We start from the raw sequence: 288,358 nt of genomic DNA on the forward strand, positions 1-288,358 counted from the left end.
TGTTTTGTTAGGAAAGCACAATTTTAAAATAGCAGGAGTTACATTTTATCAAGGAGCATGCAGCTTCCAAGAAGTGACAGAGAAGACCACACTATCCAAGACCAAGACTTGCCCACGAGACAGAAAGCATCAAGACCAAAACAAGACAAAGCCTTTTTAAACCACATTAAGGTTAATCGGTTAAGGAGCTCTCTCTTTTTTTTTGTTTTCTTTTAAATACACAAAAAAACATGATGTCTGCGACTCTTTGGAAGCACAACATGCAAATATCTCAAATATTTTCTTTGCTCAACTTACTGTAATTCTTGCAGATATTTTGAAGCTACGGAGCCCCGAAAGCAGGGGTCTGCAACCTGCGGCTCTGGAGCCTCATGTGGCTCATGCAATGGCTCCCTATAGCATCAAAAAATACTGAAATAAATAGTTATTTTTTTTACAGAGGCTATTAATGATTAATGACAAATAAAATACAAATATAGCAATTTGTTAATCTAAAATAAATCACATTGTGCAATGACTCCGTCATCTTCCTACTTCACCTCCTGTTACATCTGCAGACCATCAACTTTCCCGCACCTGAGGCTAATTTTTAGTTTTAAATCCCTGGTAAGAAAATTAAACTAACAAAAACACTATTCGGGAAGAAAATGGAGATTTTAATTGTGTGGGGACAGATTCATTTAACCGCCAATGTGCTGGTTAAATATGCATGTTTTATGTGTGGCAAGAAATGAGCAATTAGCATGTGTTGACCACATGATCATGTGTTATCAAATTCAAGTTACTTTTTGCAGCCTTTCAAATACATTAACTAAAAAAAATCGGAATAAACTGAGATGCATAAGAAGTTCAAGATGCAAGATACTGTTTTATTTCTTGACCTCAATTTATTTTAATTTTATTTGAAACTGTTTTTAAGTTGCCATTTACATGATCAATATAAATCAAATCAAACAGTATTCTATATCATTTTAACTGTATAGAATTTCATTCACTGTATTGTCTTCACTGAGAAGGTGTTTTTTTGAGCACCAGATACTTTCTCATGCGCAGCAGATACTTTTTTCTTCCTAAGTCCCTTTAGAGGCTCAGTACAAAGCCACTGATAAACCCAGATTTATTTTAAATGTCTAATGGTTGTCAGGTGAGTGAGGCCTAAAGAGAGTGTTTAGATGCATTAGAAATATTGTATAATATATTAATGTTTTAGATCCAGTTATCAGGAACCGTTCCAAATGCTTCTTCTTGACATATTACTTAAATTATAGAACATCAGATCAGTGCCGGTTTTGACGGAAAATCCAGTGTCTGGCCAAACCGAGACAAGACCGGGTAAAAATGCTCAAGACCAAGACCTTCAAATGTGGACTTAAAACCGGTTTCGAGTAAGGACTCTGTTCACAAACACTTTGTTCCTCCACTCCAATTTCAATGACACTATAATTCAAAACATTGTTGGGAAAATCTGGCATCTAATGCAGAAATCATACCTCATATGTCATTCAGAAAACATTCCGTCTTATGTCTCTGCATAACTTACCATTGTTCATTATTTACTGTTTATGATCATATCATAAGTATGAAAATAGAGGTGATCTAAACCAATTCAGTTTGCAAAGATGTTGAGCAGATCATTTATTTCATCCTGGGCATTCGAGATACAGATTTTCTTTAATTTTCTTTCATAGTAAATTCATCCAGTCTGCATTCATCCCTGTGGAAGGAGTCACAAACCTTTAACAAAGTAAGTTAACATCAGGAAAACAGCGAGTGCATTAAAAGCTTTTTGCAAGCACAAAAAAAAAGTGACAAGGAAGCAGGTAACATCACAGTGTGAGGACTGTGGAGTGCTCTTACATTATGTAAGAGCAGATACATGTCACCACTAATGGACATCAAGTGCTTCTTTTTGGAGCTCTTCTCTGGACATACATTAGAGCTAGAAACCCATTTCTCAATCCATAAATAGAGCACAACACACAAAACATTCAAGTCACACACTCTCTGGTTTCAAGACAAATACACTGGACACCCCAGTGGTCGTTAATGAGGAGGGCGAGGCAGGTGCTCCTATTGTGCAACACGTGCAAAACCATCAGATTAGATGATTCAAGCCCATGCCCTGTTTGTAAAAATATCCATTAAATAAGTTTCAGCTCAACAAACAGTATCATTATTTTTGGATTTTTTTGTTTTGTTTTTTGGGGGTGGGTGGAGGGTGTACAGTATATGCTTGCATTTTGGCCTATCTTTATGTGTCCCCAAACTAGCACCTGTATTTTTAGTCAAAGTAAGTTCTAATGGTCGTAAATGTGCCCACAACCTGCTAAAAACATGACAAAAACTCAAATGCATTTCATCTTCAGTCTTCGTTTTGTTCCTTCAAAGCATCGAAGTAAAAGTTCAGCCTGAGAACAGCAGAGCAGGCTTCTTCAGAGTGCTCATGGAGGTCAATCACAGCTAAGGCACGATGACGCAGAGCGGAGGGAAATGTTCTGGGGTTCAGACAACTGTGTCCTCAGCTCTGTTTGTCCTGTATGTTCATCAGCCTGGTGTAGGACCTGGCTCGGTTGGCTGAAGAGAAAGATAGAAAGCAGAAATGGGAAAAATAAAAAATAAATAAATAATATATTCTATATATACTATTTAAAAGGTCTGTTTATTGACATTGGCTGTGTTTGAAATCACATACTAACGTACTACTCGTACTAAGTTTGTGTTCCCATTAGATAGCATGGAAAGATTGAGTATGTGAGAAATAACCAGATGTACAGTATACTATATCGAGACATTTTTTAAGTAAGCACGATGGGCACACTAGCCATACTCAACCGCCCCATGATGCATTGCGAGCGGAACGTAAAATGGTCCTGGGACCAGCTTCAAGCTAAAAAAAAAAAAAAAAAATTAAACTTCCCCTTTTCAAAACAAAATCATCTCTTCTTGTCCTCCACTATTTTTTAACGCTTTTGTAAATAAGGCTCTTGTTTTGAAGTTTGGTCAGTAGCACAATAAATGGCGGGTCTCCGAAAAACCCTGAAATGTTGGCATGAAATGTGTTTCCGTGAGTTTTATTGATGAAATGAGCACATGTTGATGTTCTACTCCCCATTTGTCAAACTCATGTCCCCGGGTGCCAAATTCGGCCCATGGAAGAAAGTAAAAAAATGAGAGAGAAAAAAATCATCAAATTAACTCACTCAGTGCCATTGACGAGATATCTCGTCATTTCAAATCCAAATGCTCAGTGCCATTGACAAGATAACTCGTCACAAAATATCCCCAGGCTGTGAGCCAGATAGCAAAATAATAGGTGACATGTAGGAGGTAGCAGCGCACATTTGGATGAGAGGTCATCCATGCTCATCACAGCTCAGAGGGAGAGAGGAAAGGCGTTTATGAGACAGAAAATGGCGCTACGTACAGGGTTGACGTTCCCAGCTGCGCACACTCCGACCAGAGCAAGTGTGGAATTCATGGATGATGTGGCGATTGTGAGATAAAACCATAAAAAAACGGGGTAAGCAGTGACACTCTGTATGTCCGGGAGGGAGAGGAAGTTGCGTGTGTACAGACTGACGGGAGAGAAAGTTGGAGGAACGCCAAAATACAATAAGAAATATATTCAACTCTGACCCAGATAGCAAAATAAGAATTTTGCCATCAAAAGCCCGGTCTGTGTTTTTTTTGTGTTTTATATAAGGAAACGATGTTCAGATGTTATAGATGTCACTAAAGCAAAAAAAAAAAAAAGCTTTAAAGTCACTGACAGGGTTTTTTTTTTTTTAGAAAAAGGCTTTTTTCTCAGCTTTTTGCTCTGATTTGTGTAAAACTTGCTCTATTCAACGGCTGATTACAAAAGAACAAAACGAGCCAGAAATAAAACAATTTTTTGATGAAAGTCGAGGCTTCAATCTTTCAGAATCTGATTTCAGATAGTCATAGTAGAAAATATTCTGGGGGTCTTTAAAATCAGTCAAAATGCTCAAAAACGGCTGGCACTGAGGGGGGTAGAAAATCTGAGAATGGCTGGCACTGAATGAGTTAAACTCAACAGTGCTGCTGCTTATATTGCGCTATTTTCATTTTTAAGGTTAAACTGTTGAAAAACTCAAAATTCTTACAAAACCCTTCAATTTTCCTAAAATGATTACATAATATTCCCCTTAATTAAATAGAAATTTGGTCACTAAATCTAGGAAATTTAAAGTGAAGTTCCTGTTGGGACTGATATCTGTCACTTATTGTTTGGATATCGTCTGTTTCTTACATATTTAGTATTTTCCCGCATAAAATCTGTCGCACACTTGAGGTCAAACTGCTCCGTGTTTGGCCCCTGAACTAAAATGAGTTTGACAGCCTTGTTCTACTGTACTTGGTCACTTTCTCGCTTAAAATGCTTTCAGAACTTTCAAAGGAGAGAATAAACAGATATTTAGCCTCTGTGTGCTTCAGGGTCGGAATGCATCTGGGGAAACTTGGAAGTATACTTCAGTGGGAGCCTTCACCCTAACCATACTTATAGTATATAGCAGACAGTATGCACTCATTGAGTTTGTAGTTTACAGTACGGTGTCACGGTCTGAGTTTCCCTCCATGCTGAGATTCTCTTAAAATCTGAGTACGTGACTGCTACGAACTGGGATGTACCCGTGCTGGATTATACTGCTTTGAAAAAATAAAGTTACATTAGATTAACTGTTACTTACTGCAATGTATATTATAATTATGTTTTTTCCAGCATGTGCTTTATTTTTATTCGAACAGAATACAAGTAATTATTAAAAAACTGCATTGAATAGATTATAAAACACTTTTTTAATACAAACTCAATACATGTAATAATAAAAAACTGCACATAATACATTATAAATCACATTTCTCCTGCCTCGTATATTGAGCAGTTGTACATTTTTCCCCAAGAAAAGGAGTTATTCAGCACTCGTCAAATAACATTAGCTTTGAAATTAAACTTTTAATCTCAGCACGGCAGAAGTAGAAAAAAGCTTAGCGGAAGTAGCATAAATTCATTTTCCGGTAGTGCGCATGCTCATAATCGATCTCAGCACAAGGTAAACTCAGACCGTGACATCGGAGTGTGCCATTGTTGGAAAAGTTTTGCGCACTGCATTGTGGGATGTGGAGTCCTGTAGAAATTGCGGAAAGAATGAAGTAAAAAAATTTCTATGTATCCGTAAAACCAAATAATTTTGAACGGCAATTTCAACCTTTCACACCTTTTCTTCAAGAAAATGATCTTGTGTTTATTGATCCATGAGGCCAAAGCTATAGATTTATCTGACAGAAAATATTCCATCTCCAGCAGCTTTAATAGAATAGCGATCCAACAATGAACCTGGTATAGGAATACGTGTTTCGTGACCAGCAACAACCCTTGAAATCATTCTTACATGACAATAGCATGTTGGTGGGAGGGAGTCTTATGTGTACCGTTGCACCATCTCAAAGCGTTTGTTGTTGTTGGAGTTCCCCACAGTCAGCGTCTTACAAATGTTTCTTAAGTCCTGTTGAACGCCCTCAAATACTTCACGACAACCATCATTCATCCCCCCCCACAAACAAAAAGAGAATCCCTAAAGCCTCATCACGGACCCAGACCCAGACCTGGATATCACAGTCAGTCAAGTCGTCCCTCCACAAAGATCCCTGAACCCCAGAAAGGCCGTCAAAAAATCTCTCTGTGTGTGACAATAGGCGAATTAAGCTGGTTACTCACGGTGTATGAGCTTGCGTTTCTTTTGTTCCGAGTGAAGGAAGCTGCTCAAGTAGAAGATGACGGGCAGAAAGAGCATGAAGCTGGAGACGGCGAGGACAGGCACCGTCTCGTCACGTGGGAGCGAACAATTGAAGTTCTTGCTCCAGAGTCTGCGGGTCATGTTCATCTGAAAATTGGCAGCGGCAAAAAAAAAACAACAACTTCAGCTCATTAGAACGAGAGGACACGCTCACCACAGACTCAGTCGCCTCAAAACTTCATGGAGGTGTGTTCGAAACTACAAATAATGGAGCTTTACCAGGAACAATCAAAAATACTAACAAACAATACCTTTAGAAGAAGTTTTAATCCAAATCCATATTCTCTATGACACCATCGAACTATAAAAGAAATGCTGTAGTGGTTTTTATCATGTGAAAAAATGTGACTAAAATGTCAACTTGATAAAAAAAAAGAAGTTTGAGTCTCGTGATAATTTCATATTTATGATAATTGAGTTGAGGCAGAGCTGTTGAAGTGGATCACATTGGATTGTAGCGCAGTTTTAACAAGCCCGAGAACTTAAGTTGAACTAGTTAAGTTTTACTATTTAGCTTCAAAATCCAGACGTATAATAAAAACCTGCAAACACATGTACCAATAATGCTGCAAACTAAGCCTAGCGAATGTCTGTATTATGCACTTTATTTTGAAGGCACAGAAGATGCATCTTTTTACTTTGTGCTTAAAAGCAGGACATTTCTGCAGCTAAATGTTCACATAGCTGAAGTATCAGATATACGTTAGTGGTAGGAATTGATCAGTGTTGGGTAAGTTACTCTAAACTTGTAATATATTTATATTACTACCAGTTACTGGGATAAAAATGTAATATATTTGTATTACAATATTACTGTTTTTTTTGTTTATCTAACTGAGTTACACTTCTTTGAGTTACTTTTGGTCCAGAACATTAATTATATCAAACTGATTGTGTTTGAATAACATCGGTCTAAGTTTTGTTTCAAATACTTCTGCTGTTTCAGGAGCAAAAAGCTCTTTTTTGTTCCCCATAAGTTATATTTAACAATAATAATCATCATTTTTTTCCTCAAATAATTACAAATGGTGAGAAAACAAAGCAAATATGCACTTAAATTAAATATACATGTAACTTGTATATTACCACGTTTCACTTTTGTAATGAGTTAAACTACTGAGTTACTTCAAAAAGGAATATATTAGTGTAATGTATTACAAAAATAACTAGTTACTCCTGACAATGGCTGTGGCATCTGCCACAAAATTAGGAGATTATTGGGTTTCTGCCTCCAGCTGTGCAGACCCACATGTGACATGGTTTAATTGTGTTTTAACACCCAACAGAACTAACAGATGGCATAATAAAGAGATGACCAGGTTATTCCCATCCTTCCTGTGTCTGTTTCGTGTGTCACACGTACGGCGTCCTCGAGGTCGATGCACATGGTGTCATTCTTCTCCATTCGGCCGTACAGCTTGTTCACATCTCCGTACATCTTCTTACAGCTTTTGCACAGTTCAGTGTGATTCCCCTGTGTGGAAAACAGTCGACACGTTCTGTAAACAAACCCACGAAATGCAAAGAGATGCATGTTTGGTTCATGACGTACCAGTTGATACTTCTCAAAGCAAGTGAGGGTTTGATTGAGGGTGCTCAGGAAGTTCAGGGTGTCATTCGTCAGGCTGTGGGAGCGATTATTGATACACTCTGAAAAACACATGAAAAAATATCATAATTCTTCACAATCACAAAGATGCTTGCTTGATTAAATACCCTGTTGTTGCATAAAATACATACACTACAGCCATAGTTATTGAGTAATACAAATGAATAACACAGATTATCCCTTCATTAACGTTGCAGTGTTTTTCAACCTGGGGGTCGTCACCCCATGTGGAGTCACCTGGATTTTTTCTTTTTAAAAAAAATAAAAAAATAAATAAAAAAATAAAATAAGGTTACCTGAAATGTCTAGGAATTGGTAAAAAAAAAAAAATAAATAAATAAAAATGGAAGAAAAAAAAGATATATACTGATTGAAATTATATTTCTAAATTATTATCATTTTTCTAATTAACAAATCACATACACAATAAATGTCAAAAAACTGTATTCTATACTTAAACTTACTCAAATATAAATCTAGTTCACCTACTCTGTATTTGTAACACAGTTTAATAAACGTGATCAAAAACTAATTTTAGAAGAAAAAAGATAAATATCCCTGGGGTCGCCAGAAATGTATAATATCAAAATGGGGTCACGACCCGAAAAAGGTTGGGAACCTCTGTTATAGCGATAAGTGTGCATTTATGTTTAGGTGTATACAATATGTGCTTGTAAATACCGTACCTTCCGCGGTATAGGTTGCTTTTTTTTATGTATAGACTATAAAGGTAAAGGGTGTATCTGGGCGAACAATGTAGGTGGTGTTCTTAGTATAAGAATGATGTGAATAAAAATAAAAATAAAACTGTTACATATAAGAGCTTGACAATAGATTGTGATCTACTAAAGTACTTACCATTGTTAGTAACAAATCTTTCTGTATATTTATGTGTATACATACTGTAGAAATGTGTATGTGCATATGTCTGTTTCGTGCATGCAAACTGTTTATCTGTTATGTTCATTGTTTTGTGAAAGGAAGCAACAACTGATATGAATTATGACATTTATAGGGATGAAAATTATGAAAATTATGAAATTATGTTAGTTTGAAAAGAATCATGTGTATATGTAATGTACATTGAACTTGGAATAAACAATCAATCAATCAATCAAACTAGGAGCAGCACGACCATAAAAAGCTGAAAATTGACTGATATACAGTAAATATTATAAGCAGTGACGCTTGTAAGAATTCACAAAAAAAAAAAGGGAAAATGCTATTGGCAATTATGACATTTTGTCATGCAACTTCGGCAAGAGCGATTTATGAGTGGATTTTCCAGGAAAAAAGCCAATTTCTTGTGATTTAAGGACCAAAAAATATGGTATATATTAAAAAAATAACATTGATGAATGGTTAAAACTTTTTTTTTTTTTATTTACTTCCCTATCATTCAAAGATGAAAAAAAGCATTCTGGTTGAATTTATCAGATTTTTCCAAGGAAACAAAAATAATCAAAAAATCTAGTCATTTCAAAATTAATAGAAAAGAGTGTGTGATAACACATAAGCCGGACTGGATCTTCAAACTGTGGTGCAAATATAGGATATAAATGCACAGAAATATTGGGGGGGAGATATTTGCTCCGTCTTGGAGCAGACTTACTCTCACAGTTAGAACTGGTCCACAGGTCCTGCAGGTTGCTGTACAGCTGGTAAACCACCATGAGTCGATCGGAGCTCAGGAGGCTGTCCCTGCAGCTTTCATTACCAGGACCCACCTGAGAAAAACACATTGAACCCTTATAATAAACAATAAATTAAAGACATCAACATATCACCATTAAAACAAAGAATATACTGTACACTGGTCTGATCTGTGGAGTCAGAGCGAGCTTATGAAATAAATATAATAAGAATAATAATAAGAATCCTTATAAACATGCTTACTGTTTGGCTTTAAGTGAAAATATTTGTGCTGCTATGAAGGAAAACTTTAAAATAATATTCACAAACTATAAATGACCCTGAACCTTTAAGTGTTTTACTCCACAGAGGATAAATGTTCCTCCTAGTTCTTAATCGTCTACTATCCTCACTACTAAGGCTGAACGATTAATTACATTTGCAATATTATCGCGACGTCTAAAAATGCAATTTTCTAACCGCAAAGGCTGCAGTTTTTTTTTTTTTTTTTTTACACTAATAATTTATTTTAAGCTTGTTGGAGTATGATTTACCTAAAAACCGTCCAACAGGTTAAAGCAGATATTAGTAAGCTTTATTTATTTATTTTTTTACTGTTTATTTTATTTATTTATAGACTGTCCCGTTAAGTTCAGACAGCGTTTAAGAAGTGCAGTCCACATGTTTACCTGTTTCATGAAACGTTGAAGTTAGTTAGATATGCTGAAGAGGTAAAGTCACAGATTTGTTTGCTTTATTGTTGTAATCTGTGCTTTAAAATGTATATTTTATATTTATTTAAAGTTTAAATCAATCAGAAATTGTTTATTATGAAACAAATTGATTTATTGCTTATGTTCGCTGAAAAATACACGACAAGAGGCCCTTGAAAAAATAATCGCAATATTGAGGAGAAAAAAAAAATCGCAATTCGATTATTTTCCAAAATCGTTCAGCCCTACTCACTACTGGCATTAACCTTTTTTTTGTTCTCTCCATGTTCAGTTTGTTCCTTTCACTCTGTACCTCCCTGATATTCTTCTAAGCCTTTAATACGTACTGGACGTACTTTAAGTTGATGATTTTCTACCAGCTAATGTGAACTACATATTAATGATATAAACACAAAACTAAATCGTATTGTGTTCTTTTTACCTCTCAATCTCTTGCCATTAAGCTTTGAGCATTCAAAGCATCATTTATCTGATCCACAGACCAAGATATTTATCTTTATGTCTCCACCTTTCACCCTGAGAATACTGAGTACTTGTAATTTACACAATGTGTTAAATTGAATCATCTCTGCAATGGATTATGCAGGTGTAAAGATTGTTTTTCTCATCTCTAGGCATCGAGCATTTAACATAATTGTCTGTATAATGCTTACTGATAAATATGATTAATGTGGAGTCCTGACCTTTCAACTAGTGTTTACAATGTTTTCATTTCTGACTATATTTAAACATGCATTTGTTTATGCAATAAAATGAATCCACTTAGCACAGATGTTACACACAGGGAAAAAAAACCATTGCAATCCTTATTTAATCATTAACAGTCTTTTACTTCATTATGTGCGTTTTATTTTTTTCTTTCTTTCTTTAGTGTTTATTCTTTTTTTTAAACACGGTTTTTAATACACGTTTTATATAACAACACACTGATACATACATACAAAAAAGTACAGTGTTTATTTCTCGAGCCTGTGATTTCCCCTTGGGATAAATAAAGTATTTCTGACTCTGACTCTCCATCAGCACTTCTGACTTACAGTTAGATTATTAGCCAAGTTATTTGCTGAAATGAATTTCAATATTCAAACCTGAAGGTGTAAAATACATATACAAAGCTTAAAAACACTAAATATTGCCAGAGTTACAAAATTTTACCTTGATCTTCATCCAAAACCATTCAACAGAATGCTGTAGAAAAACTCATCATCACCAAGTAGAGTAAAAAGTTAGGAACTCAATTATAATCGTGGAAAACTAACGGAAAATTTGGAATCTGTGTTCTGAAAAGAAAAAAACAAAACAAATGTTTTTCCATTTTTTAAAAATATGACATGTGACCCAGAAATGCCTGAAATTAATGTTTTGGAACAATCACGCATTTACATCATGCTATTTTTCACTGGAAAACGGGTGACTGAATGTCTAGAAAATGTGACAAATGGAAAAATATGTCCAACTTCACTCAAACTCTAACACTACGTGTTACGGTTCAACTACTGGTCACGTTAAATATCCTGTGATCGAAGTGTGTTTTTTATTGTGTGGTGATGAACAAGCAGTTTAGATTAGGAGTGTGACGATATCTCGATATGGCGATATAGCACGATATTTTTTCGCACGATCGATTATCAGATCATGTTTTTTATAATAATAATAATAATAATATTTTTTTTTTTCATCATGTTTGTTATTCTGTGTTACAAATACAAAGTAGCCAAGATTAAAGACAAATTGTGCCAGCTCAGATATTTTTACACTGCATATACTTTATTTGAAGTACATTTATATTTGAGAAAGTGAAAGTATAGAATACAGTGTTTAAAATTGCATGTTGTGTTTAAATTCTAAAAATATTTAATAATGATTCAATTCAAATAAATTTTATATAGCACTAATTACAACAATAGTCATCTTGTAGCAATTTCAAGAATAATTTAATATATAGATTAATAGATAAGAATATATAGATTTAACAATAAGAATTTAGTTATATATATATATATATATATATTTTTTTTTTTTTTTTTTTCTTTTTTTTTTTCAATCCGTAATTACTTTTTAATCAATTACTAGACATTTCAGACAACCTCATTTATATTCCAGGTGACCCCTCATGGGGTCACGACCCCAAGGTTGAAAAACAGTGCCCTAAAGAGTGTTTACAACTTAAATGATTAGAGTTTGAAAACTAAGCAAGTATTGTAAAGAAAAGCTGGTGACGAAAATATGCATATATATATATATATATATATATATATATTTATGATACCTTTTTTCAATATAGCTTATTTTTAGGCCGGGATACCGGACTCAAGACTTCTCTCACTTTGTTGTTGTTGTTGTTGTGGTTGTGTACACTAGTTAAAATCACTACTCCTCTATTATTCATGAACGGATCGGGCTGAAATGTTAGTAGATATAATCTATGAAGCTTAGAGCCCGATTTTTCGATTTGGGGCCCCAAAAGAAAAGAAAAAAACCAAAGTCAATTTCTCATTTATTTGCAAGTCAAATATTACGATGGTTGGTGGTACTGAATCATTGGCACATACCAATATATAAATAGGGTCCATTACCCCGTACGTGTCCCGCATTTTTCAAATAACTACTCCTCCGTTAGTTCTCGTTAGATCGGAATGCAGTTTTACTCTATGAATGAATATGAGGAGATGCTCGGAGCCCTTTTCCAGTAATTTCCAAATTTATGGGAACATAGTCGTGTGACATATCGTTTTAAAGGCAATTCAACATAGATTACGATTATGACAGTTGGTGGTACCAAATCATTGACACATACCAATATATAAATGGGACCATTACTCCATATTTTTCAAAATGACTACTCCTCCGTTAATGCTTGTTGAATCGGGTTGTAATTTGACATGGATATTCTACAATCGGATGTCAACAGCCTCTAGTCTCCCCCCCCTCACCCCCTTTATGGTTATTTCTAAATGTATCGGAACATACGCAATCGTGTGATATATCGTTTAAAAGGCAATTCAAGATTACCATTTCACATCGCACAATTTGATTTGTTATACTCGGCAGAACCGAGTCATTTGACTGAATTCTCGGGAACGTGGTACGTGCTATTCGGCCCGGTGACGTTCCGCGGCCCGGCCGTAGTTCATCAGAAGTTGTTTATCAAAATGCTCGTTTCAGGAGTTGCAGCTTTAGCTACTCCTCAGAACAGCATGAAAAGCACAGTGAGATGGTTTCCTGAGTGTGTCCTTAACAAACCACATCGCGGAACTCACTCACACGTGCTGTCTGGCAGCTGTTTGTTAATAAATGTGCTTGCGTGGAATTTTGTCTCAACAAATTTAACCTCAGATTTGTATTTCTGGTAAAACATTATTTGAATTGAAATTATCAAGATGTATATCGTATATCGACATTTTGAGAAAAAATATCGAGATAGGAGTTTTGGTCCAAATCGCCCAGACCTAGTCATTACAAGTTCTGTTACTCACGTCGAGGTGACAGATACCACAGCACACCTACTGAGGTCTAATGGAGTCTAACAGAGTGTCTGATGGGAGATAAACCGAAAGCTCAGTCCTACCTGGTCTGAGATGTTCCTGTAGATGTCCTGGAGCATGCTGTAGCTGGAGGAACAGTTCTGACACACTTTGACGGGTCGGGCTGCAAGAATCAGGCAGTCCACGAAGGTCACATACCGCTGTTTGAAAAAGAACAGAAGCTCCTTGCAGTAGCCGCTAATCTCCAAGTCTTCAGGGAATGAGGACATCAGACTGGTGGAGAATAAAGAGCTCATATCTGGTGCGGGATTCAGGCTGTCCGCCTGTACCATATAAATAGTGTTTAGCGTAAGTAAAGCCAACAATAAACTGTTTTTGTGCTGAGACATGGTTGAATCCTGGGCTAGTTTTCTCACTGCTGTCACCGCAAACACGTGACTTCCTCATTTAGTTCCAGAACGATCATGTGACAAAAGGCGGAAACATCGCGAGATTTGGTTTTCAACTAGATGGGCTTTGACAACATTGAAACTCCATTCAATTTAGCATTTGGACATTAAAAACATTAGTTTACCGATATGTTTTTACTGAACCACTAATGTGGACATAATTAGAAGTCCCTTATTGTCTTAATAAGGTTAATAAATAATTTATTCAGGTCTTTGTAAAACTGTTTTTGTGATATAGGGCTACTGCTATATTAATAAACATGTTTAGTTTACTGTTACGTAAAGTACATGAAACGTTGTTGTAGGGATGTGAATGTGTTTCATATGTTAACTAATATTTTAAGGACATGTTAGAATATTCAATGTGTGTTGTGTGTTGCCGCCATATTTTGACCACGGAAGTTAAAATAATAATGGATCCATCCAGAGTTCAGTATTAGTTTGTTGTTTTTGCTTTTTTGTTGTTATTGTTCCTGTTTTATTTTATTTTATTTTATTTTATTTTATTTTGTTTTATTTTATTTTATTTTATTTTATTTTATTTTATTTTATTTTATTTTATTTTATTTTATTTTAGTTCACTTTATTTTATTTTTAATTTTTGTTTTAAATTTTTATTTTATTTTCATTTATTATTTATATTTTTTTTATTTCTTTGGGGGGGGGGGTTTCTCCTTTTATTTTTTTCCTTAATATATATATATACATATATACACAGAATATTTAGTGTTTTTACCCTGTAGGAAGTTGCTCCAATTCTGTAAGTAGATGCTTCAAAAGAATGTGTACAGAAAATCCATAAGCATGTAACATTTGCTACTGCTATCAGTTTTCTGAAGATTACCAGCAGTGAATAGTAAAGTATCAATTGTATCTGGCAGAACGCAAATAATCTTAATCCTCTATCTACTTCAACACCTATAGCTATAAGGAAGGTGGATAACAGCTAACAAGCATCAACAAGGGGGTATTCTAAAAGCTGAGATTACAATCACTTTTGCAGAGCAGAGCAAACCCTAACACAGATGTTGTCATGGTGCCAATGATGAAAAACCCAACAGCACAACCCCCTCGAACCAGAACCACTGAGTAGTGTGAATAGTTGTCTCTTTAGGAAAGACAATGCACACTGCAACAAAGAAGAAAAAAACTGGTTCAGTTTGAGGTACCTCACATCCATCCAGCGTAGCCTCTACTTTGAGTAAGGGGGAGGTGTGACAGTGCGTGCTTGGTGAATAGAGATGGCCCCTTCCTCCTGATCTCGTCATTATTAATGGGTTTTTGACACCATTCAATTTTGCCATGTGCGCCTGGCGGGGAGCAAATAATCATAGAGTCAAAGTAAACGATTTGGGCTCCGTTCCTGATTGTGATAATTGTCCAAAAACCCCTTGAATCAAGCCACCACAGTCAATGGTCTTTAATGTGAAATTAGTGGCTCTTGATAACTTGCAGGCCGCATCAATTCTGCAGTCATCAGAGCCTAATGAAAATGAAGGGGGAGAGACAGAGAGCGGCATCAGTGGTCTATTCTGATGCCTGCACACAAACGGTTGATAGATATGGACTTTAGCCCCTGATGCTCATCTCTCTCTCTGCACATGGCAACGGTAGCTTTTTAGTGCAAGACAAGGCTATTTTATTCATGTGGTGCAACTGATGCAAAAGGGAACTACTGTACATGTGCAACATTAAGCAAATAGATCATAGATTATAGCTTGGAGATGTCAAGTCACTAACGTTTTGAGGCTATTTTGTTGATTTCCATGTGCCTCATCAGTGGGTTTATTGTTAGCATCCTGCATGATGGTTTAAGATGATCGGCATTACCAGGAAGCTCATTCGGAGTTGGTGAATCATTTTGATTTTTCAGAATGAGTTTAACCTGTGGAAGTGTTGCTGTCATTGTGTCGGATGACATCAAAACAAGCCTTGGTCAATCAAGAAGAGCTTTTGCTTGAATAATGGTGCTCTGCAGGAGCTTTTGTGTCATCATCAGTATATATATATATATTTATATCCAATAAATTGTACACGAAATGTAATGTATGCACTAGCGTCATTGTTTTGCGCATGTACCACTGTGCAGATTCAGCCATGTGTTTGTGTGTTCTCTCAGGTATATTCCCCTGACTCATCTTCTCCAGAAGACTGTTCTAACTCATTGCTCAGATGCCCCCTATTTACTTTATCATTAGGGGCTTTAACGTCTCAGTGCATTGATTGAATTCAGTCCTTTTAAAGTCTAATCAGCAGAGCTCTGAGTAAAAATTGGATATCTGCATTAGCGGAGATGATCAGGTTTGATCAGTGGGGAAGAATGGGAGGTGGGCGGGGGATTATTTGCATAATAAATGCAGAAAAACTAAGGGCCAAATATATCATCAATTAAGGCCATAAATTAGAGAATAGGATGCTGATAGCACTTCAGGGACAGTGGCTGGACTCGCTCCAAATGCAGCTCTCAACCCTGATTTATGGAATAATATTCCATGTTGGCTCTATAGTAGAACTAGATATACTATAGACTACATACTGTATACTAGCAGTGGCCTGACCTGCTTTGATCAGCAGAGGAGCAAAGACAGAAACAACCAGGAAGCCCCTAAAGATAAAACGTGGGAATACACGATTAGGAGAGAAATACCAGTCCAACACTGATTTTCATCTAATTAAAACCAAACAACAAATTATATAACTATTATTAATGGGTCATCAACTACACTTGACCAAGGGCCAAAAATTTTCAAGGTGGCACTGTGAGGGAAAGGTTCCCTCATAATATAATATATAAATAAAAGCACTCAGAGTCCAATTTTATCAAATTTTATAAAGATACAAATATCTGAAATATCGCCAATGATGAGAGATTTTTAGATTTTTGAAACTGATTCAGAATCAGCACAATGATTTGGATCCTTTCCAAAGTATAATGTATCTTTGATGGCGTTCGGTCTATCTTAGGTCAAAAGTTTTCGTCAAAATCGGTTGAGTACTTTGGACATAATCCTGCTAAAAAGCAAACAAACAAACAAATGTCGGTAAAAATATTACCACCTATAAATATTACATCATATGTAATGCCTGATTTCTTTTTTATGATAACCACTTTTCAGTCAGATTGTGTGTCAAAAACATTCAGTTTTTCCGTCTGACATTTTCCAGGGATAGTGAAACTATAATGACAGAACATCCACTCATTGACTCTCATTCATATTAATGACATTCCTGTAAGTCAGCTGAAGCAGCACTTGATCAGGACAAAAGGCCAATTAATTTGTGTTCCAGTTTGTAAATGCCAAATTTCCTGTTACCATATACTCTTTAATGGTAGTCCTTAAAGCTGCGAGGAACAATATTTCTTTTTTTATTGGATGAAGACATAGTGCAGGCCTCATAGATCAATACATCTAAGGTCATTTGCTCAAAACAAAGATGTGAAAGATTGAAATGTGCATTGTCTGAAAAGTTTTGTGCATTGCATTGTGGGTTGTGGAGTCCCATAGACAGATATATAGAAGTGTTTTTACTAATTCTAGTGTTTGTCCCCTAAAACTTTGCCAAAGTGACTTCCCAACACATTCCTGGTGTTTATACAAATTGAAAGTTGTTGCAAAACAATAACGGATATTCATTTTTTCGGTTTACACAGGAAGTTCCAAATCCAGCCAAAATGGAATGTCTCATGGAGTGAGACGGAAACAAAACTAGAACATAAACAGTCTCAAGTGAATCAATGTCCTCCTTGTCTGGCAAAGAAACAATAACTTATGGTAAGAAGAATGAAGGTAAACACATCCCACATCCCATAATGCAATGCGCGTAACATTTCGGACAATGTAAATAAACCAATTGTTTACGGTGTGGGAGAAGAAAACAAACTTTCAAGTGGCAATTTCAACTTTTTACATCTTTTTTTCAAGCAAATGATCTTCCATTTGATCTATAGGGACTAAATGATAGATTTATCTGATTATCTTAAAGCAAAAACAACACAAAGGTGTGTCATTTTAAAACATTTGGTAACCTAACGAAGAAATATTTGTGATATACTTCACATTGTGATGTGTTAAGTGAACCAATGTAAAGGTTCACTGATCAAGTATTTCAATTTAGCGATGAAGAAACTTCATTTTCTCCATTTTATAACATGCGATTGCATTATAGGACATCACAAAGGGGTTAACTCAAACTCAGTCAGCCTTAAACTTGGCTCTTGTGTGGGTAGAGAAAATAGCTGTAAAGTTATGCAGAAGTTATTCTTCATTCTCCGGGCCGTCCCTAATCCGACCAAAACCTCATTCTTTCATCGGAGAACTGTGCCTCCTTTCTTGTCCCCTCCTCTCTATACAACATAAAGTCAGACTGCATTTAATGGTTATGTCGGGATGGGAGAGGGGCTTTCTTCTTACCCCTTTTCTCCAGAATATTGCCCTTTTCGTCTTGTGAGTCTCCCAACCTGCAGGGACCCCATATTCTTCCCACTGCGTCTGACTCGCATCACAAACTAACCCCGATTTTCACCACTTTGCTGGGAATCGCTGCGACTGATAATAGAGATTTCGCTTTCATTTTATACGCATGACTTGGTTATTGTTGCTTTTCTCCTCTCCCGTGATTCCCTCCTTTTCCAGGGATTAGCCCTGACTTCGCCTGCTACACTACCCGCCGAAGTGCCCCTGAGCCTGGGATGACAATTGATCCAGATCAAGGAAGGGCCTATTCTGCAGCTTTGAAAAGGAGTCGGGTTCAAATGAAGGGGTTCAGATGTAAGAGTGCAAGCTCTCCAGTTTTATTCCCACCAAACAAGTAGCTATAGTTGTATGCATTAATACCACAATTTTAACTTTTGTTTTTAAATCTACAAGGCGTTACTATAAAGAGTGATCAGGTTACTGGTATTAGCATGATGGTAATAATACTGGGACGGCTGGTAGTGTTAAGTTTTGATAAAGAGGAGGAACAACTGTTAAAGACAAGGTAGCTAATAAGTGTTTTAGGCATTTTAATTCACAGAAGTTGTCAGTAAAGTGTTCACCAAGGCACACAAAGTATAAGGAAAAGCCATCAAAAAAACACATTTTATCTGAATGTGATTAATATGAATGTATCCATAAAATAATGCACTTTTAAAAAAAGTTTATGTATTTTAAAAGTCACATCAAGGCCAAACTTGTTGCAAAATAGTAAATTTTATGCAACAGTTGTGTAAAATATAAGTACAAAATGTATGTTTTAATAGATAATAATTCACACGGCGCACATCAGCATGTTAAACCTTTATTATATGAGCAACAACAACAATAAATCTCAAAAGAAAAGAAAAACATTTTATGTTTGTTTTTAAAACCACCATTTAGTGAAAATGGCAAATCTCTAAATCATTGGTAGTATAATGATGTATTTTCAATATCGCCATTCAGACATAAGTTCATACAAAGTGCTTTACAAGAATATAAAAAATATAAATACAAGCAAAAGAAAACATTTGACATGCATTAAAAAAAACAAAAAAAAGCAAATCAAACCTATAACACATATGTCATCATGCATAAACTATCATGCAGAACAGTGGAAAAGGAACATTCTTTGAAAGCAATCATGTGAATATTCAAGCATTATAGTATTTTTATGCACACATTATGTTTATTATAGGCGTGCTGGCTCAAGTAAAATAAATGCATCACATTTGAACATTTAAAAACCCATTATGGAGGTGATTTTAGATGGAAATGTCCAAAAAGGATCCGCTCTTTCAGTTTTCATTAAGCATTCATGACCCCACGTGACCCTTTGTTTTGTTAAACCTGACCCCAAAGTTAAAAACCACTGAACTAAACTGACTACTGACGTTGCATAACGTAGTTAAAACTGGCTGCACCTTCATGATAAATGAGAGGATTCGATCACATGTTGTGGTCAAGACGTATTTTTATGTCAGGAGTCAAGCAAGCAGATTCACTCCTCATCTATTCCCCATGGATTCTCTCATCCACTGACTTGGTGGCGGTGTGAGGAGTTAATCTTTGTTGATGCTGAGGTGTGCACTCTTCCGTAGGCCGTTTGGGTTGAGATCTGTCCTGGAAAATCCAGTGTGTGGTCATATAGAGAGGGGCATAATTACCAAACATGCAGCCGACAGCAAGCACACAAAAGCTACATTGACTTCCTCACTGCTGGTCGCCTCAGGCGGATGGTCCCACTCCCTGCTCACCCGTACCTCCTCTCATCACTCCTCAGAGGCAGGACGACTTGTTCCATAACAAGACAAGAAACTGACTTCTTTCAGCTCCAGTGAACTGGACATAAACCCCGACTGACAACCTCCAGCGCCCAAAGAGAACAGAGAGAGGACGGGTGGGCTGGGACAGGGGAGGAAGGGGTGCATGGGGGCAACACAGGGCATGTCAAATAAAGCTGTTATTCACTTTATTCCTACTTATCCTCCTACTAACAACTACAAAAATCAACAAAATCTGATTTTCATATTTTGAAGATTGACATTTGTTTTGGATTTGTCAGGTGGATTTGAGGCTGATTGGGGAAACGTATGATTTCTCTCCCTAAGGATCTTCTCAGAGTCTGTTTCCCCCTCCCAGAGCTGAGTGCAGTGAAAGCACGACGTGCTGTAAATGTAATGGGGCGGGAGGGGATCGTCTCTGACAAGCAACAAAACACATTGCCCCTCCCCTCAAATTAGTCCCCCAGGAGGGGGTGAGGTGAGGGGTTCATGTCCCAGGAGACACTTGGACACAACGGCATGCCAGCATATAGCATAAGCATGTGTTGCATTTTCTCTGTTATTTGCTTATTTTGACTTTGGTGATTTGGTAACCATAGCTTTTTAATGGTATAGATGTCTAGAGCAGCATCATTTATTTTCATTGTATATATATTTTAATTTGACATATTATACATTTTTGTTATATTTTAAAAATATTTAACAATTTTTAAAGTCAAATTTAAATGAAGTCTAGTTAATTTGGGTTAAATGAGTTAATCTCTGCCAACTAAAGATCAGATAAACTCAGTTTAGTTGAAATAACAATAATTAGCAGAGTTCAAATAGTTGGTTAATGTTTGACAAAGTTACACTTAATAAAGGAATTGAGATTATTTGAATTACAGTCTTTCGGGATGTGTTATATCAAGATGATAAAGGTCAAGATGAAAAGTTAGGTAAATTTAAGTTGAATTAAGTTAAGTGAAGTTAATATGAGTTGTGGTGAGTTGAGTTGCAAATGTTTGTTTTTTTTAATTTATTTAAAGCCCCTTTAATTTATTAGAATTACATTTACATTGCACAACTAATGTTCTCATTGTGATACCATGATAATCAAAATAAACAAAAAATAAATTACATATTCATAAATCATGAATTAAACTTTCAATTATATCAACTCAGACTATGCCTGCGTCTGATCTCTCCGATATGATTTCATGGATTTTATTGGATTTATCGAGTTTATTTTTGAGGTTCTTGTCATTCAGTTTATATTTATTCTATTCAGTTGTAGAATATTCTTATGTTTAAGGTTAAAATGTACGTAACCCATTGGTTAATAATTTTTCTCTGTTGGAGTAATATTACTTGATCAAGCCTTTTCTAACATTCCACACTTCAAAATAAAAATAAAAATAAAAGTATGTATGATTCATGCTGATATCCGATCAGATCAATATCAGTATCGGCCAATACTCAAGACTGTAATATTGGTATCGTATCTGAAGTGGAAAAAGTGTTATCAGGACAAATATATACACACATAAACATGAATTACCTGCTTTTAAAAGACCTAGTTCTTACTTAATTCGTCCATTTCCAGAAGAATAACAGTCAGATCACAGCTCTAAGTTATCCAGACTTATTATTCACAGTGTAAGCCTATAATGAATAGGCAGTTAGCTTTGGCAGTTAGCGAGGCGATATGTTTAAGGCCCGTACAGCTCTGATCTGAGAGCGAGGCAGTGGGAGGAGTGGTGAGGGCTTGGTGTGCAGGAAAGCCTCTCGTGGGCCAGAAGAAAAGGATTTGGCCCCAGATGCAGGCAGCGATGTTAACTTTGAGTGGCCCCTGTGGCTCAAGCGTCGTCCCCCCCCCCCCCCCCCCACCTCCCTCTCACTTCCCAAGCCCCCAGGTTGCCTTTAGATGACATCATTCCCAATATGCCCCCATACCCATGTGAATCTTAGCTGTCACAATCAGCATCCACCACCCCCGCTCCCCCCTCACCACCACCTCCACCATTAAACTGTACTGCACTGCGAAGCCATACGTCCCCCCCATCCCCTCCCCTCCCCTCCTCCTCCTCCTCTTTTTCTCTTTCTCCCTCTCTTCTTCTACACCAATCTCCTCCCTTCTTCTTTTTTAACCCCAGAAAGGCATTGTTTGAGTCAGGGCTTGATCAAAAAACTGTTGCCCGCCAACCACAGGGCTTTCTGTAAATTCAATAAGACCACCTTAAAGATTTTCCTAATTAATGGATGACATCTTTGGCTGGAGGAGAGGCGAGGCATTCTGCTCCAGCTCGCTCTTTGTTCACCTCCTAATTAACTTTCCTAGGTCACTCAGGTCCCCGCAACCTGAGAGTGAAGAGCCCCCATTGAGGAAGGAGTTGTAAACTTACTTTTTTTACCTCGGCACTTAAAAGGGGAAAGCAACTATAGGGAACAGAAAATATCCTATTTAAGTCCTTTGTGAGTGAACTGCTTGCACATGTTCCAATAAAGGAAGTCTTCTAAATAAGCTGCCATGTTGCTCTCCGCTCCCCCTCTCTCTCCCTTATCCCACCTCTTTCACTCCCAGCCCCACAGAAAGGTTATGAATGATAGCTCTGGGTTGAGGGGAGGAGGGGGGGTGTTGGGGGGTAAAGGCCCAAAGGACAGCATCTGGGCATTGTGGGATTGTGAGCATCTGAAACTTTTGAGAGAGAATCTGAAGATGGGAAAGCACAGAGCAGTTGGGTGGTGGGGTGATGATTGAGAAAATGTGGTGAATATGAGGGGAAAAAAAAGTGCTTCTTTGCCCCCCCATTATTGTCTGGGTGATTGAAAGGGACCCCATGGCCCCGACCGGCTTTTATCACTCCCAACTTTAATCTTTTCAAGGTAATAAGTCTTGATTTAAAAAAAACACACAATACGTGTCATCAAGATACATTAAATATGAATAATATCAATATTTATCTTGGGTTTCCATTTAATCAGGAGAAAACTTAACCACCAAATATGATCACATTGAAGAGATGATGAAAACCAAACAATTTAGAGCAAATTTACTCATCAGTGCCACAATTGGCACGAACGGTAAATGTTTCTGTATTTATAGATTTGGCAACATCAAAATATTCAACTAACTAAATGGTTCATGTAGGTAATAATGTGGGAGATTGATATTCAGCTGAAAACAAGTGGTGTTTATATGATAAATGGGACTTTTTCAGGACATATTTAAATATATGAGATAACTTCATCAATGTACTTCAACCTACATATGATTAAAGGACCCTGTTATGTCTTTATATTGCTCAAGCCAGTTATAGGTGGCTAACAAGTTGTATTGACCACCAAATTCATAATCCTTTGAAATATGTTTATCAGATAAAGACATATGGACGGCCTCAGCAACCACACAAAATCACAGTATGTGTGAATCTACGGGACTCCACATCCCACAATGCCATATGTAGAACTTTTCTGCATATCATAAAATTGACTGCGTGGAGATTTCAACCTTTTACATCTTTTTTTTAGCAAATTATGTTTGATTTATTAATATCTATAAGGCCTACACTGTCTTCATCTGATTAAAAAATGTGTCTTCAGCAGCTTTTAAATAAGGTGTGTTTTACATCTTATGCATCAACCATACACACATTCCTCTCATTCCCAGTAAGTAAAACTGACCCCAATCTCCATTCTGGATCCCCAATATTGTATCTTTTGAAACATACTCAGAGAAGGTCAAAATGTCCGTCTTCATCAAAGAAGCACCATTTCCTCTCTGTCCTGTCTGGGTGTGATGCTTCTGATGATGGGGACACACACACACACACACACACACACACTGACCTTGGGTCGTAATCACTGAACCTGACCTGTTCAGCCAGCCAGACGTTAGGAATGACATCAGGATGAATGGCACAGAAAGGAATATTGATCAGCTGTCAGGAGGACATGGAGTCGCTGCTGTAGTTTCGGTCACTCGAGCACTGTGTGTGCTAATGTATCAACTATAAACAACCAGAATCAGTCATTATTGTTGAATAAAACTAGCTACTATTGGTTTTATTATAAATGTAGAACATGTGTGGCTCGTGTTTTTTCACTTGTGCAGTGAAAAAAGACATGTGGGAAGTACTTTTCTGAAATAATAACAATTGTCTAGAATAGTTACCTCTCTTTGATGCAGCATCTCATTATGTATGTATTTGTGCAGCAGTGATGGTGGCAGAAGCCTTTTCACACTCTGGAACTGCGCAATGCGCGACCAGGGGGGGGGTCATAGGTCGAGAGGGATATAAACGTAAACAAGCTCGTTCACTGTTGATATTTCCAACCGTACAGCGTTTTTAATTTTATTCTAGAGATAATAATAATAATAATAATAATAATAATAATAATAATAATAATAATAATAATATTACATATATTCGGACTCAGCCAATGGGAGCAGCTCAGCAGCAGTGTGGAAGCAAGGCAGTCCCCTTGCTTCCACACAGGTGACCCCTGGTGAATGAAAACACCGCATATCTGAGCACTTTTGTAAAACTGGTGAGAGAAGCAGTATCACCCTCTTTCCCCAAAGCTTTTAACTTGTGATTATGTTTTTTTTTCCTTCTGTATTTACCTTTATTATTGTTAGTTTCCTTTTTTGAGTTGTGTAATTGTTTCAACAACCGTAAAGCGTCTTTGAGTTTTTCGAAAAGCGCATTTAAATAAAAATGTCTCACTTTTATTGATGTGACAAGCGAGATTTCCGAGTGTGAAAAGGACAGTGTGAGTTTTCACTTTGAAAAGGCACATTCACGAGCTACACCATTCACTAACCAGGTCCATGATTATTTTAATTAAATTTACAAATTTGAAGGAAGTGCACGAGATGGACAGCAAACAAGGTCGATAAGTGAAACCGCACTGATCAGCTGATTGGTCACTGTTTAAAAACCTGAATTCTCTGCTTGTGTGCAGCATTAGCTTTAGCAGCTGACTCGACAATTCTACCTTGGAGACCGATACCATGTTTCCGGAAAAAGTGTTCCAAGTAATCAACGCTCCAACGGGGGAAAAAAATTGAGAATTCCATGAGTGTGAAAAGGCTTCTTAAAGGGATCCTCCACCGTTTTTACCGATGTGTCCTAAAACATTTGAAATGTCTTTATTAGAAGATCTATGCCTGACAAATCGCATTATTTTGCACCATAATTGTTTTATTAACTTTTCAAAATGGGACTACTTTACCGTTTAAAAGCCTGTGCGCCTCCATGTTGAAATTACATCATTGGTGACGCAAATCGTCCCTTTTAGTCCATTGAGTTCTATAGGAGTGAAGCATTCAGGATCATTTAGCGGCTTTCTCAGTCAAAATGACAACTTGTGCTGCTTATACATGACAAATGAAATGGTGTCTGAAATTAACTACAGTAACTTTTACTTTGAGCACTTTATTTGAGCTACTTTTTACTTGTACTTGAGTATTTTATATGACTTACTTGTACTTGTACTTATACAATTCCAGTCAAGTAATAGTACTTCTACTTAAGTAGGATATATCAGTACTCTTTACATACAGTACCTCTGTAAACAAGTATTGCAGGTGATGATGTATTTAATTGATGACGTGCGGCCAATGATGCTCATTGTTAGAGTTTTGAGATGCTCTCGTGTTCAGTGCCTGAGATTATACAGAGAGACAGAGTCAGAGGTTTTGCTTTGCTGAATCAATCAGTTAATCAATCAATGTATTAGAGATGAACAGAAAATGAATCAACAACAATATCAAGTCAATAGGAGAACAGGCACTCATCTCAAACACAGCTGTGGGCGTCAGGGTCGACTCACTCTATGTTGTTTTCTAGCAGGGGTTCTCAACATGGTCTCACCCTGGGACCTACATTTTGCCACGATTATTAAATCACGACCCACTTTTTTTTTTTTTTTTAGAATTCAACCAACCAAATTGAGTTTTTCAAAAATAGCTGTTGAAAAAAACGCATATATAATCTTTTTAGAAACATAAATCTATATATTTGCCTGTGCAACATGCATTTCACAGCATGCCTGTCAAAAATAAAAGTTTCTTTCCAAATAAAAGACAAATCCAATATGAGAGACATTAAATATTTACTTATTTTTGACCAGCTGTCCACGACCATGCACCCAGTACAGGCCCGCGACCCACCAGTTGAGAATCACTGTGTTTCTCCTCCCCTGGCTGGCACATGGCTGGGACATGTGTCTTCTTTTGTTATGATATTAAGTGATTGTCAGAGTCAAACATGAGCTCTACAAAGATAAAGACATACACAAAGTGAAGCCACAGTTTTCAAAAGCATTAGAAGATGTTTTACATTTACAAATCAAACGATCAGCTATTAGTTAGTTAAAGATGACATTTACAGTTGCTATAAAGCAATACAAATTATGTCCAAGATAAGTGATTTATTCATTATTATTTATTTCTCATTTAGGGGTCTATTGTGTCTGTTTATTTGATTTATTAGGTATATCTATGAGTTGTTTAATGTGTATTAAGTCTATTATTTAAAATAGAGTTATTCTCATTTGTTAATGATTTAGATTCTGTGCATTTGTGTCATTTTGTCCAGTTATTTATACCAAGATTTGTCTCATCGCTTACGTACTTGATTGTGTTTTTGTTAGATTTAAATGAAGTTTAAATTGTTCTGAAACTGTTTGTCCCTGTGCTGAAAAATGGCAGCTGACAAGTGGACCAGAATCAATTTTATGAATAGAATTATTGAATTTAAAGACGTGTGATAATAGTGTGTTGAAAAGGAAAACCATGAATGGTAATCAATTTCAACACTTTCCATCTCAATCTGAAATGAACTGTATATCTATGCATTGATCGCGTCAGGTGTTTGTCTTTGCTGTGTGAACAGACTAAGCTCCTCTACTCAGCTGTCATAATTTGTTAACGAGTCTTTTCAGGCAGTGGAAAAGAAGAAGATGAAGAAGAAGAAGGAGGAGGAGGAGGAGAAAAAAAGAGAAGACAGGAAAAAAAAGAAAGGAAAGCTCTTGAAGAGAGTGACTGAAAGCGAGAGGTCCGTCCATGAGGGAACCCAGGGGCGACATCACCCCGATTTCAGACCAGCCCGTGATGGCATCTCTGTATATTTTAATATTAATGGCTCCGCACAGCAAAGCCGTCTCTAAGCTCCGAGCCAACAGGTGCCACGGCCCCACTCGAGATCATTCACCACCAACCATCCACATTTACCTCCACCGGCCACAGAAGCCTGAGGATGAAGAGGATGAAGGCATAGTGAGGAGGGAAAGGGACATAAAGAGTGGAAAGGGGGACTTAGAGAGTCAGTCATCTCTTGCAAATAAGTTTTTGAGTCACTTTCCCCAGCGGGTCGATATTTCCCCCCCTTGAGAAAGAGATTGACTTTTGTTTGGAGTTTGTGAGAAGTGGGAATCAGAAGCGGGACAATGGGACTCCCCACGGCGTGAGGCTGAGAGGAGCCATCTCAAATCAGTCAGCCAGGGGACTGACTAATCCGTCCATTGTCCCTCCCCAGCCACCGGCCGCACATCAACACATTGGCCCCCCATTGTCCCCCACCCTCATGCAGCGGGATTTGCTCTCCCCAACAGCCAGTTTTGTCCACGGCAGTTCGAGCGGAAGTTTCTCACTGACAATTTGCCCCAAATAGATTTGTCAGAGCGTCCAACTGCACCGCACCGGCTCCTGGGTTCCTGCATGGGTTCTGGTGCTGCGTTGGTGTGTGTGTTGTTGTTTGCGTGTGTGTGCGTGGGAGGGTACACTAACGTGTTGAGGCTGTGGCGTGTGTGTGGAAGTGTGCGTGGGCTTGTCACGGATAACAGTAGAATGAGTGGGAGGGGATACGCACGGACGATTTTTAATGAGCGCGCTTTGGAGTGGTGCGTAAATACGCGTAAAATGCGTAAAAGGGACAAACCTCATCCAACAACAACATCATGACAAGTTGGTGTAGGAAAGATAATAAGATAAATTAAGATCATTTAATATGTTTACTGCAATTATTTGTTCTGATCAAATTTTGAATGGGTTCAATATTTAAAAATGTCCATATTTTTTTTTTTTTCATACATGAAAACAAAATCACATCGACAATGTGTTCATATCTAAAAAGTTACAAATCAAATAAATTCAACTTTATTTACATAATATATACGTATAGTGTCAAATACAACAATAATCATCTCAGACGCTTAAGGATTCTTAAAAATACTATATTTTCTAGGTTAACCTTTATCTATAGCTAGAAGAACCTCATCAACATGTAAAAATAAGACTCAAAATCATGTATCATTACATTCAGTTACATGTAAAACTTGTTATTGTTGTGAGACTTTTTATTCTAATGCAAATGTTTCAAATTGGTGGAAAAATACTGATGCAGGAGCACCTGTTCTGTTTCACCACAGTGTGTTAAATGCCACCATCCTCACTCTCCTGCTGCATTAAACACCCACAGGGATAATTACTGGGGGGGATATCCTCTCAATCACTTCCACTGGGAGCTACAAAGCAGTAAAAGCTCATAAGTAATTGGGCCCTCACCATTTTTGCACAGTTCATTTCCCATCATAGGCAAAAATGCAGTGTTTGTGTTTTTCCTCTTTGAGATCAATACTGCAATCTGCTTTACGACATTAGAGTGGTAAGATATAATTTACCCTGTTGGTTATATGGAAACTGCTATAAGTCAAAGACTGAGGTCGGATTAAATAAAGATAATGACCAAAAAAAAAGTGAGGGTTGTGTGTAATTCTTGTGTTATTAGAACAAACTCAAGGCTCGGGGGCCAAATTGGCCCGCATGAGAAAGAAAAAATTACTGAGAAAACAATAATCATTAAAAAACAAAATGCAGTTGTATATATCTTGGCCCCTCCAAATTTACAAACCCAATGAAATGTCACAATATTAGCAGGGGCCCGTGAGCCTATATCCCATGACTGCAGTCATTTTTAATCTCAAATTGTGCAAACAACTCGAAAGTTTTCTCAAATCCTGCAATTTCTCACAAACAACAGCACACAATTCCTCTAAATTACTCAGATGTGTCACAAAATCAAGGATTTTTGTAGTAAAGATCCTGCAGGGACTGATATTTATCATGCACTTGGTATTGTTTAGCTATTGTCAGTGCATGTATATAATTTATATGTTGAAGTGCAAACTATAGGGAATTATAGGCATATAAAATCTGCTGCCCACTTGGAATCAAACTTGCTCCATCTTTGGACCATAAATGAAAATGAGTTTGACACCCCTGGTCTAAGGGTATAAGCTGAGGTAAATCCTGGATTTGACCTTTATTCATGGGAAATGAGTGTTACCACTGTGCTAATGCAGGTTTCCCACAAAATCTTTTTTGATACAGAAATAGACGATTGTTTCTTTTATGTTGGTGTAGTACAGTTATTAGTTAGTTTGGTTGGTTGGTTATTTTGTTATGCTTTTTACAGTAGTTTGGTTCAAATATCTAATTTATTTCTGGTTTAATGTTAATAATATAGGCTTCCTTTAATCCCAATAATCCCCGATAATCTATTTTTAACCATTGGATTTCCACTCGTGACAATAGCACATAAACAAACCAGTCCACCAACTTATGAAGCAGGTGCACAGGTAACCCTGTATGTCAGATAAAGTCTATCTGAGCTGTCCGTGGTGCTGAAGGTAACCTTTTTTCTTACCTATTTAGATTTTGGACCAGTGGAAAACTAATTTTCTAAAAAACTCCTTCAAAAGAAGAATTCCTATTGTTGTTGCAGGGGTGATGGCTTTATTCTTTGCAAAAACTAAAACAAATTTGGACACCAGAGGGGTATTCCATAAAGGAGGGTTAACAAACTCTGAGTCTATCAAAAACTCTGGGTCAACATACACAACGATGGGAAACTCTGGGTATTGGATTCCATTACAGCTGGTATGAAGTGGGTCAATCAACCCTGAGAATGTAAACCTTAGGTTACTGACGTGCACACGCGATAAAAAGCCATCATCAATGGATCGACGATTACACAAACTACCATGGCAACCACCTGGAAGAGAGTAAGTTATTCACCCTGATGGGTGAAATAATCCAGTGTTTGAGAAATATGAGCCTGTTCTAAAGGTGTGTTCACACTGAACGCACCTTCAGTGACCATAGTGGCTTAAAATCACCTGTGATTAGTCGCGCTTTTTCGTCCCTTCATCACTTTATCGCTTCAGTGACGTGACAAGCGGGGAATAATATAAATGAAATGTGTTTGAGGAGACGTGGCAGCAGCATAGGATGGCTGCATAGAGAGTACTCCCGTTACACTGGCTATAAAGACAGTGACTGCCGCTTGATATCACATCATTTATATTGATTTTTAATGTAATATTGTCGCCAGAGTCATCTCGACGTCCAAAAAACATGTCATGAAAAGAAAAATGAAGTGGGACACAATCCCGCGACCCATGCATACCAAAAGCAGTGTCATAATTCACTGCATGCGCCATCATAACTTCAAAGTTGAATCAACTATAGATCAAACTGTCTTACAGTATAAAACAACAACTGAGCCTCAAAAGTGGATTCATTTAAATTGTCATCTCATCCTTTATATATTATCCACGCGTTTGTATCCATGGAACTTTACTACAGACGTCAGTAGGCGTTTTAATGCAGATCAACCTCTCAGTGACTTTCCCTAAATGCTCTGCATCCACAATGTTATAAAGAAAGCTACCGCTTGCACAAAAAAAAAAAAAACAAAAAAACATAAAGCAACACATTAGTAATGATGTGAGCACGTCTGTGGTTTGTGATGTTACTAATACGTTTCAGAGAAAAGTGTCAAGGTACATTAAAGTGTTCAGGTGGGCGGAGCCAGGTAGAAACCCAGGGTTTCTTCGATAAAACCTGCCAGCGACCAGGTTTAGTTCACGGACAATGTTGCCATGGTGACATACTCAGGGAAGAACATAGCTCGCGTTTAGGAATGGGATATTCAGAGTTTCCCTGAACATACTCAGAGTTTGAACATAACCCGCTTTATGGAATACCCCTCAGAACAACAAAATGCAACAATATCAAGGCCCAATTCTGTGTTTAGGAATTTAGAAGCCATTTTAAGGGGTTTCAGTGAGCACAGGATGATTGACAATCATGTTGTCGGCTGGTTTAAAAGGACGCACGGCTGCATGGTCCTTGAGTTCTCCCCATTATTTGCTCTCTGGAGCTTAGTGACTTCTCTCCAAAGCCAATTGGTTTACGCCTGACTGGTTAGGGGCCTGCACAGTGATAGCAGAGGATAAAGGATGGGTAAACTATAGGCCCCGGTTTGGTGATGGTCTACATCTTTAACAGTTAGACACCATTGAACACAAGTTAAACTTTAATCCTGTGGTATGATGACTATTATCTGTTTGATCTCAACAGGAAAACAATCATCAGGTGTGTTCAACTTTATTTGCAACGCCTCCTTATATCAAACCCAGCACATTGAGCATTTCTTAGAAGACGTTTTCCAGAGCTGATAAGACACTCATTATATTTACAGTAAGTGCAACAAAAAGGTGACCGTCATGATCATAGGGTCACAATATCAGAATATCATCCAATTAATGATTAATACAGGGGATTAATAAGGTGTTTAATTTGTTGTTTTGCAAAATTTTTGTCATTTTCCATATTTGTCTTTCAATTTTTGTGTTTGTTTTGCATTTTAATGGAATAATTGTGTGCATTGTTTTTGGTCATTTTGTGTATTTTTGTTGTCCCTTTGTAGATTTTCTTGTCATTGTGTGTATTTTATGTTAAGGGTCATTGAGTGTATTTTTGTTCTAGTTTTGTTTATTTCTCAGTTATTTGTGAATATTTATAGTTGCCTTATTGAGTAAATTTCTGTATTTTTTTTTTTTTTGTCCTTTTCTGCAATTCTTTATTTATTTTTTTCTTTTTTGGGTTTTTGTAACTATTTTGTGTACTTTTGCTGTTTTGTGTGTTTTCGGAGTCATTTTTGTGCGTTTACTTTTGGGGCCACACAAAATGAAACCGAGGGCTGCATGTGGCCCATGTCTGTTTAAGTGCGTTGGGAAAAATCGGAAACATGCAGGACTGAAGTCCTCCAGGACCAGATCTGATCTGATTTTGGCTGTGTTGGCTTTGGCCATAGATGTGTGGAAAATAAATACATCAAGAAATGAAAGTCTTTCTGCAGGCCAAAGTGTACATTCTGCCTATTTGTTTGTCCAACAAACCCCACCTGTAATACTCAACATGATAGGCCTGGAAAACAGTGTAGATTATTTGACTTTTAATATATAAATGTGACTTATTTATTATAAATGCAATAATATTAAAATTAATAATAATAATTATTACTGAAATCTCAAAACTTTTGTGGAGCCTTTCACTTTCCTCAATGTTATAGTATTACTCATTTTTTAAATTTAAGGTGTGTGTTATTTTTAAGGTCAATTAATGATGCATCAGTGAAAAATTCTGAATAATTGTCATTTTATCCACTTTTTTTGTTAATGAGTAGATGTAAAAACAGTGTTTTTCTTCTGAAATCTGTCTCATTCATTATTCTTTGAGAAGCTCCATCCTATATCCACATGCTGATGCAAAGTTCCCCTGAAAAACAGATACAAGGTGCACTGGCCCCCTATTGTCCGCCTCATTTCATTGACTGCTGAAGGAGAGGAGAGTCACTAATTCAAAAAAAAAAAAAAAGGGGTAAAGAAGGCAGCCTAGGCTACCATGATGTTGGTTATATTTGTGTAAAGGCTATCAGTGAATGACGAGGATTAGGACGAGTTAAGGAGATTATGTCACACATTCACCCACCCCGGCAGCCACCCACAGATACACACACACACACACACACACACACACACACACACACACACACACACGATACTGTTTTCACCTCTGGTTGTAGAGAAAGTTGTGCTGGTTTGCAGAGTAACGTGCTCCATGTGCCCCTGCAGGAAGCTCTAAGGAACATCATGGGATGGATTCCTCCTGCGGCCTGTTGACTAAAGGCCGCAGCCCACAGGTTGAAAGACGCAACAATGGCTAATTGCAATTAACTACGCCTCTCCGCCTCACCCCTGTCCCCTTAAATCGACACTTTGTGCGGCCATATGGCCCCCAGTGTACCGTGGGAATGAAGACAATTAAAAACGGAATATGGATTTCTAGAGCTGACGGGTGAAAGCGCAGCAAGCGACAAGGTCATGGTGTCAGTGAGCCAAAATCACCGTTATTATTATTATTATTATTATTATTATTATTATTATTATTATTAATTATCAATCTGCAGCGTTCATATAGGGAACAATACAATATAAAGGTTGTTGTTTATTTTTGTTGTCATTTTGTATTTGTCTCTGTTTTTGCATATTATTAGAGTCATTATGTGCATATTTTTGTTGTTGCATTGTGTGTGTGTTTTTTTTTTTTTTTTTGTAATTCGTTGTATTTTTGTTATTGCTTTATGTTTTGATTCATTTTGTGTATTTTTATTGTCATGTTTTAGGTTTTGTTTTTCTTTTGCTTATTTGTTTTGTTATTTTTGTGCCCGCCTTATTTGGTTTTGTTGTCAATTTTGTATTTGTCACTCATTTTGTGTGTTTTGAGTTCCTTTAGTGTGTTGTTAGAATCATTATGTGCATTATTTGTTGTTGCATTGTGTATTTTGTGTAATTCGGTGTATTTTTGTTATTGTTTCATGTTTTGAGTCATTTTGTACGTTTTTATTGTCATGTTTTTGGTTTTCTTTGTGGTTGCCTTATGTGGTTTGGCTGTATATTTGTGCATTTTTGTTGTCATTTTGTTTCTTTTTGTAATATTACATCATATTTTTTTTTGGTGATTTTGAGTTTCTGGCATAATTTTGTGTTTTCTTTCATTGGGGGCTGTAAACTATTAAATTGAGGACCACGTGTGGCCCGCGGGCCAACAGTTGCGCATGAGCGGAAGGCTGCATGTTTTATATTTCCATAAACTGATGTTTATTATAAATGAAATCTTCTCCTTGGGACATTGAGGTATGCATATAACTTATTGACTGTGCAAACGGTCATAAGTTGCGCTTTTATTTTGACAGGTAAATTGTGAAGAATGATTGGGACGCTATTTATTCAGCAAATGTGTGCGAGCAACACGTGTTATTCTTTTGCCCTCCACAGTGAATCTAGATCCACGAGCAAGGCACTTCACTTTGCGCTCACATACTCCCCTCACACGCCAGTGACGTCAGCTCGGAGTTTGGAGTAGAAAGCCAAGTGGATGAAGGAAGTAGAGATCTCCACCCTCCAGCCTCCCCCGGCACTTCTCATGCATATTACTGAGGCTTATTCGCTAAACCTGCAACACTGCAAAGTCACGTCGTTCGGTGGCTTCACCGAGCTTTCCACCTGTCAGCGTGCGCATTATTTTTGCTGCGCTTTTTCCACCACTTTTTCCTGGCGGTGTCAGGTGCGCTCCGGGCTGCGTTGCCTTTTCCAAACTCCAACTTTTACGCACCGGCTTTTTGCCCCCGAGCTGGAGGCGCTGCTCGAAGCCGCTGCTGCTGCCCCAAGGCTCGGGTCCGATTCATCAGAAATTGCGCTTGAAACTGCGCTGACGTCATGAACAACTTCATCAGAGGTTGTTGATGTCACGTTCAGTTTTTCAAGTTGGACCCAGGACTGTATATTTCTCACTGGCGACAGAAAAACAACAACAAACCACCAGCTGCTGTATTCTCGCAGATTATTAAAATTTATTTTCCGGGGAGCCAAAAGAAATTCAAAAAGAGTTGGATATTTTTCCCATCACATCACATCACATCATGAGCAAGCCCACAGGATCAACAAGTGGCTGTTTGGATATCCTGAGTGTCAAATCAAGTAAGTGCCTCTGCCAGAGCAACAGGCCTTTCTCTATATACACATTACAAATACACAAGTCAAATCAAGATGAAGCGTGGCAGAAAAAAATAAAATAAAATAGTTAAATTTTCAGCAAAATTACACACTAAGAATGAGTTCTGTCATTTTCCTCCACAGTGTGAGGCGTAAATGTCCAAAATCATATATCAATAAAAAAAAAGGCATATCTGTGCTTACATTAAAATGTTAAAATCAGAAACCTAAATTCGTATTTTTCTCCTAACATGAGGTTATTCCAGTTTGATGCCACTTGTTGCCATATAAATTACTTCTCGTTTATATTTTACATTTGATAAGGGAATCTTTAAAATTGTATCAATTGTTTAGATTTTCTTAAAATTATTTACAATATATAAATATATAAAGCCAGAAGTGTGTTAATATTTTTTCTTTTCTTTTCTTTTTACGTGACTGCACATTTTTCTGCTACTGTATCACGACATTCGAGATTTAACTTTTTTTTAAAAAAATTCGTTGTAATCTAAATTAAAAAAATTTTAAAAATCCAAAAATAATTTCTATATATGCATTATTTTATTTTGCTCAAATAATTTGTGTTATGTCTCCGCTTTTTTTTGTTTTCTTCCTTAAATCATGTTGGTATTTTACTTGAAGCTTAAAAATGAAGAAAAAAAAAAAAATATCACTGTTTTTGCAACTGCTGCTGAAAATAGATTTTGCTTATATTTTTACTTGTATTATTATTTTTTTGGTATTTATTACTATATTGCTTTTTTCTATTTCTGGTTTGTTCTGTTGTTGTTGTTTTTCTTTCCCCTTGTAGTTTTCAAATTCTTATAATAAACACAAAAAAAAAATTACCCGAAACAAAATGCAAGCGCAAAAATAATTTATTTAACACGTTTATAGAATAATCACGATTAAAGCTATATATGTCAAAAAGATAAATAATTGGCACAGTGCAGATCTACGTTAAAGGTGGTCAGAGGACTCTTTTTTTTTTTTTCACCCTGAAGTGAAAATTCATCCAGGTCCTTTTTTCCCTTCTTTAAAAAAAAAAAAAAAAAAAAAAAAAAAAACCTGATGGTGATTACGGTAATGGGGGATGCCATATAATTATGGCACACAATGGAGACGCATTGGACCCCCACAGAGGAAAGTTAAATGCATTTCCCCCTTTCACAACAAATTTCTGCGTCGGTTTATTTAATTGACTTAAAATATCGCTGTCCATTTATATTAAATACTCCCAACTTGCACAATTATAGGATTAAATTAAAAAAAAAAAAAAAAAATCAAACCCTATCAGATTGTGTTTCAGGAGCGCGTATTATAAATAACCCATATACGTGGATTAAACAAAACAAAAGATATAATTCAACGTTTAACAGAAAAACTGAAATGTAATCTTAACGTTTTTTTACGATTAACAAAAAAAAAAAAAAAAAAAATCATCAAAAACACTGAAAATAATTTGCAGTGCTGACTTTGACGTTATTTTAAAATGATATGTCTATTTGAAATTGCATTTACGCAGCCCTGGGCGACAGTTCAATCCCACATGGGAGTCTGATTCCTCGTAAACAGCCAATTGAAGTCCCATAACTCTCCCCTGAAGTCATTGTTTCTGCTGGCGAGTAGTTATTCCCATGCTACCCTTTTTGACGGGTCACTGGTGAATCAATGAGCAGGTGGCAAAACGTCAGTGTAATTACATAGACGGCTTTTCCCTCCAGAATAAAAAAAAAAAAAAAGGGAGTCCCTCATATGCATACAAATATACTCCTTTTTAAGCACATCTGAATACAAATACTACATACAAAAATCACATTTTTCATCTACACCGGGGTCGATTTACATACACTTCATTTGAGTTGGTGAAACGAGTTGGTGCGCATTATTCTCATGGTGCAGTGTCACTCCCTAATCCTGGGGCCTATAGACCTGCGGGATAAAGCAGCTGTCGAGTCCCATTATGAAGTGGAGTTGGCAGCTTGTCGAGATCCAGGCAGTCAGACGAGGTTCAATGGGGGAAAATCATTAAGTTAACACTTTCCCCTAATGTCTCCATTGTGCGCCCTGGGGACATTGTTTTTAGAAAGCTCAGATATGACGCTTCCCACCGGACTTTATTCTGGACATGTGCACAGTTGAATTCCCATGGTCATGGTCGGATGAAGCGTGAGGCGTTGTCCAGTGAGGGTGTGTGTGTGTGTGTGTGTGTGTGTGTGGGGATATCATTTGTGGGACAATTTGTTCTGTAAATATGAAATAAAATGCTTCTGTTGTTGTTATATTCCAACAAACGCTTTTATTTACAATATTTCACTCAATTTGAAATTAAAACTACGATTAAAAGTTTGCAATAATCCAAAAACTGTCCCATAATTCATATCTTTTTAACTTTTAAAACCCCTTGAAAAAAAAAGGGAAATAATTTACCATTGGGCCCCATCTCAATTAAATCTGACCTGAAAGGCTGCCAGTGTCTCATAGTTCAGTGAGCATGCCATCTAATTGACATCTGGGCCTCTCCTAGGTCGGATCCTGGACATCCCGTGCAAAGTGTGTGGTGACCGCAGCTCAGGAAAGCACTACGGGGTTTACGCGTGTGACGGCTGTTCGGGCTTCTTCAAGAGGAGCATCCGCAGGAACCGGACCTACGTGTGTAAATCTGGCTCACAGGTGAGATCTCATCATAAAATGTATTAACTATATATCCAAAGTAAAATATATATATATAAAAATCAACAAACACTATCAACTGTAAGCGTTAAAGCAAGAGTTGGTCCACTTGCTCTCCAGTTTACGCACAGGATGCGAACTTTTACGCATGGAGTTGCCTCCCGTTCATCCCAATGCGATTACTAATTGAGTCATTCCTGCGCCAGGAATTCTGACAGACATACAGGACACATGTATAAACTCAGTCTGTTCTCAGCTGCAGGGCGCAGCGTCATAGTACAAGATAATGGGACACCCTCTCACCTGAAGAATGACCACCTAAGATGAACAAATTACAAGCAGCTTTATTCTGTGTAACCGATCTCCTTATTCTCACCCCTCCTTTTATCCTGTGCTTCTCTCTAACAGGGTGGCTGTCCTGTAGATAAAACTCACAGAAACCAGTGTCGGGCGTGTCGTTTGAAAAAGTGTCTGGAAGTGAACATGAATAAAGACGGTGAATATTTTTAAATTTTTATTTTATTTTATTTTAAAAAAAGAAGGCTTTAGTGCAGTGGTTCCCAACCTTTTTTTTTTAGATTATGATCCCATTTTTTTAAATCAAGAATTTCCTTCTAGAATGAGTTCTTAATTGTGTTTGTTATACAGTATTACAGACAAAAAAAGTAGCCAGGATATATATTTGATTTTTTAAAAAAAATATTCTTGCTGCAACTAGAAAGGCAATTACAAAAGCTTGGCTGCAGCCAGATTCACCTACACAACAAGACTGGATCCGGATTGTGGTAAACATTATGGAAAAAAATTATAGGCTGAAAATATAATGAGCAATGGAAAAAGTGGAAGGTGTTTAATGATACCATTGAAGTTAATTAAAAATGGCAATATGGGGGTTTATTTGCATGTGGATATTGCAACAATAATTTTTTGTGTTTGTAAATGTTCTTGACAAATGAGAAATATATATATATATATATTAAAAAAAAAAAGTAGCCAGGATTAGGATTTTTTATTCTTTTATTTATTTATTTTTACTGCATTTTAAATAAAATTACAACTAAAACTACATAATATAGATTGTGTTTTAATTTGAAAAAGAATAATTAAAAAATCTGTATTTAAAAAAAAAAAAAAAAACCATTATTTACTAGACATTTCAGGTGACACCTCATGGGGTTCCGACCCCGAGGTTGAAAAACTGTTAGTGCGTATGTGACTCGAATAGAAAAGGACATTAAGGCTGATAATCAAGACCCTAATAAGTTGATAATTACCTGTTTTCTGTTTGTTTAAAGAGCTTTTATTTACACTCTGTAGGGATGCTAATTAATTAAAGCCCATTACTGCCTTTTGTTTTGTTTTCTCTCATGCAAAACGTCAACAACCCGAGTTCCTAATTAAATAAAAACAAAAAACAACAAAAAAAACATCCAGATTTAAACATTTAAGCTAAAATAATAATAATAATAATAATAATAATAATAATAATAATAATAATAATAATAATTTAAGTAAATACAAATAAGATGCAATCACTCATTCTATGTGCGCGCTTATTCCACAGCTGTCCAACACGAACGGGGTCCCAGGACCTCTACCATCCGCAAACAGGTGGCTCTTTATTTCCGGGGCCACAAAGAGGTAAACGGCTCTTCGACCCACTTCCCGGGCTCCTCGCTCCCGGGGCCTCCCTTCTTCACCACCGTTACGCAGCTGGAGCCGCACAACTTGGAGATGAGCGCAGTGGCCACGACACCCGAAAGACAGGCCATCGTCGCGCTGGCACAGCCCACTCCCAAGGTATTTCATTCTATCACCGCTTATGGATTTGATTTTAGGACTTTAATACTATTATTGGATTACAGATTTATTTATTTCCTGCAGGGGTAGAAGTTGACATTTTTGTCGAAAATCGGCTCAGATTTTCTACTTCAAATCCCTCTATGATTATAAAAACCTGGAATTTGACCTTTCACACCTCACTATGGTTTTGTCTTTAATTTTAATGATTATATTCTGTCTGTTTGTCCACAGTATCCTCATGAGGTCAGCGGCACTCCGATGTACTTGTACGAGGTGGCGACAGAGTCCGTGTGTGAGTCTGCTGCGCGCCTCCTGTTCATGAGCATCAAATGGGCCAAAAGTGTCCCTGCCTTCTCCACGCTCCCATTATCCGACCAGGTAACCAAAACCACTGCCTTTTTTTTCTTCTCAATAACAATTTACACTTTTAAGCCAATAGTGTTTCTCAAATGGGGGTACGCGATGGCACTGGGGGGTACTTCAGAGGGACAGAGTGGACTGTTAACAAATCATATTAAGTTTCATAATGTTTATTTTTTAGTTTAAAATGATACTCATAATAATGATGATGAAAATGTTCTCGATTAGAACATGAACTTGAAAAACAAAATTAAAACTATAGAAATAAATCTATTCAGGAAAAAAACAAAATACTGTTTCATTCAATTGATTTACAAAATTAGATGATTTAAAATGTGTGTCATCACTCATTGATTCCATCATTTTGCTCAATTTTTTTCTCTTCATAATATCCTGAGCAAACTCTTGTAATAAAGGGGGTACTTGGATTCAGAAATAAGAGAAATGGGGGTACTTGAGCCAAAAAAAAAGTTTGAGAACCACTGGTGTGTAACATTATAGCCTGCATTTTAACTAAAACATGTGTATCGTCTTTGTAATAAATATAAATATACACTTTATTTAGATTGTAAAGTCAAATATCAAAATGTTTTTTCTAAATTAAAATTAAAAAATGTAACTGAGCTCTAGTCATAATAATATTTTTTGATTGGGATAAAATCCTGGTCACTTTTGTTATTGTTGCTTAAGATCACTAATACCACCAATGTGTCCTTAATATGTTTAGATCAACTTTCCTACTGAATAAAATGATGTTTGTTTGGTTAAACATATTTATTTGGCCTGATGTGACTGTAACTAAGTTGAGTTATAACTTTATTTAAAACAGAAATGCAAATATCGGCCCGGGGGCCACATGCAGCCCTGGGTTTCATTTCGTGTGGCCCCAAAGTATATGCACAAAATGACTCCAAAACAGCAAAAGCACACAACATTGTCTTTTTAACATACAAGATTACACAAAAATGCAGAAAAGGACAACCAAAAATAGACAAATTTAGTCAAAAAAGACATAAAAGAAAAAAAAAAAAAACGAGGATAAACAAAAATGACAGCAGATGTACACATACTGACTTGTGACGTACAAAACCACGACCAAAAAAACCAAAAAAGCGACAACAAAAATACACAAAATTACACTAGAAACACGCAAAAACTATTTTACAAAATGCACAAAATAATTCCAACGACAAGAAACAGAAAATTACATTAAAATATTGAAAATGACGGAAAACATAGACACATAACAACAACTAAAATAGATTATCGTATTGTTCCCAGTATTAATTATTAATTGGATGATATTTGAATATTGTGGTCCTCAGATTATACAATCAACTTTTTGTGATCAAAGTTATCCATCTCGGATTTAGAGTAAATGAGATAAATTCCAGAATTAAACGTCAATCCTGATTATGTAATAAAAACACCAAACTTGTGAAGGTGTTAAACATTGGTACATAGACCTTAACTAACTTTGAGGAAAACTATAGGCCATCATTGGGGCCAAATTAGATGCTCTAAATGGCCAGATTTGGTCAGCTGGCCTTGAGTTTGACACAACCGATAAGGGATTACATTGAATTGAAGAAACAATTGCATAATTTATGATGATATTAAATATATGTATATCTGTTTTTCAGCTGATTTTGCTTGAGGATGCTTGGAGGGAACTATTTGTCCTGGGCATCGCGCAGTGGGCCATCCCTGTGGACTCAGCCACTCTTCTCGCTGTTTCTGGTAAATGCTGCACAAACTTGGACAGTGACTCAGTTTGATATATGTATATATATATATAAATATATATAAAACGTGTGTTTATTTACTTACATTTAAAAGGGCTGAACACTGAAGCCACAGAGTCTCAGCGGATGAATAAGATCCTGTCGGAGATCCAGGCGCTCCAGGAGGTGGTGACCAGGTTCAGACAGATGCGGCTGGACGCCACAGAGTTTGCATGTTTGAAATGCATCGTCACATTCAAAGCTGGTGAGCGCCTTATCGAATTCAGAACTTCAAAACAATGTTCTAAAGAAAAGGAACTTCAGAAAAAAGTTTTTTTTTTTTTTTTTAATTTAAAGTGGAATTCACAAATGCAAGCGGAAAAAGTAAAGAAAAAATATTTTTACCTTTAGAAAAGACAGGTTTATATGGAAGCCCATTCCCGCCAGTTAAAAAAACCCCAAAAACTTGGAAAAGTAATAATAATACAAAAAACTAAGTCACAATTATAAGAAACTAAGTCATAATTATGAGATACTTAGTCATAATTATGAGATAATATGAGATCATATTTACTGGCGGAATTAGCTTCCATAGGTTTGTATGGAAGCTCATTCCTGCCAGTAAAAAAACAACTAGGAAAAGTATAATAATAATAATAATAATAATAATAATAATAATAAATCTAAGTCATAATTATGAGATATGAGACAAGTCATTACTTAGTGTCTTATAATTATGACTATGTATGACTTAGACAGTAATTATGAGATAGTATCTCACAATTATGACTTTAATTTTTTTTTAATTTATTATTCTTTTTTAATTTTCCTGGTTTTCATTTTATTTCACTGGTGTTAATGGGCTTCCATATGTGTTTTTTTTTGTGTACCTTGTCTGCACATGCCATCGAAGGTCAACACTACATGTCGTGCACGACAGAAATGCATTAAATAAATGAATGTATTTTATTGCATATATATGGGGATAATATATAAAGAGAGGGCAGTGTTATACCTTGGTGAGGGGGAAGGGAACAGGGAAGAGGGAGTCAGGGTAGGACAATGGAAGGGGTGGGGGAGAGTCGACTGTCTTAAGGCAACAGTGCAACGTGATGCTATAGTTGACTTCCATATCTTCACGTTGCTTAAATATTACACTCTCGTCTTTTTCACATCACAGTTCCCACGCATGGAAACACTGAGCTGAGGAGTTTCCGCAACGCGAGCGCCATCGCTGCGCTACAAGATGAAGCACAGCTCACTCTCAATAGTTACATACACACCAGGTAACAACAACTCATCCATCCATCCATCTCAGAATGAGCTTGATTCATGCGTCTGTGATCAACTGTAGTCATGCCAGATTCATTATAAAGTTAATGAGGCAATAAGCCACTGGAGCCTCGTGTAATTTTACGCAGGTGCAACAGATAAACTGTGCATTTAAGTAGCAGGTGTGAGCTAATTGGATCTGCTGCCTAAAAGGCAGAGAGAGAGCGAGAGAGAGATGGCTCTGATGTGCTGTGCTTTGTGCTCTTCTTCCAGGTATCCGACTCAGCCATGTCGCTTTGGGAAGCTGCTCCTGCTCCTCCCTGCTCTGCGCTCAGTCAGCCCCTCCACCATCGAGGAGGTGTTCTTCAAAAAGACCATCGGCAACGTGCCCATCACCAGGCTCCTCTCTGACATGTACAAATCCAGTGATATATGAGCAGGCTGCAGCTGAAGGCCCCCAGTCAGCTCAACATCTCTGAACATTTGGAGCTGAACTTCAGGCTTTCTTGGCCTTAGACTTTCAAAACAAAAGAAAAAAAAAAAAAAAGACTGCCACATTGCCAGATCACCTAGCCTGTTCACAGTTACAGATTAGCATGTATCATTCTCATAGTACAGCCTGTGGAGAGAACCTGCCAGGAAAAAAGCTATATCTTCTTGAGATGTTTTCAAATGGCTTGACGACCAATACACTCTTTATTTTATTTTTTGCTGAATTCAATCCCAATGGAGTAAAGACCAAAAATATGAATTTAATGAACATGGAGGAGGAAACGAGCTGCTGTTCCTGAATCTGGTGCTGAAACCAAACGCACAGAGCAAGACGCGGAAAGGACGGACTGTAAAACTACTCATCTGATGATATTTGTCTGTGTCTAAGTGGCTGCTGTCCTGTTTGTGCTAATGTTGCCTTGGAAGCTGATCCTCGGGAGTTGATTTCATCCAATGAAAAAAAAAAAACGTTTTTTTATTATATCAAATCAGGGGTGTAAAACACATTTTAGTTCAGGGGCCAAATATAAAGAATAGTTTGATCGGGCAAGAGATTTTAGGCGGGAAAAAGAGCAATTTCAACTATAATTTCCCCAATTTTGCATTTCAACGTACAAATGATACAGAAAGCTGAAATATTCAAGCAATAAGTGACAGATATCAGTCCCTGTAGGATTTCATCTTTAAAATCTTATTGATTTTGAGACAAATTTTTTTCTGTTTTTTCTGTCTTTTTTAACTTACTGCGGACCAAAAGGGCTGGATTTGGCCCCTGGGCCTTGAGTTTGACACGTGTACTATAGTGTTATAAATGGGGCTGAAGCTGCCACGGTGAGGGGTTACCACAGCCATAAAATGGCTTCCATATTCATATTTTCAAGTTAAACACACCCAAAATGTTTCCAGAATTAAAAGTATCTCCATCTTCAAAGATATATTCAGCGTTTACAATTAAGTGAGCTGTGTTTATAATTTTAGAAAAAGCTTCTTTTTTAAAATTGAGATTAAATCCACTCCTGTGGACGGCGATGGCGTTGCTGACGATCACTTTCTGGCACCACACCCAGTGTCCTGTCTGAAGCACAGCGTTAAGATGTTTAGGTCAACTTTGTGAAGTTAGACACTAACACTGAATGAAATAATGTTCAGCACTTGGAGAAAAAATGTTACTGTGGCCTGTGATGTTTTATTCGGTTGTAAATCTGTGGCGTTATAACTATTTAGAGTTGTAACCACGAGAATAAAAGACACTGAATTCAACTGCTGTCATTTTATGCATGTGGGGGGGGGTAAAGGACCAGCTGGAGGTAAGTGTTTCTTAATGGGGTTCACAGAAAAGATGCGAGAACCTGCAAATCCATGTAGTCTTAACCACCAGAGATAAACATTTCAGTGTACTGATTATAACAAATTTATAAGAAAACCAATTATTAATATGTTACAGTTTCATTTATTCAGACAACTTTTTTCAGGAAAGTCTAAGGAAAGCATCAAAGCATAAAAAAAAACAACTCATAAGGATACAGTACATCAAAAGCAATCAGTATGCCGCTGAGGAAGACTTGAGTACATTTCAAAGTAAATTTCCTGAAAAAAGTAGTCTGAATAAATTAAACCTTAACATCTTATTTCAAAAAAGAAGATATAATGAACTTGCTGGAATCAAACCCAATTATTATCTATTTGTGCTCAAACATGTGGCCAGGCAGGCAGGGCTCATATCTGACATGTTTTTTGAGTTCCATCATTAAAACAAAATTAACAGATTTCTGAGAATGAAAACGCTCCAAATCCAACAATTATAGAAGAGATTTAATTTGCCGTAGTGAATAATGGCGTCAAGAGCGTCACAGTAAATATGTTTATGATGGTTGTCGGTTTGAAACCCAGCAGGTCAGCTGCTCAGGAGACAAGGCTACGTCCTGCATTTAAAGGCATTTCATCAATGCTCCGCTTTGTGTAAACCTAAAAACATTGAAAACTGCAACTGTAGGAATAAATAAAACAAACAAACTGTAGGAATAAAGAAACAAACAAACTGTAGGAATAAATAAAACAAACAAACTGTAGGAATAAAGAAACAAACAAACTGTAGGAATAAATAAAACAAAAACTGTAGGAATAAATAAAACAAAACAAACCTTAGGAATAAATTAAAAAAACAAACCTTAGGAATAAATAAAACAAACAAACTGTAGGAATAAATAAAACAAAACAAACCTTAGGAATAAATTAAAAAAAACAAACCTTAGGAATAAAGAAACAAACAAACCGTAGGAATAAATAAAACAAACAAACCGTAGGAATAAATAAAACAAACACACCGTAGAAGTGAACAAACAAACAAACAAACAACATGTAGGAATAAGTAAACAAACAAAATGTAGGAATAAGTAAACAAACAAAATGTAGGAATGAATAAACAAACAAAATGTAGGAATAAATAAACAAACTGTAGGAATAAATAAAACAAACAAACTGTAGGAATAAATAAAACAAAACAAACCTTAGGAATAAATTAAAAAAAACAAACCTTAGGAATAAATAAACAAACAAACTGTAGGGATAAAGAAACAAACAAACCGTAGGAATAAATAAAACAAACAAACCGTAGGAATAAATAAAACAAACACACCGTAGAAGTGAACAAACAACATGTAGGAATAAGTAAACAAACAAAATGTAGGAATGAATAAACAAACAAAATGTAGGAATAAATAAACAAACTGTAGGAATAAATAAAACAAACAAACTGTAGGAATAAATAAAACAAAACAAACCTTAGGAATAAATTTAAAAAAACAAACCTTAGGAATAAATAAACAAACAAACCGTAGGAATAAATAAACAAACAAACCGTAGGAATAAATAAACAAACAAACTGTAGGAATAAATAAACAAACAAACTGTAGGAATAAATAAACAAACTGTTGGAAAAAATGTGCTAATTATAATAGAGGAGAAAGCTTGCTGATACAGAAGAACTAACGTATGTCTTGCTGTGCTCCGTCATTGTCGCGGTCAGTGCTGTTTTTCTTTCCTCTGTAGCTGAAATTGGCTCGTCTCATCAGATTTAGTAAGTAAGTAAACTTTATTTGTATCGCGCTTTTCACAGACAGAGGTCACAAAGTGAAATTTAAAAACTATAAAATACACAATCATAAAAGCAGCTCTATTGGCTCTGGAATGCCTGTTTAAAAAACTAAGTCTTTAGCTGCTTTTTAAAAGTCTCTACAGAGTCAAGGGAGTGCGAGGACAGAGGAAGTTCATTCCAGAGACGGAGCCTAACGGCTTTAAAAGACCCGCCTCCTCGGGTTTTGTGACAGGTTCAAGGGACCATTAGCAGGTTTTGGCCTGAGCTGAAGTGCAGGGCTGGATCAGATCAGAGATATAATCCTGTCCATGAAGTCAGGACCAGAATTTTAAATTTCACTCTGAAGTCAACAAGGAGCCAATGGAGAGACTTCAGAACAGGACTAATATGGTCTCCCCTGTTGGTGCGATTCAGGAGTTTTGAACATACTGTAGTCGGGTCAGCTCCTTTTTTCAAATTCTATGTTTTCCACATTTCAATTTTTTTTCAGAAAATGTAGGTTTTCGACTCCTATGAAAAAACAAAATGAATAACAATTAAAAAAAGAAAACCATAATTAAACAGAAATGTGTCAAATTAAAAGTGTAATTTAAAACCACATGTAAACTACAAATAAAGGTAGATATAGATTGTACTGACATGGATTATTCTTACTTGTTACTTAATTGTTTATAATCATGTCATATTATTATTATATGACATGATTTTACATCAATTATATATAGCGCTTTTCTGGGTACTCAAAGTCGCTTTACAATGAAGAAAGCAGTGTTGGGGTTCGGCGCCTTGCTCAAGGGTACCTTGCTCAAGGACACCTTGGTGTATGAATGAGAGCAGCATTAATGTCACCCAATTTTCCCTTATGGATCAATGGTTTACTAAGTTTTGATCAACTTCATTTCAATTGTCCTGAGGATATTATTCTAGATGATTAGACACAAATAAATAGACACAAGATGCATCAGTTACTTCACCACCAGGGGCCAGAACATCAGAAGCTATCCAAGTTATCATGAACGTACGATGTTTCAGACTCTACAATCCCTGGAATCAGTCTCATCTACAACAACAACACAACTTGTTCCCACAGATCTTCTGTAGCTCTGATGAGAAGTTGTTCATATTAAACACTGAGCAGGTGAAGCTGGCGGAGGCTGCTCAGCCCCTCCCTCCCTGTTTGTAGCGCTTCACAGACACTAAAGTTAAGTGGGAACTGCTCGGCTCTGTATTGTGGAGCGCGTAATCAGTTGCATAGTTTTTCTGGAAGTTTAGTCGGTGTTGCGGGTGGTCGAAACGTGTTTAGGTCTTGAGTGGGGGGATGAATGCAGTGTTTTATTCACATTAAGTCAGTGGATACATTCGATTTTTCTCTGAGTTTAATTGGAGACTGTTCTCTCTCAGCCACTGCTTTACATGGGACAGGCAGTCCATTAACTCATTCACAGTCAGCCATTTTCAGAACGGCTACCCCTCTCACTGCCAGCAGAGCATTTTGACTGATTTTTAAAGACCCACAGAATATTTTGTACTATGGCGACCGTGGCTCAGGTGGTAGAGGGTCGTCTTCTGATCGAGAGGTTGGGGGTTCGATCCCAGTACCTGACTGTGTCGAAGTGTCCTTGGGCAAGACACTGAACCCTAAGTTGCTCCCAGTGGTCGACTAGCGCCTTGCATGGCAGTCCTGTCCCATTGGTGTGTGGATGTGAGAGTGTTTGGGTGAATGAGCTGATATAAATCACGTCCATTTACCATGACAATCTGAAATCTGAAATCAGATTCTAAAAGATTAGACACTCTATTTTCATCAAAAAAAAAAAAAAAAAAAAAAAAATTGTTCTAGCTTTGTTCTTCCGTAATCAGCAGTTGAATAGAGGCAAGTTTTACACAAATTGCCAGTTTCTGACAAAAAGCTGAGAAAAAAGGCTTTTTCTAAAAAACCTGTCAGTGCCTTTGAGGCAATTAATTTTTTTTCTTGCTTTAGTGACACCTCAACATTGATTTCCTTTTATAAAACATTGAGACCGGGCTTTTGATAGCAAAATGATTTCTTACTGTAATTTGGCCGTCCTCCAAGTCTCTCCCCCCGTCAGTCTCCACACACGCAACTTCCTCCTCCTCCCAGACATGCCGAGTGTCATCACTTGCCTCGGTTTTGTTGATCATTTTGTCTCACAGTGGCGACACTCAATAGTCCACTTAGTTTCACACAAGCTCTGGTCGAGTGCGCGCTGCTGGGAGCTTCACCGTCAACTCTTGTTGCGCCATTTTCTGTCTCGTAAACTCTTTTCCTCTTCCTCTAACCTCTGCCCATAACTAATCTCTCATCCAAAGGTGCGCTGCTGCCACCTACATGTCACAAATTACCTGATATTGATGAGAGAACTTTGTCACACTGTCTCCTAGCAACCCCCTTAAAAAAACACAATTGACGTATTTTTATGTCAATGGCAGCGAGCATTTGGATTTGAAAGGACATTTTTACTTCAACGGCATTGAGTGAGTTAAAGAGGTAAGTTTGTGGACTTTGGAGATTTTAAATGAGCAGTACAGTTGTATGTCATCCGCGAACAGGTGATAAGACATCACTGAACATCTGAATTATCTGTCCGAGAGGGAGAAGGTACAACAAAAACAAAAGTGGCCCTAGGACTGAGCCCTGTGGAACACCCCAGGAGAGTACATGACTGAATTGATAATTATTTGCACCTTTTTGATGTCACTGGTTGATCAAACAGACAACTAATCACACTATGTATTAATAAGAATTGAACGTGGTTGTGATTGGTAATGGTTAGTCACACCAAATAGGGATTATTTATCCTTTTCTTTTTTTTTTTTTTACATTATCTAGAATTTTGTAAACTGAATTAAGTGATATTTCACACATGTCTGCTGAAAGATCAGAAAACAAATCCAAACATGATTTATATGTGAAGACGTTTCACTTATTTTTTTTATTGGAAAACCTTCAAAATAAACAAAAATGGCACAGCAGTATACAAATCTCATAATGCATATAGCCTGTAGAAATACTGCAATTTCCTCTGGTTTCTTACTAAAAAATTCACGGTGATAGCTGCTGCGCAGGTGCTCATTGGAAACATGTGCACGTGCATGTGTACATGTAAGTTCAGTTCTTAGTCGTAGTGAGCAACATGCCAGTATTGAAAGGAGGGTCACAAAGGCTGCGCGTACAGAGAAGGCTGAATGTAACTATATAAAATGTATAAATTTTTTATGACATTGAGCTAAATGATAAATACAAAATATATTTATGTTAGTGGCATTTCCAGACATATAGAGAAGTTACTTTCAACCACAGCCATGTGTTTGTGACTCCAATTATTAAACAAACACCAATCAGGAGAAGAATTTGAACAAAAAAACAGTGATTTACATTAACTTGAAAAGGGGCACAAAAAGGAGGAGGTGACCACCAAAAATGTTTGTTGGAGAGAAACAGTGATAAGAGCTTTGGGTTGTTGGGCAATGATGAGGTGAGCAGGGCTGTTCATTCAAGCTTGCCTGATTTTGGACGGGGTGTAGTTCTTATCCAGGGACTCGTCCTGAAGAAACATGTGCAGACATCTCTCGTTCTGAGCCAGAGGGTGACCGGCAACTCTGAAACACACAGCAGCAAAAACCATGTTTAGACTGGAGGAATATCTGTCCACAACATACAGTAATGCACTGCAATGAAGACAGGAAAGTCTTCAAACTAAAAATGTAAAAAGGACTTAATCCTCTTATAAGTTGATGAGGACAATAACCAACATTTTTTAAACTGTACCTTTTTTTTTCCATACTAAAGTTGTTCTTATCCAATATTGATGCCAGCGTGCCCAAAAAAACAATGACAAATGTAGATGTGTCAGAGTAACGTTATATCACGGGGAACCCCATAAACCAGTGGTTCTCATACTTTTTTTGGTATTCCCTACTTTGAACAAAGGTGAACTTTGAAGCCCCACCTGCACCCATTGCCCCCCATTTATAACCACACACGGAACAAGTACTGTAACATTATGTTTCATAATAAATCAAAAAAGCAAATTAAACTAAATACCTGCATAAAAAACAAATGCAATCAAAATACAGAAAATAATTTAATACAGTCTTTTCGGAGACAAAAACAGCAAAATGAAATGACTAATGAAAACTTTAGACTTAAATTAAACCACGTAGGCCATATCATCAAGGATCTAAAACGAGCACACAGCGCTAACATATGAAGACGGTGCAACTGCTAATGCTAACAAAACAATGACAGGGAGGTCTTATCATCACACTTTTTAGCATTATTTACAGCTTACCGAAGTGCTCTGTTCGTCGTCTCCAAAGATAGAAGGAATTGAACCCTCAATCGAACAAAGTCTTTCGGCAAAACCTTCTTATCTTCATCCTTGAAGTGTTTCGCGCACACAAAAATGACCTTACCCACAGATGTGGGTACATTTCCATGAAAAATAAAACTCAACCAGGCACTTTGCTGGGAAACGGTGTAATGAAGCGTGTGGGTTACTACATCGCACAACCAAACATTTTGATTTCTCCTCTCGTAACTTCTGCATCCTGGAGCTTGGACTACAAAATAAAAGCGAGAAATAAAAATGGCGGATTGCTCGAAGTGTTGGGCCTGGAGTCGATGTCCTAATTTGGCAGTTCCGCTGACGTTATAGTTCAAAAAAACGTAATAGAGAATCGAAAAATCGAAACAGATTGAAAAAATATGACCAAAACAGAATATAAAGATATCAACGGAGCACCTGAAGAGATTAATTTGAACTTTTCTGTGCTTCTAAACAATCTAAATATACATCAAAATGCATTTAAGGGCTAAAAAAGTGGATTTAGCATATGTCCCCTTTAATTGAATTTTTCTTAAATTTATCCTAATTGAGAATTCCTTTTCACTATTTGGTCATTTAAAGACAGTGATTACCTGAAGTTGACCATTAAAAATATTCTGTGTGGTCTTGGAGTGAACCTGAGCTTAAATCATCTCCTGTAATGCTTTAGAAGCTTTGTTAACTGGGTTAACTGAGCCACGGTGGGCGACCGTGGCTCAGGTGGTAGTGGGTCGTCTTCTGATCGAGAGGTTGGGGGTTCGATCCCAGTACCTGACTATGTGTCGAAGTGTCCTTGGGCAAGACACTGAACCCTAAGTTGCTCTCAGTGGTCGACTAGCGCCTTGCATGGCAGTCTGTCCCACTGGTGTGTGAATGTGAGAGTGAATGGGTGAATGTGCTGATATGTAAAGCGCTTTGAGACTGCTTCAGTGTGGTGATAAAGCGCTATATAAAATCAAGTCCATTTTTAACTTTACACAACTTACTAAAATTTTGTCTCAGAACGGAATCCAGTTGCATTTCATTTTAGTATTTTTTTTATTTCATTTTAGTTATTTTTTTTTTAGGGAGGGATATTTAGGTGTTTTGAGAGTAGAAGGTAAGCAGTTAACATCAATACATTTAATTTAAAATATTATGACCGTGGGACTGTAATGTCAGAGAGGCTTAAGCACAGGAAAATAGACTCTTTTAATGTCATTTCAGAAGACGTGCACACACACACAAAAAATCATTAACGTGAGTACACTAGAGCACCTGAGACCCAAATCATATCATAATTTAAACGGTAAACTACTCAGAAAAGCTCAAACGGTAAGATTTGTATCTTAACTTGTGATGGGAAATGTTCCAGGCAGAGTAAACATGAAAGAAATCTATTAAAAGGTCAAATAGCAGGGCAGTGAGCGGAAAGATTTATCATACTGACAACTTTAAATAGTCTATCATTTCTAAAGCGCCAAAGTAGTTTTGTTGTCTTTTTTTATTTTTTTGCCTGAAAATTTAAATAAATAGTGTCTCGCTCTTTTCTTTATTCTTACTTGTTTCGTGGCAACAATCATGTTTAATATCCCGAAATATTTCCTCTTCACAATGTGCGCAATCACAGATTAAAAGTACGCAGTGAGCCTCATTGGTCGGTATTAAATATGAACAATAAAATGATCAACAGCGCATTTTCATTGAAAGCAAACTGGGGAGAAACTCCTAATTACCAACGCATTCTCATATCCTTTAAAAATCCATTCATGGCTTTAATTTTCTCAACTGTCTTAGCTCACTTAGTAATATAATAGGAAACATTGATGCATTTGCACATGAAACAAAGATAATAGCCAAGTCTGCAATCAAAGCAAATAATTACAATCGCACTGTAACTTTTATTGTTTGACAGCTGGAAAATGAAGACGTGCTGCATGAGAAGTGCGCGCACACATCCTGGGGGAACCACGCGCTGTAATTTGAGTTGCAATTAACATAAATTACACATTAACAACAAAACAAAGGTGGGGAGAAGGATGTTGTGGAGGTGCACACTTAAGTACTCTTTGCTTGTTTTCGTCTCCTGCAAAAGTAATTCTGAGAGATTTAGGGAAAATAGGGAGAAAAACACCAGAGTTCACTTTGTTAACCACAAAGAAAAGTGAAAAAGTTGAATCTAGTTATTGCACAAGGTGCTGCATTGTTCTTTGGATGGAAAAAAAACTCTTTGCTGAGGTAAGAGCTGCTAGTAACTTCAGTAAAAAGTAGTTTTACCCTTCCAGCACACGGCAGAACAGGGTTAGCACCATAAGGCTTACTTGTTGAGAAACTGCTCCAGACCGTGTCGCCGCTCTTCAATAAAGGAGTCGTCAAATATGCCATTGTCCGCACGGAACGGGAGCTGCCGAATGAGAGCTTTCCCTGGAAGTGGCGGTACGACAACCTGCAATAGAAACACACAAACATACAGCGATTGGTTTATTGCTCTCAATCAACTTCATAGCAAATATGAAAACAAATATACAGGGTTCCTATAGCTTCAGTCAAATTAAATTTTAGACTTTTTATTGCCATTTGAACTTCACAGTAAACCCAAATGACACAAAAGGCCACATCATTTACATAGGGTTAGGGTCCATTTTTTCCAGTGCCTAGTGCAGATGTGCAACTTGCGGCCCCCAAAGTAATCACACAAAATGACAGTAAAATACGCAAAAGAAAAAAAAACAGACTAAAGTAATCAAAACCACTCAAAACACACAAGATGGCTATAAAAATGGCCAGAACTCTATGAAACAACAACAAAAACACAAACCATTAAAAGTCTTTAAGAAAAATCTTTGTTGCAAAGGCAATTTTCATTAAATGTACATTTCCCCATGTTGTTGAAAGTTGCTACAATTCATGACGAGCATCTGCACAAAGTCCCACTGTCACTGTTTTATAGTTTGTTCTGCTGTCGTGATTGGGCAATGTTACTGTAAATTATATATATATTTTTTAAATACAAATGTTACTATTTATTTTAAAATATGTGACTAATGACAATCATAAAACAAACTTATGTGTTAAAATTTAAGACATTTTAATGACAATTAAGGCCTTATTTTTAGATTCATGAATTTGAAGCCTTTAAAGATTTTTTAGGGATCTGCGGGAACCCTGATATAGTCTTTGAAGAGGAAACAAAACATTTTCACAGATAAATAAATCTGAATTCATGGGTAATAGAGCATTAATTTGGGCCCTATAATGACCAAATAAAACGGAATCAACTGTTAAACGTGGAAATTGACATAATGTGAACGAAACGCCATCATCGTTAGGTGAAGGTGCACCGCCGCCCTCCCGTTACCATTCCCGTGCTAAACTATAATGTTGAAGCGGCCGCCCGAAACACAGATTAAACCAGAGATTCTCAACTGATGGGTCGGGACCCAAAAGTGGGTCGCAAACCTTTACTGGGTGGGTCGCGGACAGCTGGTCAAAAAAAAAAAAAAAAAAATACTTAATAGCTCTCATATTGGACTTGTCTTTTATTTTGACAGGCATCATGTGAACTATATGTTGTCCAGGAAAATATATAGATTTACGTTTTTAAACAATAATAATAAAATATAAGTGTGTGTGTGTGTGTGTGTGTGTGTGTGTGTGTGTGTGTGTGTGTGTGCGTTTTCAACAGCTATTTTTGAAAAACTACATTTGGTTGGTTGAATTTAAAAAAAATAAAAAATAAAAAGACTGGTAAAATGTTGGTCCCAGGGTGAGACCAGTTGAGAACCGCTGGATTAAACTACCAAAAAACAGCGCAACTCATCACACACTCCAAAATATAGAGCCCACCAGCTTCAGAGTAACTTTTATGCGTCTCGTTAAGCACTGCAAACAGGGAGGGAGGGGCTTTCTCTGAAAATATGAGCAACATTTATTAGCTTCACCTGCTCAGAGTGTTTGAACAACATCTCACCAGTGCTACAAAAGATCTGTGGGAACAAGATGTCAGGGATTGTAGAGTCTGAAACATGGTAGGCTCATGATAACTTGATAGTTTCTAATACGGTAAAATTTTGTGGCCTCTAGTGGTGAAATAACTAATACATCCTTGTCTCCATTTATTTTTGTCTATCATTACAGTCTGGAATGAGTTGATCAATAAACCTGCTCAGATTCAGTAAACCATTGATCCCTGAGGGGAAATTAGGTGTAATTAATACTACTCTCATACATCTTTATATGACATATTAGTAGTCAGAATAATCCATGTCAGTATAACATATCTACCTTTACACATGGTTTTAAATCACATTTTTATTTTTGACAAACATTTTTGTTTAATTATGGTTTTCTTTTTTTTTTTGTTTCCTCACAAGAGTTAAGAATTAATATTTTCTGAAAAAAAAAAAAAAACAATCAATATTTCTTAAAAAGCAGAATTTTAAAAAAGTTATGTGGAAAACATAGAATTTGAAAAATAAAATAAAATTGAATTTATAGGGCCTCTATTAATATGTTAGTTTTGTGTTAACCTCATGCATGACTAACACTAACCCTCTCCATACATTGACAAGCCAAAATGACGGAACAGTCCAGAGTTTATACAGTAAACGCAAAAGTAAAACACGGATATTTTCTTGTAAACGAAATCTATTCTTGTTACAAATGCACATAATGTAGAACAAAGACTTCAGTGGGCTTAATCAAGGGCACTTGTGAGGGTTTCACGTCCCTTTTAATCATTCTAAGACCTTTCGAAGACTGAGGGAAAAAACAGAGTACATTTTTCGCTGTTTAACCACAGAGGTTTCAAACCACTTCCTTAAGCACTTTATTTCATCAACACGCGCTATTATGCTCAGTGTAACACACTGATTTGATCAGCGGAGCACATCGGCTGCTTTGTGTTGAGTTCACATCAGCGGCTCACCTTGCTTTCCCTCTCCAGCTCGGCTCGGAGCCACTCGAAGTCGCTGTACCAAGAAAAAACCATAAAAACCCGGCCCTCCGTACAGAAGACTCCTTCAGCTTGAAGATGGGCAGGTTAGTCTGTGGACCACACACACACACACACCTTATCTTTAACCATTGTAACACACAACAATTAGAGTAAACATCTGAAAGTTGTGTTTGACAAAGTTTCTTTAAGGTTCCTTGTTTCCATGTTTAGAAGGACTGTCATTAAATGTTCAGTCAACTAGCAAAGACATTTTATTTTTTAAACAACCAACGCGACAAATCACTTCCTGTTCGAGCTCTAACAGCATGTAAATGGTAAAAAGGAGCATCAAGCCTATTTCAACGTCTCCTTAATACTTGTTCCTCTGTCTTCTCAGCAATCATGTGCTCTGATGGTGCTTTTACGTTAAAATAACAATAAGTAAGAACGGCAGGGTCAGATGTATTTACTTACATGGGGTAATAGAAATGCTTGTGCGAGTCGGCTAGTGAGTTAATGTTGCTAAAGAAGGAAAAAGACATTGTGTAGGGCTCATAGATACATCAATCGAAGATCATTCGTAAAGACAGAAAAGGTTAAAATTGCCACTTTTGTTTTGCTCGCCACAGTAAACAGGTAATTGACATTGTCGGATAAATGTTGTGCATTGCATTGTGGGATGTGGAGTAGGGCTGAACGATTAATTGCAAGGGCTGCAATTTTTTTCTTGTCCTGTCTTGTACTGTCCTGTTAAGTTCAGAGAGTGTTTCAAGGGCCCATGTTAAGCTAAATCAACTTTTCTGTGCTTTAAACATCATAAAGTTCTAGTTGGGCTTCATACACATTCCCAAAGTGTTTTTTTCATTGATTCCCTCAATTGTTAGTTAGAGGGTGCTTTGCTCATTTCTTACTGCAGGGTGAGCCCAAACACCTCGCTTCAATTTGAAGACACGTTCCCACTTTGATGATGAATTTGATGCGGCACTGAGCTGGAGAAGCCGCGCCTCCAGGAAGCTCTCTGTCGTGATTGACATGTAAACAGACACGCCCACGAAGGTGAGCATTTCAGCGTCCTTCACGCAGTGCTATGTATGTATTTTCTACAGTCTATGTATGTACCGGTGAACACCCCACCCACACGATCTTGTTTTAAAGTTAACCAGAATTTCAGTCAGTAGCACAATGGCGCGTCTCCGAAATTCTCAGAAATGTCGGCATGAAATGCGTTTCCATGAGTTTCATGGATCAAATGAGCGCATATTAATATTCTACTTGGTCACGTTCTCACTTAAAATTATTTTAGAGCTTTCAATGGTGGCAAATTAACAGAGATATATTTAGCCTGAGTGTGCTTTCGCTTTTTGTCGTAGGTTCGAAATGCATCTTCGGAAACTTGGAAGTATACTTCAGTGGAAACAGTCACCATCCTAATCATACTAATAGTATATAGTCGACAGTATATACTTATTGAGTGTGTAAAGTATGTTAGTATGCAATTTTGAAAGCAGCCCGTCTTTATCAGATAAAAAATTAGCAGCTTTAAAAAGAAGTTGTGTGTTATTTACCTTCTTGATATGTTCATGGTATAGAAATCCGACAAGATAAAAAGTATAGAAAACGGCATGAATAAGTGAAAAAAAAAAGTGAGCAAAACTTAATCTTAGCTTCAGTTTTAGTATGGACCTTGTGTTTTTCCACTCCGACTTTGTTTAATTGTTAAAAAAAGAGACAAAGACTCTAAAGACTTTAAATTGAACCAAACTAAATAGAAAACTGGAAAGTGTCCTCCAGGCGAAAATGGAAATAAAAGTTCTCTTGTGTTTCGTTCACCAAGGTCTATCCCACTCAGAATGTTTTGCCATTTTATTTTATTTTTTTTTTTGCCTGCTCATGTAAGCTGATGCACAGATGTGTACACTGTTCTAAGTTGCTGTTGACAAGCACTCGAGAGTGAATTTTATATTGAAAAGTGGAGATGTTTTGACATTGACAGAACACTGAAGCAAACAGCACATTGCAGCACAATGCCAAACCTCTTCACTCGTCCTGACAGCACATGGCCATCCCGTGACAATGTGGAAACAAGGCGGGAGTGAATGAACGTTTCATTGGTAGGCCACATTCGCAGAAGGTCAGAATTCGTGGAGGGAGAATCAAAAGAGCAAAGCAATGGAGGTAGTAGGTGCAGCGTGAGCAGCAGACTGATCGATGAGCAGACGATTGCGACTGTGAGCAGTAACGGGGGTGGAGAGTTAACTAGAAAGAAGTAAATGGCTGAACAAAATAGAAATGAGGGGGTGTTTCTGCCTGTTGAAGGAAGAGCAGAGACACTTCATGTGCTATGACTAATTGAAGAGGAGGGAGACCAGGAGTGGTCTTTTCACTCTCATGGTCTCTCCTTTTTTGCTCTGTCCCCCTTTACTTCTCTTGATAGGCTAAAAAACAAGTCAGATTACCTGTCCTTGAAAGTCCACATGCGGTCATTCAACAAGCAAAACATGTATATTGGTTTAATTTAGTATTTGATTAAATCTCAAAATTGATTCCACCCAAGTTTGATGGAGAAGGTTCAACTCTATTGTTATAGTTATATTTTTTTTTCTAAAACACCCTTATGTCTGTCTAGAATACATTTACCAAACTATAATCATCATCTAGGGCACATGTGTCAAACTCATGGCAAAGGGGGCCAAATCCTGCCCTTTGGAGAATCCAATTCGGCCCACAGGAAAAAGTAAAAATGACAAAATACATGAATCATTGTGTGAATAAAACTCAATATTTGCAGGGGATCACAGTTTTCCTGGTGCTTATATTGCACGGTTGAAGTCATTTTTAATGTTACAGTAGAAAAAACTCAAAATTCATACAAAATCCTTAAATTTTCCTCAAATTATTAGATAATATTTCCCTTAATTAATTAGAAATTGGTCATAAAATCTGGGAAATTTAAAGTGAAGATCCAGTTGAGAGTGATATTTGTCACTTATTGCTGAAATATGGTCAGTTTCTTACATATTTTGTAGTTTATGTCTATGTAGAACTGCAAACAAGGGCACAATGTTGAAATTATTAATTTTCCTGCAAATAATCTGTGGCCCATTTGAGATCAAATTGCTCCCTGAACTAAAATGAGTTTGACACCCCTGATCTAGGGTAAATATAGGGCCAACCTTCAATTTTAAAATTTTTTCGCTACTTTCCATGGAAAGTTTCCGCCTTTGAAAGTTCCTGGAATTTTACAAAATAATGTTTTTATTTATTGTATAATTTTGAATTGATGCTAATATTCATGTTTTTGATATGACAGTCATTCAAAATTACTCCCAAATGGTAAATTTGAGCCTCGGATATTTATGAACAGCTTTTTGAGAACTGGCTAAAAACTTAACTTTCACTAAAAAATAATTGCGAACCTACTTTCAGAATTTAAAGTACAAGCATTGAAAGCTACTGTATGCTTGTTCAAAGCTGCTGAAAATGAATACATCTCTGCCACACTCCTTTCCCTACAGGTTTTATGCGACTCTTCAGCCATGAAAATGTCTCTTTCCCATTTATAACAAGTTCTCTCCAGGTGAAGTCTGTGAGCCCTTCGCTGCTCTTTCATAGGTCACCGGCGAAGTGGATTATTTTAGCTTTATCGCCCCAGTGCTCCAGCATTAACTGCTCTCGAGGTTCACCACGGTCTATTCCTGCTGCGTCATGTTACCTCACAGCATGGAGCACCACAAAGTTAATCCTCACCACAACAGATCACAGTTACAGGTAATCTGCCACCGCAGTGACTCTAATCCCATCATGTGCACACAGAAAACACTCCAACAAGGCGCAGGCTCCCACTGACTCACATGAGGAATGCACGCACAGGTGTTAAGTACACAATCCGACCAGCCGCACAGTTAACAATTAGAATATAATAGTCCTAGGCGTTCAAACCTGTTTGCACACATGAAGTCGAACCTCGGGACAAAACAGCGAGCAGGGAGAGCGTAAGGAAAGAAAGTCACCTGGCCTTTCAGTTGCTTCAGCCTCTCCAACCCTGTCATTAAGAGATTGGCCTCGCAGGACACGGGGAGGAGTGAGAACGACACAAGTGAAAAATGAGAGGTCTCACCCACTTGTTCTCTGTTCCACAAACACACACAAAGAGGCGGTATGTGAGCGCTCTACGAGTCAAAGATCAGGTTACCTTGGCCTCTGTTCTCTTCACGGCTGCTTAGAGGCCACAAGTCTCAACTTACTGGCCTTTGTAACTGGAAAATCCAAGCAGAGCCAGTGGGACTCTAAAGAAATGTATATTTCATGGGGGCGGAATCAAAATAGTATCTTAAAAATTTCATTTATTCAGACAACTTTTTTCAGGATATCTACTTTGATCTCCTGATATGTTTTGACTGTCAACTGTCAGTCTTCCTCAGAGGCATATGCTGATTGCTTTGATGTGTCCTTATGAGTAGGGATGCACCGAAAATCGAAAATGAGACAACAAAGGGCGAAAACCAAAACACCAAAATAAATTATTCAAATGATTAGTCCCATTGTATTTATCGCTCTAAATGTGAACCAACCTCACTAATATTAAAACATTGCAATTGTATAAATTAATACTAATGCTTCAAAAAATAAATCAATTAAACATGTGAAAATATTTATTTAGCACTGAAATTCCAACAATGCACAATATAAAATAAAATAAATAAATAAAACGTTAAACTTGACCAACTCACATTAAATATTATAAAGGCCTATGACTGACTGGGCTGCTGAAAGACAGTCAAATTAAATATGTTCTCTCATTAAAACACAAATTGCATTGAAGTTCGTAATGAAAATCAGCTTCTTAGTAGGGATGCACCGAATATTCGGCCACCGAATATTGCAAAAAAAGCGACATTCGGCCTTCGGTTTAGTGAGTTGAAAGCAAGACCGAAAAGTAGCATGTGACGCAATGATGCAATCTAACAACGTGCAGTGATTTTGAGTCGGGAAAGTGTGAGCGTTGCTACAGAACCAGCACCAGCAGCTCCTCCTTTCCACACAACACACAGCCAGACTCTCTCCTTCCCGCTTACCGCTCTCTGTCACCGCGTAAAAGTTGGAAACAGTCTATTTCCACAACCGAGTTCGTTGTTAGCGCTGTGAGCCACAAATCTGTAAACATCCTCAACTTTTTCTCCTTACACTACACCGACTGTCGCTACATAAACTGGTGTAGCATTAACACGGAGTGCTAACAGCTGATGTGTGTGGGTCCGTGGCTCCAAGAAGTGACTCCCAACATGATTGGCAGCAGAAAAACTAGTGCAGTTTGGGCATCCAGTAGTGCAGTTTGCATTTACATGTATGGCAATAAAGTACAATATATATTCTATATTAAACAGCAGTGTTTGTTTTAGCTATAAGATAGTTGGAGAGGGAGGAGCTCACATTGTAGGAGGTGTGTTAGGTGACGTCACCTACCAACGTGGGCAAAATCCAACTCGCCCATTTGGAGCGGACTTTGTTTTTACAAAATGTGGAATAACAAGGGAGGGAGGAAACAGAACTTTTTCAACTTTGACCCTCTGAATGAGGCTAAAGGAATGTATATCACTGTAGCAAAACCATTAGAAAGTGATTTTTTTCATCATACCTCACCTTTAATGCACTTTAGCTTTTTTTGGATGCATGTTTTGTTTTATTTGAAGGCCTAATATAAATGAAAAACTTTGTTGTGCTTTTTATGAAAATCAAAGACTACTGGAATATTTAAAAAATGTCATAATATTCAATAAACATTTACTTTCTTTGAAGAAAAAAAACATGTCTAAAATTGTATTCTTGGCTATTTATGCACTATTTAAAAAAATAGTGAAAAACTTAAAAGCATTCGATATGCGGCCAAGCGTTGATATTTTATTCGGCTTCGGCCTCAAATTTTCATTTCGGTGCATCCCTACTTCATGGCTTTATTTATAATCCAAGCATGTTCTTGGATACGCACACGCTCTGTGCTCCGTGTGCTTTAATTGCGGCGCGGATCATTTCGTGTCGACCAAAAACCAAAAATACTCTTTTGGGCCATTTTCAGCCAAAAAGGTTCGGTGGCAGAAATTTTGGTGCAAAGACAAAATTAAATTGCTGGAATTATTATGCGGAATCAAAACAGGACAAATAGGTGACATAAATCATCAAATTCTGAGAAGTGAAGAAGAGGAAGAGAAACAAATAATGAATCTAAATGGGGGAAAAAAAAGACCAAAAAGTAGGCGGTACCTCCTTCAAATAAGACTTCCTGTCTTCAGCATGTGATTCCTAACGTGTGGGGGACAATGCCACAGTCTCATTGAAAACGGGCTGAAAAGAGACAGAACCCTTAAAATACAGAGAGACATAAAGAAAAGAAAGAATTAAAGGGAGAGGGGACAAAGATCACTCATCTCCTGAGAGAATAGTTCAAGGCCACCGTGCATTAGCTTTTAGTAGGATGGATTAAGTCAGGTTTGAGTGTGTGCATCCTAAACCTCCCCCATGCCCCGTTCTTACCCCTCCCGTACGGACCCCTTTCAGAATAATGGCATTAAAAATGGCAACACAATACTATCTCATTGCATCATATTCCAAAATGGGGGGAAAAAGGCTGGGAACAAAAGCTCAGGGGCTATGGGTCTGTTGCTCTCGCCTCTCCATGTACTCTCTTATGCTCTCCAACTCATTCCCTCGCTTGCCGGCTTCTGTGGCCTGACAGCCTACCCTCTCTGCGACTCGCCTAGCTGGCAAAAAGCTGCTTTGTTGCCATAGTATCAACTCCCACTTTTGATACTGTCATTTCAAGTAGGATATGGTAGCCTTGATACAATATGTTCCCTATTTCCATTAAAATAGTTGTCGAAGAGGATGCTGTAGACTTTGGATTACACTTGACTGTGCCTGACAAGCCCTAACCCTCCTCCTCCTCCACACACACACACACACACACTCTCTCTCACATCTCTCCCCGTTTTATTAATGACCAAAGGCTCCCACCCTAGTGCCCAAATGGAAAGAAAAAGAAAGTGAGAGGGAAAAGCTATGGGAGAGGAGCAGAGGAGGGGTGGAAGACTGAGTGAGACTGAGAGACAGAGCTATAAGAGCTCTTTTATGTAGTTCTATCCATAAACAAAGTGAGATCCCAAAGTTCGCTGCACTGAATGTGCTCTCAGAACGAGATGGGAACAAACTAAAAACAAGAAGATTTGACAATGCCCATTACACCTTCAGTTCTCTGACACACACACACACACACACACACACAAATACACTAACAGGGTGCTGCCGCAGAAAAACACCAAAAAAGAAAATAAATTCTAGATACATTTGAGAAAATTAAGGGATTTAAATAAGAGCATGACATCACACTTTAAACATCTACTCAGACCAAATGACACGTTGACCTTCTGAACTACAGTTATTTTCCATTAATTTCATAAACAACTAACTAGAGGATGTGTAATAACCATATTGGGTTAAAGAAAGAGTGACCCATTCCCCTGCTGCAGACTCGTCCAAAGCACAGCTTGCTTGTATAACTTTGTCGTAACAATAACTGTGTAACTGATAAGTCACTGTGGCCAGACGAATAAAGCATGCAGCCCCTTTTTTTTTTTTTTTACCCGTGCATTTATAAATAAATAAATCCATAGTAATCACTATATCAACTGACTGCACACAGATGGGAGTGAAGAGAAGAAGACTGGCAAAAAGGTGGCTTACTGCCCTCCCATGGGTGGGGGTATGAGGGTGAGGATGGGCAATAAACGCTCCAGCTCCCCCCACACATCCTCGCCCGTTTCATTCTTCTCTTCTTTTCTCAATGAGGGGATTAGGCAGAGTCTCCCAGTACAGGCACAAGAGCTCAATCTCAATGTCAGCATGACTCTCAGGACAGCAGTGAGAGCCGGAGAAAGGATTGTAAACATCAACCGTGTAAAGTAAATAGATGGCAACATTAAAATAACTGAAAATATTCTCATTGTGAGTAAAACTCCAACTATAGAAAAAACCGTGAAAAAGAAATAAAACTGGAGGAGACGAGCAAAGCTAAGTTGAGAGCACATTTTTGGAGAAGTAAAGGATGAGGAGCTTCTACTGTGGTCTTATGCAAAGCAGGGTCACTCTGGGCTATGGGGTGCACAATAATGCTGATTACACGCATATGCTAATTATTACATGCTAATCAAGTACTGTAGCCTTATATTAACTCGAAATGGCATCCCTACTTTCAACCCACTTCTTTAAGGTTAAGAGCAATGATGAAAGTCTTTAGGGCTGCAATCCACTTCACACACTGCAGGCCCCAAACTATTAGGGTGTCAGTCAACTATGATAACTATTTAGAAAAAACAGCTCTTTTCGCTCTGGCAGCTTTACACGATCAGGATTTTTGGGGCCGATCACCGATTTTTAGTTGGATGTCTAGAAAATGTGACAAACTGACAAATACGTCAAATTTTACTGATATTTCACTTCAAAATTTCACGCTACGTGTAACAGTTGGTCTCGTGATCATGTTATCCTGTGATTGCAAATGCATGCAGAGCTTCATCTGAAGCGTGTGTTTATTAATGTGTTGTGATGAACAAGCGGTTCAGATTATTAATATGACTGCATTCAAATCTAAAAAGAGACCAAATACAAAGACAGGCTCATCTGTTGGTGTATTAGTACAAATGGTGATGTGTTTACCTGGTGACACGCCGCGGCAGAGGCATTACATCTCCAATCACACGGTTGTGCAGGATTTTGTGCTAAACATGAGGGTGATTTGCTGGTAGTTAAAGGTTTCACAAATAATGTTATGGGACCAAAGTACTCCCAGCTGCAGGTCAGAGCAGAAAGGAGACCGCGTATGTGCTCTGCTGCGCTTTGTGGCTGTTCTCTGCATTACTCCATGGAGTAACATGAGAACCTTGTGTTTGCATCTGTGTAAAACACATGGATAAAATATAAAATACACTAATAACTTTGCTTTTCCCAGTTGAATTTGCACAGTTACAGTCTTAATCTTTAACAGTTTAAAGAAACAGCTTTCAAACACTATGTTTTAAACAGCGACTTCCCACGGCTGACATTGAGCAGAAAATATTAACTTTTAAAGAGCTGAGGCGAATTACTCAAAGGTAAGTTTAGTAGATTTACTGCTTCACGTCAAAGTGATGGACGGTAGCTTCAATCTCTGGAGGAAGGAAGCAGTATTCCTGTGTGGAGACTTCCCTGAACAAACATGCGTGTGTGTTCATAGGTGTAAAAGTTCTCTTATACATCTTACATAATGCTCTTATTTCCATGTATCTTGGTTTTCTAGCAGCTTTAAAGTTAATATAAATTATTCAGCTTTGACTGATTTCTCAATTTCTCAGAAAAGTAAAGTTTTCGCTTTTCTTGCAAGATTTGGAGTTCTTCCTCCTGAGTTGGAGGAAGGAAGTGAGTACGGGGGGAGATGGTGAAACTAGACAGGATAAGGCACCACACTGTATCCTGCCTACACCTCCAAAGAAGCTGACGCATTGAATCCTTTCTAAATGAGTCTATGAAAATACAGAGCAGATAAACATAAAGCTCTAACTTCGCTCACTGCCGTTATCTGGACTTTGCAGTCAGAAAAAGGGAGTGTGATGAAACAGAGGCTGTATCTCTGCATTAAGTACACGCTATGTACAAGGGTAGAGCTATTTCTTACTCAAATATTTAGAAGTGACGCTTTGTCTAGTTTTTTGTTTTAAATGCATGTGCAGCAGATATGTAGTTCATCCAGAAAGTTTTCAACCCCCTTCACTTTTTCAACATTTTGTAATGTTAGAGCCCTTTTCCAAAATTCTTATTTTTTCTTGTCAATCTATTTGCAACACCCTATAATGAAAAAGTAAAAAAAAAAAAAAAAAGTTTATTAGGATTTCTTACCTCTTTATAAAAAAAAAAAATCTAACTGAAAAGCCACATGTACATAAGTATTCACACCCTTTGCGATGACACTCAATACTGAGCACAGATGCAACGTTTCCACTGATTATTGTTGCAATGTTTCCACAACTTGACTGGAGCGCACCTGTGGTAAATTCTACCCATTTAACTTGCTTTGGAAATGGACACACCTGTCTATATAAAATCCCACAGCTGACTGGCAGAGCTTCAGCATTACTCTGAGCAAATGGGAGAACCTTCCAGAAAGACAACCATCAGTGCAGCACTTCACCAATCAGGCCTTAATAAAAAAGTGGCCAGACGGAAGCCTCTCCTCAGTAGGTCTGAGCCGATAAATCAATTAACCGGATGGTAAATGAAAATGAACTCAGTAAGTTTGCCGGCCTCGGTATATTGCCATATTCAGGCGAATTTGGAGCCACACCTGTCGGCTGCAGAGGCTAGTGTTAGCAACAGATATAAAACAGCAGATAACTCAGTCAGTTCCAATAATTTCTCAGTGAACCTGCAGCATAATTACTCTAAAATAGTATACCACCACCAGGCAATCTTAGATTTAGGTAAATCAAACAATTATAGTCCGGTAGATGCGGCAACTCTGGACCTGCTACGTAGCTTCTGATTAATACACCGGCTACATCCAGCAGCCTGTGAAGCAGCGGAGCCTCCTCCCGATGAAAGCGGTGTGATTGGAAGCAGAAGCAGGGATGCCGAGCGGGGCTAGCAACCAAGCTAAGTCTGACCCTGGATTTTCACTGGATGCATATCTGCACTGAAACTGCTGCGCTGCGTGACTTCAGCAATCCCCAATGCCTCCGGTTTTGCAGCGCATCTGTTGCAGCAAGCAGAGGGCAGCAAGGACTCATTAGATCCTGCTAATTCATGTGTAATCCCACAATACATATGTGTGATTCAACTATGAATAAATGCAATATTTATATGTGAAATATGATTTTAAAAGTGCTCGAATCGGACCAACCATGGTATCAAACGGAAAGATCTGGTCGCAGCAGTTACGGTGCAAGTGATACCTGTTAAAGAATGTACAACTATATACCTGCTCTGTGCCTAAATGTTTAATATTTATTGCAAGTGCAATTTTGTTTTTTGAGAGATACTTGATAAACCATTTTATGTATTGCTTTGGTTGTGTGTGGTTTTGCATTTGAGGTGTTTTTTTTTTCTTTTCTTAACAGTGACAGGGTCAATATTACTGTTTTTGTTTAATATTTATTAAAGTACAATTTTTTTTTTACTAACAGAGACTGAGTCCATTTTATTTTAATTGTTTTTTATTTGTTTAAAATATTTATAGGTTCTTGACATTCCAATTACAATGGTAAAAAAAATACTAATGAGAAATACAAGTTGACTGCATTTGAAAGGGTGTACTTGCATTATTATGACATGTTATCATTACATTAGTGGTTCATTTGGTGTAAAAAAAAAAAAGTCGACAATAATATCGTTTATTGGCAATAATTTGTGGGACAATATATTGTCCAGCAAAATCTGTTATCGGCCCAGGCATAATCCCTACAGTCTCCCATGCACCGATCAAAATGCACCAAGAACACAATCCCAGTCATTTAATGGATGTGTTCATAGATGTACTTTGTACCACGATGTTTGCTGATTGTGACACGTCGTGCACATGATCACTCAGCAGGTTCACCACCCTGCCCATCCCACAGTCAGCATCATGTAAAACACAAGCATACAACTCTGCTAATGATAACTGATCAAAGGGTTGATAATATCCTTTGAACCTGACATCAGGTTTGTTACAAAGTATTAAAATAAACATATTCAGAACACTTGCAAACAGGTGGAAAACTTTTCAGTGAATGTCCAAAGGAATTAAAGCTTGAGAATCTTGGGAATAGTCAAAAATACAACATTTTCATTGGAATTAATGAGAAATAAGGAATAATTTTGAATAACAGATGCTGACATTTTAGATAAAATATATTTTCCCAACTATCTTTAACATCCCTGTAAAGAACAGACGTTCAATCTGGAAATATGTGTGTGGTTTTTTTTTTTTGTTTTTTTTGCAGTACTTTTGAGTGGATGTTAATATTTGTGTTTGGATGTGATACAATTATTCAAAAATACTCCCAAATTCTGGTTAATTCAAATAAATTATTCCCGTGAAAAGTCACAAAATTCCTGTGGAAATTTACAGTAATATTTAATTGAACTACGTTTTACTTGTACTTGAGGATTTTATGCATCACTTATTTGCATTTCTACCTGAGTACAATTTCAATCAAGAAACATAACTTCAACTTAAGTAGGATATATCAGTACTCTACACCTATGTTGGTAGTAGTGAGTGGGTCTGTAAGCTAATGTAAACAAATTATCTCACGGAGAGATAGCAACATGCTAACTTCACTTATAGTGTTGTTTATACAGCGTGTCAACATTTTGAGAAGACGTGGTGTCCAATGTGTGGTTAAATGACACGATTCAGGATATATAGTTAGTTACTAATATCCTGGATTAGATGAGAAATGGGCGTAAAGCAAACACCGTTAGCTACAGGAATGTTAAAATCCCGTTAGCATTAAGAAAGCTCACATGTTTCCCTTATCCCTTAAACCCGTTTAATCGTAATGACACTGACGCTGGTGTTGTATGATCACCGCGCACACACAACAACACTCCATATATGCCTGAACACTGTTCTAATAAACATAATTTATCGATTACCGACTGATTCAGCTAGCATATAAGCTAACGTCAGTGTGTTTGTGGTGGACGCTCACCTTCAGCCTGACTTCATACGTAGTGTATCTGTTTCTGCCCACACCGATAGTTTCAGGGTTGCTCACGTCGATTTCCAGAAAATTACTCGGGGGTCCGTAAGCGTCGTTAAGGTTCTGAGGCTTCGTGAACAGCCTTCTAGTATCAGCTATGGTATCAGCCATTTCTGCCCTGTTCTTCTTAAGCAGCTTGGAATGAAGTGAAGTTACCTGAAATCACAAACATACACTATCCCTCATTTTCTTTTCAAACGAAAATGCACTACGGAAAAAAATGCTTGGATATTTAAGCAAATTTCCCAAAACAAACATATTTTAACAACATATTCAAACACTCATGTGCAATATAGGATTTAATCTTATTTGAATAGATGCTGCCATATAAAAACTACATACAAGGTCTAAGCAATGCTTTTATTTTGAAGGGACACTCGATCGGTGCTGGTGTGTTTGTTACTGTAGTAAACTTGACAGGTCAAAGTAGCTGAACTTCCGATCAGCTGAAGTTCAGCTGACGCTCTTTGACCACCTGCTGCACCGTGTTTTTATAACCATAACGGCTACAATCATTCATACATTAAACACTCGTGTGTTTATTCATAATCTTCAATCACAATCGATTTTCAGCTAAGAGTCGAAGATGTAATTAGATATGAAGTGTTCAAACATCCTTTTCCAGGACTGTCATGCATCCGGTCAGAGTGTCAGGTGATGGAAAAGACAAATACTTATTCAGAAAAATAGAGAACGTCAGTGGACCACAGGTAAATATTAAACATACAATCAAGAGTAAGAGTCACATGTCTGGGACATTGTTTAAAGCATGACACCAGCTTTGCACATGTGTCAAACTATGGCTCAGGGGCCAAATCCAGCCCATTTGAGCATCCAATTTGGCCCACATGAGAAATGACAAAGGACAGCGAAAACATGAATCATTGTGTAAAATACCCAAATAAATTATGTAGAAATTTGTCACAAAATGAAGGTGTTGCTTTGATGTTGTCAGTTCCTTACTTTACATATAATTTATAGAATATATAAATATGGAAGTACAAATTAGGTCACATTAATGTTGAAGTTACCTGTTTTTCCATCTAAAATATGCAGCCAACTTGAAATCAAACTGGTCTATATATGGAGGACCCTATAGAAACCAAATGTTAGATTAATTCATAAATTCATACATTCTTTATTATTATGAATATGTTTTATAGTAACAATAGCGTTAATATACATAAATTAATTACATATTATTATTACATACATATACAAATACATAACTTAAATTAAAAGTACATTTTCAATGAAATTGTCTAGTTTCTGTTGTGATGCTTCAAATGTATGATATATTTATGATATAATCATAAATAGTGTTTTTTTCCCCCACTACACAATATTGAAACATGTGCATATAATGCTACAACACAATGTTAACATTGTATTAGATTAGGTAGAACAAATGTAGTGTTTTTTAGAATAAACGTATTTGTGAAAAGGGACATTAGCACAACTAATAGATATTGTTCACACAAGCTTTTTTTTTTTTTTTTTTTTTTTTAAAGACAAGATTAGATTAGATATTACTTTATCAAACCCACAAAGAGGAAATTCTCTTGATACAGCAGCAAATAGTTAAAACAAATAAGGAAATACACAATTTACCCTATGCTGAAAGGAATTCACAAAAACAAATAAAACAAAATAAAAACAAAACAAAATAGAAAATACATACATTCAAATATATTAAGAATGAAGAATGTTCAAAAACATATAACAAAGTTTTTCTGAAAGGCTAGACCAAACTAGCTCCTCTGACGTCCTGATTCGGTCTTCAAACCACATATTTAATACAGGATAAATACATATATAATTATAAATAAACAAGTATTAACTTACGTATGTTTGTGCTCGTGTGTATGTCGTGAACTCATGAGCTCGAGCTCACAGCAGTGTTTTCCCTGCACGGCTGTCTCTGTTCACAGCAGCGTTCAATAAAGTTTCTGTATTTTGAATCAAAATGGCGGCTTGCATGATAGACTGGACTGTAAAATGCTCAAAGCGATTTCTAATCAAAACATCTGTTTTTACGTCAACCACATGTTTTCACCTGGTCAGCGGCTTCAGGAAGAAGACAGGTATGTGTATTTATGTCATGTGTGGCTGTATTGGACTGTGTGTGCGGATTTATTACGTTTTATAACACATTTTCCAATAACCTCTGCGTTATGTCATGTGTGCAGTAAATCTACTGTTAAAACGTGGAAATCTGTTAAAAGATGTTCTGCAAATACTGCTTTTTACACTGAATTTATTTGTGTGACTAAAAAAGAAGAAAACTACAGACATGGTCATCATGGGAGGAGGGAATGGGGAGTAAAGTGATATAACATTTTTCCATACATTTTTATGAAAATTTATTTTTTTGAACTAAAGAAAAAAAAAACGATTTATTGAGAATGACAAGGCAACAATTTTTTTCCTGAGAGTAGACAAAGATAAAGCATATACTGCATTAAAAGGGGAAATGATCATTGATGTGCCAACATATGTTGAGATGTAGATGGTTTTCGTTAATATTACCCATTATCGTCCTTCTTCCATCTTAACTTTACATACTTTGTGAAAAAACTTCTTCTCTTTAGAGATGAGTTTTCCATTGATTTTGCCAATAATTTCATCCACAATATTTGAATAAAATAATATTTAATTACCTCCATTGGTCCTAAAGTTTATAATATTTATGATACTTGAAAAAAAGTTTTTTTTAATTTGTACATTTCCTGAAGCTGTTGAAAGCATTTTCACATTTCTGTCTACAGATATCACAGATAATGAGATGATCCCCCATTGGGTTCACTGTTTTAATTGAGCTTGGTGTGATGTGATCGGTCAATATTTAGCATTTCATGCAATTAATGTGATGGGCTGTAATGTCTTAATTTGCTGATTGGATGCTCCCATTGTATTGTTTAATCTGTCTCATTTACTCTGAAGAGTTGTTTGCTTCACGAAATAGTTAAAGGGACACACACACACACACACAGATACATACATACACACACTCTCTGACAACAAATGTTATGTTCAGGTCCTGCATGGAAATTCTTCAACTCTTCCAATTCCTCACAGTCACAAGGCTGTGTCTAGGGGTGTGAAAAAAAAAAAAAATCAATTTCACGATATATCGCAATTTTTTTGGGTGCCGATTTTAAATAAATTTTATTATTTAAAATTTTTTTTTATTTTTTATATTTAATCAATATTTTTGTGTATTTGTGCAGTATTTCAGTGGTGGTTACAATGCTTTCAATATGTTGCAATTAGGGATGTAACGATTAATCGTATGGCAGTTAAAAATTGATTAATAGGTATCATGGTTCATATCGATTTTCTGAAAATTGAATCGCAGTATGTTATTTATCCTTGTCCAAATGCTGAGGCGGTGAGCAGAATCTGCTACTACTTTCTTTCTGGCCGCCTTCTACTCTTAAACATGTTCTTAAATGATTCCTTACCCCTTTAGCACCTAAAGAATATCTGACCTGAATATCTGTGAAAGGCACGTTTTTCTATTAGTTCTGTCTGCTAGCATAACATCTCTTCTTCACTGCACAGAATAGCTGCATCCCAATCGACCACTGGGTTACCAGCGCCCTCTGCTGGTCCAAACAAATATCTGACGTAAATACACTGCAGACTGTTTTTTTTTTAAAGTCCAATTGTTAAGGCACAAAATACATTTTCAGTTGCACTTTTAAAAAGAAAAAGAACTATTATGCAGTTTTGCATTGTTTACTATAGAACCAGAATTTAGATTAATAGGCTTCTTCTTCATTAGTAGTATTCCTTCCTATTTCATTCAAGATTTATTTTTAGTTAAATTTCATTGTTTTGAATAGTTTATCAAGGAATTCTTTTGACAATGAAAAATAAAAGGAAAATAGTACAGTATTTTCTATTTTTTTCTCCCCAAAAAATAAAGGAATATTTTTCAATCATTTGTCTACAGTCCCATTTTGTAAAATAAATCGTGAGAGAATCGTATTGTGAACCCAGTATCGTGAATTGAATGGTATCGGGAGTTGAGTGAATTGTTACATCTCTAGTTGCAATGGTTATTTGATGCACTTGATTTTATGATGGCAGTGTGTAATGACTGCAATAGTTATGTATGTACAGGCATTTTACTTTCATATAATCTGTTCAGATCAGTGTTTAACTGACACAATAGGAGAAATAGTTTTTTTTCTTATCTTTGTGCATTATCAGTAACTCAGGGTGATTTATCCTTAATGTTCTCACAGTTGTTACAATGCTGTCATTATGTTGTCATGGTTACTTTGAGACGTCTACACAGTAGTTTCAGTGGAAAGAAACTTTATTTTATGATGGCAGTGTGTGCAAAAACACTAATAATAAATAATAAATAGGATGTTTTGAAGCAAATAGTTTTGACTGAATTTGTCCTCTGAATGATCAATATCTTCTGATGACCATAAATAGCAACTTGATTTTTCATCGCTGCGTTTAATTTTGATATTTTCTGGGTAGAATATCGCGATATATCACAATTATATCATATCGTGACCCAAGTATCGTGATACGTATCGTATTGCAACATCCTTGCCAATACTCACCCCTAGGTCCAGAAAAATGGTACCGTTCGATTTTCCGTGAATCTGTATCAGGAAGTACTGAAGGAATTTGTTCGGTACCTAAAATTAACAACCTGAATTCATATGATCGGATCAGTGATCGTTTTTTTGAAACTCACTGATCGGTGATCGGCCCAAAACTCCTGATCGTGTAAAGCCGAGTATCAATGAATCTACTGTATAATCTGATATGAGACTTAATTCATTGTACGAAATTTGACATAAAGTTGAATGATTGTTTTTTTTTTTTTTAATGTCAAGTAGATTTTTTTCACTATTATCTACAGTATGTTGGTCATTTAGTTTGTTTCTTACTGTCTGCTCTGATCTAATCGTGCTGCTGCAACAACTGAATTTCCCCTCTAGGGGTCTATAAAAGTGTATTCTATTCTTTTTTATATTTTTCTGATAATGGCTTCATTAAGTCACAAAGCCTTTGTGTTAAACCTACAATGCATATTGCTAGATTGTCACCTGTGTCATTTCACCATATTAAGCCTACTTAGGTCCTAACACTTTAATGATCATGTAATAAACATCATGGATCACTTTTTTGTGGTCTTCACAATATCAAGGGTTGACGTTTTGGTTTTCTGTTTTAAAGATGCACAAGAATTACAAATCTTTGTTTGGCCACACCCACTTCCTTGACCTTTTTGTTCCAAAACAACTGCCAAGGGGTTGCAATTAAATGAATGCAATTTTTAATAATGCAGGTTTTGATCCATTATCTTAAGGTGACAGAGGATGGAGGACAATCAGCTCATCGGCATCAACATCATCATCATCATGTTCCACCTCCTCCACCGACCCTGCAGATGCAGAGCCACACAGCTCCTCTGACACCGTCGCACACTTTGATCGACTCATACAGGGAGGCTCCCTGAAAAGGGACACCCAGCAAAGACGTGTCCTCCAGCAGCTGGCACATCTGCAGCACACCATGAAGTCCTACAGTAACAGTCACTTTCTGCAGGATGCAAACTCCTGCATTAAATCAGAAGAAAATAAAGGTGAAGAGCACACTGAAAAGGTAAAAGAGTTATTAGGCATGTAATAGTGATCCGTGCATTAGAAAGATAGATATACATGAGGCATAATTGAGAAATGATTGATAATTCTTCTTCATTGAAAAACATGTGAGCCTTCCAAACAGGCCTCATGCTATCTTATAATAATGCTCATATTTTGCAATGCAATTTTTTTATTACAGTTCTCATTTAATCTACCGTATTTTCAGGTTAATTGCTTAAGTAATATTAGTTTCAGTTTAAATGCACATTATTCCTCTGAACTTCCATTATTGAACACCTTATTTTGTCTTTGTATTTTTTTTTTTTTTTTGCTGTTCTCGACTGTTTTTTTGTACGGTGACCTTGGGTATCATGAAGGGCGCCTTTAAACAAAACCTATTATTAATATTATTTTACTTTGAATTTAACTTTCTTTGACCAACTTAAACGTGAATTAAAAAAATGATCACTGTGCGATAATTATAACATTGTTTACACACATGATTTTTCAGGTAATTTTTATGTTTTATTTTTTAATGTCACAACTGTTTTTTTGAGTCCATGAAAAAAGAGGCTTAATTGTCAAAACGCTACAATAGCAGTGACATAATAATATGATAGTAGTTTTTGTCCATATACTTGACAGGATCGAACACCTACTCTTATGAGATTACCAGCATTATTTTATAACCACCAGGGTCCAGTGAATAATGTTGTATTTTTAAAACATTTAGAATGTTATTGACAATAGTTGTTAAATATTTCACATCCTTTCAATAGTTTCAAAAAGTCAAACCCATGTGACCAGTGTCCAAAATCATAAAAATGAATTTACCAAACTGCATAGCTTTACTTTTTAATATCCCCTTTATTTGATATGGACATCACAATTACATTAGTTACCCAGGGGTATAGTTTTGAGTGTGTTTAATTAGCACAGGTGGAGGAAATGTGTGTTTGTGTATTGATTGAAGGAAGTCGTCTGTACAGGAAAAACAATCTGGTATTTAATAACCTTTTTAAGGAATCTGCAGTGACGTCAGAATAATTCCCATGAATGAATGTTCAAAGCTTTTCGTGTATGTTATTCAGTTTTCATCCTCTTTTCTTTGTTTTGTCAGGTGAAGTAATGTGTCGATCATATTGCTCAAATTGAAGTCTACAAATTGTTTATCTATTAGGGCTGAGCGATTTTGGAAAATAATCTAATTGCGATGCAATTATTTTTTCAAGGGCCTCTTGTAATGTGTTTTTCAATGAACACAAGCAATAAATCAATCTGTTTCATAATAAATAATTTCAGATTTGTTTAAACTTTAAATAAATATAAAATATGCATTTTAAAGCACAGATTACAGCAATAAAGCAAACAAATTTGTGGCTTTACCTCTTCAACAGATCTAACTAACTTCACGTTTCATGAAACATGTAAACATGTGGACTGCACTTCTTAAACATTCTGAACTTGACAAGGAAAAACAAAAATAAATGCAGCCTTTGCAATTAGAAAATCGCGTTTTACGATATTACGATAATATCGCAAATGCAATTAATTGTTCAGCCCTAATACCTACAGTGTGTTAATGTTGTATGTCAATAGATCCCTTTTACAAATGGATTTATTACAGGAGGATAAGTTGATGTTGAGGGTTAGGAGAGGGTTTACAATAGGTTAAAAAAAAAATGCTCATTCACTAATAGATGAGCTATAGAGCTCAATTTAAAGTTAAATAAAGTTAAAAAGAACATTGAAAGCAAAGAAGGAGCCATGTTTACCATGTTTTTCCAGTGTAGACCCTCATTTTTAATAAAGCCCTGCTGACGTCTAACATGCTTAGAGGACATAACCGAGTCGACTGCACTGTACTTCACTTTGTATCATTGCTGGTGGCCATGAAGTTCAGGTCAAAGGGAGGGTAGGGGTCTGGGAAGTGTATTGTCCATGTGAGGTTTTGGAACAGTGTAATGCAAAGGGAGCTGTTGTTGTTTTTAGGTCAGCCGAGCTGACTGTCTAGTACGTGGTGGTGGGAGTTTTTTTTTCTTCTTGTTTTTTTTTTTGTTGGTTGGCTGGCACAGACACATTGGGTTCAGGGAGAGATTTTTTGGAAGGCAGCAGGGCAGACCTCCTGCTGGGCTCGCCCCGGCACCCCTCTCACTCTCTCACCGTCCTCCATGCAGTAATGAGGGGATCCCCATTGTCTCTGCCATTCTTGTCCTTTTTGCTTTTGATTCGGGGCTCTGACAAAACTCCTGGGTGTCAGGCTATCGACTCTCGCACCAGCCACCCTCCCTACTCCCCCCACCCCCCTTCTTTTTTTTTTTTCTTGTGCACCTTAATTCTTGCTTTGCCTCCCACACAGTCACACACACACACACACACACACTGGCTGCATTACTTATGCAATTACTGTGGTTTGAATCAGGTCATACCACTGTCCTTTTGGTGTCTGTTCTCTCTGTGAAAGTGCCGCCATTGTCCCCACTAACTGACCAAGTCTGTGAGGAGTGTACACTTGACTTAATGTTGACCCAATGTGGCGTGGTTTTGCGGATGGTTGGTTGACAATGGCCCATTGTCTAGTGGGAGCCACCGTCGTCAAGTCAGACCTGGAACATATAGTCGTTGTGTACAGTAGGCCGACGGTGAGATATGTTTTTTTTAGATTTGTACTTCAGTTTTTTTTTTTTTTTTAATCAGAAGTGGTGAAAAAGCCAGAGACTTGTCCCGTATGTGAACTTTCTACTCCTGTGCCAGTCTGTTATCTCCGACGGGAGGTGAGACCAGGCTACAGAGCTTCGCTGTGACAGACATCCTTGTCCTTCTCCACTCTGCCGTAGCAGAATGGCTATACCCCGCCACCGCTGATAATTACCCCCGCCGTGCCAGAGGGCATCCTGGGAAGTCAGGGAGAAGTCACACACTTGTTGTGCCAGAGCAGACAGAAAAACAGCTCATTGCTCTCCCAGGACTTTGGGGTGAGTGCAGGGCGGGCTCGGCCGCCTTTGGAGGGTTACATGGGTGGACGGGGAGGAGAAAGTAAAAAGTAAAGTGGGGGTGGGTGGGTATTTAGTTGTTTATTTTGGATTTACTTTTCAGTCTACCATTTTCAGCATTTACCAGAGTCAAGTACCCTCTAGTTGTGGACACAAAGTACATCTTCATGAAATGGTTGCCAAATTAAATTTTAAGAGGACGGCTCTCTATTTAGAGAGGGAGTTCATTTCATAGCTGTTCAGCATTACCCACATTAATATATGACCTAATGCCACATTCAGGGCTGCTCGATCATAGAAAACATAATTAATCACGATTACTTTAGTCATATTTGAAATCAATTATTCAATCGATTATTTGTCAATCCGTGTACCCTTCATTCCTTGGTTACTCTGTTTTAAAACCAAAGCAAAATAACAAATAACTAGTGTGGTTATGTTGTTTTATTGACTTAAAACCAAAACAAAAATACAGAAAAATCAAAAACCAGACAAGCAGTGTTTTTTTCTGTTTTAAAATTAAATCTTTTGTTTGTGTGATATTTTAATATTTACGGGGAAAACTAGGACGAGAGCTTCATGTTTTAAGCTCACCACACAGAGTGGACCCACAGATGGGGTCAGACTTACTCCCTGACAACAAAAAAAAGCAATAATAAAAACGCATAATGGCACGTTCACACCAAACGCGTCCAAATCAGCAACAGCGTCAGGTGTACATAGACAATATATGGTGGACGCGCTTCTAGGAGCATGGAGAGGTCCCGCTGCATGTCCCGCCCCTCCTGTGTGGCACGTTTTGAAGCTACGCACGACGAACGCCGTGCGTTTTGAGATTTCAAGCTTTTGACGGGAGTCGGAGGCGTGTTCAGCAAGGAACTCCAAACTTTATTCTCCATTCACCACACTTCTCTCATCACAGTGCACACACTGAGTCACACCAAAATACATCCGACCGGAAACACAGCCTTCTCAACACAATAATGTTCCCCACGATATCACAGTCACTGGGTGAATTATGAACGTAACTGATTGCCACAATATCATCCTTTGAATGAACACCACCAGCAACAGAGAAGTCTCTCCCCTAAACGTGCTCTCTTCCCAACTTGTGTGGACGCACGTCCAGAGCGTCTTCAACGCTCAGTGACAAGCGTCCAACTAGAGGCGTGAGGCCCAGAACGCGTTTGGTGTGAACACAACTTATGTCACATTACCGCAGGTAGTGACTAGGGGTATTATAACATGCCTTAAAAAAATTTGTAATTGTTTTTGCAAAAGTGTCAAAACATTTCTAGTCAATAGTCAGTCACCAGTTTGATTAGTACAGTACAGTATTTGGACCGTTACACTGTTCAGTAAAGTTGGCACGATATTCACAGATTCAGACTTCCAGCATCAATAACTCTTTAACGAAACGTCATCGACAAACAAATTACCCCTCTTTGCCATCGGTGTTAGGTGGACAACATGCAACATTTTTATCAAACGCAGCAGAGTAAAAGTCCGCCCCCATCTGTGGGTCCACTCTGTGTGGTGAGATTAAAACCTCAAGCTCTTGTCCTAGTTTCCCATAAATATCAAAAAAACCACACAAACAGAAGATTTCATTTTAAAACAGAAAATTGCCGCTTGACTGGTTTTTGATGTTTCTGTATTTCTCTTTTGGTTTGAAGTCAGGAAAAAAACAAAAATAACCACACTGTTTATTTGTTATTTTGTTTTGGTTTTAGAACGGAATAACCTAAGAATGAAGGGTACGCAGATTTTTTTGTCAACCAAAAAGTTATTTATGTTTTTGTACAAAACAATGTCAAATATATTCTTTAAACATAAATGAAAACCCTTCAAACACTAAAATCAAGAATGTTCACTTTTGCATATAACCAAACACTTGCACATGATGTGTCTTTGCTTTAGGTCTTTATCATCAAACCCAAAGTGTTCCCATATAAGAGAATTTGACTTGTGCTTGTTTACCATGTGTTTTTGCTGCGTTTCTCCTGCAATGTTTCAAGAGCGCTAGCAACACCTTTCCTTGTGTCGGCCGTCTGGCGAGCTTTAGCTTTAAGTTGAGAGGGGCGGGGGAGCTTGCATGTGCGACGCTTGCATTAAACAACTCAAAGTTAGTATCAATAATAATTTTTGTCTCGTGTGTGTGCCGGCATGAGGATCAGCACCTCCAAATCTGAGGCCATGGCTCTCCACCGGAAAAAGGTGGCTTCCCCTCTCTGTGTCGGTGGAGACTCCTTGCCTCAAGTGGAGGAGTTCAAGTATCTCGGGGTCTTGTTCACGAGTGATGGTCGGATGGAGCGTGAGATCGATAGACGGATCAGTGCGGCGTCAGCTGTGATGCGGTCGCTGTGTTGGACTGTTGTGGTGAAGAGGGAGCTGAGTCGGGGGCCAAGGCTCTCAATTTACCGATCGATCTACGTTCCTACCTTCACCTATGATCATGAGATTTGGGTAATGACCGAAAGGACAAGATCGCGGATACAGGTGAAATGATTTTCCTTTGCAGGGTGGCTGGGCGCACCCTTCGAGATAGGGTGAGAAGCTCAGTCACTCGGGAGGAGCTCGGAGTAGAGTCGCTGCTCCTTCACGTCGAAAGGAGCCAGCTGAGGTGGCTCGGGCATCTGTTTCGGATGCCTCCTGGTCGTTTCAGGCATATCCTATTGGCAAGAGGCCTCGTGGAATGCCCAGGACACGCTGGAGGGACTATGTCTCTGAGCTGGCCTGGTGTCGCCTCAGGGTCGCCCCAGAACGGCTGGAGGAGGTGTGCGTGGATCGGGAGTTCTGGGGATCTCTGCTGAGACTGCTGCCACTGCGACCTGGCCCCGGATAAAGCGGAAGAAGATGGATGGTGTGTGCCAAGCTTTTCTTTATAGATATCCTGACCTAAATCGTGGAAGTTTGTTTTATTTAGCCAATAAAACTTATGTATAATTGAAAAAATAAAAATATACTGTATATATTAGATGTGTTGAAAAAAATTGATTCGGCGATATATCACAATTTTACGTCGAACAATTTTTGGATCGATCGACAATTTTTTTCCTCTTCTTCTTTTTTTTTTAACTTTTATTTAACCAGGAAAGTCTTTTCCACTGCAGGAGACATTGTGACTGAAGAAGTGCACTGAAACCTGGGCATGTTGACCAGCTTGTTTTTTTTCGAAAAAATCTAAAAAGAAAGTACTAACTTTCTACATTTAATTGTTGTTCTAGGCATATATCTCAGTCATGTTGCACTAAAGTCAAAGTTGATTTAAAAGCCACAGGCAGATTGTTTGTTATTTTTTTATTTGAAGTTGTTGGCACATGGCATGTTAAAGCCAATGTTTTGAGTATAAAATATGCTAATAAAATATATTTCATACATAATGTTCTCATTAAAGTGTACACATTTATAGATTAGTTGTTTCTTAAGTCATATATTAAAAAAATTGCTATAATTGTATTTTCTTGATTATGTTATTTTTGTAATTGTTGAGTGTAATAATCAAAATTCTAAACAGATTTTGATTAATTGCACAGCCTTACCACATATGTTGAATTTATAGGTTAAAATATCTTCCTGTTGATCAATAAATATCGCTCGTAGCCATAATAAGCTGAGAACACATGACCGATGACTGGGATCATTCGTTTTTTTTTTTGTTTTGTTTTTTTTTTTGGCTTTGCTAGATAGTCTCAGCTTGGTCACACTCAGGGTTTTTTTTTGTTTTTTTGTTTTTTTGAAGCAAAGACCTTTTGATAATAGGAGGCAGGCAGCACAATGACTTCCAGCAGCACCTCAATGCAACAGTACCGTATCACAATTAGCAGCGCTAAACAGTCCACGCAGACAAGTCCACTCCATCTCGTATGGAGCCTCATACAGTCCTCTCCGTTTTGTCTGACAAATCCCCCCATTGTTCCTCTGATGATGCTTTTCTTTCGTGGGAACCCTGGCTTGTCTTGTTGATTAGATTCCCTTTGTCTTCCTCCCCTGCAGCGGGCCGCTCTGCAGAATGTGAAACCTCACAACTGTAGCAGTGGCTTAATGCCTTAGCATACTTTGTTTACCAAACGATGATTTCCACATATGTGCTAATGAATGAATGAATGAATGTAAAGGCTTTTTTTTTTTTTTTTACATCCACACCTGAAGTGATTTTAGCTTCTTTTTTTTTAAATGAAGTTGCAGCATTGTGTTTTGTAGTAAACATGGCATTTTATTCACATGGATGAAATGGTCTAACGCGTGTGTCAAAATCATGGCCCGGGACCCAACTCCGGACCCTTTGGACCATCCAATTTGGCCCGCAGGAGAAAGTAAAAATGGCAGAGAAAACCTGCAACTCAACAATATTAGCAGGTTCTCACAGTTTTCCCCATGCTTATAGCATATGATTGCAGTCATTTTTAATGTTAAACTGTTGAAAAAACTCAAAATTCTTACAAAATCCTTCAATTTTCCTCAAATTATGACATAATATTCTCCTTAATTTAATAGAAATTGGTCACAAAATTTTAGAAATGTAAAGTGAAGATCTTATTGGGACTGGATATCTATGACTTATTGCTTTGGTATTGTCGGTTTCTTACATATTTAGTATTTTATGTATATGTAGAAGTGCAAACTAGGGCACATTAATGTTGAAATTCCGCATTTTCCTGCACAAAATCTGTGGCCCATTTGAGATCAAGCTGCTCCCGTATTTGGCCCTTGAACTAAAATGAGTTTGACACCCCTGATTTAACGTCCCCCAATGTTTGTCTTTGTTTCACTGAAGGAGGAATCTGATCCACCACCCCCACCCAGAGGTTTCTATCTTTATGGAGATGTTGGTAAGATGATCAACATAAAATCAGCTATATTTTACAACTCCCAGTCTCTAAAATGTCAAAGTAAAGTTTTTTTCTCCACACACAGGCACAGGGAAAACAATGCTCATGGACTTGTTTTACTCCCGAGTGGAAAACGACCGTAAAAAGCGAGTCCACTTCAACGGCTTCATGCTAGACATCCACAAACGTTAGTAGCATTCTCCCACATCACAGCACTCGCTATAGGACAAAACTTTTCCTCACTTAGTGGAAGTTTTCTGACCCGGCTAATGTGGGGGATCTTGTATTTCTCTTTTGCCGGGAGCTCTCACGCTAATTGTCTAGCATTATTATGTGTGCAGGGGGAAATTGCAGCGTTGTGCGCTTGGCTTTGGGTTGCGTTGCTGATGCAGGTGTGTTTTAAGACGTGCCTGATGTTTGTGTGCCGCTTCAAGGGATTCATCGGAGGAAACAAAGCCTGCCAAAACGACGGCTGGGGAACATGTTCACCTATGACCCTATATCTCCGGTTGCCATGGAGATCAGCGAAGAGACCTGTCTGTTGTGTTTTGATGAGTTTCAGGTGAGTGAGAGAGAAAGAGAGAAATTAGCTGTTGGCTCTTAGTACTGAGCAAATGATAAATAGATGAAATCAAGTTAATAATTGTTTTATAAGGCAAACGTTGACTTTGAATACCTTCTATTTATAGTTAGGATATTTTTTTTTTATCTACATGATTTAAAAATCATCCACACCATGTGCACAAGTACATTCATGACTTTATTGTGTGTCATATCAAATATACAGGAAACAGTTCAGTTGTATAGTATAAATATCATGTTTCCTAAAACAGTGGTTTAATTATTTATATCCTAAAAATGTTTTTCTTATGCCAAAAACATAAATACATTTGGTAATCTATTCAATTATTATAGTTCAGGTTTTATTTATTCAGACAACTGTTCCTTAGGAAATCCACTTTGATCTCACAACTGCCAGTCTTCTTCTGAGGCATCTGCTGATTGCTTTGTTTCCTTTGAATTTTTCATCACTTCCCTGTAGTAAATCCAGAAAGATGTTCTTTTTCTTCTTTTTTAATGATATAATGCCGTTCTTTAATTGCATTTTTCCACATAATCTAAGTGCGAGTTCCTGAATTGAGTTTTACATTTTTTTATGGCGACAGATCAGCTTTAAAGCCCAAGAATTCACCACAGCTAGTAATGCTTTGTGCTGGTTAGCAGCATTTGGCTGAAAAAGTTTATTCATAAGTTTGGATGTCATCAAAATTCAATTGAAAATCAATGGCAATAAGCCATATATTTTTAGTAGAACATCAGAATGAGAGATTCTTCTTATGTAAATGTTTTAAAAGTCACTTTTGGTTTTATATACTTTAGTGTAAATGGATGCAGCTTATGTTTTTAAAGAAGGTTTTTGTTTACTGGAAAGAAAGAGACACCTTTTTCATTTTTTGAGTGATACTAAATGTTAGTGTTTGCACTTTGTTTGATAAATATAAATATTAAAGTTAGTACATATATATGTTGGACGTCACAGTTGAAAAAAGACTGGCTTCTGGCTATTTTTGGAGTTTCCTGAGTCGTGTGTTTGGTAATATAGATTTTTTTGGTTGGTTGCATGTTTAATCACAGCCCGTTTGCTAGTCCTTGTGCTTCCTCTCTGATAATAGGAACAGGCCTGGGGACACCTAGTGGCTTTGGAAAAACACAGCAGAACTTAGAACTGACTTCCACCAACTCTTAAACATCCTTTGACCATATGCTGTATTAATAATCAACAGTTTTAATGTTTTTATTTAGTCCCATCCATACAGTTATGTAACATTTTACTGGTATTTACTGGAAACTGAGTCATTACCTTCACTTTAAGTGTGATTTATTCCACAAAAGGACATTTTTATCCACAGCTGATGCTAAAATTCTCATTATAATATCCTTTGGAGTCAGCAAAGAGCCACGGCTGAAGCTCATGTTGCCTCTAAGGGAGTTTGTCATTCAGAGCAGCAAAGAAAGACCTGTATTTATCATTAGCCAGCCACGTAAACACACACACACACACACCTGTTTCCATCCCTGTGTGGCTCGCCTCATTACAGTTAATGCCAGCAGGTCAGAGGTCGCTGAAGGTGTAGTTGCTCTCTCTAATCACTCAGTATGCATCCGCCAAGATCAAGAGCGTCTCCTTTCATCTGCCCGTCTTTCACATTTTAAACTGCGGCGCTGTTTGTGCCTTCTGATTGATTTGTTTTGTTTGGGGTCGCCTGCTTTGCTGTTTTTCTTTTTCCTCGTCAACTGTTGCTTGCTGGTAAATGGAGGGAAAAGACGACGACATGCGTGCGTTGTTTTTGATGCATAAACAAGAGGTTGGAACAGTTGGGAAACGGGGTGGGGGGTGTGGGGATCTATACCAATCAGCATCCTCGTCCACTCAGCCATGTAAATGAGACTCGGGGTATCAGTCGCACTCTTCTGCTTCTTTAAGTGAGTGGAGCTAGAAAGCAACTGGCAGCGGCGGGTCAGATGGATCTTATCCTCTTAAATGCTAATGACATTTCTCCATTCTCTTCATTAGCGCCGTGCCATTATGAGTAATTTGTACACCCCTCTTCCCCTTCCTTTTATGACCCCCACCCAGCTCCCCTAATAACTGCTCGCCCTCGAGAGGTCTGAGATGGAAAGATGGGAAGAGAGTGAGCAGGGAAAAAGAAGAGTGAGAAGGAAACGCTTGAGCGTCATTGTCTCAGTGGCCCAGTCAGTGTGCAGCGCCAGTAGGTTTCTCATAGGTTGTGTACATAAAGACGTGTAACATCAAAAGAGGTTTAATTTGGCACCCGTGCGCCTCGCTGTAAACTGACGGCCGCTTGAGTAATTGGATGCTCATTTAAATATCGGCAATGGCTGACGGAGATTGCACCATTATTTTTGAGCTCCACAAGTGCTACATCAGTCCCCTCCACCTTTTTTCATTCTGTGGGTGCCCATTCTCTTTCCCTCGCCGCATTCAGCAATCAATATTGCCCCTTATACTATGCCCATGTTGAGGGCACATGAATAAACAAATCCATGCGGTATAAAAGGTCATTTTTAAATGAATCTTTTGAAATGAAAATAAAATCCTGTGGTCAGAGGAAATTGGGGATGGTGAGGGGGGCTTCAGAGGGACACAGAGACTTGGCTTTCTGTTGATTCTCATTACATACACACTCACACAGACACACACACGCACACAAACGCACAACTAATTTGATGCCCTTAGCCACCTCTCCTTAACAAAATCAAGGCTTTAACAGAAATGTTAATCAAGTATTGGCAAGGGCAGTGAGGCTAATATGCAAAAGCAGAAGGCTCTCCAGAGTCTGAAAGGAGACATATGCTGTGGGTACGGCCATCAGGAGTGCCTTTTTCTGACTGGAAAGTGGCTAAGAGGAAAAGAGAGGAGAGGGCAGCATTAGAACACGCCAATCCTTTACGGGTGTATTTTTATTTCTCTGAGAATGTCACAAATCTAACACTTTATGTTATTATTTATTAACTAAATAAATTAAATCTTTTTCATTCACATTTGATGGACCTTTTTAATTATTTACATCATCAAATAAAAGTACAGTCAGTTGATACTACCAGTTTTTTAAATGTGAATACTAGAGATGGGCGAAAAATATTGGCACATCAATAATATAGGTCAATAATTGCCATAAAATTGCAAATAGCGACATCAGTATCGGCTTTACCACTAATATTGAAGAACTCCTATGTGCTGTTGTGCACTAAACACAAATATGGCATGAATATTATTATTTTGAAGAAATTTGTGTTTTGTGGAATCCATCCACTGGGGCATCACATTAAAAGTGAGCTTAATCTGTTATTTCCATGGAAATGTATAATAATATTGTGACCTAAAATTAGGTGGAAGCTGCCTGTGTATATATTGGTATCGGTTTGTAGCGGAAGTTTAGTGTTGGACAACCCTAATGAATATAATCAATTGTTTAAGAAAAATAAAGCTATGTGATATTTATTTAGGTAAGGGTGTGTGCGTGTGCACGTGTGTGTGTGGGGCTCGTTGACTAAATGAACTGTGCAGAGCATAATATTTACTTTTGAGACAAACATGTTTTCTTTAACATATAATACAAATATTAAATTATTGTTAAATTTCAAGTTAAAACCTGTATCAGTATACAGTATATATGCAGATGAAGATGTGTTTATGACTAGTATGTATACATGTCAACACTATTATAGTAAATTGCACTGATATTGTGCAAGGTAAAACAGTAGTATTTCTATATATATATATATATATATATATATATATATATATATATATATATATATATTTAATGTTTATATAGTGTTAAATTAGCTTGGTACAATGTAACGCTTACTAATCAAGGTCAAATTGTATTTGTTCAGTTTTGGTTTTATTTTTTCACTGTTCCCAGCCATTACATTGATATTAATGCTAAACACATTTCTCTCTGACTAGCAAGCATCACAGGCTAACATGATTTCTTCCTTTATGAGTGTTGAAAAGAACAACACAGGTGAACCAGAGAGACATGAGAGAAGAGGCACAAAAGCGAGAGCTCTGGATAACCAATAGAAAGGTCAGAGCTCTTCAGTGAACAGCCAGCGACTCAGAAACGTCCTTGCTTCAGCGTTGTCATCGACCTTTGTTTATTGTGAACTCAGGGAAAGGATGAAATGGACGGGCAGCAGGCAGTTGAAAGTAATTTGTGTTGTATTGTATAGCTTTGTGTGTCGTTTATGCCATCCAAACACATGTGTGCATTACTATATATATATATATATATATATATATTTCTTTACATCGTGAACATGGAGTGTCGATGTGTGATTTGATCAGTGTATACATACAGGCGAGCATGATGGTTAAAGGTTGCATAAAGCCTGAATGGGGTGTGTGTGTGTGTTTTTTCTCTCTCCTCTACTTCTCTTCAATCAGGTGACTGACGTTGCTGATGCCATGATCTTAAAGCAACTGTTTGAGACACTGTTCAAAACTGGAGTCGTGGTGGTGGCCACCTCCAACAGATCCCCTGACGGTATGAACGCTACCATTTATTCTTCATTTCTTTGCCACTTTTTTTTAATATTACTGCTTCTATTATTGCACACAAGGTTTCACAATCAGTCAAATCCAGATAAAACACACATTACCTGATGCTGTGTCTCTACAGCTCATGTAGCAGAGGTTGGCAACCGCTTTTCGAGTCGTGACCGCATTTTGAAATCACAAATGTCCAGAGACCCAAGAGACTTTTTTTTGTATTCTAGAATTAATGTTGGATCATGTTTATTAAAGTGTGCTACAAATACAGAGTAGCCAGGATTAGTGCACAAAGTTATTTGAACTAGATTTAGAAGTACAGGATACAGTTATTTGATATTTGTGTGTGATGAGTATTTGAAAAATAATAATAATTCAAAACATTTCAAAAATAGAACTTTGATCCGTTTTTACCAAAGTTTTTTTTTTATTTTTTTTTACCAATTACTAGACATTTTAAGCAACCCCATTTTAATTCCAGGCGATCCCACATGGGGTCCCAACCCCAAGGTTGAAAAACCTTTTAGTTTGATATTGTTGTCAGATATTTTTGTCACACAAACATCTCGATGGATAAAGTCCGAAAAGACTAGAAAATAACACCATTTTGTATTTTGGTTTCACTAAACACCAGAATATGTCCTTGCAGATCATGTGATGTTTGTCCCTAGTTTTCAGTTTTTTCTTTATTAATAAGCTTGCAATGAACATTATATATGTTTTTAACTCAACTGTGTAGGTACATTCACATCTTTTAACTAAAATGTGAACCCTGATGAAGTTAGAAACTGTCTTGAGAAGGTTTGCTGACACCATGAACATGAATCTAAAATATTCATATCACGTTAAACATATCACGTTTATTTGTGTCTTTTTTCTTATTTATAAAAAGGTTTATCGATAATGAAAGCGTTTTACGTTTCCGACTACTGCTTACTCTTCACATCAATTAGCGAGAGAGGAAAGAGGCGGACTGTAGATGTGTCACTCGCCTTTTTGCATGCATGCTTTAAACTTGCTTTGATGTTCCATTAAATGCCACGCAGATCCATGATGAATAAAGAATTATCAAGATGTTCTTATAGGTTCAGATAAATGCATGATGTGTTTCCAAACACCTTTTTGTCTCAGGGATGACGATGATCGCTCGCAGCCACGAGTGCCCGTTAAGTGGATGGTATTAAGACGGCTCTGTTAGGCAAAGACGGGCATCTCTGATATACATGTGTTATTAGAAACAAAGGGATGATCCATTGCTAATTTGATAGAGAGCCTACTTGGTAATAAGTACCGGTACAAGGTTAATGGAACACTAAAAGCCATGAGTCAATTGACATGAAAGCCTTACATTTTCAAGCTGTATTGATGTGGAGAGTTACTGTAGTTGGTGAACAATTTATCAGGACAGTTTGTTTTCCTTCAATGTCTTGTTTTTAGCATTTGATAAAGTTTAAAGCTGCTATCCGGAGTTTCTGAGAGAACGTCTTGATGTCCCGCCCTCAACAGCTCTACTTCCTCCCCCCGCCAATCTACCAGAAGCTACGCCTCTACGTTTGAGCATGTGCAATGCAAAACATAACAAAGTCGAATAACTACAAAAACTACACATTTATTGTTAGAGTGCCATAACTTTTAATTAAAACATGTTTATTACCTGTCCACGAGAAAGTCGCCAAATCCTGGTCCATTCGGAATCCTTTTAAAAGCAGCAAATCCCTCCATCTTTGAAAAGCAGCTCCGAAATAAATTCTGTTGCGGCCACAAAGACGTTGATCCACAAGCTTTGTACCCGGATTTTTCTTTTCTTTTTTAGTAGAAGCTTTAAAGTTACCCATTCCACGATTTCCGACTTATAGAGTTTCGGAGCGCACCTCCACGACGCTATGCTGTTCAGTGATACCTGTTTGCTGTTGTGACGCGCACGAGCATTCACTTTGATTGACAGTGGCCCGCTCCAGGAAGTCGAAGCCTATTGGCTGGGCGAAGTCGGCGCTTTCTTGCATTTGTATAGGGGTCTATGGACGTAGGTGGGACTTATATATATTAATGTATATGAATGACCACTGGCAGTAGACTGTAGTAAAAGACTAGTTAGGTATTTTTTAGCATTTCAAAAGAATGATACATAAACATAGATTTCTCATAAACTCCGGATATCATATTAATGTAATGGAATTATTTTCAGAGCGAAATTCCCTGACTGTAGTTGTTATAATGTAGTTTACAGTAGAGGATTTAAGTGTAAGTTTATTAAAACCAAGAAGTGCCTGCAGATTTAGTTACGTCCTATTCACAAAACGCTTATGTGTGGATATTTGCATGTTAAGAGTGCAATAGAAATCAAAAGATTTAAATCTGCTGTATGGAAAGTTTTTTTGGCTTCATTTGGTCAAAAATCACCTTTCAACATATTGTAATTCAATGTGTTATTAGAGGACATGGGACATCTGCATCTTCTCTTGGCTCTGTATTCAAGCTTGACGTAGATACGGTAGTTTAAAGTGCTTTAGTGAAAAGCTCAGTAGAAAAACAGATATTTCATGTATGGATTTCTAAAAATACTTTCGTAATCCAAACAGTCTGTTTTGATTTTCTATGAAGAAAGTTGACTTGTAAACAGTGCAGTGAGCCATAGTTATACTTTCCATTTGTGAACAATCACCAAATTTTGTCCAGTTTCATGCCAGATTGCCTCAGCCGCCAAACCAGGTCGTCCTAAAGGTGGCGCTAGAGGAAGCCTCTAATGTGCAACATTTTGAAAAATTCACAACAAATCAGCATGTGCAACGGATTTGCAAATTGGCCGCATATGCAACTATTTTCTCAGTGCGTGCGATTGAAAATTTCATGTGGTTGCATCTGTGCAAGTGCATTGGGTGAACTTATTTTGGAAATCCAAAAGGTGGAAGCGGGGAGTTAAGGCTGTTTTTCTTGACACATCCGCGAGGTCTATGTGGCTCCGTGCATACAAATGATGTAATTTTTATGCAGACAGAGGGGGTTGTAGGTAATCAAGAAAAGTTGGAAGACCTGTAGGAATTGGTAGCACCAGCTTTCAAGGCTGATTCAACCTCCATTGCTGCAGAACAGCTTTGAATTGTTAACCCACTTTGTGTTTCCTGAAAAAGGCCTCATTGTATAATTCTGAAATGTACATTATTTTTCAGTTTTTTTGTTATTTGTTCAGTACTTACTTTTGTACCATTTCAAGCTAATTACTGGACTTGCACGACTTGAATTGCAATAAATAACTGGAAAGATTAGGGTGTTCTAAAACTTTTGAATGGCAGTGTATATATATCATGAAAATATTTTGCAAATATCCAGTGACGTGCCGTGACCACTAGGGTTGGGTAGGCACGTTGCAAATCGAGACCACCGATGACAATTTCAAACGTTTCTGCTGGCAAGTGTTAATTCAATTCAAATGAACTTTATTTGTATAAAGCAATTTACAACAAAGGCATCTCAATGCGCTTATCAAAATATAAAATTCATAATAAGAAAGAAAAAACCCAACAAGATCCACATGAACAAGCATTTAGCCATCTAACAAAATCAACATCGTAAAACACCATTAAAGAAACATAAACAATTTTTCAATATTGCCTCAATATTCTCCCAACAAGATGTATCTCATGACACGGCAGTGCATATCCTTCCTTTTGTACCATTCACTGTGAAAATTATAAAATATTTTCTGACCTTACCTTTGCTGAAGGTCTGGTAACTCAGGTGTTGGTCTTCCATCTTTTAAAAGCTGTCATTTTTCCTCAAAAAAAAGTTTCTCTATCATCTCTAGCGCTGTCATCCTGACAGTAGTGTTATCCCGCCCACTAGCTAGAGAACATAGCAGCAGTGTGATATCATTTCACTAATGCACTGTGAACTTATGTATAGCATTTAGCATAGCACGGCATAGAGAGCTGCCTTTGGACGTAAATGGTTGTCATCTTAGGGAACTGACTACGCATGCACAAACACATAAAAACACGCTATGGGAACAGAGGCAGAGCAGCCGTGTGCTTTTGGGAGGGGGCATGGCCTCCTCCTGCCTTACAGCGGAGTGAGACGGCAGCCGTTCCAGGAAATAGCGATGTTTAGTAATTTGGGCTATGAAACGCACAAAATGCTGACACTTTCAAACCTATAGGTACTGTAGGCTATTGGAAATGGAAAAATAAATAATTTATAATTATATTATAATTAAAACAAATAATCAAAATATCAATTCACCCTTGGGTAGGGACTACCTACCTTGCCTACCCTGACTGCACGTCACGGCAAGTATCATATCTCGAGTCACTGTCAATCTTTACTTCATACAAAACTATGGTATGCCAGTTAAGTCAACTATTCATCAGCATGCATGGCTATGCTGTATACCCCACATGGTTGACACGACTCTACAGCATAGCTTGGACATCGGGGGCAGTACCTCTGGATTGGCAGACCGGGGTGGTGGCCCCCTTATTTAAGAAGGAGGTCTGGAGGGTGTGTTCCAACTATAGAGGGATCGCACACCTCATCCTTCGCGTTAAGGTCTATTCAGGGGTACTGAAGAGGAGTGTCCGCCGGATAGTTGAACCTCAGATCCAGGAGGAGCAATGGGGTTTTTGTCCTGGTTGTGGAACTGTGGACCAACTCTACACCCTCAGCAGGGTCCTCGAGGGTGCATGGGAGTTTGCGCACCAGTCCACATGTTTGGTGGACCTGGAGAAGGCATTCGACCGTGTCCCTCTGGGATTCCTGTGGGGGGTCCTCCGGGAGTACGAGTATTGGACCCTCTTAGGGGCTGTCCGTTTGCTGTACGACCAGAGTCAGAGCCTGGTCCACATTGCCGACAGTAAGTCGAACTCGTTTCCAGTGAGGTTGGACTCCGCCAGAGCGGACAGAATTTCTAGGCGCAGTCAGGGCGTTCAGGGGGTCCGGTTTGGAGGCCTCAGGATTGCATCGCTGCTTTTTGCAGATGATGTGATCCTGTTGGCTCCATCAAGCCTTGACCTCCAACTCTCACTGGATCGGTTCACAGCCGAGTGTGAAGCGGCCGGGATGAGAATCAGCACCTCTAAATCAGAGTCTATAGTCCTCGACCGAAAAAAGGTGGAGTGCATTCTCCGGGTTGGAGATGAGGTCCTGCCCCAAGTGGAGGAGTTCAATTACCTCGGGGTCTTGTGAAGGAAAGATGGAGTGAGAGATCGACAGGGGGATTAGTGCGGTGTCTGCAGTGATGCAGAGTCTGCACCGATCCGTCGTGGTAAATAAAGAGCTGAGCAGAAAGGCGAAGCTCTCGATTTACAGGTCGATCTATGTTCCTACCCTCACCTATGGTCATGAGCTTTGGGTCATGATCGAAAGAAACCGATCACGGGTACAAGCGCCTAAAATCTTTTGTAGGGTGGCTTGGCTCTCCCTTAGAGATAGGGTGAAAAGCTATGTCTTCCGGGAGGGGCTCAGGGTAGAGCCACTGTTCATCCGTATTGAGAAGAGCCAGATGAGGTGGCTCTGGCACCTACTTAGGAAGCCCCCTGAATGCCTCCCTAGTGAGATGTTTAGGGCACGTCCCTCTGGAAGGAGACCCCGAGGAAGACCCAGGACACGCTGGAGAGTCTATGTCTCTCGGCTGGCCAGGGCATGCCTCGGGATCCCCCCGGAAGAGCTGGATGAAGTGGCCGAGGAGAGGGAAGTCTGGGCCTCCCTGATATGGATGCTGCCCCCGCAACCTGGCAACGGATTAGCGGAAGAAAATGGATGGATGGAGATACGGGACAAAGTGCATTCTGTATTGGTTCTAAAAGGATGCGTTGTTTTATATTTTAATATAAGATGTTTCTATATTTTAAAGGACGGGTGGCAACCAACTCACGTCCTATTACACTACCAGAGTTTTGAAGAAAGCCTTATTTATATTTGTGCCCTACTGTAGTTAGCTAGAACCCAAACATCAACAACTCTCGTTGTCTCTTGTTTGCATTTGCAGCTGCAGAGATTAAACCTTGCAATGTTTGCTTCTCTGTGCATGTGCGTGTGTCTTTGTCTCTGTTTGTGTGTGAATCCCTATCTGTTTTATCTGTCTATCAGGGATGCTACTTCAGATGTAATTTGTTCCAGCCGAGCTAATTGAAACCTCTATTCAGCAAGCTGCTGTGGACATTGTCCACGCTGAAAAGGCGACAGTCTTTTCTCTCGCCACTATTGTTTGGGAATGTAATGAATTTTATGTTGTTGCCGCTGCCGGTACAGAAATCCATTTTTCTCCCCTGGTCCCTATCCTTTTGTCATGCCTCCCCACCCATCCTTCAGTTCATCAATAGCCACTTTATCAGCCAATCTGTGGCAGGGGAATGACATTATTTGGAGGCTAAACAGCAGCTCTAATACAGGCCCTCCCTTCCTCTTTTCAGATCTGTACAAAAACGGACTTCAGAGAGACACCTTCCAACCTTTCATCGACGTGCTGAAGGTAGAGACAAAGTCATCCAGCTTTTTTTTTTTGTCTGTTAATTTATTCCTATGTTTACCTCGCAAACACACGTTCCCAAATGTGCATGTGTAGCTCTCTTCCTCCGTGTCATGTCTTTGTGCGAGTTGCTCTTTAGGGGTTTGATGTTTTTTGCTTCCTTGATGCCTTGCACAGTGTCACAAAGCTGTCTTTGATCATGCCACAGCACAGTGAGAGACTCAAAGATAGAAAGCTTGCAAAATATGGAAAGAGCGTGAGTGGCTAAAGGTAACGTGAACGGGAGAAATGGGGATGAGCTCAGTGATCGGACTGCTTGCATTTTAAAAATGGACAGTGGGAAACAAATAGTTGTGAAACTAAATGTACATACAGTATCTACAAGTGTTTGAATATTGATTAGTACACCTAACATAGATCACACACTAGTTTAAGGATACGACTAACTTGAAAGGAACATTTCACATGGGGGCTTGTTGGGGTTCAGTTAAAAATTTATTGTGTTAACCATAATTGAACCTGAATCCATTTTATAGTGTTTTATTGTGACCTGTGATTTCAACAGTGCTTAGCGGAGACTCTGTTGAGTCAATCTCACAGCATGAAGCATCTCTTTTGACTGGATTACAGAAAATCACCACTCACTGCTACTTGAATCATGTGGCTCACTGACTAAGTGGTATTAGATTACCATCATCTATCATACCTCCTTCATTTTTTACAAGGATACCTGTGCGGACAGTGACTTTTGTAGAATTGTTTATAGGAATTGAACTTCACTTCTTTATTTGATCTTTCATTCTTTAGACATTTGTTTACTTATTTTTTCATTGTATGTAAATTGAAAATGGAAGTTTCAAAATAAAATTAAATGTAAGTTAAATGCGACCACAAGTATTTTGAAAAGGATCTAATCTTTAACTCTAAGAACTCGCTATATAGCTTAATCTCTGATTTATATTTTATTATTTTTAACAAAATCCATGTTGAAAGCAAATATATTTCAGTATGAAATAGTGTTGTTGATTGATCTGATCCAACATTTTAGTCAATGTATTACAATTTGGTTGTTTTGTTTTAAAAATGTAAGAGTGACTGCCCTCTATATGGTTGAAAACCAGCTATTACATATAAAATCTAATTTTTCTATTGGCTAAGAATGGTTGTTTATGATGTTTGGTGGCTTCTTACATCACTTGGTCACTTAGATTTTATAGTATAGACTGGATATGGACAGGAGCCCCCGCCTGCATTAAAAAAAAAAAATCCCCATTAATGGCTGTGAGAGCAATTTTGAATAAACCCTGTCAGTGACATCACCAGCCTGCAGGCATGCTGATAGAGCCCATGGCTTTTTACTGCCCTTGTTTTAGCTGCATCATGTGGCTTGTTTGAATTGTAATGAAACAATTGAATGAATTAGGAGAAATAAAGTGTTGCATGTTCAAACGTAAAAATTTTCTACTTTTTTAAGTTTATCTTGCCCTCGAATTAAAGGTGCAATCTGCAACTCTTATAAAAGTGACTTTTGTCATATTTGCTAAAGGTGTCACTATATAAGGACAGCTTTACATCAAACTAGTAGTTTGTGTGAGAAAAACAGACTCATTGAGTCCCCCCTGCTGCTCCTGCTGCCTTTGGCAGATTGCCAGAATGCACCGCAACCGAGCAAAAAGAACCAATCAGAGCCAGAATTGTGTTTGATGGGCTGTCTGACAGCTGATGCTCACAGGCCCCACCATTTTCCTGGGGCTGTAGCGCCGTCTTTTTTACAGTGTATGGTGTGGAGGAGTAGAACATGGAATTTGTGACTTTTCTGCTTGAAAGGTAATTACTGCTGCTTGATTTACATTATGTTTGATTTGTAATTGTTACACTAGAACTCTGCGGTGCATGTGTTGTTAATGTGCGCACGGCAGCCTCCATGTGGCTGCTGTAAGTGACACTGCGTTGCTGCTGCTGTTGCTGAGGTGTGTGCACATAGAGAGAAGCGCTGCAGTAATATGCTTTTAACAGTGCATGTTATATTACTGTGATGTTGCTGTCTGACTAATGTTAGCTTGTTAGCTCCTCTGAGGGAGGGGCTTTGGAAAGTTTGGAGGTAGGGCAAGAGAGCAGAGGGGAGGGATGGGGAGAGAGGGATCTGAGAGTTGCGGCCTGTACCTTTAAAGTGAAACCGTGAACATTTGGTGTTTAGGAAGTGCTTTTCAAACCAGTAACGTATCGGAATATTCAGTACCTATGAAGTAACTCTCAGTTTCAGAAAGTTAGTGACCCCTAAAGTAGACTGAATAAGAGGAGCACACCTGGGTCATCATCAATTTGTTACAGAATCAGAAATACTTTATTTATCCCAGGGGAAATTTACTCAGAGGCTCAACAAATATTACAAATAAGAAGAAAAAACACTAAAATAAACAAAGAGAAAGAAAAATGTTCATAATTAAGTCAAATACTTTCATTGGTTTCAGAAAGAATTTCCAGCTACATTAAATATAGTCAACCCTTTATGTTATTCTGGGTGAAATAATCCCGGGAGTAGTTTATACGTTATGTATTCAGAACAAGGAACAAAAAGAATCGGACCTCAGTAGCTGCTTACCAATCCTTGCCATTCTTTCCGAATGGAATGAACCAATCAGATGCCTTCATGTGTCGCCTCCAGGAGGAAGGGGTGGAGCTTAGCGGAGGTCTTGCCAGCTCAAATCTTGATCGCTTTCAACATTGCGTAACTACACCTTTGAACAAGCTGTAAAAAATAAAGTGTAAATACAAGAACCGCTACTTCCTCATGATCACCACAGTTTAATCAAAAACACACATACACACACATGGCCACACATATGCACACAAATGTCATACCTTGCAGCACCCGTTCTAATCCTCCCTCATCGGGGTCCTGAATGCCTGTTGTCCCTCTGTGCCCCGTACCACCTCCTCTCTTTCAGGGTCCCATGTTCCTTTTTTCAAAGCCATCTGGTTTTTTAAGGTTCAGGTCTTTTTTTTTTTTGCACGTTCTTAACTTCAGTCTTTTCTGTAAAGTTAAAGCGTGCTTTAAGGAGGTCACATTTCTCACCAGCTGACCCTTAATAGATTAAATTAATGCTTGCAGGGCCTTGGTGCAGAATGCTCTCACATGCGGTGCCACAGAAAGTGTCTCTAATGAACGCAGGAGAAAATGAGGGTGTTAATGCGTGAAAATAGCCTCTGACCTCTCCTCCTCTTCACCTGAACTGGTGGGGGTAGAGGTTAATCTGCCACCTCTGTCCGCCTGACTTGATATCTTTTTTTAACTATTGACTTCTGATTAGATAGGAGTTAGCGCCTCAGCCTGCAGAGGAAGTTTTCTTATATCGAAGAAAGGACATAGCTATAGGACAAACACAGTCTTAAATTATAATCAACCCAAACACTTATTTTGCTGCTTTTTCCCCACAATATCACATTGGTTTGTGATTTTTCTTTTAGTAATCATAGCATCTCTGAGGACTCCATTTCAGCTTTTTAAACATCTTTTCTTCTTTGTAGCATTGGCAAAGCTCAGCTTTTGGTAAAAAATTCAGGGTTTTAGGGCATTCTTTAATGGACTGTCAGTATTGTAACCAAGACACTCTTTTCCGCTAACAAACTGTCCTCCCTCTCCGCTCCACTTTTCATCACTCATTCCCTCTCTCAACCCCTCCATTGCTGCTCTTTATTTATTTTTTTCCACCACCCCTTTCTGCTCGCTAGCTTCACTAACCCAAGGTCAGGTCTCTGTATTTCGGAAACAGAATAGTCACTTTATTTTCCCAGCGCTCACTAGATTGCGGTTGCGCACAAAGCTACTGAAAAGAGGAAAACAACATGCCCAAGGCAACTTTGAGTGTCTCTGTCTATCTCCCTGTTTTGAACTTCTTTTGATCCAGCCTGCTTATACATGACCAAAAGATGAAGTGAAACCTTGACGTGTGAGAGGTATGTTCCTCCCCAGGTAAAGTGTTCAGTGCAAAACGACGAGTGGAGCAAGCATACAAACACATATTTGATTTTATTTGTGTGAAAAAAGCTGAAATGATCACCCTAAGTATTTTTTTTTTTAACTTAAAAATCAATTTAAATCTTTTGGATGTAAAAATCCAATTAACTCGTGTATTGACCCAGTTTGGCTGAATTGTTGCAGAACTATTGCTATAATTCTTGCTGCTTGCATTTTATTTACTTACTGACTTACACAGTGGGTGCAGCACAAATATGATTGTATCTGATCCGAGGATCACATGATCAACATTCATGTCAGCATTTAGAATATTGACCAATCAGAGCATTATTACGGGGGTAAATAAGATGCCTTTTTGTCATTTTCTGCATTTTTGTTGTCGATTTGTGCATTTTTGGGGTCACTTTCTGTATTTTTGTTGTTGTTTTATGTTTTTCCTGTCATTTTGTCTAATTTTGTGAACAGTTTGTGTGCCTTTGGAGCTATTCTGTAATCTGTTGTTTCGTGTGGTTTTGTTGTCATTTTAAGTTGTTTGAGTCATTTTGTGTATTTTGGGAATTTGTGTGTTTTTTTGTGTAACTTCCTGAATTATAATTTTAGGGGATTTGCTTTTAGTACCCCAAAAATTTAGCCTGAGGGCCACACCTTGGCCCCTGGCCGCCAGTTGCCCATGTCTGGTTTAGAGGAACAAAGTTGAAGTGTGTTACCTTTGATGGAATAAGGCAAGCTTTCAGAGTGGTGGGTTTCATTTTAGAAGATGGTCATGGAGGTCGTTTTGTGGTTGGTTCGAAAGAAGCAGCACTTCCTGTTGAGTTTGTGGAACCTCATCTTTGTTGACCCTGGTGGCCAGGTATGGGGGGACACAGCCTGCACTTGTTCCAGTTTGGTTCTGTTTACGGCCAACGGACCTCAAGAGGAGTTGAGGTTTGGGGGGTCCAGTGGGGTCCCGGACCACAAAAGACAGGGCCTCTCTAACTCAAAGGATGTTTCCCCAAGAGGAGCAGCCGAGGCAGGGGAAGGTTGTGAGAACGACCCCGCAGAACAATCTGCTGCTGGCCAAAGGCAGTCACACTTTAAGGGAATAGATCATTAGGTGTAATTAGGGTGTTCACATTGTCACGTACCCCCCCCCCACCACCACCACCACCACCCCCACCCCCAGACTGCTCAAGAAAGAATAAACTCAGCAGATACTCCCCCCAGCTCGCTCACATGCACTCACACCCCAGTTAGTAAAAACACTTTGATGTCAGAAGAGTCATCCAGAACTTGCCAGCATAAAGGCAATGTTTTAAGCTCTCTCCCTCTTTTCTCTCCTGTCCTCCTCTCTCTCGACCTCTCTATCCCTTTCACCCTCCTCCCACTTTTCATCTGTCCCTCCACACAAGGCTGCAAGACACACATGGCTGAATGAACAACAACCTCCCCCCCCCGCCCCTCCTCTCCACGAACCCCTTTTCTCCCCTCCCTTCGTCTCTTTTTCAGCCTTCCCACCCTGCATTTCTTTGAGTCCTGGTCAATTCTCCAGGCCAAACAAAAAAAAAGCATCAAATGTTTTCTGCTGCCGGGTAATGAGGGAGTGGACCTCATCAGGGCCCGATAGTCAGCTATCCTTGGCTTTTGTTGGCGCTCAATGGCACCGCGCTCTTTGAAAAACTCAAAAGCAACTTTTTGAGAAGTAAAGAACAGAGAAAGATATGTAGTAAAAGGAGCGAGCGCCGAAGGGTGTAGAGGCAAATAGAGGGGGAAACCTCTGTTTTTATGCTAAACGGCTGTCCAGATAGAGCAGAGGACAGCTCCAACAATGACATGATTGGGGCGACATGTGTTTGGATGACTTTCCTATAAAGAGTCTCTTATTCTCATGTCTGTCATCTGTCTTTTATGTCATTCCTCTTGTGTCTGAGTTGGTAAATGCATCTGTCACAAGAGGGGGAACTCTTAATTTCCCCTCTATTGATTCAATGTGTTTGCTCTACTCTCTGAATCTACTTCTTTACTACTGTTACACTTGTAATAACAGCATGTAATAGCTAGCTGTATTGTCTTCACAGGATCATTATCTTACGTGGATTTCCTAAATATTTTTAAATAATGAGTTTTCAAAAATGCATAATTATCACAACTTATTAGAGTCAAAAAGACTCAAAGCCTTTCATTCATGCTAAAATAACCCAACAGTAAAAACATTTAAAATACTGTACAATACATATGTATCTATATAACATTATTGTATTAACACAATCTAAACTATTTCAAATGGAAAATTATTTTGGTGTTGTCAGAAGATTTGACTGCATACAATTATTTTTGTGGCAATTTTTTAAGACAGTAGCTATTCGTACGGTTGCCGTATCAATATACCGACATTCTATCCGTACGCAGCTCCCCTATTTGGCCAGTTTATGTCACGTGACTAAGACCAAAACTTACCCTAAACCTAACCCTAAAAATTGTTGCAATATTGGGTTATAACCTAACCCTAACCCTAAGACACAACGTACGTGTACTCCGGTAAATGTACCAATAGCACCGGGGGGTTGTCTGTACGGCACTGGTGAAAGCGAAACCATTTAAACGTATACTCAATCAAATTCAAAATAAAATAAAGCAATGGTAAAAACAAAATGGTAACACGTTTTGACTCTAAAAAATGTAAAAAGAGCTTTTTTTTTGTCTCCCCACAATGATTTCTTACCGTAATCTGTAAACCTGTGAAGTTACAGAGATTTCAATCTGAAACTTTACAGTGGAATAAGCAGGTTAAAGTAAAAGTAGATTGGCTAAAAGTTGAGTTTATGTGAGATGATCATTAAGGTAGCAGTGGCGGTGTTGGGAGGGGGGGCGGGGGGTGGACCACAATGCGTAGGCGGGTAAAATCTCTGAGGAGTGAGAACTTGACAATCCCCTCAAGATGGATAATCAAGTAATGACCCGCGAGGCCTTAGCCTCATCTGATTATAAATAACCAATGAAATCATCACCGCTGATTGTGTTTCCATTCCTCCATTTCTCTCCTCTCTTATTTGTACCTCGCTCCTCTGTCAAGAACCGCATCACGACGTCGCAGGTAGTCGATTAAAAGGAGGGAACGGACGAAGACAAACTGAGAATCTAATGATGTGGCGGCAACAGTGACATGTTTTTTTTTCTCCCCCTCTTCTCCTTAGTCTTCTTTTTTCTTTTTCGGAAAGACTATTTACCCGTTGGTGGGGTCACCATAGGTTGATGAAATGACACCTCCCTTTTGTGCCTGGGGGAGGGCGAGTTTGTCAGGTTGTTATTAAGCCTGATTCAGCCAATTGGCTCAGAGTGGGAACCCCGTTTGTGTGAGCGGACACGGAGATAAAAAGTTGACAGCAGAGAAGAATGGAGTATTTCCGTCCTCTTGCTTTGTGATGATTACTAATTATCCGGCAGCTTAAGGAGGCCAGTGGCAGAAATTCACTGATTTCATAATTTAGTGGCGCTGTCGATGAATACTCAGTCAGCCAGTGATGGCTTGGATGGGATGATATGCAATTCCTCTCTTTTCTTTGTTAGAATGGTGGAGATGATGATTACAGTTTGCGTGGTACTCTCTGACATGAATCCTGTTGACGTTTTACACTATCTGCAAAAGTTTGAACCCTGCGTCACAGGTTCACCTTTCCTGGAAAAGGCTTGAATAGTTGCAGAACAATAGATGCTCCCGCTGAGCCATTGAGGCCACACTGCACACCTGTCAGAGGCTAGTCAGACGACTTGTGGCTGTGACTGCTTTGCTTTTGTCATTAATGTTGCTTCATCTTGTCCATTTTGTTTTTTATTTGAAAGCCTAAACTAGTACAAAAAAGTCTTGGCTATTTTTTCACTGTATTTAGTCACCGGCCACTTAAATCAGTACATTAAGACACTTTCCGACAGAAATATTACAAGAATTGTGACCAAATCCCCTCAATGTAGTGTAAATAGAAAACTCGAATCTCCATATATTGCCCAGCCCTAAAACTAACCATTTTTAAATGTTTATTTTCACTGAAACATCGTGACAAATGTGTTTTTTTTAATGCAAATTGGATTTTTGTAAAATATTACACAACAAAAAATGTTTCATGTTTCTCGATGAGTTAAAAGTTGTTATTTTGTGGCTGGTAAAATGGGAAGACGTTATCTTAGGAATTGTAATAAATTAAGAAAAATAAAGTGTTTCAAATTGCAACTCAAACATTTCCTACCTTTTTAATTTAAGTTAATTATCTTTCTTGCTAATTGAAGTTATTATTTACAAAGTGCTTTTCAAACAGGCGGGATGCCTTTGGATGATTCAGTACCTTTGAGGCAGCTTGCAGTTTCAGAATGGGATAACACCGGATTTCCACTGGATGTGCACCGTTACTACTCAGTAACGTCTCCTCTACGTAATAGGGATGTCCCGATACAACTTTTTCACTTCCGATACGATACCAATATTGCAGCCTTGCTTATTGGCCGATACCGATATTGATGCGATACAATATCAGCACGAATCATACATACTTTTATTACTTATTTTGTGGTGTGGAATGTTAGCAAAGGCTTGCTCAAGTGTTACTCAAACAGAGAACTTCCCTTCAGTTATTTTTTACAGTCAGTATATGGTAGGAACAACTGAGGGCGGGGTCAAAAATTTATCGGAGCGCTTATACCTGAGATTTTAGACGCAGCCCGATAAAATCCGATATTTGTTTCCTGTCTGATATCGGATTGGGAAACCCCTACTGTGTAACTGCTTCGTTGTCTGTCAATTCCCAGTGCAAGGACTCAGGAGATCTCACGAATTCACACATAAAGTCACGCGATACAGCGAGTTGTAGTCAATGTAAAGACAACCACAAAGTCCATACAAACAGTTGATTGTGTCTGCATATCTGTTGCGGAGGGCTCCGGACTGATGGAGTCGTTAATAACACATTGACTAGACTGGAAACGTATCAGCTTCGTTGTTGTTGCGCTGTAGTTACGCTTTCAGTGGAACTTGGGGGTAAGCAGTGAACACAGGTGTTTGCATGTTACCTTTAATACAGCTAAATAGCTGTTAGTGTATTTACGCCCCATTGATACTTGTTAATCCATCTCTAGTTTCCCTTGCAGTGCCCTCTAATGGCTGGAGGCTTTAATCAATCGTGAGTCGTCATGAAATCAGTGCAGAGTTACCCTGCTGCGTCACCTGCAGCATTTACATGACATTATCACACATTTTCTGCAGATTTGTTTCCTACACTGACATACAATGTGAATGATATTTTGACATGTTTAGCAGGATGTAGATGGCTATGGCTGTTTGAGCTCAGGGAACGCACAAACGTACACAAAACTCCGGGATTCACTAAAGAAAAGTGAGTCAGATGCTGCATCTGATTGTCCCTCCTATCTCCTTTCCTATCCACTGTTCCATAACCCCGTGGATGACGGCACAGGGTTAAGGAAAGGTGTTAGGAGAGGAGTTAGGAAACGGCCAATGCTTGGACAATCAAACGCACTTCCACTAGGTGACATAATAATCTGACGGCCGCGAAGGTTAGTGACGTCTGCCGTGGTGAAAAAACTACAAATTTCCAAAAATGGACTAAAGCACATTTATAACACTTTCCACTGATATAATCTAAAAAAATCACACGGTTTGAATGTAAATCAAAGGAAAAGAGGCTACCATGGCTACGAGGAACAAAAGTGAAACTAAAAGAACGTCACATTGAGAATAATTGCTCACACTCACCTTCCACTCACAAATGTGAATTATTTTGAATAAAACATAATGTGGCTAAAAATTATCCCTTTTTCTAGAACCACAGAGTTTCATGTCAGTTATAATCTGATAATAAGTCTTACATATAATAAGATATGGGTTTTAGATTATTTATTTAAAGTTGTTCAAGGCATATTATTGCATTGGTAACTTACATGATCTCCGTTACTTGTCAGCGCTCGGGTGTGCGTTTCCCTTTTGGAATTGTGGGTCAACATTATCTCGTCTCCTTTGGTACAGGATGCATCAGTGTTTCCTAGGCTAAAGGAGTTTAAAAAAAAAAGGAAGCATTGAGCCTCTTTTCCTGAGCTTAAAGAGAACTTGGACGCTTTTTATCACGGCCACCACTTAAACACTTCCGGGAGTGAAGGAACAGTGGATAGGAAAGGAGATAGGGATAGGGACTATTCGGACGCAGCCAGAGTCACTGACTTGACTTGTTCACTCTACTGCTTTTGGCTGAAAATCATATTCACATTGTACGGTATAGTGCAAAAGTGTTTTCCTCTCATTCTGACGCAAACCGAACCAAACCAAGGTGTTGAAAGTATCAGCTGTTCTCTGCACATGTGAGGCGAGTCCTGGGCTGTGTTAGAAATCATCACATACTAACGTACTATTCATACTGAATCTGACGTCAAAATAAGTGTGTAGTGCGTTCACATTAGATAGTATGGAAAGATTGAGTATGCAAGAAATACTTGTATGTGTACTATACAGTATCTGGACATTTTTTAAGTATTCACAGTGGGCAGACTAGTCATACTCAACCGCCCCATGATGCATTGCGAGTGGAACGTAAAATCGCCCTGGGACCGGCTTCAAGCTAGTAATCAAACATCCACTTTTCAAAACAAAAGTATCTCTCCTGGTCTTCCATTAGTCTTGTTTTGAAGTTAACTGGAAGTTTAGTCAGTAGCACAATGGCGGGTCTCTGAAAATCTCTGAAATGTCGTAATGAAATGTGTTTCTGCGAGTTTTATGGCTGAACACGTCCTAGAACTTCAACTCCCCTACTTCCGCTTTTGTGTGATGACTAGCCACATGACTTAATTTAACAATAAAAATGTAATAGTTATAACTGTATCAATACATTAGAATTTCTTATTGTTGATTCTATGAGTTATGTTTGTTTATGTGTGCTTTTGTACAGAAATACTGTCACACCGTGTGTCTCAACACTGGGATCGACTACAGAACGCTGGATAAATCTGCAGCAGGAAACCTTTACTACCTGTAAGATGCAAACATCCCGACTCACTGTCTTTATCATCCACAGTTCAGCTTTCCCCTGGACATAAACCTGCACGTACACTACGCACACAGGCATTCACCTACGCACTTAAACACAAGATGAAATGTTTGTGCACATGATGTAGTTTGATTTTAAAGTACAGAAAGAGAAGGCAAACAGACTCATAAAAGGGGGGGGGAAGCTGGCAGGGAGATTCATAAAGACCTGCATTACCTTGAGAGATTCATGAAAAGAATGAAAGAGGAATCAATAGAAGACAAAAAATGGCAGAGCTTTAAAAGCTACTTTTCTTTTTTTTTTTTCTTTTTTTTTTTTTGCTTATCACGATGTTGGCCACACAGGTACACACACACAATAAAACAAGTGCTTTCGTCTTTTCAGTAGATGTAAATAGAGCACATCACACTCTTGTACACAAAGTTAAAACACAAGCACACACAGACACAAACAGAGACACTTCACAATCTCATTTTGGAAGGTATTCACAGGCTAATGCTTGTGTTTAGAGCCTAACATCCTGTTTTTACTGATGAAGTGAAAAGCTAAGTACGCGCCCCCCCCACCCCTCCTTTGCTCTCCTTGCCACCATCGTTTGATGTGACCACTTACGCATTATTAATTTCATATCCTATTATTTGGCTCGCTATCACAGCTTGTGTGAACGCATCGTGCGCGTGTGTGTCTTTGCAGCTCAGGGCAGCTCGGCGCAGAGGCTTTCTTAGATGCACTGTTTGAAGAATTGGCATTAAGGCAAAAAAGCAGTAAGTTACACTTATTATACCCATCTGTTGAATGATTGACTCGCTGCGTACTATGGTGAATTTGTTGTTAAGAATTGTGCTTGACTTTTAAGTTAAATTAGAATCAGAATCAGAATCAACTTTATTCACCGAGTAATGTATGTTATACACACGAGGAATTTGACTTGGTGAACTGTGCTCTCTCTAATAGTGTAAACATTAAATAATAACAATCAACTAGAAGAAAATAAATAAATAAATAAAAAATATTAACATAAATATAAACAGTAGTTAGAGTAATATGTGCAAAACTAAATAAAATAACAAGATAAGATAATAATAATAAAATAAAATATAATAATAATAAGAGAATAGTGCAGTAGTGCATTGATGAGTAGTGCAGGTGAACATTTAAATTAACTAGTATGTACATGAACATTGTCAGTGACAGATTGATCCAGGGTTATTATGTTTAGTTCCATGGTTATTTCACAGAAACAGGTCTGACACTCTTTGACTGTTTAGTGTTGATCAGAGTGACAGCCTGGGGGAAGAAACTGTTTTTATGATGATTGAAAACATCAATAAAACATTTCATAGACACGGGTTCTATGGTGGAAATCTCCAAGTTAAACCTTCAAATAAAACTTGTGCCTCCTGCTTCTTGAGTCAATTGATTATTTTTTTCAGCGCCAACCATTGAACATGATGTTTAAGATTAAGTTTTGTATCTGATCAGAGAAATAGAAAGCTTTCTCTCTCCGTGTTCATCACTTCTTGCTATTACTCAAGTTTAGTGCGTGAGCCTCTTCTTCTTCTACAGTTTTCATATATTCAGTAGTAAGGCCACAGTGCCACCTGCAGGATTAGAGGCACCATAATGTTTTGGTTGTTTTTTGTATTTTGCCACTCCATTCAGGAACAGGAGTTTTGACCAAAAAAAAAAAACTAAAATACAGAAATTATTTTATTCAGAGCAGACATGGGCCACATGCGGCCCTCGGTTCACCCAAAATTAATATGCATAATTTTCTCCAAATACGCACAATATTTTAGAAAAATACAAAAAAGGACAACGAAAATCCACAAAATGACAACAAAAATAAATGGCCTTTTTTAAACGTTGAATAATACAAAGAGATTAGGATGGATTCCAGACTACCAGCAACACACAAGATGACTACAAAACACAAAAAATGACAGAAGATTATAAAAAAAACAACAAAAATACCAAAAAAGAAATTACTACAGAAACACAACAAACTATAGAAAATGTATATATCTACTGTGTATACTTATTGAGTGTATAGTGTAAAGTATGTTAGTATGCGATTTTGAACACAGCCCGTCTTTATCAGATGAAAAAATTAGCAGCTTTAAAAGAAAATTGTGTGTTATTTATGTCTTTGCTAAGTTCATGGTATAAAAAGTATAGAAAACTGCGTCAATGAGTGAAAAAAAAAGTGAGCAAAACTTAATCTTAGCTTTAACAAGGTATGGACCTTGTGCTTTTCCATTCCAACCTTGCTTAATTGTTAAAAAAAAAAAGAAACAAAGACTCTACTTTAAATTGAACCAAACCGAATAAAAAACTGGAAAGTGACCAAATACTTATTTTCCACCATAATTTGCAAATAAATTCATTAAAAATCCTACAATGTGATTTTCTGGATTTTTTTTTCTAATTTTGTCTCTCACAGTTGAGGTATACCTATGATGAAAATTACAGGCCTCTCTCATCTGGGAGTACTTGCACAATTGGTGGCTGACTAAATACTTTTTTTGCCCCAGTGTATATACATTTTTGACTCGGCACACACAAGACGACCACACAAAAGGACAAAATGACAACAAAAAAGCCAAAATAGCCAAAAATGTACAAAAACACACAACAACAAAAACACACAAACATTGACAAAAAAATATATTTAAAAAAAATGACAGGTTTGCTCTTTCCTGTATTGCAAATCAGAATTGGACAATCAGATTTGTGTGGCCCCTACTGTGATAAAAGTGACTCGACAATGCAGAACTCAAACTTAAGTTATAAAAAGTAATTAATAGAAATGTAGCGATAAATGTAACTTTTACGTTAGGCTGCTCCTGTTTTGAGTTCAGTTTAAAAGCATTTTTGACGTTTTAGGTTCATAAGAACACGATCCAGAAATCTTGCATGAGTGGAGTTTGAATCTTGCGTGCAGTGTAAAGTGTGAGCTTGTGTTCCACAGGTGCAGGTCCTCGTCTGCTCTCCGTACAGGGCAGAGACGTAACTCTGGAGAAGACGTGCGGCTCCATCGCTGACTGTACGTTTGATGAACTGTGCGGACGAGTGAGTACCACTTAGGGACGGGTTCTTTTAGCAATATGTTGAACAAAGACAGCAATCATCAATACATGCAAAAGCTTTACATCTTTACAAAGGGTAATCCCAGAGGAAAATAAGCAGATTTTACTGACTGCTTATTGTAGAAACACATGAGACTTTCTCTGTATGATGCATAAATCTCATTTTCACCTTCACTCTCTCTATTGTCCAAGTGTCTGACCTCCATCTTCATTCCATTTATGCTCAATGTCAAAAAGAAAGCCTGCCTCCATTTAGTCGAGTCCTTACATTAAGCAGTGCATGAATGTAACGTCCCCGTTTTGTAAAGTCTCATCCCTGATGGACAGTGCATCTGAGCTTCAAGGACCCCTCTGACATATGCTGCCATGTCCTCGTTCATTTTGAGAGCAACAACCGTGTCTGTCAGACTAACCAAGGGCACGAGTTGTATTTGTGGCGGTTTCACCTCAGACACTTGATATTTCTCTCAGGCCAAGCACACAGGCTGTAAAATCTCCCACATCCATGAAGTGGTGATGCAGTGAAACCATTGGCTGCGCAAGTGTTGAGGCTTGATAATGTGTTGAAACTCCCTTTGTTGTTGTCCCACAGCCTTTGGGTGCCAGTGACTACCTGGAAATGGCGAAGCTCTTTGACACCGTCTTCATCCGCCATGTGCCCCAGCTGACTCTGACTCTGAAAGACCAGGCCAGACGCTTCACCACCCTCATAGACAACTTCTACGACAACAAGGTTTGCAGTTAAAAAGAAAACGCCTGTGCTTCAACAATCTGTTGCCAGAGCAGGACCTGGGCCACATGTTGCCCTTAGTCAATTTTTTTGCAGCCCCCAAAGCAAATCCCCAAAAATTGTAATTCAAGAAATTACACACACACAAAAAAAACATAAAATTACAACAAAAACAGACACAACAACCACTTAAAGTTCATGTTGAGTTTGAGTTGTCATTTTGTTTGTTTAAGACCTGAACTTTTTACACCAAGAACAAAATTACACCAAGAACACAAAAAATAGCAAAAACACACATAATGACCAAAAACTAATGACAATCCCTTATTTCCCCCTGTATTAAAGGTCCTAACCTATATCATGCTATTTTTCACCCATCTCCATTTGTTCTAAGAACCCCAAACAACATAGTATTTGAGGTTTATTTTCCCATACTCGCTTTTTTCCAGAGATTTAGTCCTCTGAAAAGTGACTTTCAATTCATTTCTAAAAACGGGCTGTTTTGGGGCCTACTTATGCATATTCATGAGTGGGCGTGTCTATAGACGCTGACTTCATCAGTGATCACCAAAGTGATTTTGTTTTTGCAATCCACACACTGTTGTTATTGTTTTCAGCCAAAAAACTGCACATTACAGTAAAACACATGGCTATTTAAGCGGCTATTGTTATTGTGAGTCCGTCTCAGCGCTTCAGGGTGTGTGTTTGTCACAGCAGCAGCAGAGTAATTCAGGTGCTTCACTCACCAGAGCTGCTAAGTCACTTTCTTCTCTTTCTCATCTCTATTAACTACAGGAATAGTGCATTTAAGGTGATAATCATTTGTTTTCTCCAAACGCTGCGTCGCATTGTGTCACAAACCCGTCAGATCAAGTCAAAGGCGTTACAAGGCGATATAACAGATACTAAAAATGGAACGGCTCAGCTCAGTGAAAAATTGCTTGTGTGGGCGTGGTTTGTAGGCGGCGTCGCTTGTACTGTTCCCGCGGCTGCAGTTGGAGGGGGCGGTTCAGACCTTGGTGATGTCACTAAAGGACCACTCGTTTTTCAGAAGAGGGCAGGATTAGTGAGGATTGCTCAGAGATGCAGGAAGGAACCCCAGTAATACTTTGGGGGTGTATTTGAGTACACCCTGCAATGTGCTAATGTACCCCAGTTTGGGAACCACTGACATGCGGTATCATGGATTTTCTTTACAAATGACTCATTAACTCAGTGACATCACAGCCTGGAAGAATCCTGCACATCCCTGTGGAGCTTTGTTTCTCCCACCATAAATACGCCAACATCGTCTTTAGTTATTGTTACTAACGTCAATTTTCAGACATTTCAGTATGTTGTGTTAGCGTTCGCCGTAAAAATCTTGCTAGTTTTTTTTTTTTGTCTTCTTTCAGAACAAACACAAAACCCGATGTTCCTTTGGGTTTGGCGTCATCTTCATTACCAAATTAAAAAAGTCACCACAACCTCACAATTTGTACTTTATATGTTAGGGGAAAGATAGGCATTGTCACTGAGATGTTTATTCCTTTCTTCGGGTCAGAATACTCTGACACATTAAAGGAGGTGTCGCAACTCGTGGGTCAGGACCCAAAAATTGGTCATAGACCCATGCTCAGCGGAGTATTTGGCTTGTCTCGATAAAGTTTAATAAAAAAAAGCTGGGGCGCCAAACTCATCATAGTTCAGGGGCCAAATACGGAGCAGTTTGATCTTAAGAGGGCCACAGATTGAAAGTGCCCTATTTTACACTTCTACCTATACATAAAATACTAAATATGTAAGAAACCAAACAATATCTGAGCAAAAAGCGATAGACATCAGTCCCTACAAGGTCTTCACTTTAAATTTCCTAGATTTTGTGACCAATTTCTATTTAAGTAAGGAAGATTTTATGTCAAAATATGAGGAAAATTGAAGGTTTTGTAAGAATTTTGCGGGGTTTTTTTTCAACAGTTTATCATCAACAATGAAAAGGCACCAGGAAAACTATGAGCACCTGCAAATATTATTACGTTTCATTTACACAATGATTCATGTTCTCTGTCATTTTTACTTTCTCCTGCGGGCCGAATTGAATGCTCCAAAGGGCCATATTTGACCCCCTGGCCTTGAGTTTGACACATGAGTTAGGAGAAGGATATAGTTACGCTGCTGCCTCCACATTTTCTGACAATATGATGATGTTTTTCAGCATTGTACCAAGAATTTAAGGAAAGGTCATATTACAGACATAAAAAAGGGTTTTTCAATATTTTGAGTTGATATTGTTTATTGTTCTTGTCAAAATCGCTATAATTTAAGTTTTTTTTTTTCCCCATTAAATTGTTTAAAGAAGTAGAAATATTCCTCGATATGTGCTGTAGCCTGTTGTAGGTGCCGAGTCATCATTAAACACATGGGTATTGCTCACTATTCGTTAAAATGTCGTTGAATAGTCAAAAGTTGTTAATTAAATTCATAAATGTGGATGAATGAAGCTGTGTTTTCCTCCACAGGTGAGAGTAGTGATGCTAGCAGAAGCTCCTCTGGATCAGCTGTTTCTACACACTGAAGGAGGGGACGAGCGCGACCGACAGATGCTGGACGACCTCGGCCTCAGAGGGGTAAGATGCACCCGGTTGGATGACGAGAAGAAAATATGTGGTAGATTTAACACAAAATCAGATATTATATGAAATATGTTACTATAAAACCTGTGGTTGAACATAAAATGATGCCAAAACCTCACAAACGCACATGTTTTACTCACATCCAACCATTCACTAACAAACTCAGCCTGGTTTGCAAAGGCAAATGCTAATATGAATCAGACCTTTCAAACAAATACATCATGTTTTACACATACAAAAATGTCCTTAAATTACAAACTCAATGAGAATCAGATATACTTTGATGATCCGAGGGGAAATGACTTATTTACAGAGGCTCAAGCAGTATTACAGATGAAAAGAAATGCTGAACAAACAAAATAAAGAAAAAGAAAATGTGCATAATTAAGTAAAAGACTATTAATTAAATAAGTATTAGATACAAGTAAAAAAAAAATACAAATAAAAATAGATGTTTACAAGTACAGTTAAGATTTTATAGACTTAAATCTGTCAAGTACATTTAGTACAAAACAGGGCATTTGTGTGTGGGTCTGCAAGGCGTAAAATTAGTGCCAAAAGTAATATGACATTAGTTTTTGTTGTATTTTTTTTTTTTGTACTTAAAATTTACCATGTCACAAGACTTTTGGCTCTAATTTCCCACACACAAATTTCCTGTTTTGTATTTGATAGGTACGTTTCTTATTTGCAAAACAAAATCCATTAGTTTGTGAATGAGGCTTCGTATTTAAAGTTTAAATTGTTGGATGTGAGTAAAACATGTTTTGTGTGTTTGTGAAGGTTTTTGGATGATGCCTTTAGATCTTGAGCGTGTCTTATTTTTTTTGGTCTGTGACTCTGTCCTCAGGAAGCAGCAGAACGTCTCACGCTTTTCACAGCTGAGGAGGAGATCTTTGCCTTTCAGAGGACCGTCTCTCGACTGATGGAGATGCAAACCGAGTCATATTGGTTCGCAGCGGATCGTCTAATGAACAGTAAACACACAGAAAGCTAAAGTCTGTAGCACAGTCGTGATATCTATCTATCTCTAGTATCTACCTCTAAATAAAGAGAAGCAACAGACATCACAAGCTCCATGGGAGAAAGAAGCTCTTAAAATCTAAATGTAACATATACGAGCACGTTGTGGGTTTGTGTGTCACAGAATTTTCCTGTTTGATCCTCCTTAGTAATGTTCTGTCTCCTCACTGTGAACTCAAAGAACTCAAATATTCTAAAAACGTGTGAAACACAGTGAAAAAAGCCAAGTTTCCCTCAGTGCAGTGAAATACTGCCCTCTGTTGACTCAATGTGGTAAGTGTCAACCAAAGCTGCTTCTTCTGTGCACTTTAACAAAAAATGGTTTTGCATTAAATTAATTCATAAATGTGTTTCTTATTTTCAACTGGATGCATGTATAGGGTGCTGATTGTAACGTTGCGCATGCTAAAATAAACAGCAACATTTACCAACAAACCGCATTTATAAAAAAAGAATGTGAATTTTTTATTATGTTACTTTTGACCAGATTAACAGCAATATTTGTGAAATTTGTGATTTTTTTTCTTATAAAAATAATATGTCAATGTTAAATTTAAATGTTAAATCTAAATATTAAATGTAATTGTTACATCTAAATGTAAATGTTAAATATGAATTCTAAATGTCAAATGTCAAATTTTAAAGTTCACGTCAATGAGCTTTTATTTTTGTTCTTCCGGTGAATTAACTAAATATTGAGTTTCACCCATGACATTTAGATTTAACATTTATATTTAAATGTAACATTTAGATTTAGATTTAACATTTATATTTAAATGTAACATTTAGATTCAATATTTTACATTTAGATTTAACATTTAGATTTAGATTTTAACATTTATATTTAATATTTTAGATTTAGATTTAACATGTAACATTTATATTTAAATATAACATTTAGATTAAATATTTTACATTTAGATTTAACCTTTAACATTGATATTTAAATGTAACATTTAGATTTAAATGTAACATTTAGATTTTAAATTTTACATTTAGATTTTAACTTTTACATTTAGATTTAACATTTAGATTTAGATTTCATATTTAACATTTAGATTATACATTGACAGTATATTTCTACTAGAGGAAAAAAATCACACATTTCACAAATATTGCTGTAACTTTACAAGCGGCGTCCCATATGCCTGTATTATACTGTTAGACACACTTTTAGGCATTTAAAACAATTTGATCATTTGACCTCAAGAATTCTGTTATATTGTAATTTGTAATATTGTATTTGTGACTTTAGCGCTTAATCATTGTGGCTTTTTAAAAAAAAAAGCAATATCAAAGTAAAATTCCAATTCTAGAACAACAATGAATGCACACAAATGTAAAGTAGAACCTGTTTTGGGAATAAAAGAGGCAACTATAGATAGTTGTGTAGGTAGTCGATGTTCATAAAAAGCATGATCATGTTTGCATTTAAAGTGTTTCTGACTTAATGTAAATGTAACTTATTGTTTTCCTTGTCAATTAAAAATAAACACTCACTAAAGAAGCTTCTGGTTAATTTATTTCTATTCTTTTACCAAAGCTAAAAACTAAATAATTCAAAATGTGTATTTTGAATAGTTCAGTGTCCTGCTACTACTCAACATATCACTGAAACATTTAAATAGAATCTCGAGTTGAAAAAAAATGTTTTTAGCATTTTGTTTGTATCGGAGTCAGAAAACACTTTATTATTATTTTTCCTTTTTTTTTTTTTATTAAACCCTGAGGGGTAATTAAAACAGCAAAGAGCGGCATATTAAAAAAAAAAAAAAAACTAATAATAATAATTACACATACTACACAAAGAAAATGTGCAAATGAAAGATAAGGCACAAAAATATTAAAAATAATAATAATGAATACAAATAAATATAATTATATATACATATGTAAACAGATTTTTTTTTTTTTTTTAGGTTCATGGCAGGCCATCTGGGGTGAAAAGAAAGTTGTATAAAAATTAATTTTAATTTATTTATTATTTTTTTAGATGCCTTTTGTTGACATTTTGGTGGTGGTGTGGGATCTGCTCTTCTGTGGAAGTAGATTTGTGTATTTATTATTCAATTAAAAATAACTTTTCAATCAAAAATAAATATTTTCAATCAAAGAAAGAAAAAAAAAAAAGATGTTCAAATGCAAAAAATATTTGAGACCCAAATAGTTGCATTAGAACAGTGTTTCCCAACCAGGGGTACGCGTACCCCTAGGGGTACGTGAGCACATTGCAGGGGGTACGTGGAAAAATTAAGAATTTATTTCAAAGATATAAAAAAAATATTCTCAGTCATTTCATAAGTCCGTTAATAAAATGGTACATGACTTGTTTTTAAAAATAATTTCCTTTTGTGGTAAATGTCATAAAACGTATATATAACACAGGCAGTTGAATTATTTGTTTTGTATTTATTTATTTATATTACCTATTATTTTTATTTCTCCTAATTTTTTTCTAATTTCAATGATTATTTTTCTTTAGTAAGTAAGTAAGTAATATTTATTTATATAGCACCTTTTACAGACAGGAGTCACAAAGTGCTTCACAATACATACAGCGCATACAATACAATACAAATTAATAACAATATAATCATAATATAGTAGTATTAATAATACATTTACTGTAATATTATTTCTTATATTTATCATTTTTATTGCCTTGAAGGCAACATAGTTTAAATGTTTAATTTGAGTTAAATTAGAAGATAATGCCTGAATATTAAATGTTCAATTTATGAAGATGAAATAAAATTATTTGCGTTAAATATTCAGTTGTTTTGGAGAATCGTGAACACGTGTGAGTGCGGGGGTACTCATGGTATGACAAAAAGGCTCAAGGGATACATAAGACAAGAAAGGTTGGGAACCACTGCATTAGAACATTCTTTTTCTTTGATTGAAATCTACCTTTATGCCCTTCCACCACTGCCCTGTAGGTGGCGCCAAAGTGCAGCAGAACTCTGAGGCTGTTTGACTGCATCCATGTAAAGATGAGGTCATCCCAGTGCACCAGTCCATACACAGCAGCAGCTGCTCTCACTCTGTCTAAAGCAGTGGTGTTATATAAGATATCCTGTTGGTCTGCAGTGGTGAACCTGTCAGCATCACTAAACATGTATCAACACGTCACGGCAAACCTTGAAGTGACGGTTAAAGGGCGTGAATGTGTTGCAGGGTTGGGATCAATCATAATAATTGTAATCGTAATTGAAAAAAAAAGAAAATATGTTGCTGTTGTAATCGTATCTCAGATTATTGACTTTGTAATTGAAATTCTACCAAAAACTGGCATTTACAGCTGAATTAGACGCAAACCTGTGGAACCATGTTATAGTTCTGTGGCTTATACACATACTTAGTTAACAAATATTCAAATATGTTTCATATCAAGTTCTTGAGGATCATTTTGCTATTTCAAAATAATTTCAACCGCGGGATATAGTGACAGAAAAAAGACTCAGACACCCACACCATAGTAATAATATTAATAATACCTATATTTTATGGATAAGGAAGCCTCACAAGGTAACCAAGAGATGAGAAACAAATTGGATAAAATGTCATATTTTTAGTGTATTTTACAGCTGATTTAAGACATGGGTCAAAATGAGCCATTATCATAAGATATGTTATTTGAAAAGGTTAAGTTTGATGGGCTTATTTCAGTTTTTGTTCAGTGTGTTTGTTAGTTTCAGTCTAACAAAAAAATATTCAAACATAAATCACATTAAAATTATATAACAAGACTGTAAAATTGCTTATTTGCCCAACATGAAGCATAACATTCAAGTTACCTTTTTCAATAATACACACAAAAGAAATGCAAGCGTTCAACGTGCCTTTTTTCCAATAATCCAAAAAAACATATATATATATATATATATATATATATATATACACATACATACATACATACATACATACATGTACTTTCTTTTATATATAACATTTAACAAAGAACACAAATATAACTCTATAATGTATTGTGACATTTTCTTTTTGAAATCAAATAGTGTATCACTATGTATTAAAGGTAATTAAGTAATTGTGATGAATTGTAATTGAGAACATAATTGTAAAAGACTGTCAGGGGAGAAATTGTCATTTTAATTGTAATTGGGGCGAAAATGCCAGTCAACGTAGTCATAGTTGAGTTGTAATAGAACATGGATAATTAAAGACGTAATTGTAATTTAAAAATGTAATTGCTTTTATGGGATCACAGACATAAACAAAGATGGCTGCTGAGTCTGATCATTGTAATTGGATCATTCTTGCTAGCTGAGATGATTGGTTTTCAGATTCATCCTCTTTGAACCACTAATACTCCAAGCACGCAGACAGATGGAAAAAAAAAAAAAAAAACTGTTTATCAAAATGTTGACCCCTGAGGGGCTTTGGGTGGATGGACTGTGACACTGCTGGAAGAAGTTAAATGAGGATCAGGCTGATCTATTTTTGCTCTTGGCTCGTGTTCTTCAACGCAACATGGCTACGATTTCAAAACTTGCACAACGCACGTCGAAGATGATAGACACTTTTTCAGACGCTTTCCTCGACAGAATCCCTCTCAGAATGATGTCAACGCGTGTTTAATGAAGCCGTACGTGTGCGGATTTGTTGATTTTTCACCGTGTGTGTGATTTATGTCTCTGTATTACTGATATAGCTTTCACATGGGGCATGTAGGGTGAAGCTGCTTATCCAGAGGGCAGAATATGTTGGCCCCGTGCCAGAAATACTTAAAAGGTATTGAAAGGACATGTCTGATCCCCCCCACATGACATGCCATGTGATGATGGAAATGTGTTGGCAAATGGGAAAAACTATTAGCATCCATAAAACCCATTAGAATCAGAAGTAGAATTGTTTTTATTGCCAAGTAGAGTTTTAACAAAACAAAGAATGTGAAACAGTAGAATAATAATAATTACATACTTGGTCCCCAGGCCCCGTGGGCTTGGCCCCCTAATAATAACAATATAGAGAACTGGTGCAGTGTCCAGGGCAGGGATGGGCAACTCTATCACAGCGGGCGTCACATGATCAATATTTATGTCAACATTTAGAATAATGACCAATCAGAACATCAACATCTTTGTCTGTGGTTTGGATGTTTTCAGTGTTCTTGTTGTCATTTTGTGTGTTTTTCGCTCCTTTTCTGCGTATTTGTTGTAGATTATTTATTTTTTGGGGTCAGTGTTGTTGTTTTCTGCATTTTCCTTGTCATTTTGTGTCATTGGTGCTATTCTGGATAGTGTTGTGTTGTTTTGTGCGTTTTTGTAGTCATTTTGTTTTTAGTGGTTGTTGTGTCTGTATTTACAGTCTTTTTTCTTTTTTTTTTACGAGTCATTTTGTGTATTTTGGGAATTTTTTGTATGAATTTGTGTACTTTGTGCATTATGTTGAGCTTCATCGTCCTTCCAACTTCTTGAATTACAATTTTTGGGATTTGCTTTGAAGGCCACAAAACATTAGGCTGAGGGCCACATGTGGCCCCCGGGCCACCAGTTACCCGTGTCTGGTCCCAGGGTGTACATTCAGGTTTTTTTTTTAATTATCATTTTTTTGTCTTATGTAAAGTGGCTTTGAGATCTCAAAAATTGTCATATAAAATTGAATTATTATTATTATTATTATTATTATTATTATTATTATTATTATTTATTGTCACCTTGAAAATTGTGTTATTTCATGTATTAACTAAAAAACTGAGTCTATAGGCTTTAAATCATAATTCACTCCAACGGATGCAGCTCATCTCTATACATAAATATTATTATTAAATATTATGAAGATGATGATGATTATTATTACAACATTATTAGCTTTTGATTTGTTACAAATGACTATGGATACAAGACTGCAATGATAAATGACGGGTACAATACAAAAGTGTGATGTAATAAACCAGGGACTAATTAAGGAGTACATTAAAATAATAATAATAATAATTTAAATCACATAAAATCACATTAAGTCTGTGTTTAGATTTTTTAAAACTATCACATAAATCCATTGAGCTGCTCTCAGATTAACGCGCATTCCCCTACAACGCGCACGCGCACCGTGCACACTTGTCAGACAAAGACGGTGTGCACGAGATGTTCGGATCGCGTCAAGGTTGATGATGATGATGATGATGAAGATCCAGAGTATTATTTTCAGGATGGAGGACCATCTTGGATTTTTATTTTCCTCTTCCGTCATCTTTGGATATAAACGTGGTGACGTCATGCTGTCCCGTGGAAGGGGGCGTGTCCTAAAGACACTGAACAGGAGTGACTGACAGCCCGTTTGTTTCACTTAAAGAGACAATCAATCACTGCTGTAGTAGGGAAGGAAATCAATGACAGCAGCAAATACCTATTGATCATTGTATTCGTGTTACATTATGATGGATGTAAATCCTCAAAACACACAAAAAAGAAATCTAATCAATCTAAAAATGATGAGAGACGTTTTTTATACATTTTCAGAACATGAGTTTATATATATATATATATAATTATTTTTTTTTTCAGGTGACATGAGTAAAAATTAAAGTTAATGACTTTTGAGCTCTGACATTCTCAATAGTCAAAGCCACTCAACTTTATTTTGGATCATATTACCTAAAATAATGAAAAAGACTATTATTATTATTATTATTATTATTATTATTTTAAACGGAGTTATCTGCATTGTATGGAAGCCTATTCCCACCAGTTAAAAAAAAAAAAAAAACTCGGAAAATTAAAAAAAACAATTGAAGTCATAATTATGAGATAGTAAGTCATAATTATTAGATACTAAGTCAATTATGAGATACTAAGTCATAATAACGATAATAATGCATTGGATTTTATATAGCGCTCATCAAAGACACTCAATGCACTTTCCATTGATGTTACATTGATTATAAAATCATAATCATGAGATGGTAAGTCATAATTATTAGATACTAAGTCATAATTATAAGATACTAAGTCATAGTAGTAATAATAATAATGCATTGGATTTTATATAGCGCTTATCAAAGACACTCAACGCACTTTCCATTGATGTTACATTGATTACAAAATCATAATTATGAGATAGTATCCCATAATTATGACTTAGTATCTGACTTAGATAACTTAGATTTTTTTTTTTTTTTTTAGCTTTGCAATGGAACTCTTTAAATGCAAAAAAATTATCACCGACAACTACTTCAACACTAAAATAAAAACATGTTTAGATAGTGAAACAAACCTTGACATCTGACAGTGTACAGTAATGAGGTTTCCAGCACCAATGATATTTTTCAGCAGGCTTTTTGAATTTCGCCATTTTATGAGGTACAGCCTTCGTGCGCCCGACTTATTTTCTCACCACGTTCTACGAAGCTGTTTAGATGCAGGAGATTTAGATGCTGGGTGAACATTTCAAACAATTCCTCAAACCATCGCTGAATCATTTCAGCCGCCACATGGTGAAACTGGTTCAAAAAGGCCACTGAGAAAAAAACCAAACAAACACTGATTCAGAGCCTTGAGTTCTCACATGGCAAAACAATAACAATACGGAACAACAACTCCAGGCATTCAATTGCACTTCAGATGGTTAAAGGCTCATCGTTGGCCTGTTGTGTAGTAACAAAAAAAAACTTGCATTTACGCTAAAAATCTAATAAAAACTGCCTTGATTATGGGTGTGGCTCCTGGAGCAGTTAGGACACTCCCAGTCAATACTATATGATCTCCAAAGAACAATCTATGCTATACTAACTACATATTACTCACTATACCTCTCTATTCACAATTCTCTCAATCCAACCAACCCACCACAGACTACAGAGTCAACGGGTGCTAGTTTTCATAGGAGGGGCGGAGCCAACTGTGGTGGTTCATGACATAAGAAGCCACCAAAACATCACAAACCACCATTCTCGTCCAATAGCAAAATGTGATTGTGTAGCTGCGTTTCAACCCATAGATGGCAGTCACTGTTACATTTTTACAACAAAATATGCCAAATTTAGATACTTTGAGTAAAATGTCAAGAAGAGTTGTACAAGAATTAATCAACAACACTACTTTATACCCAAAATACATTTGTTTCAGAAGCAAACAGTGGTTTTGGGGTTTAGTTACTCTGAAAAAAAAAAAAATCTATTTAATTTTTTTAAAAAGTGTTCCATTTTTTTTTTGGTAACTGTTGAATACCGGAGATAACTAAATGTCAACAAAGAAACAACGTAAATATAAAGATCTGATCTCAAATATTTTATTTCACACAAATGAATCGATAACTTATTTAAATATATTACATATCACATGAATAACTCATTAACACACCTAAATGATGGTGTAAATAAGGTATGGCATGTTAATGATAAGTGTTATCAGCTGCCATGACTTAAGGATAATTAGTGCTAATCACTTCACCTGTCAATGCTCATCATAATATGGAATATTAATCATCTAGATTTACTTTTCAAGGAACAAGCGGGTTAGAAAATGGATCATGGATGGACTTCGTTTTTAACTACACAAAATCTTCATTTTTGTCCAGGTTTTTCCACAATCTCACAGCGTTCATATTGAGTGTAAGGCGCTGATTATAAACTTTTAAATGTCACCAGGCTGGCCCTGTTCGAACCTCTAACCTCTGCCCATGTCACGGTGGGAGCTTCGGTGTTATGTCAGGACGTGTCCCGGTCTCCACCACCGCCGTATTAACGCTGCTGCTGTGTCTTTAAAAGGCGATCCCATCCCGTGCGTAAGATCCAGTGGGCTGGCCTTTGATCCACTTGCGTGTGCGTGCATGCGTGTCCGTGTGTGTGCGTGCGTGCGTGCGTGCCCGTGTGTGAGTGAGTGAGTGAGTGAGCGAGCATGTGTGTGCAGATCCGCATACATACATACATACATACATACATACAGTAGTAGGTCCGTGTGTGTGTGTGTTTGAGGTGGAACATTCTCTGTCCGCGAGGAGAACTACAGAGTGGAGATGGCGTTTGGACACGCGCAGTGCGGGATCTAGTCCTCTGTGATCCACAGTGTGCAGAAAGGAAAGGGGAACTGGTTCTTTGGAGAGATCAGGTTTGGACACTTTTTGGATCCTGTGCGTTCAGATCCATTCACTGGATCTGCTGAAGCTCTAATGAATGAACAGTGAACGGATCAGATGTGGATCCATGTTTAATCCGATTATGTCTTTGTGATTGCGGTGTGTCTGTCTTGGTTCTGTCCTCAATAGGGGCTGGTGAAGTTGGTCCTACTGGGACTGAACTGGTGCAACAAAGGACGGGAGCGCGCCTTGATGGGACGCGTCTCTGACAGCTCTCACTGTAACTTGCATTAAGAGGCAGAGGCATTGAGGTGAGATCGTTTGACAGGAGCTGGAGATCATGGCAGAGGCTCCGCTCTCGGACGCACTCCCGGACTTGGACGTGGCCATCGACCCGGATTTCGAGCCCCAGAAGCGGCCCAGATCCTGCACCTGGCCGCTGCCGCGTCCGGACTCCGGTGCGGTCAAACCGGAGAGCAATGACACGGATATCATCCCTGAGGAAGAGGACGATGAGGAAGACGGGGCGACCGTCACGGCCAACGGGGGCTCCGGTGGGTCCGCGGAGGAGCGGAGCAGCAGCAGCCCTACAGGGGACGGAGGACTCTCATCCCCGGGCCACGAGAGCGCAGGCTCCCCGCTGTCCACGCACTCTCCTTCGGCCACATCTGGCGCCCTCACCCCCAGCGGTTTGGCAGCTCAACAAACCCCCAGGAAGTCCTCCTCCCGCCGCAACGCCTGGGGCAACCTGTCCTATGCTGACCTGATCACCAAAGCCATCGACAGCGCACCAGACAAGAGACTGACTCTGTCCCAGATCTACGACTGGATGGTGAGGTCCATCCCTTACTTCAAAGACAAAGGAGACAGTAACAGCTCTGCAGGATGGAAGGTAAGAGCCGTGCAGCCCCCCACCCCCCCTTCCTCCATCAAAACAAAACCATGTGGCCTGTAAAATGAGAGTGAACAGCTCTTCCTCACATACACAGAATAAAAGCTTCACTGCTGCCTTTTGTTTACCCTCTAGATCTGTCATAATTAGAACTGGCGATATCACCAAAACTCAATCTCGGTATTTTTTCCCCCTCAAAATCGCGATACCCAATATAAATCTCGATAATTTGATTTCAAATGAAGTCTTACCAGAAAGACAATTCTGGGTTAAACAGGCTGATGCATTTATTAACAAAAAAGCTGCAGAATATGTGTCCCTTTAGCTTTTTCTCCTCTAAAGGACAGCACGTGTGAGTGAGTTCTGCAGTGTGGCTGGTTTAGGGGAAGGTCTGAGATCTCACTGAGCTCTACATGCTGTTCTGAGAAGCAAAAGCCACGACTACTAAAAAGAGTATTTTAATACAAAATAAAAAGCATATTTATCAATACATGCAATGTCGTCATTTTCTATATCGCCAAAGTAGAAAACTCAATATATTTTGAATCTCGATATATCGCCCAGCTCTAGTAATAATTGAACTTACTCTTATACATTATGGAAAGGTGTATATACGGAAGCAGATCAGGGCAAATTTTAATGGAGAAAAATATTTTGGGCAAATCAAGATTAAAGTCAAAATGTCAAGATTAAAGACAAATAATGAAATCAATGTCAAAATTTCAAAAATGAACAGAAAATACAATATTGTGATAAAAGTCAAAGGTTTTTTAATTAAAGTCAAAACTACGGATGTTAACGAGGACCAATTCACAAAAATGACAACTAACAGCAGAACATGGCCGTGTATCAATGAATGTGTTAAACTATACTTCATATTTGGGTTTAATAACAAAGAGATTATTTCTCTTTTTTTATCTCATAAACACGGCATTGTATGAAAATTTCAACTTCTATCTCATCTTTTCAACTTTACTCTCGACATTTTGGCTTTAATCTTGATTTGCCCAAAATTATATTCTCCATCAAAATTGTCCCTAATCCTCTTCCATATAAATATATGCACACATGCCCGGATATATAGGTTTTTTACATTTCCATTAGGTGTGGGGCATTCCTCATCTTATTCTCAGTGGGATATTTCTGAAACTGGGTGTCATTCTTTCGACTACAAGAATTAGAGCAAACAAACGCTGTAACCTGTTTGTCTAGAAACACGTGAGCCTATTTAGAGTAAAGCAATCCAGTTCAGGAGTCTCAAAGAAAGATGCGATTGCATAATCTATTTTTTGTTTTTTTTCTTAAGAGCAGCTAATCCACTCAAGTTCCAGAGAACTTTAAACACAATAGTGGATTCCCAGGAAAAGTCTTTATAAGATGTCCATGCAAATCAATATGGTCTATTTGTGTTTCCAGGACATTTTGTTTCACTGATTAAAAAAAAAAACAACACTTACCTGTGCTACTGTAACCACTAAAGCTGTGCCATGTTTGCCAGCTGTTATGTAAACCTTAGCAGGGATATGTCAGTGTACTGGGTGAGCTATAGCTACCTGCCAAGGTTGCTGATCCTCCCATGAGGACGTTACATAACCACAAGGTTAGCCTTTAGTTTTGGGTGAGCTCTCATGTTGGGTTTTTTTTTTTAGATGTTTCCTCAAGATGGTGAGGGCCTAACTTTGTGTGTGTCTGTGTGTGTGTTTGTTTGTGTGGTACAGTCAAGGCCAGGTTCACCGTCACCATGCATGGTTGTTACTTGTGGAATTCGGGGCATGAGGGCCAGTCTGTCAGTGGTTTAGTGTTACACATCATGGGCTGTCAGTAGATCCTCCCTCACAGTGCACAGCCTTCTTCCACTGCACACTCTGTTGGTTTGAACTCAAGCAGAAACATGATACGTAGGGAAGACATTTAGATTAAGTTCATGGTTTGAAACCTCAGCGTCCATCTATGTCTTTGCTGGAGTCATAGTGGGGTAATAACAACCCTGTTACAGCCCCAAATCTATGCAAATTGTGTCTGCAATCAAGTAAAACTGCAATAAAAGTAAAATGGTCTTCCTGGCTCCACTGTAGATAGTAGAGGTGGGACAATATATCATAAGACAAGACATCGCGATATTAAAATGACACAAGATGTATCGTCAAGTCCACACAATCTACTACACACCAGATTGTCAGGGTTTGTTTTTATTTATAAATATTTACAGGAGTTGAAAAGGTCACACCCAGAGTAAATATGTAAGTATGTTCAGAGTTACATGTTTATTATTCAAATTACTATTTATTTAGTTTTTTGTTTTTTTTCTCCTTTCCATAAACATTGTATCATTATCTCAAGCCCATTATGAGATAACGCATTGTATCGCAAAGTCAGTGTATCATCCCACCTCTAGTAGATACAGTTATGGGCACAACTTCCTGTGTAAATTAGTGGTTAGCTATTGCCTAAATGATTTTTAGTTATGTGCTTTTTTTTTCTTCTTCTATTTTTTAATGTCATGAGTGTAAACATTACACGTGGTGAACCTACATCTCTTGTTGTGAAAGGCTAGAAGATGAATCTGAAACTCGGGTGGTGACCCAATATCTGCAAGTAGCAATCCCAGGAATAAGGTTGATACAAATGTGTTTTTGGATTTGTTTAAAAGGGTAAACAATTCAAAATATACATCCTTGGCACTAAAATAAGTCTCTGTTGTTGTCTCCCAAACATGTTGTATTTTAATGGTCTGACGGGATTTCCTGATGATTAATTGTACACCTACTTCTTCTAATTAAATTCTAAAGAAACTGGTTTGTATCCCACTTGGCCAATATCACAGTGTTCACTATTATTGCTGTAGCGCTGCGGAGCTAACACAAAGCAATACGTATAATACAGTTGGCTTATGTTCTAATCATGACAGCCTGCATCCCCTAAAGATCTATTCTTCGCAGCACATTTTCCCTCTTTTGTTCATGCTCTGGCTTCCCATGTTTAAAGGACCAGGTTAGAACACCTTCAGGTTCCTGCAGCCAGGGCATCTTTTGTTCAGGAGATTTGCTGAGCAAATCCTGCTAATCCCGCTTGTGGGTTTCTCTCATCGATTCCACCTGCGTCATTCTGTTTCATATCTTTGTCACTGACCTACTAATCCAGACATAATGCCAGTTGGCTACGATGAGGTTCGTTTTGCTAAAGTCATGTTTGTTTTTACACTGAAAAGAAGCCACGGACATTAGCCATGCGTTCATGCATTTTTAGTCAAGTAAGACTGATAGAAAGTCATAGATTTCCTTATGTAATACATTGAATATAACCAGTGCTCTCTTTTTATAACACTGGTAAGTGTCGGAGATTCTCATCAGGTTTGGTTTGAAGCTGTTCAAATGTTTGCAATGAGAGAGTGTTGGGCTCCATCTCAAAATAGCACCTGTAAACATACACACGGCCATATGAGCGTACGTGTCTATTAGTAGTGTGTGAACTTTGTACACATGTGTTACTTAACTGTACCATAACAGGCTTACAGCTCCTGCCAGTTTCTCCTCAAAGGCCAATAGCAGGTTACGTCACCTTCTCATTGAAGGTGAGGAGGTTGCAACAGCAGCACATACACAATAGCGACCCTTCCTTATTACTGACGTCGGATGGGTTTCACCTCTCCAGTTCTGCGAATGTCTTTAAACGCAACCATACGTTCCTGCGCAGACATGTACAGACATATTTAGTGCACTTGTCTGGTCATGTTCAGGCTAATCACTTGAGTTCATGACTGAGAGGCTCTGCTGCCCTAAATATACAGGAGCTGAAATTAGCTTCTCCTCTTAGGGCGCCTTTGTAAAACAGGTGAAGTGACATGTGACATGGCACGCTGCAGTGATTGGACAAAACCAAGTTAATAAGTATTTGTTAAAGTTGAATTTGGTCATAAATATTTATGGGGCGCCAATTGTAAAGTTGTGCATTCTAAAATAAAAAGCAACATTTAGCAACAAACCACGTTTAAAAAAACGAATGTGAATTTTTTTTATGTTACTTTTGACCAGATTTACAGCAGTATTTGTGAAATTTGTAATATTTACAATGTTTAAATGTTGAATATTAAATCTAAATTCTAAATGTTAAATCTAAATCTAAATGTTGAATCTAAATGATAAATCTAATTGTTATATATTAAATCTTAGTGTTAGATATTAAATCTAAATGTAATACATTAAATCAAAATGGTAAATCTAAATGCAAATGTTCAATAATAAATCTAAATGTTAGATAATAAATCTAAATGCAAATGTTCAATATTAAATCTAAATGTTAAATCTAAATGTAAATGTTCAATATTAAATCTAAATGTTTAATCTAAATGTAAATGTTCAAAAACAAATCTAAATGTTAATTGTCAATGTTAGATATTAAATGTAAATGTTAGATATAAAATCTAAATGTAAATGTGGGATATTAAATCTAAATGTTACATTTGAATATTTATTAGAATATTCAATATTTATAATTTCAGGAATATTGCTGTAAATCTGGTCAAAAGTAACAAAAAAAATTCACATACATTTTTTCAACGTGGTTTGTTGGTAAAAGTTGCTAAAAGTTACTGTTGATTTTAGCATGCGCAACTTTACAATCAGCACCCCATAAATATCTCCCATCAAGGTACAAATGCAACCATGGTCAACTTACTGAGTGCTCATGAGCCAAATTATATGTAAACCTTTTATTAAGTCGAGTCTTTTGGTTAATTAGTTCAAAAAATGTTCAAATTTAAATTAAAGGGAGACTTTAAAGCACATTTTTACATTTAGGAAGCAGCATTTGTTGAACTTTTTTAGGGTCATATTATTAGTGTGTGATCTGTGAGAATGGTAACCAGTTCAATGGTGCTGGTTGAAGAGGATCCCACTATAGGCTGTACATATTGTAACACTGGCTGGAGAAAATGCCAGGTAAAAAAGTCATGTGTGTATATTTGTGTGCGTGCTTAGAAGGAGCTGGCACTTTGCCCAGCGAAAGGAAATGAACCTAAAAGGTAATAAAAAACAGAGGTGGAAATGTGGTGTGTGGAGGCTGGGTGGGATTAAAAGACAGTTAAGGGGGGTGGGGGGGGGGGGGGGGGGGGGTAAAGGGGGAGTTATTTAACAAGCTTTGCTCTAAATTGACGTTATACAACTGCCCTCTGGCTGTGGTTCCCAATGTGTGTTATGGGAAGCCACCAGCTACGAGCTCACCCTCAGAGTCTGAATGGTGTCACCCAAATCAGCGTGCCCTGCTATTATTTCTAATTTAATGCATCCCTGCTCCCTTTAAACGCCTAAAGAGCTTCAGCTTTCTTCCACCTACTTTTGCAGCTCAAAGGAAATCCACAGCACTGAGTTTCTGCAGACACAAAAATGACACCCATGTCAATGCAATGGTGTCAGTTTTTGTTTTGTTTACCTAGTTTTTTTTTTTCATTAAACAAGATAAGAAAAGTCCCTAACATGTTGCTTTATGCATTTAGAGTCCATGTTAATGTTGTGGTTAAAAGACGAGAATATGCAAACACTATGTTAAACAGTCAATGACATCTAAAGTTAAACTAGTTGTTCTTAAAAAAAAAAAAAAAAGATAATAATAATATTGCAATATTTTTTTAGACATGCACCTCTTCTCCAGCTCATAACAGTCTTTGGTTAAGGGTTTGAAGAACTGGAAAACAACAAATAAATGCTATTAAAATATATTTAACATGCAACTATAAATCAATATTTAATAGAAATATATCCATGTTTTTTTTCTTTCTACTTTGTCTACATATGTTGTCAAAGATTAACACTTTGAGAAGTGCAATCTTTTTTGGCGACACCCATGCGTGGTTTATTCTTGCAAATAAAATGAAGTAGTAATACTTTTATTCTTTTGCTCAATTGTAACCGTCACCAGCCCTCCCTAGGGAAGGGTAAACCAGACTTTATAGGAAGGAAAAACATATAAAAAGAAAGGGCAGTGTTACACCTCAGGGAAGGGGTGGGGGGGTGGGGGATACAAGGGAAAGGGAGTTTGGGAGGGTAACAAAAAGATGGATGAGAGCAGATGTATGCTTAGGCGTGCACATACCTCCACTTGCGAACCACTGCCAACAATTTAAAGCATTTATTTTTTTAAATTGATATAAAAGAAAAAGGCCATTATTAATTTGCCTGAAAGGACTTTGGAAGAGATGCCAAAGATTTGTCGGATATGTTTGGAAACACTGAGTTAATGCCTTCGTCTCTTTCTCCATCTGACTGAGTGATGACATCATTAGTCGAGGCTGTGTGAAGTGTTTGTGTGTATTGAACCAGTTTGTGTTGTCCTGCTCCTTATTGGCAGATGGATCTACAAACCAACACAATGATGAGCATGGTTTTTTTTTCTCTCTCTCTCTCTCTCTGGGACGATCTGTTCTCCTCAAAGACTCTTCAATTATTCAGTGCACTTCAGATGAATTCAGATCACTGTATTAATGTTTAAGAGCCTGTTTTTGGCTGAAGGCTAATCTCCTTTCAGAGTTTGTGTCGCTGCTTCATTACGTCCAACTCATCATTTTTACTCTGCTTTCTCTCTCTCTTTTGGCTCTTTCATGCCATCCCTCATTATTTACCAGCCAGTTCCCTCATTTGTCTGCATGTAAAACACTGTGGCAAGCAGAAAAACAGCTCCGTCCCTTTTGTAGCTTTCTGCCGTTGCTCTGAGTTCAGCTGCAGAAGTCCTGATGAATGGAGGCCGTGTTTTTGAGTCATTCTGAGTAAAAGTATTAATCCGTGGGTGTTGTTTGCGTATGTGAGCATCTAAAACACAAACATTTGTGGCCCATTTTTGGATTTCTTGCCTGGGGCTTCAGGACTCGAGACTGCGACCAAATTGGTCGCATATGCGAGTATTTTTTCAGTGTGTGCAAGCGAAAATTTCATCTGGTCGCATCTGTGCGAGTGCGTAGGGTGACTTTATTTTGACAATTCAAAAGGAGAAAATTGGGCGTTACGCGCTGAGGTGTCCAGGCACGCGTAGCAACAAAGCGTATGGGGGGCACACCTAGCGGACGTGGGGCATGGGGCGCGCTGAGCGGAGTGACAGAGCGCATGTGGGGCGTGTTCATCGGACCTGGGACAGGGGGTGGGGGGGGCCTTTGTAGGGCTGGGCGGTATAACAGTTCATACCAAATACCGGTATATATTTTCATTATGATATGAGTTTTTAATATACCGCCGTAATTTAAATTTTCACTAAAACATATATCTCGAGTCACTGTCAATCTTTACTTCATACAGTGCCACCACTGTAAAAGTTTGTGTAGATCCCTAGGCACAATTGCATAACGACATGAAGAATTACTCAATACTTTAGAAAACATGGATTGATCCCGACCGTGCAACCCCCACAAAACAGCATTCTTTGGCTTTAAAAGTTGGGTTTTTAAAAGCCAAACAACATGAAGGACAATAGTTGGGTTTCCATTACCCTTGGAAATGTGCAAAACCTAACTAGCACAATAAAAACGGGTAATGGAAACACCTGAATCTTGGAAAAAAAAACCACTCAAATAATACTAAAAACGTTTTATGCTGTCTTGATGAGGAATCTCAGATGTTTCAATGTTGAAATGTATCGCAAAAGCACAAAGGAAACACTATTTCTGCAAGGTACGTCCCGTCAGAGGACGGGACGTACCTTGCAGAAATGGTGTTTCCTTGCAGATTACAGATTACTGCCACATTAGACAATAAAGGAACACAGAGTGTTATAAATTACAATGCTTCTCCCCAAAACAACTTTTAATGGAAACTCGTTCAAACCGCAATCATACTTTGTCCAAACACAGCTAATGTATGATTCGGACTGGGGCAGAAACGTGGTTGTCTCCAAACCAAAAGGTTGGGGGGTTGATTCCAGGGCTATATAGAATACACTGTCTGATCTATTGTTTTAATTTCCATCACAGGTTAAATAATCAACTTCATTGCCTCTCAAACAATGCCACAAAACATTTGCTTAGCAGTTTATTTAATATCAGATTGCACGATCTTTCTCCAACTGTCTGGCAGTTTAAAACTTATGTACATGTCAGATAAGTTCTCTGATCGAACCGCACAAATTATGAAGCGTTGGTGAATTTTAAACAGACACTCCGCAAAAACCAGGCTCATTTTACTATAGTGATGCTGTTTTTTTTTAATTTTTTTAAATGTTCTCAAGGGACTGCTCAAAGTTGACTTGATTTGACCTCCGACCTTTCCAGAAGAACACTAATTTGAAACTCATGTGAATGAAGTAATAAGAATAATTGTGTTAATAATGAGTAACTGGGGCAGAAATGCTGTAGGCAGGCACACTGGTTGGACTGGAAAGTCGTGCAATGGACATGTTGCTCCAAGTCTTAACTGCCTGTCTGGCTCTGCAGAAATAAAGAAAACAACCGTAGAAAAGCAGTAATTACATGTGCTCTCTGTTAGTACATATAGCTCTGTCTATACACACTAAAGATAGATAATAGAGTTTGTGTTTTTCATCTGTCCTAAGACTCTCTATCATCTCTATCATTCTGATTCTCTCATATATATATATATATATATATATATATATATATATATATATGTGTGTGTGTGTGTAAGAACTAAATTAGTTAAAAGGGCGTTTCAATTTTCTACCTTCTATACCTGGAGTGATGGAGTGAGTCATGAAAACATATCTCATAACCCATAACGTAATGAGTTTCAAATATAGATTTTTTTTCTTGCCCCCACCTCAAACATCATCAACCACATTAAATGGCTGACACATTAGATCTAATACAGATTAGGTGAATCTGGAAAGATGTGATGAAGTTCTTTAAGCCATAAAAAGGTGGTTATTAGGAGCAGCTATTCTTTTGAAAGGATTTGACATTTTTAGCTATTTTACCTCACAATATGAGCTATTTTATATACACTGTAAATCCGAATAAGTTAGCAGAATTCAAAAGATTTAAGGCAATCGATCGCCTCAAAAATGATTAGTTAAAGTTACTCAAAAAGGAAGAACATGTTACACCAACTTGACATTATTAACTGAGTATAAACTACTTAATCTATTTACTTACTTTATACGTTCGGGTTTACATTCCAGTAGCAATTTTGTTAACTTGTGGGCAATAAATAAAAAGCTGTCTTTTTAACTGGATTTGATTTATAAATTGATCTGTTACATAGGAAGTGGCAGACATGAGCAGGAAGTAGCAGCCCCAGTAAAAAAAAAAAAAAGAAAAAAAAGTAATGGATAGCCACTAAAATAATAAAATAATAAGGGAAGTTTGAAGAAGTTTCACTCGTCTCTAAAATAAACTGTGTGCTTTGCTCTTGTAGTTTAGCGCCTGTGTGCATCGCGTTATGTACACTGACTGTGTGTGTGAGTTGTTGCCGGTATGTTGCCATAACAACGGATAACTTCTTTAACCAGGTGGACGGACAGCACACAGTTTGGGTGACGGCTGATTACAGAATGAGACACACACACACACACACACACACACACACACACTCACACTCACACACTCACTCTGGCCTTGCCTCTCAGTTTCTCCTGATAACCACATTGCTGAAATGGGCCCCTGGCCTCACCTGCCCCTCCTTCTCCCCTGTAATCGACTCCTTTTTACCACCACCACACACACACACTCACTCTAACATACCATCAACACACCCTTCACTAAATGTGTGACATTTTCATGTAAAATTAGACAACTTTCCTATCAGAGGCACAAAATCAGAGATTTCTCACCTGCTCGCCGTCCATTTTCTTCGATATATTTACAGTTCTCATCCGTGCACTTGGCTCCCGTCTTTGACTCCTGGCTTTTAAACTTTAATTTGTTTTCCTCTGAGCATGTCTCTTTGAATTATGCCACTCCACCAACCTGACATCACCGAGTCTGCAAAAGACAGCCAGAGCTACTATTCCTGATTAACTTTTAATGGACTACAATCAAGCTGTCTGCTTCAAAAAGAGCCAAGCTAAACATCTTTTCATCTGAACTTTAAAGCAGCTCAAGCTTTTTTTTTTTTTTTTTTCTCCTATCAAAGGAAGTTTCGCATTATTAAGTTGGCGATCCAGGTTTCAGGAATCCGCTACTCATGGTCCAGTTATTCTTGATGAGCCACATGCTTGATTGTGATTTAAGATCAACAAATGAAACGTGTAATCTTGGCCTACAGCCAACTAACATTTTTCATTTATTTCAGTGTGCAGTATAGTAACCATATCAAATTTGAATAGTTGTCCTCACATATTGGCAGAAGTGACTCCAAGTTTTCTGTTGTTTTGATGAGGAATTGTGGTTACATCTTAGAACCTATTTGTAGCGGCATTGACTTACAACTAAATGTCTTTCTGGTTGGACTTGAATAGTTTAAAGTAATGTGGCAACAGGTGTGCATTTTAATTCCTTCTTAAATGAACACTTTATATAGTTTTGTTCTCCTTTACTTGTCTAGTCCTTCCTACTGCCTGCCATCAGTGCTATTCTAGATTAATGACCATCATCACAGCTAAATTGAGCTAACCCGTGTGCGTGCGTGCGTCACAGAGGGCTTTGTTTTATTATGATTAGCTGTGAGTGCAGCAGTGTGTCAGCGTGACCTCTGATGGGTTTTATATTTATATTTTAGGGATTGTTTAACCTGCCTGCTCCGTAGAAGGAAATGATTCACACTGGACTTTTTTGAAAGTCTTTCTTTAACTATTCGACAAAAACAACACAATTCTTTAAAATACAAATAACCCTAGCATTTACAATAAAAAGATCTCATTGGAAAGCCTGTCGTGCCACAAATTCTAAGGGTTTTAATGTTTTTGTTCAGCTTTTGTGCATATTTGAAGTCCAAATGTCATCTTTTTACTCTCCTCATGCTCAGCTCTGGCACTACCAGATTTGATAAGCAAAGTCTTGGAGTGTCGTCCAAAGAGCAGCCTACCTGCTCGCCACCTGTTCACCATACAGGATTGTCTCTGTGTCTATGAAATCCTAGAGGTCAGAGTCCCATGCATGCAAAGGGATACAGTTTCTGGTATGAGTTACACAGCTTTAAAACGTGTTGATGCTGGGCGAGCTCGGCTCCAATGTTCCTCATCCTCCATGCACCATTACAACACAGGAATGAGGTTTTCTGGTTATCTGATTATGCTTCCCATCATGCCTTTACAGTGGTTTGCTAGCACAAATGACATTATACAGAAATAAAGGCAAACAAACTTGTTGAGTCTGCTTCAGCCACTGAAGCAGAGCGATGGCTGCAGGGGGAGGGAGGGTACACGATGTGTACAAAGTGTTTATCCATGCTTTCAAATGTTGTCCAAAGTTTTCAACAAACACAAAGGAGAACATGTATCTAAATTGTCTTATAAACATGTTTTTGTCAAAGCCCCCCCCCCACCCCCACCAACTGCTTACATAAGGGGCTGACTGGTTACAAAGAAACACATTGCTCTGTAACCTCTGGTATTTTGTCGTGATTACAAGTATTAGTCATGAGGCTGGAACTCATTGCACAGGTTCATGTTAACGCCCCTATCTGTGACACGGTCATTTTCATACTTGTTGCTGATTTCTTGTTTCTGTGTGACATGGGTCATTTAAACTTGTATATAACAATGTACCAGATTGTACGATATCAGCTTCTATGAGAAACAAGATGGGCGTCAATGAGCAAGATCAAAAAGAAGCCTTTGGCTGTGGTAGATGTGGAAAAAACCAGTAAGGCTTTATGTACCATTGATCAATGTTCTGTTGCATGTCTGTTGGTGAGTCAGTAGACTTTTACAGTGGGACATTTATTTTCCCTTTGAAAATGAGACACATTGTCACTTGTGCTTCTCATATTTCAAATCAGATGACAGAAGGAAGTTATCTACTATTTTCTATATTTTTTTGATTCTTAATTCAGATATTTGATGCAGGAAAATGCAGAAATACTAAGGCTCCTTTCACACTGGTATAGTCTCAGACTCGGGTAGAGAATTCCATCACCTTGATTTGGCTCGGTTTGCAAATGCGACACACTTCATCATTCACTCCATAACGAGAGGGGGAAAACCCCGTCAATTACAGATCTCCCTGTATTTGATGCACAAATACTCAGATCATACAGTATGGATATGTTTTTCGATAATAAAAAGAATAAAGGAACAACAGGGTTAAGGTAAAGCACATCAGTGACTGCTTCAGTTGCTACTCCCCAGTGCGTCACACAGTTTGCTCAGGGAAAACATACCCGCATTATCTGCCCTGAATTTGCTTAAACCTTGTTTTCCGCACATCCACACGCCCCTGCTTTGATTCAGCGCTTTAAGTCAGATGTGTGAAATCGATTGGAACCCTCCAAAACAATTCTCCTTCCTGATCCGCTCTAGACTTCATTTGTGTGTTCACACCGGACCAAACAAAGCAGACTTTCCAGGCAAATAAATCCTAGAGTGGTTAAAATCCTCCAGGATTTGCCCTAACCTTTTTCTCTCTGTCAGAAACTAGGCCAAGTCATAACCTAGATTAGATCACCGTGGAACCGAGGACCTCCTTTGTCTCCTCCTGTTGTCTTATCTGTTATCGTTTATTAGGCCGAGGTAAACGTTTGTGTTTGCACACCTGGGTTTTAGTAGAGTGAGTGTGGGTGGGGGTGAGCGGTGGTGGGAGGAGGGACAGCAGATATGCCATCATGACACAGATATGGCTCAATCTAATATAGATGCACAATTTAACCCTTCTTAGCCGAAGTTGATGGATTGAAGAATTTGCTTGAAAACTGGAAGTGCTGACTGAGGAACCCAGGGGAAAACCTCTTTAGGGAAAGGTGGGAGGGAAACTGTGGACTTGGAGAAATATGATGCTGACCCAAGAACTAGGGATGATGTGTAGACGAGAGGCAGAATGGCCTCGAGTCAATAAGGCAAAAGGTCAGACTCGAAGGGTTGGCCCAGTAACCCAAAAAGAGAGACAATTGTCTTCTCACACGTCTCACCATCACATTTACCGTCTGTTTGACTCCAAGCAGCTGGCAAAAAGGGTGTCAGACCAACATCAGGAGGGCTAAACCCTGAACTGGCTCCAAGAACATGTGTTCAATGGTAAATTTGAAGTAACCGTAAAATGTTATAGAAGAACCAGGATGTGTTGCTGACTGAAAAGGTTCCAACATGATTTAAGGCTTTCCAAGAATTGCTGAGGTCACTCAGGAGCCAATTAAAACAGGAGTTTTCTGTTTGAAATGTTGAGTCTGGTTATTTGTACGTTAGTCAAAGCAGAGTTTGCTTTTAACATCATTCTGTGCTCGCTGTCCTTCTCTTACCATGTGCCATGTTTTCTTTTTCATCCGATGCGGGTAGCAGAGCAGAGAGAGTGCACAGCCATAAGTGTGTGTGTGTTAGTGGATGAGTGTGTGTCTGGATCTGGGTGTTTCACTGCTTATGGGGGCATGAAATTGCTCCAAAGCCCCAAGGCACATTGGGCACCACTCTACCCAGACACAGTCTTCCTCTCCTTTTGTTGCAGTTATACTCAGTGACACAAAAGCACACAAATCATTCATCTTCTCCCAATATGGAGGTGTGATGTGTTGGCATTATGAGCGCATTATGTCTGCGATTCCTCTTTACTTGTAGATTGTTCCTTCCTTCTTTCATCCTGCAACCTTCATCGCAAGCAGCAAGACGTCGTCCTATCAATCACGTGATCCCTCTGTGCCTCTGAGCAATGTAACTGATACCCCGAGACATTGACCTCAAGACCTCCAGGGTCCAAAGCAAGGACAGGGTGCACACACACACACACACACACACACACACACACACACACACACACACACACACAGACACACTAGTGTGATCAAATAAATGTAAAAACCAGCACGTTAGATTATGTAGTGCACATTCCTGCTTCCACAGCCCGCCCTGTGGGCTCTTGGATGTGTAGGAGTTGTGTAAGAGTGAAGTCTTTGTGCTCACTTTGAATATATCAACACATGTGTGTGCTGTACTCGTACACACAGGGAAAGCCCTGGCCTTGTTGAAAACTTCTCCCAAAGTGATCCTCATTCTCCACATACACACACTTTCCTTTCTTCATTCGTCCGTCCTGACGAAGTAAAGACTTACAGTTCAAGAGAGCAAGAGCTCAGGATAAAAACGTGGGGCCCCTCGCCTCTCTGCCTTTTCTTCTGTCATTCCCTCGACATATTGGAGGAGGGAGGACTGGGGGATGGGTGCGTACAGTGCTGGAACTCGTGATCAGGCTGGAGTCAAGTGAGCAAGACATTGTGCAGTCCCACCCTCTTACACTGTCTATGTAAGACATGACAAGCAACTGCAAGCATTTATGGTTAAACGGATGTGTAAACTCCACGGTTTGTGTGCATTGAGGCAACTGTTGATCATAACATCACTGGAACATTTTGTAGTAGGAGAAAGAAATTGCTTTGGAATAAATGAGAGATCAGTACTTTTATTTGTATTTTTAAAATGGCGTTATGGGAATTCCTTGGGGTGAAAAGACAGATGGGATGTAAAATGGTGTAAAACAGTCACAATGTTATTTACCTAAAACGACTTGTTGCTGTGGTGAAGTTTGAAGACTCTGAATTAACCAATAAAGGCAATGTTTGTCAGTGGATATTTTTTGTGTGGTACTTTTAGCCACGATTACGGTTTCTTGGATTGACTCTTTATACTTTGGGAGTAATTTAATTAAGGCTTTCTTGTGGAAATGTCTCCATCGTTGTTTATTGCATCTTGCCCTTGTGGCCGACTGTAATTATTTTCAGCCCCACACTTTTCTGCATTGCATCCAAAAAAGGGATATTTCTAGCAATGGTTCTTACTAGGGCCTTCCATTTTCTGTTTCTCAAATTCTGTTTTGTTTTTTTTGTTTAAATGTATCGGCTTTCCCTAATTCGATGTCGCTACCAGCACACTAACTGTCCCAAAATCATTTCAAAATACTTTTTAGGGCTTAAATAATTTAAATCTTGTAATTATTTTTTTCCAATCAGTTTCACAAAAATTCATAGCATAAAATGAATCTTTTCCAAACTCTTGCTACACATTAAACCACTCGTTTATGTTCAAAAATACAGTTACGTTTGATAATCTCCACAAACATGTGGGTGTGAGTATATTTCATATCATATAGCTATGGTATTTTCATTTCAGGAATTTATTTCCATGATTTCCGCCCATGTTCCATGATCACGGAATCAGAGGCCCTCTACTGTATATAGGAAACATTTGTGTTTAAGGCTCCATGGGTGTGCTCAGTGGTTTCTTGCTTTATGACTTGTTAAAAGCCCCCTTTTCAGTATAAATGTCACCCAATGTAAGATTACCACCTTTGAATAGATCAACATTAAACACAGTGGTAGTCTTGCCTCATGTTCGTTCTTTCGGCCTTTTTTTGGGGGGTTTTAAAGGAAACTTTAAGCACAAACATCATGTCTTTATCTTTGTTTCAGTATATTATGTATTCAACATTACAGTGCCACATACAGGCTTACAAAAAGAGGTTTGTTCAGTGCTTGGGTAATTATTTGTATCTTTCTTTTTTTGCGACAATGCTGTGTGTCTGTAAACGTTTTGAAAATGTTGGAGGGAGAAATATATTTTTGATTCATAAAAAAAAAAAAACCATCTGCGTGTTTGTAGCTTTAATCTAACATTGCAGCTGTTTTGTTTTTGGGAGTTAGGTTGAGAGTCTGCACACTGTATTAGTAGATATGATCCCAGTTAAATACACACCCTCCTCTTGTTCTAAGAAAGCTTTATAATGGTGTGGTTGTTTTTCATCTCACTGGCCGTCCAACCCCTCTTTGTTCAGCAGTGCAGTGTAACCACCGCTGACCCTCCTCCCTGTGGAGGGAGCATATCGAGTTGAGTGGGAGTTTTTTTTCCTCTCTGGTTCTCAAGTAAACGAGTCAATGTTGGTCAGGAATCCATTTTCGTAGACGACCAATCCATGTGTGCATTATTCATGCACAGCCGTCACCAGTGATTGGCTCAGCTGCCTGTTGAAGAGAGAGAGTGGGGGGTGGGGGGGGACACACACACACACACACGACCATTTCTTGAGGTTTGACTTGGCTGTGTATGTAAGCCGTCGTGTCTTCAGATATGGGTTAGTGGGCCTCATGGGGCCTCCTCTCTGTACGAGCTTGTGTTCAACCGGTTTTCCATGTATTATTCTATGTTTGCCAACTCAGCAAAATCACAGCGAATAGAAAAGAATACCTGCGTTGCATTTAAACATAGCCTGAATGCATATGTAATCTGTTCTGTTCTTTGAAAGCTGTTTTTTAAAGTTTGCTGCAGGATAAACTCTGCCCTCATCCTCCCTGTGGTGGCATCATGCAAGTCTGAGGTGTGTGTATTTGTGTGTGTGTGTGTGTTTGTTTGTGGATGCAGGCGGTGTTATCTCTGTGTTCAGCTTCTACTGGGGCACACTCTACTGTCGGTAGAATAGAAGGTAATCATTTGTTCACCCTGTGGGTTCCTTAAGAGCATTGACTTAATCAATTCTAGAGGATCGGATATCAAATGAAAAATATGACTGACAAGCTGATCGTTACTGTTTATGCTATCATAAGCAAGCCTGTAAGTTTTTTATACATTGTATCTAGAAAGACTTGCGCTCCAATAAAAATGGTCACATATTCTTAAATAAGTACAGTTGTAGTTGGGAATGTAACTTAAAGAGTACCTGTAAAGGGAATTTATATAACAAAAATGTATATACAGTGTAAATGTGTTTTCATTCTTTATTTGAGGAGCAAAACACTCCCACGCACCGTCTCTATCTTTTGCAGGCAAATCGTTTTTCATCAACAAAGATGTGCGTTTGTTACACATTTGTTTCTCGTCACTGGGAAATTTTGTAATTTTTTATATCGTATCGTATGAGTATTTAATATCGTAAGCCCTATATCATATTTCAAATTGTAGATGCAGTAGTTGACAAGCCAACCAACCTGTATGATGGGTAAGGGATTTAACTACTTAACAAACATGCCCGATTAAGCTCCATTCATTTGTTAATTCATTTCCATATTCTAATCTGAAAATGTTGGTCTTATACACTTGAAAAAGCATTTCAGCATGAATAATTCTGATATGGAAGGCTGGTTGTTTTTTCTGGTCTAGGTGCCGCTCCCGTCTCATCTAACCCTTCATCTCTTACTCTTCTCCATCTGTCAATTTCATCTGTTCAACTCGTCTTCCTTTTTTTCATGTTCTCTCGTCCTTTATGCTAACTGAAAACTGTATGGAGACAGAGCGAGAGCTGTGCGAAAGGTGGCCCATGCCATTGGCTGGCTGGCACTCCACCCCCACGTGTGATTGGCCGCAGGCCTCGACAGGATTCAATCAGCTGTGTGGAAGTGTATGTAGGTCAGTGTGTAGCAATGTGAGCCATCCCTCTCTCTCTCTCTCGATCTGCCTTTCAGTACCCCTCCTCCACTACGCCGCTGTTGTGTTAATTGGCCATGATCCAAATTTCAAACCTAGACTGTAGGCAAAAAAAGGAAAGTGGGTGTGTGTGGGGGGGTGATTGTGGGGTGCGGCAGTTTTATAAGAGAAGGGAAGTTGAAGGAAGGAGTGAGGAAAAGGAAAAGGAGAAGGAGGGAGTACATGCGGTGCCCTGTTGCATTCTACTACAACTGTGTCAATCACTTTCACTACATCTGTTCAAAACCATTAAATCCACCAAATTTATGGCACAGTTGTCCGCAGATGACTTGCTCAGAGGATTATCTGATCAGCTGAGTTCTGCCCTTGTACACACACACACACACACACACACACACTAAACCATTCTCTACACCACACGTCCTATTCCAGCGTTTAAAACTGAGTGCACCATCTTAAAGGAAGCCACATTGGTGAATAATTTAAACTCGCCCAAATTCTTCTACAGTGTGTGTTATTGGGCCTAAGTGCTTCCCACACACACACGCACACACGCATAGATGCACCCCCTGTAAGTGCTGCTCCCCATAGGCATTGCCCTTAGTAGACCAACCCAGACAAGCAGACTGTGGAAAGCAGACAAAATAAAGTCTTGTGCGCTTCACTTTACTACTCCCTCTGCACCCATGTCTGTCTGCATACTTCACATTAAAAGCACCCTGCAGCACTCTCCTCTCCGTCGCCCTCCCTTTGCATGTTTGTCTCTTTCTGCATATCTACGCATTTTCCTTATCTAGACCCCAGCCAAGTCATATTCTTGGCCTTCTGCCTTCTACATGTCATGTTTTCATGCGTTTCCAACTTCAAGTGCTTCTAGATCGCAACGCTTCCACATCGCACACGGGGACACACATGCACGTACACAGACCAACTTTAACCTGACGTTACCCCCCTTAGCCAGTCAACCACTGACCCACTTAGTGCAGAATAGCACACCAGACGGACAGCAGGCACTTTACCGCAGAGCACGCTGGGAAATCTAAGTTAAATAAAAACAAACGTCGCTTTTGTTTTTCCAGGACAGACTTGTTTAAAAATGATATATGTGCTCGGTTCATGGATGTAATTGTCGTTCAAGCACACCTACAAGCAAAGACACACATTATAAAATGTATGGAGCTTCTCTTTGAGGACAAATACAGATGAAAAGACAGTTTTTCCATCTAAAGGGAACCAAGTCTGACTTAGGTTCAAAATTTAAGCCCGTTCCTAAAGTGTGATACGGGTACCCCCAGGGGTACGCAAATTGTCATGGGGGATTGTAGAAAAAAAAACAAAAACAGCGTGAATATAAATAGAATAGGAATCAACCAGCAGTCAGGAGCCTCCATGCATTACCACAAATTACAATTAATATGTTTTCTTGTGTGCTTACAGATTATTACTCTTTTTTTATGATTATATATTGTTCCCAAACATGATAGGTAAAATTCACTCTCGGACTACAATGTATATGACATTACATTATTGTGTTTTTTAAGTGTGCAGGAGTAGGGGGTACATGGCTTCAGTTTAAAGGTTTGGGAACCACTGCTCTAACATTTAAAGCCACCAACAATCCGAAGTTAAATAAAAAATATATGTTTGAAGTATGAAAGAATAACCAAACCAAAGTGATGCAAGTATTTTTATTTTACATTTTTTAAACCTGCCTTTTTAAAAACGGGCATTTTCGTAATATATCGCTGTGATTTCCCTTCGGTTCTTGTTCTATATGAGTTAATAGTACACCTGTCTATATCTACAGTATGTGGTGAGCTTAATCAAGAGGTTGATAGCAATGCTAGCATAACGTAGCAAGAAGTCTTGAAATGGCCCGTCTCATCACTAAAAGGTAGTATAAGTGCATTTGTGTGTGTGTGTGTGTGTTAAAATGTCAGGAGAATACAATTGAACTAAGAAAATATGAGGTTTATATTGTGAAGGGATGGACCACGCCTCGAAACTTAAACACGGGCTGAGTAAAACACACACCTCAGAGGTAAGATAGTAAAACTGACACCATACATCGTTTATAGGTTGTGACTCACAATTACAGCAGCCGCCACTTCAGCTTTTTCAATGTCTTGTGACTGCGCCAGCAACGAACAGACATTTAGACTCGTGTCGCTTCCCAACTTCTCCCTTTTTGCTGTTATTTCTGTCTTTCTAAGGCTGCTGACTACACGTGCAACCAGCCTGAGGTCAGTATGTGATGTAAGCACTTACTGATGTGAATACTAAAGGCATTGATTATTTTATACATTTTTTAAACAATTTAACGATTAATCACGAAAGAGAAATTACACATTTTGTAGTCTTTATGCCTCTTGATCTTATTTCATAAAATATCAGATTTATGTGACACAAGAATCCTTTTGAGCTCCTTCTATTGGGATTTCTCAGTGTTTGATCATTATTCATGCAATTAAGTTTGTATTTTTAGATTGTATTTTTATTGTCTTTCAAAAACCACTAGGTTTTGAAACAATTACAGAGGGTATGTGTGATTTTTGTCCCAGAGCCAAATACAGCGGAACCGTTCCTGGATAACTGCACTGGACACTGAGGAGACTCAAGCCAAAAACCGTTCATTTACTCACGGTCCCTTAATTTTAAAATGCAATTCAAACAACAACTTTGCGTGAAGTGCCTTATTGTTGTTGACACATAATTAGACATACATCTCTGCCTTGATTGATCTGTTGCCTCAGGTGACTGCCCGGGGCTTCTTTGGTTACCTAGGCAACAGTGGAGATGAGGTCAGCGGTGCTTTATGGAGATCAGTCCGGGTGAAGCGCAGTGTGACGAAAAGCTCCGGTAGCGCTAATTACACAACGTATTAACTCAGATCATTTGCATCGGCTCATTTTCAATTCTTTTAATCGCTTTTGTCGGTTTAATCGCCACATATATAGTTCAGCAGAGCATTTCACTATTGGGCTTTCTCATTTGCATTTCTTTAGGAAATGCTGCCTTTTCTAGTTATACTCAGGGGAAAAAATCTACTTAAGTAAAAGTACTGTTACTTTGATTAAATTTTACTTCAAGTAAAAGTAAAGTTACTAGTGTAAAAGTAAAAAGTATATCACTTAAAATGTGCTCAGAGCAAACGTTACTTGTTTTATTTTTTTTTTTGGCTCTGAGTTGCACACAACCCCCTAACCCCCCACCCACCAAAATCTGCACCCTTCTGAGCATGTGGGTCCACAACCTCCTCAGCAGTAACGGCTGTAATGTAGAAAAAAAATGTTAAACATCTTCACGACGACGTTAGCCTGACAGTCAAGGATACATGAGGTTTGTTTGTCACATACATATATATTACTACTGAATAGTACTTTATGACATGTAGTGAAATAGCATTAGGGTGTTCAGCTTTATGTGCACAGTGTGCAGGGGTGAAAGAAAGAAGGTAAATAATAGTAAATGAGCATTTAACGACAACCTAATGCTATCTACTGTAAATACAGCCATAAAAACATACCTCTGACAAAGTGATCGCCACAGACACGGGCATCAGCCGTAAGCTTCACAAAACATAGGCATTTGGATTATTTCAGACAGCAGATTCTCAGGCTTCCTACCCGCCATCTGAATTTAGCGCTCTGGCTTTGTCGCGATGCAGCAATGTGAGTGACGTCACGTGAATCAACAGAGTAGGCCATAGACATAAACGGATAAAAAAAAAAAAACTGCTCTAGGGTACGTTCACTAGCACAAATGTTAAACAATTACACCACAGTGTATTATATCTATGGAGCAGACTCCTGTCTGTGCGGGATTTATGTTACTCTGTAACGGAATCTATTTCCAATGTAACAAAGTACTGTTATTACTTGAAACAAAATTTACTTAAGTAAAAGTAAAATTACAGATTTTAGAAACTACTCAAAACACAAAAAAGCTACTCAATTACAGTAACGAGAGTAAATGTAATTTGTTACTTTCCACCCCTGGGAATACTTGGTATCATTGGCTTATTAGGGTCTTGGTCACAGGGGGCAGTACTGTCAGTAATGAAGCCTAGTAACTTTCTCTCCAGCTACTCTCACTAGCTGAGATGTAATCCCAAGGCATTCTCAAGCTAGCAAGTCTTTGGTCGGCTTTGGCAGGCCCAGAGCACTTCCCTTAGGGTGGCATATGTTATCGGGAGTATTCTTCCTCTATAAAGGTTTCCCATTGTAATTTCTAAGATTTTAGGTGAAGAGCTAGATCAAGATCAGGCTACAAACCCAGATTGTTGTGGACTTTTACCAGAGAATCAGAAATATTGCCAGAGCCCATGGGTATAATAGCCTAGTAGCCAGGCCTTCATTCATGCGGTCTGTCCTGACCCTTCTAAAACCGGGGACGTGGGTTTGTTGCCTAGAATACCTAACACTCTCAGATGGAACCAGTAGGCCCAGTTCACTATAAGCTGGGTAAACCAAAGTTTTGGCAATCCTTAGGCACATGGAGCTGAGTTGTTTCCAGCTCTCTGGAAATTTTTCTCTCCATTTGATGTCCTCTTTCTATGGTGTTTAGAATGTAGAAGTTGCCTGTTCTTAAGATCAGCGTTGCATGCAGACGTGCATGATTTTCAACCAAATTGAACAGGCGAGCTTGATTATTTCTTTCCTCTGAGAGAGAAGAATGTGTTGAAAGGTGAAGAAGAACAGAGAAGAGAATTGGCTGAAGGAGGAAGGAAAGGCATGACTGAGTGTTTGCTTCTCGCCAATGCTGACAGCAAAAAGGAGTCCAGGAGCTGAGATTTAGCCAGCTGGTACCAGCATACAGCTTTTGAGAATTGGACTAAAAATACGGCAGAGAGAAGAAAAGGACATCAAATATTCAGTTACTTCACTAGAGTGAACATGCAAACTCCACACAGAAAAGTCACACATTTTCTCTGCCAGTAATAAAACCCAGCAACCATTGCACTCTGGAGCATAGGATGGAGAAAGGAGTCATTGCTCTATTGTCCATCTTTTCCACTTCAGGGAAATGTTTCTTTTAACATCAGTAAACATGATATGCTGTACATGAACATGTAGGTATGAACTTAGATGCCCTGGGAAAGTTTCCCACCCTTGGGTCGGGTCAGGAAACAAGCGCTGATGTCACTGAGACCCTGAGTCACTGTCTATGCTATCAACAGCTTAGATGAGGAGATAAGCTACTTTTAAAAGCCTGTTTCCAGTCATGCTAGTGCGCAAAACTTTCAACTTGGAAGCTAGAAACACTAAAACGTACAAGTGCGTGTACAAAAACAAGTCCTATCACTCAGGAGTGTGGTTGGCAGTTTCCTGATAGCAAGGCGCTGCGTGTGGGGAAATGTACGTGTTTAAAGGGAGGGTGAAGTGGTGCTGGGGTTCAACAGAGGACACTGTTCACCTGCCTGTGTGTGTTTGTGTGTAGCGGCATGTATGCAGCATGTCAACGGATATAAGAGAAGACCAGCGTGACCTGAGGGGATTTGTATTATCATGTATGACCTAGAGCACTAAGCTGTGAGCGCCTGAAAGAACCGGGACAAAGATAAGGGCCCCTCGTGTCCTCACTGAACCCTCTCTGCTTTGGCTACACTGAGGCCCAGATGCTTACGCTTACACCCCCCTCTCCCCCCCACAAATAAGAAGAGGCAATTTAGCACCGCACAAAGGATGAAAATAAACACAATATACAGTCAGCTTCAACATGGATGATTACATTCCCGGTGAATCACCATGGCAGTAACACAAACAATGAAGATGATTAACCATTTTAGTTAGTTTGTTTGTGTTTGTGAGAAAAACCCACTGAATGAGTGGGCGAAGAATGAGTCTGCATTTTATCACCTTCTCCAAAGAGATGGCTACTCCTATCTCAGACTCCAAACTGCATCAAATTCAAACTGAGCAAATGATTAGGGTGACCATATTTAAATTTCCAAGAAAGACCTCGGCATACTGAAAGTACACAACATTTTCTTGAATCTACATAATACAAAATAGTAGAAAGGATAGGAGTGTGACGATATCTCGACCAATATATCGATTATCGCAGTGTTGTCATATTGTGAGATAATTGTAATCGTGAGCTTTGTATCGCGTATCTTAACATGAGGTACCCAGAGGTTCCCGCCCCTTGAAAGGATAAGTTTCCTCCTTTGTTTTCAAATCCTTCTCAGAACCTCCATCTAGTGAGGTTTTATCATCCAGGACACCATAGCTTTCAGAAACTGGTGGAAGTTCTCAGATAGAGCAAATATTTGCGATGTTACGTCTTTTAAGTTAACGTGTTCCACGAGACGTGGTCAAAGTCCCCAGGAAAATCGAGCATTTCCATCTCTTTGTAAAATATCCTGAGACAAGATGTGAAAAGAGGACATGTCCGGGTAAATCCGGACGTGTGGTCACCCTATAATTGACGCTCCAATTTCATGGCTTGACCTTGGCACCACAAAAGAAGAATCATAAACTGCTGATAGGTCATAAAACCATGCGCGAAACTCATTAACGCTAAATATAAAACACGAAGGAAACACTTAAGAGCTGAGCAGTTCAACAGATACTTGATTGAAGTGATCACAAGTACATTAAATAACCTCAGAGAGAAGCTGGCCTTCTTTCAGGGCTGCATAGAGAAGCTTCCTGTGGCTGTGGTTAAATCAAATTGCTCCCACGCTTTAGTCGCTCATTTTTCTGTCTCGCACTGAATACGTTTCTTATTTAACGTCTTGGTTCATGAGTGTTTTTTGACCAACTGAAATATAATCTCGTTTGCAATTGGGACATCACCAACAAAGCAGCAAAAATCAAACAAAAGAAACATTATAAATACACTACATTGTATCAAATAATGCAAATATTGACAAATTAATCAGCGAAAAGATACAATTTATATATTTGCTAAAGTTTGCTTTTATAACTGGGTGTGAACTGTTTGAATAACCACAGGAATCTTCCCCTCACACACTATGAAAGCTGTATTAGCCTTTATGAGCACTTACACAAAAACATTCATTTAGAAAAACTGTCCAAGTGGCTTTAGCAGTGATAACACTCTGCAATATGAAGAGTAAAATGTGAAAACAGTTGTTGGGGGTAATCTTAAATGTTTTTTTTTTGTTTTTGTTTGGAGGCTTTAGGTTGAGTTTAGAGAGGAAGAGCAGAGAGCGAGGGCAAACCACTGCTCGCCTTCCCTTTTGTCTCGACACAGGAAATCATGTGACGCCTCAGAGGGGCTGAGATAGAATCTGACTGTTGCTGGGGGAAAACTCCAAGGTGTGCGTTTGTTATGTGCAGTGTGTGTTTAACCCTACAAAGGTTACGCTTTCGGCTTTTGTATAAAACACACTTGAAATTCAGGATACAGACTCTCTGCGGGAGCAGAGTCGGAGACCTTCGCCGTTACATTGTTCCTCCTCCGTCCTACTGCTCAGCTGGTAAGTAGGAGGAAGAGAGGTTGACCACCAGGGAAGTGCTGACATCAGCAGAAAGACACACACACACACATATAGGCAGACACTTACAAGGACACCCTTAGATACAATGGGACTCAAACCGAAACACTCTTCAAAGCTGAGATAAAGTGTTGAATCACCTGTATAGAATTTTGAGTTTGAAACAAAATAAAATAAGTTACTGATTGAATTCTGTAACCAACACATGGGAAACGTTGGTAACTTGTAGTCCCTCAGGGCCCCCTAAAAAAAAAAAAAGAACCAAGCCCAGATGTGAACTTTGCAGATACACACTCAACAATCGACTCAATGCAGACACAAAGGCAAACAAATAAACAATCAAGAAACACAAAACCATTGAAGTCATACGAGCCAACTCTAGTGAGCATTAGGGGTGTATATTGCCTGGCATCTGGCGATAAGATTCATATCTCAATACATAGATCAAGATACAATACGATAAAGTATAACTCGATTATTGCGATTTTTATATATATATATGACTTAAGAAACAACTAATTTGTAAATTTGTCCACCTTCATGAAAACATGTATGAATTATGTTTTATTAGCATATTTTACGCTCAAAACATTGGCTTTAACATGCCATGTGCCAACAACTTCAAATAAAAAAACAACATAAAATCTGCCTGTGGCTTTTAAACCAACTTTGACTTTAGTGCAACTTGACTTTAGTGCAACTTAACTGAGGTATATGCCTAGAGCAACAAATAAATGTAGAAAGTTAGTACTTTCTTTTTAGATTTTATATAAAAAAAACACAAGCTGGTCAACAGGTTTCAGTGCATTTCTTTGTGCAGTTACAATGTCTCCTGCAGTGGAAAAGACTTTCCTGGTTAAATAAAGGTTAAAAAAAAAAACAAAAAATCGATATGGATGCATTTTGAATTGATCCGAGAATCGTGTGACGTAATATTGCGATATATCGCCGAATTGATTTTTTTCAACACCCCTAGTGAGCATTATGCTATTTTGGCTGCCCCAGTGAGATCATTGCTCACCTGTGGCTTGATGTGTCAGAGGTTGCGAAAAAGCAGCCAAACTAATCCTCATTGTGTTTGACGTTGACACAAAAAACACCACCAAACAATGTGTGTTGTTAGAGAAGCAGATACCTCTAGCAGAGGACTGTTTGGGTCAAATTAACCACTGAACCAGCTCTCAGTGCTGATTAAGAAAGGCCTATTTTTTCCTCTATGGTAGTGTATATAACAAAGTGTGTTCAAAGTGCCTTCAGGCCTGTAGTAAAGATTACAGAGACAGCACCACATCGTCTGAGTGAGAACACACAGTTTATCACTAAAACATGCTCTTATGTAGGCGTTACATAACCTAAAGGACGTTGTTCTCCCCTGATCACTGACTTATATACATTAACTACTGTGTGTCCGCACATGACATTACCTGAATATTATTTAATCTATTATTTCCTTACTTCATGTCTGGAATAGTTGATTATATAGTAAAATAAATAAACTTTAAGAACAGCCAACAACTGTGAACATAAATTAATGTCAGCGATATAAGAAAGCGATGGGAAAATGTTTACTAATTTATCTGGCCACATGACTATATTCAGATTTTTACATTTCCTGATTTGAGTCACAGGACTTTAATTGTTGATAATGAGTGTAATTGAACTGTGATGATTTTTTTTGTAATTACAAACATACCACAATATAAAATGCACCCTCATCCCAGCAGACACTGCATCGCCCCCGGGCAGAGGGCGTAAAAGTAGGCAGTAAACCTCGGTCAACCCCATGTAACACACCCCACCCACACTTCCCCCTACTATCCCACTGTATGAACCCCTTTCCCCTGGCAAGGCCTTCTTACTTCAATCCCCCGTGCTTTCCTTTTATTATTAAAACTTTACAAAGTTCATAGAATGAGTGCCCAAGTGTAAAATGAGCCTTTTAGGGTTTCCTGTTAGGGCTGGTTTTAGTGTCCCTTTGCACAAAATTACCCAAAGCTTTTGAAAATCAGCCGTTCTTTTCAAAACCTTAAAGATTGTCAACGGACGGACAAAATGTAGATGAAAAGGTTAGGGGCTCGATAGTAAAGTCTTAATGGCTCTCTTAACTACAAGTCAGCGTCTAAATAAAGGAAAGCACCAGTGACAATGAGGGAAATAAAAGTCTTTAACTTTCCATGAGGGCATATTTTAAGGAGTTATTCAACAGCTAGGATGTCACTCAGGGTTAGGAATATACGTACTGTAGCTTGTGTAACTGTGGCAACGCATGTCATTGACAGGACTTGATTAACAAGCCTACCATTAAATAGTTTCTGTTTTAATAATATGAATTGTCATCTGTTTGACATTAACCCAACTTACTAAACTCTGCTCCGATGAACCACGTAGGTCTAATTTGATATAAAACCAAAGCAGCAAATGCCTTTCTGGGTCTTTTACATAAACAGAACTTCTAAGTAAACACTCAACACATGGATGGCAGAAAAAAAAGGAAGATAGAGAGCACTCTTTATATCGTCTTTCAGCACCTATGTATGAATTCCTGGACTCATCCTCAACCTCATGGTACTTCCTCAAGTTGTTATCCTCTGACACCTGACTTGTATGTTAAAACTTACTCGTAAGATTGCACAGAGCTCTATGCAGAGGTATAAAGTGTACTGATGTATCCTATTCAAGTAGAAGTACTGTTACTTGATTGAAATTGTACTCAAGTACAAGCAAGTCATACATACAGTACTCGAGTACAAGTAAAAAGTAGCTCAATTAAATAGTACTCAAAGTAAAAGTTACTAGTTACTTTCAGCCCCCACGTTTATTTTTGGTAATAAATCTTGCATCTCATGTATAAACTCAAAAATGAGGAGACCAAATCTTGCACAATTGGAACGGCATCTATATGAAATAAAATGTTTGTCACCATGTACAATTCTTTTTCAAATAAAATAACACTAATGAAATAAATTAAAAAAAAAAAATAATAATTCTCAGTCTCTAAATATAGCTAGATTTATGAGCTATAGAAAAATAACCAGCTGTTTTGGCACCTTGCATTACGTTTAATCTGATTGGTCGGCTATGATGTGATGCATTTGATTGTTGTCTGGTCATTTCATTTTTTGTAGTTTCACAATGTCCGTTGGACATTTTAAAACTAAAAATAATCATTTACTCAATAATGGTTGGGTGTAGAAATGTAATGAATTACTTTACTTTTATTAAACGTACTTGAGTACTGCTACGTTCACCTCTGGCTCTATGTAATATTGTATTATGGCACTGAGTCTTAAAGGCAAATCAGCTGAAATTTGTACTCTGGATTTTTCCATAAGTAAAGCCAAAGTTAAGCACAAAAAAATGTTATTTCTGCCTTTTATTGATTTATAGAACAATGAGAAGTGAGTATGACGTATTGTTGTTACTTGAATTATGTCATAGTTTCCTTAAGGTTTTCAGTGTCCCCTGCAGGGATCTCCTAACTGAAACTCTTGAATACTCAACAGTTACGATTCCCATAACCAACTGTGCAATTAGAGGTCATCCCGCTAAACCACCTGAACTACATCCAACCCAAATACATCAGAGTTGGATTTTAGGCTTGGTTGTGTTCATTGCCATGATGGGTAAAACCCTGATGCTTTACTGCAAGGCGATTGTGGGTCCGAGCCCTTCTGTCCTGGGTAAACTGGGAAAAGCTCCAGAACCCCTAAACTTTGATAAAGATCAATGGGTACAGAAGGTGGATGGAATCATTTTGGATCAAATTAATTGTGTTTGTGCGAGATGTGGATTACTTACCGCGCAAATCGGTTTCTGAGTACTAATAAAGCCACAACTCTTGACTAGTGGATACTGATCTTCATTTCGAAGAAACATTGCCTTCTCTCCGTAAACAGAACATTCCCTTTTGTGATCATGATAAATCACTCTGTCCTCCTAAATTCCTTCTCTGCTCAAGTCATACTACAATGTAAAAGAACGTGATACTTGTCATCTCTTTATTCAACCTACAATGCCTACTCAATGCCTCTAAACCTGGATTTGTGTCCCACACAAACCCAAAGACTAAAGATCTGATTAATCACCTGTTCACATAGGAAGGCTTTGTAATGCATGCCGGTGGGGTTTACGAGTACTTATCCTTACTTCTCATGCGGTTTGTGGACCACACAACTGTGTTTTTCCGTGCGCGTGTTTTTCCTGTGCGCTCCTGTCATTAGTGCGCTCATGAGCAATGATAAGCATGATAATCCTCACTGGCAGACTTGCCCTCTGGTCTTTGTCTATTTTTAGATGTCAGATGATAATACTTCAAGTTCTTATAAAGGGCAGGCAACAAGTTAGTGTTGCCTTGCCATAAAAATGGACAAGATGCTGCATGGCTAATAGATGCTCTATAATGTAGCTAGGTTATCTCAAATGCTCTTATTGTTATTTGTCTAATAGTTTACATTTTTAAAATTAAAATATTATCTTTAACTCCTTAAGCCATTAAACAAAGCTATTTAGTTTGTAATGCATTTACATTATTATTATTAATATTATTAGTTTATTTCACAGGGACAGTACAGTACACATTAGTGAACATTTCTGTAAATGTGTCAGTATTAGCTGCAAAGCTAGTTTTCAACTGGGTGTATAATACCAACAGCAATTATAAAACATATACAACATTTTAAAAGTTGAGGCGAAATACTTGCATAACATGGCATTTGTTCATACAATTCATACATTGAGTATTTTATAAACCGTGCAAGCAATTTAAGGTATTTATCATTTTCAAAGTTTAGAAGATTGTACGTCTCAAGAATGCGACAGTGGTGGTACGAAACAGGTTTTCTTTTTAAAAGCATTTTTATATAATGGTTCTATTTGTCTAAAAGTGGTTTTATTTGTAAGGGACCAGTATGTAAAACAATATTCTATGTGAGAGAACAACATAGCATGCCTGAAATGTCATTGATGAACGAATATATCTGAAGTTATGAAGAGTCAAGAACTACTCCAAGGTATTTAAACTCTTGTACCAGTTCAAGCTCCACATCTCGAAGAAATACATGTGTCTTTTTAGTATTTAAAAGGAGACATGATTTTGAGAGCCCATTTTGGACTTGGGCCATTTCAGATGTAAGAATGCGGCCAGCTTCCTGTAGATTTTTTGCTGGAGTGTATATTACAGTATTGTCTGCTTACATTTGTATCTGGGTGTTTCTGCATGCTTCTATGTAGAGTGAAAAAAGAACCGGTCCTAGAATGGAGCCCTGTGGTACTCCCACTGTGCATTCTCAATAGGACGATTTCACACCGTTAACACCACACACTGCATTCTTTTTGTAAGATATGATTTCATCCAGTTTATGGCTTTCTCTGAAAACGACATATTCAAGCATTCCAGATATATTTGTCTATACTTTATTATGAAGCTGCTTGTTCAAGTATTTGTGCTTCTTTCTTAGTGCGTGTGTCTTATATCAGTGTAGTCTCTTGTTTTACCAAATATTTTCCCCAAATTATTTTTTGAATGTTTTTAATCACATACTCAACTATTTCATTATGCACTCTTGTGTTGTGTAACTGTCTGGATGCGTTTGAGTCCTCGTTCATTTTCCTCCTACAAGTCTGCATAAGTCATCTCTGCTTTTGCTGAGATGTTAGCGTTTTTGCGTGTGCTTGTGTGTGTGTGTGTGTGTGTGTGTGTGTGTTCTTGGCAGGCACAGTTGCTTCACTGCTTAAGGACGCACTGTCCTGGAACAAGGATTGATAAAAACCCAGCAGGGATGTCCTGTGTTGTCCCAAAGAGGCACATCCAGTTCTGTGTGTAGCTACACAATGCGACTGGATAGTGTATGAGTGCGTGTGAAGATAATAGAAACCATATTTTAATTCAAGAATTAATATCAAGAAAACATCTGAAGATGAAACATTCAAGCAACTTCCTGTCTTTGTGGTACTGAACCCTCCTTCCATGAACTTTTGTTTGTTTTTGTTTGTGTGCTCAACTTCCAATGACCATGAGCCTCATGCTCCTGAGAAATGACCTCACTAATAGCTCGCGCTGATGATCGAAACACCCTGACCCAATGAAACCTGACTGGTTTTAATGCGATTACCATGCCTTGGCCCCGACCTGCACTTGATTGGCTGTTTGGAGTGGGATGGGTCAGCCAACTCCCCCATCTAAGGCCAACTGATTGGAGGGACTGTAGGAGTAAACAGGGAGTTCTTTGAGCATGTGGCCTTACACAACAGGGAACACGCTGGATGCCGCTAAAGGAGGACAGACGAGGGAGGACAGATGGAGGGGATAGCGGAGGGAGGATGCAGTAGCAAAGCTTGGAGGAGCATGACTGATTTAACAAGGTCAACAGGAAATCAGCATGTGTGCAGTCTTTCCCCCCCCCCCCGGCTGTATTTATTAACACCTGATTGAATGTTTTATTTGTTTATTTATTTGTGACAACGGACAATGCACATTAATGTGCCAGATTGTAGTAGCCACAGACAGCATGGTCAGTACAATAAAATACAAAGACATAATGACAATTAGCTGAGGACAGACCAGAAATAAAGTGACCATTGCGTCTAAAGTGCATAAGGCAGACAATGATGTCCTTGAGTGCTAAAGTACAAATGTTTTAATATTTTTGTCTTAAATAAGAAATTACACCTCACCCTTACCCTCAATTTCCACTAGATACGGGTCCGCTGCATTACAGCTCTGCCATGCCACCGGAGCAGATAGGTTTCACTTTAGTCTATGTGTGGCCCACTCAAAAAGAAACCGGTGGGGATTGCCGGACGCAAAAACGGATCAGAGCCGTAATGCAGCGGAGACGTATTCAGTGGAAATTTGGGGTTTGCCTCGTTGGTTGTTAAAGTGCTCATGTTATTGCACATAGCCCTATTGCACATGGTTAGCATTAATAGATGTATTCATAGTTAAAGTGATATTATTGCACATAGCCCTATTGCACATGGTTAGCATTAATAGATATATCCATAGTTAAAGTGCTCATATTATTGCACATAGCCCTATTGCACATGGTTAGCATTAATAGATATATCCATAGTTAAAGTGCTCATATTATTGCACATAGCCCTATTGCACATGGTTGGCATTAATAGATGTATTCATAGTTAAAGTGATATTATTGCACATAGCCCTATTGCACATGGTTAGCATTAATAGATATATCCATAGTTAAAGTGCTCATATTATTGCACATAGCCCTATTGCACATGGTTAGCATTAATAGATGTATTCATAGTTAAAGTGATATTATTGCACATAGCCCTATTGCACATGGTTAGCATTAATAGATATATCCATAGTTAAAGTGCTCATATTATTGCACATAGCCCTATTGCACATGGTTAGCATTAATAGATGTATTCATAGTTAGTGATATTATTGCACATAGCCCTATTGCACATGGTTAGCATTAATAGATATATCCATAGTTAAAGTGACATTATTGCACATAGCCCTATTTCACATGGTTAGCATTAATAGATATATCCATAGTTAAAGTGATATTATTGCACATAGCCCTATTGCACACGGTTAGCATTAATAGATGTATTCATAGTTAGTGATATTATTGCACATAGCCCTATTGCACATGGTTAGCATTAATAGATGTATTCATAGTTAGTGATATTATTGCACATAGCCCTATTGCACATGTTTAGCATCAATGGATGTATTTATGGTTAAAGTGCTCATATTATTGCACCTAGCCCTATTACACATGGTTAGCATTAATAGATGTATTCATAGTTAAAGTGATAATATTATTGCACATAGCCCTGGAGCATTCCCTGACTGAGAGTGGTAAAGTGTTCCACAGTGTGCTCCCTTTGAAATATGTAACATTTTGCCCAAAGCACCTAAGAGGTTTCTCACAGTCTCCTCTAACAGTGGCTCTGGTCATATAATGTTTCTGTTTGAAGTAATTTAGTCAACCCGTTTAGGACTTTATGTATCAGACATGTAAATTTTAATTTTAGAAAGTTTCCAAAGCTCAGGAGTACTATAGGAGGATATAAGAGTGGTGGTACGAGAATGGCTTTTTATCTACTATTTTTCATACTCTTTTATACAGAGATTCAACAGGTTTCTGAGATGATTCTCCTGCAAGTGACCAGCTGGTTATACAGTATTCTATATGTGAGAGTATCATTGAATATAAAAACATAAGAGCAGCGCTGTCTGAGAAAGATTTTTGAATTTGCTTAAAATTATTCTGATTAAATTTCTAAATTGACTCTAGGAAACTAACTTGATTATCAACCCATTTTAGAATCAACGTTATCACTTTTTGAGCTATAATTGATAGAATGATGTGTCGACGGGAAAAGCACTGGATTGCAAAATGTGATAAAACTGAAATGAGTTTCTCTTTAGTATCCAGTATTTGAATATCAAAGAGATACAATTAAGTGCTGATGATGCCTAGGAAGGGATATTGTACACAATCTCTTTTATTATGGCCATTTTTATTGGCTATAATAAATATGCTGGTTCAGAACACTGAAGCTGCAGTAATAATAGAATACACTGTATATGCCTTTCAATACAATCTGGTCGGATAAGCAGCTTCAATTCGTCAAGGCCTAACTTGACAATTTTAAGGACTTCAAGGACGTTTTGCCTTTTTATTGTTGTCATGGTAACACAGCACTCTTTCAGAGCTTCTGTGGAGTCCACTTCTCCCTTGACTGGCCTGCGTTAGAGGCTGCAATCTGATTCATTTCATTAAAATCATTAAATGGAAACATGTACCAGGATCATGGTTATTATTACGGTATGTCATGACAGTTGAGCTATTTCTTAGCTGTTGTTTGAAAAATACATTTTCCATTATTGTTGTATAACCCCTATTCCTAAACATCTGCAACCATTCTTTAATTGCTCTTAATTTGGAAAGCCAAGCAAAATGTCATTTAATGGAATATTTTAACTAATAATTAGGCTAAAAGAAATTTGGTGCTCTTATTTGTTTTCAGAACGCATAATAGGATTTTTTTTTTTTTTTTTTTTTCCAAATGATTTACAGAAAAGGGTGACACCCTTCGATTCTGCACAGCCTCACATTTCCGTGCTGCACATAAACACATAAACACAACCTCAGCGCGCACATTCACTGGCCAAGGAAACGTATGAGGGAAGAGAATGGAATGTTCTGTCTGCCGTCCAGAGCTCCGGGCAGCTGGAACTTGGACTGTGTGTGTGTCTGTGTGTGTGTCTGTGTGTGTGTTTGGGTTGGATCACAGTATAAATAACCGTCCTCTCTCGGTTGCGTTAGCACAGTCCAGCCAGGCAGTTTATTTATAAACCTCCGTATACGTGTCAGAGATCTGCATTTGGTTTAATGAGCTGCTCAGCACCAACTTACCCGACCTGTAAAATATTAATATGATCCTGTGTCTTTTTATTTGTTTGTGTTATTCTAGAGTTTGTTCCACATGTCTGAGTAACACTGACTTCACCTTTAGCTTCTGAAGTGCAACAGCGTGTCCACTTTTGTGAATACAAAGTAGCAAAACAGCGTGAGTCACAAACAAGGCCAGCAGTCAGGTGCAGGTTTGCTACAACTTCTTGTACCGTATTTTTCATACATAAGGCGCACCGGATTATAAGGCGCACCGGTTTGTTATTATCATTATTATTATTATTATTATTATTAAGACGCATTAAGCGACATAAAATAGTCAGATAAGTCAAACTTTATTCAACTCATTAACAATAACTCTCAACATTGTTCAGGTTTAACACATAAAATACAGAACAATACACTCACATTTTCAGTTCAGTATGTTGAAGCACAGTAGTTAATTTCATACATAAGGCGCACCTGATTATAAGGCACACTGTCGATTTTTGAGAAAATTAAAGGATTTTAAGTGCGCCTTATAGTCCGAAAAATACGGTACTTTGGGTAAAATCCCAGAGTTTTTGTTCTCCCTATTGCTGGGTGCCCCAGTTTATCTGATCTTAATGGGTTTGAAGTGATAAACATTGGGTTCATAACTGAGCTGCAAACGTTTATTTAAAATGAGGCTATTGTGACACCTGAGGTTATCATAATCAAACAATACTGTGGACCTCTTCACCTCCATCTGTTCATCGTTTGCCTTGTTAGATCCCGAAATGTAACAAGACTGGAATTGTTATTTTAAAAAGGAATAAATCCTAAAATGTAATTACATTTTTTTTTTTATAAAACCCGAAATGTAATGACTGATTAATAACGTAACAACTTTTTGCCGTATATGTACATATGACATACTATACAGTATATACACTGTGTACACACACATTTACGCGTAAGTATTTGTGTATGATACTACACTCTACAATGAAGCAAAAAGCCCTTTAATCCATAAATCATTGACTCACTCGATAATGTAATACAATTTTTACACTATTAGGGGGAAAATATATTGCCTTCCCCCATAATGTAATAACAAAAACCAAAATATTGTTACATTTTGGGCTCAGCACCTTAGTACATTATTGAACAATTATGACATTTCTGGTTTCATTAAAAACATTTATTATGTTTTGGGCTCAGCATTTTTGTTACATTATTGAACAATTATTATATTTTGGGTTTTGTTGAGTTTTTTTTAATAAAAATTCAGGTATTGTTACATTTCAGGTCGTAACACATTTCATTGGTTTATTGGTCATCTATTTCCTAGAATGCATCTTTTGTTTTCATTATCTTTCTATAAAAATAGTTACTATTGTAATCTTTCATTAGTTGGTTTACCTGGCCTTCGCCATGGTTCAAACTGGAAATACATGACGCTTCATTGAGGGATTAAGTCTACCAGGAGTGAGGCTCGGGTATTAAAACTACTGGTAATTACATCAGTAGATGCAGTGAAATGGGCGGGGCTACAACATGTCATGATTCTTCACCATTCCTCAGTGTCTTTCTTCCCTCCAAAACCTTAACTAAGGTAGAGGTGAATGCAGTGGCTTCTATTTAATTGGATGCACTGGGAGAGCAGCAGCAAAGCAGAATTGACCCAGTTTCGACACTTGACCTCAGATAAGAGCTGTAGCTGGGTGATGAAATCCCCCTGTAATGCCAGGGAGCCTCCCTGTGCTGCAGTCTGCCTACAAGCACCAACTTCATTCAGCCAATCTCCACAGCCAAAGCTGGGGCAGCAGCCAATGAGAGAGCAGCCTAAGAATCCTCTCAGCCAATCACAGAGCGCCGCCTCTGCACAATTCTCATGTCTTTTACTTTCTGCCTATTTACGCCGCATTTATTTGTGTTCTCGCGTACTTTTCATTTTCTTTTTGCCATTCGTGTTTGATACAAATTCTAAAACGATAAGCTTGTTATTCCATCTTCTATATCATATTATCATAAGTACTAATAGTACTACAACCATTTTACATTCTGCAATGTTTTCAGCTTTTAGTTTATGATGAGTTTCCATTATACCAGACAGAGTTGGGATCAATTACATTTTTCAATTACAATTACGTCTTTAATCATCTAGGTTCCATTACTGAATTATGATTACAATGACTGGCATTTTGTCCAATTACAGTTAAAATTCCAATTATTATTTTCCCCCTGAGGTCAATTACAATTACGTTCTTAATGACTAAAGTTCAAATTCAATTAATTACAATTACTGAGCCTGAAATAAACAACCCTATAAGATGTAACCTTACTCTTTTGTTAGCTTTTAGTTAGCATCATATAATAACGGGTTGGTTTTGACACATGTTCATGACCCAATCAATGAAAATATTGGTATTAATTCATATTTATGGTGTGGGCGTTTGAGCCTTTTTTTCTGTCAGTATACCCCTAGATTTTTATTATTTAAATGGTAAAATGATCCTGAAGAGAACTGACAGGTAGTGGGAAAAGTTGATATGAATCATATTTTAGTAATTGTTCACTACATACAGTATGTGTGAGCCATAGAAGTAGAACTGTAACATTTTTCACCAAGTTTGCATTTAGTTAAATTGTAATGGACAGTTTTTATTAGAGTCAATTATCTGAGCTCAATTACAATTCAATTACGATTACAACAGATTTTTATCATTACAATTACAATCATAATTACGTTATAATTGTAATTAATCATCAATTATTTATTGAAATTTACAAAGGTGAGGTAGAACAACAACTAAAAAAACATTTAACAAATATTAAAAACAGGTGATGTAGAACAAGAACAAGTGAAAAATATTTTTTTTAAAATGTTAAAAACAGGTGATGTAAAAAATATTTCTGCTCTCTGTAAATTATGCGAATCGGCGGACGCAGCAGCCCGCATCTGCCTCCGCCGATACATGTAAAAAACACAAAAATCGCCCCATGTATCGATCTATCTCTATACCAGATGTGTATTACTCCGTCAGATGTTTATCAGACCTTGTGCAGAGCTGTGTGATTAAATCTTCCTATGTTCTGGCAGGGACACATCTTAAGCATGCAGGACTGTTGGCCCTCCAGTGACAGGGTTTGACACGCCGTCCTAGGCATTCATATGTATTCCTCGCTCCTCTCTCGCATTTCTGAAGCTCTTCTTGCATGCTCAAACAAGCCCCACAACCTTGGATTTACATACATGTAAATGATCACCTATACACGCCTTCAGGAGCCAGAAGTTTGAGAGAAAGCCGGCGAAAGGGATTCCTCGCGTAGTTGCTGACACTGATTAATTGTTCCCACATGTTGCCGACAGACAAAAAGGCCTCTGTGTTTCTGAGCTCTCTGCTGCAGCTGGTGCAGCACTTTGGCACGCACACGCACGCACACACACACACACGCAGCCGCGGCTCGTCTCACAAAGCAGGTTCAGCTTTGCCAGGCCTCTTGGAGTTAGTTGACCTTAAGAAATAAAACAGCACCAGTAAACCTGGATAACCGGTCTCATGAGCTGTTGGCGGCTGAACCTGCAGTTTGGTGCGCCGCCTAATATTCAGCAGAGAAAGTTGTTCATTTGATCTCAGATTAGATGGATTTTCATTGTCTAGGTATGCAAAAGTACAAGGGTGTTACCTCGCACCTTGTCAGAGCTCAAGGCTGGAACTATAAGCAGTTGGTACATCCCAATAAGCCCTTAAATTACATTAAATACCTTCAAAAGAACAAATATATACAGTAAAGCAGTGGTTCCCAAACTTTTCACAGTCCCGTACCCCTTCATAATCTACCACACATTTGTCGATTGAACATATAGCAGTAATACACCACATCCATCACGCTGACTCACCACAACTTTACAACTTTATGAGAAGGGTGAGGTTGAGAGGATGCACAGAACTCTGCAATGTTTGACTGAATTTGAGAGAGTCTGAGTCTTAAATCGTTCTCCACGCAAAGTCTTCTTCTATATTTTGTTTTCATGTTTGTCAAAGCTGAAAATCCACTTTCACGCGACGCTCGTCATATTTGCGCTTTGTTGACGACACTGTTTTTCTGTCACCCTTAGGGGGCAGTCTTACGGAGACCAATGTGTCATTTGTGGAAATGCATGGAGGCTCCTGACTGCTGCTCTGTTTATATTTTAGTTTCTAATGTTGTCGAACTGTTTTAATTTTTTTTTTTTTTTTTTTTTTTCACACACCCTTCTATGACAATCTGCTTATCCCTGGTACCCGTACCCCACTTTGGGAACCTAGGCATTAAACAGAGTACTGATATATCCTACTCAAGTAGAAGTACTGTCACTTGATTGAAATTGTAACTTAGTAAGTCATACATAAAACACTCAAGTACAAGTAGAAAGTAGCTAAATTAAATGGTACTCAAAGTAAAAGTTACTAGTTACTTACACCAAGAAAGAATTGTGATAAATTGCTTTACTTCTTTTAGAACATACTTGGGTACAAGTAAAATTACTGATTTAGAAATGTACTCAAAAAAATACAAGTATAGCCATAAAAAAGCAACTGAGTTAAATTAATAATGAAAGTATATATATATATATATATAGACTGTTATAATGAAAGGAAACCAATGGGAGAAATACTGAAAAAGGTGCGTTTGACAGGTGAGATCTGTAAATGATCATCTAAAGACGAACGACTCTGACATGAAATGGATTGTTTCCACAATGTGGATTTTCTCACCACTGTCGGCACAGCTTCAGTATGTCTGTGAACGTATGCATGAATAGTGTAATTGAGGAGGATCTACTGTATGAATCAGAGCTGCTGTCTCTGTAACCTGTTTTTATTAATGGCTCTGGGAATGCTACAGGGGAGCTGCAGCAGTACGCGCACACTCGCATTGCTGTGTGTGTGTCATGAAGACACACAAACCTTTATAATGCATTCATTTAAAGTGTGTCAGTACTTTCAATGAGCAAAAAATAAATAAATAAATCTCTTAGTGAAACGCGGTGAGGCTGAATTTGAAATATTGATAAAAGAGACATAAAAGGAAGTAAACAGCCTTAGAAAATGCCTTTATAAATGGAAAGCACAGATGTTGTGGAGAGGATGCGTTTTAAATCAAAGATACTTGCATAAAGATAATAAGCACACAAGGAACTTCCTGTTAAGAGAGCTTTCCTAATGATTAGAGCATGTGTTTATTTTTATTAACTTTATAAATGACATTTAATCAACTCAACAAGTGTAAATAAAAGTGATGACAAGAGATGATACGTTATAGCTCACCAGGTAGACTTAATCCCTGCATGAAATTGGACAGAGTGGACATATTTATATGCTATAAGTCAGCTTTATTGTCTATCTTACAGTATGATTGATTGATTGATTGATGTCTTTATTTCGAGCATGTAAAATGATAACACAACAATAGTTTGAAAAATTAAAAATGATGAATTACAACAGCATAAATAGACCATTGATTTGACAAACTTCTCAATTTACATGTGTGAAAAGGAGTAGGAATAATAATAATAATAATAATAATAATAATAATAATAATAATAATGGCTTGGATTTATATAGAGCTTTTTTTCGAGGAGACTCAAAGCGCGTTACAGAAACCATTATTCACTCACACCAGTCACTCACACAGTCATACCGGTGGTGGTAAACTACAATGTAGCCACAGTTGCCCTGGGGCAGACTGACAGAAGCGTGGCTGCCATTTTGCGCCCACGGCCCATCCGACCACCACCAACATTCATGCACAATTCATACCCATTCATACTAAGCAATGTGGGTAAAGTGCCTTGCCCAAGGATTCAACGACAATGACTTGAATAGAGCGGGATTCCAACCCCCAACCCTTCGGTTACTGGACATACAGAGGATCAACATTTCTCTCAGACCCTTAGTGCAGACGATCCATTTAAGACAATCTAAAAATACAACAGTATGAATATACAGTATTGACAAAGGGAAATATACAACTAAGCCAACGGAGAATGTACCTAAAGTAGAAAGGCACTGTAAACTGTGTAAAATGCAAAAATGGAAACATGAAGTCACACATGAAAAATCTTCAAATTTCAGGACATTGTTCAACTACTGTTAGGTCATGTTTTTTTTTCTGTTTGGGACGAACATTTGGTTCAAATCACTAAATGACATATGTTTAGAGAAAGATTTGATGTGTTTAAGTCTTAAAATACACATTATCTTTTCCCCCACTAAAGCATTTGTCAGTGTCCTCTTATTGTGGTTTATTTTCACTCTATGCAGAGTTACCATCATCAATCTCCTTTACGAATCTAAGCTAATTGAACCCTGTCTTAGATTTTCTCTGACTACTCGGGGAAAAAGGGTGACATTTTGTTTGACTTTAACAATGCAGTACTTACTCCTGTTCTTTGTCATACCTGCTCATCTTCTTCAGAGTCCATCTACTTCTTAGAAACTCCAATCAACCTATCATTCACGATTTTTGGACTGGGCTGAGAAAGCTGTATTTTGAGCTAAACTGTACTCGAAAACATCTCAAGATGAATGACATTTTCATTGGTATTTGTTTATATCTAAATATCTGGAATCCTTGTGCAGAAAACAAAATAGAGGAATAGAATAGAGTGCTGACAGCCACATTTCAGACATCTTTTGTTCATTGTTAGGTGCAGTTTTGCTTTTATTTACATTTTCCTGCCAGCTGGAAACTTTTAACTGGTGTGTTTTGTGTGCAATGCATGTCCTGTCGTAAAACGGCATTAGGTAATGCCTCAAGAGATGCTGGCAAAGGACAAACACTGGTCTCCCTGGTATTTCTTTAATCTGACTTCATTAGACACGCACACTGACACACACACGCGCCCGAAATCCTGGGAGACACACCCCGCTCATGATCTGTGCGACATCTTCTAGATTCATTTTTATACATTCTGGCAGAAACATCTTATGCCGAACAATTGTGGAACTCTTTCAGACACAACTCGACTCACACATGCACACTCAAGCACACACAAACCCATAATTATATATCGGGTCGCGAGTTCATTCTGGCCCCAGAGATCTTGCCATGCTAATGTATGATTTAAAATGTAACTTAAACCGACTCTCTTTGCTCCCTGATTGAACTTCTTTTGACCAGAATAACAGTCCACCCTCTGCAAACTGGAGCACAGGAAGGATAGGACCACTTCTTGGAAAATATTGTGATTCCCACAAAAACTCCTTAATGCTTGTCTTTAGCTGGTTAGAGGCCAAAGATCAGCGCTGTTTTAGGAAATAGAATTATATTTAGTTAGAAAACAGAGGGGAAAATGTGCTTGCGTGTCGTAGATGGCGGTTGGGTTGTTTTTATGGGAGGATACAGTATAGCGCCAGAGTTCCTCTGGGCAAATATGAGCTACTTGTTTGTGAAACTACAGAAACTGTGGAAATGGGAGGAGTGGGGAAAGAAAAGAAGGTTAACTTTGTTTTAAGCACCGAAAAAAAAGTAACTAGTGCTCGTATATTGTCAATAAGCCTTTAATAATTAATATCCACCGAGAGTTGGTAGCGTGTCCTTTTCAAGTCCTTGTTTTCACAGACGTAGAGAAGTTGGAATTTTGATTCTCAGATATTCAAATTCACATCCTATTGGCTTTCATTTAACCAGAACTAGTCAGGCACCCACAGTGTAGTGAAAAGAGTTCTGTAGATGGATTCGTGGGAATTCTTCACACACAGAAAACTGGTAGCGACAAACATCCCAAATATTAGCTTGAAAATATTTCATTTTTCAAATCAGATACATTCTTTACAAATATGTCCTTTTTTTCTCTAAAATATGTTTTATTTAAACAGGTCTTTACTCAAATTAAGAAGTTTAGAAGTTTTACATAGATGTGTCTTTTGATTTTAAATCATCAAATTATTATTGAAATCATTGATTATTATATGGTGAAGTAAATCATCTAAGGCTGCCCTTCTAACAGAAAATGTCTAGAACCCAGAAGCAAACGTGCAAAATACCCTGTCCTATAACAACATTATTCAAATACAAAATGAAGAAATTTCAGCATTACCAAAAAAAACCAAAATAACAATCCTGTATTCAGAGAACTCACTAACATGTGAGCGTGCATACACCAGTTCATGCCTGCTCCCTAAAAGAACTGAGGAAAACATTAGTTTAATTAAGATATTTGAATCAAAACTTTAGGAAATAAACAGATGGAAAATAAATAATGTTATTGTTAGATTACTTGTTATCACCAAAATGTATGCCACACTCAATCTCTTTATCTGATGAATGCTGAAGTAAACCAGCTGAGCAATAAGACAACAAGTGAATCAGCTGTGTTATTTAGATGCTGTGTTAATGTGTGAATGCATCTCTGTCTTGAATAAAGCTCTTTATGCGTACTAGGGAGGTTGCATGCTCTGCTTACCCACCCACAAAGAGTTTGTGCATTCTGACAAGGAATAAGCTCAAATCTGATCATCACACACCAGCCAAGACTTGCACATAAACACACATGATGTTCCACAAAGGGGCCCTTTGTATGTCATTCATAATTAAGGAGGCACTTGATTATAGAGCACTGTCTCTGTTTTCTCTTTTATGCCCACAACACAAAAGCTACAGTAAGAACAATGCAGACATCAGCGCTAAGTGCCGCCCTGCGTTAATGTGAGCTTCTCTATATTTAGTGGATAAACACCGAGCTATTTTCCTTCTTTGTATGACTAGCCACCAAGAGACACTATTGATATTGGTACTAACCATGCCAGAGTGGCTTTTGTTTTATTAACCAGTTTCAATGAACATGAAGAAATGTATTATTCGAATGTTGGAATCAAAAAAGAAAGGATGGAATATACTCAATGCTCTCTCTGTTTCTTCTTACAGAACTCCATTCGACACAACCTTTCCCTCCACAGTCGCTTCATCCGAGTGCAGAATGAAGGAACAGGAAAGAGTTCATGGTGGATGATCAATCCCGAGGGAGGAAAAGGTGGCAAGGCTCCTCGACGCCGGGCGGTCTCCATGGACAACGGCAACAAGTTCATCAAGACCGCCCGAGGCCGTGCGGCCAAGAAGAAGGCTGCCCTGCAGGCAGCAGCTGCTGGTGAGGGTGGAGGAGACAGTCCTTCAGGTCTCTCCAAGTGGCCTGGAAGCCCAACATCACGCAGCAGTGAAGAACTAGATACCTGGACTGACTTTCGCTCCCGCACAAACTCTAACGCCAGCACTGTAAGTGGCCGACTCTCTCCCATTCTGGCCAATCCAGAGCTAGATGAGGTGCTTGATGATGAACCTCCTCTGTCACCTATGCTCTACGCCAGTCCTGGCAGAGCCCTGTCACCTGGAATTGCAGCAACCAATGGGAAGGCCGCCCCAACTGAGTTGCCGCGCCTGGCAGATCTGGCAGGTACAATGAACCTCAATGATGGAATTACAGATGACCTGATGGATGTTCTAGACAACATCAACTTGGTCCCAACCACACCCAATCAGACTGTACCAGATGTGTCCTCAGGGTTTAGTTTTGGGTCCAAAGCCAATGGGATAGTATCACCTTCCTCCACCTCTTCTTCATCCAACAACTCTACTCCTAATGGTGGAAGTAATGGATACAGTAACTCCATCTTCAGTCCTCACGCAACTAGCTCGTCCCTACGTTTGTCCCCGATGCAGACCATCCAGGAAAACAAGCCAACATCATTCTCCAGCATCAGCATGTCCCGCTATGGTAGTCAGACCCTACAGGACCTTCTTAACTCAGACCGTCACATCCACAGCGATGTCATGATGACCCAGTCCGACCCACTAATGTCGCAGGCCAGTGCAGCCGCCGTCATTTCTCACAACTCCCGACGTGGCCTTATACTCCGCAATGATCCTGTAATGACCTTTGGCAACACTGGGAGTCTTTCGGGCAAACAGAAGGACATTCTGCAAACTAACAACCAAAACCAGAGCTCGCTGAGGTCTTTGAATGGAGGTTTGAACCTTGCCAATGAGGCCAATCTGGCTAACGCCAAGCAACAGCTTTTCCTTTCACCTCTGGGAGGAAACGGGTCCTCCATGCAGATCGACACCTCCATTTTTCTAAACGGAACAGTCAGCAGCAGCGGAGGTATGTGTCAGGACCGTTTCCCCACAGACCTGGACCTGGACATCTTCAATGGTAGCCTGGAGTGTGACATGGACTCCATCATCAGAAATGAGTTGATGGATGCAGAAGGCCTGGACTTTAACTTTGAGTCTCTCACCAACCTGAATGGAGTCAGCAGCTTCACAAGCACCAAGCAAACTTCTCAGAGCTGGGTACCTGGCTGAAAGGGACAGACCCAACAGGTGTGTGTAGCACAGTGTTGTCTATGTATGCACAATATTATCCAATAAAAAAGAGATTTTGTGAGGACAGACAAACACTCAGGCCATGTCAATGTCTGCAAAAAGGGAAGATAAATATACAACTAGACAAGGCATGGGCTACAGGCCTCGGCCTTATTTTGTGTGGCCTCCAATGTAAACAAACAAAATGACGTAAAAATATATAAATATAAAACTACAGAAATATACAAAAATGACAACAGAAATACTCATAAGTAACCAAAAAAAGGCAAGACGACTAAAAATACGCAAAAATAACTTACGATTTACAATAATCATTTACTGAAAAACAACAAAAATACACAAAACAATTCAAAAAAATATGCAAAATTACAGAAAAATACACAATAGGACAACAGACTCAACACAAAAATGTTTTTTTTAAAAAAGGCTACAGAAATGGAGCAAACATCGCACAAGATGACTAAAAAATATTTACAACATGACAACAAAAATATACAAAATTACTCAAAAAACTCACAAGACGACTACAAAAATAACACATCACAAATACAGAAATTACCCCCCAAATAAACAACACAACAAAAACCTATTTTTCTTTCCTGTGTTTTTGGTCACATTGATCATTATTCTAAATGCTGACATTAATGTTGATGCTATGGATCAGACTAAATAAAACACATTTTTGTTGATTAAAATTGCCCATCTCTGAAGTGGACCGTAACCGATAAAGAAGCTTTCCTCTTGTTTTTGTACATTTTTACTTGTACTTTCAGTCATGACTCAAAGTTATCACAAATGAAACCAACGCAAATTTTAAAAATCCCAAAACAATGGCAACATTTTATTTTCTATATCTATCTTGTTCTTAGTAATGAAAGCTATGTTAACACCTCCACAATGTGTGTCCCTTCATCTATTCCTTTCGGTGACTCCATTGGTCACTAGTCAATTTAATTACACTAATTACAAGTGACTCAGCAAATTACAGCACAAATGAGTTATGAGTCAGACAAATTAGTTTTAACATATGTAGTTTTAACAACTCCCACCTTCCTACATAAAATCAGTGATTGTTTTCTTTGTCTTTTCGTAGGATACAGCCATGATCATATTCTGTATTACACTGTGTAAACTTAAGGAATGCTCTTTTTTTCAATTCCTAGAAGTTCAGCATGAATTTACAAACATGAAAACACTTATATATATATATATATATATATATATATGCTATATATGTTTTTTGTCTCTGCAGGTCTGAACTGTGTGGTGCAAGAAGCGATCAGAGACCCAACATCCCTTTTTTCGCCAAACCTGCCATCTTCCCTTTGTACAAAATCCCCACCCAGCTCCATGTTTACAGAAACAAACTTCCTCCTGAAAGCTTTACCTTTGCTCCCTCACTGGTGAACCTTGAACAACTCTAAAGATGCATTCATCTGCTCTCAACAGCTCCAGTGAAAACACGTGGAAAAAAAACCAGGCAAACAGGCACAAAACATCAATCGTAAAAAAAATAATAATAATATGCAAATTTTGTTTGGTTTCCATCTGAGTTTCTATCGAAGAGACTATGCCTATACGAGGGGAGTTTCAGGTTGATTAAAAGGACTAGGAATCAAGATATGGTAACAGTGTATATGGCGCCGCTTGTACCTGAATACTAAAAAAAAAAAAGTGTAAAGAACAAAAAAGAAGTGACTTGCTGTATATCGGACAGTGTTTTTCTGGGTTGTGTTGTGTTGAAAAAAAAAAAAAAAAACTGTTCTGTGTTTCCCCCTGAATTTCTTTCAAATCAGAACAGTTTTTGGTTCCTTTACCCACATGTATGTACAGATTGAGTTTTTGAAATGAATAGAAGGAAATTGAGTTTCTTGCTTTCTCACATACAGACATACTGACATAGTCCCACTGTTTTCAAATTAAGTCAATTAGACATTGCAAGTTTTGAAATTTGCATTTCCTTGCCATGCACATACTGTTTGGTGTCAACAGCTTGATGATGGATCACCTACAGCGTGCTTAGAGGTTTTCCACTCCACGCTGAATCCTGCAGCAAATGTGTTTTCAGTCTTGTGTACATTTAACTGTAAAGAAAAAAAAAAACAAAAAAAAAACATCATAAGTGGATCACTGTTGTGGATTTTCGTCCAGTGCAGGGCAGCGGGGGGAAAAAACCCCCTTGTCCCGTCTTTTCTTTATCTTTAGTTTATTGCAGCACATGATGTAGCCAAAATAAATACCTGTGTGATAAGGTTGTGTACATTTCCACACCAATAGCAGGTGTGTATCCATAAATATGTGTATATATATATGGACACACATATATATATATATATATATATATATATATATACATATACTGTCCTGTGAGCAAGTGGTGTTTTCTGTCAGTTTTTTTTTCCTTAGTTTCTAACACACCTGCAGAAGCCACAAACGAAGGCGAACCGCGCGGGCAAGGCGTTTAAAGGCTCATTCCTCTAGAAACCACACGTTTCCAGAGTTCAAGACAATAAGCTATCTTGTGTATTTTGCCAAAATTACTTGAAACTAACAGTAGAATATGCTGGCAGCCAAATCACAGCACACACTTTCACATGTATTACAGACACGCCTTGACAGCATTGAGGCTTGTTGTGCATACACAGAATCACTCAGGGGGGTTAGAGACACTTAAGTTCACATTAAAAGGTATTTTAACATTTCTTCATAAGAAAAAATACATTATAATGTTTGTGTATGTGAAGATGTAACCTGTGTACTTCAAATATCGACATAACGAAGAGGAGGGAACGTCAGGATTATTCCTAAATTAACTTTTGGTTTGTTGTTTTTTTTTTAGTTTCCATCTCTTGTTGAACTTAGACACACTATAGACACATCCTCTCTTTGACTCAGCCAGCGATCTCATTGGTGACCTTGTGTATCCCTTGAGTTCAATGTGTGTGTGTGTGCGCGTGTGTGTGTCTATCTTTGGAGTTCATTTCAGTTGAGTTAAATGACGTGTAACCCTTTGAGCTGCATACAGAACAGCTGACTGTATGCATGTAGGTATTATGCATTATGGATTGTGTGAAATGCATCTATAGTCGCGCTCAATGTCCTTATATACTCGGTAGTACTTGACCCCTGGATTTTGGGATACCTCTCGAGCTGAAGAAACGTTGAACGACCTTTACGTGAGCAGGAGGGAACTCTGTTACCAGCCACTTGGATGGATTTGAAAGATGGCGGAAAAGCCACCATTTGTTGTAGCATTCGGACACCTCGTTACCCCTCGTTTCTCCCGGGGTAACGACATTAAGTGTACTCCCTCTGCTGTGTATCATATTGTACAGATTTGTGTAAATCAATTTGAGGCCAAGGCAAAGGAGCGGCTGTGCATGGATGGCTATCGGAGGTTTAGTGCATGAGATAACTGTGACCCCTCCTTTTAAACCCCCCCACCGCCCGAACATTTGACACCCCGTCCCTGGACGGATTTGAAAGTCAACATGTTCGCTCTTGTTCCCTTTGGTAGTATCAGTGCGTACACTGTGTGTGCGTGAGTGTATGCAGCCTATCTAGATTTATACCATCTGGCTTGGTTGCGTGTCTGGGTGCTCTTTATAGCTTTGACAAAAGTGTCCTCTGGCTGTAATTTCAGACACATTCTCTGGATCGGTGCGACTTCTTCTAACAGAGCGAATCATGTGCAATCATCTGAAATACTAAGTATTTAATGGAAGTTAAACTACTTGTCCTGTAATGAATAAATAAACAAATCAACGGCCAAGTCTGATTTGGTGGAATGCTAGAAGGGTTATTGATTCAAAATAAAGCCAAATGTCCAGAGAAAGTGTCACTTTATTTTCTACAATGAAGGTAAAATCTATCATCTTATTTCCTCTTGTCTTGTAGATGGACTTTTATGTCAAAGCAAAGTGAAAAGCAGAGACGTAATACCACTAAACAGCTGAACCATCTCTTGGATGTGTCATTTTTTGTTGTCCTCCCTTAAATCTGTCCACTCTTGTTCTGAAGTCTAGGCCAGAAGCCCTCTTAATGAACTCCCCTCTCTGAACTCCTTTAATAATCTCGCTTCTTCTTCACTTGATGTTAGTGGGTATTTTTTCCTGTGTATTCCATTTTGAATTGTAATCTAGTTTGTATAAGAAATGGTGCGCATGTAAATAAAGCCTTGTGACGCTCCTCACACTTTTTTGTGTCCCGTCTTCTTTTTACTTTTGTTGAAAAAAAAAAACAAAAAGAACAATGCAGACGCAGATTCAACTTTAAATCCACACTGAATCTGGCAGAAATAGTCAAAATGTTGTTTTTAAAAAAAAGTTTAAACCCCAAAAACTGAATGTAAGTCAATAAAATGCCCCCAAAGTGATGAAACTATGTCCATGCGTGAATAAATTTAGCCTCAATGCGGGTCAAAAAATGGCCTCTTGGTGTCAGCCTGGGGGGAATCCAACTGGCAAAACAGTCCAGTGTTGTACTCAAGTTCCTGGAAGTTCTCTTGCACAATGTTTGTTTTGTGTGTGGCTGCCTTAAACGAGAGCAGGCGCACAGCTTCACTCTCGATACATGATACTGTACGCAGTAGTTTTCCCTCTAATGTTGCGAAACATAAATACAAACCAAAAGTGGAAGGATTGGGGGGGAGTAGTAAATCTCCCCCAGGCCTCAGCACCACATATTACCACAGATCACAGGCTCAGCTGACAATCTATCTAATCCACTGTCTCACTGTTTCTCCGAACTGCTAATACAGAGTGTTTCAAAACTGTCAAGGTCAGGCTTGTTATCATTATTTCAGTATATTATGTGTGTATGAGCTTATTAATGAGAACACACACTTTTCTTTGCATTTTGTTTATCCAAGGAAAGAAAAAAAAAAGTCTGGCTTTTATTGATTCTGAACACAAATAACAAATATAAGTACATCCGCTGCTGATGTGAAACACATGCACAACTATTAAGTGTAGATTCACTGCAAAGGGTCACTGGTCACATGACATTCTGCCTGTCAGTGATGCAGCTAAGGTCAGCAAAGTTACTGGGTGGGACATGTTCTTTTTTATTTCTGAAATATCTTGAAATATGAGAGGCTGATATTGCATATGTTATGTTTGTTTGTTTTGAAAGATTTCCTTGTAATTGTCGCTTGTGCAACAAAGCAGTCTTAACTTTGCCTGCACATTTGTTATGTCGTTTTAGTCATAGTCTTTACTCAAATCGTAGTTTTTGGACTATTTCAATTATCGTCAGGTTTTAGTCATGTAAATGACATTTAAGCAATATCACACAGAGTTATACCAGTGCTGATATTTTGGCACAACAGATCTACAACCACATTTTATTAGTTAACAGCAATACGTGACAAGATAATTCGATTTGTTTATTTAATCCAGTGGTTCTCAACTGGTCCCACCCCGCGACCCAATTTTGCCACCGTCATTAAATCGCGACCCACTTTTTGTTTTTATAACAATTGAACCAACCAAATTTAATCTTATTAATCCATTTAATTTATTTATTTATTTATTTTAAACATAAATCTATATATTTGCCTGTGCAACAAGCATTTCACAACAGGCCTGTCAAAAGAAAAGTTTCTTTCAAAATAAAAGACAAGTCCAACCCAACATGAGAGACATTAGGTATTTATTTATTTTTGACCAGCTGTCCGCGACCCACTTTTGGGTCCCGACCCACCAGTTGAGAATACGTTCACACTGCAGGCAAATGCAACCGAAATCCAATCTTTTTTGCCCATATGTGACCTGTATCCGATCTGTTAAAAACAGCCTGAACTGCACAATTCTGATTTTTTTCATATACGACCCAGGTCACTTTAATTTCATATGTGGTCCTGATGTCGATACGTATCCAATTTTTTGCAAATGTGACTGCAGTCTGGACGGCTGAGACGCTTTCTATTCAACTCTATTATACGCCGAGCTGATTGAAGACTTTAATATTTAATATGAACAATCACATAAAAAAAAATAATTCTGATTTTTTTTTTTTTTTTTTTTTTTTTTTTAATAATCCAAATTGTGCATTAAGATGTGCAGTGTGAAGGTAGTGACAGTGTATACTGCGGTGTGTAACAATAATTAACAGTATTTAGATCAGCTGTACAGCAGAAGTCCCAGTGCTGTTGTCAGCACTCTTGGAATGTCGTCCAATCAAAAAATACTTGGTCGGAACTAACTGTTACGTAATTAGATTTTAGTCGACCAATATCTAAAGCATGAGTTTATGCATTTGTATAGGTTCAATTACTAATCTACTACACAATAAAACTGGTCCATGTTCAACAACAAAACTTCAAAAAACCAAAGGAGGCGCAAGGAAAACTGAGAGCAGGGGACGAAAACGCCACAGCACATGAAAGATTGTGGCCGACCCCTCCCACCCCGGTCATAAACTGTTTCAATCTCTCCCTTCTGGTAGGAGGTTTCGGTCCATCAGGACCAGAACCTCCAGACACAAAAACAGCTTCTTTCCCTCTGCCACCATCCACATGAACACACCCCAAGTCACCCACTGAACCCCCCCCCCCCCCCCCCCCCCCGATCACCACCTCCACCAGCTTGATACCATGCTGCACTGTATATATATATTTATATTTATATTTATATTTATCCTATTTATCCTTTATTCTCTATCTATCCTTTATTTATCCCTCATCCTTTATATTTATCATTATTATTATTATTATTGTTGCTGGGTTGTTCTTTGTTGTTTTGTTTTTATTTCTTTTATTTCTTTTTGTTGCTTGTTTTGTGCACCAACCACCAAGTCAAATTCCTTGTACTGTCCTCAAAACTGTACATGGCAAATAAAACATTTCTGATTCTGATTCTGATTCTGATTCTGATGAAGACGGTAACGTCGACAATGGACCAGCAAATCAAATACTAAAGGCTAAATAGTGAGGGAGGCTTGATTAGTAATGGGCCACACCTGTGTGCCAAACAGGAGGCAGCTAATCACTCACAGCCCAAACACACTGACACCACTGGGAGGTGGAGACACAAACAGGAAGCCCTGGGAACACAGCACACGAGTTAAAACACGAAACAAGAACTGAAACTACATTTAAAAAAAAAAAAGACTTACATAACTTTTTACATTATATTAAAAAGGACCATGAGGGCTAATCACGAACCACACCAAACAGACCCTGACACCACCTCAGAGGCACGGTGCACTGGTAAGTTGTGTCACAGGACGCACACGGTGCTTTAGAACAGCGATTCTCAACTGGTGGGTCAAGAGCCAAAAGTGAGACGTGGACATGTGGTGGGTCGTGGATAGTGGGTCAAAAATGTCTCATGTTGCACTTGTCTTTTATTTTGAAAGAAACTTTTCTTTTGACAGGTGTGCTGTGAAATGCAAACATAATTAGAATGACTTTAAAAAACAAAAAAAAATGATATGTGTGTTCTCAACAGCTATTTTTGAAAAACTATACTTGGTTAGTTGAAATCTAAAAAAATTAAAAAAAATTAAAACTTCTATAACAGTTCAGTTTGTCCTAAAAGTTTAATTTTAGAACTTTAACTTCAAGTTCTGATTGGATTTTGTCCCATTTAACAAAATTATAGTTTAGTTTTTAATTAGTTGATAAAAATAATGATATATTTATTTTTAATATGACGTTCACGTCATTTTGGAATTAGCATAGTTACTCAGTTATTGTCACTTGGAAAAAAATGAATTAACACTGCAACATAACAGTAACCATCTGTGGTCTCGTACTTATTCAAGCTGATGGTTTCGTCCACAGGTTCATCTTTATGTCTGGCCTGAATGTTAAAGCTCCGCCCACCATCCTTCTTCCTACACACACGTTGAGGCTTTACAGACAGATCGGTCTCACATTCATCTACAAAGACTAACAAATTTAGATTTTACCAATCGCCTTATTGTGAAAGTTTTGTGAATATTTGAAGGTATTTAATGGATCTTAAAAATGCACATTTACAAACCAATAATCAGTCATTTACAGTGAGTAATATAATAATAATTCTCTTTGAGAATATTCAGTGATGTTAAGCTTTATTGACCTGAGCTTTGCATGTTGGAACACAAACTATACACGAAGTGAGGCCATCTCCTGGAGCTCAGGTGGTGGTTTATTTTACAGCTGTGAGGTTACATACTCATTGTGTCAATTTGGGCTGTACTTCTGGTTAAAGTAGAACAACATGTCTTTCCAGCCACATGTACGTGCCTTTGTGGGTTTTTTTTCTTGCACAGTATCATAAGTCAGATCTTTGCAAACAAGCTGCAAAATACTTCTTTGAAAGATCTCTCATCTACACCTTGTTTATTCATCCCGTGGGTAACAATGTACAGCATCCGACTTTAGGGTTCATTTCTGACAACACGTGTGGAGCCATTCAAATGTTTTTTAATGGGGATTTTTTCATGTTGTCATACAAGTAAATGAAATATTTAGCAGTCCTGGTTGATGCTAAATATCACCAAGGTGGGGTGGGGAACACATTTGTCTCATAAAATATAATAACAGTAAATGAAAAAGAGTTAGGATGTACAAAGACATTTTTAAAATATGAACTAATATATATATATATATATATATATATATATATATATATATATATATATATATATATACTGACTCTTAATATTTGGTCTTTTTAATCACATTTAGTCAACGGGTGATTGTTTTACTTCACATCTAAATTCCTCTTTGTCCATTTTCCTTCCTTTAGAATAAATATTAAAGATAGAAACATTGTGTTGTGCAAAATAATAAAAAAAAAAAATAGGGGCTCACTGTATGTACAGTATGTAGAACAAAATTTACAATTAACTTATAAATGTTAGAAAGGTTATGTAGTTTTACATATATCCATATACACACGTGCGTCAGGTTATACAAGTACATTAAATTCAATTGAATTCAACTTTATTCATATAGCGCCAACTACAACAAAAGTCATCTCAAAGCGCTTTCAAAATATAAATGTCGTAATAAAAAGGAAAAACAAATCCACAGGAACAAGGATAAGCGACAGTGGGAAGAAAAAAACTCCCCTTCTGACAGTTTTTCTTTACCAGGAAGAAATCTTCAGCAGAACCAGGTTCAGAAGTGGCAGCCATCTGCTTCGACTGGTTGGGGTTAGTGGACAGGAGGAAGAACCGAACAGGATAAAGGGATAGAACATCAGAGTGTCCCCGATTAGTTAAGCCATGAACCATAGATCAGGAACTGTCATCTCCAGCTTCAAGACACCTGAAACAGAAAAGAGAGAGAAGGGCAAGGAGAAGGCACAGACCGCAGAAAAACATGATACAAGAATACAGTGGAATGAGAATAAGTATGGGGTGGACATCGGTGTAAATTATGTGTAAGTAGTGTGAGCAGTGTAATGGATATACAATTAGGTCCATGTAGAGCTTTGTATGCTAAGAGGAAGATTTTAAACTCTATTCTAGATTTTACAGGAAGCCAATGATGAGAAGCCAATACTGGAGAAATATGCTTTATTCTGTTAGTACCTGTTAGGATTCTGAATGCTGCATTCTGAATTAACTGGAGACTTTTTAGTGAGTTAATGGGACATCCTGACAAATAAGAGTTACAATAATCTAGTCTCGATGTAACAAATGCATGGATTAGCTTTTCAGCATTACTCTCGGCCAAGATATTGCTGATTTTAGAGATATTACAGAGGTGGAAGAAGGCTGTCCTTGTGATTTGCTTAATATGAGAGTGAAAGGATAAGTCAGTATCAAAGAGAACGCCTACGTTTTTTACTGTGGTGCTGGGTGACAGAGTAATGCCATCCAGACACACAATTTGCTCTGATAATTTCTCTGTTTGGACCAAAGAAAATCACTTCGGTTTTATCCTGGTTGAGAATGAGAAAGTTACGGCTCTTCCAGGAAGTGATGTCTTTCAGACAAGCCTGGAGTTTTAATAACTGATGAGTTTAATCTGATTTAATTGACAAATAGAGCTGTGTATCATCCGCATAGCAATGGTAATTTATATTACGTTCTCTGATAATGTTAACCAATGGAAGCATATATAATGTAAAGAGTATCGGTCCTAAAATTGAACCTTCGCGAAACTCCATGGTTAACCCTGGCGTGCGCTGAGGAGAGATTATTAACATGAACAAAGTGGGTTCTGTCTGATAAGTAGGATTTAAACCAACAAAGCGCAGTTTCTTTAATCCCAAATACATCTATCTATCTATCTATCTATCTATCTATCTATCTATCTATCTATCTATCTATTTACCCATCTATCTATCTGATGAGAAGTGAGTCATCTTGTGGTGTAACTTAGGTTCAAAGTGTAAACAAGATGAATCTGTGATGGATCAGTGGAGATACCACCATTAATGGCCTTCTCTCCTCCAGGACTGATGGATGTTAAAGGGCCTCGACCGACCTTTCGCCTGTTCAATATAGGCCTACCTTATCTGAGCTGCACACACACACACACACACACACACACCACAAGCATACACTCTCATACTAATTGCTTGTGGCCACATGAGGACAAATTCATGATTAGTGCAGGCAGGGTGGAGGGAGAGGAGTGATATGATACTCCCGTGTGTGTGTGTGTGTGCGCTAAGTGCTGCAGAGGAATGATGTCATCCCTGTAATGGCACACTGGTGGAGCGGTTGAGCTTTGTCCCTGTGCACCTTCATTCACAGGCTGCGATCAGCGTCATCAGGCCAGATTATAGCTCAGGCTCACAGCACAGGGTGGGAGGACAGATCTCATCACACTGCACAGCTCTTTTGTAATTACAATCGGACCACACACACACACACACACACACACACACACACACACACACACACACACACACACACACACGATGGACATGAACCACAGACAAATAACAGCCCAAGTCACATTTTGCTCTACATATTATTAACAACAATATGCGTTTTGCTCATCATGTGCATCCATATGGGAACATCACAAGTACAAGCCAGAGTGGAGGCGATGCACCACAATGTGTACAAAGTGATAGGAGGAGGTGAGGTGTAATAAGATGACAGAAATAAAGATAGCAGGAGAAGTGATAACAACTGATTTGGTTGGCAAGTGAGAGAGATGAGTCAGAGGTGGCAGGGTGTTGGAGCTAACATATTCCACTATGAGCATTTTCACACTGCACAGAGTGATGTGGTTAGATAAGAACAGGGGTTATAGCGGGACGATAGAAATTCCCCCTGTCTTTGCTGGCCATCATCTTCAGTTCCTCAGTTAAAAAATGAAAACAGGGCCATTTAGATTCAGAGCATCTTTGCATTTTGACCATTTGTTTTTTCCATTCAACTTCAGGACATCTGCATTGAAAAGTGCTAAGTGGAGGTCCAAGAAGAATTATATTCTTGGTACTTCTTTATATATATGGCAAGCCGTTTAGGAAATTAAATATATATTTATTGACTCTGGGAATATATGGAATGAATGAAAAGTCTGAATATATATATTAAAGTTTGAATTTATATAGGAAAAGTGAATATATTAAAGAAAAGTTTGAATATATATATATGAAAGTCTGAATAATATTAATATTTTATATATGTATTGTTTTATATATATTCTATTTATGTTACTGGTGTTTTTCGATTTTTATTCTTTTATAATTCTTTAATCACGTGCCTGTACAAGAAGAAAGAAGATAAAATGGATCCTAATAACTACCGTGGTCTATCTATCACTGCTACATGCTCCAAGATCTTTGTTGCAATAATAGTAAAGCGGCTAAGACCAATTTACGAAATACTCCTGCTGGCAACCCAGTTTGGCTTTAGAGCAAACAAGTCCACTAATGATGCAAGTATTGTTGTGAAAAATGTTATCGATTTTAAAGCAGCGTATGATTGGATTGACCGAGATGCTCTTTTCAAGCTCCTAGAGTTACGTACTGGAGCAAACGCTTATCAAACTACTGAAATGCATATACAACGAGACAACACAAGCAATCAAGCACTCAACATCAGCTTTTGAAACAACATCTGGCTACAGACAGGGAGGCCTTGAATCCCCATGTATTTTTAACATCTTCCTTAACTTTGTTCTGCGATGTATTCTTGACCGAGTAGATGGAGAACTCCCTGATCCCGGTGTCCTCATAAAGTATGCGATCCCAATTACCTGCTCAAACAGAAGCCAACGAAGGGATCATCCTTGTATTGGAGATATATGCCTTATCCAAGTCAGCTATGCAGATGACATTGTCATGTTTTGTAAGAGCATGACTGAACTAGGACTATTTTGATGGAGAGTTTACTTGGTTTGGGCAAACAATTTCCGAAGCAAGAACGAAGACAATGTGTTTCAATGTTACACAAGAGGGAAAATATCTGTTAAAGGAGACACATGTTGAGAATGTTTCCAGCTTCTCATATCTTGGCCATGTCATATCAAATGTGGAAGGTTGTTCTGCATTTACTGTCCAGTGTATTGCTTCAGCTCATAAGAAATGGAATGAGATAAAAACCGTGCTCACGGATTGTCGGATAAAGCTGTCCACCTAGGTAAAGTTTCTAACGGAGTGTGTGCGTAGCCGTCTTACGTACAGTACCCAAGCCAGTCATCTTAACGCCTCACAGCGGGCAAAATTGGATTAATTTTCTTAGAAAACTTGTCGGAAATGGGTTCAGACGTGTCAATGCACCACCAAAGACAAAGAGATAAAACACCATCATACATTTTGTAGACTGGCACTATACCAATCTCTACATACTCCGCCTCACCCACTCTACACCAATCTGTAACTTCTGTTTTGTCCAACACCTTAAGTACATTGCTCATATAACTAGACTTCCTAACTCAGCCCTGCAAAAATAAATTCTGTTCTGCTCTAATAATAAATGGAAAACTACAATAAACTTACAGGCCTTTCTTCTATTCAACTCCAACGGGAAATGCAAGATAAGTCAAGGTTCCTGCCTCTGGTGGAGCGAATCCTTGGCACCCAACCTGCTGAAGCAGTGGAAGGGGAAAATGGATGATGATGATGATGATGATGATGATTTTACTCTATTTATTCATTTTAAGTGCTTAACGGGGAACATGGGAACGTTATTTCCCTATATACATGTTATGCATAGAATGACAATTAAAAATCCTTGAATATTTCCGTTCTGTGTTCAAAAAAGTTATCCACAAAATAGAAAAATAAAAAAAAATCTGACAAAAGCTGTCCAAGTAAAATGAAGATTAGCAGTTTATCCTTTTTTTCTTTTTACCAACAAAGTAATATTTGTTAGCAACATTGTAATCATGCACATATTGTAGGAAGCTGATTCAGCACTGCATTAGCATGATTGATGATAAGAGTCCTGGTCCACAGTGAGTGTATGGTCCCACCCCCACACATTCAGCGTGTCAAGGTTATTCTGTTTCACACGTCCATATATCTTCTCTACACTGGCCTAAATGGAGGCCGGGAACACACAAAGACAGAAAAAGAGACACAATAGTATTGCTTTGTGTGCATGTGCACAGGCGTGGATGTGCATTCATTTGGCTTGTGTCTGAGTGAATTATGACCAGCACTCACCATTAAAACCATCAGGGAATGCCGACACTGAGCCTAATTGCTCCATTTCTTTGCCTTCATTCCTTATGTTTGTATGATGGAACAAAGAAATCTAAATATCCTAAAGATTGAGTTCAGAGAAAGATGAAGTCAGCATTATTCAGCTAAAATCAAAGATTCCTATATGATAACGATTTACAAGACCAAGAAATCTACAATAACTGAATATGAGATGAATGTTACAGATCATCTGTGGAAAACTTAAGTTAGCTTTTTCTGAGATTTTGTTAGCACAGCCTACACAAGTATTTGTGTGAATATGCTTTTATAGCAGCTTTTACTTTGAAATTCCCTTTTCCAACTGTGTGGCGAGTGTATTTATGTGCACACGAGTTGAAATGAACCTCTGGTCATTTGTGTGTTTGGCTGTGAATGTAAGTAAGGTAAAATACATGGTGTTTGACTTTCTTGAAGAGCAATAAGTTTGATTATGAAGTAGCGCACCAACACACCATAAAGCTTTGTTGTTATTGTGTGTTAATATTTTACATTAAAAGGGAGCTGAGATCTGACAAAGTGTCCAAGCACTGTTTAAATAGTGAGGGAGGACAATTGGATGAGTAGCACCTGTGTGGAGGCAAGGCTGTGTCCGAAATCGCATACTAACTTACTATACACTACACACTCAATGAGTATATACTGTCTACTATGTAGTATGGCTAGGATGATAAAAATGATGACCGTTCCCACTAAAGTATACTAACAAGTTTCCCAAGATGCATTTCGAATCTACAATGACAAAAACCTGAAACACACTGAGGCTAAATATCTCTGTTGATTCACCACCTATCAAAGTTCTGAAAACATTCTAAGTGACAAAGTGACCAAGCACAATATCAACATGTCTTCATTTGATCCATAAAACTCTCGGAAAGCACATTTCATGCCGACATTTCTGAGATTTTCTTGTGTGCTACTGACCAAACTTCTGGTTAACTTCGAAACAAGAGCCCTACTTACAAAAGCGTTGAAAAAACGGAAGCGAAAAAGATATGCTTTTAGTTTGAAAAGGGAATGTTTGACTTTTAGCTTGACGCCGGTGTCCTGTACGGAGTTCACATCCTACTGAGATTGTATATGCACACAAGCGCACTACCGAAAGATGAATTTTTGCCAAAAATAAATACATTTTTTTTTCAAAGTGAACCGACACGTGTTTTATTTGTTTATTGGATTAGGTTAGAGTTAGGGAGGTAAACTCAGTATGTGACACCGGTCATTTTACGTTCCGCTCGCAATGCATCATGGGCGGTTGAGTATGACTAGTGTGCCCAATGTGCATACTTCAAAAATGTCACAATACAGAATACTTCCAGGTATTTCTTGTGTACTCAATCTTTTTGTGCTATCTAATGTGAACACACATCATACTCATTGTGACGTCAGAATTAGTATGAGTAGTACGTTAGTATGTTATTTCAAATGCAGCCAGTCTCTCTCACGCTAACACACACACAAATCCCAGATTCCCAACTAGTCAGTTTATAACTGAAGGAACCTTAAGGATGAGAGGTGAGAAGTCTTAAAGTTGCTTCCACTAAATTATCAGAATCCACATGACCTGGATGATTGAGAAGAACCTTCACAGACTCACACATCTACATTATCAACCCACGTCACATCTGAACCATCTGCTTGGTCTCTGCACTTTGAGTCCTCTCACCTCCACACACTATCACCCTCACAGGTTCAACTTTTCTGAAAGCAATTTCTGAACACGTCTGGACAGAAAATGCATTATTATAATATATTATTTATATTACTAGACATTTCAGGCGACACCATTTGAATTCCAGGCGACCCCACATGCGGCCCCAAGGTTGAAAACCACTGAAATAAGCGTTGTTTCCTTGGTCTACTAACCAACAGATAATGTAATGTAACATCTGCGAGATGTGGTGTGACGGGATAGTGCTTTCACCACCAAAAAAGTGCTAACGACAGGTGTCCGTGTGTGTGTGCGTGCGTGTGTGTGGACTCAGCCTCTTTTCTTCTTATTTCTGAATTTGTTGACAACACATTGTAGAAGTTGACTTTCAGCCCAGAAAATGTGGTAAGGAGGGGCAACATGTGGCTTGGACAGGAATGCTCAGTATGAGGATTTTTCTGATTTGGTTTCCACTTGGCTCAGCTTTTCTGACTCTTATGTCACATTACGAGCGCTTTAAAAAGCCAAGTTTGTTCTAAATGTACAGATTTATTTGCACACTGAGGCCAAGCAGGCGTAACATACTTTACATTTAAACGTTTTGAACGCTTTTTGTCATAATATGGTTCTGTGGGCAGGGTCGTGTCCAGGTTTATGTTAGTTTGGTGGCCAAAGTGAGTCAGACAACAAGTGTAGGGTGGCCACCAACCTGTTAGATTTTGAGATGTACCCGGGGCGGTTGTTGTTTACTATGAATTTGCGTAACCGTCAGCAGTTGTTTTTTACAACTAACTTTATATTTTTTAAAAATGATAAAACAATAAATAAAATGTATAAAAACACAGATAAAATTAAAAATAATAACGCTGTAAACTTCCAATAGCAAGTTTTATAATTAGTATAGGATCTCAAATTAAACAATGTAAATGGTAAATGTAAAACCATACACATAATAATAATAATAATAATAATAATAATAATAATAATAATAATAATAATAATAATAATAATAAATTTTATATAGCACTTAAAAAAAAAAAAAACTCAAGACACTTAATCCCAGTTGGTGCCACTGTAGAATATTTTTTCTCTTTTTGGGAATTGAATTATTCTATAATTAATAAAGTACATTAACAATTTGTAGGACTAATCAGATATTTTTCTTTCAGTAGGAAATAATAACCCTAATGATAATAACCCTAACCTTAGCCATTTTGTTACATTTAACAAAACTAGTCTGTTGCAGTGTTAGAAAAAAAAAAAATAGATAAATAAAACAGTTTTATTTACTTGATTAGTGTAATATTTATTCAATATGGAAGAAAAACAGCCTCAAAAGCAGTCATGTCGATAGATATTAAAGATAATGGTAAATTAACTTAATCTATATAGCCTCTTAATCAGAAGACAACCCTCATACCGCCATAATTATTATTATGTAGTACAGTAAATAACAAGAATAATGTAATGATATTAATATCAGAATATAATACTAATACATATTTCAGTACCGGTAAACATTATGAATTACATGATGACGGCACTATATAATATTATATATTATTTAGCACATATGCCGGTACATAATATATGATTTTCTCCTTTGAATAGTAAGTGCAAATGTTTTGATGTGGTTATAGTTGCAGTTACACAGTCAACAGTAAACACCACTGGTTTTCATGCTGTCCTTTGCCATATTAAATAAATATGATACTATTTTAATGTGAATAAAAGTTCTACTCACACGTCTGTAATTAACGCATTGCTTTGAGTCCTAAATGTTGTTTAATGTCACAAAATTGTTCTTTTATTATTTTGTATGTGATTAGTGCTCATGTTTATATACATAGACATATTCTATCACCTTTTACTTATCTATAGTTGCACCATCTATGGCACTGGGTTAAAGGGCAAGGAACAATTTACCCTGTGGTGAAATAGGTTAAAGATGAAAAGAGGAACACATGGATAGAGGAAGAGTGGCAAGTCACGACTCTGACAGGGGTTAAACAAAGAACTGTTTGGCAATCTGGGATGAGTGACTGGTTGGTTTATCAATGAGGTTAATACTGGTTATCCTCTGAAGCTCCTGAGTATAAAGATGGAGCTGCAGACGCACCACATTCACGCAGACCGAAAGGTCTCTCACAATTCAAGCTCGCTTGCATTTGACTGCATGGCTCTCGGTTAAAGGAGCTTCATCTTAAGAACAGCTTCCTTTGATCACCATTGCAACACCAACCAGGCTCTACAGATTGTCTACCTTCATTAATGAAGTTATTGAGAACTGTCCTGGCACCATTTTCCCTCCTTCCATAGTGACAAAGCAATCACAGAGACAATCTTTCTTCTTCTATTGGCTGCAGAGCTTCATGATGATGCCCTGTGATTGGACACGCCAAGAATCCCCTTCTGGCTAATCAGATTCTCTGTATCCAAGAGAGTGATGCATTTAAAGCTATTCAAATCTAACTGGACACCAAAAAGATTGTATAATTCACATTTTGAAAAGCAAAGTTTAAAAAACAGTGAGAGATGTATCAGTGAGAAAGGTCTGATTTTGACTGTCTGGAGAAATCCAGAGCAGGGCGTGAGTTCAAAGGACTCAACATGTCGTGTCCTCCTGCTGAACTCCTGGGTCCATCGATGAATATTTATGTGTGCCCACTTCATTATCGCTGGGTAGCATTAAATGAAACAGAAAACTAAAGTATTGGTGTATTGAACAGATGGTGAGTGAAGACTTTTCTAAAGTACAGCATCCTCAAACATGGGATTTACTGGCAGCCAATAATGACAATAATTAAGAAAATACCATCTACAGGGAAAACATGGGACATTTTTGTTGGTGTATCTGTCAAGTTTCAATTCATTTTCTATACTTGCCTTGCCCTGTAGTGTACAGTGTCGCTGGGTCTGCTGGTGCAGAAGAAATTTAAACTGTGACACCACTTAAAATATATTTTAAAAATAGAATTAAATTATCATATTTATTATTATCCTGCGATGCAGAAAAAAGGAGCAAGCAGGTCAGAAAATGGATGGATGGATATTATTATTATTAAAGTGCAAATAAATAAACATTTATTCTAATTTATCAATCTTTATTGCAGACTCTTGGTCCAAAATTAAAAAGAAAAGCGCCACAATTTACAACAAACAGCTAATGATTTTCCATGCAAAGTGAAAGCTGAACATTTTTTGCACCAATGCAGATTTATTGTCATATTGAGAAAAATATGAATAATGTTAGAGTTTTGACCTAACTAGTGTTCAGTACCTGAGATTATACAGAGAGACAGAGTCAGAGGTTTTGCTTTGCTGAATCAATCAATCAATCAATGTATTAGAGATGGACAGAAACTGAATCAACAAGTCATATCAAGTCAATAGGAGAACAGGCACTCATCTAAAACACAGCTGTAAGTGTCAGGGTCGGCTCAATCCTGGGCCCCGAACCTAGATTTCTTAGCTATTTTTATTCCATTTTGTTATCTAGTGTTTCTCCTCCCTACGCTGGCACATGCCTGCACATGTGTCTTCTTTTAATATGATTCTAAGACATTTGTGGTTGTCAGGGTTGTCAAAGATAAAGACATGCACAAAGAGTATTTAAACAGTATTTGTTTGATTAGAAGATGTTTTACATTTACAAATTCAAAGATCAGTTATTATAGTTAAAGGACATTTTATTGTTGGTTTAAAGCAATACAAATTATGTACAAGATTATTGATTTATTCCTTATTATTCATCATTTAGGGGTCTATGGTGTCTGTTTAATTTATTAGGTATGTCTATGAGCGTTGTTTAATGTGTATTAAGTTTAATTTTAAAATACAATTATTCATTTTTGTTAATGACTTAGACTCTGTGCGCTTTGGGTTACACTGACCTTTTTCTAGTGTTTATCTGATTGCCTTATTTATATCTGATTTGTCTCATCGCTTACACACTTGCTTGTGTTTTTTTTTTTTTTTTAAGATTTAGATTAAGTTAAAATCAGATGTTCTAAAACTGTTCTTGTCCTGTGGGGCTTTGAAAATAATGTATTTTATAAACAGGATTATTGAGTATAAAAACATATAATTATAGTATTATAGTATGAATAATAATCAATTTCATCAATAAGCCTTTGCGGTTTTATTTAATTTTGTATTCAATTTCATTCATTTTACAGATGTACTGTATTTCTTCTTCTTCTTCTTCTTCTTCTTCTTCTTCTTCTTCTTCTTCTTCTTCTTCAGTCAGAAGCGCGTCACCAATGCGCGTTCACGCTCCTCCAGCGGGTGTACCTCATTAACACAGTCCAGCGTGACTGAAAACTTTACAAAACAACCATTTCCAGAGCTGTTAGTATTGCTCTACGTGTGAAAGAGAGGATTACACATTCACACACGGAGTGAAATCCAACACAGAAATGTCTCAAAGCGTATCTTTGACGGTAAGTATTCAATTTACAGCCTTGTTTTTGTAGGAAGCTAATTATTCATTGGAACCCGTCTCGTTGTTTTCATCACTAGTTATTTTGGTTATGATAGACTTTACGTGTAGGAGCCAAATAGACGTTTAAATAGCGTTAACACGGTTAAACACGAAGGAAAAGTGAAGTATTGTTGGGTATTGTTTTCTGGCCGCCATGGCGGCTTTTGGTTGCTATGGAGACGCAGCGTGAACGCGCAGCGTTGTCTTCCATCGTCCAACCTATAGTTTTCTATCTCATCCCAAGGCTATTCATTTATGGCTCAAATTCCCTTATTAGTTTTAACATGGAGATCATTTATATTTTTAATCAACAATGATGAGTGCACTTGTCTACAAATATAGCTATTATTCATATTAACCCTGGTCATTATTCATAAATGTAACTAACTAGAGGCATTTAGAGGGATATAGTTGGGTACATTATTTGTAATAGTTCATTCTAGCTATATAATGTATGGAAGCCCGTTTCTGAAACTAAAACAATGCATAAATATCACCATGTTAAGTCATAATTATGAGATACAAACTGAGCATTTGCAGCTGTCTACTGACACTGTTAATATTCTGAATTACACTTTGAATAATAATTCATTCAAAACACATATTTTGGCTGTTTATTCAGTTCTTAGAATTTGACACATGGTACTTGGTACATAAATAATTTTTTTATTGCAAAAATGATTCAGTCATATTTTTGTATTTATTTTTTGCAACTTTACATAAAAAAATAATTTTCTCATAATTCTGACATAATTTCTTTCTCATAATTTAGTATTTTTTTCTTCATATTTCTGACTTTTTTTCTCATAATTCAGACTTTATCTCTTAATTATGACTTTCTTTTTAATAATTATGACTTTCTTGCTCATTATTATGAATTTCTTTCTCATAATTATACATTTATTAACTCATGATTCTGACTTTCTTTCTCATTATTCAGATTTTTTAACTTCATATTTGTGACTTTCTTTCCCATAACTATGACTTTCTATCTCATTATTATGAATTTACTAACTCAAAATATGACATTTCATAGTGATTTTTTTTTTTTAAATTTAGTGGTGGAAACGGGCTTCCATAACAATGTGTCTGGTCCTCTGTCCCCTCTCTTGAGCCTTAACTGCTTCTATTAATCCAAATGTCTTTTTCTGTTTCCTTTCAGTGATACTGCCCGGTCATGCTCCCGTAATGGCATGAAATCAATAGCATTAAGTTGTGGACCCATCTCTATAATGTAAGTTTTGACCTAAATAACGTCAGCGATGGAGGCAAAACCCAAGGTTTGCAGTCCATTCATCCTCCAGCGAGGAACCTCAAGGAAAACCAGCTCAGAGATAGTCAGCGAGGCCAGAAGCTCTCTGAGGGTTCAAACCACTCACAGACCTTTTACCCCCAAAGAGGGACAGAGACAACTTTTTGGGCAAAACTCAGTCCGGGCGGGACGTGACAACAGACCTCCATCTACATTCAGGTTTGCTATAAAATTAGCTGTAAGTTTTTAAAATCATTTCAATTGCAGGAAAAATATGAAGTATTTGTTGTTGTTGTTTTTACTCTGCAGTCTTCATACCCAACATTTTGATTCGGATTCCAGGCCAGGATCAGGGACTCGACTTCTACCTTTGGACCATGTATGTCAGGGTTTTTCCAACTTGGGGTTGCCTGAACTGAAATGTCTAGTAATAGTAAAATTTTAGAAAATGATTAAAAATATATTGGAAAAAAAAAAAAAAAAAAATACATGTGTATATATACTGTATATATATATATATAAATAATTAAAAAAAAACAAAATAGGTAATATCAAAGAAATAGCTATACAGAGCAGGAAGAGGCAGAAAGCTCCAATAGTTTAAATAATGTATATATTTCTGGCGTCGCCAGAAATTTGTGATATAAAAATGGGGTCATGACAAGAAAAAGGTTGGGAACCACTGACGTATTTGTCTCTCATTAGTAAACACCAGCTAACTTTCATTTTCTAACAACCAAAAACAAAACAATGTGTAACATTTGGTTCACTATAAGATAACTGGTTTTTATTTCATTTTGAATGACAAATCTTACTTTATTTAACCTTCATTTAACAAAGCAAGGACAGAATAAGAACACAGTTCTTATTTTCAAGGAGGGGGTTTTCCATCAATATAATTTTAACTTATACCCTGTGATACTATTATATTTTGTTAGAAACCAAAGTTTCCAGTCACCTTCCCAGCAGAGGATCCATGCAGGGCTATTCCCAAACCTCCCGCTGACCTGGTTGGAGTCAGAAGACAACCAACGGGAGCACGGGCTCGCCTCCTCAAGACTGGATCACTCACAAACTTATTATCCATTAATGGAGAAACAAATTATAAATCAGGTAAATCAAAATCAATGTCTATACACGAGTGAAAGGCCTCTTTTACTTGGTAAACATGAATTATTAATGAGTACACAATGAATCAAGAAAAGTGATCCACTGTAAAATAAACTAATGGAGCTGTTGAATTATTGACATTTGACCTCATCAGCATTTTGTGAGTGAAGGCATTTGTGGGAAAGTATGATTTATGGATACAGCCCTGAGTGGAAAATAATTACTGACTCATAATGCTTTTCCTGCAATTTACTTTTTTTATTAGAGCAGCAGTAATTATTAAGGTACTTTAGTTGTTTGTGTGTACTGTAGGTGTAAAGTGTGTGGGATTTTGCAGAAATGATTAAGCTGGGTCATGTTGCAACACGTAGAAGAAGAAAAGATTTAGACTTGGATCTTCTTGTTTCTTTCTTTTTAAAAAAAAAATGTTTTTAAACTTAATGTTTCTGATCTGTAACCATGTCTGTTAGGTCCTGGTCCACGACTAAAGCCGTTAGCAACCAAACAGCTCCCCAGCAAAGAAGATGCTGGATTTCAAAGAGCCCATGTCAAAACCATCCCTCGTAGGACAGCCAGTGAAAGGTAACGTGTGACCTCCTGATTGACTTACAGCAGTGTTTTCCAAGCTTGGGGTTGCCTGGAATTAAAATGGGGTCGCTTGAAATGTCTAGTAATTGATTAAAAAAAAAAAAATAATAAAATAAATAATTTTTTTTTTATTTTTATTTTATTTAACCTTTATTTAACCAGGAAAAAAAAAATCCCATTGAGATTAAAAACCTCTTTTTCAAGGGAGTCCTGGCCAAGAGGCAGCAAAGTTACAACACTGAACAGAAATACATTTACATTACATTAAAATGACAGGATAACATAAGAATCAAATAAAACAATTACAGACAACTGAGGCAGTCTCAAATTCTCTCAGTTTCATTTTAAAAGCATTCAAGGATAACAATTCAGTCAACTTCCAGTCTCTTTGCAGTGTGTTCCAAGCACAAGGAGCTGCATGTGCAAAGGCTTTTTTCCCCAGCTCTGTGCGGGCAAAAGGAACTGTGAGCAACAGCTGATCATTGGATCTCAGTGCATAAGTGTTCGTGCTTCTCTTAGTAAGTAATGTACAGATGTAAGAGGGCAGTAATCCAAGGAGAGCCTTATAAATAAAAGTAAACCAATGCTTTACCAAAATATTGTTCCATGATGTTTGTGTGAATTAACTTTGAATCAATAAAAACAAAATGAATGCAGAAAATAGTCATTTCAGTGATAGTATTATCAACTTCTCTGTAAACTGCTGCTTTACACGAGAAACAGATGGAGTTTCACAGGCACATTAAAGTTAAGCAGGCACTGGTCGGCTCTGTATCTACTGTATATATAAAATTCTAAAACACCAAACACACTAGGAGTGTGACAATATCTTGATATGACGATATATCGCAATGTTTCGTCTAGCGATACGCTATCGATTCACTGGCGCGTATTGCGCCCTCCTATTACACAAATTAAGTATAGGGCTCTATAAAATCCACGTCAATGGAATCGCGGACAAAATCAAATGGACAGAATTGGCATGAAATACGTCACTGTGAGAAGGAAGGAACCTTTTTTATTGGGAATACATGTTTCTGGGGAGTGCTTATTAGGTGCGTCGCCCTCCCCCTCCCGTCTTGGCTGCATTAAACAGTGCCTAATCCACCTGAAACCCCATTTCAACTGCCAAAAAACTACACAAATTATCACTGATCCCTAAATACAGAGCCGACCAGTGCCTGCTTAACTTTAATGTGCCTGTGAAACTCCATCTGTTTCTCGTGTAAAGCAGCAGTTTACAGAGAAGTTGATAATACTATCACTGAAATGACTATTTTCTGCATTCATTTTGTTTTTATTGATTCAAAGTTAATTCACACAAACATCATGGAACAATATTTTGGTAAAGCATTATTTTGTATCAGTCTTCCCTTAAAGACTTAAACACAACACAAGGACATGTGACTGGTTGTGGTCAGTGTGTGTTAAGAAGAGCCACTGTCCAGTATACACTTAGTTTTACTTGGCTGTCATTCATGTGAAATTGATTGACAATGTTTTGTAATTCCTGATGAATGAATTCAGTGCAGCAGATACATTCTGAATTTCTTAAGTGACACAGATATCGTGATGTATCGCGGATAAAATTTCCCACGATATATCGATTATCGTCGTATCGCGATATCGTTGTCGCGAGCAAAAATATTGTGATATATTGTATGGTACCTTGCGATACCCAGCTACCATACAAATAACTGTATTCTATACTCTCACTTTCTCAAATTTAAATCTAATTCAAATAAAATGCAGTATAAAAATATCTTTGTTCACTAATCCGGGCTACTCTGTATTTGTAAAACAGCAAAACAAACTGGGGTCTCTAGAAATTTGTGATAAAAATGGGGTCACAATCTCAAAAATATGTCCTGCATAGCTGCTCCCACTCCCCTGCTTCTTCGATTTGACCCTGATAAGAGTATGATAATGAATGAAACATTTACTGCCAGTTGGTTTTTTTCTTTTGTTTTCAATTCATTAAGACCTTACTTCATTGAATTTTGTAAATTTTACTTTATCTATCGCAACTAAAGACTTTATTAAGTTTTTTACTACAACTTCAGTCAGACATAATAAAATCGGTAATTTAATGTTTTAATGTATCATCATGAATAGAGTTTTAAAATACATCTGATATGGAGATTACAAAAAGCTCAAAGAAAAATAACTAATGAACATTAATAGGTTTATTTTTCTATTTTACCAAAAGGAGCCACAGGTACAAATTGATGAGTAAATAGCATCAGTATTGTCACTATCTATTAGTAATGCAGCTGCTGTGTCTTATAGTCACAGTTAAATCCAAGTTTGCGACGTGCTTCATCACTGATTAAACCGCCTCTACTTTCATTACAACCTCGTGTCAGGTTTTACGCGTCCACACAGCAGGGAGGGTAAACGCTCAGGCTTTTTTTTTTTTTTTTCTTTCTGTCTTTTTTTCGCTGACCTCATCAGCTGTGTGTCAGCAGAAGGGTCATAACTCTCTCTAGCCCATGAGGTCTGGAGCTGTCGTTACGATCCACACACCCATCGATTGAGTGGTGTGGCTGCGGCGGGTTGAAAGGGCAGACCATAAAACATTTTTACAGGAAAATTAAGATAGACCATCTTGTTCCACACATACTAAGTTAACAGGCAAGGATGTGACCAAAAAATAGGAGCTTCATGAATAATTAAGAAGAGGTCTGTGTTTTAAGATGTTGTTTTGATATACTATACATACATTTGTGTAAAAAACACCTTTCAGTACAACTTGAATTAATGCTATGAGACACTTTTACCTTGAGAGAATTTGTAGATATCTCAATAGTTTTTTGTAGGTACTAAAGAAACAATAAAATATATTTTTATGGTAAAATTCTAAGGTAAATCTGTGTATAAAGCTACTCATTTTTTTATGTAGGAAATTATTTGATGGGGAAGTGCAGCTATTTTAGCAATAATAGACTTATATATGCCGTATCATAGCAAAAATGCTACTTTGAATCCGCAGTCCCTATAGCAGTGTTTTTTAACCTTGGGGTCACCCGGAATTCAAATGGGGTCGCCTGAAATGTCTAGTAATTGATAAAAAATTATCAATCTGATTAAAATGATATAATAATAAATAATTAGATAGGTACCTTTATTTCAGGCTCAGGGTCAATAAAAATAATAGACACAAAAGCACATATAAAAAGATAATATATATTATACTTTCACTTTTTCAAATGTAAATCTATAGTAGTTAAAATAAATATCTGAGCTGGCACATCTTGTCATGACTACTCATGACACATTATAACAAACTTAACAAAATTAATTCTAGAAGAGAAAAATGTCTCGGGGGTCATTATAAAACTGTACACAAGAAGTTTAAAAGTCAGTAGGAGAATAATTCACAGTAAAACACATAATACAGTACATAAGTTAAAAGTCAATGATCACAGGACTGGTTTAAAGATCCAGTGTTATGCTAGATCTCACCCATCTCCATTTGTCCTAAGAACCCCAACAACATAGTATTTAAGGTTTATTTTCCTAAACTCGCCTGTTTTCTGGAGTTTTAGCCCTCTGAAAAATTACTTTCTGAGCAATTTCATAAACAGGCTGATTTGGGGCCTGCATATGCATGAGTGGGCGTGTCCATAGACACAAACTTCATGCCTTGCTCTTTTACGATTCTTGTCATCCACACACTCTTGTTAATGTTTTCAGCCAAAAAACTGCACATTACAGTAAAACGCATTTAATTATTTATTATTATTTCAGCGGCTATCATGAATGTGGGTCCGTCTCAGCGCTTCAGGGCGTGTTTATCGCAGCAGCGGAGTAATTCAGGTGCTTCAAACACTCACAGGAGTGTTAAGCTGCTACTTCACTTTCTTCTCCTCCATCTTTTTTAATTACAGAAATAGTGCATTTAAGGTGATAAGCATTTGTTTTGTTCAACTGTTGCGTCGCATTCTGTCACAAACACGTCAGATCAAGTCAAAGGAGATACGAGGCGGTATAACGGATACTAAAAATGGAACGGCTCTGGGTGCTACAGCATTGTTGCCCACTGCTCCTCAGGGAGGGATTAAATGTAGAGAACACATTTTGTGTATGTAGCTTTGCATATAGGACAATAAAGTATAATATATATTCTATATTAAACCACAGTGTTTGTTTGACCTGTGAGGTAGTTTGAGAGGGAGGAGCTCACGTTCTTATATAGGGTAGGAGGAGCCATGATTGCCAGGAGGAGGAGTTTCTGCTACCTGACATCAAGTAACATGATAACTCTAACTCGCGTGTTTGGAGCTGACTTTACACAAAATGTGGAATAACAAGAGAGGGAGGAAACATAATTTTTTCAACTTTGACCCTCTGAAGGAGGCTAAAGGGATGTATATCACTGTAGCAAAACCATTAAAAAGTGATTTTTTTCATAATACTGCCCCTTGAAGTTTTGAAGGCAAAAAGTGGAAGACTGTTCCAGATCTTACTGGCCTTCACAGAAAGACCATTTTGCTCTTTTGATAAGTATGAAGGAATCAGAGACATGTCCACTAAAGTTATAAATGACACAGTATTTTCTGTGCTTCAATAAGAGAAGAATTACTGGAAGTCAGTGCAGATCTGCATTAACTGCATGTGGAAATAGACACAGAATTATCATGATACATTAATACATAAGTTGGATGGGATTTAGATGTTGAAGGATACCAGAGATCAGACTTGGAGCAGGTTTTTATTTTTTTATTTCTTATTTTTTAATCTCCAATACGGATGAGTGCTGTAGCTCCAAATGGCTTCTCTATTGAATTTTGATGCCCATCTGGGCAAGGCTGGCAGCAGCTTGTCCTGCGCCTGCAGCGCAGCATGAAGACAGCGATGAGGTCATGTCTCAGAGATTGCAGAATCACACAAAGAAGTCCTATTATCAGCCTCTTAATACAATCACAGAGAGAGAAGGCCTTCTGACATTCACCACAGCACGCTTCAGCAAACACTATGCACCTTTTAACAAATATAAAAAGCATTTCTGCTCATTTGTAACATTTATTTGTAAGTATATTTAAAATGTTATGATTATTACTAACAAAATCCAAAAAACATTTATTATCCCTGGTTCTAGTTAGTAAAATATTAGAGACTTGTTTCATTTGTACAGTTTTAAACGTTCAGCTGATGACTCAAGGACTATTGTGTGTTTATGTTCAAATAATTGTTGTTTCCACTGCTAAATGTGCAGTATTTGTTTATCCATAATACACCTCTTGTCACATCTGACAGGCTTTATTTACACAGTCATTTTCTTTGCATGCGAGTTTTAAAGGTCAGGAATACCAAATGTTAGTGACAAGGCATGAACAGCTTTAACTGGATCACCCCCAATAAAGCTCAGGCCAGTGTTCCTGTCTGTTGAAGACACACACGTGAAATTATTGCTTTGCATGATACAACTCCAATACAAATATACATATTTTTTATGTTTGAAAAAGTCAATGTATTTTGTTTTAAAAAAGAAAGGCTAAGCAATAACCCACGATGTTAAACATGTTGTAATTGATTAAATATGGCCTGCCTTAATGTGAACGTGGGAAGATCCGTAAATAGCAACAAAAAAACCCCAAATTATCTTTACACTTGCTGATAGATTGATAAAATACTTTGATAACCATGCTGGTACATTGTTATCTATCTGCCGACGTGCAAATAAACACATACCCAATCAGACACAGGCAGATCAGAGCCCTCAACCTCAACTTCTGTTATAACTGCGACATCTAGTGGCTGTGAGTCAAAAAAGCATGTGAATAATGATGACATCACTTGCTCCAAGAGGGTTCTTAGGTTTGCTCTTGCTGGAATATTTCCAAAAGGATGATTGAATTAGTTTATTTATTTATTCTAATTTATTTATTTCGAACAAACAAATAAAGGATGAAAACAAATAAAAGATCTCAAAAGACGTCTGTGAAATAAATACATTTCAATATAATACATTTGATTTGTTCAACAAGGAATAGGAAGAAAGCCTACCCCCCGTTCTTCACCACTAAAGAAGGTTTTCCTTGCCGCCATGATGAATTCATGTTGGGTGTGGGATACATATGTATGTGTATATACGTATATATGCCTATGTGTGTATCCATAAAATTAATAGTCCGTCCTTAAGACTGCTCTACTGTAAAGTGCCTTGAGATACCATTGGTTATGATTTGGCGCTATAGAAATAAAGATTGATTGAGATTGATTGACTAACGACTGCAAAATTCAATGAAATAAACTAAATTGACAATACAAATAATACTCCAATCGAGCTATTAAGAAAAACAAAACAAAAACAAACAAAATAAACAAGCGCCATCAACGTCTGAGATTTTCATCCTCCTTACTTCCTGTACTTTTCAAAGATATATCTTTTGTACATTTTATTAACTGCATTATATACATACTTTTCTAGTGTAATTGTTTCATCGAGATCATTCCACAAAACCTCCCCCCAAAATAAAAATACACATACTTTTTAAATTAGTCTGAGCGTACTGTTGTTTTAAGTTTAGTTTCCCTATAAAGTTATAACCCCCTGTCTGTCTGTGAACAGTTTTTGTTTACAGGTAGCTGTTTATTTTTTTGCTTTATACATTATCTGTACAGTCTTAAATTGTACCAGATCCCCAAACTTTAAGGTGTGATTTTAAAAACAGTATATTGGTGTGTTCATAGTATCCTACATTGTGTACTATACCGATGGCTCTTTTCTGATGTACCGTGTCTTTTTGTCCCCACAGTAGAGTAAAGCAGCCTGATGTTGATTCAGGACTGAGATCCACAGAATGCAGAGCAGAGCAGAAAACAGGTTGGCCCACATATGCTTTATGAGCTCACTTGGTATATGCACGATGTACACATTTCTCTCTCCCTCCCTTCATCCAAACATACCAAAGTGTCAATCTTCTCTTTGGTTTGGGTGTGATTGCTAAAGGCCTGACCCTCACAGCACGAGCAGCAGAGCCATATTTTCCTGCTTCACAACCGGAAAATACAAAACAAGCCATGCAAATATTTAGCATTACAGATTTGCAAAGAAAAACAGATGTGTTTGTGTCCTCAACTGGAGTCGATTCCTGAAGGCAGCATACAGAGAGGACAGGAAACGAAGCCACCACAGAAACATCCCCACAGTTATACTTACACACCCACATGTGGAGCATCTTAGCAGCAGTAGGCGAGAGACGAATGGTGACCTTTTAATGTGGCATCAAACTTCCTGTTCTTATATTTTCGGCCCGTTTACTTGTGTGAACAATGTTTGCTGCTCAAATTTTTAGGTGGTGGGAAAAGTTCAGAAATGTAATTATTTCTGCCCATTTCAGAGCTGAGGTGCACAAACACAGATGAGGATGCAGAAGCAAAGATATGGAGTAAGGATATCCTCCCCCTTCTTCAGCAGCTAGAAAGAGGAGGTTCAGGTATGTGCGCACGGCTAATTGTTTATTAAGCTAACATCATTGGTTCTTAAGGCAAGTCGTATACCACCTTTCACACACAAGGTAAGTCAAAGTGCTTTTATGTGATTAAAAAGTACAACACAATATAAACTACGACGCCACATAAAATGAAAAAGAAATCTGAGCACTTTGAGAATAAAGTTGTTATATTTGGAGAATAAAGTCGTATCTTAATAACATCACAATTTTATGAGATTAAAGTTGTATTATTTCAAGATTAAAGTTGTAATATTTTGAGAATAGAGTGGTAGAGTCCTCCACTAAAGAAGCTATTTGCTCCAAATCAGTCTGTTTCTTTTGTTGGAAAGTGACTTCGCAGACATTTGCGTTTTGATGATGGGCCAAAAGGGTCAGTATTTCCCCATGTGTGAAACCTAAAGTGAAGTATAATAATCTCACTAAATGCTCCACATTCTCCATAACGCAGTGACCACAACACAGACAAAATCCTGTTTTCATTTTCGATTTTTATTTTTTTTAATGTGGCCCTAATACACAGTTGTCATAAGCAGAGTATAAAAATAAACAATAAAACATTAAAAACATCTTAAATAATCTATCATGTTCTGAGATAATTACTTTACACTATTGTGACTCAGATTGTGAAAACTATTTAGCTTTTCAAGTATAAGTGAACACTTTTAGAAGGTGTTAATGCTAACAAATTTTTTTTTTTAGAGCAAAAACCAAAAATTAGATCCGAAATAATTTTTCCTATTATGATTACATGATAAGTTTAGGTAAAAACTTTGTTACCAAATCCTTGCCATCCATTAATCCCCTTTGTTACACAGACAAATCCCCGTAACCACAAGGTGAGAACATCCAATTATACTTTTCTTCTTCTTTACTTCTCATCTAGATAAGTGTTTTTAGGTTCTGGAGTATATCCCTCCTTTCAATGGGTGAAACAAATAACCCATTACATATTTTTGTAATGTGAGAGGAAGCTTCTTTTTTTTAATTTCCTAAATTCATGCAGTGGCAGAAAACTGAGGATGGCTTTAGGGAAGAGAGTGGCTCTTAAGTGTTTTGCCAGAAACAGCCATCTGAACACCACGATAATAAATCTATGGCTTTAAATATTTTAGTACCTTATAAATCTATTAGAATTAGAATCTCATTTATTTGGAAGTTAGAAATTAATTATTTACTGTACCATCTGCTATCTGGCTCATGCATAAAACACCTTACAGATTCAGTGTGTGAGACTGGGTTTGACTTTTTTTTTTGTTCCACACCGTGAAAACCTTTTTTTTTTTTTATGCCACAAAAAGGAGGAAAAGACTCCACCCTGTCTCTTCCTTTACATCAGGAGGGAAGCAGCCTTCTGCACGATTGTTTCCTGACTAGAATCTGATGGCTTGAGGAGGAAGAAGAAGAAGTTGGGACGGTGATTTTCTGCTGACTGTTGTAAATTTGAAGGAAAAGATTTTCCCTCATGGTCACATTCACAATGCCCAACTTCCTCACTAAGCATCCATCTTCCTTTGTAGACATAAACAAGTGTCTGAAGTTCTTTTTAAAGTATTGCTGACATTATTTCTTTTTTAATGCACATATAATATATACATATATATAATAAACCTGTTTGCAGGGTTGGGGTCAAATACATTTTTTTGTTACAATTACATTTTTAATCATCCATGTTCAACTACAATTCAATTATGAATACAGTGACCAGCATTTTTTCCAATTACAATTAAATTTACTGAAATAAATAACCTAATAAAAGTTAACCTTCTCCTTGTGTTGGCTTTCTGTCAGCATCTCTCATGATAACGGGTCCTAACACAGCTGTAAAATACACTATCTACTCTATCACTATATAGAATATCTATCATCTAATTTCGTTACCTTGTTAGGCTTCCTAATCAATGAAATTATAGGTTTTAATATTTGCGGTGAGGGCATCTGAGCCTTTTTTGTGTCACTAAACCCCTCGATTTCACTTTTTTAAAATGGTAAAATATGGGAATGCTTGATGTGAAACACATTTTTACAACTGTTGACTACATATGTGTAGAACTGCACATAAAACTGTAAAGGTTCGCCAGTTATGTGTTAAAATATAATTGACAATTCTCATCGAGTTGTCATGGCAATTACAAATAAAGTCAATTATCTGAAGTCAATTACAATTTAATTATGATTATAAAAACAACACATTTTTAAAATTACAATTATAATTACGCCATAATTGTGATTATCAGTTACTTGATTACAATTATAATTGACCCCAACCCTGCCTGTTTGTGATGCCAGACCATCCTGATCCTGAGAACGCAGTAGACCGCCTCTGTAAGTTGTGTGATGATCTCTATGGAACCCTGTCAAAGGCGGAGCTGCTTGAGCGTCGCTGTAAACACAGATCAGCGATACTTCGAGCTCTGTTTGGTCTTATCGACCTCAACTCAGCCCAGCTCAATCTACATATCGCCGAGCTCTGCCTCGCTGTGAGTGCTATGGGTGTTTGCTGGTGTAAAGTATCAAAACTGCTGGTTATTATTACTAAGATTCATTCAAATGTTTTGCTTGTTTTCTTTCTAGTTGTGCGTCAGTGGGAACAACCTGCTCAACATCTGTAAGCTCATTTTCCAGATCAGCCGGAGCGAAAACAATGATGCCCTTTTCCAAAACTGCTCCATCATTGGTAAAATAATGAATACTGATTATTTTCTTTTATAATCTGATATTAATTCAGCAACATTCTTCTTCCAGACATGCTGCTGGAGGTGCTTTGCCGTGAAGATGTCTCCAAGTGTGGGTACGCTTTGCTGTACTGTGTCGGTACTTTAAAGTTTCTCTCTGGAAACTCGACAATCGTCAAACTATTGCTGGATAAAAACAGTCTGGGTGTGGCTGAGAAACTGCTGCAGAAGCTTAGCGCAGTAGACGACTCTCTCCACACCACCGCTGGACACATCCTCGTGCAGGTTTGAGACACTTTTAACACCCAAAAGACAACTCATTACATTTTAGAAGTAGGTAAATGTACAGTAATTAATAATAATATATTCCATTGCTGCCGTGATTATTTATTTTGATGTTATAAAGTTGCTGTTTGCTCTGCTGTACAGTGGCAGAAGTCCTCTAAGGGGGTTTAGTCTTTTGGTCCAAACTTTGACCTCCTTGTTGTATTTGTGTTCTCTTCTCTCTCTGACTGCACAGCTGACTGTTACCCTGAGGAACCTTGCTAATAATTCTGATTCACGTCCACTTTTCGTTTCACATTGTATTCTGCCAGCGCTCTGCATGGTGCTACGTCGTCATTGTAAAGACCAAGACATCTGTACCAATATCTCTAGGATCTACAGGTATCATGTCACATGTTGCTATGATTTACAATTTTTTATTTCTTTACACAAACCGTAGCATTAAAATAGTTTTGTGTTACAGTTGATTTAGCTTAGCTCAGATATCTTAATAGTTTCCAACTGTTACTTTGACTTCTGGACAAAATTACAACCTGACAACAAAAATGGACAAAATTACTTGCAAAACACACAAGGTGATGACAAAAATACACTAAATTACTCCACAAACACATATGACAACAATGGACAAAATTATTCCAAAAATACAATATGTCGAGAAACATTTAGAAAATTACTTGCAAAACACATAAGGTGACAACAAAATACACTTAATTACTCCAAAAATGCAATATGACAACATATATGGAGAAATACATTTGTGAAACACATAAGATGAGAACAAAAAGACAATAAATGAATCCAAAAACACACATTATGACTATAAAAATTGACAAAATTAATCCAAAAACACATTATGACAACAAAAATTGACAAAATTACTCCACAAAAAAATTTACAAAATTACTCGCAAAACACACAACTTGACAACACAAATCTACAGAATTACTCCAAAAACACACATTATGGCAACAAAATACACAGAGATGCTAGAAAAATGTGCAAAACAACAAAAAAGTGGCAAAGGGACTCCAAAAACACAAAAAAAAAATCACAAAATGAATCAAAGAATACAAAATAACAAGCACACACAAAATGAGAGAACAATATAAAACACACACAAACCCTTTGTTCTTTCCTGTATTATTGCTCAGATTAATCACTATGAATGTGGGACCCATGTTGCCCTCGGATCTAACAATCACATTTTTGTGAGCCCCACTGATAACAGTTGAGAACCTTGTCCATGTTTGGCAGCAATACCACAATCTTCTTGAATATGTTAACTATAAATAATAATATCAACAAAATGACAAAAAAGATTAACCTATAATGAGAAGAGTAACAAAAACATAAAGCGTGTGTGTGAAGTGCTATTACTGATCCCAGTAAGGCTATGATTGGTCACCTGTGTGCAGCAGTCATTGAGTAGCATTCTGACTTGTGTTTGTGGTCATCCATCCCTCCAGTAAACTCTCCTCTTACTCTGAGTGCCGCCTGGCTCTGACTCAGACCCCCGACTGTTACCAGCTATTTTTAGAACTGCTAAGCAAACATCACCAAAAACAGGTGAGTGCACAGCCCTTCTCTGTGTGTCTATATATGTGTGTGTGTACACAATATAGAGGGGAAACAAAACCTCCCTAGTGATTATGATACAACTCCACAGAGCGTGTTTACCCATTGGAAGGAGCTGTTTACGGCCACATTAAAGGAACGCTATGTTCATCTCAGTAGTTTGTGTGTTTTGACCTTTAATTATTCCATGAAGGAAAGTGGCGGAGGGTGTGATTATTGAGTGCATGCATGGGTAGAGGTGGAGGAGGGAAAAGGTTATAGAGGAAGATGAGACCCCAGCAGATAGACCTGAATGACGACAAGTGTACCAGTAGTTGATTTATTAAGACACACGCACTTAGCGCAGGAAGCTGTATTGAGCTCAGTCCTGGGACTGCTCGTCCTTTACTCATGTCACATTTTGGCACAAACCAGTGTTGTCTTCAAACTTGAGTGCACATCATGTTGTGCTAACAGGATTGCTATCAGGACTGCTAGTCTAGTTAGGATTGGTACTGCAACACACATTTGTTGAGCTCAATATTTATTATAGTAAATAGTGGTCATTTTATTTTTATATCCCTACATACTGTAACTACTTGAAAAAATTATGAATGAAGAAATGGAAGTTTTTACCTCAACATGTATCATAAGCTAGGGATGGGCGATATATCGAGATTTAAGATACAGTATATATAGGTTTCTATTTGGGCGATATAGAAAATTACAATATGCCTATATCAACAAATATATTTTCTATAGCTTATTTTATACAAAACAAAAGTTTGAAAACAATATATTTGAAAAAAGGGGGTAGAAAGAAGCATGGGCTTATTTAATCCTATCTCTTTTTTCCAGTTTACTGCACCATTATCAGTTCATTCTCCTGCTTATACACACACATAAATATGATTGCATGCCATAATTGTTTTTTTACTAAAGGTCCTGCTAATAACAGAAAAAGACATTAATTTGATCATGTCATTAAAATCTATGGACTGTAGATATTGATCCAACCATCTGCTGTACCTGAACAGCCAACCCCAGCCCAGCGTGGGGCATAAGACAGTCTCACATTTTTCTCTGCATGTACCATATATATATATTTTTTTAATGTGCATCAGTGTGTGAACAAAAAGAGTAATACACCATTTAGACTGACCCGCACTGCTTCCACACAGGACCTGGTTGTGCGCCTTCTCTTCACACTGGGGAACCTCACGTCCAAAAGTGACGAGCCAAGGCAGCAGCTCTTCCAATGCACCGGGTGTGTGGACATACTGCTGCAGATCTACCACAGCTACCAGCAAAGAGACGGCTCTACACACACAGCTTCTCCCAAAGAGGCCGACGACGTCCTGGTGAAGCTCATAAGGGTGCTGGCAAACATGTGCATCCACCCCAGTGTGGGCCCACATCTGGCATCTAACGTAGCCTGTGTTCAGCTTCTGATGGAGACACTGGGTGAGAGTCCATCATGTTCCTAAGCTATAGCACACACGTAGGGCCGGCCTTCCCCACAGGCAACACAGGTGCCATCTGCTTTTTTTTTTTTTTTAAATAATTTAAAAAGGTTTAATAAACGTGAAACACACCCTTTACAATCACTGTATGTTTTCTTTTAATTTAATTTTAATTCTTGTTCTATTCTATATAATTCTATTGTGTTGTTTGCACATTGTGTTGTTTGGTTTTACTAGTCAGAAACACACATCCTAAAACCAAACAGGAAAGTAGAAATTTCTTTGTACTGAAACTTTTATGTTTTATTTTAACTTTTGATTGCACTGTTTTGCATTGCTTTTGGATTTTGCACCATTTTTGTTATTTTTCCCTCGAGACATTTGCACTATACCTGTAGGTGTTATATTGTATTATAGTGCATTATTCTAAAATTTTACATAGGTTGGATTTTTTTTCAATGGATTGTTGTGTTGCAGAATTGCATCGTTTTGTCTTGATATTTAAAATAAATAATGTGTGCACACTGTGTATAGATATGAAAAAAGGCAAAGTCCACTCTTTCCTAGGGGACTGAATGACCTAAAGCCTGCCCTGCGCACACGTTTTAATAACAGATAATAGGTGATTAAGTCAGTCAATTAAATTCAATCCAAATCTAGTAGTTGAAAAAAAATAATTCCAAGGACGAATTATCTGTTTTGTGTATTTGATTAAAACATGTTTTGATCAAATTGTTTGTTTTTGTGTTTATAAATGTATGTGGCGCAGAACTGCGGTCAGTGCAGGAGAGCGAGGAGCTGCTGGTAACTGTGGCCGCCACAATCAACAACCTATCCTTCTACCAGGAAGAACGCTCCGCAATCACAGCCAATCAGCTCACCATCGCACAGTGTAAGAAGTTTACGATGAAAGAACTTGACCCAAAACAGGAAGTTGTGCAAATACTGTATCTAACCATTATTATAAAAGTAACCCTGGGAATCTGGTAGATGGAAATAAAATTTTGGAAATTGTAAAAAAAAAATAATTTTGTGCCTTTGTTGCATTAATAACCTTTTTTTAATCCTGAAAAGACTATTTTTTTTTTCTAAGAACAACTAATTAAAAATGTGTCCAAATGTGAGTGATGTAAGCATGTGGAAAAGTAGGAACTAAAGTATCGTTCTGTTACATTTTAATTAATTTTATTAAGGGACATTTAAAAATACACTGAAAAAATATATATATTTAATATTACCCAATTATATCATTTTTATATATTAAATTTAATTATTTATATTTATTTTATTGATATCTACTTCATGTTTGTTCAAATTTGGTTAACTTATTTTTGTGTTTTATTTAAATCTTCTCATTTTAAATACTGCAGGTAATTCTCAAGGGTCTAATTTGAGTAATTTTAACTGAACTTTTAATGTAGTTGGATTTAATTAATAATGTGTGCAATCTGTTGCCTCAATTTTATTGAGTAAAAATGGAATATGTTATTTTACAGTGTACAGTATGTACAAACATGAGCAAAGTCTTCTCTTCTGGAAGTAAAAACCATTTTCTCTGTTCTTCAGTGATATTGAAGTTGATGCTCAGCTCTAATATGGAGGCCCTGCTGGAAGCCACTCGGGTCTATGGAAACCTCTCACTGTCCAAGGATGTACGGGACTTCCTAATGCAGAACAAAGGTAGATACATGATACACAGAGGCTGTATGAACCTCCAATGGCTTTATCTTTAAACAGCAGCAGTGCTTATTCTTTATCCTCTTTCCTCCCCTCAGTGGATCAGTTCTTAGTGACAGTGCTGGACTCAAAGAGTGTAGAAATGTGTTTTTACGCCTGCGGAGTCCTCACCAATCTGGCCATGGATCCTCCAAATAGAGTTCCTCTCTTGCTAGAGGGCGTCTCTGGAAAGTAAGGACAAAAGCACTCAGATTATTACTGAGTCATGAAATGCCTTCATCAAACTTTTCACTACATACAGTACATCAGGGTTATGTCATTGTGCTGTGTGTGGATTCCTGGTTTCTGTTTTGATTCTACTGATGGACTGTTTTTTTAACTTCAGGAATAGAAACTTTCTTTTTATCTTTAAACAAAAGTAATTGTAGAGGTTTAGGTGTTACTTCACTTCCATCAGGGATTAATAACAATTTCTTAGACTTCTACAAAGTATTATAGTCAGGCTGATATGTAGCAATATTAGCTCAAGATGTTCACTTCTGGAAGAAAGCATGAACATTTGTTGATGGGATTTTTTTTGAGTATGCTGAATCCATTTTTAATGGTATCCACGCTGGCAAACCAACGGTTCCCACTCAAAATTAAGAAATCCAGATGGCCACCATCCGTATTGCCAATTTGGATATTTTGTCATAACTTTGGTTGTATTTAACATAGAAGCATGATCTCAGTGGCAAATTCTAGGTTTTCAGGGTTAAAGAATTCAGGGGCGGATTCACTAAGATCTGAAATAAAAGGTGGTAAACCAGGTGCGTCCTTAAACCCTTTGGTGATACAGTTTCCTCACCTGCTGCGAGGAATTCACTAAGGTTGCAGCAATGATTAGCGCGTGTGCAGAAGTGGTGGAGACCGCCCTATTTAAATGAGCGTTTTGCTCCTTCATTGTGGATAGTTGAGGTGCACAGAAGCACACAATGACATTTGAGGAAGTTAAATTGGAGGCAGAAGGACCTCTCTGTCTGCTGCACAAACATTTAATAACGTAGAAAACTAAATAAACATTTTTTTACAACTTTAAAACCTAATGATGCTTTGATCGGTCCATGAAAAACAGGCAGATTTGGACAGAAACCGTCCTTTTGATCTGAGTTAATGCAGCTACACAATCTGTCAATCAGTCTGTACCATTTGAAGATGATCTACTGACCATCATCCAGAAGGTCTGACTCCTGAGTAGTCACGCACGCTCTCATTTGTGAATGTTGTGCCATCGCTGCTTAAATTACGCATGCTGCTCAGCTGATTCTGGCCTGACGCTGCTGCTGTCAACGCGACACCAGAGTTTTACGGTCAGAACACGGAAAGAAAGACAGTAGCTCATCGGAGCTGTGCGTCCAGAGCGACATCCATTGATCTCTCCATCTATCCATCATCCTCTGCAACGAAGCCGCTGGACTCCACACGCGCCGTCGCGGGTGCACGTCCAGCTTTTTCTTTCACACACGTGCACTTTACTCTGTATTTTCCATTCAGTGGCTGTTAATATTGACTATTGTTTTATTTAAATAATATTATTATACTAGAAAGATTAACTGGAGCATTTTTTTTCCATCTCCGCTGTGTTTATTCAGTGCAGCTCATCTCTGCGTGTGTTTGCTCCTGCTTGTCAGTCGTACTATTTTTGGCGCATAAAACAATCACCGCAAACAGTTCCTTGATTGATGAATTGCATTGCGTGCATTGCATTAATTTATTTGCATGTCCTCCTCCCATTTTTTTGCTCCCCTTGTGAGCTCTGCCTACTTTACATATTCATTAGAGGTAAACGCGCTAAATGGATTGAGGGCGCTTTGTCGCGCACTCCTGATTCCCTAGGGTTTGTACGGCTTATTAGCGTGTGGAGTGATGTTTGCACACGTTTTAATACCCCTAAAACTTTAGTGAATCCGCCCCTCAATCTTACCATAACTGATAACTAATGATAAGATTGAAATTCGCAATACGGATGGCGGCCATCTTGGATCTTACTCCGAGCACAGTTTATGGTATTTAACATATATTGTTGGAATCTTTAACCTTGAGAACCATTTGCCACTGAGATCATGCTTCTATGTCAAATAGAAGCAAAGTTATGACAAAATATCCAATTGGAAATATGGATGGCGACTAACTTGGATTTCTCAATTTTGAGTGAGAACTGTTGGTTTGTCATGGATTCAGCAAACTCAAAAAACCCATGTACTAATGTTCGTGCTTTCTTCCAGAGGTGAATATCTTTTTGATAGGCTATTATGTTAATCTGTCTGCCACTAATGGGCTGTGAGGTACAGTAGCTCATGAGCTGCAGTGTCCTATTTCACAATTTGAACACGAGGCACCAATAAAGTCACTACACAGTGGTAAAGGTCAAGGCCCAGATGCCAAATTTTATCAAATATTCTGGAAAAAGTTGTCAACGTATTTACTGGAGATGTTCACTTAGGCTTTTGATTCGGGTTTAGTTCCCCTGACCTTAAATCAAGCACGTATCTCATAGCTGCTTAAGAATCCTTTATCGTGTAGCTCTTACCAACCCATTAGTGCACCTGTGTCAAAGTCATGGCCCGGGGACCAAATCCGGCCCTTTGGAGCATCCAATTCAGCCCGCAGGAGAAAGTAAAAATGACAGCGAAAACATGAATCATTGTGTAAATCAAACTCAACAATAGTTGCAGGTTCTCACAGTTTTCCCGGTGCTTGTATTGCGTGATTGCAGTTGTTTTTTTTTTTTATGTTAAACTGTTGAAAAAATGCTTACAAAATCCTTCAATTTTCATCAAATTATGACATATTTCCCTTAAATAATTAGAAATTGGTCACAGAATCTAGGAAATTTAAAGTGAAGATCCTGTTGGGACGGATATTTATCACTTATTGCCTGGATATGGTAGGTTTCTTACATATTTAGTATTTTATTTATACATAGAACTGCAAACAAGAGCACAATAATGTTGAAATTAGTAGTGCAAGATAGAATTATATATAAGAATATATGTGGAAATACACACACACACACACACAGTGTATACATGTACGCTTAAAACTTAAAAACATTAAAGGACAAAGAAAAGAAGGAAAAATTAGTGCTACCAATGCCTAAAAACAAGGTCCTGTAAAGAACAAGATAATCTCAGTGATCTGTGCACAGTTGGTGCAGTTAGCACACATTGTTCTCGTATATACACAACAAACTCACACACACACACTGAGGGCCTCTTTCAAATGTGAACCAGTGAAGTGGAGCTAATGTTTTCTTATCTGACGGTCATGTGAATGTCTTTTTTTCCCTCTAGTCATATGATGTGTGTGCGTGTGTGTAAAACCAGGCTGCTGGACTGTCTCAAAGACTTGGGTGGAGGTGATTGGCAGCTAGCAGGTCAGGTCTGTCAGGCCATGTGGAACCTGATTGGCTGCGGCTCTGAGGAGCTGCCAGACTCACAGGAGAGCGTCGTGTTCCTGAGGATCCTCATTATGTACACAGGTCGGTGTTATTACAAATTATTCTTACATAACGGGGGCCGCAAAGAACATGTTATTACTCGCATCAGTGGAGCGAGATGGAAAGAGTTGATTGTGGACATTCCCAACACCATGAAAATCCCACCTCTGGGGTCACATCTGGAATCAGGGTGGAAAGCACAAAGTGTCCCTCAAAGAAACCAAACACTAAAGCCCTGAGTGCACCATCTAATCACTAGACATTTCTCTTTCCCTTCTTTAGACGAAGAGGAGGCTCTGCAGTGGATGGAAAATGAACATATGACGGACTTTCATCGACAATGCTGGAAGATAGAGTTTCTACCTGTTGCTCAGAAACTGATGAAGGTGCTCCAACATCCTGTCTGACACGAAGGAGAAATTCTCCTATGTGGGTTCCCTAAAGGTGCTCAATACATTTAGTATGGAGGTAGATTTGTGTCTTCAGTATTCAACCTAATGAAAAATTGCTTCAATCAAAAAAAAAAGTTGACTTCAAGATATACACTACCGGTCAAGTTTTAGAACACATCACTTTTTATGAAGACTGAGGGGGTTGTAAGGAACACCTGTAGGAATGAGTAGCACCAGCTTTCAAGGCTGATTCAACCTTCATTGCTGCAGAACAGCTTTACATTTTTAACCCACTTTGTGTTTTTGGAAAAAGGCCTAATTGTATAATTCTGAAATCTACATTATTTTTCAGTTTTGGGTAATCAAACCTTTTTTAAACCGCTGGCTGTTTATTACTTACCTTTGAACCATTTCAAGCTATTCATTGGAGTTGCATGACTTGAATTGCAATAAATAACTGGAAAAATGTGGGTGTTCTAAAACTTTTGACTGGTAGTTTGTGTGTATATAAATATATATATATATATATTTATTTAATTTTTTTTTCAATCAAGGAAAAGAAAGTGTTCAAATGCAAAGATAATATTTGAGACCCAGATAATTGCATTTGAACATTTTTTTTCTTTGATTAAATTTTTACTTCTTTGATTGAATAATAATGACACAAATGTACTACCCATAATATGGCCCAAATACAAAAAAGAGGACTTCAAAGAAAAAAGTGTTCAAATGCAATTATTTTGGTTTTAAATATATATTTATTTTTTTTGCATTTTAAAACTTTTTTTTTTTTTTTTTTTTTTTTTTTGATTGAAGGGGTTTTTTCTTTTGATTTAAAAAACAAAAAAAAACCCTAATCTACCTCCATAGTTTAGGATCATTTTATAGGATGAATCCTTTTTTAAGTTATGAGCAATTTAGTGAAACACTAATCAATGATAATTTAATGTAAGAAACAGAGGAAAGCTACAATGGCCCCATGTAAAGGATTCTCAGTATTGGAGAGTGGTAATATAACCCACGAGGGTTAAGGTCCAAAATAAAAAATAAAGATGTTGCATAAAGAAAAATAGTTTTATATTCCAAGAAAGAGAAATATTTATACTATGAATTAAAAATAGAGATCAGTAAAAAAGTAATTTTTCAGATTTTAAGAGACTGTTACCCAAGAACCAATGCATACAAATGGACTAAATGGTAAATGGACTTGATTTTATATAGCGCTTTATCACCACACTGAAGCAGTCTCAAAGCGCTTTACATATCAGCTCATTCACCCAATCACTCTCACATTCACACACCAGTGGGACAGGACTGCCATGCAAGGCGCTAGTTGACCACTGGGAGCAACTTTGGGTTCAGTGTCTTGTCCAAGGACACTTCGACACATAGTCAGGTACTGGGATCGAACCCCCAACCTCTCGATCAGAAGACGACCCACTACCACCTGAGCCACGGTCGCATACAGTATGTGATTAATCATTAGTGATGTGAACAGTCTATGTACGTACAGTAGCTAAATGCTGATTAAATTACAAAGTTGTTTACTGAAGGCTCAAACATGTTGTATACTCTGAGAGTAGGTGGAGCTGTATTAATGTACCAAATTTTAGTTTTCTATGTGGCGTAATTTTGAAGATATAGAAAGCTAGATAAGGAACAATTGGTTGAAAAGAAAATCCTGAATTTTTGTAGACCAATGTGAAAATGTGTTGAAAATGACATGGAATGACCCTTTAGCCATTTTAATTGTGGGACATTAAATCAATTGGATTTTCCACCCAGTAGGTGACACTTTACAGGTCACATTCAATTTATTTTCCCTTTGTGCACTTTAATCACTGCTCTGTCCAATGTCTCATACTTTGTTCTATACACTGACATAGTCACAGATAGCTCATAATGACTCATTACCTAAACAATGGGTGTTTACTTTGGAGATATCTACCGTGTGTTGACACTTATTTAGATTTTGTTGACCTGTTTCTATCTATTTGTATCTCATACACACAGTGAGCCATACTTTTGCCTTATTTAATTTTATTTCCTGTTAATGCACTTTAAATAGTTTCGCATGCAAAAATCTCTACTGGATACATTCAGCTGTACTACAAAAAAGCTATTGCACTGTATTCAGACACAGGATTAAACTAAATTAATTATTTACATGTCTTTGCTGGAAAGTACATTTTGAGGATAGGATTAGATAAGTTACTTTTCATTCATGTAAACTGAGATGCTTAAGAATTTGAAGATACAAGATACTGCTTTGCTGTTATTTCTTGATGTTACGCTTCTGTGTGAAATGTGTGGGTGAAAAAAAAAGACCAGCATTTTTACATTTGTTTCTCAAAGCCTTTATTATGACACAGATATGGGGCCAGGCAGTGCTTACACGTTACACCAAGTAGCCTAAGGTACAGCAATTTTCAAAGTCACATCATTACTACATTGACAGTAATGGAGAAACGGCACTTTCTGTGAAAAGCCTGCACCGTTTTTTTTTTGTTTTTTTTTGTTTAACAATGTTTTAAAAGAGTCCTAAAAAACAAAGTGTCAGCCTGGGCTGATTAAGAAGGTTTCTGCTTGATATGAGAGGGTGCGTGTTGGCTGATATCAGAGTGAAAGTGTGTACGGTTTGGTTTGCAAAGGCGAGCGCTGAGTATGTGCTGCTGGTGATTGTATATTGACAGACTTTAGTGAATGAAAGCACCCTGAAGCTCAGCCTCATCTGTGCACTGAAGCTTTTTTTCTCATACTGAGGTACAGTGACATTTTTATTCTGGAGATGGAACCCTGAGCAGGTTGTGGATCTGTTAGAAGTTGCTACAAAAAATGCAAACAGTAAAGAAAAAGAAGTATCCAGGAGTATCCGGACGACTAACTGAACTGTTCCCCTGAGCTCAGCGAAATGTTGGAGTCAGCGTTAGCTTTATTTAGCTTAGTGTAGCCTACTTCTCTAAAAAAATCATACTCCATGAGTTGTTTTTGGCACACAAACAATGAAATATGCTTACTCATCACCTTGGGTTATTTATTTTATGTAACATGAGCCGATTGTACTGCTGGATTCTCCTGAATCTCTTTAACCAATCAATACAAACTACGAATAATACACAACCATTTGTTATTATAGTTTATTTTTTTTCATATATCGTTTTTGTTTTTTATAAAAATGTGTCAGTAACTGACATCAGTCAGAAGATTGATTTTAGAAAACAAAAACAAAAAACAACCTCCACTTCCTCTCAAACCATCTCTGAATGTACCATTCTTGTATCTCCTCATCATCACTCATTCATCTGTCCAATCCACCTTCAGAAGAATGCAGTACTTAAATGATTTTAGTAAACAACAACAAAAACAGCAGGATTTCACACCCCGTTTAAAAAAAAAAAAATACAAAGAAAAGCTGCTTTTTTGCACTAGTTAGACTTTCTCCAGCGAGGAAATAAGCACAGCTCCAACCAAAGCTGGTTGACCCAAGTGGGAAGAAGAAAAAAAAAAAAAGCATTTGCTCACCAAAGAGCACTTCTTAAATGTTTCATAGCTGACAAAAAAGGAGGTATTTGTTTACTGATAAAATTCACAATCAAAAGCTTTGGATAAAAAAAAAAAAAAAAGAAGTGTTAGAGCCACCAGGCAGCTGGGATACGTGGAAGACTTGAACAGTGTGGTTAGAAGGAAACAAATCCCTCCTGGCTTCTAAATGTTTTTCTTTTACCCATTAGCAGGAAAAAAAAAAAAGTCATCAACATCAAAAATGGTTATTTCACAATATTAGAGCTACAGCAGAAGCAAGTAATTCCTTCAAAGTGCCTTGCTTTATTCTTTTTTTTTTGACACATGAAATTCTAAGAAAAACTTTACTCTCTCTCTCTCCTGTGAAATGCACAAAAACTCAGTCATCGTGACCACACACACACACACACAGAGAGTCAGACTCAAACAAAGGGCTCAGACAGTGTTGCTTGAGGTCTTCTCCATAACCATAACACCCTCCTTGGATTAGCTTACATTGACGTTTGGGTAAAGGACAAAGTGATGAGTTAATGCAGTGGGTTTTCTAAATGGGGGGGGGGGGGGGTGTTAATGGGAAGAGGAGGTTTTAGAGATCAATATGACCCCTGTAAATAAAACACGGGAGCAGCAGTACCAGCACGTATGCACACTGTGCTGGATAGTTCAGACACACTTTAAAAAATAAAAACTGAAAATACACACACGCGCGCTCTTAACCCTCAAACAGCAACCACATAACAGACAACATCCACACTGTAATAAAAAAAAATGATATTAAAGAAACTAAACAACAAAAACAGTGATGACAGAATCAATGTGCAGGTGCGTTTTCTTTCTTTCAAAGGGCGACCAACACATTGTTTATGATGCAGGAATACTGAAACAGTCCTTGTTGCTTCTGGTTTCAGTCCTTATTGAACAAACTCCCCCAGCAGAGCACGACGCTGCCCTCTCTTGGTCAGGTTTGGCACTGCATGGCAACAAAAAGGGGAGTTTTTTTTTTTTTTTGCTTGTAGATTGAGATGAGCGTTCGTCAACAGTGAACGATTTATTTTTCCTGCTTTTCCTTTTGTTCGGATCCTCTTCTCAATGTCCAAACAACCACGACCGCTTCTTCTCTCCACCTTTGATTATTTTTTGAAAGTTCCAGGAGCAACAATGACGATAAAGACAATGAATGAAAAAAAAAAAAACACCACCCTGCAGAATACACTTCATGTCATGTAGCGGGTGATCGCTCTCAGAGCATATAACAGTTCAGCTTGCATGCGCGCTTCCATAAGAAGCAGATTAACGTGGACCTGGAAGAGAAATGAGAGACAAAGTTGTTTAAAGCGTAAAAACCACGAAAGAATCATCAAGATCAGGGTTCTCAACTGGTCTCACTCTGGGACCCACGGTCATTAAATTGCGACCCAAATGTAGTTTTTCAAAAATAACTGTTGGGGAAAAAAAAACCCAAAAATAAACAACTCTATATATTTGGAGTATTTATTTATTCATTTTTGACCAGCTGTCCCACTTTTGGGTTCCGACCCACCAGTTGAGAATGGCTGATCTCACATCTTTCAGAAGTGTCAACCCAAACGTAATGAAAAGCATTTGGACCCACCTTCTCGGAGTGCTGAAACTGCCTCCAGAAACTCTCATACATTCGTTTGGTGGTCTTCTCAGGACTACACACCATGGTCTTGATATAAATCTTAAAGCTACGATCCAAAAGCTGGTTTATCTCCCCGTAGTCATAGTCATCATACCTGTAGGACGGAGGAGCGGGGTGAGGAACAATCCTGCATCACAGAAAACCCCTTTAGGAAGTTCTGACCCACCTGATGCCAAACATGCAGTGGATGTAGTTCCAGATGGCTCTGCGCAACATGCTCGTGTCAACGTCCTTGTGCGTTGCCATGGTGTTGTACGTCAGGTTGTAGGCCATCTGGAACTTCTCATCCAGCATTTGTCCCACGTCAGGATACAGTCGGTTCACCAGAGAGTAGCCGTGGTCCTCCCAGCTGTAATCCTGGAGCAAATAGTTAGAAACTCAGTTATATTTACACGTCTCTCCACAAGCCGTCTTCTTCATGTTGGGTCCTTACCTGAGCTCTGAACGTGGGCACGTGTTCCCCCCGCCTGGAGAAGTCTTTGTAGCCGTAGCTGGGATCCTCAAAGTGACGGGAGATGTCCCTGGAGGGGACGCACTCCTCATCCTCGGCCGTCACCACCAGCATGCTCTCGGTCTTCTCCCGCTCAAAGCGAGTGGCCATCTCCTCCTGGCTGGCCTCCTCGTCATCCCGACACTCCTGCAGGTGCTTCATCCTCTCCATCAGCACCTCCACCTCACCACTCATGTCCTGAGGAAGAGGAGAAAGACAGATTAACTTCTGTCTCACACCGTCATGCCACATCCACTAGGCCTGGGCAATATATTGTGAATCAAGATATATCGAGATTTCCTTTTTTGGTGATATCGTTATAGGCGATATTGTCACAAAAAAGGTCATTTTATAGCTTATTTATTATTAAATTACTTGTTTTAGGAGTCGCTACTTTTGCTACTTCTCATAACGGCATGAAACGCACAGTTAGATGGATTTCTGAGTGCGTCCTAACTACAGAACTCACTCACACACATGCTGTCCCTTATAGGAGAAAAAAGAAAAAGTGGCACATATGGTGCAGTTTGGGCTGGGTTATTTCAAAAATGTCCCCTTTTAAAATTTATGCAACTTTAGCCAAAGTGCAAAATTTTGCCCAATGAATTCAAAATTGGATGAAAATTCTATAAAAATTGCCAATTATAATTTAAAGCGAAACTGGGGAACCATGTTACAGTTCAACACACATGTAAGAATTATTGAAATATTTTTCACCAAAAAATGTAATACCTATCTATTCATTGATTAGGAAGCCTAACCAATAGAAAGGGGAGCAATTAGGTGATAGATATTTATTTTTAATGTATTTTACAGCTGATTTAGGACCTGTTATCATAAGAGATGCTAACACAAGAGGAATAATAACTTTTATTAGGTTATTTATTTCAGGCTCATTAATTGTAATTGAACTTTAGTAATTGAGAATGTAATTGTAAGGATAAAAGATTTAATTGTAATTGGAAAAAATGCCAATCACTGTAATCGTAATTGAATTGTAATTGAACATGGGTAACTGAAAATGGACTTGTAACTGAAAACTGTAATTGACTCTACACTTCCATCCATTACCTGGTTGCCAAGCCAATCATCGTGGTGGTTTAGGTGCCCGTTGCCGTTGGCGATGTCGCACACGCAATACTGGCTGAGGGAGGGGGGTCTGAAGGTGTGCCCACCGTCACAGTGGATCTCGGGGGTAATGCCACAGCCGAAGGTGAAGGAGGCGAGGGAGTGGTAGTGGGTGAGGAGGACCACGGCGTGGATGAGCTCCGCCAGTGACCAGCTGTGCTCCTCCGCCTTCAGAAGACCCTAAACATAACAAATATTGGATCATTTCAAGAAATGTAATTTCTTAAAACCAAGTTACATCACTCCCTTTCACACCCGCATTAACCACCCTCTAAGACCACAGCCCCCGTCCTCGCACCTCGATGTGTTCCTTGGTGAGGAGCCAGGGCCGGTGGGCCAGGATCTTGTTGAGCTCCCCAAGCTGCTGCAGCTTCTGCGGTGCTTCGTTCAGCCCGTTCAACCACTTTGGATCCCCCCCGACCTGGAGGAAGTCATTCACGTGCAGGTTGACCAAATAGGAACACTGATGTCTGGCAGCCGCCTGCGGTGAGGGAGGAATTAGGAAACAAGTTAGCGACGACAAGGTTTGAGGGTCTTTAACAAAGGTGGGTGATTTAGAGACCAGTAGTCATACCATTATGCCTATGTAGTGTCGGTAGTGCAAAGCCAGGGGTCCGTCCATCTGCAGCAGGTAGTGCTGCGTCCGGAGGAAGCTCTCCAGGTACTGGGGGTGGAAGCCCATGACCAGGGAAATGTTGTCAAGACGGCCGAGGGCTGCAAACGCATCCTCGAATATGGACCGTGTCCTGGTGTCCACTTTACTGATGTGAAGAATCTGTAAAAATAAATAAATACACAGACATAAGATTTGATTTCTCTGGATGTTCATTAGAAACTAAAAATATTTCTTGTACCTCTTTTTCAGGGATAAATCTGCTTGGTCCGTTGCCCAGAGGTCTTGGGATCCTTACTCCCAAGTCCTAAAAGATACACAAAATTCAAAGGTAAGATGATGGGAAAACAAATTTATCACATTCATTTTATGATTTACACAAAAATAGTCCAGGGTATTAAAAAAAACAAAAAACAAAATTAAATTTAAAAATCAGTCATTCATTTATAATTTAATAAGACTCACACATTCATCTTGATGATATTTAAACCTTATTCATATTTCAGTAATAACCCTGGATCTTCAGCTCTGCTCTGTAACTTTCCGCTGCTAGTCAGGACATGTCCATTGTCCACCAGCGCATAACAACCAATGAATGAACAGAGCGACTTATTGCAATAAAATGTCATGGGTTCAAAAACACGTCTTTGAACGCATCACTCCATTGGACATCGTTTAAATGAACAAAACACCTGAACCCAGCATTAGTTTATTTTCTAACTCCAACGACTGAAAAAACAGAATCTGGACAAAAGACTGCAGCTCGTTCACAATGTGACACAGAGTCTCTAATAGAACCACAGGAGCTGTTCAATCACACACATCACGTTTTTTACTCCTTTGTGTGAACTATTCCAGCTTCTTACCTTCTTGCTCAGCCGTTCACAATAGGTGCATATCTTTAACAGGTTTGTCACTGCGAAACAGTTATTCTCCACACTTTGTGTCGGAGCTACTGCGTGCCTCATTGCGCGTCCTAGCAGCTCCTTCCGTATTTAAAAGCTGTTATAGTGTAAATAGTGCACATAAATGTCTGTTTTCTGCCTGTCTTTGTTCCGTGGGGCGCAGGGAGGGCAGGAGGCTCCGTTGTCAGCTGTTGCAGCCCCAGCAGCAGAATAACGTTGAGCGCTGCTCATACATTCGCTAAATAAGCGGAGCCCGCGGTGATTGACGGGCCAAGCAGCCAATCGCGTATGGAAAACAGCCTCGCGGTAGCCAATGAGAGGAGGAGGTGCGTCCATGGGCGGAGCTAAAGGGGGCAGTGAGAGGAGGGGTTTCTAAACGTGAGCAGAAAGAACATTAAGAAAACACCATCACTTCTCTTCCTTTCCTTTGTTTGAAGATCATGGTTTAATTCGGTGGTTTGCATCGCACAGGTGATAATTAACCAACCAGTTAAATCATTATAATGTTTAAATAAACCACTTAAAGCCATCTTTTGGACAAAAGATGCACATTTATAACACAGAGGGAAAAAAATAATTATTTGTCTGCATTAGAATCAGTTTAATTGCCAATGTTTTTTTTTTTTTTTGTCTAAAACTCTTTTTGTTTGTTTGTTAAAAAAAACAACCACAATATTAATATTAATAATAATAAATATGGTGAATATAAATATATAATTATGAACACATATACAAGTATGTATGTATATCTGAGTGATTAGCATTCAATGAAAATGTACAAAAACAACAACAATGCTTGCAAACTGTTACATGCACCCCATGCAAGTTGGCTTCTTGCAGCACAAAAAAGTAAGAGAAGGGGTGGAGCGGATGGTGCAAACTGACCCCCCTCACACACACACCCCTCCTCAGAGAGCAGTGGAAAACAACACCACAGAGGGTCCAGCGCAAAGATCAGCATCAGACTGCAGCAGCAGCCGCTGCAACAAACAGCCCCTTCAGTTAGTGGTTTTCCTGCTGCGAGAGCCAATCAGAGCGCAGATAAATGCCATTCCTCCACCCAATCAGGCCCAGCTGAATGAGTCCCTTTAAAAAACCAGACGGAAGCAGAGATAAGAAAGGCAGCTCTTATGGCTTTGTTTATCCGTGCTTGACAAAAACATGTTTAGGGCTGTTGGTGTGTAACTGGTTTATTACGCCACTGCGGGTTAAAATAAGTCAATAATTACACTGAAATATGGGAACAGGAGATATCCTAAAAAGAGAACATGGTAACACAAATGTGAATGGTTTTCACCAATTCTCCTTGTTTCATTTAAACTGTTTCTGAGCACCAGAGATACTAAAGTACCACAATTGTGATTGTATATTTCTGTAGCAGCACATGCGAACAAAGTGCTGTTTATCTACACACGACTGAGGATGCACCGATCAATCGGCCGGCCGATCTCCCTGATTTTGAGATATCGGCAATCGGCCGACCCTTGCATATGAAACCAATCTTTTCCGCCGATCTTTTCTATCTCTGCAAAGGTCTTAAAGTCTGTCATTTAGTCAGCCACTGTCCTCTTCTGCTGTAAGTTGACTGACAGACCTCACTCACCAGTTCACGTCCGCACCATCGGGCATCCACTGTAGCTGTTCGCACTCAACGTTCTTGAAGCCAAAATACAGCGCTTAGGGGTGCTGCCATCTTGCAAATTTGACATCATTTGAAGCCAGAGTCTGCCCAGTAGGGTACGGTGGGAGGAGCCCTGGTAACACGCCCCACCCATTTACTGCCCTGATGAGTTATGGAGCCCAGCTACGTCACAAACTTAAATATCTTTCCCACTGGAAATTCTACCAACTTCTTGTTCAGATAATTAGATCATAGAGGTTAGTACTAGTTGCTTAAAATAAAAAAAAATGGAAAAACTGAACGTAAAAGTTTAATGGCGTCTCGGCTTTCCTTCACGACGTAGATGCTTATGCTATTCACAAAGAGAGCTACGCAAGATCCGAGGCTGTCAATTATCATCATATATGACGTCAAATCTCGCTTTTCAACCTCAAATAACTTATTTAAAATAAACTTCACAGAAAAATGAGCAATTGAACACGATGTAGGACGATAATAACGAATGATCACAGCAAAGCTTAGGTTTGAAAAAAAAATTATGTGACAAGTATTTTAATTATAGAGTTTGACCAACATCTTATCCGTTGTCATTGAGGAGGCGGGGTTTATGACCTATAATGCAGCCAGTCAGCAGGAGGAGCTCTAGAAAAAACGCTTCACTTTCTCGGGAGAATGTCCCGTCCATCTTTTTTTTTTTTTTACAGGCTCTGCTCCGCGCGCATGCCTCTGCTACGCAGGATAACAATAACAACACTACCATCAGCAGCACGGTTAGCTTAGCATGTCAACAGTTCAGTAGTATTACACACAAAAAGAGAGCAAAGGATCACAATTTGTAATTCGTGTAACGCGGAAATAAGTCTTAATGGGGTTGCAAATAAAGTGCTGCCTCATTGACCGTTTAATAAACCACCAAACCGCTGAGTATGCAGCATTTGAAGCTAACAATCAAGCTAATGCTAACAGAAGCCCATGGCCAACTGCCACTAGTTTAAAAGTGACTGCAATAAGAACAACTTACCTGTGCCTGTAGCTGCTGCAAAGTGACTAGCAGTTTTTATCCTGTCAGCTGTTGTAAGATATTTTTTAGATTGATATTTTGACTTTCAAATATCCATAAAGCTGCTGAATTTGCTTTTTCTTTTGCACTACAAGGAAACCTAAAACTCAGGACACTTTATTGGTGTTTAAGATGTTTTGTTAATTTGTCCTGTAGATTTTTTTTTTTAATCTACCTCAAACCTTCTCATTTTCTTTGTTTGTAAAACCAAAATACTGCTTTTGGCAAAGAGCTCCAAACAAGTCTTCAGTGTAACCTGTTGCACTAGTTTCGTTTGTTTTTAAAATATGGAAATTGAAAGACGAAAGGAACTGATGTGATTTAGTATTTTGGACAGCAATGTTCTAACGTTTTCATTTATATTTGAGATAACTACTTAATGTGCAGTTAAAACAACAAGTTTGTATTGTTTCATGGATAAAAAAAAAAAAAAAAATTGGTGTTGGCCAGAAAATTGCAATCGGTGCACCCCTACACACAGAAACTTTCACAAATATCCACAATTAGACACATGCACAAACACATTTCTGTTCAACATTGTTTTCATTGAGATTTCAACATAACGTATTATGCAATGAAAAAGGTTAAAATAGTTATTTTTGGATTTCTTTTATTGGACGAATGAAAGAGGCATACAATTTGTGAGATTGTGTAATGAATCTGCTTTTACTGTGATAACACTGACGGTGGTGGAGTTTGGACAGACGCTGACAACATTCCCAATAAAAACAAGACAAACAAGTTAAGTTTAGGAGAGAAGTTAATGTGTAGGCTAAAAAAAGTCTTTCTGATCGACAGCTTGCTCAGCTAACTCATCAACCAGCACCAATAACTGGATAACACAGTATTCAGCAGGTTCTTTGTGTATATTAAAGTGCACCCCAACCACCCAGTCCCTCTCCTGACGCTACTGGGTGGGGTGTAGCAGAGCAGAGGTAAAAACACATTCCCCGGGCTGGAGTCAGCACTCCAGGACCCGCTGGGAGCCCCATGGCACAGCAAAAGCTGCACAAGAGACCGGACGGTCAGCGTGCGAGCTGCGACGCACCAATCCATTCACATAAAAAGTGCTTAGGCTTAGGGCTCCAACCCCACAGACCAGGCCAAACACTATTGTCAGCGTGCAGGCACTCTGTGCTGTAGCTTTTTACAGCAGGAGTTTTCCTGTCTACATCAGGTGAAACGCCTCAATTATAAACATCCAGGATGGCCCTTTGGATTCAAATCATAAATAGTTATCTAAAAATTGCGATACTTACAGCAATAATAAGTCTTTTCATAGCGTTTGTATTAGTAGAGCACAACCAATATGGGCTTTTTTGGGCCAATACTGATATTGGAGGTTTTAAAAAGCGAATTAATCGGTTGATATATGAATTAAGAACATTACTATAAGGGTCAATGAAGTATAAGGATTTTCACTGCATGATATTTCATAAGAAGGGCATCATTGGGCAAGGTTTGCGTGAATATTATGATGGAACTAAAAATGTTAACACTTTGAAAATTAATTTGAATAGATTTAGAATCATTTTAAAGCTTTTTTCAAAACAGCAGTCGTGGCCAGAAAGTCGCACCCCACGATTTTTTGACTCTTAATAATAGAATAAATTTAGTAAGTAACATTTAGAAAAGCGCATATACACTAAGTTACTACATATTTGGTATCTTTTCATGCATTTAAACCTTTTTAACTAAAATAAATGCAGTTGGACAGAATATTTAGGTGTCACGTCATTAACTCATACACAGGATATATACTGTACATGAACACATTCTTACAATACCCAAAGCATTATTCAAGACAAAGAAGCACAATTCTGTTAAATTAACTTTAATTAGTAACACTGTCAACATAAGGACTGTAAAGCCACTGATAAATAAGAAAAGGCAAACTTGTGGAAGCTATTTCTGTAATATACAATGTAATGAAAAAATATGAAACAAAGATGCTTAAATCTCAAACAGTAAACATGAATAAATAAATAAATAAATATCTAAATGTACTGTAAACAATGAACTTGTGCACTTATGGCAGTCATTTTGTAATCATTACTGCTGATTCAAAAATGGCAGCTGATAATGCAGAAAGCACAGCACAGAGCTACAGTGTTTCGAAGCAGTAATAAAATTAATACATCAGTGATACATTATAGCCCGACCGACTAATCAGCCACGCTGTTGACCGATGTCAAAGCTAAAATCGGCAACATGGTAGAGTGTTTCTATTTTGCAACAATGGCTACATTTCCACCAAATAGCACTAGTTTTGATGCATTCCTTTGGTGTGGGGTATCAGAATCCTCCTCTGCACATTTGTTTTCTTATCGCTGTGCGATACGGCCACATATCAAGGAGCAAGCACAGCAATCCTTTGACTTTATTGTTTGTGACTCCTTCAAAGAACTTCCCTGCCACGAAAGTGGAATAACTGAGGTCAACACGACCATCATCTGGTAAAAAAAAAAAACAGCCTTGAAAATAGTACCTGATATCACAACTGAGTAGAGTCAAGTTAATGCAGTGTTTTCTAACCAACGGGACTTCAGAACTACAATAAAACATCTGCCAATGTATTTCTGAGATATAGATTTCCCTCTTGTTTTTGTAGCGCGGTTAAAAAGCCAATAAAGCCTCTCGTGGTTGCTGTTGTTCACATTTAACAAGGAAAACTAAAATGGTGCACTCAATCACTCAAAAAGTTGGGAACCACAGAAATGCAAGAACTATAGTCATAGAACGCATTAGGTTTCACACATTTCATAGATACGCAGGCATGATTCAGCCGTGGTTTGGAGGAACTTTGTCAGTTAGTTGTGCAATTAAATATTATTTCAAAAAGAAGCTTTAGTAATTATCTCTTTTACTGCTCTGACTTTAGATCTAACATAAATACTCATAGCTAGTATGTAAATGAGTTAAAAGTCTAGTTGTGCCTTTGCAATAAAATCTTGCATTAAACTAAATCTGGGGAAAAAAAGCAAGAACTACAGTTCTTGCCAGTAAGTTTTATTGGTAACTAAATCATCTGTCAAGCGTAAGACCGATAAAACTTTTTATTAGCTAGAAAATGATGACTTTACTCCATGCTCAGAGCAGCTGTTGTTTTGTTCCTTTATAAGAATGAGTAAAGGCGTTGGACTTATGGAGGGGATAAAAGTTAATAAGATTAGAAGAAGGGAGAGGAAGAGATGTCAGGCGTGAACCTCGGCACATGTGGTTGTTTTACCACTGAGAGACTCCACGAAGTGCAACAAAGTGTGTGAATGTTCAACAAGTGGCAGGAGTCCACAAGATCGGTTTGAACCTGGCCTATCAGTGCTCAGAGGAAGAAGAAGAAAAATCTCTAACCCTGACACAAGCCTAGCAACAGGCATCTACCAATCACAGGGCAGGACAAATGTTTCAGGCACCAATCTTCTCTCTCTCTATGTGTGTGTGTGCGTGTGTGCGTGTCTCAAACACACTTGTTTCTTTCGGAAAAGGAAAACAGAGAAAAAAACGTTTAGTCCAGGTTTTGACGCTGACTCAACAGCCTAACCTGCTTTCCTACACAGTGTGATTCACTTTTGTTTTTACAAAAGTTCTACTAAAAGTTCAGTTTCAGTTTCTGACCAAATTCAGCAAAATAAATGTCTCTAAACTTCACACCAAACCAAAACACATGTTTCAAATTAGCCCAGAGGCACACAACAGCAACCCTCCTCTTCACAACAAAACAGTGCTGCTGTTGTTTTTAAAACAGCTCTCCTACAAAGTCGTAACGCCAGTTTAGACACTAGAAAAAAAAAACACAGTTTTGTCATATTTATCATCAACGCTAGTGCTAATTTTATGTTTGCTCACGGCTTAGTTCACAAAGTATAGAATAAGAGGATGTTCCTAACACACAGCTCTGGAGTTCAGTGTGTTCATCTTTCACTGAGCATTTGGCTAAGCAGACAGGAAGGTTAACCCTACCTTTCTTGCACACAGGGAGTACAAAGGCAGAGGTGGCAAAAGCACTAGTCTTCAGTACTCAAGTAAAAGTATAAATACTTGAATAAAAAGTGACTCTGGTAAAAGTGAAAGTATTGAAGTTGTTCCCTTACTTGAGTAAAAGTAAAAAAAGTACATGCTACTAAATGTACTTAAGTAAAAAAGTAAAACAAATGTCCCTTCAATAATAAGTAGGCGTGGGAACCTCACGACACGATATAATACGCGATACAAAGCTCACGATAACGATTATCTAAATAAGTGTCAACATACCAATGTAAATGAATAAGTCCAACAGTGCTTTCTGTAAACAAAAAAATAGGGTCTTTCTTACCAGAGACACCATTAAAGTGCAATATTCCTGTAAGCAATATATTGGTTCCTTCAACAAACAGTGACAACATTTCTGTGAAGACCTACCAGCACATTTTAGTGAAAAAGCGGAAAAGGTTTTGCAGAAAAAAAAAAATTTGATACTTAAAACGATCGATCGTGCGGAAAAATATCACGATTAAAATCGCCGTATCGAGATATTGTCACACTCCTAATAATAACACAAGATTTTTAAACCAGCAGATTCCATATATATATATATATATATATATATATTTTTTTTTAAAGAACTTCTAGAATACTGGTACATGGAAATACACTAAATCTGTTAACCTTTATGAACACCTGGAGAATTTTGCACTGATTATAAGATAACATTTGTAAATAAAATGTTTCAAGAATAAAAAATTCTCAATTAAACCCAGAGCAGCTTTGAGTTTAACATTTTTAAAAACTTGAAAATGATGATAACCATAAAACAAAGGGACCTGCCGGACAGAAAAAAGCTACCAACATTTTTCATCATGTTCTCCAGGTTTCTGGAAAGGAGACGTGGCCTTTTTGGTCTGAAAATACGTTCCACTGTGCTGAAAAGCCTTTCACAAGCTGCTCCGTGGTTGTTGGTTTGCGTCTTTTTACATCGTGACGTCATCTTCGAAGATCTTGAAAGTAACAAGCTGGCTTTTAAAGTGTAAGGAGTAGAAAGTACAGATAATTGTTTAAAAAAGTAAGGAGTAAAAGTAAAAAGTCGCCAAAAAAGGTGTATCAAAACCTGGTCATCACGACGCTTAATTTCTTGTAATCTCACCTTTATTGTGATAAACTGTAATAACCTACGAGCCACAGCTGATCTATAGCTGCCATTTGGCCTTTTTCAAGCACCCCTCAGACCCTCCTCCTTTTTAATTTTCACAGAGACCTGTGATCTGTGTGTATTTTGGCATGCTTTCCCAGTTTAGAGGTCTTGCCAAGTGCCTGCTTTCCTGAAAAGAGAGGCGTGCCCGCCCCTCCAGATCAGTAAGTCCTGGACCAGTGCAGACCAATACTGGAAGGTAGCTGCGTTCCATGGATTCCTTGAAAAGCAGAGGTACTCCAAACCTATTGAGGGAAAGGAAATTTCCGAAGCTGAATGTTATTTTTTTAGGACTGTACAAGCAAGCTAAAAATGTGCAGTTACACAAATCTGAAGTATTGGTCCTGTGGTCCACAATATGGTGGAAAAGGCGTTGGTCTGCAGTCCGTGCACACGTGAGGAAGAGCGAGTTCCCGGGGATGTTTTTCTAACAGGGGGAGGGCAGCTGTGACAATACAACAGGCTCTGAGAGAAAAGATTGCATAGAAAAACAAAAAATGCTAAACCCTCCCTGCTATCTTTAGCTCAATATGACATTGGGACCAGAACTTAGTAGAAAACTCAATGACGTAAAAGAAAGAAAATGACTAATCTTTACATATATGATTTGCTGACTAAGCCAGAAAATTTCTCTGGCAATGCGTCCAAATATTGTAAATCCTCGTCCCTTTACCTGTATCATTGAGAACAAAAAGGAGATGACTCATTAAATGACTTCTACAGTGTCCTTTATGACTGGAAAACCAAAGTCATATACAAGATGAGACTGGAAATGAAAGGGCGTGAGGAGGTGATGGTCCACTGAACCTGTCGGAGTTTTATGGTTTTCTTCTCGCTGCAGATAGAAAACAGAAAAGTCAATGAACTCTTTGATTTGAACCATCCGTCAATACAGAGAGCTGTGATCCCCGCGTCAGCACTAATAAAGTATTTTATAAAGCATCAAAGAAGCAGCAGCAGCAACAACATGAGAAGGTCGTTTCATCACTCAGCACTTCTGCCCAGGCTAGTTTCACTTCTTCTGCCTCTCTCACACCATCGCCTAAATGTGTAACCTTCACCAGGATACATTTTGGATTCCAAAGTTGTTGGGCGGATGTGATACTTCGAGGGTGAGGGAAGTAATTGGGCCCTATTGTGGCATACAGAGCCATTTTGGCCGTGTCCTATTACACCATTAATAGGCAATGAGCTTTGTGAACCGAATCGCAGACTTTCATTTGGAGCAGCACGTCACAGCAGCGGCCTCATTAATGTTTAATTGTTCTGGAATGACCATTTGATAGGATGGAAACCCAATCATTTTTGGTTATGTAGTCCAACTCACCATATCATCTCAATTTTATCAGAAACACTCAAAGACGTCATGTTTAAAATAATAGCACTCAGAGGAAGCAAACTCTGCAAAGTGCCAAAAATCCTCTTAACAGATATTGGCAGTTATCTGGATTAATGATACTAATCATAATACATGATCATTCACACTTTAAAGGCTTGAAAAAAATCCCCATTAATAACCATACAGTATAGGTCCAAATGTATGGGCACCCCCATTCTTTTGAAAAATCGCAATGAAACGACAAATCCGGATCCGATTTGGATGAAACTAAGTAGGGTAATTGAAAACCAATCTGACAAAGTTCATAAAGATTTGTCATTACGAACCGAGATATGGTTTTATGAATTCTGCCAAAGATGAAAAATTTCTACCTCGATTCTTTTTTAAATCCGATCCAGATTCCGTATATCCATCTGGATCCCCTCCAACATTTTATGTAATCTTCCTTTATGCAAGGTCTCTCCTTCATTACAATGTTGTCAAAATCCGTTAAGTACTTGGGACTTAATGACCACAGGTGAAAATATTACCTATTTGGTGGAGGTGGTAATGACATATATATATATATATATATATATATATATATATATATATATATATATACTATTAAACATCAGACTGAAGCTGTTCTCCAGGTCAAGTTATGCATAAATGTGTTTCTAGATATAATTTAAATAGGCAGCAACAAGCTTAATGATTTCATTCAAATATCTCAAACCAGTCTTGAGACGATTGATTATAGGCATAGAAAAATCTCCTTGGGTAGAAATTGTCTGTCTTTTTATTTTTTAAACCCAAATGTGCTTCTATGCCTCATTTAACTACAAAATTCCTAAATTCAATCAACAACAATACAAAGGCAACCTTAACCGTGTTCTTCCCCACCGTGACTCCGGTCAGTCAGACTGAAGTGCAGAACTTGTTCCAACATGTTCCAGCCTTTAGCAACAAAAGCTAAAACTGTATATCTATCAACATAAAAGAGGGGAACATTTCAAATGAATGAGGCCTCTGACATTCATGTTTTTATACATTATCCCCACACACTTAGGTTAAGTCAAAGTCATCTTTACTGTCAATTTTCCACATGTGCTGGACATACAGAAAACTCTAACAAAAAAAAATAAATGTTTCTCTCTGAGCCACGGTGTTTGTAAACTAACAGTAGAAATATTTTAAAAATATATACAGAAATAAAGGATAAAATAAAATTTCAGATACTGTGCAAAATGTGCGTTTTGAAAAAGCAATAACAACAAATGTGCATGACTTGTATTAACCACAAGTAAATTAATATAAGGCACTAACTTAGCGAATTAAATTATTTGTTTTGTATTTTAACATTTACAGAATATAAAGGATAAAATAAAAGGACAGATTTCCAAAAATGTTCAGGATATTGTGCAAGATGTGCAAAATGTAGCGGGCGAACTATGCAGAAAGGCCAGTACCTTTATTCAAACTAGTTTTCTATCTGAAAACCCCATCATCAGCCTGTCAAGTTTGTGTTTTTCCTTCACTTTTGTTCTTACCAGATGTCTCGCTTCTATTCACTACAAACAACAGGTCAGACATGACATATAAGAACTATACACACTGAAGCCAGCAGATTTAATGTCCTCAAACAAGAACAAGTGGCAACACACACACAAACTCCGTGAACTTGCACAAGTGTGTCATCCTTTTCACACTGTGCTCGACGACTTCCTCAAAAATGTCGACACATGACATATGATCATAATATTGGGAAGTTTAAAAACACGTGGGGGGAAAAGTACAAATTGCCTACCTAAGCATTCTGTTTTCCTGAGCTGGAATGTGTCAATACATGATCAGGTAGCATATTTGGACTATTTTAGTAACCACAAAGCCTCAAAGTTAGAATAACTCTTAATAAAAACAATGTGAAAGTGTTTAATTACAATGTTCAAACTTTGAGGAAAAAACAGTTAATTTCATTCCTGTGTCTGTCTTATGTGTAACAGTCCTGCAGTTGACAGTCTGTTCAATCTGAATCATCCAAAATTATTAAAAAAACACTAAATGCTCGATTGAATGTGATATATCAATGAGCATAGTTGTGTAGCCACAACAATAGCAGTTAGCATGTAGGTAGCTTTTGGCTTAGCTAAACTTTGGCACCAACTGCAGCACCAGTTATTAAAGAAAAACCTTTGTTCAAGGTGCAAGGTGTTATTACTATGCATGCAGTTTTTTTTTAATTTAATGTTTTTTGTTCACTTCTTATAGATGTGCTGTACGATCGTGTCCTGCCTTTTGACATCGATGTCCTCTCCATGGACCCCGTAACCCCGAGAGAAGTAAGCTTCTACCTTGTGTGTGCGTTTAAGTGGTCTTGGACTCTCATGCCTCAGGTAGTGTTGGATATATTTGCACTGTGGTTAATCAGTTTACAAAGACTTGTAAGCTGAGAAAAGAAACCAAGAGCTGAGAATGGTTCATATCTTTCTAACTTGTGAACTCAGAATCAGATTTATCTACATCACAAACCATTAAGCATTACTTCAAAAACTTGCCTAGTTTGTCAGTTGATTGCATCACTGAGTATTTGCACCAGCTTCAATCTGAAGAGGGGTATTTAATTATACTGTTTTTGTGTCAGTAGTGGCAACCCGGTGCCCGGGTAACCTGCAGGGTGCAACTGGGCCGTAAATGGTCTTATATAACATAATAGGTGGACAAACCAAGATACAGCCAGGTGGTCGGGCTGTGTTTCTTTGAGGTGACACAGATCATAAAATGAAATGAATATACAATAAAGTAAAACGGTAAATTTTAAATCAAATCAGAAGTAAATAACAATGGTAAAATGAAGAAATATGTTTAAAGTGTATTAAACAAGCATTTTAAATATGTTTTTGTTTTTTTCTTTGACGGTGTCAAATAAGGCTATAGAAATATTAGCATCTGTGGGTGGTGTAACTATTACTTTGATCACCATAATCAACAGTTGTCTGTGATTGAGTCACTGATAATTTCAGTGAAGGGGTCATCGAGGGCATTCACATCGTAAGAAAAGACCAATGGAAAGAGTAATGGCAGAACAATGATTAAAGGAGAGGATGGAGGGAGAGGATTATTTGACCAGCGTGTGGAGAGAAAGCGCCTCGTACTTTATCATGGATAAGTAAACAGCCTACATCCTCTGGAGTGACATCATTGTCCCCGAGAATCAATAACCAGCCACTTCCTGGGCAGCGGGGAAAATCGATGACTCTGTACACTAGATTACCTATCTTTGCCCACTCACCTGAGGGTTGGGGGACACACACACACAAATCACACACTTGTGTACACACTGTGGATGCTGTGCACATACGTGGAAAGCATTATCAGAAACAAACTTTCTCAGCAAGGCGAGCGGCGCTGGAGCCGCTACAGTGCAGAGTCAGCTTATTATGGGATTAGTGAGTCCACAATGTGGTGTAGGCTCACCGTTTAATTCTAAAGGAGATAAACGCTCTGCCAAATCAGATTTCTATCAGGTTTCTCATGCACACACACACACACACACAAGGACTAAGCTCCAATCTGCAAATCTCCCATTTTTGCACAGTATCCTCAGGAATGTCTGTTCTTGTTGGTATGCAACTAAGGTTAAAAGGTATTAAATAGTCAAGATATCTGCTCGAAATGCAGTGACTCATAAATGAATGTCTGACATCAGGATGGAGCTGCTGTAAAGCTGGCTGACAGATCTGAAGGTACATGTGTGCTGTGAGTTGATGTCAGCTGAGCGGTAAAAATGCAACGCTCCCAGCTTTTGCCTCAAAAAATGTGTCTTTAAAGAATAAATTTCAGCTCTTAAAGTCTCACTTCTGTTGACGTGAGCAGGCAGATAACTGACAGGCCTGAATGAGAGAAAATAATGAATAACTGAACTCAGTCCAGTCCACCATCATCTGTGTGTGAGTCAGGGAGAGACTTGTGAGCACCACAATGTTAAACTGATGGGACAATAAGTCAGCTTTCAGAGGGGACAAAGAGTGTGGGTCACTGTAAGAAATACAAGCATGATTTTATAGAAAAAAAGCAAGCGGACAAAGCACTCGTGATTTTTCAATCGTGTGTTAAAGCAGAACTAAGTAACTTGCGCTTAGCGCTCCCCCTAAAGGTCCCCTTTGGTTACGTCACTGTCGTAAAAACTTTGCACTCCCCCACCGCCTGCCCCACCCCACAGCTACATGCACACCTTTACTCTACCAAGACGGTTGCAACCGATCACTGAAAAATTGTTATACAACAGAGACACAAAGGGTGCTTTCACACATATAGTTCCATGTGACCATGTGAACATTATGAGGAAGAGAGACAAGTAAAATTAATGAATAATGTGGAAGGGAGTGTGGAAATGTCTGTTTGTTTGCTGACAAAGTGGCTCTAAAAATGGATGGATGGATAGATATAGATATAGATAGATAGATAGATAGATGATTTGTGTGTATGCTGCCTGATGGAGAGCTGGGTTGTGAGTGTGTGCGCGTGTCTGTTGCCGTGACAACAGTGTGTGTGATTGCTGCTGAGCTGTCACTGCATGAAGTTGCTCCGTTCCTTGGACAAAGGTCTTCTCTGCCTTTTTTTTATTTGCTGGCTCCGCCATGATATAAGTTTGAGAAAAGTGAATTTGTAGACAACCGTGTGCAGCCACAGGGCTGGTCATAATCTAGCATTAGTTTGTATTGAGCTGCCGTAAAGCAGTACGTCTTGCCACCGGGTCGGAGGCAGGAAAGTTACAAGTACTGTTTTCTGGCCAGAGACAGCAGGGGGGATGAAAGACCCCCCAATAACCACATAAACACTTGTATTGCCCTCACAGGGACTACGAGAAGGATTTATTAAGGTGAAAAAGTTACTTTGTTCTGCTTTAACCAGTGGTGCTGTCTGTTTCTGTCCATCTGTCAGTTTGCTACTGTGTCCGTCTGTATGTCTTTACGTTTTAGTTTAGTTTAAGTTCCCAAAATGGGGTACGCAAATTGTCATGGGGGTACATGAATAAAAATTCAAAACAGCGTGACAACATAGAAAACTATAATAATAAAAGAGCAGCAGTCAGGAGCCTCCATGCAATGCCACACATTACACATTGGCCTTTGTAAGACCGCCCCCAAGGGGTGACAGAAAAAAAAAAAATGACAGGAGCTACCTTGCTCTGCGCTAGCCAAACATGCTTGATACCCTTTGCCACCACGTACTGGTGGCAAAAATATTTTCAGCTTTGAGCAAACATGAAAACAAAATACGATTTAAGACTCAGACGCTCTCAAACTCAGCCAAACATTGCAGAGTTCTAACCTCACCCTTCTCACTAAAGTTGTAGTGAGTTGTATTTCACATTTTGAGGTTATTATTATGTTCCATAACTGTTATATGCTCAACAAATGTTTGGTAGATTTCTTTTTCCAAAACAAAAGTTTGTTTCTCAATAAAAATGTAGGCTAATTAATTAAATAAAGCGAACAAGTCATAATTCTGAATAAGATGTTATATTGTGTGCTACATATTTTTTTTATTCCATATTATTTCTCAACAGGATTGATACAATTCAGAGATAAATGTCACTGTAGGTAGGGCTAAATTGTATAGGACGTCACATTACATTATTATGTTTTTCAGGTCTGCAGGAGTAGGGGGTACATGGCTTCAGGTTAAATGTCTGAAGGGGTACGGTGCTGAAAAAAGTTTGAGAACCACTGTTCAAGTCTATGCAGAGACACATCTGTGTCTGCACTGGCAAGTATTTCAGCGTCAGTATTTCAGCTTTCAGCATTGAGCTCTCTTTTTCTCATTGTGTGTCTATTATTGTCTGTGTGAGTTACATTTCTTCTGACTCTACACTTCAGTGTGTGTGTGTTTGTCTGTGTGTTCCTGTGCAGCTGCTTTGGTTTGTCTCTATGCATGTCAGCCTAGTTCTGGGTAACTGTTATTGTCATGCTTGTACTTTTTTTCTGTCTTGTGTGTCTATACATTCAACAGGCCCGACTCTGTTTGCTTTTACATATCCGTGCGAGCTTGTGTAGCTCTCTCTGTCTGTCTGTACATTTGTATTCTTCGGTGCAACGGTTATTGTCTGTACTGTAAGCTGTACCGTTTATGCGTTGCCTTTGTAATTCAAACTATTAACTCGCATAAACCTGTTTGACTTAAAAATCACGATGTAAACTGTTCGAGCATCAGTCTGTCTTCTAAGAAACTTTAGAGATTTGTTTATTTACGAACTGGAAATCTTGACGCAAACCAGTTTGTCGGAGCTCAAAGATGAACAATGAGCGTTTATTCTCCCTCGAGATCCATGATCCAATCAATGTCTGCATGTCTGGAGAGGAAACGGCTTCTCTTTATGAACCAGGGTGAAGTGAAGGTGTATCCTCTCTGTTAACACGAGAGTGAAGCTGATTGCAAAGACTGTCCCGCTGGTTCAGGGTGCTTTCATCATGGGACTCCCACAGGAAAGCTTTGCTCAATACTAAGAAAACACACACACACACACACATTGTCAAACAATGGACAGTGGAACTGTGCCATAAGGAAAGCCTGTTGTCCAGTCACTGGGCAACTGGGACAGCAGATGGTCATCTTCCCTTCCACTAACACTCAGCAGACAGTTTAGGGGAGGGGGTGGGGCTTTGTAAGGTGGTCTCTGTTAGTGCATACCTTCCACCTCAGTGCGTGGGAATGACAAAAGCCGTAACCCATAGAGCTAATCAGCTGGATGCTGGTTATCTGATTAAGTCTAAACAAAGTTACAGCACAGAAAATTCCCAAAGCCTACAATCGCTGTCCACTTTATTACCTCCACCAAGCGTGAAGCGCAGAAGTGGTAAAGTTATGTTTTACTCTTCGTTTATCTGTCAGTCAGTCTGTCAGTTAGCAAGATAACTTGCTAAATTTTCAGGAAAATTGATAAATGGGAGAAGGAACAAGTGATTACATTTTGGTGATGTTCTGGCTACCAAAAGAAATATATATATATATATATATTGATTATCAATTAATCTAATAGTGTACATAAAATCAAGGTCGGACTACAACATAGGGTGGAAATCACAAGATGGGTGAAAATGAGCTGTTGAGCAGAGGTCTGCGCTCCGAGAGTGATTTTCTAGTTAGGTACTGTGTTGGATTGAGTCTTTGTGCTATAATAATCTCAGCCAAGTGCTGGAAAACATTCTTGACAAATGTTCCTTATTAGTTTTTGTAAATGTGTTGGCTGTAAATGTACCCTCCCTCCATTAATGTGAGGCCATATCTTTTGCAACTGGAAGTCATGTTCAAGAGACATTTAATTCTAATTGTCGAAAGAAAATATTGGTCACAATATTGCACCAGCAGCCCCAGCTGGATATGTAAGACACCAAAATTCCAATTCCTCTGAATGCTGCAGTAGAATCTGATGCTTATCAAACCAGGTGTAGCCGTGATGGGCTATGAAAGGGCTGAGTGATTGATGAGCTCACTATGTACACCTTTTACTGTCGGTTGAGGTATATGAGGTACGACTTGACGATGTATACATATTTTCTTTTATTTGTTCACCGTTTGAGTCCAAACCAATGTGTCCATTACTACAAATAATTCACCTTTCAACCTCTGCTTATCACACAGTGTCTGGCAATCAGTGTTGTAGGTGTTGCGGTCAGAAACCATTTGTGCTCTACCCCGTAAAGCAACAACCCGATGTCACAGAAGGTTTCTACTCACATACAGCATGTGAAGCACTTTATTAATACATATACACCAATATCATGGCCATTACACCAGGAATTATTTTCTCTAACAATCAGTGATGCACAATAATGTCAGCCCATTATCAGTATCGGCTGATATCTGCATTAAAATAATGTATCGGATATCGGCGATTCCACAGATATATCGTACTGATTTCAGGAGTTCTTGTAAGTCAACAGAGGCAAGAAGCACCTAATCTCAGAGTAGAATAGTCCATTGAATTTATCGATTTCCAAACTGTTTGATTTTTATCCTCATATATAGCTGTGACACAAAATGCATGGATCTAAAAAAATACAGTTTTTACCACTCAATGACAACATGTAAGTTGGTCAGTAGGTATTAACAGTTTAAAATAGCTTAGGCTGCAAGTATCTTCATTGTTTGGTTTAAAAACAATTGTCATAAATAAATATGAAATGTTTTACATAATGTAAGTTGAAGTATTTTTTTTTCTTATTTTGCACAAGGAATGATTACTGATATTACATCATATTTTAGCTTTATCTTGTCTGCATATGCCAGCGGGCCAAGATGAGAAAGAGTCAGCAGTACAATCCCAGTAGATGAGCTATTTCTGAATAGCCAGACCCTGCCACTTTTAAAGGCACCTACTGTATTGGTTTCATTCATAGGATACTTGTTTGAACTGTATTATCCACTTAATCCTTTTATTGTCTACATTGCGCAACAGATTCAGATGGGTCTGTGTAATTAGCCTTTAGCATTAGCGAGTAGTTGAACATGTGTACCTAATGAAGTGGTGGGTGATTGTGTGCATGTGTATCAGCTGTGTCTTATAAAAACACAATCCCCTCTGGTTAGCCACAGATCATGTCTGATAGGCTCAGGCAGAAAAAGTCGGGTAAAGGTCGGTGCTTTTGACATAAAGAGGAGAAAAAACAGAGGAAACTTTCATATCCTGTTGACCAGTTGACGAAAAGCTTAGATCTAAGCCCATGCAACATCATTAGTGACTAAAAAGGTGAACGCAAGGTAGATGGGCCTCTAACTTTCTGTTTACACCATATAAACTCTGTTTATATGTATCTAAGCTGATTGTTACAGAGAGAAAAAACAACAGTTCCTTCCACTCTGTTGAGCGTCTCGGCTTTCATGTTTTGGAGGCAATTTAACTCATAACAAGAGCATTCTCGCATAATTAAAGGAGTGGCCGGATGATGCAGGATCGACATGTGCTTAAAAATGAGTTTAAGTATGTTCAGGGAAAACAACTGTGCATGAATGGAATCTCTGTGAGGCGAAACTCACTCAGGAAAACATGTTTGTTAGGGAGAGTTACGTCACAGAGGAGAAAGAGAAAAAGAGAGGGAGGGAGCTTAGCAAAGAGGGAGGGAGCAAAAAGAAGAAAAAAAAGTGGGACAAAAATGACCATAGGAGTGTTGAAAGGTAAACAGTGGTTATGCATATGTGGGTTATAGCTGTGTATACGTGTGTGTGTGCAGTCACTCTACTCAAGTCTCAAAATTCTGGACTGCTTGCTGACTTTTCACTGAAGTTGTTCACCCCTATTCTGGCAATGGATCAATCACTACTGTTATCTCATTAAACACGTGCCAAATAATCTTATTTCAAAGTTGAATTTATAACAAACGATACAAAACATAGACCGTCTGAATGTGCCAGTGTGTCTATGAAAATATATTAGACTTATATGTACATAAAAACAACTGAGTCAACTGTCATTGATTGCTTCAAGGCGTTTGGGCGAGAGCCAAACTTTCTCTGCCTTTCTAAGAAAATGAAGTGGATTCCTGAAAAGCCTGGGGACAGCCTTCACTTCGGTGCTCAACCATTTCTGCACAGTTCAGAAAAACAACATCGGCTGCCAAGCACTTTTATTTAAAAAAAAAAATAAAAAGGAAAAAAAAAGAGTTCTCTTTTTGTACGATAAAGTGCACGACTATGGGGAGTTAGGAAAAAAATACTGCAGGTCGTGACCTACTTACTTTCCCTTCTCCCTCCTTCGGCACCCCAATTATATATATTCTCCTTTCCTTGAATAACAGCAGTAAAGAGTTTCTTTGGCTTTGGCCTTCGAGCAGACCGAGCATCAATTTGATAAATAGCAGGCCCTCTCAAAGCAACAGATGCTACGACTCAAACCCTGACAAATTTGTCAGCGCTGCCAAGAAAAAACCCACAGCTTAGTCTCTCCATGGATGCTCTATATAGAACCTGCCTGCTGTGCTGTGGAGCGCTGTGAGCAGGAAGAGAGCAAATGAAAAACAGGGCCATGCTACTGCAAATCTAGTAAGACCCAATCTTTGCTTCCAATGCACAATTTAAATCACAACACCAGTTGGCAGAAATAGACAGATTTCTTGAAAAGCGCTTTTCTACGAAGGGTTGATGATGTTTTCTCTCCAAAGCCAGACAGATGCCTTTCTCTGAGAGATAATTTGGTGTTATTTGGCTGGAAAATCAGCAGGTGAGATATTTTAGGGACAATGTTTGTATGGTGAGGTGCAAACGAAGCAGTTGATAGGGCTGTCCATGCAATCAGTGCTGCTGTTGTGTGATAAAAAAAACAAGGGCGTCAGAGACTTTTACACAGGACCAAAGGCCAGTCTCACACAAATACTGGACAGTCTGGAACACTCATAGAGATGTTACTCCAAACACATGTATAAGGAAACAAAATCAGCCATCTTAAAGAGGATATTTACATGTGATTCACCAAAATCTCTGCCACCGAAAGTTTACGGCCGAAAACCGAAAATGCACTTTTGGGATATTTTCGGCCAAAAACTTTAACACGAATTTACACAATTGCAATGTTTTAATTTTAGTGAGGTTAGTACACATTATACCCCTAAATGCAATGATACTGTAATTTGGTTTTCTCATTTTCCGTTTTTGGCCAAGAATTTTAGTGGATCCCTAATATCTAGATCTAATTATATGTAGATCATCACTCTCGTCTACACTGGGCTAACACTTTTATTTTGTAAGGCAACATGTAAGTTATTGACTGAGCACTGATAAAGCCTGTTTAAGCCGGTCAACAACAATCACATGGCAAGTTAACAACTGGAGTAGAAGTATAAGTCTCTTGATAAGACGTATGCACGAACACAAAAGATACAGGATTAGTGGAACCTTAAAGTTTTAGTAAATTTGTTCACAACAAGGGTTAGGGTTAGGCGTGTCTTCTCCTCTGGACAAACAGCCTTAGTGGAGCCTTTACTATTAGCCAGATTATTAAAAAAAATGAAAAAGAAAAGCTTCAACTGCAGGAACAACAGGAGTACCAGCAGCCAAGGGTCAAAACAACAGCACCCAGACAGGAAGCAGATGCATTCTTCTGTGTTGCAAGAAAACTGATATTTCATCAATGAAGGAGAAGTTCCAAAAAAACAGCAGTCAATACTTTTCTGTGTAGAAGCTTTTGCATTTACGTGCCATCAGTGCATCCGAATCCACTCAATAACAGGAGTCAGTGACTCATGTCAAAGTCTATTCAGGTGATAAAAGGTAAAAGAGCGAAAGGGTGACAGAGATCAAAGTGTGAGAACTCAAAGTGACCGGACACAGGCTGGTGTTTGATAGAAAGTTCTCACCGCGCTGACATCACCATGTGGGAAAGGTTACTCTCACTGTGTCTTCTCTTATCGGACTCTGACCTCAGAGGTGCAGGGTTAGTTTGTGCACGTAGTGCTGAGATCACATAGAAACACACTGGACTCTCATGTGCCGCCTGACGTCAGAAAGATATAGGAACACATGTACTACATACTGATGAGAAGCTTGAATACACGTAGAACACACAAACCTGCTGATATCCTGCTGTCCTAAGAGCTGAATCAGTCTGCTTATGTGTGACTAAACAGAAGCTAAGCTAGTATGAAACCAGGGTTGTGTGTGTGCAGGAAATAAACAAAAACTGTAATGAGATCAAGTGCAGGTGTAGTGACTAAAGAACACAGTGAATAGAACTACAGGTAAAAATTAACAATGCTTTTATAGTGTTGTTAAAATACTGGAAAGAGCGGTGACGGAAATGTATACAGACTTATCGTGCCACCTTAAAGCTTTATAATAAAAAAAAAAATTGATTCATTCTCACGTGTCATGTGGAGGTAAGCTACATCTAAAGCCACTGCACATGTCTGCTCTGCATGTGCTCACTTAAGCTTTCACATGAAACCGTGGAAACTGCTAGGTTCCAATATAAAGTACCCAAGCATCCATAAAATGTAGTAAAAAAACAGAAACAATCCTAAAAAATATATAAACTTCACAAAATACTTTTTCAATATAGATAGGTAGACAATCATCTTGATGTGCATTGTTTCTGTATTATGTGACAATTCATTAAAAAAAAAAAAATCAACTACTCAACTCCCTTCCTGCTGTTTAAACAATACTGCATAATGTAAACATACTAATTTAATACAGACACAATATTTTAAATGCTACAAAAGCAGAACTTTATTAGGCCAGGATACCGGACTCAAAACTTCACTCACTTTGTTGTTGTTCTTGTTCTTGTTGTTGTGTTAAAACTAGTTAAAATTGCTACTCGTCTGTTATTCGTGAAAACGGATCGGGCTGAAATTTGGTAGCTATAATCTATGGATGTGTACGCATCGACGCTCTGAGCCCAATTTTCGATTTGTGACTCAAATATTGCGACAGTTGGTTGTACCAAATCATTGACGCATACCAATATACAGTATGAATGGGGCCTATTACTCCATATGTGCCACGGGGGTCACCGGGGGCCCCATTTTTCAAATGACTACTCCTCCGTTAATGCTCGTTGAATTGTAATTTCACATGGATATACTATGAGCGAATGTCAACACCCCCTTTTCCGGTAATTTCTAAATTGATCGGAACATATTCATGTGATATATCGTTTCAAAGGCAATTCAATGTAGAGTACGATTTCACGTCGCACAATTTCATTTGTTTTACTCGGTGGAACCGAGTCATTTCACTGAATTCTCGAGAACGTGGTACGTGCTATTCGGCGAGGGCCGTAGTTCAGCAGAACTTGATTTTATTCAATTTATATCATCAGGTATCAGTCCTATATCATCTCACATTGAGCATATACATACATTTAAATATAACCAGATGCTCCAGAGCCAAGGTAACTTTTTTTAAAAATTTTTTCCAGGATACAACTGCAGCTTTTGCTTTTATTTAAATTGTAGTTAAATTGAACACAAGCATTCAGCATTATTTTTTATTAATGATAATATCAATGTATTGCAATAGTTTCAATTAGACAGAAAACCAGATTATCATAAACCACTCCAGACTTTTTTTGACATTCACATAATTTGATGCGTCATTAGGCTGACATAAACATACATTGCATAGTATGTATATTTCACAACCACGCTTACATGATGCCCTGTGTTTTTCACGGGAATGTCCTTACAAAACCAAAACACACAGCTGCGTTGAAATTTCTCAACAATAGCCCTCAGTCATACAATACATGTTGACAGCGAATGGCAGCGTGCACAGACACACAGGGATGCCTTGGGGTCTTAGAGGTGCGGCACATCCTACAGGCATGAAAAGGCAAAACATGTGTTACTGTCCCCTGAGTCTGACTGTAGGGTCAATAGAACATCGAGTCCCTTCCGGACAGGGGGCAGGACCACAAGCGTGTGTGAACCTTTGAGCTTGTGTGTCACCTGACATCCACTGAGCGTCCGTGCACTGCACACTCACCGATGATGGCGTAGCTTCATTGGACACTAGTAATGGTTCCGTATTTCTAGATAGAAGAAGGGATTGTCTATCACCTCCCTGTTAAAGGGACTGGAGGTGCTTTGTGAAGCTGGTGTGTCCGTCACATGTAGTACACCAATAATTTAGAAAAACACCTTGTGTATCAGCTGCATGCAAGGTATGATGCAACTTTTTAGATACAGATATGTAATCCTTTTTTAAAGCTTAATTGTTCCTTTTATTGTCAACTGTGTTGGTTTGTAGCTTTATTTAGCATCCCAGTAGCCAAAGATATCAGGGTTACTTTTGATGTAGATGAATCGGACAAGGACAAAAAAAAGACATTTCAGGTAACCCCACGTGGGGTCTCAATCCCAAGGTTGAAAAACACTAAACTAAAAACATGCATCTTTACAAAAACAAACAATAGAAAAAGTAGCAAAAAATGACTATCAATTTAGCACATTTGAACTCTTACCTGAGTTTGTACACTATATTAATAATTACAGTTTCACATATATTTCTATTTATTTATGTATCTGACTGCACTGTATATAAACAGAGGGCTTTTAAGCTTGATTATGCATTTAATTATAAAATTAAAATCAAAGCTATGCAGAGGTCAGATCCTAGTTTTGTGTTCAGACTTTTACCAGTACACACACCCATAAACTCATCTAAAACACAGATATTATATTACAGTAATGTTATCTTGATCAATATTACTCATCACCTTAAATTCACATTCAATACGAAACCAGACCATAACCACAGACCGCTGCCAGGCGAAGCGCTTTAAGCAGAATATGCATGAGAGAAGTGTCGCTGAAAAACGTGAGAAAAACGTGAGATCGCTTGAACACAACATGCAATCTCAGGCCTATTACTAAGACTTTACAAGGCAGTAATCACTTTTTCACTACAGCATAAGTTGGTTAGATAAAAGAAATCAGCATTTGAAAAAAAAAAAAATATATATATATATATATAATTAAAAGTATTATCTTTCACGACACATTGATAAAGACATATCCACATCACTGTATTTCGGTTCTACACGATTATGTCAAGAGGAAACATAAACAAGAGGATTTAATAGTTGAAGGTAGTGCAAAATGTCACACAGGAGCGTCAGAGTACTGAAATAAACCCCCCACAGCCGGTGTTGTTACCCTCGGGTTACATAACACTGAGCAGTGGAGGTGGTGGAGGGCATCACATGATCATCATCAAAGGTATAATACATAAGTAATGTGTCTATATTTTATTTCTAACGGCTTTTTTTGATGTTCGCACCGTTTACTAAAAGCTTTATAGTGTAGCATCCATAAAATATACTTTAACCAAAGAAAAAAAAATTTTTAAATAATGAAAAGTTATCTAGCAGAAGCCACAGTTTGATAAAGTTCACTCACTAGACACTGGTGACTTTGTCCTGTCCTCCCGAACTCTTTTACCCTCGTATTTCCTCCCTCACGCAGGTGTAATCTCTTTAATATATCTTTCCTCTTAATAACGTCTAGCTTGCTCTTCCCTTCCTTAGAGAGGGCAACAATTGTATTATTTTATTGATTTAGTGTTAATGTAGTGTTAACCTCTGATGACAAAAACAGACACAAGAAAAAATAAATTAAAAAAATTAAAATAACCAGTTTGTTATTATATTAAACACACATATGAGGACAACATACATATACAAACATAGGATAAGGGAGCACTGATCTGCAGAATGAAGCACATACATTGAATCAGTGGTAAGACTTTACCTGTTGAGCAAATTGAAGTTTTATTGCATTTTGTAAAAAAAAAAAAATAAAACTTAATGGATTTTGTATTGTTTAATAAGACCTGTTCACAGTGTAATGCTTTGAAACCCCTGCCATTAGTAAACAAGAGAGGAAAAGCATGAAGACGAAGTTCAAAATAGATTATCCTTACCTTCCATTGTCCCACCCTGACTCCCTCTTCCCTGTTCCTCACCTTGGTGGGGTATTTTTTTCTTAACCTTCCTTAGGGAGGGCTGGTGATGGTCACAACTATTAGATAAAATAATTTACTTGGATAATTTACTTCATTGCAATAATAAAACACGCATATTGTACTACGTGTAGTGTTGGCAAAAGAACAAAAAAGAAAAGGAAAGAAAAAGTTGAAGTTCAGAGGTTGCCACAGCTCTCCTACCAATTTAGGGACAGCTTGAACCTTCCTTAGTGTTTTACTGCCAACCAACATGTATTTTACCAATGAGCAAGCATCCAAACGCATGTAAGCGTGTGAACCTGAGCATCCAGCCTCATCAGCCATTCGAGGTGAGAGAGGAAAACCTTGATGTCCCTCATCCTCGACCCATGCCCTATGTTTCCTGCTCCACCCCTCCCCACCTCGGCTGTGCAGAGGATTATCTGCTGGTCACCCCACTCGGTCTGTTCCATGTTTGCTGTGTGAGTCTCTCTTTCTGTGTCCCTCACAACTCTGCCACCTCAGCGTTTGGGCTGTTTGGACAGGAAAGCCCTCCAACAGCTGCCTACAAAAACAAGCAGACCTCAGTCTCAGAGAGGCGTGTGTGTGTGCAGGAGACAGAGTGAGAGGGACAGAATGATAATGTATCTGTGAGGAAAGGAAGGGCTTGGTGTGGGAAACATTGTGTAAGACTGAAAGTTGTAAAGATCAATGTCAAATGAGAGAGAGCTGTAGTGAAACCCAGGAGTAAGAATAAAAGAACAGGTGATGAGGAGGCTACAGGTTTCATTGCGTGTTCCATTTTTGGCCTCGCTCCAGAGCGAAAGCCTTATTTAAAGTTTGACAAGGAGATTTTTTTCCTTTGATCTCAGTCACTGCACAATAATTCATGTGATTCACATGTGTCATCATTACAAATAGCAACCAACTTAGCAGAAACTTTAAAACACGCCATCAAACATGCTGTGTCATGTTTTTATCATCAGCAAAAAATCAGAAACTTAACTTACAAACAGACTCTCGGAACAAAACCATGTTACCTATCAGTATTGTATATTTTATTGTTCTTTGCATGTTTTTTTTTTAATCTTGTTCTTATCTTTGATTGTGTCGTTACCTTGGGTACTTGAATAAAATGCATTGTTATTAGTATTCAAGCTGAGATACAGATCAGTTCAATCAGATCTTTAAGAAACCAGCCCTGTTTTCAAGCAACAAATAAAGAGAAAGGCGAATTCTCTGGGGCGACCGTGGATCAGGTGTAGTGGGTCGTCTTCTGATCGAGAGGTTGGGGGTTCGATCCCAGTACCTGACTATGTGTCGAAGTGTCCTTGGGCAAAACGCTGAACCCTAAGTTGCTCCCAGTGGTCGACTAGCGCCTTGGCAGTCCTGTCCCACTGGTGTGTGAATGTGAGAGTGATTGGGTGAATGAGCTGATATGTAAAGCGCTTTGAGACTGCTTCAGTGTGGTGATAAAGCGCTATATAAATCAAGTCCATTTACCATTTACCATTAAACTTCCAAATGTCTGCACATAAGCAGCACTTTCAGACTCAAGTCTCTGAGTTTTTTATTCATGTCTGCCTTCCTCCTGCTACCTGGCTCCATCATGCATCTCTGCACGGGACCCAATTATAAGCTCTGATGAAAATCACTTGTGATAGAGAGGAAGGACTTTAACATGCATGACACAGCATGAAGAATTAAGCACTACTTTAAACCATCTCCTGGCAAACTTTCAACCCCAGCTCTGTTGCTAAGTCACTACCAGATTTATCTTCAACTATACATCTATGGCACTGAATTAGACATTGTTCCTGACAAATCTTTTGTTACTATTCCTTTTTTTAATTCTGCACCTCCAGATGATCTATCTTGCATTCAGTCTCACATGTAAAACAACATTACAGTCGATATTGCACGCAGCTGTTAAAAGCTTGGAGAAACTTCCCCCCCTGCGGGCTCAGCCGACCTACCTTACTACCTACACCCTTTTCTTCCTGTGCAAGGTAGCATGTAGTGTGCGCCACTTCCTGTGAAAGCACAGAACCTGCTCTTTTACCATCTGTTCTGCATCCACCTTACCCTTGAAATCAATGCAGTACGTGTTAACTGAAGTAATTGGCAAGCCTAGTGTTTCCATTTCCCCCTTAAATCCACATTTTAATAATATTTGATTTTCAAGTGAGTTTGACACCAAATACTGTATCGCCTCACTATATTATTCATCATCAAACAAGTACAAAACTTGTATTTTTAGTTTGATATTAAAGCTGCGGATGGTGAATAACACTTTTTAAACTGTACCTGCGTTTCATCCAAAAGTTGTTTTCATCCACTACTGATGCCAGTGTGCCACCAAAACTTCATCATAGTGTTTTCATGGATTCAAAGTTTTTGACAAAACAATGGCTGCTGTTGATATTTTTGTCTTACACAGAAACACCAGAATTGAGTTGAAATCAGAGTGACTGCATATCGCAGGAAACAAGATAAACAAAGCAGAACAAAAACTGCATCAAGCGAAGCACTGTCTTCCTTGTCTGTGAAGAAAGAGAAGAAATCACAGGGAGTGTGAAAACTTTTCCCCTTCTGCGCTGTCTTTGTGTTCTTCTACGGGACTAATGCAGTATACAATGCACAAAACTTTCCAAAGTTCAAGTCACATGACCATTTCACAGCAAACTGTTTAGGATGCTGTTGATAATGAACTTGTGAGTGGTAATTTCAACCTTTGTGAGTAAATTCTCTTGTTTTTTTGGAATGAATGCATTCGATTTAATGATCTATGAGGCCTATGTCTTTATGGGTTTTGTTTTTCTTTTTAAAAAGTTGGGTGTCTGTCAGTTTTAGTGTTTTTTAGAGTCTCTATCAGACCTTAGTATTGGTTTTAATTATTTTAATCTATTGTATCTGAGGCTTTGGTGCATGAATTGGCCAACTTCTGCTGCCAAAGGTCTACATCAACCACCTTGCTCTACAGCCTGAGGCTTGCTCCATCTATCCAGCTCTGAAGCCTCAGGCCTGCTCCTTCCATGTAGCCTTGCTCAACCAGCCTCCAGCAACCCTGCAGTAGCTAGCTTACAGCAGCCCTTGCAGCAGATAGCTTAAAGCAACTAGCCTTCAGCAACCCTGCAGAAGCTAGACCCCAGTCAGGAAACGCCTTCTGTTGGCAACCTTTCTTACATTTCTTGATTATAGTGATGTACTGTATGCATGCACCAGTCACGTGTTTACGTTCATCGGATACTGTATATCATCAATGCAAAAATCGGACCCACCACTGCACTTTGTAATAAAAAAAAGAGAAGGAGAAGCCCTGGCTGTCAAAAGATCCATTCATCAGTTGACTCTTATTTATAAAGCTCTACTTGTTTTGTCCCCATCTTATCTTGGAATTCACTCTGACTGTCCCTCGTGTCCTCACGAGTTGGGGAAAAAAGCATTTCGACATGCTGCTCCCTCTGCATGGAACTCACTGCAAACTGAATTAAAATCATCAGACCTTATCTCTTTTGATAGTTTTGTTGACATTGTTAGAACCAAGGAACTGAAAAGGATTGGTATTTGTCACCATCTTTAAAGTAGATGGTACACTTCTTAATCTATAATGCATCAATTTTATAATGCATCAATTTTATATAGCGCTTTATCATAGACACTCAAAGTTGCTTTACAGAATTAAGGCATTATTCTTTCACTCCACACTTAGTGGTGGTAAGCTACTGTTGTAGCCACAGCTGCCCTGGAGAAGACTGACTGTTTGATATTTTATCCTTTAATTATTGTTAAAATGTTTTTTTTTGATGTGTATTGTAGCACGACCCTGAAAAGGAGCAAGGGGGTCGGACAATGGATAGAATGATGACATCGAAAAACATTGCTGCCTCTTGGCCAGGTCGCTTTTGAAAAACATATTTCATAACTCAATAGGCTTCTACCTGGTTAAATAAAAGTTAAACAAAACGTGCTTTTTGCATCGACTTGTAAAAAACAAAAAAAAAAAAAACACTTGAGATTGGGTTTTATCTAATGTATGACACATAGGCTTTTGAGTTGCAGGTTTCAACCAACCAGTGGTCAGTCATGAACTATAATGCCCACACTGTGATGTAAATAAATAAAATTCCCAGTTGCAAACTCACAAATAAGAGGTTTTAGATGTAAAAATCCATATTTTGTACAATATTTCTGCAGAATGGACTCATAAATGATTTGCTCAGCTTCTCAACTCTGGATGAACTGATGCAGAGGAAGGAAGAACGTGCAGCATAGAGAGCAGAATGTTCACATACTTTGTGTGCCCACATAAAACCAAGGCCTGTCTGCTTGAATGTGGAACATGGTATGTATGTATTTACACAATCTGTTATAAATCTGTGGGTGGGTTACAGTGGGGCATTGGTATGACTATGATATGACTGCCATTGAAGGAACAATGCTTTGGCAAAGTTTGCAGGTTATTTGTTTACATTGAAATTGTTGCTAGGAGAAGGTTTCCAGGCTCAATGACCCACACGTGATCTTGTCTCGACATGCCTGAAGACAGCACTCTTTGGTAAATTACGCCTTGAAGTCTCCTGCAGGGGGTGACAAGCGGTTCAAAGAAACATTTAAACCCATGAAAACCACATTGTATCACTGTTTACTCTGTAGGTGTCATATTATAAAATATCTCACTGAGACCGATACTGTTTTGACAGACTGGAGGCATATGTTTGAGCCTACAGTGTACCCACTCTGCTGACTTTATATTGCCTCCAAATGAAGCTTGGTTTCCAGTTTTAAAGCTCAACTGAACTTTAACCCTTACTAAGTAATAGAAGCTAATGCAGCACAATTCAGGTAAGATTTTTTGGCCTTCTATAAGGTTTACTCAAAGCACATTTACAAAACAGTCAGGTTTCTATCTTCAAAGTAAAATGAAACTATCCGACACATATCAACAAATAAGCAGTCCGAACACCATGAATTAACACATTGACTAAATATTGCTTTGTCGATTAAACTGTTCAAAAACAGGAGATGGCTAGGACTTCAGTCAGCAACACTGCAAAACAGTGTGAAGAGAATGTAGCCATTAGGATGTATTTCATTCTCCAGTCTATACTTGATTCAAATAGCTGAAGCCTTGAAGTACTGACAGATACAAGCAGGAGTCCCCCTATCCTTATTGGCTTATTCTAAAAAATTAGAGGACCTGTTGGTGCCGTAGTTTCCCAGTAAGACACCTTGTTCCTAAAGCATCTAAAAGTAGAACTGAAAGAAGAGCGTTTAGCTATCAGACTCCGTTCTGAGGAACTAGCTTCCAGTTTCAGAAGAGGAGGCCACATGATCAGATGTATCTATTTGATAAATCATATAGTTAGGAATGGCTCGGGTGATTCTGAGCCTTGTTTCTAGTTCTGTATATCTATAGTTTCAAACTGCTGTGGAATCTCTCATTTCTAAGGGTATCCGTCCTGGCTTTTGTTCACTTTCCGACTAGTTCAGGATAATCTACATCTGGATGTTAGAAATACAAAATGTTCAACCTTGTTGTCTTCCCCTTCTACTTTTATTATTTTTCAACACTGAGGCTCTACTCAAGAGATAGATGAAAAAACTGAATATCATGTAATTATATTGTCTCTTTAAATCTAATATCAACAATACAGCAAGTGATGGAGATTATAACGTCCAGGCAGGCCAAACAGAAGTGATGTAAGTCAAAGGGGAGTGGTCGCTTCACTGGGTGCACAAGTAAAGCAAAAAATGCATCCGTTCCACTTTCTATCACCCATACCTTTTGTTACATGATGAACAGAAGTGTGTGTATGAAAGTAACCCGAGCATTAGTAAGACCAACCTTTTCCAAAGGCTGGAGGTTCTTAAGGTCCTAAAATGCAGCCAGACACTTTTCCTTGCACACGCACAGATCCCCCCCCAAACAAACACACACACACACACACACACATACACATAAGAGGAGAAGGTAAACAAGAAGCTGATGACACTGCTCCGCTCTCCACTTTCATAGCTGGCCTGATCTGCTGGCCTTGACCTTTCATCATTAACACACTCTACAGCACTCATGCACCAATACATTGCAGACTAGCAGCCTTTAAATATACTTGTATATAAAACATTTCCTCTACAGGGCTTTTGATCTCAGCCCAACCAAGAGAACGGCCGTCTATGGACGATGATCTTTACATTACATGAAAAAAAACCTAACAGTGCAGCAAATATTAACCAGGTACAAAATAAGAGTCACTGTTAAGAATAAGGGTGAGATTAGGACATGAGTAACAAAAAAAGAAAAAAACAGATATTCAATACTTAACTGTCCCTCCTTACACAGTTCCTCTCTTTTCTTATTCATTCTCAACTGCTGAGTGTGAATGGGTCACATACGCAAACAACAAATATTAAGATACATATTACATGAAAAACGTGTTGTTTTTTGTTCACTGGAAGGAAAACTACCTTAAACAGATTACCGTGCTGATGGAGACAAAAGCTAAATTTGAAAGGGTTTTCTGAATGTTTTTCAGTCCATCATCTATACTTGTTTACCAAGTTTGGGCTTGGGTGGTGCTGTTCTATTTTCTTAATAATGAACCAAAAAATCCAAATCACTAAATGTCATAACAAGCTGCAACAATAGCCTGGAGTTGATTTTTCGATAAGCAATAAAGCCACTTCATAAATGGACAACATTTGTACACGTGTAGACTTACAGTGACCAACTTTTCCCTAAGATATGTTACAGTTATGACAAAAACAACTAACTCCGCCCACATTCTTTGTATGTGCTGCCTAAAATCAACAGCCCCACTTACACAGTCAAACAGAGTGTTCCACATGTGATGGCTGACATGCATGTTCTAGCCAGGAGAAACTGCTCTTGTGTGTCAAGTATGAAAACCCTGCTTTGGACGATAACATAAGAGCTGTGCAATCCGGCGTCACGTCATCACCACAGTGTCAAATGTTGTTTATTCTAACATAATAAATATAACGTGTTCCAAGAGGCAAACTTTCGGGGAGGGACTGTATACACGTTCATAAATGGCATGCTTTATTTGGGTTTGGTTTGCTTGTTTGTGATTTTCAATGGTGCCTAAGACAAATCTTCAGCTGGCGGTGGAGGCCTTAGGAGAGAAAACAAGCGACCAACATCCTAATTTCCAAGAAGTTTTTGAATAGGCTCCAATAGATAAACTTCCCCCTCCTCTTTAATCTCTTCCCTTCTGTTTCTGTACTAACTCTGACCCCATGCCAACCCTGTGCCTATCACACCCCCACCCCGCTATCACCTCTCTCCTCCTTGGATGCATAAACAAAATCTAGAGGTTGTCAACTCCTGGCCAATGGGAGCTCTTCCAAGTAGCTCATGAGGACCAATCAGAGTGGCCAGTGCAGGCAGCCGTCTCAGCCTTCTGCTAACAACAGTTGTTGTTTTGTTGCTCTACATGTTTTCACTTCTTCAAGCGCTGTCAGGATGAAGAGAATAAAGAGGTCGTCAGGTCAGGCATTATTAGGCGTCCCCCCCCCACTGCAATTAGGACGCCGGGTGATTTTGAAATTAATGGTCTGAACCTAAACACCACACACACACTTATGTATCAACATGAAACGAAGATTTTCATAGGCCAAAAATTAGTAGACCTGATTCTTAAAAAAAGATTAAAAATAATTGCAGGAAAGGTTTTGCAACTATCTATACAAGGGGAACATTCATGACTTGTTTTTCCTCACTCCAACCCGTTCTCAGCCATATTTATGCAACATGAGTTGATTGCACAATAAACTAGAGTTTTCTGCAACAAACCTGAAATGTTTCATGAAATAAACATGACCATTAATGAGAGAAGTTTAACTGCTTGGTGGTTCTTTATAGTAGGGCAAAAAAGTATTTAGTCAGCCACCAATTGTGCAAGTTCTCCCAATTAAAAAGATGAGAGAGGCCTGTAATTTTCATCATAGGTATCCCTTAACTATGAGAGACAAAATGAGAAAAAAAAATCCATAAAATCCGTATTTGGTCAATAACAAAAGTTAATCTCAATACTGTGGAAGGCAAGGCAAGACAGAGGCGCGGAGAGAACGGAGTAGATGCCAGCGGTTTATTGTTGGGGTTCACTACAAGACAACACCACCATATATACAAGACTTCCTGATTGTGCAACCAATCCCACCGTGACACATACCCTGGCCAATCTGGCGATGAGTGCCCCTAGTGGACCGCCACACAGGCCCCCCCCGAAACGACAGAATGGGCACCAGGCACAACAAAACCCAGCACCAACACGTCAAAGAAAGGACAACATATCAAAAAACAAAACATGAACCCAGAACGGGCAAAAGCACCTCAAGTCCCCGAGGAGGTCTAATAGGACGACCATAACGGCTGACCTCGCAAGGTCCCAGGAGGGTCAGACACCGGCGGGCGCGGGGGGCGACCACGACGGCGGCGGGCTCGACCCGGACGAGGGGGCACACCCGGCAACAAAACCAGGCGGGGAACAGAGTCCGTAGCAGCAGCAGGAGCAGCAGAAGCAGGAACAGCAGCAGGAGCAGTAGCAGCAGCAGCAGGAGGACGACCCCGGCGAGGAGGCAGGGCCGGAACCATCAACCCGTCGGGGTCCTGGTGAGCAGGCTTCAGACGATCAACAGAGACCCGCTCCAGGCGACCACCAAAGTCAATGACAAAGTTCTTAGGCCCCGCCTCCACAACCGAAAGGGCCCATCGTATGGAGGTTGGAGCGGGGAGCGGTGGCCACCACGCCGGAGAAACACAATCTCGATGACAGGGGATCCCCCGGCACTCGGAAACGAGGCAAACAGTGGTGCACAGGAACCGGAGCCAGCGCCCCTGCGGCCCCCTCAATGGGCAGACGAGGGGCCATCGGGACCACCGGAGCCGAGGCAGCAGGCAGGAAATCCCCCGGGACCCTCAGAGGCTGCCCATACACCAGTTCAGCGACAGAAGACTGAAGATCCTCTTTGGGGAGCAGAGCGCAGGCCCAACATGACCCACGGCAAACGGTCAAACCCAGCCCCATCCGTGAGGCTGGCCCGAAGAGCGGCCTGAGGGAGCGATGGAAACGCTCACAGAGGCCATTCGCCTGGGGTTGTAGGCTGTAGTGCGATGGAGCCGCACCCCCAGGCCCACAGCCATGGCGTCCACAGCCCCGATGTGAATTGGCCCCCTGTCCGAAGTCAAATCCGCAGGTGTGCCGAACCGCGAGACCCAGCAGAGATGAAGGCCCGGCCCACCACGTCGTCGACGTAATTCCAGGGGCACCACCCTCCGGCCACCGAGTGGTTCTACTCCACCATAGTCAGGAGATGCGTGCAGCCACGAGAAGGGGGCAAAGACCGACCAAATCCACGTGCACGTGGTCAAAAACGCCTCCGGCACCAGAAAAGGCTCAGCGGAGCCCTGACGTGTTGGTGGACCTTAGCCCGCTGACAAGGCACGCAGGCAGCGGCCCATCCTTTGACGTCTCTGCGCAACCTGGGCCAGACGAACTTAGCGCTCACCAGCTTCACAGACGCCTTAACACCGGGATGAGACAAGGCGTGAACAGCATCGAAGATCCTGCGACGCCAGCCTACAGGAACCAGAGGCCGCGCTGTCCGGTGGCCACGTCGCACAGCAGAGTGGTCCATCCTCATGGCAGGGCACGTCCCGAGCTGCAAACCCGTCACAGCAGAACGACAGGCCTGGAGATCTGCATCGCCGTCCTGATCCACCGCACATAGCCGAATAATCCAAGCCTAGATGCCACAGAAGGAAACAACACACGAGACAGACAGTCCGCCACCCCCCCATTGTGCTTACCAGCAACGTGTTGAATGTCCGTGGTAAACTCTGAGATTGCGGCCAGCTGCCGCTGCTGGCGGGCAGACCAAGGATCCGAGACTTTGACCAGGGCAAAGGTCAACGGCTTATGATCCACAAACGCCGTGAACCGGCGGCCCTCCAACAGGAAACGGAAATGACGATGGCGAGGAAAAGAGCCAGGAGCTCCCTGTCGAACGTGCTGTATCTCCTCTCTGCAGTGCGGAGCTGCCTGCTGAAGAAAGCGAGGGGCTGCCATGCTCCAGCCACCCACTGCTCACACACCGCGCCCACAGCAATGTCCGACGCATCTGTAGTGAGAGCCAGTGGAGCCGAGGGAGAGGGATGCGCCAACAAGGCAGCCCCCGCCAGAGCGGCCCTGGCCGCCTCGAACGCCGCAACCTGTCAGAGGACCAGGCCACTTCCTGCGACCCCTTCATCCCGCGAAGAGCCTCATACAGGGGATGCATGAGGTGAGCGCACGAGGGATGAACCGATTATAAAAGTTCACCATGCCCAGGAAACTCCTGGAGCTGCTTGACAGTAGACGGGCGTGGAAAACCCGTAACTGCCCCACCCGTGCAGGTAGCGGAGCAGCCCCCAGCAAGGACACCCGGTGGCCGAGGAATCAATGTCAGAGAGCCCAAACTGACACTTTGCTGGGTTGACAATCAGGCCATGAGAACTCAGCCGCCTAAACAACAGACGCAGATGCTCCAGATGTTCGGCTGCCGAAGCACTGGCAACCAAAATGTTCATCCAAATAAACAAACAGAAAAGTAAATCCCGTAACACAGAGTCCATGAGTCGTTGAAAGGTCTGCGCGGCCCCCCGCAGGCCAAAGGGCATCCGAAAAATTCGAATAATCCAAATGGGGTTATAATAGCAGTTTGGAAACATCCGCTTCATGCACAGGCACCTGATGGTAGCCCCGCCACTAAATCCACTTTGGAAAAAACGGAAGCTCCAGCGAGCTGCGCAGAGAAATCCTGAATGTGCGGGATAGGATAGCGGTCTGTGTTGGTGGACAGCATTCAGCCGCCGGAAATCACCACACGGCCGCCACCCCGCCCACCCCGGCTTGGGCACCATGTGCAGAGGCGAGGCCATGGACTGTCGGAGCGCCGTACGATCCCCAAGCGCTCCATAGTTGCAAACTCCTCCTTCGCCAGGGACAGCTTAGCAGAGTCCAGACGCCGCGAACGAGCAAAGACGGCGGCCCAACTGTAGGGATGAAGGTGCTCCACGCCGTGCTTAGCGACTGCTGCCGAAAACGTCGGCACAGTCAGATCAGGAAACTCAGCGAGGAGGCGCTGATATACATCCCGCAACAGCGAGAACCCGGGGCAGGGCCACCGGTTCAGCCCCCCCAAAGAGCAGGGGTAGGTGGAGAACGAGACAGGGTCAATCAAACGGCCATTAGACACATCAACGAGCAGCCCATGAGCACACAAAAATCTGCACCCAAAATAGGCACAGCGACTGAGGCAACCACAAAATCCCACAAAAACTGACGTCCAGAAAAAAGAAACAGTCCACTGACCTGGAGCCAAACGTACGGATGGTAGTACCATTAGCCGCACTCAGCGGGAGTCCCCGGCTGTCACTCAGCACATCGACGGCAGACGCAGGCAGGATGCTCCTCTGGGCGCCGGAATCCACCAACCAACGCCGTCCCGACACGTCATCCACGACAAACAGCAGCTTGGCCACCCCGCCAGCGCCCACAGCCGCCTACTGAGCACTGGCCCTGGCGTTTCCCTGAGCCAGAAAGCACACGGCGGCACGCAGCGCTTAGCCTTAGCACCGAACCGCCGATGGTAAAAACAAAGCGCGTCCTCCCGCCGGCGACGGTCCGTCACCGCGGCCACAGCGCCCACCTCGTCCGGCGCCGACCAGGAAGGCTCAGGAAGCAGGGCATGCACGCCGCACGGCCGGTTAGCCAGCAGAATCCGGTCCGCCTCTCCGCCAACCCCTGTAGTCCTTGGTAGCAACCAGCGGCGAGCTCGCCAGCGCAGTACGTACAGGAGGCGGCAGCTGACGGAGGAAAGCTGCACAAACAAAAAGGAAGCATCCCCCGAACCGAGGCAACGCAGCATGTTCTCCATCAGCTCCGTCGGCTTACCATCCCCAAAACCGTTGAGGGACAGGAGCCGGTCGGCCCGCTCGGCATCCGACAGCTGATACAGCCTTAAAAGCAAAGCCTTAATAGCGGCATATTTACCGTCCGCCGGGGGTTCCCGCAACACGCACATCACCCGACGCGTAGTCTGAGCATCCAGAGCAGCGACAACATGGTAGTAGCGGGTGTCATCCACAGTAATCCCACGAAGCCGAAACTGAGCCTCGATATGCTGAAACCAGGGCTCGGGGTCGTGCTGCCAAAACTCCGGAAGCTTAACAGTAGCCGCATAGACCGCAGGAGCAACAACCGGCGCAAGCGGAACGGCATCGCCAGCGGCAAGCGACATGGTCGAGAGCGGAAAAAGAAACTCACGTCGAGGTCACCAATGTGGAAGGCAAGGCAAGACAGAGGCGCGGAGAGAACGGAGTAGATGCCAGCGGTTTATTGTTGGGGTTCACTACAAGACAACACCACCATATATACAAGACTTCCTGATTGTGCAACCAATCCCACCGTGACACATACCCTGGCCAATCTGGCGATGAGTGCCCCTAGTGGACCGCCACAATACTTTGTAATATACCCTTTGTTGGAAATGACAGAGGTCAAACGTTTTCTGTAAGTTTTCACACACTGTTGCTGGTATTTTGGCCCATTCCTCCATCCTCTAGAGCAGTGATGTTTTGGGGCTGTCGCTGGGCAACACAGACTTTCAACTCCAAAGATTTCTATGGGGTGAGATCTGGAGACTGGCTAGGCCACTCCAGGGCCTTGAAATGCTTCTTATGAAGCCACTCCTTCGTTGCCCGGGAGGTGTGTTTGGGATCATTGTCCTGCTGAAAGACCCAGCCACGTTTCATTTTCGATGCCCTTGCTGATGGAGGGAGGTTTTCACTCAAAATCTCACGATACATGGCCCCATTCATTCTTTCCTTTACACGGATCAGTCGTCCTGGTCCCTTTGCAGTGAAACAGCCCCAAAGCATGATGTTACCACCCCTATGCTTTACAGTAGGTATGGAGTTCTTTCTCCTCCAAACACGACGAGTTGAGTTTTTACCAAAAAGTTCTATTTTGGTTTTTGACCATATGACATTCACCCAGTCCTCTTCTGGATCATCCACATGCTCTCTAGAAAAACTTCAGACGGGCCCGGACATGTACTGGCACTGCAGAATTTTAGTCCCTGGCAGCGTAGTGTGTTACTGATGGTAATCTTTGTTACTTTGGTCCCAGCTCTCTGCAGGTCATTCACTAGGTCTCCCCGTGTGGTTCTGGGATTTTTGCTTACCGTTCTTGTTATCATTTTGACCCCACAGGGTGAGATCATGCGTGGAGCCCCAGATCGAGGGAGATTATCAGGTTTATCATATGGTCTTGTATGTCTTCCATTTTCTAATAATTGCTCCCACAGTTCATTTCTTCACACCAAGCTGCTTAGCTATTGCAGATTCAGTCTTCCCAGCCTGGTGCAGGTCTACAATTTTGTTTCTGGTGTCCTTTAACAGCTCTTTGGTCTTGGCCATAGTGGAGTTTGGAGTGTGACTGTTTGAGGTTGTGGACAGGTGTCTTTTATACTGATAACGAGTTAAAAAAGGTGCCATCAATACAGGTAACGAGTGGAGACAGAGAAGCCTCTTAAAGAAGAAGTTACAGGTATCGAGGGATTTACCAATTAATTCTCATCAATTCTCATTTTGTCTCTCATAATTGAGGTATACCTATGATGAAAATTACAGGCCTCTCTCATATTGTTAAGTGGAAGTACTTGACAATTGGTGGCTGCCCCACTGTAAGTCAAATGTCTGTGCCATCATCAACACAACTTGTAATTATCATGCAGTGCACCATATATAATAACCAATTTACCAGTAGAAAGATATATTTTGTGCACAAAATAATTTATATTTTGGTTTATAATAAACCAAGGATTTTTGTCACAAATTGTTTTACAATTTTTGAGGGCGGAAGATAGGGCCTAAAAAGCGGAAGTGACAAACAAATAACGCATTGAAAAGTTCAACATTCCATTAGATTTTTGTACAAAAAGGGGAAAATCTGAGGAAGTCTACATTCATTCCCGACTGAGCAGGAGAAGCAGATTTGTGCGGTAAAACTGAGGAGAAGTCATTGGTCTGGCCTGACCGACAGCAGCGTCCTTGTTCTAAACACTTCCCAAAAAAATGTTTTGAGAAGCCCGATACGATTTATTTTGCTTTAGAAATGATGTCTAAGGCTGGGATCAGCTACAAGAAGAGGTGCACTCAAACCCGTTTGTTTATATTGTTGGAAGTTTGATGCATTGCATTGTGGGAGCATATGTAGTCCCGTAGACGAATGCATGGTGTTTACTTTTTACTTCATCTTTCAGTAAATTATTGCACATGTCCCCAAAAACACTGCTAAAGTGACTTTCCAACACATTTCTGGTGTTTTCACAGACAGAATTTTTGCAAAAATATAGTAAATGTTTTTTTGGGATTTACATAGAAAGATCCGAGCACGGCAAAGATTTAATGTCTTGCGGAAAGAGGCGATATCACAGGGAATACCGGGAAGAAACTAGAATAAAAATGAGCTACACTATGTTTTTATCTTCTCCAGCAGCTTTAACTTAAACTTAATGGGAGTAAGTTGACATACATATCAATGTTTTTTGTCCTCTCTGCCTATGCTGCATCGTCGAGATCCCTTGGCTGTGTGCCAGCTGGGTCAAACATGTAGAAAATGGCCCCAAATTGCACAAAGTTTTTGTCTGATGTTTGTAGATCAGCTTCAGAAAACTCTTCTTCCCTTTCAGATCTAAAATGCATAACATCTGCGCTAGAATCCGAGTCATCACTGGACGATGCCATTGGTTCATTCATGTAAACAAATAGACCTTACTTTGATTTTTCTGAGCAAATGAGGTTTTCCTAACAAATTCTATGATGGATTGACAAAAAACAACCAAACATCCAACTAAAACATGGCTTTTAAAAACATTTGCTTGCACGGAAACTTACTTTTCAAGTTCATATTTCATTATTTAATATATATAGTTTGCTAAATAATAGGAAAGACAAACATACAGACGAGCTTTGATGCAACGCTGGAAGAAAAACAAGCTGAAAAATGATGGTAAACAAACATAGCATCATGAAATTTAACAAATGGGCAAAGTACACATACAGAGTGGCTTGTGTTGAAATATTTCATAAGTTACATAAACTGAGTTGAGACTAATTGTAGCATGGCCTTGACTTGTGAATTTATGTCTCTTTTAGCTGGCGGGACAACAGCTCTGAGGAGCTGGGTTGGATAATTTGTCAAGTCTTGTGTGTTTGCTGTCTCCTAAGCTCACATTTGGCTCTGTGCAGAGTTACATTTATAACAGGGGTCTTCATGGGGGCCCTTACTGCCCTCCTTTACTCCGGATGATAAGCGAGCCAGTGGCCCACTGACATTCCTTCAAACCAAGCCAATGATGGCTGCCACTATTTCATAGCCCGAGGATGACTAATATTCAAATAAACAAATTTAGAATATTATCAATTATGTTTATAAAAAAAGTTTCTCCATCTATTGACAAATATTTACTGAGGTCTCAGAGTGAACAGGGAATAGCTGATGGAGTGTTGAAGGTGTTTATGTGTATTTAGTGTTGGTCTGCTGCCAACTTTTGCATTCCAGGTTTCCTCTGTGTTTAAGATTGTTTACTGCATCATGACTAGATGCCTAGAAACCTACAGAGAAACAGAACAGGTATATGGCAACCTGCCAAGAGACTGTTATTGAGGAACCAGATGTAGAAGTTGTTTTTTTTCCAGAGCCTTCCAGATTTTTTGTTCAAATATTTTCCTGATTCTGATATAGAGTTGGTGTCACCCATTTCTGTGTCATCTCCGTGTTAGTTCATACATTTCCGTTTCCTTTCTGTGTTATTGGCTTCCCTATTTAGATATCAATTCGGGCAATAAACATTCTGAAATTGTGCCAAACATGCCTAACGGTATGTGGCTCTGACTGTTGTTATTAATTTTCTATTTATACACAGCAGAAATGAGCTGAAACAAGGGCAAACTGAGATCACACACCATTTTGTGGATAATCTTGTGTGAAATTCAAAAAATATCATGTGGCATGTTGGCAAGGGTTTAGTCCGTGTCATAACGCTATTTCCACTTTAGAAGGTGAAGTCAATCATATTGTCTAAGATTCTGAGACATGATTTTGACCACATCTTTATTGTTTCCAAAAACAAATTGTTGTAAATGTGTTATATTGTCCCAAACATGATGGTGTGATGGTATACTTTTCTGTATAGCTTTGATTCTTCTACAAAGCCATTCAACTAATTTGCACACATCTCATTTAGATCAACACTGTCTTGTCTTGAGGTTTCTTATTTAAAATATTAACACATACTGTACAATGGCGGCCAGGCTTTACTCGAGCTGTTTGACCACAGAGACTTTATTTTAAGGGCCAGCAAAGGAAGACGCTACACTGTGAGAAAAGGTCATGACCATCCAATGTAAATGCGTGGTTTTCTTTTATTTTGTCAGCACTGTTTTTAGCACCATCTGCCACTTTAGCCACAGACCAATTTCATTTGTACTTTTGCTTTTCATTCCTGCTCCTATTTACTGCTACACTCTTCAGAATGCTTCCTGTTGTACCTCATCCAACCCTTACTTCTCCATCTTATTTTCCCCACATCTCTTTCTTTTAAAACAATGACTTGCATTGTTTTAAAATATTCTTGCTCGTTTAGATCTGTGTCTAAAGTGTTCTTTGACCTAACAGATTACGTTATTTCGCCAAGCGGCTCATTCTTTCTTTTAATCAGTATTATGAACAACATGCAATAATCTCACAGTAAGCCGACGTACCAGCGCTTAAATGCTCTCATAATGACTGTGCACTGGTATGTAATATCTCATAAGTTAATGGAGCATATCTTGCTGCAGTCGAATCTTTCCATTTTTAAAACGACCATGAAAATTCCATGCTTATTAGATTTATTTGTCAGCAAAGAAAGCTTTATACAGAAAAATAAATTGAGTCTGACACATTTTTAACAGTTCAATGAAAGGGCTTCTAATGGTCAAGTTGTCCATCTATTGCCTATTGTTTCATTTTCCAATTTTTTTTATGTATTTGTAACAAAAAACAAAAACTCTCCTTTCTCGCAGCATCTGGACTGGTTAAAAAAAGATGACAGTTCTTGATTGCTGGCACAAACTACAAAATACTGGCTTGCTGTTTACGAGACACACACGCAAATGCAGTGAGTGTCAGTTATTGTATCTTGCAGAACAAGTATGACATAAACGCTTACTTGTGAAGTGCAGAGTCAGACAGGGCCTGTAAAACTGTGCAGCTTTTGTGTAACGAGCCATCCGTGCACTCCACAAGTCCTTTGAGTAGGACGGAAGTGTATGTTAAACCACAAAGATATGATGTTTGAAATCATAACTGAAACAAATGACTTTCATTTGTGTGAGTGATAGCAGGGTAAACAGCTTGTTGCGTTTAATCTGTATCATGGAGGAGAAGCTTCAGTCCTATTTTTAACATTGAACTTTAAAGACGTTGAACTGTTAGAAGCCATAAAAAAAGAGGAACCTTACCATTTCCTCTTTGACAACACGTGAAACTTCTTTTAGACGAGACACAAGATGCGGTTGTCTGAAGTGACTAAATCAACATGTTTGTGTGCATGTTCCAGACCTGGTTAAAAAGTATTACCTTTTTTATTTTAATCAAATAGGGAAGCAAGAGGACATCGGTTGATGGATTATAAACTATCTTTTGCATTCCGCTGCCAACATACAGAGATAAAAACACAAAGCCCGTTATTGATGTGGTCTTACTTTTTATCTTCAAATCCAGAACTATTTTTTACTTTTTTTTAATGGGGAATAGCAGATCAACTGTCAAATTTGTCAATAACCATAGCAATATCATTCCTTTACTGCCTGTATTTCCTCCTTGAAAGTGTTGGTTAGCTTTGCATTATTAATCAATTGCTCAACAGAGTCAACAAAAGGCACAAAATAGAGTGCAGATGATTCAATTATTGCCTGATTCCTGCTTCAAATTATACCATCTTTTTTGAAAATATTTCTCATATTAATGGAGAATTACTCCAAAATGTATTTAGTGTTGAAATGCTTTGAATATCATTTTATTCCTGAAAACAGCCTAGGTTAAAGTGTTGTGAATTTCAATTGCAAGGTCTATCAAAAGATCATATATACAGTAATACTACATTAGTTTAGCTAGGTTGTTCCCTTTAAATATGTATATACATATCATCATCCTCTCCCTAAATACTCCATTGTTCTTATGCATTTTTTTTCTTTGACAGTCTTTATTACCGTTTGCACTCTTATCCTTGTCCTTGTCTTTTTTAAATGAATAGAGTATGTATTGTTTGAACATCCACTCACCAAAACAAATTCATCCAACTGTGTAAACTATACCTGGCAATAAAACTATTTCTGATTCATATTGAAAAGTGCTTGTTGAGCAGCCAGGAAGACGAAAAACCATCTTGTTCATGGTTCCGACCACCAAAGTCACCATTTCATTGCAACACAGATTTTGTCACAACACCTGTCTACCGTTTGGGGCATAAATTGGCAAATGTTTCTCACAAACAACCTCTTTTTTTCATCCTTGCTGCTCTAAAAGGAAATAGCCCGACTAAACCTCTAGTATTATATATGATCTTTTGATAGAAATTGCCATTAAAATTCACAACAGTTATTTTCAAGCAGTGTTAACAGCCCACTGTGGTAACTGTGTGTGAAATGACACCAAATAACCTCCAACATGAAAGTGTGTGTCCAGATTTAGGCCACACAATGGTCAATGAGAGGGAGTGTGTTTTCCTACCCTGAGTAAACACTGTGAAGAAAAAACCCTCTCAAACAGTGTGTGTGTGTGTGTGCGTCAATCACACACGCAGTAACACACACACACACATTAAGTTTGTTGCTCCAACACAGACTCCCTTAAACTTGGGAGCAGAAAGAGTGGAGGTCAGAGGTTGAGTGACTGTGGGAACGCAGAGGTCCCAGAGCCTGAAACTGTCAGTGTCCTGACAAAATGGCCTGTAACATAAACACGCACATATACATCAGCCTGAGACAATACCCACGAGAGGAGCGGCACAATACCCTCCACCCCTCACACACTGAGCCTAAAACAATACCACGCACATGCTGTATCAACACTACAGCCAAATCCTAAGCCAACATGGCACTGAGCTTGGAGCAACAGTGCTGGATAAGCAGCACCACACAATGACTGCGATGGGAAATGGTCCATCAAGTGCTGACACATCCACATCTTACAGTGTGAGGTTTTCAGTAAGATTGAATAACGGGCACGGGGGAGGAGCTGCATTTTAATAAGAACGCTGCATATGTGTTGTTGTTGTTTTACCCGTTAAGAAAATGACGTAATGAAAAAATCTCTTTGGGAGCAACAAACTCACTTAAAAGGAGGAGTAGATGATATTCACTTTATAATTCCTTATAATTAAAGCAAAGCAGTAATGATGATGTGCACACTACTGCAAGACAATTAGGTTTAACCTTTTTAGTGATTCATGGTTTACATCATTAATGGCGCATACAGTAGAACCAAAATGTAATCAATGTTGACCAGAAAAAAACAATGTTTAAAAAGTCCCAGTAAAGTCCCAATAAACCAGACACAAAAAGTGCTATTTGTATATTCTTGTGCTGTTTCTAAGCTCAAGTTAAATGTGTGGGACGACTGGAACGTGACAGGAAGTTAGCCAATGTTCATGTTAGCCGATGACTGCGTCATCTGTAGTGAGTAGAAAAAACAAGCAGAAGATTACCTGGAGAAGGGAAAGTGTGCAAGGCAGAGAAAGTGAGGGATCAAAATCAAATGATGTAAACGAGAATACATCTGTATGAATGTGTGTGGCAGAAAGAAAGAAATAAAGAAAGAAAGGCAAATGACTTGAATTAGCTTGGCTTGGTTTGGAAACACTGGCTCTGTGTCAAACAGCGGAAGCTGAGCAGCGAGTGTGAGATGTAAAGATGCTGAAGTTACATCCAGACATATCCCAATACTAAACAATATGATATAAATTGCGATATATCTCGATATTAATAATTACAAAATTCACCTTAACAACTTAATAATGGTATGAAACACAATTTATTTCTCAATTTTTTAAGCTTGCAAGTACAGTAAATGGTAACTAACTGTAATTCAAGCACCAATATCAAAAACAAGTGGTATTTTTATCAAACTGTTAAATTAAAAAAAAAAGTTTTTAAAGTAACCGTATACATTTAGAAAAATGTCCAGTATATTTTAATCAATCAATTTTAGTCAATCAACTTCCTAGCTAAAATGCATTGAGGAGTGAACCACATCAGACCTTGTTAAACAACAAGGTCTGATGTGGTTCACTGACGCCTAGTGACTGGGCGTTTACTTGCTATGCATATGTTAGCGCAAATAAAAGGTTTATTCATTAAAAACCATGATTCAAAAAATTGATTGACATTTTTTGGATCTATACGATAATCGCATGGTGAAATATTGTGACATATTGCCAAATCAGTTTTTTCTTGCACTATTAGTTCATCGTGCACTGTGTATTAATACTCTTCCTTTATTTGTTGGATCATGCAGAAAAGCTTGCTTTTACTCACAAATCTCATCTTCACAGGTCCAGGTTAGTTACCACATACCTTTTTTCCCTAGCAAATGCAGGTTCCAGTGCGCCTAATATCTTATTTGCGTTCTCCAGCAAGCTAAACCTGGTGTTGAGCCTGTGTGGTTTGTATCCTAATAGGGGCTACCTCAGCCTGAGGCCTGGACCACTGCCACAGGGCTATTCATGCATTGTGATCTGATCCGCAGATGCCACTAAATCCTGCATGCTCACGGCTATAAACCCTTCAAGATGTGTAAACACACACACAAACACGCATGCAGAATGAACTTTCAACAACCAGGGCAAAGGGAGAAAAAAAAAACATGTGGTAGAATTGCATGCATTTAGACCTGGACATGGAAAATTCCCAACTCCAAACTTGAGATGAGCGACAGACAGCAGCTGTGAAAATACAGGTTAAGAGCGCCCCCGTGTGGCCAAAAGGGTGAGCTGTGTGTGTGTGTGTGTGTGTGTGTGTGTGTGTGTGTGTGTGTGTGTGTGTGTGTGTGTGTGTGTGTGTGTGTGTGTGTGTGTGTGTGTGTGTGTGTGTGTGTGTGTGTGTGTGTGTGTGTGTGTGTGTGTGTGTGCGCCAATCTATAGGTCCAAGGACATTTTCAGTAACACAAGTAGTGCAGGTGTTGGTGTCAACATAACATGTATTTACTGTACATATATGTACATAATACATATACATCAACAGAGTTTGCAGAGTGAACTAGGTTAAACTGGCTTTTTTGAGTGAAATTGCAGTACTTTTCGGAGAAAATATGTTTTCTTTCATGAAAAATAAATTATAGAAAACTGCATTGCACAATAACCTAATTTATCATATATAACGGAATAAATAAATACTTTACAATTAATGTAGTTCCCTAACATGACTCTCTTAGCTTTGTTTGTATAAATCATTTAAAACTGTCACAATGAAACATTGTTCAGACACAAAAAAAAAAATATGACCTGCCACCTGCCAAACAGCTCAATGGTATAGTATGAAAAGATTGAGTACGCAAAATACCCGGATGTATACTATATGATGCATTGCGAGAGTAATGTAAAATCGTCCTGGAACCGCCATTAGTGTTTTAACCCTGTTGTAAATAGGGATCTTGTTTTGAAGTTAACCGGAAGTTTTGTCTGGAGCACAACGGCGAGTCTCCGAAAATCTCCGGAAAGTCGTAATGAAATGTGTATGCGCAAGTTTTGTGGATCAAATGACCACATGTTGATATTCTACTTCACTTTCTCACTTGCTTTCAGAACTTTCAAAGGCGGAGAATCAACGGAGATATTTAGCCTCAGTGTGCGTCCGGTTTTTGTCGATGAAACTTGGAAGTATACTTCAGTGGGAACGATCATCATTCTAATCATACTTATAGTATATAGTAGGCAGTATATACTCATTGAGTTTGTAGCGTACAGTACGGAGGTCCCTGCTATCAAACAACTGGACACCACAGAGAAAACCCAAAGCTGATTGCAAAAACATCTCAAACTGATCTGATATGCATGTTAATCTGTTAGAGGACATGTGGAGTGAACCATTGCACACTTGGAAATAAGGAGTTTAGTCTCGTTGTGACTAAAGGCTGAAACATGGAAAACACGTGGGATCATAAAACGCTGCATATGTGTAAACAGTTTCATCAACAACCTTAACTTTACTATATTTGCTTGCCTTTTCATGCACCAAACACAAACATCTATAGCAGTGCTTACAGTGGAGAGATATTATATTTTAATTTCTGACATATTTACTGGTTAAAGCACAAGGGGTTTGCAAGCAGGTGCCATCAATCATGTAATCAGTAAGCAAGTATGAGGGTCAGCCAGTGAGCAACATGCAACCGGAGGAGCTACAGGATATTCGCCACCATTAATAGTTGCTTTTTACAACTCTGTCTGCAGGGAAAGTACATACAGTACAGTCAGACTACATGTGACATGTTGGCTAAGAAAAACAAAACTTCCAAATTGAATTATGGTGCTTGAAATTATTATTTGGATATAATCATGATTATTATTCTTATAAAACAGCTAATAGACGGCTTCATAATTTTAAAGAGTTTACTGGTACAAATGAGAAATTGTGCTGAAAAGCTCCTAACTTTTTTCTCGCTCTGCAGTGTTTAATCTTTCAGATTACCCAGAATGACAGATGATTCTTGTACTTAATGCGACCTTTAAACTTCTAACCCGGCTGAAGGGAGGAACAAACAGACTTTTGTCATAGACGAGCTGGAAAAACAGTAAGAAACTACATTTCAGAAGCAACTATAAACTGTAGTGACACTTGTCCATAGCAAGGGAGACCCATAGGCTGTGTTTGGAATTGCACTCTGTACTATGCACTACATACTCAATGAGTGTATATACTATATACTATAAGTATGGTTAGGATGATTAGGATGGTGATCGTTCCGACTGAAGTATACTTCCTAGTTTCCCAAGATACCAGAAGCACGCCGAGGCTAAATATCTCCGTTGATTTGCCAGCTTTGAAAGTTCTGAAAACATTTTAAGTGCGAAAGTGACCAAGTAGAACATCAACATGTGGTCATTTGATCCATAAAACTTGCGGAAACACATTTTATGGCGACATTTCGGAGATTTTCGGAGACCCGCCATTGTGCTACTTCCTAAACTTCTGGTTAACTTCAAAACAAGAGCGTTAAAAAACTAATGGAAGACAAGAAGAGATGCTTTTGTTTTGAAATGGGGATGTTTGACTTTTAGCTTGAAGCTGATATCGACCAAATCGATATACCATAGTATACACCTGGGTATTTCTCGCATACTCAATTCTTTTATACTGTCTAATGTGAACACACTACATTTTAATTATGACGTCAGACCTTCTGTGAGTAGTACGTTAGTATGCCATTTCGAACACAGCATATGAGTGACTTTATTTTAGAAAATAAAAGCAATGTTTCAGCCTTCCTTGACAGTCGTTAAGTGTTTACAGGAATTTAATAAATATGTCCTTAGTATTTAGGCACCAGGGTTGATAGAGTGACTCATTGTGTTTTCGGGGTGTCAGTAGTTTTCCACTTGGAGCTGCTCAGTGAATACAAAACAGGCCAGTAGTCGCGTCCCCTCCCTGGTCTTCACTCCGTCCCTTTCTTCGCCTCACCTCAAGACCGACTTTTGATTTCACAGCAACAGTGTGTGTCTCTCTGTGACACTTCCTTTCCTGATCCTTCTCTCCCCTTCATGTTACTGAATAGCACGGCCAGAAATAATCTCGGGTGAGCCAGCACCCCCATCCCTGAGTGGTGGTGCCAGCCTGCCCACCCCACTATCACACCACATGCCACCAGTGTCATGACAACTGCTCAGCCGCTGCAAAACGTACAAACCCACTCATGCCTCCCTTGGGAAGGAGATAAAAGCGCTTTTACATGCGTTAGTTGGGCTCTTGTTACAATGAAGGGAGATAACAGTGTGAACATCAGATTAAAAACAAACACTTTGTCTTCTTTAGATAATAAAAGACAATCTTTCCAGTGTGTGCAAATTTCCAGTGAAAATGTTCTTTATTTATCCTCTTTTCAGGCTTACAACAGGATAGTCAGTGACCTAGTTGCACATTTCCCACTTGCACCCCCTCCTCCTTTTGACTCTTCCCGACTGCAGCCAGCAGCATGCTGCACTGGCTTGAAGGTGGGGGTCTGTCGATGCTGTGGGATCAAAGTGGGAGCTTGTTCATTGGTGAGAAATTAGATTTTAACATCTCAGCAAGAAGGACACAGATACAAAACCAGGGTTTAAAAAATCCCCTTATGTTCTGCTTTACTTTTATAAATTAATAACCATTATCAGAGCTGCACAAACCTCTTTGGCTATAATCACACTGCAGGCCAATTCCGATTTTTTTGCCCATATCGGATTTTTTTCATGTGTATGTGAACAGTATAATTACGATTTTTTCAAATCCGACTTTCATATGCGGATATAAATCCTTTACGTATCTGATGTTTTGCATATTTACTTCAGGACCTCTTTTGCACATGCGGGTCACTTCAGGGTCGCACTCCTAACTGATACAAGACGCATTTAATGTGTAAATATGAACGAGCACAAAAAAATATCTAAATTGAGCATTAAGACCAGCAGTGTTAACGTAGCCTGTGTCTTTACTTTGTCAACAATACAGCAGGCTAGCATTGACTGCAAATATAAATCAAGAAAACGCTGGTTAACTTCTTACTGGGGTGAATCACCATGGTTACTGATGCTAACCTGGCTTTGTTCTGGAAAAGTGTTTGGCAAGTCGGTGCCATAAACTGCACCAAAATGAGCATTGCTTCCTTCCTTCCTGGCTTTTGCTGCAGCAACAGTTTTGCTTCTAGCCTGGATTATGGATTTTAGTTCTTCATATGTTTTCTTTTATGAATTATTGTCTGTTCCTCAATGGTGAAGTACAATGCTCTGCACAGTTTCTCTGTGTTTGCAATGTAAAATCCATTTTTCTAAAGCATAGACTTGTCAGACCAGGCTTTGCCATTATTGGTAACAGATAAGGTTTCGCCTGGGCATCTATCAGGAATTGGGGGTCACTGAGCTTTTTTTAGCCAACACTACAGTACAGACTCCAACTGCTCTACATTTTAAAATGTGTCAAAACCCGACTGTAATGTAGAAGGCTTTAATATCCCACCGAGAGTAAAAACACACTCTATCCTTCGACCCGACTGGTATCATCGCTCCATCCCCTCAATCTGTGCAGCTGGCAGGCAGCTGTAAATCCACAGCTTCATGCCTCTGTCTCATCCGCCATATCCAGAGAGCATTTTCCTGTCCCGTTACTGTGCCAAAGGTCAGTGCCTGCTGCTGTTCCTGGCTGCTTCTTTCTCAACCCCCTCGCTGTACAATTCGTCTGACCTGGTTTGAGCAGAGATTGCACCACAATCCTGCAGATCCAATACTCACCATGGCTGTCAGTATGGTGGAATTTCAGTTAAGGGGCCAAAATGCGTGTCAATACGTGCTTATCGAAGAGACGTCAGAATGTTATTTGTGCTTAAACACTCTGGCACATACAGCGGTTTTATAGATTGTCAAGGAAAAAGAAGATGAAATTCTCACAAAACTATCAGCTGAAGAGAAAGTGTTTGGAGCGCAAGCGTCAAACTCAAGGCCAGGAGGCCAAAATCCAGGCCATCAGAGTGACAAATCTGGCCCTGACAATGATTTCACACTAAAGGTAAATACAGATAAACTACAGAGAAACCATTGGCAAGAAGAAAAACAAAGTATTGCTTTTTTTAAATTGGTGAAGAAAATGGGGTGACAAATAGCAAATAGGTAAGACAAAGCTACTGGTACTATGGTTATACAATGAATTGAACAATGTTGTTGTGGAGCAAAGTGGATGGTGGACTACAGTCAGTTCTAAACTCTGCAACCAGCTGATTGCACAACAAAGCAGGTGTTTATACAGTAAGCAGAGGTGGCTCGAACAGAGGAGCTCAATCATTTCCACCAACACACTGTTAAACAAAGGAATGAATGTACACATACGTGTTTGTGCACTTGTAAAAAAAAAGAACAAGGTCAAATCACTCAGGCATTGCCAGCGAATCCTTAACGATTCTCACAGCAACGGCTTTAGTTTACAGGTGAACTTTGAAAAGGGCCACGCTCCTGTCAGCCAAGGCTATTTACGGCCAGTTTGTGTTGGTAATTGGAGTTTTTGATAAAACAAGGTTCTCCCCAAGCAAAAACCTCAGAAGCTTTAAAACTGAATCACAATGATTTTCTTCTAAACTTAGCTGCAGGAGAAAAAAAAAGTAGCTAGCCTCGTAGCTCATTAAATCAAAGAATAGGTTGAAATTGTTCCTCAAACTTTTATTTTGATCTCCACTGTACTTTATTGGTCCCAAAAGATCTTTTGTTTTAAACTATGAGGCCCACACTATGTCTTTATCTCACAAAAAATGATCGTCTCCAGCAGCTTTAGGCGAACAAACCTCACACAATGTTTGAGCACTAACACCGTTTGGACAAACATATTTCTGATTGACACAGAAGTTCAACTAAGAGCAGTTCATGACCCCTAAATCCTTTACGACAGAGCCCCTAAGCCTCCTCTGTGGATAAATCAATCCTCGAGAGAAGATCATCAATAAGTGAGGTAATCTCCCAAGACGCAGCAGAGGTCTATTATACGGTTATCCAGGACTCGTTCCCCTTGATTTATCACTAGATGAATTTTACAAGGAACCTAAACCTAAATGGGAGACAATGCATACACTTTCTATATTTATTATATAAAAAAGAAAACAGAAAGTAGCTGTTAGATTTCTTAACTTTATTGTCTAAAACTGCACTTGGTGTTCTTGAGGAAAAACCTTCATATATGATCTGGCTGCACTGCCAGTATAAACCAGACTGATGGAAATTCAAGGAGACATTAATACTTGTTGGTATTTAATGTACATTCTTGACTTCATCTGAGGACTTTTCTTGTTTTTTTTCATAACTGTAAGCTGTAGGCGGGTGCAAAGTCTGTGGGATCCAAGCAGCACCAGCCTGCTACGCCAGAACAGGTTGATCTTTTGAGAGCAGCTCTTAATTCAAGAACGGGTAAAAGGGCCAACACAATGCTGTAGTTACATAACACAAAGAAACCCCTCTCTGTTTCTGTCCAGCAACCTAAGACTGGCCTCCTTTCATCCAGAGGGAGACTATGAACACCAGAGACAGCCGGCCCATGAAGACTGTCCAGTCCTTTCATAGACTCTCCCTATTGTTTCGTCCTATTTGTGTGCCCGTATGTTTGGCTGCCCTTTTGACTACTGAGCTTATTTTCATCCTCATGCATCAGATCAATGTAGCTCAAACAAATCGATCCTTGTATCGACCTTGAGGCAGCTGGGAATTGGCCCAGCAACCATTGCAACGCTGTACAGACAGAATAAGACAAGACAAAACAAGATTTTCTAACTGTTTATTCTAAAGGCACTAGCTGCATTTCCATTACCCTCAGAAATGCGCAAAATTTAAATAGAGCAATAAAAACTAGTAATCGAAACACCTGAATTTCGAAAAAACAGTCAAATATTGCAAAAAAGTTTTTTTTCATGAGGAGGTATTTCAGACGTTTCCATATTGAAATGTGTCGCAAAAGCATTATGGGAACCCTCTTCTGCAAATACACGTCACAGGACGTGACGTACCTGGTCATATGACCACTTCTCTCCAAATAAACATGACAAGGTACTTGTAGACAGAAGAGGAGACCGTGACATTTCTTAGCGTTATACTTAAAAAATTATTACTGTCACATTAGGCGTGAAACAACAAAGGAATACAAAATGTTATAAGGAGGTTTAGAGCTTCCGTCTTCCTGCACCGAAGTCTCACGGGATGAGATTTCACGAGAGTTGCGAGGCTCCAGCCTAAAACAACGTTCAATGGAAACACGTTCAAAGCGCAATTATACATTATACAATACAATTTAGAAATATCGCTTTTATTTTGCAAAAATCTGTAATGGAAACCCAGCTAGTGTCAGGATTGCATGGCTAAGTGATCTTGAACGCATTCAACCCAAATGACCCTCACGGGGTCTTGGGAACTTGACCCCTTCCCTCGTACCCTATTTTTACCCACAAGCTTGTAACCCATGGCCTCTGTAAGGCAGCAGTATTAGAACAACTTTAAACATTGAGTGTCTGAACTAACACAGAAGCAATGGAGCCATGACTGTCAAGAACGACGAGTGTATGGCTCAGTGGTAAAGTGGGTCGCCCAATCACAGAAGGGACAGTGTTTCGAATCATTGTGTCCTTGGGCAAGGCATGTTACCCACATTGAATGCTGGTGATGGTTGTCACCAAATAGCAGCCACGCTTCTGTCAGTAAGCTCCAGGGCAGCTGTGGCTACAATGTAGCTTACCACCACCGGTATGCCTGATGTGAATGAATAATGGTTTCTGTAACGCGCTTTGAGTCTCATTGAAAAAAGCTCTGTTATTATAAAAAACATTGCAATCATTCCTCAGCTGTTGTTGGCTGCAACTTGAACCAGTGTAACTACAGCATGTGCAAGCATCTATCCTGTCATCAAACTTACATAATAAAGTACTTGTGTGTGCGACAATTAAAAAAGTCATGTGAGATAAGATTTATGACTGGTGCAATTTCTGTAGTTCAGTTCTTAGAAATTCAAGCTGCAGCCCAGTTAAACACAGACAAAGTGTTGTTATTCACAAGGGCATTCATTCGGTTGAATCGTTTTATTGATGTGAAAGACCCACCACCTTACGTTAAGATTTGAGGAACGAGACTGTCTGCGCTTTCAAAGATTTTGCCTTTAATCAGCAGGTCTGCAGGATTTAGTGGTCTGTCTGAGCCGAAGCCCCATCCCCATTATCCCCATCCATCCCTGACAATGTGTGAAAGGTGTGTGTGTAAGTGCGTGTATGTGTGTGGGGGTGAGAAGGAGGAGGGTCTTCATATCGTGGGACCAGTACAACATGAGCTCCCACATCGGAGCTCATAAATGCAGCTTTTGGCAAGTCCTCCGCAAATGCAGCTTAGCATAATTCAGAAATACCAGACAGTGTGTGTGTGCGTGTGCGTGTGGACTGTTACTAAACTGGCAAAGCGGCTTTCTCCCTCTCCTCTCGTCTCCATGTCCCTCTCCTCCATCTTCCAGCAACATTTCCGCACAAACAGGAATTAACAGCGCGGCCAAACATTTGGTTTCCTCCGAATAACAAGGTGCCAGTCTGGGTTCAGTGTTTGTTTGTTAAGGGAAGACAAGGATAAATACAAACTGTGGCTCCTGACAAGATGACATTGATAAAAACAGACTGACATAAATCCAAGAGCTTTCGCACAGACGTGCATTTATGTATTTTTTATGCTGTCGGCACCCCAGTAGTTCTTTGTCTTTGCTGCAATAAAAATCCAGTAAAAAAAACCTCTGGCAGCAATTTAAAGCACACACAGGATTCATCATGTACATTATCATAGAAAACATGTTTTGAGAATGAACAAATTTGTCTCAATGGGCCTTTAAAGAAAAAAAAAAAATTGCCTGGGAGACTATTCCGTAAAATGAAACACATTGTAATCTATGTATTTATTTTTTGATGCTGCTGTCTCCACTCGAACATTCCTCCCAATAGGTTTCTTTCCTAGAGTTTAACACAACTATTTTGTGTTATAAAAATAATAATTTAGCTAAAATCAAAGCATAACTAGGTCAGAAACTTCCTAAAACAACCACTAAGCCTCAGTCGACACTGAATGTGTAATATTCACCATATCATAGAGGACAAGAAGACAAAGTACTGACAAAACGACATGTTGCACTGACTACTGTGATAGCAGCCGAGATGGGCAGATGATTGATAACTCGTGTGTGTTCAGTGCTGATGTCTATAAAGTTAATCCTTTGTCTAAATCCCCTTTCTTTAGAAAATCTTTAGCTTCTTGGTTTATTTTAGTGACAAATACGTAGCTTCAGGTCAAACAACTCACATATTTTCACGAGTCAATAATAGAACAAAATGTACAGGTAGAGACTGAGCATCTGATTACTTTAGGCAAATTGTGGGAAAATTAAGACGTTAACTCTCTTGAGCCCATTTAAATGACCAGCTATTGTGTTTCTCAAGAAAGAAATGAGGAACCTGAAGGTTATTGTGCTTTTATATTACATGTAAAACACAAGAAAAAACAGCTAAAACTCCCTTAAGAGGCTTTGATGTAAACCAAGTAGGAATAGAAAGAATGTAAAGATAAAACAATGATACATAGAAAGATTATATCTGACATTTAATGACAGATGTGGTTTCAAACATGTTCGCTTTCTTAATGCCACCTAATGACGGTGCTTTAAGGAGATAGGAACCCACTAGGAAGAGTGTTAGTTTAATTGAGGTTGTGGTTGAAGGGCTGAAACGGTAAATCCTTGGCTGTGTTTGTTCAGGTGTTAATGAGTTCGCCGTGTTTCACCATGTCATTGACTGTAATCCACTCGACAAAGCGTGCATTAGTCCGAGTGAGCTTCTCTCAAAACCAGTGTTTGCGATGCTTATGAAGAGGTGAGGAGAGGAAGATGGCAGATGGTCGCGGAACAATATAACAAGCGCTCATGTCTGGCAGGCTGGTAGATGCAATCGCAACGACGAAGCTAAAGCTGAGAGAAATGAGTGGAAATGGTGGGAATTATTCACCTACCTGGATACCCTGCAGGAGACGCACACATTGCCTCCGGACGTCTTCAAAGGGACACCGCCTGGACAGCATGAGAAGATGAGCAAGGATGTCGTTCAGGTCGCTGCCTGGAAGACTTCCAGAGGCCGGGGACGAAGGGTCCAAAGCCGGCATCGGACCGATGGCCTCCACTTTCCTCATGACCTCCTCGCAGATGTTTTCCATGGCTTCAGTTCGGGAGCTGATGTCACGGCTACAGAGCCCATCCCACCTCCCCAGAGACTCCTGGTCCTGCACCTCCATTGTTGGTGTTAGCTTATTTTTGTGATGACTTACAGCAGGCTACAGTGGAAAAAATACACAACATACATTTGCATCACTTTGCAAGCCAACATCATATTTTATGACATCATCATCCTTCAGGTCAAAGCATTGAAAACTGCTTATGAAAACATTACGACTGCGTTATTATAACTAACACATCAATCAAATGCTACATCTGTGAATAATGCATAAGGCTGCTTCCTGGCTGTTATGCAATAATCCTTTTAGGAATTACATTAGTTATATATTGTATTTATGTCGTTTGTAGAGTGTATGATGCATGCATTGCTTTTTTTGTGCCTGCCTGTCAAATGGTGCACCATGTTCCCTTTTCTCTTTCCCAATGAACACAAACACAAAGGATTCAAATCCAGCCTCAGCAGAAAAACGTCACATAGCCAAGGCCTGGCCAATTTATCGAGATTAAAAAATTACAATATTGTCTCTTAAGATATAATTTTGTATTTAAATACTCATTTTAGGATTTCTGAGTACGTCCTAAACCAGAACTCACTCACACGTGCTGTCCCTTACAGGAGAAAAAGGCAAAAGTGATACATATTGTGCAGCTGTTTGTTCATAAACTGACCTGTGTGGCATTTTGCATCAGCAATTTAACCCAGAATTGTCTTTCTGGTCAGACTTTATTAAGTAAAAAAATAACTAGATTTATATCAAATATGACCATTTTGACAAAAAAATATCGACATATGAGTTTTTGGTTAATATCGCCCAGCTCTAGCATACTCTTGTTATTTTTTGTTAATTTTTGAGTTGCCAGATAACTAGACTAACTAATTATCCCTGCGTATTATTTATGTAACCAAACACTAGTAGTTAATCTTCTATACACAATAACTTTATAAATGATTAAGTTAACAAAACGCTTTCACGCAGCCTGTCAGGGAAGTCCATTCAACCTGCATCTGCATTTCATGCCAAGGCTTGTCCAGCAGCTCCGTTAAACAAAGACAGAGGAGAAGAAGAGAAGCGCCGCAGTGAAAAGAGGACAAACGCGTCCAGAAGCTTCCACCACAGCCTGAAATTAAACAGTGTCATAGTCAAATACTCACTTTATCCTCATTCTTTGGAGCCGAGCTGCAGCAGGACGATAGAGTCTCAGCGCTGACCAGTGAGCAGGGTAGAATGAAGGGGCGGGAGCAACTTCGCAGAATACACGTGACTGACAGGCAGCTCGGCCAATGAGCACTGTCTAAAGGCGGGCTCATTAAGGTCTACGCACTATGATTGGTCACACAGAAAGCGTTTTGTCCGTCTAGTGGGGATTGTGGGAGTTGAAGTTTATCCTTTCTTTGCTTTGTTTAACACTCACAACTTCGTAACAACAACTCCCGTCATGCAGTTCGTCAACAGCAGTCTACCCCCTCCTCACTTGTTTATCAGAAATAACCGAGTCAGTCATAGAAACACCTAAAGGAAGAGAAAAGGTGGAGATATGGGGGTTTTCTTAGAATAGGTTTTAGCTGAACAACAGTCTGACTAGTGTTTTTATTACTGAGGAAGAATATAAATCCTCGCTGTGTAAATGATTGACCAGTTTATGGCCCAAAGGCACTGTACGAACCCAAACTATTCATTATTCATTACATTTATCCAACATTCGAGGAGACAGCAACAAACACATCACCTTCAGTGTTTTGTTTCCTATTAAAAATAATAAGCTTTGTATTTTGTCACATAAAAACTAGATCTTAACTATATTTTCAGAATGTTGAGGTCACTAAATTACCTTTTTTTTGGTTCAATATAGGGCTGGGCGATATATCGAATATACTCGATATATCGCAGCTTGTAGTCTGTGCGGTGTTGAAAATGACCATACCGTTAAACTCGCGGACTTTTTTTTTTTTTTTTTTTTTTTAAATATCTTAGTGGCATTATGCACAAAAGGTGCACTTAAATTTAGTGTTGTTTTGAAATGTCATCTTAATGACAACATGCACAAAAGGGCACTATTTGTTTTTAAAATATTGTAGTGGCATTATGTACAAAAAGTGCACTTTAATTTTGTGTTTTGAAATGCCATGTGAGTTGCATCCTGCACTAATGTCTTGTTTTGAAATGTCTCTGTGACAATTTTGCACAGAACGTGCACTTTCTGTTGACAATTTTATGTTTGAGCCACTCACTGTTTAATAAATACAGTTATGTTAACTTTGACTTAGTTGTGATATCCCCTTTTTTGCATGAAAGTTTAAAATTGGCATATATTAATGCAGTATGATCAAGAATGTTTTAATGTAGACATATAGAATCATCATACTGGTGTGATTTTGTGCATCAAAGTGTTAATTCAAGGGTAATGCAAAATATCGAGATATATATCGTGTATCGTGACATGGCCTAAAAATATCGCGGTATTTATAAAAGGCCATATCGCCCAGCCCTAGTTCAATATTAGCTGATACTGATATATACATAGACCCTACTACCCCCTCCCCACTAACCTAATTTTAGGTCACATTATATATATATATATATATATATATATATATATATATATATATATATATATATATATATATAATGTGGAAAATATTGGCCGATAATATCGGTTGACCAACAATGTCACCCATAAAACACTCAATAAAACTGTAAATATTCTATCGGGTGCAAGAAGAATAATGGATAGAAAAGTACAGAATAAATATGCCATCACACAACCAATCATAAAGGAATGCAAGCATCTTGTTTTTCTTTTTCTCTTTTTTTTTCATTAGTCCATATACAAGTCCAGATATGTGCAACTGGCGATCCTGGCACCACATGTGGCCCTCAATTACATTTTGTTTGGCCCCTAAAACAAATGCTTAAAATGACAAAAAAAAAAAAAAAAACTATTTCAAAAACAAAATCATAAATACACGTAAAGACGACAAAGTACACAAAATTACATCAAGCACATGACAACAAACTCACACAAAACAATAACTTTTTTTTTTTTTTTTAAATGACTCCAAAAACCAACAACACACAAAAACACAAGATGAGAGAAAAAAATAACAAAACAACTCTGAAAACACAAAAATCCACAAAATGAGAGAAAAACAAACAAAAATGGGAACAAAAATAGACAAAATGACCACACAAACCCTTTGTTGTTTTACAGTATTAATGGTCAATATTTTAAATAGTGACCTGAATGTTACATTTTTGTGGCCCCCGCTGTGATTAACGTTGCCCATTTCTTTCTTGGTATATAGTCCTGGTTTGTCCAAGAATACACTGTTTATTAAAGCTTTTTACTGAGCTCAGTCCATCTATGATGTAGTTCACTATGGGTTTAGCTGCTCTTACATCACACCTCCACATGGTGGCGTTAACCCAGCCATGCAGTATCTGTGCTTTTTTTCTTTATAGTTTAGAAAATAAACACTGTATGTTTAAATACCTTAGTTTTGGGTAGATTGGTGGTATTTTCTCTACTTAAGATCAAACAAGAATATTTTATTGTTTTTGTAGTTTAGCTGCTATAAGTTTAGGCTGGTGGCGCTCGGCATCTCTATCTTATATCACCATATTTAAAAGATCCTTATCATATCAGTGAAGCATAACTGACTGTTTGTGTAGAGTTTCCTGGCTAAGCCTTATCACTATATTTGTGCTGGAAGTTTCCGACAGTTTTTTTTAAAAATTTGCAAACAAAATAATTATTTTCCCCTTTACCCTCAAGAAACCCTTATCTTTAAGATAAGACAAAACATCTAGATGTAACATTTAACATTTAACATAAACAGTCCAGAGTATTACATTCTGAAAGCGACACTATCTCAGAGGGGACCACAAAAATGTGATTGATCTGATCCGAGGGCCACATTATCAACATTTATGTCAGCATTAGAATATTGATTGATTTGAGCATTTATACGGTGGTGGGAAAGGTTTTGCCTTTTTTATTCTCTATGTGGTTTTGTTGTTTTGTCAGTTTTTATTCATTTTGTGTCTTTTGGGGTATTTTTTGGTGTTCTTGTTGTAATTTTGTATATTTTTCTGTTATTTTCTGCACTAATGTCGTCAATTTGTGCGTTTTTGGGGTCACTTCCTGTATCGTTGTTGTTTTCTGTGTTTTCCTGTCATTTTGTGTAATTTTGTTGACAGTTTGTGTGTCGTTGGAGCTATTCTGTAATGTGTTATGGTTTTTTTTGTGTTTTCTCAGTCATTTTGTTTGTCTTAGTGGTTGTTGTGTCTGTCTGTGTTGTCATTTTGCATGTGTATTTGTGTACTCTGTGCATTTTACCGCCAATTTGTGTGTTTTGGGAATTATGTTGGGCTTTATATTCCTTCCAACTTCTTGAAATACAATTTGCGGGGGGCCACATGTGGACCCCGCTCCGCCAGTTGCCTATGTCTGCTGTAAGCAATCACAAAACCAATATAACGACATAAAATGTGACTTTGACACCTAGAATGTGATAATCTTTTATCTTCTTTTTCATATATAAATAAGTGCATCATTATCCATATGCTTCGTTATAACTGTTAGCCTTTGTGTAGCAAAGTACTCGTACCAACAGTATGGTTTCCAGGAATAAGGTGAACTCTGAATTACAATAATTTTTACTCATCATTTGTTACAACATGTAAAAGCTGTAAATAATAATAATAATAATAATAAAATAAGATTATGTGTAACTAGTATGAGCTCAAATGTACTAAAAAAAAAAAAAAAAAAAGAAGTTTTCAGGATTGTATTTATTTGCAATAATTGAGAGCTTCAGATAGAAACCAGCAGACCCAGCCACCCTGAACTGGAATAAGCATGTCAGAAGAGGAATGAATGAATTTAGCAAAAGTAAAATATACACATTTCTAAATTTGTATCAGTTTACTTTGTTATTCACAGGAATACAAATGACATTGCATGTCTTTATTTTACATAGAGGCCTTTGAACATGTCAAAGTGATGAACATCTAAACACAAAAACAACAAAAAACAAAAAAACAAGACAATAACGTCTGCCTCACTTGAAATCCTTTGTTCGTTTAGTGTCCCTTTCATAAGATAAGGTGACACAAATAGACACATTCTTAGTCATGAGCCATCATTCATGTCTTCAGTTCAGACTTGGGGACACATTTCACACCAAAAATATTTCCTAAACTCTCATTTTACTCTGTTTCACATTTAACAAGCTTATTGTAAAAGTTATTTGTTGATAAATTCACATGCTGTCAAAGTAAAAAGTTATACGAACATTGTGCAAACCAGCAAAAAGATAAATACTTCATATGAGACCTTAGCGGTCATTCATCTACAACACTATTCTATTCCTTGACCGTGGGCGTGCAACTGGGTGAGATCCAGATGGATTCACATGTTGGTTCAGGTGGGATCCAGGGTGGCAGTCCTGGTCCCTCTGCCTGACAACGTCCAGCCAGACCTCACCCAGTCCAGCTCACAACACAAGCTGGTAGCACTCCATGTCACGCACTACTAATCTCATTCAGCATCAGTGGTTTTTGTACATAAATATATACAAGTTATGTACAGAGAAAGTGCAAAGTATCATCGCCATCACATCGTTTTATATTTCTGAAGGTTTTTCTCTGTGCATTTATTTAGGGTTTAGTCCAAATGAGCTGATATGTTTATCTACTTTTTTTTTACTCACTTGATACAGAAACAAGAGATCTAAAACTCAAAATATCAGCTCCAGATATCAAAAGTCAAACTGGAATTGAAAATCATCTCTGAGCTGAATTTGCTTTTAATTGTGATCTGTTCCTGTACGCCAGGACGACAAGGCACTGGCAGCAAACCACGTTTTCAAACCAGAGCCAGAAACATTGGTTAAATAAATAATACTACAAAATACACATTGGCCTTCTCATTAATTAGGACATTAGTGCACAGAACTCAGGGGACATATTATGGTTCAAGTTTAACTTCAACCAAGTTGAGCAAAAACTCTAGGGCTTCGTTTGACTGCATCACATTCAGGATAATCTGCTTTGTGCAATAAAGACGAGGTAGTTCAATCTTTTTAAAAGCAATGTTTCTACTGTTTGCTGCACATGTGAAGCTTTAAGGCAACAATCTTCTTACTTAATCCAAACACAACAACGTAACAAAACAGGGACATGGTTGGATGTTATACTTGAACAGAGGGTGATACATGTGGGAATACTTTCATTAGATATGTCATATTTGTAATTTATACTATTGGTTAATCATAAATAAGAATTAAAAATGTGTCTTGCTTGCATTGGAAATGAGGAAAATGAGACAAACACAAAAAAAAAACCACGTTAAATATGACAAATATCACTTGCATCAATAAAGTTAAAACGAATCCACATTCAGCTTCTTTATGGGAACATTTTCTAGGAACTTTAGGGATTTTACTCCTAAGAATCAACAATGGAATGAATATGTTTATGTACATGTGCTCATGTCTGCTTCCAATGCCTTTGGTTTCCATCCAGCTCATCTAAAGAGGCGACTCGATGGTTTGCAGTGAAGCGTGAGTTGGCGAGAGCTGTAGCCAGACATGCCAATTCCCATGAATCCCAGCAGGATGGCCATGCGTGGCATGACAGAGCTGTCCCGGCTCTGCAGCATAGTCTGGGCTGCCTGAGTCTGAAAGAGAGAGCAGGGGTCACCACCGGTTCTCCGACCCCACGAACAAGCCTTGGGCTGAGCCATCCTCCTCCTGGCTGTGGCTGCAGTGGAGTCCTTCTTAAAGAAGTGACCGTGGTCACACGCCTGCCTCATCCCAGCCAGGGTCTTACCATAAGGAAAGAGTCGCACTAGGATCTCCATGACCTTCTATCTATTATCAAACAACAAATGCAGCTAATGGTTGCGTTTCAGTCTTCTGTTGGTTTGGAGACATCTCAGAATAGTGGGACAATCCGAGACACACCCTAAAGCCAGACATAAACTCAGTTACAATAAAATATATTTGTGTCCTGTGTTTTTTTTTTTTTTTCTGTTGAAAACCATTCAAACTCCAAATATGAGTGGGGTCAATTACATTTTTCAATTACAATTACATCTTTAATTATCCCTGATCAACTTAATTATGATTACCTTGACGGCATTTTTTCCTATTGCAATTACAATAATTAGTTTCCCCCTGTAATTAAATTACAATTCCATTCTCAATTACTAAAGTTCATATTCAATTAATCACAAATAACAAACCTGAAATAAATAACAGCGTAGAACTTATCCTTCCTAATGTGTTAGCTTTGTGTTAGCATCTCCTTATAACTGGTTGCTTTTGACCCATATCTTAAATCAGCTGTAAAATACACACAAAAAAAGATTATTATTATTTGTTTTTAATCTCTTGGTTACATTATTACTCTTCTGATAAATGACAATATTGATATTAATATTTTTGGTGTGGGAGTTTGAGGCCTTTTTTCTGTCAGTATACCATTTAACTTTTTTTTTAATGGTTAAATGATACTCAAGAGAACTGACAGGTAGTGGGAGAACTGGAAATGTAACATAGTTAAACAGCTTATCGCACTCAAGATTTGTAGCTGACGACTATCACTTTTAGCCATTCTAATCTATTATTATTGTTGTTGTTGTTTTTTCACTATTTATTATAGTGAATGTCAGAATTTTAATGTGTGAATGGATATGTGCTGTGTTTTATTGTTGCTGCACTGGCCCTCTCAATGTAAATGAAGTTCCTAATGGATGAATAAAGTATTTGAATTTGAATTTTAATTTTAATTCATGGTTCCCCAGGTTTGCGTTGAATTAAATTGTAATTGACAGTTTTTATAAAATTTCCATGCCAATTACAATTGCAAAGTAAATTATCTGAATGTAATAATTCAATTACGATTACAATCATATTTACGTCAGAACTAAAATTAATGATCTATTACACAATTAGAATTGACCCCAATCCTGAGAAGATTCTATTACTATTTAGAACCCATCATGGGGATTTCATAAAGGCTAAATTTGATTTAAAATGGATAAAAATGGCACTAATTTCTTCTCTCGTGATGAATGGTCTTGAAAATCATGTCTGTGATCTTTAAAAGAACAACACGTTGTTTTCCTAAACATCAGTAGTCTTGTAATCCAGTTTTGTACCTCCCAGAGTGATCACACATGTACTGAGATGAGCTGGGACACATATAATAAGGTTCTCACGCCCCTTTTCCCCAAGCAAACACAATCCAGACTTTTGAGTGCTAAATTGAGCAGCAGGTCTCTGAAATATCCCACCTGGGCTGACGGAGAACCTTGATCCTATGCTGTTCTCATCGCAATCCAATTAGTGCGCATTTACCTGACCTCGGATGGAGGGATAAGACATGCCTGATTCAAAGACAGGCTGCTCTAATCCTCAGGTCTAAATCCTGCCATGACACAACAAAAACAGGTGCCATGCACACAATGACGAGTCATTGCTCATATAAGCCAATACGCCTCGACTCGCTTCATTTATTTAATGAATTCAAACTATTTGAACATTTACAACATCTACATGACACGTTACTATTAGCTAGGGCTGGGCAATATATCGAGATTCAAGATATTTCAGGTTTTCTATTTTAGCAAATGACAATGTCGCCTATATCGAGAAATATCTCTTTTTTTAAATTTGTTTTTACTTGTACAATCACACACAAGAATTGATTTTCTCAGCGTACAGTCAAATAGTGTCCTTTACAACTTTTCCATATATATTTTATAGCTTATTTTGTAGTAAAATAGTCGTTTTAGTAGTCGCTGTTTTTGTTACTTCTCAGAACAGCATGAAACGCACAGTTAGATGGATCCTAACCCAGACCTTCTTCTAAACAAGCCACACTACAGAACTCACTCACATGTGCTGTCCCTCAGAGGAGAAAATGCCAAAAGTGGCACATATTGTGCAGCTGTTTGTTAATAAAAAAAAAGTGTATGACATTTTTCATCAGCAAATTTAACCAGAATTGTCTTCCTGGGAAGACTTTATTGAGTTAAAAACATTGAGATTAATATTGTATATCGCCATTTTGAGGGAAAATATTGAGATATGAGTTTTGGTCCATATCGCCCAGCTCTATAGCTACACAACACAAACAAAATGTGCATGACATGGACACTTCTGCACTAATGAAATGCCTAATACACTACCAAACGCCCTATAGCTGCATGATACGCACCTGGAGGTATCTGATATATCCTGGGGTCAGTCGAGGAAGGCGGAAAAACATTGCAGCTGATCTCTTCTATTGACTTCGATCAGGTCTCAGGACTTTTTCCACCAGTTACTAAAGTTCCTGGTTCTGATTGTCCTCAACTCTGAACTAGTGCAGCACAACAACAGGTATTTCCTACGTCTACACACACAAACACACCTGACCCCCTAGTTCCACCTGCGCTGTGATGATCTCCTCTGAGTAGGTTCAGTCTCTACAGGTAGTATTTAAAGCCTCTGCTCCATTGCATAAGCTGATCACAGGGTTGTGCGTGTTTGTGTGTGTGTGGGTGCGTGATGGTTGACTTCATGCATGTGAGCATTGGTGTCAGTGATGGATTAGCAGAGTTAGCGGTGTCAGGCTATATCATTCAGTACATGTGGGAGATTGAGATCAAAGCCCGTTGAGCGTTTATATCTGAAAGGAGCAAAATGGAGGACACGGCCATGCCAGTGTGACGTCTGCAGGGTCACTATTGGTCTGCTTTGACAATTAGGATCAATTAAAGATGTGCCCCAGACGGAACAATGGAACAAGGGATTCAGACACATTAGTCTCAATAGTACACAACGGAAATAACAACAAGTGTGTTGTGTACTCGTGCATGTGTCTTTACAATATCTCGAGATTTAGTTCACCCTGCAACCCTGAAATAAGGACAAGAGGGTCAGACAATAGATGATGTAAGATTAAGTTCATACAATTGCCTCTTGTGCTGTTTGCTGGGAAAAATGCAGCATGTATGAGTCCAGAAGTCACCAAACTTTCTGAAAGTGCAAGCTACTTCAAAGCTAGTGCATAGTCCAAAGGGCCACCAGTTTAAAAAGGGCAGTGGTTATCCGTACGGTTGCTGTATCAATCAATCGACATTCTATCCGAACGCGGCATCCCTATTTGGCCAGTTTAGGTCACGTGATAGCTCAGCCATTGGCCAGTTTAGGTTGCGTGAATAAGACTAATCCTTACCGTAAATCTAACCCTAATCCTAAAAATTGTTGCGATATTGGGTTATAACTTAATCCTAAACCTAACCCTAAGCCACTACGTACGTGTATTTTGGTAACCGTACCAATAGCACCGGGGGTTGTCCTCACGGCAAACGTACAAATAAACACTTTCTTTAAAAAGCACTCGGTAAATACTACATTTTCACATTTTCACCTCAGGTTTCAAAACGCGCACACTTCATTTCTCCTAATTTATGCAATTGTTTCATTTTCTTTACACTTCACAGAAAATCCTCATGTTCCTATTTCATTAACAACATTAAATAATCACAAAACATGTAACGTGTTTGTACAATTTAACCATTGTCACGTTTTTCCAAGATCAACTTTGCGTTTTTAGAAGAAAAAAATAAAACATTTTATCACAAACCTTATACCAAACCTGTGACACCTAAAAACATTTGTCATAATGTTCTAGAAAAAATAAACATTAAAAGATGTTCATTTAATACAAAAACGTATAACGTGCAGCAGTATGTAACTCTACTTAGGCACCGACTACATCTGTCATCTGTCTTTATGGTTGTGGGTTTGAAGCCTGGCAAGTAAATCAGATTTTAGATGGAGCTCATTGGTGAAGAGAGTTCCAGAACTGTCCTGAGGGCACGTCACATGGTCCATGCGGGCACCATGTTGGTGACCCTGGTATTCCTGGAGAATGAAGTTTCCTACAAGAAGTCTCCTTCACCAAGTTGATCAGAAAATAGTAGCTTCTCTGTGAGGCTTTTTAACCAATCACTCTACCTAACTTCCCATTTAAATACATACATTTATGTTTACGGTTATATTGTGCAAAAACTAGAAACTAAGTATGAGTTAAGTCTGTATTAGTTTAAGTAAAACTTAAATACTTCAATTCAAGGTTCAAGGTTCAAGGTTTTTTTTATTGTCATTTTCATGTTTCCATAAAAACAAAATTTGTTTCTCAGGGCCAGCAGCATACAAGAAAATAAATATTACTGGAAATATAGTGCAATAGAAACACAATACAACAAAAAATAAATAATAAAGTACACACAATACACACAAGTACAGTAATAAAATAAGAGCTCAGGTATGGTGGATGTTAGATTATCAATCACAGATAAAATGGATAGTTCTTTTGTTTTTTTTTAAATCATATCACATCACTTTTATCCATCGATTGCCTTTGATAACCTAGGAAACCCAAAACTCAAAACTTGTGAATCAATAACAATATGGATTGTAGGGAAAGACTCATTTATACATTTAATGCTTAGCACAGCTTAGTAAGGTCATTTACCTTCTTCTGTTCCATAAAAACAAAGAATGACAATAAACAAGCGTACATTATCTGTAAAAGTAGAATCTGTAAGAGAACTGTATTGTGACGAAGCTCAGTAGTTTTTGGCGGCCGACTTTTAGACTTTTTGCTGCGTCACGAAACCAAGGGATTAACTTTGTTTCTTCTAGGAAGGATTTTACAGAGTCACCAGCAAAGACATGCGAGGTGGAGCTGCATTTCAAAAGCATTGTGCAACACCATTTTATGCTTTTGTTTATGCATGGTCAGCTTATATCACAAAAAGATTCACTTATTTACAAGTGAGACAATCATTTTATGAAGCAATGCAGACACAAAAGAAAGTTGATACAGCTACAAAATGTCTTGTGACTGTTTCTACTTCTCACAGGAAATTACCCAGCATTGGTTTTTGTTTTGTTTTTACCTTGAAATTACAAATCATTGATGAAGAACCGCTGGAAAAAACCTTGTCCGTGCTTGGATAGATGACAGGAACCTTCAAGTCACTCGCAAGGAACAGATTAGCCCAGTCTTATAGACATGCACGACTAGTTAAAGAACAATCTAATCACTACCCTGAGATGATCTTCAGAATGAAAGGAGTGCAACATCAGTAAAGGGTCTCCCACCTGCAGCAATGCCAACTTGTGCTTGCATTTATTGATATATAGTCAATGTAGTTTAAAGTAACCTATTTCATTTGATTTCTAAAATTGTCCCAAATATAGAGCTTAGGCCACTGTCCTGGTTTCTCTTTGAAAGAACCCAGTTCAGACATTATATTCTATTTTCCTGTGCTGTTCAGCCCATATTATATGAAGCTTGTACAATAACTGAAAAAAACATTGAAGCATACAGTACTTTTTTTGTCTGAGTCTAGGATTATTTTTTCATATAATAGCAAGTCTTTACAGTTGAATAATTACTTGACAATTGCATACTTTAAAATGTAGTACCTAATAAAAAAAAAAATGGAGGGAAATAGATTAAACTAGGCAAACTGCTTCTTTATGGTAAATTTACAAAACTACTATTTCTGATCGCTTACATCTTTTAAAATAAATAGGCTTTGACAGTTCTTGCGTCAAAATGAAACAGAAAATAAATAGAGAGTAACATCGCATATCAAACTCATGTTTTATTTGTTGGTAAAGTACACTTTCTAAAAAGGCAGGTTTTGGGACCGTCACCACTTGGTACGTCATCACCGTGCGCTGTCAGATTGAGAAGGACCCCCGAGGGCTCCCAAAACATTTCCGCGCATTAATGCATACTTCAAATGCAACATAATTTCTGCGCATATGCTTCAGAAAATAAACTCCTACTAGTCTGTGGATCCTGAAACCCGCATGGAGTTGGCCTTTTATCGATGCAGTTTCACCACAGAAGAAGAGAAGTGTTTTCTTTGAACGGGTAAAACCTGCCATGCTAATGCACTGAGCTAACGGCTAATGCGTAGTTTCGTTTTTGTGGAAACCCGGGAAAACGAAACACTCACAACAAAAGGGATTTTCTATTGCAAGCACACATTTCTGCGTAAATAAACTATTTTTGAGGACGAGTAACATCCAAGGCTTAAAATATAAATTGACTTGTTTCGCATATCACAGTTTGTCCCTTTTTATAGTCAGAGTGATTGTCACTTAATCCTTCGGAGAAAAGCTTGTTGATTATGAGGGGATACACAAACGTATGAAGCTTAGGTGCTTTAGTTGTTTTATACATGAACAAAACAAGAAGCTTTATTTTTTAGGAGAAACAGCGCCATGCTGTGGCAAAATGCAGTTAATGCAGCTTTAAGATCTAGTATCCACCGTCACATTTTTTCCTTCAGTACATAATAATAGGTACAGTACAGGTACGATAATAAATGCTGTCACTAATTGCTACCTTATCCATCAAGATGATATGCTAATTGTGCTTTATTATGATTTGAAGCCATAATGAGGAGAAGAGCAGATGCTGCACAGCAGTTTGTGTCAAAAAAGAAGAAACAAGATGAAGACAGCAGCTCAGATGAAGAGTCACAACTATCCAGACAAGGTAGAATTTTTCTTAATTCCTTTGTCACAAACTGGTCAACTTGTATCACTTCCATGTTGAAATTCTGCTGACAATAACCTTGATAAGTCCACCAGCTACTCTTTTTCATTTGTTTATTAATTATCTATACATGTTTGATTTTGTACTTCAAGACTCGAGCCAGAATGACTCCCACAGTGACCTGGAGGACCACAGACCAGGCTTCTCCAGGCCTTCCATATCATCGTCCTCATCTTCGTTTGACACCCAAGACACTGATGCTACACCGCAGACCTCCAAATATTTAATGTTCAACAGTGTGTCTCAGAAACTTATGGTAATATACAATAAAACCTCATTCAGCAGGGATGCGTCACTAAAAAATAAAAATCTACTGCGTCATAAGACTGGAGCTCCTGTCCACTGTTTTGATTGATGTCTCTAATATTTATGTTGTTTTCTGTTTCAGGCCAAAATGGGCTTCAGAGAAGGTGAGGGTTTGGGAAAGTTTGGCCAAGGACGTAAAGAAATTGTGGAAGCTTCTACTCAGAGAGGAAGGAGAGGTCTCGGTCTGACCCTGCAGGGGTTCCAGGGAGAGCTGAATGTGGACTGGAGAGATGAGCCAGAGGTAAAAATAAATTAATAAAAAGAGTCCCAGGGTGTCTGTTAGATTTGAAATGCTGTTTCCATTATTATTCTAATTTATTTTGTCTGCATAGCCAAGTGCATTGGAGAAAGTGGACTGGTTCCCAGAATGCACCACTGAGATCCCGGACGCAGACGAACTAAGAGACTGGATGAATATAGGACGGGTAACTGTTAAAAAACATAGACATTCACTTCAGATCTGTGTTGTGTAGCAACCTCTTATTAATATTTCTCATATTCTATTTCTTCAGAGAAAACTTCAGATCGAAAATGAGACTGAGTTTTGCACAGAGGATCTTCTGCACACTCTGCTACGGTGCAAGGTGAGCACACGTCCAACAGCTGCCCTTTATTTCTTTTCCATACTGTGTCATAATCATTTTACATTTCACACACAAAGATGTCAACTAAACGTTTGAATTGTTTGCCTCTGTCCGGGTGTTCAGACAGTGTTTGATGACCTTGAGGGTGAAGAGATGAGGAGAGCTCGAACACGCTCCAATCCATACGAGACGATCAGAGGAGGGATCTTTCTGAACAGGTTAGTGTCTCAACAGGCAGGGCCTGACTTCAGTTTAAATACTTTAGGATTGTTTTTTATTTCTGAGCAGCTGCTCCTTAACTTTATTATGTAAGCAGTCTTTTTTTAAATTATCACATAAATCCATATTGTGGAAAAAACTAAAAGGTTTAAATTGCTGCTAGAAAGTTTATTTTGCTCTCTGCTGTAAACACTCTCATTGTCAAAAGTTTCCTGCATTGCATTGTGGGACGTGGAGTCCTATGGACAGATGCATAGAAGTGTTTTTCCTTCATTCTTACTGCGATTTCCCATGACATGACCTCACTGTGCGAGACATTCAAAATTGGCTAGAATAATCTGATTTTTCCGTATAAGCTCAAAAAAAAAAAGTGTTATTGTTTCGCGGTAACTTTCAGTCTGAAAACACTAGGAATGTGTTGGGAAGTCACTCTGGCAGAGTTTTTAGGGCCAAACACAAGAAATTCCAGTAAAAAAACAAGTAAAAACACTTACTATGCGTCCGTCTACGGGACTCCACATCCCACAATGCAATGCACAAAACTATTACGACAATGTTGATAAGAATGTTGATCAAGACAAACATTTGAGCAGCAATTTGAACCTTTTTCCCCTTTTTTCAAGCAAATAATCTTCAATTTACTAATCTATGAGGCAGATACGATGTCTTAATCTGATTTTTAATTGTTTTTTAATTATCATCTCCAGCATCTTAACTTTTAACATTATATAATCTGGATGTTGTTATCTTAAGTCGTTGTCATTTCTGAGCTAAAATGTAATGACCAAACTCTGATAGTGAAAGGTAACTCTCTGTGCTTGTCGTCTGTTTTCAGAGCAGCTATGAAAATGGCCAACATCGACCACTGCTTCGACCACATGTTCACCAACCCAAAGCAGTCTGAGGGGGTGAGCAGGTCAAAGTAACTGCCATGTTGGATGACGTGACTGCAACCAATCAGAGCACAGGGTGAGATGGAGCATCTGTTTCTGTGTAGAAACCCCTGACGAAGGACCACGACGGGGAGCTGCTGTACTTCGGGGACGTGTGTGCGGGGCCCGGCGGCTTCTCCGAGTACATCTTGTGGAGGAGACGCTGGCACGCCAAAGGCTTCGGGATGACTCTGAAAGGGCCGTGTGACTTTAAACTGGAGGATTTCTACGCAGCTCCCAGTGAGCTGTTTGAGCCCTACTACGGTACGGTGGTGACAGCTGTGCATCCAGGAGGAGACACAGATTAGTCTTTCAATGATGAATGATTTGGCTGTTAATTTCAGGTGAGGGCGGGGTGGATGGAGACGGTGACATCACTCGACCTGAAAATATGACCGCATTTCGTAACTTTGTAATGGAGAGTACAGAGAGACAAGGGCTTCATTTTCTGATGGCAGATGGGGTAAGTAGATTTTTCTTCAGAAAGTTGAAAAAGGTTTTGAATGTGAGGAGAAATGTATGTAATGTTTAGTAGGGGTGTGCATTGCCATGAATCTGATGATATGATACGATTTACATGTCACAATACGATATACAGCATCTTGGCCGATACTAAACAATATGATGTCAAACTCTTTTTTTCAAAAATGAAAGTTGGCCCTAAATTTACTCTAGATCAGGGGTGTCAAACTCATTTTAGTTCAGGGGGAAAATATGGAGTA

At 38.4% G+C, this 288,358-nt stretch overlaps 8 protein-coding genes and 1 long non-coding RNA gene across 14 annotated transcripts in view; 5 read left to right on the top strand and 4 right to left on the bottom strand.

Annotated features, from left to right (window-relative positions):
• Positions 1-1,641: 1,641 nt before the first annotated feature.
• LOC114458113 (osteopetrosis-associated transmembrane protein 1-like) lies at positions 1,642-13,719 on the bottom strand. The gene is made up of 6 exons (XM_028440371.1): positions 13,360-13,719; positions 9,038-9,152; positions 7,369-7,466; positions 7,180-7,290; positions 5,738-5,903; positions 1,642-2,574 (listed from the first exon to the last, which is right to left on the bottom strand). Exons 1-6 carry the CDS (start codon positions 13,663-13,665, stop codon positions 2,519-2,521), a joined length of 852 nt encoding a protein of 283 aa, XP_028296172.1. The 5' UTR covers positions 13,666-13,719; the 3' UTR covers positions 1,642-2,518.
• A 21,039-nt stretch (positions 13,720-34,758) lies between these two features.
• On the top strand, positions 34,759-43,205 carry LOC114457720 (nuclear receptor subfamily 2, group E, member 1). The gene is made up of 9 exons (XM_028439748.1): positions 34,759-34,837; positions 37,380-37,525; positions 37,934-38,021; positions 39,090-39,325; positions 39,560-39,706; positions 41,332-41,428; positions 41,528-41,677; positions 42,593-42,698; positions 42,958-43,205. Exons 1-9 carry the CDS (start codon positions 34,780-34,782, stop codon positions 43,118-43,120), a joined length of 1,191 nt encoding a protein of 396 aa, XP_028295549.1. The 5' UTR covers positions 34,759-34,779; the 3' UTR covers positions 43,121-43,205.
• A 5,988-nt stretch (positions 43,206-49,193) lies between these two features.
• Positions 49,194-68,457, bottom strand: LOC114457754 (sorting nexin-3-like). Its single transcript, XM_028439799.1, is given in 5 exon segments — positions 49,194-49,891; positions 52,920-53,044; positions 55,526-55,573; positions 55,576-55,644; positions 68,251-68,457. Coding segments are annotated over 5 exon segments (510 nt in total). The 5' UTR covers positions 68,413-68,457; the 3' UTR covers positions 49,194-49,785.
• A 1,810-nt stretch (positions 68,458-70,267) lies between these two features.
• afg1lb (AFG1 like ATPase b) lies at positions 70,268-112,215 on the top strand. Its single transcript, XM_028439798.1, has 13 exons — positions 70,268-70,385; positions 73,643-73,938; positions 81,690-81,744; positions 81,830-81,931; positions 82,179-82,306; positions 86,720-86,819; positions 93,229-93,287; positions 104,184-104,266; positions 104,976-105,046; positions 107,254-107,354; positions 107,964-108,104; positions 110,600-110,707; positions 111,564-112,215. Exons 1-13 carry the CDS (start codon positions 70,268-70,270, stop codon positions 111,708-111,710), a joined length of 1,509 nt encoding a protein of 502 aa, XP_028295599.1. The 3' UTR covers positions 111,711-112,215.
• An 8,311-nt stretch (positions 112,216-120,526) lies between these two features.
• On the top strand, positions 120,527-170,477 carry foxo3b (forkhead box O3b). The gene is made up of 4 exons (XM_028439796.1): positions 120,527-120,804; positions 120,962-121,664; positions 164,829-166,280; positions 167,536-170,477. The coding sequence occupies exons 2-3, from the start codon at positions 121,113-121,115 to the stop codon at positions 166,260-166,262; spliced, it is 1,986 nt and encodes a 661-aa protein (XP_028295597.1). The 5' UTR covers positions 120,527-120,804; positions 120,962-121,112; the 3' UTR covers positions 166,263-166,280; positions 167,536-170,477.
• A 15,337-nt stretch (positions 170,478-185,814) lies between these two features.
• On the top strand, positions 185,815-208,444 carry armc2 (armadillo repeat containing 2). The gene is made up of 18 exons (XM_028439795.1): positions 185,815-185,983; positions 187,187-187,495; positions 187,586-187,655; positions 188,215-188,389; positions 188,857-188,968; positions 195,736-195,803; positions 196,321-196,416; positions 198,721-198,911; positions 199,006-199,108; positions 199,177-199,391; positions 199,627-199,772; positions 200,861-200,960; positions 202,130-202,412; positions 203,181-203,303; positions 203,978-204,091; positions 204,187-204,319; positions 207,454-207,608; positions 207,849-208,444. Exons 2-18 carry the CDS (start codon positions 187,287-187,289, stop codon positions 207,971-207,973), a joined length of 2,418 nt encoding a protein of 805 aa, XP_028295596.1. The 5' UTR covers positions 185,815-185,983; positions 187,187-187,286; the 3' UTR covers positions 207,974-208,444.
• A 2,636-nt stretch (positions 208,445-211,080) lies between these two features.
• sesn1 (sestrin 1) lies at positions 211,081-273,187 on the bottom strand. Of its 5 annotated transcripts, XM_028439145.1 has the most exons (10): positions 273,109-273,187; positions 271,736-272,053; positions 215,616-215,681; positions 215,336-215,536; positions 215,060-215,242; positions 214,705-214,941; positions 213,577-213,831; positions 213,310-213,500; positions 213,093-213,237; positions 211,081-212,781 (listed from the first exon to the last, which is right to left on the bottom strand). In XM_028439145.1, exons 2-10 carry the CDS (start codon positions 272,012-272,014, stop codon positions 212,695-212,697), a joined length of 1,644 nt encoding a protein of 547 aa, XP_028294946.1. In that variant the 5' UTR covers positions 272,015-272,053; positions 273,109-273,187; the 3' UTR covers positions 211,081-212,694. The 5 variants fall into 5 exon arrangements, with proteins under 5 accessions (XP_028294946.1, XP_028294949.1, XP_028294947.1 ...); XM_028439148.1 differs by lacking the exons at positions 271,736-272,053; positions 273,109-273,187 and adding an exon at positions 261,570-261,740; XM_028439146.1 differs by lacking the exons at positions 271,736-272,053; positions 273,109-273,187 and adding an exon at positions 216,241-216,786.
• LOC114457403 (uncharacterized) lies at positions 240,786-261,660 on the bottom strand. Its single transcript, XR_003672936.1, has 3 exons — positions 261,531-261,660; positions 245,356-245,463; positions 240,786-241,448 (listed from the first exon to the last, which is right to left on the bottom strand). It is a non-coding gene; the product is annotated as an uncharacterized LOC114457403 (long non-coding RNA).
• Positions 273,188-284,713: 11,526 nt separating the features above from the next.
• Positions 284,714-288,358, top strand: part of cmtr1 (cap methyltransferase 1) — an 8,727-nt gene continuing 5,082 nt past the window's right edge. Inside the window, exons 1-10 of one of the 2 annotated variants that reach the window (XM_028439772.1) lie at positions 284,714-285,350; positions 285,431-285,535; positions 285,688-285,851; positions 285,984-286,142; positions 286,234-286,326; positions 286,414-286,485; positions 286,609-286,703; positions 287,540-287,612; positions 287,702-287,900; positions 287,981-288,099. In XM_028439772.1, coding sequence (XP_028295573.1) covers positions 285,436-285,535; positions 285,688-285,851; positions 285,984-286,142; positions 286,234-286,326; positions 286,414-286,485; positions 286,609-286,703; positions 287,540-287,612; positions 287,702-287,900; positions 287,981-288,099 — 1,074 coding nt within the window. In that variant the 5' untranslated portion in view covers positions 284,714-285,350; positions 285,431-285,435. The remainder of the gene's footprint in view (positions 285,351-285,430; positions 285,536-285,687; positions 285,852-285,983; positions 286,143-286,233; positions 286,327-286,413; positions 286,486-286,608; positions 286,704-287,539; positions 287,613-287,701; positions 287,901-287,980; positions 288,100-288,358) is intronic. The other variant, XM_028439771.1, reaches the window with a different exon arrangement.

Source organism: Gouania willdenowi, chromosome 24, assembly GCF_900634775.1.
Source record: "Gouania willdenowi chromosome 24, fGouWil2.1, whole genome shotgun sequence".
Taxonomy (NCBI): Eukaryota; Metazoa; Chordata; class Actinopteri; order Blenniiformes; family Gobiesocidae; genus Gouania; species Gouania willdenowi.

Excerpts from the sequence above, each read along its gene's own strand:
- LOC114458113 (XM_028440371.1), bottom strand. The coding sequence starts at position 13,665 with ATGTCTCAGCACAAAAACAGTTTATTGTTGGCTTTACTTACGCTAAAC. Across the intron at positions 9,153-13,359 it reads ACAGGAACATCTCAGACCAG|GTGGGTCCTGGTAATGAAAG; the intron begins GTAGGACTGAGC and ends TGTTTTTCTCAG. Across the intron at positions 2,575-5,737 it reads GAAACGCAAGCTCATACACC|CCAACCGAGCCAGGTCCTAC; the intron begins GTGAGTAACCAG and ends CTTTCTCTTCAG.
- LOC114457720 (XM_028439748.1), top strand. The coding sequence starts at position 34,780 with ATGAGCAAGCCCACAGGATCAACAAGTGGCTGTTTGGATATCCTGAGT. Across the intron at positions 34,838-37,379 it reads TATCCTGAGTGTCAAATCAA|GTCGGATCCTGGACATCCCG; the intron begins GTAAGTGCCTCT and ends GGCCTCTCCTAG. Across the intron at positions 41,429-41,527 it reads CACTCTTCTCGCTGTTTCTG|GGCTGAACACTGAAGCCACA; the intron begins GTAAATGCTGCA and ends TACATTTAAAAG.
- afg1lb (XM_028439798.1), top strand. The coding sequence starts at position 70,268 with ATGGCGGCTTGCATGATAGACTGGACTGTAAAATGCTCAAAGCGATTT. Across the intron at positions 93,288-104,183 it reads CTTTCATCGACGTGCTGAAG|AAATACTGTCACACCGTGTG; the intron begins GTAGAGACAAAG and ends GCTTTTGTACAG. Across the intron at positions 104,267-104,975 it reads GCAGGAAACCTTTACTACCT|CTCAGGGCAGCTCGGCGCAG; the intron begins GTAAGATGCAAA and ends GTGTCTTTGCAG.
- foxo3b (XM_028439796.1), top strand. The coding sequence starts at position 121,113 with ATGGCAGAGGCTCCGCTCTCGGACGCACTCCCGGACTTGGACGTGGCC. Across the intron at positions 121,665-164,828 it reads ACAGCTCTGCAGGATGGAAG|AACTCCATTCGACACAACCT; the intron begins GTAAGAGCCGTG and ends TTCTTCTTACAG.
- armc2 (XM_028439795.1), top strand. The coding sequence starts at position 187,287 with ATGGAGGCAAAACCCAAGGTTTGCAGTCCATTCATCCTCCAGCGAGGA. Across the intron at positions 200,961-202,129 it reads GCAAACATCACCAAAAACAG|GACCTGGTTGTGCGCCTTCT; the intron begins GTGAGTGCACAG and ends GCTTCCACACAG. Across the intron at positions 207,609-207,848 it reads GATCCTCATTATGTACACAG|ACGAAGAGGAGGCTCTGCAG; the intron begins GTCGGTGTTATT and ends TCCCTTCTTTAG.
- sesn1 (XM_028439145.1), bottom strand. The coding sequence starts at position 272,014 with ATGGAGGTGCAGGACCAGGAGTCTCTGGGGAGGTGGGATGGGCTCTGT. Across the intron at positions 215,243-215,335 it reads GACACTACATAGGCATAATG|GCGGCTGCCAGACATCAGTG; the intron begins GTATGACTACTG and ends CCCTCACCGCAG. Across the intron at positions 213,832-214,704 it reads ATGATTGGCTTGGCAACCAG|GACATGAGTGGTGAGGTGGA; the intron begins GTAATGGATGGA and ends CCTCTTCCTCAG.